At 49.1% G+C, this 285,276-nt stretch overlaps 6 protein-coding genes across 22 annotated transcripts in view; 3 read left to right on the top strand and 3 right to left on the bottom strand.

The window, feature by feature from the left end:
- The first annotated feature begins 6,232 nt into the window (after window positions 1–6,232).
- SEZ6L (seizure related 6 homolog like) lies at window positions 6,233–181,796 on the top strand. 3 transcript variants are annotated; one of them, XM_075898882.2, is made up of 17 exons: window positions 6,234–6,546; window positions 107,621–108,346; window positions 111,042–111,175; window positions 143,846–144,038; window positions 145,438–145,623; window positions 147,637–147,799; window positions 150,193–150,359; window positions 153,852–154,046; window positions 154,332–154,470; window positions 164,760–164,956; window positions 167,257–167,451; window positions 167,792–167,983; window positions 172,589–172,783; window positions 174,815–174,847; window positions 175,257–175,371; window positions 175,726–175,828; window positions 179,678–181,796. In XM_075898882.2, the coding sequence occupies exons 1-17, from the start codon at window positions 6,450–6,452 to the stop codon at window positions 179,705–179,707; spliced, it is 3,060 nt and encodes a 1,019-aa protein (XP_075754997.2). In that variant the 5' UTR covers window positions 6,234–6,449; the 3' UTR covers window positions 179,708–181,796. The 3 variants fall into 3 exon arrangements, with proteins under 3 accessions (XP_075754999.2, XP_075754997.2, XP_075754998.2); XM_075898883.2 differs by having other exon boundaries at window positions 175,260–175,371; XM_075898884.2 differs by lacking the exon at window positions 174,815–174,847 and having other exon boundaries at window positions 6,233–6,546.
- A 22,080-nt stretch (window positions 181,797–203,876) lies between these two features.
- Window positions 203,877–218,674, top strand: ASPHD2 (aspartate beta-hydroxylase domain containing 2). Of its 4 annotated transcripts, none has more exons than XM_075898899.2 (4): window positions 203,877–204,021; window positions 208,882–210,010; window positions 214,119–214,232; window positions 216,941–218,674. In XM_075898899.2, the coding sequence occupies exons 2-4, from the start codon at window positions 209,125–209,127 to the stop codon at window positions 217,048–217,050; spliced, it is 1,110 nt and encodes a 369-aa protein (XP_075755014.1). In that variant the 5' UTR covers window positions 203,877–204,021; window positions 208,882–209,124; the 3' UTR covers window positions 217,051–218,674. The 4 variants fall into 4 exon arrangements, with proteins under 4 accessions (XP_075755014.1, XP_075755012.1, XP_075755013.1 ...); XM_075898897.2 differs by having other exon boundaries at window positions 203,879–204,021; window positions 208,769–210,010; XM_075898898.2 differs by having other exon boundaries at window positions 203,899–204,021; window positions 208,772–210,010.
- A 3,551-nt stretch (window positions 218,675–222,225) lies between these two features.
- HPS4 (HPS4 biogenesis of lysosomal organelles complex 3 subunit 2) lies at window positions 222,226–243,716 on the bottom strand. Of its 10 annotated transcripts, none has more exons than XM_075898890.2 (15): window positions 243,580–243,716; window positions 242,468–242,594; window positions 241,883–242,069; window positions 240,120–240,210; window positions 238,717–238,860; window positions 237,861–237,968; window positions 236,188–236,304; window positions 235,955–236,049; window positions 233,774–233,846; window positions 232,904–232,967; window positions 232,107–232,203; window positions 230,535–231,534; window positions 226,834–226,966; window positions 225,308–225,416; window positions 222,226–223,572 (listed from the first exon to the last, which is right to left on the bottom strand). In XM_075898890.2, the coding sequence occupies exons 3-15, from the start codon at window positions 241,921–241,923 to the stop codon at window positions 223,401–223,403; spliced, it is 2,244 nt and encodes a 747-aa protein (XP_075755005.2). In that variant the 5' UTR covers window positions 241,924–242,069; window positions 242,468–242,594; window positions 243,580–243,716; the 3' UTR covers window positions 222,226–223,400. The 10 variants fall into 10 exon arrangements, with proteins under 10 accessions (XP_075755005.2, XP_089631349.1, XP_075755004.2 ...); XM_089775223.1 differs by lacking the exon at window positions 243,580–243,716 and adding an exon at window positions 243,276–243,535; XM_075898889.2 differs by lacking the exon at window positions 243,580–243,716 and adding an exon at window positions 243,117–243,535.
- SRRD (SRR1 domain containing) lies at window positions 243,676–250,718 on the top strand. The gene is made up of 7 exons (XM_075898900.2): window positions 243,676–243,807; window positions 244,330–244,370; window positions 245,231–245,493; window positions 245,566–245,664; window positions 246,090–246,241; window positions 248,699–248,744; window positions 250,292–250,718. The coding sequence occupies exons 1-7, from the start codon at window positions 243,686–243,688 to the stop codon at window positions 250,472–250,474; spliced, it is 906 nt and encodes a 301-aa protein (XP_075755015.2). The 5' UTR covers window positions 243,676–243,685; the 3' UTR covers window positions 250,475–250,718.
- Window positions 250,719–252,475: 1,757 nt separating this feature from the next.
- Window positions 252,476–267,425, bottom strand: TFIP11 (tuftelin interacting protein 11). Of its 2 annotated transcripts, XM_075898885.2 has the most exons (13): window positions 267,270–267,425; window positions 265,090–265,292; window positions 264,226–264,379; window positions 263,402–263,558; window positions 262,517–262,644; window positions 260,898–261,050; window positions 258,440–258,949; window positions 258,220–258,326; window positions 257,791–257,959; window positions 257,320–257,563; window positions 254,923–255,065; window positions 254,374–254,539; window positions 252,476–252,938 (listed from the first exon to the last, which is right to left on the bottom strand). In XM_075898885.2, exons 2-13 carry the CDS (start codon window positions 265,284–265,286, stop codon window positions 252,583–252,585), a joined length of 2,484 nt encoding a protein of 827 aa, XP_075755000.2. In that variant the 5' UTR covers window positions 265,287–265,292; window positions 267,270–267,425; the 3' UTR covers window positions 252,476–252,582. The 2 variants fall into 2 exon arrangements, with proteins under 2 accessions (XP_075755000.2, XP_006137534.2); XM_006137472.5 differs by lacking the exon at window positions 267,270–267,425 and having other exon boundaries at window positions 265,090–265,756.
- A 137-nt stretch (window positions 267,426–267,562) lies between these two features.
- Window positions 267,563–285,276, bottom strand: part of TPST2 (tyrosylprotein sulfotransferase 2) — a 62,413-nt gene continuing 44,699 nt past the window's right edge. For both annotated transcript variants that reach the window (XM_075898895.2, XM_075898896.2), the window contains exons 2-7: window positions 282,019–282,086; window positions 277,139–278,058; window positions 273,837–274,035; window positions 272,357–272,407; window positions 270,830–270,876; window positions 267,563–267,832 (exon numbers count right to left, since the gene is read on the bottom strand). In XM_075898895.2, coding sequence (XP_075755010.1) covers window positions 270,847–270,876; window positions 272,357–272,407; window positions 273,837–274,035; window positions 277,139–277,974 — 1,116 coding nt within the window. In that variant the 5' untranslated portion in view covers window positions 277,975–278,058; window positions 282,019–282,086 and the 3' untranslated portion in view covers window positions 267,563–267,832; window positions 270,830–270,846. The remainder of the gene's footprint in view (window positions 267,833–270,829; window positions 270,877–272,356; window positions 272,408–273,836; window positions 274,036–277,138; window positions 278,059–282,018; window positions 282,087–285,276) is intronic.

Consider the following 285,276-nt stretch of genomic DNA (forward strand, 5'->3'; position numbering starts at 1 on the left):
CAAACAGAGGCCAGGGACACCATTTCTACCCCCTGGCTAATATCACTCCATGGACCCAACCTCCATGAATTTATCTAACTTCTCTTTAAACTCTGTTCTAGTTCTAGCCTTCACAGCCTCCTGCAGCAAGGAGTTCCACAGGTTGACTATTTGCTTTGTGAAGAACAACTTTCTGTTATTAGTTTGAAGCCTGCTACCCATAAATTTCATTTGGTGTCCTCTAGTCCTTCTATTATGGGAGCTAATGAAGAACTTTTCTTTATGCACCCTCTCCACACCATTCATGCTTTTATAGACCTCTATCATATCCCCCCTCAGTCTCCTCTTTTCTAAGCTGAAAAGTCCCAGTCTCTTTAGCCTCTCTTCATATGGGACCTGTTCCAAACCCCTGATCATTTTAGTTGCCCTCCCCTCTCCCACCCTCTCTCTTCACCTCTCCCACCTCCTTTTCCCAGTCTCCCCCAGTTTTGTTCAATAAAGAGAGTTTCTATTTTTGAACACACGTGTCCTTTATTTTATACATCAGGAAGGGGGGCTAGTTAGGGGTAAGTGGAAGGAGGTGAGGGAGAAATGGGGTACGAGCCCCCGATGGGGAGGACTGGGGTGGCTCTGCAGGCTCCTTGGGGTGGAAGCTCTCCTGCAGCCCCCCCGATTGACACACACACCCCAGATGGCAGCCTGCGGCAAGTGCAGCCAGGCTGATGGCTGAGTGCTGTGATGTGCCAAGTGTGGGCATTCAGGGCACTCCAAGCCAGGACTGCTTGCTGTCCCTCATCGAGTTAGACAAGCGAGTGGGGAACCCCTGAGAACTGTCTGTCCGGGGTGGGGGTCAGGTCCCTTTAAGCACAGCCCTCGGCTAGCCTGAGACAGCAGCTCCACGTTCTAAGTCCTAATCTGATGCCCTGCCGGCACTGCTTCCAGCCATCCTTAACCTCAGTTCAGGGTCCACTCAATGTGAACATGCTAGTTTGAATTAGCAGAATGCTAATTCGAACTAGTTTTTAGGTCTAGATGCATTAGTTCTAATTAGCTTAGTTCGAATTAACTAATTAAAATTAAGTTAGTTCTAATTAGTGCTGTAGTGTAGACATACCCTGGATGTTTCTCTTTTATTTGGATTTTTACCCTGTGGTTCTGGATCCTTTACTATTTCTGTCAAAGTCCCAGTCACCTAAAATGAAATGAGACCACCAGATGAGTTTGAGAGGATGTGATCTTGTGTTATGTGTGTCCTCTGCATTGTGACTGCTCACCATGGGGTCCTTGGAGTCCAGATATACAGCAGCTGATACTATTCAGTGCTCATGCTGTCAGTCCTTCCTCCCTTCCCAGTTTTCCCAGCAGAGAGTGCTCTTTCTGGCATCAAGGTCCTGTATATAGGAAGTCCGATTGTAGCCATCTCTTCCACTTACCCAAAGACCCTAATTTCCCCTGGGCTACGTCTACATTGGCCCCTTTTCCGGAAGGGGCATGTTAATTTCAGCGATCGTAATAGGGAAATCCGCGGGGGATTTAAATATCCCCCGCGGCATTTAAATAAAAATGTCCGCCGCTTTTTTCCGGCTTTTAGAAAAGTCGGAAAAGAGCGGCGGACATTTTTATTTAAATGCCGCGGGGGATATTTAAATCCCCCGCGGATTTCCCTATTATGATCGCTGAAATTAACATGCCCCTTCCGGAAAAGGGGCCAATGTAGACGAGCCCCTGGTGTATTCGATAAATTAATACAACAGAGTAACAATCCGGTAACAGCTTTATGCTAGCTGTGTAATATCAGGATGTTTAAAAGTAGGATGCTCTGCAGCATATTAAAGAGGCAGGGGCTATAACTATCCCTATAGCAGAGTAGTGGTTAGGGACAGGTCAGTGGATGAACACAAAGCACATGGATGAACTTTTGTAGCATCAGAGCTTGTTGTGATTACCTGGCTGCTTGGCTAGCCCATTGCTCTGTTAACCTGGTAAATAGGTGCACAGAGGAAGTCCATGACTCTTTGATTTTTAATTTGGGAGAGAGAAAAGAATCAAAAAGTGTCATCACCCTGAGGCCTTCTCCTCCGGGCTTCAGAGCTTCAGGGGTCAGCACATTTTAATGGTCAGGAAATAGCAAGCATGAAAGAGAAATGCTAATCAATTGTACCCTTAGCAGTGTTACTGGGCAATGCTCTCATTAGCACCACATTCATTTGTACCTTTCTCAGACCTTTGATTAACAGAAAATAAATCAGTAAGTGCGTGGAAAAATTCAAATGTTTCACAGTTAATTGTAACTTCACATTGTAATCTTTTATTAATGCCAATCTTAATTACCATAATTAAACACAATGTGATGGCCTAAGAGTAGCTTGTAGACAAGGGCATTCCAAGAAAGTTGGTGCATTTCTGTGAGTGATGAGCAGCTAGGGCTGGTTGGTTTGAAGAGGCCCAGAATGTTTTGCACAGGGCCTGAAGACCTTATTCCTCTTAAGGAATTCGGTATTCTTCTAACTGTCCCAGCCTTTTGACATCAAAACTGCACCGTACATAGAGATGCACACATGGGAACAGACACACCACCAATGTATCGAAAATTAAACTCAAAGCAGTCATGATCCAGAGTCTCTTGAAGCCAATGGAAAAACATCCACTGTTATCAAAGGGGAAGGACAGGATGGATGCAGAGCTGAGACCATCTCCAAACCTACCAAGAGCAGGGCTGGGGAGCTCTGTTTATTATAATCACCAATCTAAGTTGACTTGCTGAGGTTTTAGCCTATTGCTGCTTTTCTCCATAGCCAGCAGATTGTGCCAGTTTGTGGATGTTTTTACATAACAAATAAACAAGTTGTTCCTTCCCTCCCCACCCCGTCACCATGGTAATGGTGTTATTATCTCCGTATCTTAGGAGTGTCTACCATGTAAATGAATACAATAAAAAATCACTCAAGGAAAACTGCTAAATGAAAGGGAACTTTGATCTCTAACCATTGTGGCTTGGGAGCCAAAGTGGAAGACAGGGGAAGGTCCTAAGTGAAGCAGCAAGTACAAACTTTGCCTCAAATGTATTTGTCAGCCCAAAAGTAATCTGTGAGCAAGTGAATCCTGCCCTTGTTCCAAACCGAGGATGTTAAACACATTTTGTACCTCTCACTGGGTCATTTTCCTTTCTAAATTCCTCCTTCTTTCTCCTGCTGCCCAGCCACTCCTAGCTGCACCAGCACAGTGTGCTACAAAGAATGCAAATAACTGCTATGCTTGCAGGGCCTCTTCAGACTTCTAACAAAATTGGCTTCTTTTTCCTTTCACTTAGGCCGGTGTCAATCAGAAGCAACTTCATGAAAGTCAACAGTGCAAAGAACAGATGTGGGTGGCAATCAATGAGGCTGTCTCTTGACTTGCTGTGCTCTTTGTCCTTATGTTTTTCATGAAGCTGATTTGTGATTATTGCTGCTGAGGTAAGCAAATCATGCTTCCTTTCTTAAAGGTAATACAGACCTTTTAGAGGGTAGCATCAGCACAGCTGGTATAACGATGAAATTCTGTTCCCCATGCTGCGATATCCAGCACAGTTGCATGTTTAAGTGTACTGCTCTGCAGTTGGGTTTCATGGGAGGACTGGGGTGGCTCTGAATGGATGGGGTGGGTCGGCATGCTGCTCATCAAAAGATGACTTACAGGAAAAGCTCAGGATCTTAATTTGTAAATGAAAAATAATAAAGACCCCCATGTCCCCAGCCCTGACTTTTCAGAAATCTGGTTCCTGTTCTTACTGAATGAAACCAAAGAGAATTCCTCCCTTGACTTCAATGGGATCAATACAGGCCCATGATTATATGATTCCATATGGATCCTACCCTGCTCTACTGCTGATTTCACCTACCAGCTAATGTGGGCAATGCAGGTTGTGGGACCTGGCCCAGTGTAGTGCAGGGTTTCCTCTTCTCAGGAACCTGCTTTGCATATGGTAGTTTCAGTTTTAACAGGCTATTTCGAGTGAAAATGTTTCAGGTGCAGGAGTCCTGCTGCCCTTACTCACCTGAGCAGCTGTATTGGAGTCACTGGGAGACAGTTGTTTCCAGTAAGGAGCCAAGTTTAGTCCTGTGACCTGCCCTTACCTTTAGAAACATTGTCTACACTACAGCGCTATTTTGAATTATCTTCATTAAGCTAATTCAAATTAACACCTCTACACACAAAATCTATTTCAAAATAGCATTTTGCTATTTTGAAATAGTGCGTCCACACTGAGTAGACCCTGAACCAAAGTTAGTGTGTGGGGCTGCTGCCTGAGACTAACTGAGCTCCGTGCTTAAAGGGACTCTACCCCCACCCCAGACAGACAGTTCTCAGGGTTCCCCACTTATTTGTCTACCTCGATGAGGGACAACAAAGCAGTCCTGTCTTGGAGTGCCCTGAGTGCAGCACTTGGCCACATGGAACCAGAGCTGCACCTGGGCATCTCGTGGGGTCGTTGCCATCAGCCTGGTTGCACTTGCTGCAGGCTGCCATCCGGGGGATCCATCGGGGGCTGTCAGGATCCAGGAGACCCTGCAGGAGATCGTCCACCCTGAGGAGCCCTCAGAGCCACCCCAGTCCTCCCCACTGTAGGCTTGTGCCCCCATTCCTTCCTCACATCCTTCCACTTACCCCTCTCTGGCCCCCCTTCCTGATGTCAAATAAAAGACACGTATGTTCAAAAATAGAAACTGGGTTTATTGAACAAAACTGGGGGTGGGGGAATGAACCTCTGGGGAGACTGGGAAAAGGAGGTGAGAGAGGGGAAGAGAGAGGGTGGGGGAAACCTGGGAGGAGGGAGCTGGAAGGGGGAAGCAAGGAGAAGAAAGGGGAGGGGAAGTTCAGGGCCCAGGATTGGGTGTCTCGCCAGACCAACTTGATTTTCATGCAAACTTGCTCCTGGGTTTGCATGTGGACTTTGGTGGCCAGGCTGGCAACTATCCTGATATAGACGGCCGCGTTCCTCCATCTAGTGCAAAGATCATTGATGTTGGGGGCATCCCCCCCAAACCTGAATAAGGTCCATGATCTCCACCCTGGACCAAGAAGGTGCCCACCTTCTCCAGCCCATCAGGCTCCTGGGAGCCGGCAGACTGCTCCTGGGGAGTGGTGGAGGGCTGGCTGTCAGTGGCTTGCTGGCTCATGTTTTAGGGCCACTGGGTCAGGGGTCCCAGTGGCCACAGCTGGCTCTGGGCTGGCAGGCTTGGAGCTGGCACAGGCACTGTAGCCAGAGTCTACCCCTTTAAGGGCTCTGGGGCTGGGGGAGAGGAGAGTAAGTTTTCTTGGTTATGCGCAGAGTAGCCACTGGGTTATGCCCAGAGTGGCCCCCATTTCGAATTAAGTGTCTACACAGCACTTAATTCAAAATAGCTATTTCCAATTTGGAGTTATTCCTTGTAGAATGAGGTTTACCAAATTCGAATTAAGCGCTCTGCTATTTCGAATTAAATTCAAAATAGTGGTTTGCATGTATAAATGCTATTGAAGTTAATTTGAAATAACTGCTGTTATTTCCAATTAACTTTGCAGGGTAGACATACCCTGTGAGTGCAGGGATGTGAGGAGTGCTGTGGGGCAGTGTTCTCTGAAAGCTGGGTGCTCCTGTATCCGCTCTGGAGAGTTTCCAAAGCTGCCCAGTTCATAAGCAGAGCACCCACAGCTAGATTTGTTTGTTTCTATGGGTGGTGCACATCTACTCCTGCCATGATGTACATAAACACATTTATTCTGCACATGGATGGAAAAGATTAGAGGGATCATTGCAGTGGATACAGGGCTGGGGTGGGGAATGAGAGTGCAGGTCTGTGAGAGGAGCTGGGGGCAGGACTCTGGAGGGGCTGAGAGAGCAGGTCTGTGGGGGTAGCTGGGAGGCAGGGCTCTGGGGGGAAGGGTAGCACAAGGCTTGGGGAACAGGAGTCTGTGTGAGGAGGGCTGGGACTGAGCGCAGGGCTGTGGGGGGCAGGGCTCTGTGAGAGGCTTTGGGAGCAGGGCTGGGGGGCTGGAAGCTGGAGGGCAAAGCACTGTGAAGAGAAGCAGGGGGCTGTAGCGCAGGGCGTTGGGATCCGGTGGCTGAGTGCAGGGCTGGGGCTGAGTTCTGGGGGGAGGGGGCAGAACTCTGGGAGCCTGGGGTAGGGGGTTGTGGGGAGCTGGAGGGAAGCTCTGTGGAGGGGGCTGGGCGTTCCGGCTTGTGGGGGCGGGGGGCCCGGAGGGGGGAGCTCTGCGCGAGGCTGGGGCGGGAGCCGAGCGCTGCGCCGGGCTGGGCGCGCAGGGAGCCGTGAGGCGGGTCGGTGGCCGCAGCCGCTGTGGCTGTGTCTGGCTCCCTCCCCCGCAGCCCGTTCCCCGCCCCTCCCTGGCTGGCGCCCGCCCAGCCCCGCTCTCTGCACCGCCAGGGACGGACTCGCCGCCGCGCCAGGGCCGGGCTGGCCGCACCGGGGACGGACTCTGCCCGCTGCGCCATGGCGGGGCCCCGCGCTCTGCCCGCGCCGCCCTCCGGGCTCCGGGGACTCTCGCTGCTGGTCCTGCTGCTGGGCAGCCAAGCGGCTCAGCGCCCAGGTAGGCGCGGGGCGGGGGCGGGGGCCAGGACTGGAGCCGGGGCGCGCCGCCATCGCGGGGGGCCAGGTCCCCGCTAGCTCTGCCGGGAGCCAGCCCGGGCTCGTCTCGCCTTGGGAGCAGGGTCCCGGAGAGCTGCCTAAGTTCTATGCGCTGGGCGGGGAAGTCGCCTGGGTAAGGGCCCCTGCGCACACTGCGGGTGCCACGGGATGCTTCCTCTCCCGGTCAAGGGGTGCCATGGGGCGCTGTGTTCCCCGGGCTGGGGGTGCCTTAGGACGCTGTGTCCCTCCTTCTCGGCGTGCTACGGGGCGCTGCCTCCCCAAGGCACCCAGGGACCCTGCTTTTGCCAGCGCATCTCCCCTCCAAGCACTCGGGCACAGCCGGCTCTGGGGGCAGCCGGGGAACTGGCCCCTGGAGTGGGGCCCCAGCCTGTGCCAAGCCATTGGCGGGGGCGGTGGGACGCAGGCTGTGCGGTGCCCACTGAGGCGGGCTGGGTCGAAGCGCCTTTGTTCTCTGTGGGGAAAGTGCAGGTCCCAGCGGTTGAGGAACAAGCGGGTTTGTGGCCAGCTGCGCCTTTTCCTAGAGCCGGGGCCGCACCTGTGTTGCCGAGCGCGGGGCACAGCAAAGCCCGAGGCTGGAAGCTGCAGGGGCCACGTGCCCGTGTGGACTAGCCGAAGGGGGCGAGGGGGTTTGAAGTGATTTCCATTCCCCCTTCCTCCTTTCCCCCTCCCTCCAGTCCCCCACTGGTCCCGCAGTGCCTCTAGGATGCTGCTGGGGGTTGGTTCGTGGGACGCTGATTCTGGACACTTGCCCCGCGCGGGCCAGGGCTACGCAGCCCTGTCCGCCTACCGGGCCAGCTTGAGCGCGGAGTAGTGCGAAGGAAGGAGGGAGAGAGAGAAGCAGCCCCCCTCAGTACCCTCGGACCTGCACTTGCCTGCTCCCCTTCGCTCCCTCCCGGCCTGGCCTGGGGCGCCTGGCTCCGCACCAGCCGAGCGCCCCGTAGCTCCGAGCGCGGGGCAAAGCAGGTTGCAGGGTGGCAGCACTGACAGGTGGCTGTAGGGGCATCCGCGCTGACCCCTTTCAACATCACCTGCTGCGTGGGTTGGGGACTGCAGAGCGGCCCGGCCAGCGTCCTCTGCCCGCTCCAGATCCGGACGAAGCTGGGCATTTCAGCACCACTTCTGTGGACAGCTCCGGGCAGGAAAGACCTCTCCTATCGTGCTTCTCCAGACAGCGCTGTGAATGCCCCCTTGGGTATATGCCCGCTTGCAAAGGGAGGGCCCGATCCTGCTCGCTTTACTCCGGGTAACTTTGTCTGAAGCAGACCCTTTATTGTAGAGCTGGATATTCAGAGTAAAGAAAAGAGCCCGCCCTTTGGTTAGCAAAGCTATCCTCCACAGACAAGCCTGGACAAGCTAATGAAAAGCAGCATTTAAATAAAAGTCTCTTTCCTACTCCCTGCCCTTTCTTCATGATCCTCCCTCTTAAAAACAGGCGTTTAATGCCAGAGAGAGGAACCCTGCCTTGCTGTTGACTGTTTTGGGTAAATATGGCAAACAAAAAAGTACCAGGGGGCAGAATGTCAGATGCTATCATTCCATTGTGACTCACAGAATGTCACATTGATGGTGTTTTGGTCGTGCTGGCTCAGGCATGAGACACAGGCTGGCATTACACTGTTGCAAAGGCTCCATGTTCATTCGGTATTTGTTTAACATGTTCACACTGGAGGACTGTTTCTTCTTCCCTCCTCCCAGTCATGACATATCAGATAATGTGGGTTGGAATTCATTTGAAGTGATCTAACAAAACCATAGCAAATTAATATTAGGGCCAAACACCACTCCCTGAACTCTTACAAGTGTAGCACAAGTTGCAACGGGAAATCTCTTGTAGGCCAAACAGTCCAGCTCTGTCCCCAATTAAAGATCCATTAATAGCTCTTTGTACAAACATAGAGTTACTATCAGGGAAAGAGCAGGAGGGGTCAATAGGTATTTCTGCTCTGACAACTGTAAAAAGGATGGGTTTGGAACATTGACCTTCAATATTGCCCTTGTATTTTTAACAAAGATTAACAGCTACTGGTGTTGAGATGGTGGGGTAATGTAAAAATAAGCTTGTAGCTGGACTCCTGACACTTCCTTCTGCCAGTATACCTATAGAAAGGCAGCATTAATGACCCTTGTTTTGCATTTTGAATCAAAATCCATGTCTTCTTAGACAGCTTATATTTTGCTTGGCACCAAGGAGGGATAGATTTCCTTATAAGGATAAAAGGATGGGGAACTGCTTCACTCCTAGATCCGTGAACATATATGTGTGTGTTCCTGTCCTACTTCTATAGGGGGGAGGCTAATCAAAGAAGATGTACCGATGAGAATTCCAGGGGCAGATGGCTACACCTAACTTCAGCATCAGGCATAATGTGTCAAGATGAATTTGCGTCCATCTGTTGTATGCAATTGGCCACCATCACCCATTCAGCTTAGTGGCTAGCCATATGTTGAGACCTGTGGAAGGGCCAAAAGCCAGCCATGACTGTGGTCTGAGTTCTCCATGTCCCTGTGCATAAGCCTGAGGTGCATGGCCAATGGATCCATAACTGTGTGAAGTTAAGGGCCAAACCCACCCTGTGGGATGGCATGCAGGAGCCATGCAGCTTTTCCACTCTCTGGGGTGAAGAACTTGCTTCATCCCCAGCCCCTCTGGGGACCACTGACATGCCAGTGATTTACTCAGGATCAGGATTTAGCATGCAGTGCAAGAAGAATCAGTAATAAATCAGCAGAAGGAACATACTGTGCTTTTGGTTGGCAGAGTGGGAGCGATAATTAGTTGACCCGTTACAAGACACAGTGAATTATTGCTGTAAAATCACAAAGTTTTGGATGCAGGACCATGAAGCCAGGGGCAGGTCTGGCAGTTTCCACTACTTATTGGGTGAGATTCTTGTCACACAGGAGATCTGATTAGATGATGATCATAATGGACCCTTCTGGCCTTAATGTATGATTGGGGGCAGGACAAAAGCCTGACACAAAGAGCATTTATTTGTCTTTGCTCAGTTTTCACTTAACTTTTGTAAAGTAATGGCTGGATTGAAATCAGCTGCATCAGCCAACCTCTCTGCACATGAGTCTTTATAGCTTGCTCCTTGTAGCATCATTTACACCCAGGAAGAATGGGTGCTAAGTAAGCTCTAGCATTCTGATTCCTAGGAACAATTCTGTTCCTGAGGGACCAGCAGGAGGTGCAGAGCAGTGAAGAGGCATGTCCTCTGGTTTGAAATATTTCCAGGAGAAACCTCTGGGTGCCAAAATGCAAAGAGCATGTGAAGTAAAATCCAGTTCTTGGCAGCACTGTCTGTCTGGCATGCAAATAATGAGACAAGACTATAGTGACAGGTCTTGTTAATACTAATAACATTCACAATGGCTAGAGCTTGTGGCCTAATCTTGCAATCTTTTCATGTGTAGAGCTCCCACTGCAGTTGGTCTTTGTGGTGCCCACTTGACTCTATTTCCTGTAGTGGTACAGAGGGAGCTAATATGGAGACAGAGAAATCCTCCTGTACATTGCTGAGCACCCTCAAAGCCCCATTTAGTCAAAGGGAGTAGAGTATCTCAATGGATTGGGCCCACTGAGAACAAAATTTGTAAATACATCACATGTTGAACCATTGTTCAACCGTTGACCACTAGAGGTTGTGACAAGACCACTAAATACTTCTTAAAGCCTCATGACTCTAGAACTTGAATGCAGATTGAAGTATTATTGAGCCACTGACTCCTAGACTGACTCTGCATTGAATTAGAAATATTGTTTTCTTTGGCATATGCATATTCACCCTAGTTACTTGTTACAGCTGTGTAATAGGCCAGAATGAATGCTCTTATTTTTCACTGAACGTAAGACTATAGAAGAACTTGTTTTAAATGAATCAAGGATGTCACCCAAAATCCAAACTGTGTATCAACTAAGCAAGATCTGCAACCTCCCATATGGAATCAGCAGCAATCCAAGTGGTATCATCTCCAGCAATTAGATCCACATATGTGCTTAGTTTGTGAGCAAACCATGGAACAGAATTTGATATCAGAGGCCACATTAAACACCTACTTTTCTCCTTCATATAAAGAAGTAGTAAAGTCAAGTTCCAAAATTATACAGTAAAATGAGTGACACATTATTATTATTTTTGTTTGTATAGTACACAGCTTCGGTGGTGGCTCAGAGCTAAATTGTTCTTGGCGCTATTCACACACCCTGCTTCTTGTAACTTATTGCATCATAATGTATAAACATGGTATCTAACATTTAAACATCACATGCAGTTGATGATGTGTGATCCTGTTCCTTTCTTTACCTCTGCTTTTTGTGTTCCAAAGGGCTGTGTTACAGGGAGGCACACAAATGACTGCGCACTTAAGTACCTTGTGTATATCCAAATGAGACAAAGTCACAAATATTATAAGAGCAAATATAAACGAAAATGAATGCCATTCTTATGCAAGCAAAAGATGCATAGATATGTTACCCATCCACTGTTACACGGATTGTTGAAAGTCAAGCTGCTATTGGGTGCAATAAATCAATATGTAAACAAGTAGCAGGTGAGCTGGTTTACACAGAGAGTGTGGTGTGGCATCATTCTGCGTGAGTAGTCACAAAGCATGTTTGCTTGTGACTATGTCAGTTTTTCCTGGAAGGGCAAAATTGTTTGTGTAGGCATTTCAGTTCAGGGCCCAGACTGTGTGTATTGGCCAATCTTCTTCTTCCTCCCCTCCCCAGCTCTTTTTTACAAACAGAATTCTGAAAGCTAATTGTATCTATATGATTAAATATTGTATAGCTTTCCAACTCGAATTGATGCTGCTTTGGATATCAATTTATTTTACTTCGAGTACCGTGGCAATAAGCATTTTCAGTTTCAATAGCTTTTTCCTATTATGTTGCATTCACAATCCAAAAGTTGTTTACCAGAGTGTTTGTATTTGTCAAGTGTATAAATGAGATTATTATTGAACAGTAAAGGGGGAAATATAGGACAGCCTTATTACAAAGTACCAGCTATATTCTTTTTAACAATGGACAGATTGTGTCTGAGGTGAACACTTCTAGTAAAGATATCTTTAGGGAATATAGACGTATGTTTGAAGAAAAGGAAACTACTGCATAAGTGCTAGATTTGGTGGCCTTCCAATTTTCCAGTCTCTCAGAATCAATTTACAAACTTACCCAGAGTCAGAAACTGTTGATTTGAGCAGTGACATAGTTCTCCATGTTCAACTGCTTGAATTGCAAGATGCAATGGATGAAAAAGTCTCTGTGCACCACAAGTACATCTGACAAAACACGTCTCTGTAGCAAACCAGAATAGCAGACGGGATACTGGCATGCAAATAAGGACACTGTCCTCTGACTTTGCTTCCAAACTGCTACAAAACAAGCAGCTGTGTAGATGGGGTAGGGATTGAATAAAATGAATATTATTCAGTATGTGATGTAAATCATGGTGCAACACCACTGTAGCAAAATCCCCCACAAAGATAACTTTAAACATTAATACTAATCAGTAGCATTGTGTGTGCAGCCAAAGCATGAGTTATGGCATTTTTTCAGAGACAGAAATTCCACAGTGCATCTGAGCACAGTGTTTGTACTTGTAAGATTGGAAGGAAGACAAAGACAAGCCTAAAGAGAGAGACGCATTAACCTTTCCAGGTGCATAACAGATGCAGCTTGCACATTGGACTAGCAATTTATTTAGGCAGTTCTCATGAGGCATAGTACTAAATTGATTCCATATAACCCTAGGAGCGTTTTATCAACCACACAACCAGATACAAGAATGAGATACTTGCTTATTACATATTGCCCATGTTTCTATATGGAAAGTTGCTGCTATGAATTGTATAACAGAAAAGAGAATAGAGTGTTGTAAATCATTTAGAAAGGGATACATAATAAGACAGAAAGTATCATATTGCTTTTGTATAAATCCATGTTATACCCACATCCTGAATACTGCATGCAGATGTGATCACCCCATGTCAAAAAAGGTATATTGGAATTGGAAACAGTTCAGAAAAGGGCATCAAAATGATGAGGGGTTTGGAATGAAGGTCATATGAAGAGAGATTGAAAAGACTGGGACTTTTCAGCTTAGAAAAGAGAAGCTTTAGGAAGGATATGACAGAGGTCTATAAAATCATGACTGGTGTGGAGAAAGTAAGCAAGAAAATGTTATTTTCTCCTTCTCATCACACAAGAACTTGGGGGGAGTCACTAAATGAAATTAATAAGTAGCAAACAAACAAAATATCAAACAAAACAAACAAAAGGAAATATTTTTTCACACAATGCACAGTAAGCCTGTGGAACTCCTTGCAGAAGGATTTTGTGAAGACCAAGACTCTAGCAGGGTTCAAAAAAGAGCTAGATAAGCTCATAGGGTTTGTGGCATGATTTTGCGCAAATACTTTGAACGGAAAAGTTTTTCAGTTAAAAGTATTTGTGCAAGAGAGCGTCTATACTGGCATGTGCCTTTGTGCAAAAGATTTGCTTTTGCACAAAAGCATCCGTGCCAGTGTAGACACCCTCTTGCACAAGAAAGCTCCGATCGCCATTTTAGCCATCGGGCTTTCTTGTGCAAGAAATTAACGTGGCTGTCTACACTGGCCCTCTTGTGCAAGAATACTTGTGCAAGAGGGCTTATCTCTGAGTGGGAGTGTTGGAGTATTTGCGCAAGAACCACTGATTTTGTACATTACAAAGTCAATATTCTTGAGCAAATACTTGCAGCCAGTGTAGACAGGTGGCAAGATTTTGTGCAAAAGTGGCTGCAAAAACCCAGTCTAGACACACCCATAGAGGTTTAGGTCCATCAGTGGCTACTAGCAAGCTTGGGTACGGATGGTGACCCGAGCCTCTGTGTGCCAAAAACTGGGATGAGCAACAGGGATGGGCACTTGCAGTCCCTGCCAGCTTGGTATCATATGCAAACTTTATAACTGTACTCTCCATACTATTATCTAAATCACTGGTGAAAATATTGACAAGAACCAGATTCTGAACTTATCCCTGTGGGACCCCAGTTGTTATGCCCTGTCAGCATGACTGTGATCCATTGATAACCTCTGGGGATGGTTATCCAACCAGTTATGCACCAACCTTATAGCTATTCCATCTAGGTTGTATTCCTTAGTTTATTAAGGAAAAGGTCATGTGAGACTGTATCAAATGCCTTACAAAAGTTTATATATACTGTATTTGCCACTTGCCCCCCGCCCATCTACAAGGCTTGTTATCCTATCAAAGAAAGCTATCAAATTGGTTTGATACGGTTTGTTTTTACATATCCACACTATTACTTATCATTTTATTATCTTCCAGATGTTTGCAAATAGATTCCTTAATTATTTGCTCCATTATCTTTCCTGGTACAGAAGTTAAGCTGACTGATCTGTAATTCCACGAGTTGTCCTTTTTTCCTGTTTTATAGATGGTCACTCTATTTGCCCTTTTCTAGTCTCTCTTATCTTCCATGTCTTTTCAAAGATAGCTAATGACTCAGATGTCTCCTCAGTCAGATCCTTGGTTATTCAAGATATATTTCATCATGCCCTAGGACGTGAAGACATTTAACATGTGTTAATAGTTTTTAACTTATTCTTTCCCTATTTTAGCTTCTGATCATACCCCATTTTCACTGGCATTCATTGTGTTAGGTGTCTAATCACCACCAACTTTCTTGGTGAAAACTGAAACAAAGAGGTCATTGAGCACCTCTACCATTTCCATATTTTCTGTTATTGTTTTCCCCTCTTCATTGAGTAGTGACCCTACTCTGTCCAGGGTCTTCTTCTTGCTTCTAATGTATCGGTAGAATGTTTTTTTTGTTATCCTTTAGGTCTCAAGTTAGTTTTTATTTTGTTTTGTGCCTGCCCCTTCCTGATTTTGCCCCTACCTACTTATGTTATTTCATATTCATCCTCTGTAATTCGACTTACTTTCTACTTCTTGTAGGACGCGATCTGATTTTTAGAGCACTGAGGATCTGGTTAAGCTAAGCTGGTCTCTTACCATACTTCCTATTTTTCCTACACAGTGGAATAGTTTGCTCTTGCTCCTTTAATAATGTCTCTTTAAAAAACTGCCAAGTGTCTTCAATTGCTTTTCCTTTTAGACTTCCTTCCCATGAGATCTTATTTACCAACTCCCTGTGTTTGCTAAATTCTGCCTTCTTGAAATGCATTCTCTTTATTTTGCTGTTCTTCCTCATATCATTCCTCATGAACTTTACTATTTCATGATTACTGTCACCCAAGCTGCTTCCTGCTTTCAAATTTTCAACCCATTCCTCCCTGTTTGTCACAATTTGTCCCAGCTACATCGGTGGCGGATGCAGATGAAGAAAGGTAATGTAAGAGCCTGATGCTGGCTCTTCTGAGCCAAGGCTGGGTCACTCAGGGCTTCAGTACAGGAAGTCCAATGAAGTCGTTACTCCACTGTTTCTTTCAGAGGAAATTCACACCCCCTACCCCTCAACTGGCTAAAACAAATTCTGCGCGACAGTCAGATTGTTGCCAAGTAGTTGGCATGGGGCAGTGAACCCATCTTTGGGGCCTCGGGCTGATTCTGTATGTATAAGATCATGTATATAATAAGATCATGTCTTATTTTGCTAGCTAGGATTAAAGTGACAGGGCAAACAGCGCTGTTCAGAGAGCTCTGGGGTGGAGGGTTAACCCTGGAGTCATTCCAAGAGGAGTCACTCTAAGATCCTGACAGAAGGGTGGGGCTGTTGCAGGTTTGGTCTGGCTGCCATGCTAGGGTAGGATACTGAGTTTTCAGCTGGGTTCTGCCGTACCATAGCCCGGTTTATTTCCGCACTACGAGTTTTCTGATTCAGAAGCAAGCAAGCTGTTGGCTGATACACATCAGCTTTGGTGCCACTGCAGAAACGTAAAGCTGTGTGGTCGCCATCCTTCCTACACCACATCTTTTTGGAACTGCATAGAAGCTACCGTAACATCACCCAGGATCCATCCTGTCCTTCTGACTCAGGCTTGTGAGCAGAATAGCTTTTCACATAGTTTTGTAACCACTTCAGACTCTGAAGTCCCACCTCCGGCTGTAGCACACTGCAGTAGCTTCACAAGCTGCTAGTATTTCAGTAATAGCATAATGGTAACAGGACCTTTGGCACAGTGTCACTAGTTCATTATGCATATTCATGTCCTAACATGCTGTAGAACAAGAGACTGTGTATAATGCAATTACAGAGCTTCAGAAGCCAGTGGCTGGGGTAGACAGGGAGGGCTATAAATAAGGGGAAAGCAGTGTGCATTCTGCATAGATTGCAGACAGGAGAAAGAGTTGAATGGTGCACTGGAGTGGGGAATATAGAGGGATAAATGCACCAGGAAAGGTTGGGTTCTGGAGGCAGGGAGGGTTTAAAAACCAGCATAAATGCAATAGCAATAACCACTCTACTATTTACATCTATCTTACATGGCTTTGAAAACATTCAGCCATTGCTTTTAGTGAGTAGCACTTCATATGCCTCAAGGTTTTCATCCTCAGTACGTCCCTTGCCAAGTGGTCTGCATTTGAGTCTTGGAGGCAGAATGAGGAAGCACAGGCTCCCAGAATCTAGGAAGGGCTGGTCTGTGTTAGAGGCATTTGTACTGATGACCCTCCCACCCCATTCCTCTGCTCCTTCTGAGTAGGCACGCTCTGGGACGCTCCATTCACTTGATGTCTGTGCTACCCAAGTCTGAACTCTGCAGCCACATAACAGGCACTTAGCATTTTCCAGTATAAAAACAATTCATTATGTTGCTTTCCTGAGCATAGCTTTTTTCCACTCCAATGCTAGTATAAATGCTTTTTAATTCAGAGGAAACACCCCAGAATGTCTCTCTCCTTTCACAGCTTGTTATCAAGTAAGTTGTTTAAAATAGTCTTGTAAAGCCCCTTGGGGCCACTCCACTCTCATCTACATCCTTGTTTGCTAAAAATTTGCTTCCTGCAACCTTGCCACGACAAGTAAGGAGAGCTCAGGATAGACAGCCTCTGTAATTCAAGTGGCTTTTGCTTCTGCGGGCTAAGCCATTCATTTTAACTGCTCGTGCTAAGTAAGCAGAGCCTACTCTATCAAAATGGCTCAAAAGTATGCAGTCATTTATCTGGGGGTGATTGCTACTGGACAACATCATGGTGATGATTAAGAGAAACTATAAATCGGGGGGGTTGGGTCGGGGGGCTGCTGATGCACAGAAAATCAGTGGGGGCCCACAAACAAGTGAGAATCAGAAAAGACAAGACAAAACAAGAAAAAAAAAACAAATCCTCATTCTGATGTGGCCCCTGACTGAGAAAGAGAAAGGCACTTGCCACAGTCCCCTTACTCAGGGGGGTCCAAGTTAGTAGATTTTGTGTGCTCCAGCCATATGGGAGCAGCAGGGTGACTGGACCACCAGCAAAGGCTCCTCAGTGCTGGAGGAGGAGCATTGAACCTTGAGGGCTAGATCCAAGCATGCCGAGGGTCGCATATGGCCTTAGGTTCCCCACCCTTGGTATAAATAATTCTGTTATTCAGCTCCCCTTCTCTGCCATTCTACCATCTTTTCCTGCCCTCACACACTTTAATCATAAGGATTTTAGAAATTTGACAAGACCTACAATGTCAGCAGTGCCAGAATACTAAGGCTATGTCTACACAGGAGCAGGAGCGTTATTTCAGAATAATTTACCTTAATCCAAAATAGCACAGTCCACATCTACACTACAAGCAATTATTTCAACATAATGTCAAAATAATGTCGAGCTGGAGGACTTTTTACTCCAGCTCCTGTAACCCTCATTTCACGGGGGAAGAATGCTCTTTCTCGGACATCCTGTTGTGTGGACAGTGCCAAGTGCTGAAATGAGCTATATTGACTTAACTACGCAATTGAGGTAGCTCAAGTCGTGTAGGTTATTTTGGCTTTAGCCCTGCTGTGTAGACATGCCCTAAGTGACTAAAATAGAGAGTGAGGCCTTGTCATTATTACTTATGTCTTAGATTTATAGACCTTCCACCCAGGAGAACCCCAAAAGCAAGTCACAGAGACAACGTACTGAGATGACATCCCTTAGCCAGGTACACTACCTGAAAATTCGACCTAAGATACGCAACTCCAGCTATGAGAATAGCATAGCTGGAGTCATCATACTTTAAATTTCTGCAGCGCCCCACTCCAGGAGGTCAATGGCAGAAACTCTCCCATTGACTTCCCTTATTCCTCGCAACCCCATGGAGTAGTGGAGTTGACAGGGGCACCATCAGTGGTCGATTTAGCTAGTCCTTACCAGACTCACTAAATTGAACCCTGGAAGATTGATCTTTGAAGAGCCAATTTCTGGGTAAGTGTGGCTTGGCAGTCGAGTATGATCCAGTACTCCTGGGAAGCTGGTGGTAATTTTTAAAGTGTGAGGCTACAGAGTTTGGTCTGACATGTTACAAAATTGTTGAACTGTCCCTCAGGGTAAGAGGATCACAGATAGCATTGCAAAGGTTACAAAAGCCAAAGATATGGAATGCAAATTGAATGCTCGTATTGAAAGTATCATAAGATGTTTAACATCGGTGTAGAGCAGACCCGACCTCAGTTTTTAAGGTTTGTGATAGCTTGTGTCACTCAGTTCATCCGTATTGGAAAGTGGGGTAATAATAAAAAGTGACAATTTGAACTGGCAACTGAGGGGAATTTTTGAATAAACTGCTTGGAAGCATGAAGTAGTATTGTGCTGCATGGGTCCCAGGATATGAGAGACAGAATGTGAGGTAATACCTTTGACTAGACCGGCTTGTGCTGGTGAAAGAGACAAGCTTGTTACTGTTAAGTTTTTCAAATTGAAACTTACTTTAATTAACTAAGGGTGCATTTACACTGCACTATTATTTCGAGATAACTAGTATTATTTTGAAATAACAATGGGAGTGTCTACACAGCCATTCCATTATTTTAAAATAATTTCAAAATAATGGACAGCTTATTCCTAAATCTGTAAACCTCATTCTAAGAGGAGTAACACTTTTTCCAAAATAGCTATTTTGAAATAAAGCTGGTGTAGACGCTCCACTGCTGCTATTTCAAAATAGCCCCTTGCCAGGGCCACTCTACATTACTCCTCCCCAGGGGGCTCTAAATCGAGATAGCACGTCTACATTAGGGAAGTCTGTCTTGGACTAATTTTGAGGCTTCCCGGTAGCGTAGACGTGCTTTTTTGAAATAAGCTTTTTTGGAATAACTATTCCAGAACAGCTTATTTCAAAATAGCCATGCAGTGTAGACACCCTAGTTGTCTGGAAATGAGAGAAGAGAAAGTCGACTCTAAAGTAGCTATGATGTCTAGAGAGCTGGCATCGGGGAATGTCCTCCTTGGGGATATTCTTAATGTACTTATCCTTCTCCAATCTGCCTTTCTGCCATGCTGCTTCCTAAGAAGCTGTAATTTAGGGGTAAAGAAATGTTCTGCCTTCAATGACTTGAAAGCTGTATAGCCTGCACTTTATATGGCATTGCAGGACTATGCGCCCCTGCATTATTACTTGGCTTGCCTTTGGAGTATCAGCGTGCCTATATTTTCTCACAATTGGGACTGTTTATTTTTTCCAAAGGGAAAAAATAGGCAGGGTCACATTGTCCCAGGTTTCCATGATGAGGAATCATCCATAGCAATTAAGTTTCCCTAATCCAATTATAAAATAATTCCCACAAACAGGAGAAGACGCTGTGTACAGGCTGAGGCACTTTAGTGATTGTTCTTTAACATGACAAAAGGCGGTGATTTTCAACTTCGTACGGCACTTCCCCTACCTATGTCACCAGGCCACTTGTTCAACCCTCTGCCATGAGTTGAACATGGTCAGTATCCCAGGATCCTGCATAGCAGCACTTGGGTGCAGCATCCAGAGGACTAGGAGGGCCAGAGAAGCAGGAAAATTGGGAGATTTGCTAAAGAAACCTCCCACACATGCTAAAGAGAGAAAGAGAAAAACACACTTGGAAAACTGTTACAGAATGAGATAAGCATGGACTAATTTCCAAGGGCTAAGGTAAAACATGGCAGGTTTTCAAAAAAGTTTAGAATTTGTGTCTAATGCTCAGGTATCAGTGTTTGTTTATGTACCTTAGGTTTTAAACATACTAGATAGATAGATGTGGAGCTAGATAGACAGACAGATAAATAGATATATTTTCTAAGACCTAACTAGAGATGCAGGTGGAAACTCTGGTCGAGTTTAGAAGGGGATTTGAGCAGATGATGGGGTAAAGGCATGACGTGGCTGAAGGGGAAAGCTTAGATATGCAGATGGAAGCAGGATCAAGGGCCTCAGAGGGGGACTGCTGGGCGAAGAAAATGGACAGTGGAAGCATGTGACTCAGAGGACCAGGCAGAGGAAAATATGGGTCAGTGAAGGAAAAACAGAGCTCAAGAACAGGTATGTGGAGCTGGAAAATGTAGAAGGGGTACAGCAGGTAGATAATGAAGATGGAAGGGTGAGGAAGAAGAGAAGAGTGGCTAGTCCCATAGATAAAGGGGAAGACTTAATGGAGACAACTCCAATAATGAGCATTAGGATTACAAGGGAAAATAGGAATGGCAAGGACTTGCAGCCAGAGGAAGCTAGAGATAGACCAGAGAATTTCACTGTCACTAGGAAAAGGCAGGTCTATGTGATTGGGGACTCCTTATTGAGAAGAATAGATAGGCCTGTTACCAGAGCTGATCCAGAGAATAGAAGGGTGTGCTGTCTGTCAGGTGCTAAGATACGAGATGTGGAACTGAGGTTGAAGAGAATTATTAAGGGAGCAGGAAGGAATCCATTGATCATCCTTCATGTAGGAACAAATGATACGGCTAGATTCTCGCGGGAACGAATTAAGGGAGACTATGCTAGGCTGGGGAGGATGCTCAAGGAAATTGAGGCTCAGGTGATCTTTAGTGGGATTCTGCCTGTTCCTAGAGAAGGGCAACTAAGATGTGACAGGATTATGATGATCAATAGATGGCTCAGGCAGTGGTGCTATAAGGAGGGCTTTGGGATATATGGTCACTGGGAGGCATTTATGGACAGAGGACTGTTCTCTAGAGATGGACTTCACCTAAGTAGGGAGGGAAATAGACTTCTAGGATGGAGGCTGGCTCAACTTATTAAGAGAGCTTTAAACTAGGAATTTGGGGGAGATGGTTGGGAGATGCCCAGGTAATCTCTACGCCAGATTTTAACACTGAGAGGGAGGAAAACGAAGTAAGAAAGGATATAGCTGGAGGTAGGAGTTTGAACATGAGGAAGGGTGGGGTGGATACTATTCTAATAGGTCATATTGGAGGTATAACGTCTGTGCCAAATTGGGTAAAGAATGTGAATGAGGCCAAACAGAAAAAATTAAGATGTTTGTACACCAATGCGAGGAGCCTAGGTAACAAAAAGGAGGGACTAGAGCTACTGGTCCAGGAAGTGAAACCAGATATTATAGGAATAACAGAAACATGGTGGAATACTAGGCATGACTGGAGTACAGGTATTGAAGGGTATGTGCTGTTTAGGAAAGACAGAAATAAGGGTAAGGGTGGTGGAGTCGCATTGTATATCAAAGATGAGGTAGATTGTAAAGAAATAAAAAGTGATGGAATGGAGAAGACAGAGTCCGTTTGGGCAAAAATCACATTGGGGAAGAAAACTATCAGATCCTCCCCTAGGATAGTGCTTGGGGTGTGTTATAGACCACTAGAATCCAATTTGGATATGGATAGAGACCTCTTTAATGTTTTTAATGAAGTAAATACTCATGGAAACTGTGTAATCATGGGAGATTTCAACTTTCCAGATATAGACTGGAGAACAAGTGCTAGTAATAATAATAGGGCTCAGATTTTCCTAGATGTGATAGCTGATGAATTCCTTCATCAAGTAGTTGCTGAACCAACAAGGAGAGATGCTATTTTAGATTTGTTTTTGGTGAGTAGCGAGGACCTCATAGATGAAATGGTTGTAGGAGACAACCTTGGTTCGAGTGATCATGAGCTAATTCAGTTTAAATTAAATGGAAGGATGAACAAAAATAAATCTGAGACTAGGGTTTTTGATTTCAAAAGGGCTAACTTTAGTAAATTAAGGAAATTAGCTAGGGAAGTTGATTGGACTAAAGAAATTATGGATCTTAAAGTGGAGGAGGCCTGGAATTATTTTAAGTTAAAGTTGCAGAAGCTGTCAGAAGCCTGTATCCCTAGAAAAGGGAAAAAAATTATAGGCAGGTGTGTTAGACCAAGCTGGATGAGCAAGCATCTCAGAGAGGTGATTAAAAAAAAGCAGAAAGCATATAAAGACTGGAAAATGGGAGGGATCAGTAAAGAAAGCTACCTTATTGAGGTTAGAGCATGTAGGGATAAAGTGAGAAAGGCTAAAAGTCAGGTAGAGTTGGACCTTGCAAAGGGAATTAAAACCAATAGTAAAAGGTTTTATAGCCATATAAATAGGAAAAAAACAAAACAAAAAAAGAAGTAGGACTGCTAATTACTAAGGATGGAGTGGAGGTTAAGGATAATCTAGTAATGGCCCAATATTTGAACAAATACTTTGCTTCAGTCTTTAATGAGGCTAATGAAGAGCTTAGGGATAATGGTAAGTTAACAAATGGGACTAAAGATAAGGAGGTAGATATTACCATATCCGAGGTAAAAGCCAAACTTGAACAGCTTAATGGGAGTAAATCGGGGGACCCAGATAATCTTCATCCAAGAATATTAACGGAACTGGCACATGAACTTGCAAGTCCATTAGCAAAATTTTTTAATAAATCTCTAAACTCAGGGGTTCTACCATTTGACTGGAGAATTGCTAATATAGTTCCGATTTTTAAGAATGGGAAAAAAAGCGACCCGGGTAACTATAGGCCTGTTAGTTTGACATCTGTAGTATGTAAGATCCTGGAAAAGATTTTGAAGGAGAAAGTAATTAGAGACATTGAGGCTCATGGCAATTGGGACAAATTGCAACATGGTTTTACAAAAGGTAGATCGTGCCAAACCAACCTGATCCCCTTTTTTGAGAAAGTAACAGATTTTTTAGATAAAGGAAATGCAGTGGCTCTAATGTACCTCGACTTTAGTAAGGCATTTGATACAGTACCACATGGGGAATTATTGGTTAAATTGGAAAAGATAGGGATTAATATGAAAGTTGAGAGGTGGATAAGCAACTAGTTAAAGAGGAGACTACAGCGGGTCATATTGAAAGGTAAACTGTCAGGTTGGAGGAAGGTTACTAGCGGAGTTCCTCAGGGATCAGTTTTGGGGCCAATTTTATTTAATCTTTTTATTGCTGATCTTGGTACCAAAAGTGGAAGTGTCCTAATAAAATTTGCAGATGACACAAAGTTGGGAGCTATTGCCAATTCAGAAAAGGATCGGGATATCATATAGGAAGATCTGGATGATCTTGTAAATTGGAGTGATAGCAATAGGATGACATTTAATAGTGAGAAGTGTAAGGTTATGCATTTAGGGATTAATAACAAGAATTTTAGTTATAAGCTGGGGACACATCAGTTGGAAGTAATGGAGGAGGAGAAGGACCTCGGAGTCCTGGTTGATTATAGAATGACTATGAGCTGCCATTGTGACATGGCCGTGAAAAGGCTAATACGATCTTGGGATGTATTAGGCGAGGTATTTCCAGTAGGGATAAGGAGGTGTTAGTGCCATTATACAAGGCATTGGTGAGACCCCATTTGGAATACTGTGTGCAGTTCTGGTCTCCCATGTTTAAGAAGGATGAATTCAAACTGGAACAGATACAAAGAAGGGCCACTAGGATGATCCGAGGAATGGAAAACCTGTCTTATGAAAGGAGACTCAAGGAGCTTGGCTTGTTTACTTTAACCAAAAGAAGGCTGAGGGGGGACATGATTGCACTTTTTAAATATATTAGAGGGATATATACCAGGGAGGGAGAGGAATTATTTAAGTTTAATACCAATGTGGACACAAGAACAAATGGATATAAGCTGGCTAGTAGGAAGTTTAGACTTGAGATTAGATGAAGGTTTCTAACCATTAGAGGAGTGAAGTTCTGGAACGGCCTTCCAAGAGAAGTAGTGAGGGCAAAAGATCTATCTGGTTTCAAGATTAAACTAGAGGGCTACATCTAGACTGGCCCCTTTTCCGGAAGGGGCATGTTAATTTCAGCTATCGTAATAAGGAAATCCGCGGGGGATTTAAATATCCCCCGCGGCATTTAAATAAAAATGTCCGCCGCTTTTTTCCGGCTTTTAAAAAAGCCGGAAAAGAGCATCTACACTGGCCCCGATCCTCCGGAAAAAGTGCCCTTTTCCGGAGGGTCTTATTCCTACTTCAAAGGGCACTTTTTCCGGAGGATCGGGGCCAGTGTAGATGCTCTTTTTCTAAAAGCCGGAAAAAAGCGGCGGACATTTTTATTTAAATGCCGCGGGGGATATTTAAATCCCCCGCGGATTTCCCTACGACGACTGGTGAAATTTACATGCCCCTTCCGGAAAAGGGGCCAGTGTAGACGTAGCCCCAGGGTAGATTGGCAGAGGCCCTGGAGGTTTTTCGCCTTCCTCTGTAGCATGGGGTACAGATCACAGCTGGAGGATTCTCTGCATCTTGGGGTCTTCAAAGTATTTGAAGGCTTCAATATCTGAGATATAGGTGAGAGGATTATTCTAGGAGGGGTGGGTGAGATTTTGTGGCCTGCACTGTGCAGGGGGTCAGACTAGATGATCACAATGTTCCCTTCTGACCTTAAAGTCTATGAGTCTATAAGTTCCAGCAACTGAATTTAATATATTTGATCCATGATAATTCTTCTATCAAGACTTCTGAGAACTCATGCCCATAAGGCAGGGGTGGGCAATAAAATGGGGCCTGTTCACCAGGAGTAGCTCTTGGCGGGCCCCCACTGCTATATTTACCTGTGCCTCCTCAGGTACTGGCGATCACAGCTCCTATTGGCCATGGATTACCATTCCCAGCCAATGGGAGAGGTGGGAAGCAGTGTGGACTGGAACAGCACTTTCTGCAGGTCTCATTGGCTGGGACATTGTTCTGCAAACGTGCGATTGCCTGTTCCTGCAGAGGCACAGGTACATATAGTGCTGGGGCCAGAACTTACCCACTCCTGCATAGGAACATACTCCCTATGCTGCTTGTTGGAGGTAACATTCCTTACCTTCCTTCCTCCTCCCTCACAGAAATGGCCTTGTAAAAGCCTGAGCTGTTTTGTGCATTGTTACGAACTACTTCACTTGTAATCCGTCAAGGCACCCTGGGTGCTGCATCCCTTGGCCTAGAGAGCTGGCCCTGGAGCAGGGAAGGGACTACATTTCCCAGCATGCCCTTGGCAGCTTGCAATAGGAAATGGTAGGGAGATGGCAGGGGAGGGAGGGAGAGCTGTGAGCCATGCACAGCAGCTTGCTGTGAATGGGCTTCTGTGAGGGGTGGTGCAATGAATGAGAACATGTGTGTGTGCACAGGGGAGTAGGTGGCTTTGGCCAGATCTCACCCTTAGAAGTCTGGATTAAGGATGCTGGCATCCTCCATTTGCTGCTCTCAAGAAGGAATTGGGTGGACTGAGTGGACAGTATCTGAACCCTAGCAGTGGAGGTGTATGGACCAACCAGGAGAAGTTAACATGATAAGTAAGAGAAAGAAGGCTCTACTAGGGGGCCTGGGCAGCTCTAAGTGCAATACCAGGCATGCAGGAATATTTGATTTTATTTCCACAGCTGCGGAAGCAGAAATGGGCTTTTCCTTTACCTAATGCTAATTTATCTATTACTCAGAAAGGGAATCCAGCACCTGATTTGAACAGGAGCACTCAAGTTCAGTTCAGACTGTGGTTATATTATTTCTCAAACACAGATCCACTCTAATTTGTTGTAGAAAAAGTAGGATAAAACGGAGCAACAAATGCTAGCCTCTACCCAGAGCTTGCTGGGATGGGAGCTGCTATTTCAACCGACATTACCAGTTTTTTGTTTTCTTTTAAAAGGAAGACAGTATTGTTGCATTGGTGATTTCCCTACAGAAACAAAGAGTGGAACAAAAGAACAACAAAGGTGCCTCAACTATTCCTCATTACGTGGGACAGTCTTACAATATCGATCCAGATACGCTCCAATCACACACACTGAAACTTGTTCCATTTTATTGGTTGCTGAGATAACGATTTGTCAGAACTGATCAGGTAGCTGCTGGTTGTGTAACTTTATTGAGCTGAGTCCAAGATCACATACAGTGGCTGGTGAAATAGGGTGGTCCTGGAGACATGTCTGAATAAGGAAGGAGATAAATCTGTGGGGAGTTTCCCCTGAACACTATGGACATTGGTAAACTCACATGGGTACAGCTCAAAGAAAAAAAACGGGTACTGAGGAAGCTATATATGGCAGGACATACAGACTACGTCTAGACTATACCTCTCTGTGGACAGAGAGCACATCAAAATTGCTAATGAAGCCGGGATTTAAATATCCTGAGCTTCATTAGCATAAACATGGCCACCGCTTTTTTTTCAACACGGAGTTTTTTGAAAAAAAAAAAAAAAAAAAAAAAAAAAAACCCGGCAGTCTAGACACAGATCTGTCAAAAAATAAATCATGTATTTTTCAACAAATCATGTATTCCTCAAAAAACGAGGTTTTCAGGATTTGTTGAAAAAGGGTTTATTTTTCAACAGATCTGCATCTAGACTGCTGAGGGTTTTTTTCTGAAAAAGCTCCATTTCAGAAAAAAGCGGCAGCCATGTTTATGCTAATAAAGCTCAGGATAATTAAATTCCCACTTCATTAGCAATTTTGACGTGCCTAATTTACATTTCTCTGTCTACATAGAGGTGTTGTTTAGACACACCCACATTCTTGTAGCAGCATGAAAGCAAAATGATAAATGCCTGAGGGTGCATCTACACTGCAGGGCTTACCTCGAAATAAGCTATGCAAATCAAGCTATGGCAATTGCATATCTTCAAAACTGGGAGAATCTACACAGCGTTTATTTCGAAATAGAGCACTCTTCCTCCAACTTCCCTTACACCTTATACAATGAGGCTGTGTCTACACTGGCATGAATTTCCGGAAGTGCTTAAAACGGAATACTATTCCGTTTTCAGTTTTCCGGAAAAGGAGCGTCTACATTGGCAGGCTGCTTTTCCGGAAAAACCCTTTTTCCGGAAAAGCATCTGTGGCCAATGTAGATGCGCATTTCCGGAAAAGAGCCCCGATTGCCATTTTCGCGATCGGGGCTTTTTTCCAGAAAAGACTAGTGGGCTGTCTACACTGGCCCTTTTCCGGAACAGTGTTCCAGAATAAGGACTTATGCCCGAGCGGGAGCAGAATAGTTTTTCCGGAATAGTGGCTGATTTTGTACAGTAGAGCGTCATTGCTTTTCCGGAAATTCAAGGGCCAGTGTAGACAGCTCGCAGCTTATTCCGGAAAAGCGGCTGATTTTCCGGAATAAGTGGCCCAGTATAGACACAGCCCCTGGGTTACAGAAGGTGGAGTAAGAAGTCCTCTAGCTTGACAATATTTTGAAGGTATTTCGAATTAACTGCCTGCTGTGAAGACACAGACTAAGTTATTTTGGAATAGTGTTGGAGTATAGATGTATCCTGAGACTCAGTGCTGGCAATACTATAGCATGCCACACCAAGCTGACACTTGGATGGGCCTAATAAGGGCTAAACGGAGGCCCACAAAATGTTAATCTGGCCTTGCCTGTGTATGTGAAGCACCAAGTGTAAAGTGGCTGTAACCGCTGGGAATTTCCACAACACAAACAACCAAAATCCACACTTTCATGTCTAACTTGAGCTCCTCCTGGCTCTCCAGCAGTATTTGCATAATCAGCCCAAAATGCGGTGCACTTTAAGCTGAGATAGTATATTGGCAAGACATTAGAACCCAGAGGTTATAAATCCCTTGTTTGCTTGGCATAAAGCAGAAAAGCAGAGCCAGTGGCAACAGAGAAAGTGCACCTGAAACAGTACTAAGCTGATTGTCTGGATTTCTGAGCAGTTTTGCTTCCCATAAGCAAAAGTACCTCTTGTCCAAACAACTCCTGATCTTAACTCACACCAGCGCTACCACTGTCTGCAGTGAGTAAGGACCTGATTCAAATGTGAAAAGGCTCCCATTGACTTTAGTGGCAGTGGGTTCAGGAACTAGACTTACTATGTTTTCCAAGAGAAAACATAAAGGTGAAAGCAAACAGAGCCCTAACAAGCCCAAAAGGAAGGCAAAGCTAGCAAGAAATGATTGAAGTCTGAAAAGAGCAAATGTATGACAGCGATACAATACACAGGGCCACTGTTCTCTGTAAACTGTGCACTCATGCAACCTTTCAGGATAGATTCTGATGCCGCCCAGCTGATTAGCAGAGTGCCCACTGCTAGGCTGGTGTTTCTCCTGCTGGTGCAAATTTGGATCCACATTTAAAGGCATCCAAAACAACTAAAAATGTGAGTAGTTTTGAGGAAAGGAAAACAATTTGGACTGAACATCTGAGAACTAGCTCAGCAAAAATAAAGTGTCGTTTATTCAGAACAAAAGCATCCTGCAAAAACACATCATGGAACCAAGAAACAGCTTATACTGATGCCTGGTTTACCAGCAGTCACTCCTCTTCCACATGTAGACCTTGACTGAGTTAAAATACGACATGCCTTTTCTGGGAGCCAGTCTCCTTTCATCACATTTTCATGTCAGCTCTTGTAGTGAGTAGGAACGATCTCTCTTCCGAGGTCAAGGAAATCCACCTGTACAGTGTTAGTTTCTAAGGGTATATCTACACTACAGCACTAATTCGAACTAACTTAGTGCGAATTAGTTAATTCGAACTAAGCTAATTCGAACTAACGCATCCAGACTAAAAAACTAGTTTGAATTAGCGTTTTGCTAATTCTAACTAGCTTGTCCACACAGAGTGAACCCTGAACCGGGGTTAAGGATGGCCGGAAGCAGTGCTGGCAGGGCATCAGAGGAGGACTTAGAGCATGGAGCTGCTGCCTCAGGCTAGCCGAGGGCTGTGCTTAAAGGGTCCCGACCCCCACCCTGGACAGACAGTTCTCAGGGGTGCCCCGCTTGCAAAGCAGTCCTGGCTTGGATTGTCCGGAGTACCCACACTGGGCACATCACAGCACTCGGCCATCAGACCGGCTGCACTTGCCGCAGGCTGCCATCTGAGGAGAGGGGGGAATTGGGGGGCTGCAGGAGAGCTTCCACCCCCAGAAGCCCACAGAGCCAGCCCAGTCCTCCCCATCGGAGGCACGTACCCCATTCCTCCCTCACCTCCTTCCACTTACCACTCCCTAACCCCCCTTCCTGATGTACAAAATAAAGGACAATTGTGTTCAAAAATAGAATCTGTCTTTATTGAACAAAACTGGGGGAGACTGGGAAAAGGAGGTGGGAGAGGGGAAGAGAGAGGCTGGGAGAGGGGAGGGCAACTACAATGATGAGGGGTTTGGAACAGGTCCCATATGAAGAGAGGCTAAAGAGACTGGGACTTTTCAGCTTAGAAAAGAGGAGATGGAGGGGGGATAGGATAGAGGTCTATAAAAGCATGAGTGGTATGGAGAGGATGCATAAAGAAAAGTTCTTCATTAGTTCCCATAATAGAAGGACTAGGGGAATCAAAGGAAAGGAATGGGTAGCAGGCTTCAAACTAGTAACAGAAAGTTGTTCTTCACAAAGCAAAGAGTCAACCTGTGGAACTCCTTGCTGCAGGAGGCTGTGAAGGCTAGAACTAGAACAGAGTTTAAAGGGAAGTGAGATAAAGTCATGGAGGTTGGGTCCATGGAGTGGTATTAGCCAGGGGGTAGCAGTGGTGTCCCTGCCCAAAATTTGTGGAAGGCTGGAGAGGGATGGCACGAGACAAATGGCTTGGTCACTGTCTTCAGTCCATCCCCTCCAGGGTCCCTAGGGTTGGCTGCTGTTGGCAGACAGGCTACTGGGCTAGATGGACCTTTGGTCTGACCCAGGACGGCCATTGTAAGCTCAGGGCTCAGGGTCGGGGGTCTCAGTGGACCCCCTTGGTTTTCATGCACACCTGCTCCTGGGTGGCCAGGCTGGCAGCTCTCCTGCCCTAGATGGCCACTTTCCTGTGCCTAGTGCGGAGGTTGTGGACGAGGTCCACGATGTCCGCACTAGACCAGACGGGTGCCCGCCTCTTGCGGTCCCGGGCAAGCTCCTAGGAGCTGCCAGCCTGGTCCCGGGAAGAGAGGGAGGGCTGGGGGACATCGGGTGGCTGGCTCAAGCCGTGCCAGGTGCAGGGTCTGCTGGCTGGGTGCTGGCAGGCTTGTACCTGGCATGGGCACCGTAGCCAGCCCGTGCCACTTTAAGTGGTCCGGGGCCGGGAGGGGGGCATATGAGTTTCCCTGGTGTTGGCCAGAGTGGCCACCAGGGAAAGCTGGGGAGGGCTAGCCTCCCACTAGTTCGAATTAAGGGGCCACACACCCCTTAATTTGAACTAGTAAGTTCGAACTAGGCTTAGTCCTCGTAGAATGAGGGTTACCTAGTTCGAACTAAGTGCTCCGCTAGTTCGAATTAAGTTCGAACTAGCGGAGCGCTAGTGTAGCGCCTATCAAAGTTAATTCGAACTAACATCCGTTAGTTCGAATTAACTTTGTAGTGTAGACATACCCAAAGTGCTTTGTCAGGTTTCTTAAACAAGGTCAAACCAATACCTTCTATTTCCCAGTGTGAAACTTCCTCAGACTTGTACTTGCCTTGCTTCAGGATTTGGAATTTATGTTAATTACTCTCTTTCCACTCCTTCTCACCCTCCCAGTGAATTAAATTTGCACTGGACATCCTTAGCTCCTTCACTGAGCCAGGCATACAATCACTAGCCTGCCCATAAAGATATATATAATATTTCTAGCCAGTATAAACATCTGATGTTTTAAATGGTGACACATCTAATGAAGGTGGTTTTTGCCCACAAAAGTTTATGCCCAAACAAATCTGCTGATATTTAAGATGCCACAGGATTCCATTGTTTTTGCAGATACAGACTAACACAACCAACCCCCTGGCTATGTCTACACTGGGCCACTTATTCCGGAAAATCAGCTGCTTTTCCGGAATAAGCTGCGAGCTGTCTACACTGGCCCTTGAATTTCCGGAAAAGCAACGATACTCTACTGTACAAAATCAGCCGCTATTCCAGAAAAACTATTCTGCTCCCGCTCGGGCATAAGTCCTTATTCCGGAACACTGTTCTGGAAAAGGGCCAGTATAGACGGGCCAGTGTAGACAGCCCAGTAGTCTTTTCCGGAAAAGCGCGTCTACATTGGCCACAGACGCTTTTCCGGAAAAAGGGCTTTTCCGGAAAAGCAGCCTGCCAATGTAGATGCTCCTTTTCCGGAAAAACTGAAAACGGAATAGTATGCCGTTTGAAGCATTTCCGGAAATTCATGCCAGTGTAGACACAGCCCCTGAGTATAGTCAGCATAGTATTCTTTGAAAAGTCCATATTTCCAAACATGGCAGGTGTCACACCTCCCTCTCACAAAGCTCTCCTTGCAGAGTCATCAGATGTTTCCAGGGTTGTCACTACGTATAGCCCCTGGATCACTCCTCAAAAGGGCATCAAGTGTTGATACCTCTCCGATTACAAAGGAGAGTAAAACTCATCAGTTTAGAAACAAGTGGTCATGGAAGGTGAGGATCAGAAACAACACCATGCAGACACAGGCAGGAGGTGTGAGTCCCTGAAGGAGGAGCCAAGGAAGAAAATGTTAAAATGGAAAAGAGAACTTTCATTCTAGAGCTCTGGTGAAAACTCTACCAGCTTCACTTGGACTCTTTGTGTGTTCAGAGGAGCGGGCACAGGAGGTTGCTGAAAGTAGGGCTAGGGGAGGCAAGCTCCCAACCCCACCTCTGACCCCCCCCTTCCCTGCTCCCACATGGGGAGGTGGGGCAGGCCCCCAAACCACATGAGGGGAGGGGGGAGAGGAGCAGCAGGTGCATGCTCACCCCTGCCTCCCCAGCTCTGGGGAACAGGGGAGGAGGAGGGCGCATGGCGCAGCCCCAGTCCCTCCAGCCCCAGAGCACCAGGGGAGGGAGGAGGGCAGTTCCCATGGCTAAGCCCTGGAGTACCAAGAGGACAGGCCCTGGGAGCAGCCACACTCTACCCCCTAGAATGCCTACAGGAGGAGTGGGTGGGACCATGCCTGGCAGTTTGGGAAGGCAGAGCCTTCCCCCACCTAGGTTACCAGATGCCCATGGAGGAGGGGATGGCTAGGGCTGAGTTGGCTGCTGCTCGGGACTGAGGGTAGTTTATGTGAGACCAGTAAAGAAATGAAGAGGGATTAGGAATTCTGTCTGAAGGGGCTTTTGCAGAAGGATAACCCTGTAAAGGGAGGTTGCATTGCATGAGGGGCTGAATGAAAACTGTTGGATGAAATGCCAGTTCTTTCAGAAAATCTAGCCTAGGTCTTACTGTTCTTCCATACAGCCCAGAGTCTTGACCCCACATGTGGCTGACAATCGCTGCTCAAGGAAGGTAAGGAAAAACCCATCATGCCTCTGGCTAACTAAGTAATGATGGGAGAGAGGCTCCTACAGCAACACCTTTGCCACTGTAATTCACAGAACTGCTGTTGTGCCTTGTGGTCATTAAACCATCCAGCCCTTGAAAACAGCCCGCTACAGTGGCTGGCTCAGAAGGCAGCTGTGCTGGATGGATGGGGCCTGCTGCTGATTTGCTTAATGATTTGTACCAGATTAGCACAGGGTTGGGTGTAGTGCTACAATCTATACATGTGCATATAACAAGTGCTCTCTGCTGCTTGGCACGTGTATTACATCCACTCCTTGGCATGGGACACCCCAATGCAAGGAAACAATGCCATGACTAGCACCCCACAGACCATGAAATCTGGTCTTCCCCTGTGAAATCTGGTGTTTTGGGTGCTTGTCACTATACAAGGGAGAATAGCATTTCTCAGCCTGGGGAGTTGCAGGGAAGTTGTAAGGTCATTTTTGGGGAGAAGGGAGTTGAGGTATTGCCTTCCTTATTTCTGTGCTGCCTTCAGAGCTGGGTAGCCAGAGAGCAGCAGCTGCTGTCCAGGGGCCTGGTTTTACAGGTGGAAGCACTGGAATAAAGGTGGTAATACCATGCCATGCCAGCCTTATTTCTGCACTGTGCTGCTGGCAGCTCTGCTTTCAGAGCTGAACTCCAGCTAGCAGCTGCTGCTCTTTGGCTACTCAACTCTGAAGGCCGTGCTGCCACAAGCAGCAGTGCAGAACTAAAGGTAACAATACTGCCTACAGTGACCTCACTACCCTCCCCCACCCCCACTTCCCCACACAACTCCTTTTTGGGTCAGGACAATTATAATCTTACAAAATTTCAGATTTAAGTAATTGAAATCATGAAATGTACGATATTTTAAATCCTATGACAGTGACACTGAAGAAAATGGACAGTGAATTTGATAGGGCTCTACTTACAGGACAAACAAACGTGCACACATGGTTACTCCCATCCCATAGCTCGGTTGGGCCAGCAAGCTCAGTGCTATTCAGGACTGAACCCAGACCTGCATCACTGTTTAGTGGATAGCCACACGGAAGCATATCCCTAACAATGAGCTGCTTTTTCAATCTGTAATTACAAAATTATGGACAAAGGGAACTCAGAAGGTGAAAGATCTTTGGAATCCTATGTGCTTTAAAACAGCAAGTGCCTGGCTTTGAAGGGGAGCTGTCAAATGGGATCCTGCAGAAACTGGTATACGGCCAAGTTCACCCTTCTTGCTAATGAGATAGTAAAAAATGATGAAATGTGTAGGTGATTCTAAATCAGGCAGAATTGCTAAATATCTCTGAGGTCAGAGAAATAATCCCGAGGAACTAGATAGATTCACACTGTGCTCAGGAAAAGGATAATTCTGGACAATTTGAGCTGATTAGAATGTTCTAGCATTTTTAAATTTCAATGAACATTTGCATCAAAATTTCAGTAACCAATAGAAAGAAAACACTTTGATGTTTCTGCAGCTTTTTCTTCCTTCTTTTTTTCATCTGGTTTAACAATGTATGAAGTGAGGGTCATTTATAGCCGGCAGAATCATATGTGTGGGGGAATGGAAAATTTGATTTCTGAATCTCCTCCTTTTCTAAGCTCTGTGAATCTCCCTCTCATCATCTCTCTAAATGTCAACAGAGAGCCAATTAAAATAAGCATATTTTCTGATGGGAATTTAAATGAAATCTTAATAAAAATCAATTTGCTCCCAAGTGAATCCTACATTTCCATTTTCAAAGATATTGAAATCCAAATGGAAAGAACAATCCCATATGAATGATAAAGACCTTTCAGAACTCATCCTATAAATTGGAATATGCACCAACTATAGTAAGAAGTTTCTCTTTTACTTTGAAAATATTAAATAGCAGATCTCTCTGCTTGACTACATCAACCCTGTATTTTTCCAAATAAAGAGGGATACCAGAGAGAGAAACATTTAAAATAATGTAAATTGCTCTTTCAACCATTTGAGAATGTGAGCAATATGCTTCTTCTTTAACATCCCAAAGGGATGTATCTCTATCTATTGTCTCTGCCATTAGGAAAGCCAGACAATTGCCATGTAGCTAGGCTCAGACTCCAAGTAGGTAAAAACTATTTTTACAATTTATTATAAACAAGAGCTTCTGTGTTGTTTTAGGTCACTGAGATATTTCTTTGCTTGGAAAATGTCACCAGGCTTTTAAAATGCCAAACCAAATTGTGGTCATATTAATATTATTGCATCTAAATCCTTTTATCTTTTCCATTGCATTCTTTCTGGGATGAGTTAAATTTAAAAATGTAAGAATTGTCACAGTGGGTTCGGCCCAAAGGTCCATCTAGCCCATTATCCTGTCTGTGACAATGGCCAGTGCTAGATGCTCTAGAAGTAATGAATAGAAAAGGGCAATTAATGAGTGATCCAGTCCCATCTTCTAGTGGATGGCAGCAATGGAATTTAGATGTACATAGTAAGCTATTTCTTCCATCCTGGTGCCAGTGCCGGCTTGTGCTCTATTAAATATTTTATAGTGATCTGTCCAGTTTGAAACTATACTGCTGATTCCCCCCAATGGCCATTGAAGACCACAGATTACATTAAAGATCCCAGATTTAACTGCTTACAAGAGAAGGGTAAGCTTTGGTGTCATTGTAAAATGTTAGGGACTTACGTTCTGCCCTTTTGAAATTCCATCCATAGTTTCAAGAGGGGAGCATTCTCTCTCTCCAACATGAGTCTAGTATCAGATTTGGGTCCTCCAGGACTGATGCAATTAGCCAGTTTCAATTAGGTCTGATGGATGGGATCAGCTTGATCCCAAACAGACAAGCCTTATGAGCAAGCAGACAGTCTGGCCACACAAAAAACAAAACAAAACAAAAAAACAGATCCCAGATGAACCGTTGGCTGGAAGGCCAATTTTTCAGGACACTTAGTGCCTCTAAAATTCCATCCCTGAGTATCTTGCATGATACCATGTCAAGGGGGAGGAAAGAATCTTCAAAACCACAGCCATAACTGACACACTTCACAGTCAGAATAAAAACCCAAGCCACATCACAAGCATGGGTGTGCATGTGTGGGTGTGCATGTAGGCCAGCCAGGAGTTAGCTATCTCTTCTCCCTCAGCCTACAAAGGGCCAATCCTGCTTCACCTTTAGTGGACAAAACCACAGTGATTCAATGGAGGTGGACACACACACACACACACACACCCCGCTGCTGTGTCCTGAGTTAACCCGGCTGGAAGCCCCCAGCCACAGTGTGTGTGGAAGTGGCCAAAGAGTAATGTAGAAACAGTGCAGCAAACCAGGAAAGTTGCTTGCTGGGAACCCTGCCCCTGCTGAGAGGCTGGCAAAACCCGCTGGCTAGAGGCAGGCCCCACACATAGGGCCATTGAATGCCTGCAAGTCCCTTCCAGGCTGGCCCTACCCCAGTTCCCTCACCCCAATGTCAGAGCCTTTGGAGGAGGAGAGAGACCTTACTTTCCCAAGCACTCCCAGGGTCTGGCTCCCACGCAGACATTTGCAGGAGGTACTCGGTCTCCCAGCAATGTTTGTCACAGGTTTTTTACCCCTTCGCCCAGAGCTGGCCAAGGCCTGGTTTGGCTGATGAACTAATTCACTGCCAACTCCCGGCACAAAGGAGAGAAAACCATGGGCCCCAGTCCCTCTCTGGGTGATGCATCAGCCGCATTTGCAGTTCTCCATTCTGCAGCAGGGCCGCCCACTAGCTTTCAGGTGACGTGGGAGCAAAATTAGGTTATGGCCCCATGTGGCTGGTGGCCTAACTTGGGCATCAATCCATAGATATCGATCCATTGATCCAACTATGTCTCTCTGCTCCAGCTCAGGGGCTGGCTGGCGGTTGTGCTCATCCAGAGGGGCTGTCTCTGATGTCTGTGAGTGGGACCCTACAAGTAAGACTGCTCTTTCTCAGGGAGGGATTAGTCAAAGGAGGAAGGGGAGTGTCCGGCTCAGTCTGCAGAAAGAGATGCTGGATACATATCTATATAAGCAGGCCTTGCTCCTGATGCAGAGCATTGTTTGGGAGCCTCCTTCCTTTCCACAGATCCCTGAGAGCTACCACACCCCCCGCTGGCCTCAGCTACACTTCTCTGAGCTTTGCCTCCCTCTATTCTGCCTACAGCAGGCAGAGGTGCTGACTGGTTTGTCAAGACAATGCCATCTGAATAGCGAGCGCAGAGAAGTCAGGTCTGATTAAGGCCATTCACAGGCTACACAAAAATGAAATGACATTTTTTTCACAAGGTTGTTCTTTAGATTGGCCAAGCCGTTTTAAAATTTTCCATCATCCACATCAATAATCACAGCACACGCATTGTTCTACTGGGGCTTTTCTCCTCTGCTGTGGATTTTAGGAGAATTCAGATGGATGTTTACCTGGTTAGCGGGGCAGGCAAATCCAAAACTCCTAGGGCAACCAATACATTGTGAAGTTCCTTTTCTGTGCAGTTCTAAGAAAATCCAACCTTGAGTCCCTCTTCTGACTTTAGGGGGAGGGGAAGTTACCTTTAGGGGAAAGTGTTTCTAGCAAATGAATAAACGGGCATTCAGCTATTCAGCTTTAAGCTTCCTCTGGAAAGTCAATGGCACAGAATGAGGTTTAGAAAGGACTCTGTGTTCCTGAATAAATGTCACTGAAACCTTGAAATATGAACATTTGTCAAAGGAAAAACCCACTCTCTTTAAAATGCAAGTCTGAGTCAGATAAGTGACTTCCCCTGGTTTCTTGTTGCCACCCCCTCCAGCCCATTCCTGCAGCACTTTTTAAAGTGCTGTTGGACAATATATTTACATAAATTTGTGAACAGAAGGGGTCTAAAGCCTTAGTTGTTCTAACTGGCATATTAAACTGGGGATAGAAGGTTTTATCAATTTACTGGGTGTACAAGTCAGCAGAGCAGAATTTACAAACCTAACAGAAAACGAGGTGACAGTCTGGAGTTAATCTATTGGTTGGACATGCAATGTACCTTTGCAAACATTTTATGGCAAAAGAAAATGTAACCTCTTGTAATGATTTTTTGTAATATCGACTGAATGGCTGTACCATTCCAAACAGGACCAGGGCGAGGACTGGAGTTAGTGTTATTGGAAAGATGCTTTGGCACCTTGTTTCATTTTGGTTTCTGAGCCATTCCCCTAGCTTGTAACAGTAACACATTTCAGCATATCTTTAGGACCACCATGGAACCTTCCCCAGGATACAGTTTTGCTGGTAATCTTCACTCGTCCGTTCTTTCAGAAACACCAACTCTGGTTTCTTGGAGTGCTCAGAATAGTCACAACGGCAGCAGGTGCAGTGCAAGTTTCTTCTGATCACCCACCCACTGACCATGTGTCTGAGATGCCTCTAGTCAGCATATAAGAATCTCTGGTCATGGTAAAGCTCACCCAGGGCCTCATCCAAAGCCCATCCAAGTCAGTGGGAATCTTTCCCTTGAGTTCAGTGGGTTTCAGAGGGCCCTACATCTACTGAGATTGCCAGCATCAGAGCCTGCTGTAATGATCCTTAGTACCGGGGTTCACATATCTGATTGCTGCTGTATCTGATTGCTGCTGCAGTACAGGACTCAAGAGCAGTAATTAGCTAACTGGGAAAAGCAGATGTTTAGCGGGCTGAGGGGAGTGTCACAGGTCAACAGAGGAGACCTTTGAGATGAGCAATCTGGTTTGTGCTCTGATACTGTATGTTGTGAATCAAACTACTCCTTCATGTGCTGAGCGAAATGAGCATTAAGCTCTCTCTTTGCCCAGAGCAGTCCTGGTAGACTCCTTCCTCCTTTTAGTGCCGGATTTACGCACAGGCTAAGTAAGCTACAGTTTAAGGCCTCTGGTTATGAGGGGCCTCTAGCTACAAAAAAATGACTAGTTTTTAGTTGCACCCTCTCCTATGTACTGGTATAGCTGCAAATATACAACTGTATTATTTTTATGTTCATTGTCCTTTCTGTTAAAATAATACGCACTTTCTAGTCATGCTATGGGGCATTACCAGAACATCACATAGCTTGGGACCTCAGCAGGTCTTAACATTGCCCTGCCTATTTTGGACGTCAGTCTCATTTTATAAATGTGTGTGCCAATAATTCCCTCCCAAATGGAGTGGGAGTCAATTATGAAGCCATGGCCAAACCACTGGTGAACAGGTTCTGGCAATGAGATTTGTCTCTTATCATAACACATGGAATAGCATCTAATAGTAGGAACTGCAGGATCTCCACATGCCATGAGAGTGACAATATGATAGGCCAGATCCTCAACCCAACTGAGTCTTGTCATCCTGGACAGAATTGAGTTTGGACTCCCCTTGCTAATCTTGGATGCACACTGGTAGCAAGAAGCCATTCAGCTTCAACTCCTGTCTTCTACAAGTGGGATGGGCATGAAGAGTGCCTGTTGCATGAAGGCAAAACTCCCTGCTCACCCCTGGCAATGCAAACCGCCCTTTCTCCACCCCTAGAGCTGCATCTCTGCCAGTCTCGTTTGTGATAAGCCAGAGTTGCCACTCACATGGCAGTTTTATAGCACACACTTTGCTGGAGTCAGTGAGCCAGTTTCAATTAAATACAATGTTTGCTGGCTATCTCATCAAAACCATAAAGGCTTCTCTTGTGTTTTTGTTCCCAGCACTCAGAGGAGACCATGTCTGCCCGCGGTGAAATGTCTCTATTGTGTAGATGACTGCGAAGAACTTAACATTGTGTTTTCATTTTAAGAATATGCTCCGGCTTTCTTGGGATTCGTTAGGAAACATAGGAGGGCAAAGAACAACATAACAAGAAGCGCTTATAGCTGCAACTTAATGTCCTTCTTATGACAGTGACACATGGAAGGATTAGCTCTTTTCCCTGGGGGCAACCCTTTGTATTTGGCTATTTCCAGCACACAATGTCTTTTGCAGCATCTAATGTCAGAATTACTTTGTTTCTCTGTGGCTGGGCTAGCAAAAGTCACTGAAGTAAAGGAAAAGCTATAACAGCCAATGCTGAGACACTTGTTCTCCTTGGATGGATGGATTGAGCCACATATGGAAGCCATCATCCCTTCTAGTTCTGATTTGTTGATGGGGAGGCTTTTGATGGGTTCGGAGGTATTGTGTGAGGGTCAGTATTGGCATTTTAAAGACTTTCTGCCTGTTGCATGCACACACATGCACACGTGTGTTCACACATTCTCACACATACATGCACAAGCACACGTGTGTGCATGAACACACTTTTGTTAACTTTGATTTAAGATTGTTAGGTTGCATAACCTCCTGATGTGATAATGAGGGACATAAGCAGTAGAATCATTTAACTCCATCCACTTTCCACTTATCAGGGCCACTCCTCACTTTTATCTGCCTCCTTGGCATCAGCCCTAGCTCTCACTTCTCCACCAACATCCATGAGGAAGGAACACATGCTGAGCCATCTCGCCATGCCAGTGATACCCCTGGTGAATATCTTGGGGGCAATAGAAAACTGCACATACTTCCATGAATACTCACTCATATCTTTTCCGTCCATGTGTGGAATAAATTGTGTTGTGTGCACCAAGACATGCACAGATGTATACCACCCATAGAAACACAGACTGCCTGCTGTGGGCACTCTGCCAGTCAGCTGGGAGGCATTTGAATCTCTCCTGAGGGCCACACAACTTACAGGGATCCCTGCCCGTAATGCCACATGAACAGCATTGACTCACATCTGCCCAGTGGGAGCAGCTGGCAGACTCTGAAGTAGATAGGAATGAATCCTGCTCTGCAGACTTCCTGTTCTGGATGTGTACTGGGCTACACGGGGTGCTGGAGAAATTCTCACAGTGGAGGTGCTGATGACGGAGCTGTGCATTTGGGTGTTTCTACTACGTCCAGCTAGAGGTGTGGCAGCGTGCCTTGTTCCAGCACCATGGGCGATGCCCCGGGCCAGAATTAAGGTCCTTTCCCACCACACTGGGACAAGTTTTTGGCATGTCAAGCCCTGAACTAAACTGCTTGACAATGAATTTCTGACTCCGAGTGAGTTCGATGGGCTCTGAACCAGGTCCAGAAGGATGGGGCTTTGAACAGTGCTCCATATTGCCCTTACTCTGTTGCACTGAAGTCACATGCTAAATCTCCCACTCATGCAAAAATCCTCCCACTCTGCTCCAAGAACCATGGCCTGGTTTCTGTATATTTCCTGCCTGGCTCGTAGCACACATTTTCCCCACAGCCGAGGACTGTGCTTTTATTAGTCTTTGGGCACCGGAGCACCCTACTGAGAATTGCATTAGGCTGAGCGCTGAATATTACCACTCATGCACAGATAGAAGTGTATATTTTGAACACTCGCTGAAGATGGCCAATGTGTAGACACACATAAACTCCCAGAAGATTTAACAGAGGTTCTCCAGAAACTCGTTACTTTTGGAGGGGTCTTTTGAAAGAGGTCTTCTAACTTACAGGTAGTGTGAAATTCGTGTTTAGTGCTGCCTGGGTGAAAGGGACAAGCTAGGTAAGCTGAAACACCGTCCTACAAATTGGGGGTTCTTACCAACAGTCAGCCTTTGGTGAGCGTGGTGCAATGAAGCAAGCACAGCAGTAGGGTGGACATTTTGGTGACAAGAAGGTAAGATTAGAGTTGACGCTGAGTGCTTCTCATCTAATCAGCTGTTGTCTCCCAGACGACAGTAGTTAAATGCATAACAAGATGCTACAGCTCTTTGTGTTCTGAGCCTGTTCTGACTTCTTACGGGCAGGATGCAAAGCAAGGTGACTGAAGTTCATTATTGCTTATAGGTCCGTTGACCATACACACTGAATTGGAGTTATGGCAAATATCATCTGTCCAGCTGATTTAGATGATCCCAGATAGCTTAAATGGGCAATGCCTGTATTTTTCGACATTTTCCTCCTCATGTACCACACCACACACACAAGCTGAGTCCCTCTCAAATTATATGACAGCGTGTTCTCAATGTAACCATCTGAAAACTGACACATCACTACAGGAAAAACTCTGCTCAGGGATATTGGTGTGAATCCAGAGTGAGTCCTTTACAGTCAATAGGGAAAAGCGCTTTTGTACCACTGCCCATGGTGCTGACCAGCGAAGATGATACACACTTGATAAGAAGAGGAGTCTGACCCATGAGCCTGAACTTACTGCCTCTTTGGCTGCTTATGTCTCATGAAATCCAGCTGGATCTGTTCCTCAGACAATGAATGTCTGTTTCTGCCGTGGTGCAGAATGACACCAGAATCTGGCCTATGCAGCCTGCTGGCTTGGAACATTCCTCACTAGGAGGGTTGTTCCTAAAAAAGCTCCATTTCAGTGCCAAGGAATCAGCCATTCCTGTGGGACCCCTGCAGACAATATTTGCCCAGAGTGCAATGGGTGGAAACTCACCAGGGAAAGTGGCATTCCCTTCTGAGCAAGAACAGTGGTTCATCTACATCCCTGCAGATTTGTGAGGTTATTTACCCCCCTCCCCCATCACAAAGAGACATAAAGAAGGAAGCCCAGGACATTGGCTAAAAGCTACCGTGCCTGTGCATGGAGCACAAACTGGTACAAACATGTCAAGACAAAGACGTTCTTCTAACAAGTTTGGTCTTATTGAGAGGGCCACTGCAGAACAAACTCATGGCCCAATTAGTCCAGTCCCCTGCCTCAGGGAAAATGGCTTTAGTAAGCACTTCAGAACCAGGCAAAAGCCTCTCAATAACCTAAACTTGGAACATTATGCCGGAGTTCGGGGAGAAACTTCTCCCCAGTGCCATATGTGGGGATGAGCCGTTTCACTGTACTAACTTGGTATTTCTATACACTTGGGCTGTGTCTACATTGGCATGATTTTGCACAAAAGCACCCACTTTTGCACAAAAACTTGCTGCCTGTCTACACTGGCAGGGAGTTCTTGCGCAAGAACCCTGACGTTCTAATGTATGAAATCAGTGCTTCTTGTGTAAGAATTATGATGCTCCCACTCAGGAATAAGCCCTTTTGCGCAACTGTTCTTGCAGAAGAGGCCAGTGTAGACAGGCAACATGAATTTCTTGCGCAAGAAAGCCCAATGGCTAAAATGGCCATCAAAGTTTTCTTGTGTAAGAGAGCATCTGCACTGGCATGGATGCTTTTGTGCAAAAGCACATCTCCTGCGCAAAAGCACATGCCAGTGTAGACGCTCTCTTGTGCAAATGCTTTAACGCAAAAACTCTTGCGTTAAAAGTATTTGCGCAAAATCTTGCCAATGTTGATGTAACCACAGAGATAATGGTGTGGTGTTTGGTATTAGTGTTTTATGTATTGCTTATGTAACCTTGGGTGGGCTAGACTTCACTGCTCTTCTCCAGTGTCTACAAAAACCTCAACTCCCATAGAAAGTAGCTGAAGACCCAGAGTTCAGTCTGTGACGCATTCCAGCAAGGATTGCCCAGTGTCAGACTCCCTACATTCAAGCACCAAAAGAAACTAAAGAAATGAATTTAATTGAATGATGTTATAAAAATCTTATGATGAAGAAACAAATAATAATCTAATTCCTACAACAGAACTATTTTGTAATCCACTGACATTGTCTTCACTGTTACAACATAAAAGAGAAAACCAAAAGTAAGATTTGAACAGTTCAGTCCACGCAAAACACAGTAAGAAGAAACTGAGAGATGCTAAAAGCTGAGATTTAGTTCACCAAAGTCTCAATTTGTGCCTCTGATCATCAAATCGGTACCAGATTCTGAGTCTGAAACATCTCTCCACTTGCTTGTAGGGGTTCTCAGTTAGGGTATGTCTACCCTACAGAGTTTTATCAGAAAAACGGCTGTTTTTCCACAAAACTTGAGGAACATCCACATTGCAATCGCATTCTTTCAAAAGTAAATCAAAAGAACAGAGGGATTTTTCCAGCATTGATAATCCTCACTCTATGAAGAAGAAGCCTTTTTATGAAAGAGCTCTTTCAGAAAAAGGCATGCAGACAGAGAAGAGGGAGTTTTTTCAGAAGAAGAGGAAAGAAGAAAAAGACAGATGCCCTAGTGGCCATTCTGTCCATAGAAATCACAGCTTATATGTGAGACAGCATCCAGTCAGTCTGAATGCTCTCTTTTGAAAAAGTAGATGGCTCTTTCGATGCGCTTTGGCAATGTGGACGCTCTCTTGCAGAAGAAGTTTTTTCTGAAGATCTCTTCCAAAAAACACTTCTTCTGAAAGAAGCCTGGACGTAGCCTTGGAGTCCAGGCAACCTCTTCCTCTGCTGTGGATGACTGCTAGACAGCCAGCTCCCTGGTTAACTAGTCAGTTAACTCACAGGTGAACAGGCTTAAAGAAAACCCTGTTACAAGAAAATACAAAGACTGAGACTAACAAAACAGAAATGACTCTTTCCCCATTGCTACATTTAAGGCAAGTCTAGACTACATCCTTCATTCAAAAGAGGGGTGTAACTTAGACAGATCAAAATTGCAAATGAAGGCAGGATTTGAATTTCCTGTGCTTCGTGTGCATAATGGCAGCTGTGCGTTCTTTCGAAAATGGGTATTTCGAAAGTGAAACCGCTGTCTAGATGCAGTTCTTTAAAAAAAAAAACCAGGAGGAGTACAGGATCTTTCAAAAAAGTTTTTTTTTTTTCAAAAGAACTGCGTCTAGACAGCGGTTTCACTTTTGAAATACCCGTTTTCGAAAGAAGGCACAGCTGCCATTATGCACATGAAGCACGGGAAATTCAAATCCCAGCTTCATTTGCAGTTTCAATTTGTCTGATTTACATCCCTCTTTCGAAAGTGGGATGTAGTCTAGACATGCCCTTTACAGAGGAGCTGAAGAATCACACTAGCTCAAAAAGTGAACTACTTTGGTTAAAATCAAACAACATTCAAAGCGAGCAATTACCACAAAAGAAGTTATTTTTCCCTCCCTGTCTCCCTTTGCTACAATTAACATTGCCTATGTGTCCTGGGAGAGGGTAGACACCATTATTACCTGCTGCAGAGTGAAGACAGCAGCCTGATCTGTGCTCCTGGCTCAGCTTCTACCAACTCACACAAGGCACGAGGCCTTAGCAAAGCAGCTGCCCTACCCTGCTCGCTTGCTCATGGGGTTTGGAGCAGACCTCAAACTACCACCCCAACTCCAGAGGCTTCCGGGTGTGGAGTGCTAAATGTGCCCAGCAACAATGACCCAGACACAACTCACTTCAACCTCCCCCACAGGGGTTTCCTAGGGTGCGTGTACACAGCAGCATTATTTCAGAATAATGAATGTTATTCCGAAATAAAGTGCGTGTCTACCCAACAAGCCTTTATTTCAAAATAATGTCGAGCTGGAGGACTTCTCACTCTGACTCATGGTCACCCTCATTTCAGGAGGAGTAAGGGAAGCCGGGGGAAGAGAGCTCTTCCTTCAACTTCCCACTGTGTAGACAGCGCCAAAAGCCAAATTAAGCTACTACGACTTCAGCTGCGCAGTTGATGTAGCTGAAGCTGTGTGGCCTATTCCGACTTTAGCCCTGCTGTGTAGACATGCCCCAAGAGATACTAGGGGGCCATGACCCCGGCTCACTTTGCTTGCCAACTCCCCTCCTGAATCCCCAGAGCACTGGGGGGGGGGGAGAGCTGGGTAGCTCCTGCCCCCTTGGAGCACTGGGGAAGGGGAAGGCCATATAGCTCTGCCCTGTCAGAGAGCACCGGAGAGGGGGCAGTCTGTGCAGCTTTGCCCCCCACTCCCAGCACCGAGGAGGCCATGCAGCTGCTGCCCCCCTCCACGGAGCCCTGGGGAGACTGGGAAGGCCACATGGCTGCTGATCCCAAGCACTGGGGAGGAAAGGAGGGAGGATGCCGGGTGGCTGGGGTGGAGAGGGGGCTGCAGGATGCAGTGATGTGCTAACGTCATTCTGTCCTCCTGCAGGAATAGTTTTTATATACAGACTAGGGGCTGTGCCCCCTGCACTCACTGCACTCTTGTGGGGGGCAGGCAACCCCCGCTCTCCTCTCAGCCACTGGGGAGGGCCAGGCTGAAGCTGCACCAGCTTGGGCCCCTTTTCCCTCCCCCTTACGCCTGCCTGGCCCCTTCTCCCTCTCCCCTTACCCCACCAGCCCAGGCCCCTTCTCCTCCCCCCTTCCCCACCACTCAGCCCAGGCCCCCTTTGCCCCTCCTCCTCCCCATCTCGCTAGCCCAGACCCCTTCACCCTCCCCTTCCCCACAAGCCCTTTCTCTCTGCAACCCAACCCAACCCCCCTTATCAGCAATGGTGCGTACCAGACCCAGCTCTAACCCCAGTGGCCTGGGAGGGGCTGGAGTGCCTGCCCAACCCACCTGGGGCACTACAAGGTGCAGGTAGTGCCATGTGCATGCGGACCTCTGGGGCACTGCAGCTTGCTGAGGTGGGGAAAGCAGCAGCGCAGGGGCTGCTGTTCCTTTCTTTCCCCCATGCAGTCCCACCTGCGCCACTCACTGTCCCACAGAGCACAGGGTCGGTCACCCACCCGCCGGGAGTGGAAAGGAAGGAGTAGACAGGCTGGTGCGGTGGCTCAGGGGTGCTCTGGCAGCCGTAGTAAGCACAGCCACTGGGGGGGGGATGAGTCTCTGTGTGGGTGACTCCAGGTGGCCATGCACTGTGCTCCAGCTGCCCAAGAGCCTGGCACTGGGGGAGCCCCCACAGCCCCGCTGTTGGCACATAAGCTCAGCTGGGAGCCTCACTCCTAGTGCCTGTCCCTGGGCTGCTGTACCAAGCACTGTATCTCCTACCCCTTGAGGCAGTCATGGCCAGATTAAGACTTTTAGAGGCCCTAAGCACTGAAAAGATTATGGTGCCCCCCAAAGGTAATTCAAAATAAAACAATACTATGCCGTAAAATAAAATTGGATTTTTCGAAATGACACAAAACTGACATGTCTTCTGAAATTAAAATAGCTTCTTTCTAGATTTTCTGATTGCAAAATTCTGGATACGTTCATTGAAGCTGACTTGACGAAGCACGTCCGCTTCCATACACAATAGGGAAAGTGAATCCAGTCGGTCCTGACACGTTGTTCTCTGAGGGTTTTATATTCTTTTCAGGTGAGAAAAAGAGCATTCTGCAGAGTTCTGACTTTTCCCACAATGACAACTTCCATGCTTTTTTTGAAATATCAATTTTTTTAAAAAAATCTCATTTATTTTGGTGCCCCTGCTTTGCTGGTGCCCTAAGCATGTGCTTAGTCTGCTTATTGGAAAATCCAGCCCTGGTGTGGGGTCTGCGGGACACTGTGCCATGTTTCTTGGCATTGAAAGCCCTGTGGGGTAGGGTGAAGGAAGGGGAGTAGAGGCGTGGTTTAAAATAGCAAGTCCAAGTGGCAAGAGGAAGCAGAGAGGTTGGGCTCAAGCTGGGAATAGGAAGAGCAAGAGGAGACAGGTGGGATGCAGAGTGATGTGATGATATCACTCTGTCATCCCACAGGAAAAACTTTATATATATATATATATACAGGCAGTCCCCGGGTTACATACAAGATAGGGACTGTAGGTTTGTTCTTAAGTTGAATCTGTATGTAAGTCGGAACTGGCATCCAGATTCAGCGGCTGCTGAAACTGACCGCCAGTTCTGACTTACATACAGATTCAACTTAAGAACCCCAAGCTTCCCCAAGTCAGCTGCTGCTGAAACTGATCAGCGGCTGATTCCAGGAGGCCTGGGGCAGAGCAACTCTGCCTCGGGCTTCCTGTAGTCAGCGCTGGTCAGTTTCAGCAGCGGCTGACTTGGGGACGCCTGGGGCAGAGCAGCTGGGGTGCTGCTGGGTTGCTCCAGTAACACCGCTCCTTGGCGCTACTGGAGCAACCCAGCAGCACCCCAGCTGCTCTGCCCCAGGCGTCCTGATTCAGCCACTGCTGAAACTGACCAGCAGCGGCTGAATCAGGACCTGGGGCAGAGCAGCTTGGGTGCTGCCGGGTTGGTCCAGTAGTGCCCAGAGTGGCACTGTGGGACCAACCGGCAGCACCCCAGCTGCTCTGCCCCAGGGTCCAAAACAAAAGCTTGGTCTGCTGGGGGGGCACACTAGCCGCGCCCCCCCCCCCCCAGCAGACCAGGGACACGGGGAACAGAGCCGCAGCGGCAGCAGGGTGCCGCGCCTCTGAGGCTTTGCTCTGGCAAAGTCTCAGAGGTGCGGGACCCCGCTGCTGCTGCGACTTCAGTCCCAGTGCCTGTGGTCTGCTGGGGACAGTCCCCAGAAGACCACAGGCACCGGGACTGAAGCCGCAGCAGCGGCGGTTCCCCGTGCTTCTGAGGCTTTGCTCTGGCAAAGCCTCAGAAGCGCGGGAACCCGCCCAGTGCCCCTGGTCTGCTGGAGACGGTCTCCAGCAGACCAGGGGCACCGGAGCAGCTTACGAACGGGGCTTTCTCGCCCCGGAGCTCGCAGGTAGCAATCCGCTACCTCGACCTCCGGGGCGAGAAAGCCCCGTTCGTAAGTGCGGATCCGACATAAGTCGGATCCGCGTAAGTCGGGGACTGCCTGTATATATATATATAGAGAGAGAGAGAGAGAGAATTCCCCCTATTAGGTACATGGGTTACATTTACACAATCATTAGCCCGCAGCATAGGCTGTGGAGAAGGCAGCCCTCCTTTTGTGTTGGTAAAGCCAACCCCTTTATGTGCCTGCTTTCCCCAAGGGAGATATCAACCCAGAGTTTGTCATTACTAGCCCTAGCAATCAAAGATACAACAAGCTACACCAGTGGGTCAAGAAATGAGTAAGAGAAACTCTTTTTATTGTCAACCTCTGGCTTCGGCTGGGATAGCTCAGAACACCTCCTCACTAGCTTCATCCCCAGATTTCACGGAGGAAGTCCAGAGTTGTGAGTTAACTGTTGGCACTGGCTCACTGGAATGGGCAGAAACACTCTTCTAGACAGATATTTTAGGTGAGTCAGTTCCTTAATTTGGTTCCTTAACTCTGATTTTTTTGCCCCAACTTTCCTTAGTCCAAATGCTCTATAGTCTCATGGACCCCTAAACATTTTGTCTTTGTCTACATTGCAGGGGTTTTGCGCAAGACGTTTTTTGCAGAAGAGATCGTCCGCAAAAACTTATTGCACATAAGAGTATCCAGACCTCAAAAGCACATCGCAAAAGCAATATGACTTTGCACAAGAGAGCATCCACGCTGCATGGTCATTCTTGCACAAGAAAGTTCTGATGACCATTCACAGAATGGCCATCAGAGCACCTGTGCTTTTGCCAATAGGGGTTTCTTGCTCAAGAAACCCCACAGAGTGTCCATACATACCTTTTTGTGCAAGAGCGGTAGTGCAAAAAGGACTTACTCCCCATGGGGACAGGAATAACTCTACTGGCAAAAGCCCTCTGCCCTGTCGATTTTCTTGCACAAAAGTGAGTTTGAGGTGTACACGCTCTGCCAGTTTTTGTGCAAAAATGGCTGGTTTTGTGCCAAAACCTTGTAGTGTAGACATAACCTTTCTTACCCTTCTCTGTAGAATTCTGCATTGTTTACATTTCCTTTTTGCTTTTTAGATCTTCGCTAAAAGCTGCAACTTCACACACTAATTCATCCCAGTCCCACTGTTTTGTTAGGAGAGATACCATAGATATTAACCTCAAACTTTTGAGTTAAACGTTCTATTGCCGTTGACTATTCAAGTCCAGTTAGGCAGCTGTTTGGTCATTGTTTGAGAAAATATTAAACAGAGATGTCAAATAAGAAATTCTTAAAAACAGACTTATCCCTTCAATGTTTTAATCATTGCATGATGGCTGCAGAAAGTACATCAAAAATTATTGTTGCCCTGTGGGAACATAAACAATATCAGCAGCGGAAAAAATATCTCAAGACAGACCCCATGCTGTTCTTTATAATTCGCTGATTTGTTACCTGCTGGGAAGAACAAAGTCAGGTGCTTTTTCCCTGCATCCCTCAATCAGCGGTGCCCGTCAGAAACAATTATATGGCCAGAAAACATGCACAGACCTTAAGGAAATGACATGTGTTTTACAAGAGTAAGTCAGGAACATCTCACAAAGCCTGCTCTGCATGTTGATTCAGATTTCAAAGCATTTATGGATTGTGTAGCTCTTCCCTGAAGCAATAACATAAAAGGGATGGCAGGCAGCTCCTCCCAAACGGCTCCGCTTTTAATGAGACCAGGCCCGCCTACAGGGGTGGGGTGGGGTGGGGTGGGGTAGGAGGGAAACTGCCCTGTGGCGTGGAGATTCATAAGAACTGGGGACTCCTGACTGCTACTGGTGTCGCTTCTGCTACTGCAGCAGCAATGGTGGCTGGAACCCAGAGCCTTTTAAATGAAGTGCCCTGAGCGACACACTCCAGGCAGTGCTAAGGACTAGCTGGACAGGCTGTGGCCTCAGCTGCAGCCCTTCTGCTGGGGTCCTGCCCCTTCTTGGAACACAGAGTCTTCCCCACGCCGCCCACCCAGGGGTCCAGCAATTCGATCAGCCCCCATGAATGAAACTCATCTGAGCTGTGCACTTCAGAACAGCCGTGAATCATGAAGCGCCCCGTCCTTTCACCCCTCGGCACGCCCCTAATCTAGACACACCTGGTTGGCATCTTTGATTTTCCTGGGAAGAGTCTCTTGAATAGGCCCTGGTTACATGGGAGGGTTTACAATGGAGAAAAGAGACCCGAAGATATGGGAGTTTAATGGATTCTTCAGTCAACCAAGCTGTAATGAATAAACAAAAACACACAAATATTTAAATATTTTTTTCCGGTTGTCTGTTTTAAAAACCTTAAAACATTCATTGGTGGGGGGAGGGGAAAGGAAAATGCTTCCAAACCCACTAGAGTATTCTCAGGTGAATTGTGTCCCCAGGCCAGATTTAACCACATGCAATGCATCGGACCAGAATGAAAAACTGCAGAGGAATAATGGCAGAGTGAAAAACTGCAGACTAACACGGCTACATTTCTATCACTGTTCTGCAGAAGAACAGCAACCTCAATTGGCAGCCACTTTCCTGTTAGAGTAGCCCCTGGTGAAACCCCTACAGATTTAGGGGGTGGGTACGTGTGACCAACATAAACATGATGTGTTTTCCGGGTGTGAAACACTCCCAACTAGCCCCAATCTCTCAGGCCAGGTGTAATTTGTGCTTTTGTTTTTACCAATGAAACGTGCACTCTTTTACTGAGGTTGTACCTAAGCGAGTAACATGGTATTAGCTACCAAGAGGGCCACTAAAGCCTAGCGACAGATGAACCAGAACACTGCTTGAGAGTCTGCTTCTGATCCCTCTGCAATCAATGGAAATACTCATGCTGACTTAAATGGTGCAGGATTGACACTCCCCCTGCCCACGAGGGAGAAACAGTAGCATACCGACTTTAGTGTTATGCTACAAGCAAAAGCACTTTGCAGCTGTGCCAGCGTGTATGCAACAGGATGAAGAGAGTGATGGGATGGCAGCTAATTATTTCTGTCAGTGGGAATATTAAATCGGACTAAGAAATAATCAGACAGTCCTGAGTCTCATATGAACCATTCAGAAATGGAGATGTCTTGGGCAGTGTTCCCTCTAATTTTTTTCCATTAATGTGCAGAATAAATTTTGTCATGTGCACAAAGGCATGTGCAGATGTGCACCAGCAATAGAAATACACATACTGCAAGCTGTGGGCTCTCTGCTAATCAGCTGGGCAGCACCTGAATCTCTCCTGGGCAGCTGCCCAAGCACTCAGCTTACAGGGAACATATGGTGAAAAGAGCAATAGGAAAGATGTTTTGAATGTAGGGTTTCCTCTGTTCACTAGAATGTCCCTCCTGCTGCCTCTCAGGGCCCTTACAGCCTCTGATGAACTGCTGAGGAAGGAAGAAAGATCCCCCTGTGACTCTAGCTCTGTTCAGTGGCTGTGTTGAGGGAGTGCATTAAGGGATGTGGCCAAGAGAAGATGAATGGCATTGGATGTCATAGCTCTTCTGAGTACAATGAGCCCAAAGGAAAATTCCCTTCACAATCAAAAACTCCCTTTTGCCTATGGGAAGGCTCAGTGAGATCATGGGAGCTTTTGGGAGGCAGGCTGTGGAGTCTAGGGCTCTGCTACCACATAGTGAACTATTCATGCATAAATACAAACTCCTTTTCTTTACTAACTAGCCAATTAGCCCGTCATAAGACGGGATTTTCAGGTCTTCTCTCCTGAGCTCTCTCACTCTGTCCCTCTCTCTCCTCCTACTGCCTCCTCCCTTCCCCCCAGCTCTCCTCCACCTCCTGCCTCTCTCTCCGTCTCTTTCTCTTCTCCCCCTCCTGCCTCTCTCTCCCCTCCGTCTCTCCCCGCCCTTCTCCTTCCCCTTCCCTCCAGCCGTGGCTCTTGGCTGAGTGCTGCCTGCTCAGCCGGGCTGCCGCGAGGGAGGGGGGCGGGGCGGTGACGTACATGGTCGGGGGTGGGGCCATGTACGTCACCGCCCTCCCTTCCACTCCCACCCCGGGGGAGCCCAAACAGACCCTTGCACTGCTGGGTCCCCCAGCAGCCCGGCTGAGGGGCGCAGCACCCCTGGCCATGTACATCACCACCCCACCCCTTTCCCTCCCTCCGTGGCGGCTTGGCTGAGTGTTGTGTGCTCAGCCGGGCCGCTGCAGGGGAGGAGGAGTGGGACAGTGACGTTCACGGCCAGAGGGCGGGGCTGTCTACGTCACCCCCTCCCCCCTGCAGCGGCCTGGCTGAGGGGCGCATCACTCAGTGCCACAGCGGGAGGAGAAAGGGGGGGCAGTGACGTAGACGGCCCTGCCCCCTGGCCGTGTACATCACCGCCCCGCCCCCCCATTCCTGTCCCACTGGGGCTCAGCTGAGCGGTGCAGCGCCAGCACCACTCAGCTGGGCCATGGCCGGGGAGCAAGCGGCAGCAAGCGGTCGTTTGCTGTCTGGCTCTGGCCAGTGGATGCACTCCCCACCCTCACCAGGTCTGCTTCCCGCCCCCCTCCTCCCATCCAGCCCCACAGCCCCCAATTTACCCTCCAGCTCTGCTTCCCACTCCCCTTCCCCTCCCTCCATGGTGCGCTGTGCCACTCAGCTGAGCAGTGCTCCCACTGGCTCCCGGCGGGGGAGCAAGTGGCGCCAAGCGGCCCTTTGGGGTCCGCACTCCCCATGCATTGAGAGAGCGGACTCCAACGGGCTGCTTGCCACCCCGGGCCCAGCTGAGTGGTGCACCATGGAGGGAGGGGAAGGAGGCGGGGCTGGCTGGAAGGGGGGTTGGGAAGCAGAGCTGGGGAGGGATTGGGGGCTGTGGGGCTGGATGGGAAGAGGGGGGCGGGAAGCAGACCTGGTGTGGGGGGGTGCAGCGCGGACCCCAAAAGGCCGCTTGGCACCGCTTGCTCCCCCACCGGGGCCCGGCAGGAGTGCCGCTTAGCTGAGCGGTGCAGCATGCCATGGAGGGAGGGGAAGGGGAGTGGGGCACCACACAGGGAGGGGAAGGGGGGCCGCTCAGCTGGGCCCTGGGCCAGGGTTGGACCCCAAAGGGTCGCTTGCCGCCGCTTGGTCCCCCGCTGGGGCCTAGCTGAGCAGCGGAGCACTGGGCCGAACCACCATGGAGGGAGGGAAAGGGGAGCGGGGCGCTGACATACACAGCCAGGGGGCATGGCCGTGTACATCAGCGTTACAGATGCACAGACACTGGGCTACTATATATATGATGCTCCCATTCCCCTGGAAACAATACAAGTATGCACAGGGAAGCCCCCTGCCAGCCCAGGTAGCTGTCAAGTACAATGGTAATGCTGCTTACAGGGAATTTGTTGGAACACAAATGCAGAATGCATCCAGATACACTGGACATATTTCTAATGAGACAAACAGGAGGGAAGCTAGGAAAATTTTCCTGACGAAGGACCAAATCCGGCAGTCCTGCTTGTGGGCTCGGTAAATAGCTGTACTAGAGTGATTGGGCAGCATGCGGAAACTACTGAAGGGAAACAGAGACTTTATCACTGCAGATGTTCATGAGCAGTTGGAGGCAAAACTCCTGCTATCTGTGTGGGTCAGGACGGGTGGCCCAAATTCTCTGTGCTTGGTCTATTATCTGTGTTTTATCCTCTGCCCTTTAGACATTTCCACACCTCTCTGGTTTCCAGGGGGATAGAGAATTTGAGTCTGGATGATGCTTCTTGTCAGCTGTATCCACTGTGTATCTGGCGTGATGCATGTTGCAGTGTGTGGAACTCCAGATTAAGACCTTTAGAGGCCCTAAGCACTGAAAAGATTATGGTGTCCCCCACATGTAATTCAAAATAAAAACAATACTATACCATAAAATCTCTTTTTTGGGGGTGCCCCTGCTTTGTTGGTGCCCTAAGCATGTGATTAGTCTGTCTATTGGGTAATCCAGCCCTGGTGGAACTGCATGGGGCGATACCTGCAAATGGGCCAGATTAACCTGCTGCTTACTGGCTGTACCCTCTCCGTGGAGCTGTGTGCCTTGGCGGTGGTGGGATTTTTCCCTTAAAGTTAACTCCCAGAAATCCTCAATGTCTTTAAGGCTGGATACGTTGCTAACAACTTTCAGAGGACATGCAACATGCCAGCTGTGCTGGGTCGTATTAGCATAGTCCAGATGTAAAAACCTACTGTCTCTTAGCCAGGAGGGCTGGAATCAGTGTGCTAACATGGTTTGTGTCTAGGGGGCAGGAATTGCTCATGCATCCGCCACAGATTCTTCCCCCTCCCCAGCTATATGTGCTGCAGACCTTGGATTCTGGTATCTGCAGCCGTTCCAAGCTCACCCATAAAGGAGTATGAAATATTTCTAGCTCAGAGCCCAACCCCAGCAATTCAAGGGACTGAATGATCCTCTGGGTACCAAAGAAAAGAGCAATGAATGTGCATGTGGATACACTAAAACAAGATGGTCCCTTTCTGTGTCATAGGGAGCACACAAATGAGCGTTTGTGGGCAAGCGAAGCTGCTGCGCTCTGTGCATTGGGAAGCAGAAAGGGTGCAATGATGCATAGACCTTGTGCCAGGCTTCTGAAGAGACGTGAATGTCACCCAACGTGGAGCCGCGGATGCAGGCCCGTATGCGTGCCTGAGCATGTATGCACCCGCACAGCCACATGAAAAGGAGCAATCATGGAGTCACCAAATGAAAGTGGCAAAGTTTGCTCTTTCTTGCCCCTCCTCTAATGAACTGCAGCATGCAGAGAAGCTGCACTTTACCTGAAATTAGCTATTTAATCTGTTCTTGGCAATTCAGCCCCTTTCATTTCCCTTGCTCCACTCAACAAAGAATCTTGTCATTTTCATTCCATATGTTCTTGTACCCCATAAAGACTTATCATCACCCTTTCTAATGTAATTAAGATGAGCGCAATGGGAAAAATAAAGCAAAGGTCATAAAGGCTATCCCTTCCACAGGGAATATGGGACTGCATTCATCAGAGAAATAACAGGGTGCTGATTTAATTATTTCAATTGTTACTAGCATGACTGAGAAGTGTTACTGGGTTTTGAGTTTTAACAAAGAGGACTAGTGAGAAACCCTTTGTTTCCCATAACCTCACATCTGAGTCACAGATCCAATACCTGAGACTTTCTTTGCATCCTGGTCCCAGCGATCATCTTAGGCTATGTCTGCTCCGCAGGTTTCTTTTGGAGGAAGCTTTTCTAGAAGAGATCTTTCAAAAACACTTCTTTCAAAAAAAGAGCGTTTACACTGTGAAAGAGCATTGAAAAAGCCATCTGCTGTTTTGACAGATAGCATCAACACTGCATGGACACTATCTCACATTTCAGCTATGATTACTGTGGGCAGAATGGCCACCAGGGCACCTGTGCTTTTTCCTCTTTCCTCTTCTTTCGAAAGAACTGTCTTCCCTGTCCACACATGCCTTTTTCTGAAAGAGCACTTTTGCAAAAAGGCTTCTTCCTTGCAGAAAGAGGGTTACCAATGCCAGGAAAATCCTTTTGTTCTTTCGATTCGCTTTCGGAAGAATACGATTGCAGTGTGGATGTAACTCAGGTTTTAGTCGGAAAAATTGGTTTTTTTCTGACAATACTCTGTAGTGTAGACTTACCCCCAGATTGCGCTGAGGGGGCTCCTGCTGCACCTTTGAGCTCACACCTGACATTGGAAGTTGTGACTAAGGAAAAGCAGCACCGGCGGGGGAGCTCTGCTTCACTCCCAGGAAACTATCCTTTTGGTCGGTAGCTCGAAAAGCCTCTGTGTATATCTCAGGCCAAGGCAGATACCTGACCTTCTTCCCTGTCTCTGAAAAACTGGCCTCGCTGTCACATGACCCATGTTGGGATTCTCTCCATTGGCTCTAAATGTACTGGGCAGAACAATGAATGGAAATTGTTGGGCTCTTGCCAGCAGGGAGCTGAGAAAAATGCTGTTGCAACGTGTGTGCAAACTGTTCCAGCAGGGTTCCACACTGAAGAGTGGTGCCCCTGCGGTGCCCCGTGAGTCCTGCTTCAGGTAACTGCCGTTGCTGATTTCCTTCGTTTACAGGAAAGACACAGCAGCTGTTCTAACCATCAGCTCTGCGCAGCCACACTGGGCCCTGAGGAGATGGTTACACAGGGAGAAAAAACCTGTGCCATGGCTGCAGCTGGTCTGTGCCAGGCTGGCTTGGGCTTCAGGGCTAAAATGCTAGGTAGACACTAGGGCTGGAGCCCAGACTCCAGGGTCTTCCTCCCCACCCTGTGGTTGCAAGGAGGACCAAGGGTAACCTACCTGCCTTTTGGAAAAGGAGCGTTAACAGGCTGGACTTGAAAGCACAAACCGTATTGGTATTGCAGCCTTCTGCCGGGGAAGTGTATTTACATTCTGCATCCGCTCCTGTAGTGCTTCAGACAGGGCTGGCTCTAGGAAGTGGCCGTCTCCCTTTGGGGTTTCCTGGATAGAATTTCTTGGGCTACTGGCCACACTTCTAGCAAATGTGTGTCTATCTTGTAAATGGAGAAGATTTGCAATGGTAGCCACTGTGCATTCCTACAGTCACTCTCTAGTGTACATCCGTATTGCAAAAGTTTCTGATTTGTAAATTATGGTGCTGAATCTCCACACAGACACACAAGCCCTGTACAGTTCAAAAAACTGGAAACATTAATTCCTCCATCAAACTGAAGACAGAGACCTAATTGGCATGGGGCCCACTGATATATGCCAGGTTATCAAGGAGTGTGTGGATTAACCAGGCTGTATGACAACCAAGAGGCTGGAGGGATATTGCTGCCACTGTTTTGCAATTCAGGGAGGCCAGTTCTGCCCATGTGATAATGGGAGTGATTAATGAAAATATATTCACTATCCACCTTAAATAAAATAAAATAAAGGGCATTGGCTCGTCATTACTCTCTGTGGGGTAAATTGTACCGAGTTGATCATTATCTAGCAAGACACTGTAGAAGCGGAATTAGTTCTGCCAGCCTCTGTTCTACACACAAAATCTCTGATGATTGACACTGCTGACAATTAATTAGAAAAAAACTCATTGTCGTTATCAATTAGATGAGGAATGATAGAAATGCCAAACTAGAGTCATTCTCTCCCATAACACAGCGTGATGCCCGAGATCTCCACATGAAGCCGTAGAATGGGGTGCAGCCAGGAATCATGACCAAGAGAAACAAACCTGCATGCTGCAGGGAGCAAGTTCACCAGACTGTTCCCTGCCCCTGGAAAGGGTAGACTGGCACTCTCAAGCCTAGCTCCATAGCCAATACATCAGGTATTTTCAACCTGATGGTACAGGGTTCAAGTCTCTGCTCAGTCAAGAGATGCTTTCTGTCTCTGCTGTGTGCCCCGTGGCCATCCAGAAGACCCTATTCTCCACTGTGTTACTTTGTCCCCTGTATTTACTTGGCACTTGAGTTGAGGGGTGCTTGCCACATGGCTGGAACCCTCCCAGGATTTCCCAAAAGGCCTCAATACAGTCTGTGGTGCTCTGGCTGAAGTACTGCACTGCCGGCAGGACCTTTTCATCCCCTGGTGCCTGCTGGAACTTTCCCTCCCTGGACTGCTGCTGCTATCACCAGCTTTGCTACTGTGCAGTGGGGGTGGAGGGAGAAGTGAGGACGCCACCAAAAAAAACCCATCCCAGAACATAAGCCTCTGCCACTTCAGCAAAAGGAGAATGCAGACACAGGTCAGGATTAGTAGTTTACACGTGCTCCCCACGGGAAACTATAGGGGGCAATGTCTCAGGGAGATAGGGGTAGCTGTATTAGTGTGTGTCTGCAAAAACAACAAGGAGACCAGCAGATTTATTAGGGCATAAGGAGCGAGGGGAACACTTTATATTGGATAATTTACACATGAGGCTGAGCTCCTTTTCCTCTTTGAGAGTTATCCGGAAACAGGATCTGGGGAGCTCATTATTCTCAATGAATAACGATGCCCAGAGGGTTCAGCCCAGGGAGTGCTCACAAACTGTTCTTGTAGTCTTTGCAGAAGCCACAGTGGTCTCAGGACAGCCAGGCAAACATTTCCAGTGTAGTGCAGGGCGCTGTTGTCTGCAGAAGCCCTGTCTCATTTGTACCCAAAGGGGAGGTTGTGACATAAATGGAGCAAGGGGTGGCAAGAAGAGAAAGGATGGTCTTGGGGTAAAGGCAGTTAAGTGCTATGCTAGATTAATGGATTCTGTTCTTGCCGTGTCCACAGAGTTCCTGTCTGATGCCGGGCAGGGCACTTAATCCAGAATGTTCACTGGTGGTCAGCATCTGAATATAACTCATTTTCTGGCTGCCTGACTAGAGACTTGGATTTGCAGAAAGGCTGAGCACGCCCAGTCGGTGGGAGCTGTGCTCTGAATGTATGAAATGCTCTATAAGGCTACGGACAGTGAAAGTCGGGTCTGAGGCATCCCCGCTTGAATGCCCAAAATTAAGGGAAACTTTGGACCTTCATCAGTTCTTTCTCTCTAAAATGGGGTTAGAAATACATTGTCATCTCACTGGGGGGTTGGAAACATGTGTTGGTTTGTGTGTGCATGGTGAAATAGACATTCAATGACATTTAATGATAAAAATCTAATCCTGCCAAATCTTGAAGGAGCTGAGGAAGGATTTCTAGACTGGATTTCTCATCTAGCAAAAATAAAAGGTTTCTCTGTGAAATGTCCCCAGGGCAAATATTGTACAGCCATGGCAGGGTCAGTGCTATATGCTACCAATAAGGCCAGGCGCACACACACAAATTGGCGTCAGACTGAAAGAAAAGACAAGCCTGCTGAGGACATAATTGCCAAGCAGAAAAATCAAATATTCTCTTTGTTTTTCCAACCCGAGCTTGTCACATGAACTCGCCACTGGAAGGCTCAGTGACTGAGGGGAGATTTAGCCATTGCTCGCTGTGACAACTTGGGGGGTTGTTTTTTGCTCTGTTTGCTTAGTTGTGTTACATATGATTGCTGCTGTCCTGCGCTGGCCACATGTATGTGCCTCAGTTCTACTGGACACTGCACTAATCATGAGATGGAGCTGGGGATGTCGGTGTGACAGCCTCCTGCACGTACAGGAGAAAGCTGGTACTTTCTGCCAAGGTGAGCCTGGGCAGGGGGTATAACCAGGTGACACCTTTTCCCTGGGAAGCAGGACAAGTGCCAGAGGCGGGGCTGGCTGTGGGGTTGGGGAGGGCTGCTGAGTGAGTGAGTTTCACTGGCTTGTGGAGCAGAGATGGGCGGGTAAGGGAACTGAGCTCTTGGCTCTGAGCCCCCCCAGATAGATTGTACTGACTGCTTCTGATTCCTGTAATAACAAGTCTGTTCTACGCTGTGTCCCTGTGAACTAGTAAACCTGTTCTACCTGCCAGCTGAGAGCCATGTCAGGCTGCGGGTGGGGGTGCAGGGCCCGCTGACTCTCCCACACCTCGGTGACACCTGCAATATCCAATGTGCTGTCCTAGAGGACAGTGCAAAGGGATCCATTCTGTCCTCCCATGTAGGGTGGAAAACTTCCTGCTAGTTCGAGCTCCACCAGATCCAGGGGAGCAATCCATCAAGCATGGGGAACTCACATGCCAATTTGCCACATCGTGCCTAGAGCAGGGCAGAAAATGGTTTTCCTTTCCTAATCTGGGACAAAAAGCATGAAATATCAAAGATTTTCATGAACCAGCAATGCAAAAAAGTTCAAGTTGGGTCCAACTGGAACATTTTGCTTCAAGATTTTCAAAATGTTCCATTTTTATTTTGCCCCTTTACATTTGTTTGTACCTTACATTTTGAAATAAAATGTAGCATCACACCCAAATATTGAATGTTTTGGTTAGAAATGTCCCATCCTCACAATTCTGAAACTTTTTCCTCAACATTTTTCAAACGGAGAATTTTACTCAAATCAACCCTTTCCAATGAACAACCTGAGGTTTGCAAATGGTCATTTTCTAACGAAAATCCTGTTGTCAAAAAACTTCTACTCAGATCTACTCCTGCCTTGGTAGCCAATGGAGTGTGTGCTCCAACACGAAGCTGGAGACAAAAGATTTTTTTCCGTGCCCAAACTTTGGAGAGCTTTCTGCTTTCCACAGAAACCAGAATTCTCTGCATCCTCATCTAGCCAAGTTCAATTATACTAAAAGCTTTCAGGAACTTTCAAGATTTTTCACAGTTTGCAGTTGAAACAAGAACATGTTGCATCTGTGAATGTCATCCCAGAGCTGCATATGGCAGGGCTGGACTCACACAAGTGACATATTGGGTGCTGCATTTCCTATCATGAGTTTAGTAACAGGCTGTCCTATGTGGCACAAGGAAATTGTTGTGCTGCCAAATCTGAAATTGTTTTGACATAATGAGGCTCAGGCAGCTGAAGTAGAGTTTATTACTTGCATTTGAAGGAAAATATTACATAATGAAGGAGATGGCTCTCTGCTGAAGTGAATCATACCTGCCTTGCAATATTTTGCACTATTAAAAGGTGTTTGGTCACAGTTGTGTAGCAGAATTTTAGACTATTAAATAATGTTTGGGCACAGATCATAGTCTGGATGGTGGATGCAATTCTAATTTCTCTGGCTTCCTGAGAGTTTGTCAAACTTGCACACAGCCGGCACCTAACTAGGGAGTGGCAGGCTATGGTTGGGTTACCGACAGCAGCCACTGTGTAGACATGTCCTCCCATCATCAATGGTGTCCAATAAACCTCATAACCCCAAAGATCAGCAAGGCAACATTTCCCTCCTTTCCCATCGCTAGCAACGGGACTGTTCACAATCTGTCAGAAATCATCAGATTCTGGAGCTGCAAAACAGGGCTCTTTCCAAGGACAAACTTGGTACGAGAGAGTGAGGAGGAGGCTTCGGCACAGCTCAGTGCCAGAGGAAAGCGTGAAAGAAAACGCTTTTTGAGATAATTTGAGGGTTCGGAGCAGTTCCTTAAGAGAAAAGCATATGGTAAAATCTACCCTGCGCAGTTGGAAATGTGGGCAGAAATTACCTAACCTGAGAGTCAGCCTGAAAAAATGCAAGCTAAGGACTTGTAGGGAAAATCAGCAGAAACACAGAGTCCCTCAGGGAGCAGCAGTGCTGATACAACCTATGGGCAAACACAGAGACCAGAGAGAAAGGGATCTGAAAGTGGGCAAGGAGAAGGGATTTGAATCCCTGCTACCTTGCAGCTGCTGACAAAGGAGCACTGGGGTCACAGAGCAGTGAGGGGCCTACAAATGGCAAAGGTGGGATTTCATCTATTACACGCAGGAGCTTGAGCTGCTGAAAGAGGGTGACTAGTGGAAGGGAGTTTAGAGCAGAGCAACAGAACAAACCCCAGAGTGGGATGACAGAGATGGTCATGTAATATCAATACTTTACTTTTATGTCATATTTTTATCCATGGAGTAAGAGGTAAATATTGTGGGGATAAACAAGGCCTGGTGGGATGGGGGAACACACAGTAATCAAACTACTAGAGACCACGCAATGGACGAAGGGCCGCATTTTCAAAAGCTCTTAACATTGACTTACAGCAATTCCCACTGGAGTCAGTCATAAAACTTCCCTAAGTAGTTTGGGCTTACAAATCTAATCATCCAAATCTTAGTTTCCTTTTATTCCCAAATCTGTCAGCTGTGTTTGGATAATAAACCAGACCCTGTTCTTTCTTGGGGCAAATTCTGAGTGACAGGGCAAATTCCATTAACCATGTTCTGTGCAATATCTGGCCCCTACAGGCTGCTCTTGGGGAGGGGATTTACTTATACCCATAGTCACCAACCCATCGATTGCGATCAACTGGATGATCAGGAGGGCTCGACTAGTCGATCACGAGGTGTTCGGGCCCCTCCATTTCCCCCCACCCCTGAAGAAGCCCCACCACCTATCTCCAGTGACAATGGAGCCAGCGCCAGCATTCTGCGGGGTGGAAGGAAGTCCAGCAGCTGTGCGCCACTGCCAGGGTGGAAGGAAGTGCACTGGCTGCTTCCCCTCCCCCAAATAGCTGGCACGGTACCAGACCCAGGTCTGTGGTGCACCGGGGTCTTGCTATGTGTGGGGGTAGAAGTCCCCAGAGGAGGCGCGTGCCAGAGCTTCCCTCCTCTGCGAGGGTATGTCTACACTACTACCCTAGTTCGAACTAGGGTGGTAATGTAGGCAACCGGAGTTGCAAATGAAGCCCGGGATTTGAATTTCCTGGGCTTCATTTGCATAAAGCCGGGCGCCGCCATTTTTAAATGTCCGCTAGTGCGGACTCCGTGTCGCGCGACTACACGCGGCACGGACTAGGTAGTTCGGACTAGGAAGCCTAGTCCGAACTACCGTTACTCCTCGTGAAGCCTAGTCCGAACTACCTAGTCTGTGCCGCGTTTAGCCGCGCGACACGGAGTCCGCACTAGCGGACATTTAAAAATGGCGGCGCCTGGCTTTATGCAAATGAAGCCCGGGAAATTCAAATCCCGGGCTTCATTTGCAACTCCGGTTGCCTACATTACCACCCTAGTTCGAACTACGGTGGTAGTGTAGACATACCCCAAGAGGGGGAGAGGGCAGGAGGCCTGGGAGGAAGCGTGCACCGGGGCTTCCCTCCTCTCAGGGGAAAGAGGGTAGGAGTCCCAGGGGGAGGCATGTTCTGGAGACTCCCTGTCCCCACTGGCACTCCATCCCCTGCCACAGAACCCTGCCCCACTGGCACCCTGCCCCAGCACCCACTGGCACGCTGTCCCTGCCCTAGCACCCTGTCTCTGCCCCAGCACCCTGTCCCCACTGGCACCTTGTCCCCTGCCCCAGCACCCAGTAGCACCCTTCCCTTGTACCATGTCCCCTGCTCCCACCAGCACAGTTGGGGCCCCATTAGTGAGGCTTGGGGGGGATTGGAGGAGTTATTTTTTTGCATCTCACTTGTGTGGCCCCGACTGACTTTTCTGTGGGTCAGTGACCCCTGACTCCAAACAGGTTCCCTGCCCTTCTCATAAATAAAGACAATGCTGAAACTTTTTGTTTTTGTTTAATTTAAAAATGAATCCTGGCCAACAAATCCCCAATTGAGGCCAAGTCCCCGTCTGGCCACAGCATCATAACACTCCTGCACACACTCCCCCTATATCCTAGAGCTGAGCCTATCATAAACTGGAACCCCCTGTCCTGAGCCTCTCACAGCCCCAAACTCCTGCACCCCCACATCCGCAGTCTTCTGTCACAACACTCCTGAACCATCCACACACTGCAAATCTGTGTCCTGAGCCCATCATACTCCCAACCTCCCTGCCCTGAGCCCCTCACATAGCCCAACCCAAACTCCTGCACCCTCATAGCCACAAGCTTGTGGCTTGCTCAGCACCCCAACCCTCCACCTGATCCCAACACTCCACAGCCTCCTCCCTGAGCCAGTATCCCAATCACCACCTCCTCCTGCACCCAAATTCCCTCCCATAGCCTGGACCTCTCACCCCGTCCCACACCTAAATCCCTCATTCCCACCCCAGAGCCCGCACCTCCTGTCTCAACCCAGTGAGGATACGGCTAGACTGCAGGAGTTTTTCCAGGATTCCAGAGATATCACAGGAAAACTCTTCTACATCCAGGAATGCATTGTTCTTCCACTTTTTTTAGCGGAAGAACAAACGTCCTCTTTTGGACTAACAGATGTATTGGAGCATATGCTTTCATGGGTCTTTGCCCACGAAAACTTATGCTCCAATACATCTGTTAGTCTATAAGGTGCTACAGGACTCCTTGTCGCTTTTGCAGATCTGGACTAACACAGCTACCCCTCTGATGCTCTTTTGATTACCCCGTATTCCTCATTCCACAAGGAATAAGGGGGCTTCCAAAAGAAGGGTTTTTTTCTGACATTTGGTCCAGTCTAGACAGGCCAAATGTTGGAAAAACCTCTTCCTACAGAAGAATCAGAAAAAAAAGTGGAAGTGTAGTTGTACCCTGAGAGTGTATAAGGGCTGAGGATAGCAAGTGATGGAGAGGAGGAGAATAGAGAGGGCAGAACTTCAAGGAAGGACGGGGCAGTAAATCTTGGCTTGTTCTAACATTTAAACAGTGATCTTGGGTGTAAAAAGGTTAGAGACCACTGACCTGCTGTGCAGAGTGACATTTCAGGATGTTGGGATGTGAAGAAGGAGTAAGAAAAACATGTCAGTTCTCCCCCCCTCCCCCCGACTATGAAGCACTTGTGTTGAGAAGGACTTGCCCTTTATTGATAAGATTCAATTAACCTCTAAGAGGAATTAAATGTTTTTACTAGCTTAGCCACAGACAGTTTAATTTAGGCAAAAAGTTGTTCTCATCCTCTCCTCTGAGGTGAGTTTCAGAGACAGACTCGCATCCCTCCACCTGAAGCAACAGACAACCAAGGCACACTGTTCAGAATCCTTGCAGCTCATGGAAACAGAGGCCATGTTTCCAGGTGGAAATAGTGAATCTGGATAGAGGAAGCAGGCAGATAGTCCATATTCACAGTAGTGTAGACAGAAGTGGAATGACTGGAGGTGCTCAAGTATCCCTAACAGCCCTTAGGAATACCACCCTGGGTGTTTCAGTCCTCCCAGGGAGTTCAGGATTTCAGTCCTGTTATTGCAGATGGACGCTTACTGTTTTGCATGCAATTTTAATACTCTTTTTAAAAAATATGTTAATGCAACAAACTAAAGATAGAATGTTACATGCATTGCCCATTAAATAAAGGGACACAGCATGAGACATTCCCAGGATAGAATACAAAGGAATAGGATGTGGCATCAAATTATGTATTTAGTTAGACCACACAATAAATGGAATTTAAATAGTTTACGTGAGATGAGAACAGGGATATTGGTCGATGACAGAAATTAATGACCATCAGCGGAGCAAATTCAATGGCACTTCTCCCATTGGTACCAGTAGAAAACCTGGACCCCATGGCTAGTGTTTCATTAAGAGGATTTATGGTGGTATCAAGGAATTCAGGTAATTTTAGTGGGAAGATTTTTTAATTATCAAGTGCCATGAAAATATTCCTCAAAAGTGGCCTTAAACATGTTTGTTCGGCATAAGTTCAACAGACAACACCAGCATACACAGACAGACGCCAATGCAGGTGTTGAATTGGGGAGATTCTGGTTATGAACTTTTGAGTTTCTATCTGTCTTAGAACCAACAACTTCCCTCAGAAGGGATTCAAAACTACAGTTTAGTTTAACTGATGCCTTCCCCCCACCCTTCCCCTCTTCCCAACCCTGAGTCCCTCTAGTTCTCCAACTCCCAGCTGCCCCTGTCTTGCCCTGTGACAGATTCTGGATTAATTTCCCAGTGGCTGTTCGCCGTGTTTCTTGTATTGCTAAAGCAAGTCTCAGCTGGGGAGCAGGAGAAAATAGTAACAGGAGATGCTGCAGTTCCACAGCTTGAGGCTTTATCCGCAGCGTCTTTGTTCTTCTGTGCTCTGCTTCGTGCGGTGCTGTGTAAACCCTCAGCAGATGCCCTGGGAATAATGGACTTTAATTACTTTAATGGGCCTCTCGGTGGCATTGCGAGTTTTGTGCCTGTTGTTCTCAGCACGGGATATGGAGCGGTGTCAGCAAAGTGCCGGAACTGGAAGCAACACAGGTGGCAAAGTGAACGTGCGTGCTGGAGTGGAGGGGGAGAAGTGGTGTCCCAGGGATTAAGGGGGGAGGTGGAGGCAAGGCACCGGCTTCCATTCACACATCTCAGCAGAGAGGCAGTGGTGAAAGTAACTTACAGTGTCTTGCGGGTCCTGGCGTATTGCAGCCTGGGACCCTGCAGCTCTTTAACTAGCTCCCTGCTGGTTTTTGCTGCAGCTTAGCCAGTGCTTGCCGCAGCTGCACTCCAGGGTGCACCCACTTACTGTCACCTCTGGGCAGAGAACTAAGTGAGTGAGCCAGGGCTATTGTGAATGTGCCCTTTGGGGGAGCCTCGCTCCTCATTCTCGATCTCTGTGTCCTAGTGGCATGAGCCCCAGATAGGAGTTAGTCCTGGCAGCCTGCAGCCGAGACTGTGTTCCCCTGCGCTGCATGGTGCCGTGTTCCTGTTCTCTGGACTCTTGCGCCCAGGCTGTGTGATTGTCCTGAGAAACTCTGAAGAACCTTCCCCTGCGGCCAGGTATTTCCCTACCCTCCCCCATGGTGGAGTATACCCACCCTGAATTTCCTCAACACCCCCCAGTCTTGTGAACTGTGGTGCCATACAGCCCCCCTTCACCTTTATGGTCTCACCCCTCATCAGTCCTGACCCGTCTGTAAATTCAAACACCCTCCCCCCTAATTTCAATTCCTAGGGAGGCTACTTCCTGCAGTGACTCCATCCACGCTCCTTGGTGATTGCCCAGAAAAAGGGAGAGACCAGCCCTCTGCTTCCTCAGCATGGACTGAACTCTCCATCTCACGCAGGTCTCTCTGGGCAGGCTGGGATCGCTCACAGATCAGCATAGGAGATACTCACACTGCTGCTGCCTGTAGGTTTGCTTGCTTGGCCAAAAAGACACTGAGCTGGGTTTACAGCCAGCCAGCTGCTTCCCTGCTGGAGTCAAGGGGCAGCACAGAGCTGCTGGAATAGGGTTCCTTTACCCTAGGAGTCCACCAAGCTTTCATTTTCAGACCTGCTTAGACCTTCGGCAGGTCTTCCCCCCCCACCAGTCCCCAAGAGCAGGAGGGTGGCACGATGGACCAGCACACTGCGGTAATAACCTCGGGGGGTTTCTTGGCAAAGCCTTACAGCCCACCCTAATGCTGCCAGGCTTTCATCAGCCTGTTCCAAGGGCTGAGCTGAGCCACACAGGCAGGACGCCGAGAGGAGCCGTGGACGAGCAGGAGCAGAAGAACCACTTTCTAGTAACCGTGTCACCCAGCATGGGGAGCGACTGCGCTGCTCTAACGGTGCCCACTGAAGAGAGTTGTATGGAAAAGGTGTCTGTTAGACTGGGACAGCCCACCGGCTACAGCTCCACTGCCCCAGTTGCTTGATACCTTGAGTCTAGGACCGGAGACCCAAGTCCAGTGCCGTCTTGGACAGTACGCTCTTTCCTTAGCCTGACCTCATGACCGTCCCAGATGACTTGTCACTTCTCAGCTGCTCCTGCCCCTGAGTGTATAGCCCCGCCAGCACAGCCCAGGCAGCAGCAGGCCCTGAGGCCCCAGACCACACATGGAGGGATTTGGGGGAACTGCTTGGAGAAGCAGCCCAGGCGCGGAAGCAGCAAATAATTGTCTCCTTGCTCCCCCGGTCTCCAGACACCAGGGCAGTAACTAAGATCCCTTTCTTGTAACTCGGCTAGGGCCTGGCTGATGTCTGAGCTCATTTCTCATGCGGTCACACTGCTCAACGCCGAGCCATTCATTCCCTTCGAAGAAAGGCCTAGAAGCCACTCATTGCTTCCTATGCCTGCCACAGGCGAGGCTTTTCAATGTCCCTACTTGGCCTGCGGCAACAAGGTGTTGCCACTGACAGAAATCTAATACAGCATGACACGCACATGCACACACACTCACCGCGCAGGGGGGACACACTGCACTGCCAGCCGTGTGAGCGCCCTGCTCACACAGCATTGTAATGCAATATTGTGATGTCCTGTTTTTGATTGCAGAACAGAAATCAAATCAAACCCAGCAGCTCTCCAGACAGACAGAGCAAACTCAGGAGATTTTGAATGGCCAGATGAACCAGGGATCTGACTGTCTGGAAGTGAGGATGGGAGTGATTTATAGCTGGGCAAGGAAACATTCGTCCATTATATTCCAGCAAAACCCTCACTCCCCAGGCTGGTGTACAACATGGTAGAGCAAAACTAGCATTATTCGCACAAGTTGCATGGATAAGTAGGTCTCTGAGAGTTACTAGAGCTCTCCACGAATGCATAATGAGGCCACCACCAAGACTCAGAGATTTTCAGTCTGCTTCATGTTCATGTGTTCCTTATTCTTTCCTACACCAGTCTGTTTCACTTTTCAGTCTGTGTGGGCCTAGAATTTCTATAATCCCTTCCGATCTCTGGGAAAAGGTGTGCTCCCTTACAGTTCTTTCATGTCTTCATTCGTTCTCAGCATCAGCTCTCACAAACTTCAGCCAGTAACACCCCCTTCTCCGCCTGTTTTGAACACAGAATATTCTGTTCTGAACATACCCCCTTCTCCTCCTGTTTTCTTCTGGAAATTCCTTGGATGTTGCTCATCTGCATCAGGCACCCTGCTGGCTCTGAAGAGTTCCAGCTTTCTCCCTCACTGCTCTGCTGTGAGCATTTCAGCATTTCACTTCCCTGCCTGGGAAAACGTCACCCAGTCATTAGGAGACGACCTTCAGCTTCTCTTTGAACACAGAAGCAAAGAATTCATCCATCTCCTCAAGTGCCCCCATTGTCTTAAACCCTCTCCTACACTGTATGAGCCTCCTATACTGTATCACTCATTCATCCTCCATTCTGAGGCAATTTCTATTGTTAGCCTTTTAATTTGTAAAAATGGTCCCATTGTTATCTGTTTTTCTTCCTTCCTGATGCCCCATCATTACAGGAAAATGCCACCTTTGGCCATGAAGCAGCCGTGCATTCAGCCAGGAGACATGTAATTTATTTGCTTTTAAACGCAATCCATTTCTCTTCTCGCTATGTCTTTCCCTACCAATCATGCTCCCATTGATTTTACTCCTCACAGCATCTCACTCTTTTGAATTAGCCATTCCAAAATAAAGCTGTGCTTGTTGACCAGACACCTCTAACACACTCCAATTTGTACTGCTGCCTGCTGTGAGAAAAGCAGATCTGAAATGTGTGGATATGCTGGGATTCTGTTCTCTTTCCAGGACTGGCGAGCAAGGAAGACCCTATGAAAACAGATAGCTCTGCATACTTCCTCCTTCTCTGTGGGTATACGTGTATTTGTCTCACAAGCACCAGCCTTGGCATTCTCACCAAAGAGCCATCTGTGATTAAGTGCAGAAGATATGAGAAAATTTATTTCCCCTTGTTTTTCCCTGCAGATAACTACAAACAAGAAATACAGCTCAGATAAAACCCAACCCATGCTACATACAGCTCCTGTACATATTGTTTGATGTAATCTCCTTAATACACAGTAATTGCGTAATGCTTTATCACCATTCATGGGAAGCAGAAATGTAAAGGCACTGGTTTTCTTAAATGCCAGACATTCACAACTCCAGAGGAAAATAATAGAAATGGCTAGTGCTCAAGCCCGAGAAAACGTACTTTCTGCAATGAATGCTAATCCCATTGTGTGTGGTAGGAACCCATTTACAGATTCATATCACTGACCTTATACAACAGGTCCCTGCCCTTTATACAGATGATCAGGATGTCAACACGTCAATGGGAAAAATGTCCGGAGAGGCACCCCGACTGCCCCTCCCTTGAACTGTGCTAGTCATTGCCCTAGACAATGGTCTAGGTAACTTATAGGTAACTGTAAACCCACACCCAGATTATCTTGTTGACATCAGAGGTCACTAGATGGAAGGAGGGGGGGAGAATGAACTTCAGGGAACATTTATTCTCTTTTGTCTTGCAATTGTCCATCTTAGTCCTCTTGGGTATGTCTACACTACCACCCTAATTCAAACTAGGGTAGTAATGTAGGCAACCGGAGTTGCAAATGAAGCCCAGGATTTGAATTTCCCGGGATTCATTTGCATAAAGCCGGGCACCACCATTTTTAAATGTCCGCTAGTGCGGACTCCGTGCCGCGCGGCTATACGCAGCACGGACTAGGTCGTTCGGACTAGGAAGCCTAGTCCAAACTACTGTTACTCCTCGAACTACCTAGTCCGTGCCGCGTGTAGCCGCGCGACACGGAGTCCGCACTAGTGGACATTTAAAAATGGTGGCACCCGGCTTTATGCAAGTGAAGCCCGGGAAATTCAAATCCCGGGCTTCATTTGCAACTCCGGTTGCCTACATTACCCTCCTAGTTCGAACTAGGGTGGTAGTGTAGACATACCCTTTATGCTGTAATTCTTCTAAACTAGATGTCCCCAGTGAAGGTAAGACAGTGGCTTGCTTTATTCATAGAGTAAGTGTGCCCTGCATTATTCTTTAATGATCATAATCGGAGACTATGACAGTCTGTATCCCATGTTCCCTCTTTTTACAAGACCATAATAAGTTTTGTACAGTGTGCCTTGTGAAGCATCATTTGAAAACTTATAATTTGCTGATCATTATTGTGCTGGTAAAATATGTCTGGCAACATTGTATGAAAAGTTATAAACTTCTATTGTTTGGCCTATTCTAAGTCTGCAAAAACAGACACAAATCAATTCCTCAAAAAAAAAAAAAAAAAAGGCAAACTGATGTCTTAAACATATGTCAACAAAATCAAATGGACTATCATCTGTTTATGTGGCCATTATTTGTCAGGAAAAAAATCATGTAAGCAAGAAACTTGCCCATTGGCAAAAAAATAGCTGGTGTGTCTTATCCTCACAGACTTTTGGTCCCCTCAACCCCAGCTGGTGATGCTTCTCAAAGAGGAAATTATATAAAAACAAGGAACCGAGCCTCAGTTCATTTTCCCCTTCATCTCTACTCACAGTAGCCACAAAATGTGAAGGACAAAGGAAGCATCCCTGGACTGGGGAGGGATCCTAGCTGAAAGATTCAGCCAGTCAGACTGCTAGCACATATAGGGAGAGAGACTCTTTGCTTTAAATTCATTTAGCTAGATGAGCTAGAGTGCATCTATATTGCATCCGGAGCTCAAAATGAGCTATGCAAATCATGTAGCTTATTTCGAGTTAATTTCAAAATAGCTTATTTTGAAATTTCATGCTGTCTACACATGAAACGAGAGGGATCATTGTCTACACAGCACCAAATTTCAAAATAGAGCACTATTCCAAAATGTCCCTTACTCCACCTCTTTTGAACCAGCCCGTTATTTCAAAATAGATTTCAAAATAATGGGCTCGCTCTTTCGATGTCCCTGTAAGCCTCGTTCCACAAAGGCTAAGGGACATTTTGGAATAGCAGTTTATTTCGAAAATAGATTGAAATAAGATATGCAATCTGCATAGCTCAAATTGCATATCTTATTTTGACCTACAGGTGTAGTGTATATACACCCTTAGATATTAGCTGTGTTTTACCTTGTATTTTCTTGTAACCAGTTTTAACTCTTACACCTCATTATTTGTAATCACTTAAAATTTAGCTCTTTGTAGTTAATAAGCTTGTTTTAGCTAAACCAGTGTGTTCAGAATAAAGTGTTTGGGACATTTCAATTGGGTAGCAAGATTTATGCAAATCATTTTCTAACAACACAATGGCAGACTTTCTGTGAGCTTGTCCTGTTCAGGAAGGGTCTAGGCAGCAATACTCCCTCTCATTTTTTCTATTCATGTGTTGAATAATTTTGTTAGGTGCACCAAAGCATGTGCCAATGCGCACCACCACTAGAAATACATGGTGCTGGCTGCGGGTGCTCTGCTAATCAGCTGTTTGGCACTTGAAGTTCTCCTGAATGGCTACACAAATGCCCAGCTTACAGGGAACCCTGCTGGGCAGTACAAGATGCACGTGTCTAAGGGAAGTCTGGGACAAGGACTTCCATGCAGTGGAATTCATGGGTGGCTGGCCATGGCAGGCATGTGCTGGGTGTGAGCAGGGCCAGGAGTGACGGCTCTCACAGCAGAGCCGTGTAAAAGGCAGTCCAGGCTGGAGAATAGAGGGAACCCCGCTGTGCAAGAGTCCAGTTTGTACCCTGGGGATGTCACAGAGACATTAGGCTGATCACCTGGAGTGAGACAGGTGAGGTTTTACACTTCCTGTGTCTCCTACGGGTGTCCCAGCCATGCCTGAACTTACATTTGCCTCCCATTAGTCAAGGGGCTTCTCCGCTGCACATTTCTGAACTTGCTGCTAGCATCTTCTCCATGTAATGAGGGGTTTCTATGGCAACCTTAGCTGTGTGTTGCTAGTGACACAGATGTAAATTTTTAAAGAAAATATTCAGGCCGCACTAGTTTAAGCATAAAAAAACTCTGCATCTGGGCAATTTAACAGCATTTAAAAATATTTCAGAGAGACTCCCCAGAGACAATGTAGGTCTTTGTGCCATTTGAAAATTCACAGGAGAGTCGGAGGAAGAAGGGGAAGAGATAGAAAGCCAGGGAGAGAATGGAAAACACAAGCTCCTGCTCTTTTATTGCATTAAATGTTGATTATCTAGCAAGCTTCCTGCTGGGCAGCACTCTTAGCACACCTCCAACACTATACTGGCTCTTCCCACGTCTTGCTGCTGCATGAGATTGTTCTCGGCTGTGAAATAAACTAAAGGAGAATTTTTTTTCTATTTTCATTAATGGAGTGTTTAAGTCATGCATAGAGACACTGCCTCTTCCTTCAGCAAAGAAGCCTATTGTACTTCCCATGCTAGCTACAGGCAACAGCAACAACCTTCACAGGTGACAGCCAGCAACCTTCCTGGGTCACAAATTCAACAACCCAAAGGCGGACAGCCACCTGGCTATGTTTCTCTGTGTGCCCCACGTGTGCAGCATAGTGACATGTTCCGCATCTGCACAAACTCTGGTTTATTTGCTTCTAAGGGGAGCTGGTCAAGGATATTAAAAAAAATGTGTTTAAACAAAATTGTTTTTTTTTCTTTGAGAAGGCTAACTCATCAAAGCTAAAATGATTCACAAGAAAGGGCCACTGTTGATAAATTTCTCATTTCAAAATAATTTTGAAAAACGGTGAAAAAAACAAAATAAATAAAAAAAGAGTCTCAGACCCTAATCTGTAAAGAAGGATTTTGGTGTGGGTTTTAATGTCCGGAGGATATGTGTTTGGTGTTACTCAAGCTACTGGCTTGCTGGGCAGTGGAAGGAGCTGGGGAAAACTCTGGTTATCAGACAGTACATTTCAGCAGAGGTTAAGGGAACCATCTATCATTTTGCATGATCCCACATGCTCCTGGAGTGAGAATGGCAACATGCTACTACCCCGTTTTTTTCGATAGACAATGGAATATCCTTATTAACATCTCTATTTGGAGTAGGCTGTGTATTGTAGCAATGCATCACATTCCTGTGTGCAAGTGCAAATCTTTCTCTGCACATGTCTGATCCGACCTCTTCCATTGCTGTAAATGACAGTGTGTGACCACTCATTCATCGTCCTTGCAGTCACTGGTAATTCTGTGCCATCTGTCAACACATTCATCTGCTCTAAGGTTACCTCTGTGCCCAGACAGACTAAAGGCCTTGAGGAGATAAAGAAGGAAACCACTGTCTTTGAAAAGAGTGAGTCAGTCTTAGTAGAAGTGACCGCAGTATTCCAACATGCTATGCCGCTCCCAAGGCGGTTTAGCTTTTCTTCAGCCCGTTTGCAGGCCCTCAGTGAGAATTACAGTGACCACTGAAAACAGCAATGGAGGAGGCTGGTAATAATGCAACTTGAATATACAGGAACACCTGAGGTCAGTTTCGAATGCTGGCAATATTTAAGTGTAATTAACAGGTGGGTTTTAACTAGAACCTACAACTTCCCTCAAGTCACACTTACGGTCAGCACGGGGAAAGCTCAGAGAATCATGTCTTGTGTTTCTTATTATGTCATTTCAGGGCTTCATGCAGAGGAAGGCTGTTGTAATCATAGAATCACAGAATCACAGAACACTAGAACTGGAAGGGCCCTTGAGAGGTCATTGAGTCCAGTCCCCTGCCCTTACAGCAGGACCAAGCACCATCTAGATCATCCCTGACAGATGTCTGTCCAACCTGCTCTTAAATATCTCCAGTGATGGAGATTCCACAACGTCCCTAGGCAATTTATTCCAGTGTTTAGCCGCCCTGACAGGTAGAAAGTTTTTCCTAATGTCCAACCTAAACCTCCCTTGCTGCATTTTAAGCCCATTGCTTCTTGTCCTATCCTCAGAGGCCAAGGAGAACAATTTTTCTCCCTCCTCCTTGTAACACCCTTTTAGGTACTTGAAAACTGTTCTTCTGTCCCCTCTCAGTCTTCTCTTTTCCAAACTAAACAAGCCCAGTTCTTTCATTCTTTCCTCATCGCTCATGTTTTTAGACCTTTCATCATTTTTCTTGCTCTTTTCTTGACCCTCTTCAATTTCTCCACATCTTTCCTGTAATGTGGTGCCTAGACCTGGAAATAATACTCCATCTGACGCCTAATGCAATGAAGGGGCCTAGGCTAGCATTCACACAGAGATCAGTTCCTAGTCCTGGCTACTGAGCATCAATCTCCTTTCATGAAGGGACTAGCTAGTCATTCAGTAGGAGTCCAGTGTTCCCTCAAAGCTGTATGCTTGTATGATCACTCAGAAAGGTTTTTAAATGTCACCCAGCCGATCAGAAGAGCACCCACAGGTAGGTTTTGTTTCTACTGGTGGTACACATTCAAACATGCTTCAATAAACACAGAACATTTATTTTGCACATGGATGGGAAAAAATCCGCACATGGCTGGAAAAGGTTAAAGGGAACATTGAGTATGACTCCTTCCTACTGGAATTTTTCTGATTACAACACACTGCTATACTCGATCCATTTGGGATGTGACACATAATCCAGACACCCAGCTGTAGACCTCCAATCCGGGGTTGAACTTTATCATAAAGGGCACATCTACATGGCATGGCTAAACTCAAAATAAGCTATACAACTTGCACTATGTTAATTGCGCAGCTGATGTCGAAATAGCTTATTTTGATTTTTGGTGCTGTCTACACAGCAATTATTTCAAAATAGAGCACTCTTCCCCCGACTTCCCTTACTCCTCGCACAACGAGGGTTACAGGAGTGAGTAAGAGCCCGTTATATGTTATTTTGGAAAAACTGTTTTTATTCCTAAATTACACTGCTGTGTAGACATAGACAAACTGCCACACACTGAAGCAAAATTTAGGCATCCCAAGCTTACTGACTAACCAAAACTGCTCAAAGGGATTGCAGGCATTTAACTCAGACTAGCACAGCCGGCATCCTGCAGCAGCCACGGAGACATTCGTTAATGCCAAGGAATGTGATAGCATCTGTATTAGTAATGGGAATCCAGCCAGGTGGCTACTTAATTAGATTTAGCTCGTTCAGGATGGCTCAGAATGAATGCTTTATGAGACTTTCACCGCCCTTTTATCAAGAGTTTGCAGCTCCAGTTTTTTGCAATTTCTGTACATTCATCTAACCAGCTCTCTACAGCAATCAGAATTAGGTCGCACTCCCCCAACAGTGTCTGTGGAGCAGGGTGTGAAATGTAACCAGTTACCATCAGCTATTTCTGTATCCCCCAAAACCCTCCCATGGAGCTTTGTCACTGGGGGGAGGGCTACCAAAGAGTATATCAGCTCATTTCACTGTGCAGGTTTAGTCCAGGAGATGGCTCAGGTGGGAACCCAGGCAGGATTCTCAGAGGATGGCAGTCAGTCTGGGAATCCCCTCTCACCTTGCATTATTCCCAGGCTAAAATAACCAGGAGTCAAGACTAGGGGTTGAGGATGCCTACCAACCCATTCTGCTTTAAAAGCTGATTGGTGGCCGATCCACCCGACGCCTCCCTTCTGAGCCTCTGAGGATGGAAAGATTGGTTATTTCCTAGTGCTGGAGGTTGCTTCAGGTCTTCAGTAGATTCCATGGTGTGTAGATGTTTATCCTTTTGAGTGTCACAGCTGGCTCATGGCCAGGGAGAGTGTGAATTTCATGTCTCATTGGTTCTTTAACTTTCCCCACCTGTTACACGAATACCCTAGCAGTGAAAAACCAGAAGGTTGCTAAGTGGTGCTTGCAGGGCAGAATAAGTTGTTTCCATCGTTACCAATGAGAGAACGCACTAGGCATGAAGGGCGGTGCATTGACTCATCGCATCAACTGGGGTCCTGAACACACCACACTCCACTGTGGAGTACGTGTTGCACAGAGAGCTCTGTGCTGTCCTAGCCCCATCATTCAAGTAAAGGACTCTAGTGCTCCTAGGCAGGGAGGGTGATGTCGCACAAATGACAGGGTCTTCGTGACACCCTGGCTTGCCCCATTGCTGGCCTATGTAGGGCTCAACGGCCAGGCTCACACCATTGCCTCCCCACATGATCTAAGGAGCCTGGGGGTTACAAACGCGGCCTTATGCTCTGCAATCCAGTGCAGGCTGCTGCCTGCCAAAGGTGCCCAGTGCCAGCAATGCCCTTGTGAGTCAAAGAAAGCAGCAGGGAACGTGACTAATTCCTAGGGCTGCAGAGAAGCGCTTGGGGGGAAAATGAGCCAGACAGGACTGGCCCATGATGCAGTTTGGGTTCCTGACCCCCACCCACCCTCCCACTCTAATGGAGCGGCACCCCAGGCAGACTCGTGAGCCCAAGCTGAAGTGTTCCCTGCACAAGAGCATTCTCCAGCTCCCCCAGCATTGCAGGGTGGGGGCTTGGGCCACTGGAGCGGTAGCAATAAGGATCTAATGCCCAGGGACAGGCACAGGCAGGCCCACTGATGGAGGCGGAGGGCAAAGGGCACAACTACCCTGGGGCCTGGCAATTCAAAAGGGCCTCCCGGTCTCTGCCACTGCCCCACATGATGCAGCCTAGTGCGCCAGATGGCATGGGTCTGCACTGTAGGGCTGGGGAGAGGTTTGCACCAACCCCATCTCTTCTGCCCCAGACCCTTCTGGGAGCGCAAAGCTGGCCCTCCCCACACCTGGCCCAGGGGCCCAGCAAGTCTGCCCCTAACCCCCAGGCATAGGGCAGCTAGTTGGGGGCACCCAGTCATACCATGCAGAGGTTCCAGGCTAGGTCAGCCAACCTGATGGCAATGATACAGGGTCTGGTCCCTTTACGGTGTTCTAGGAAGCCCAGGGGTCTCAGCCCTCTCCCAACACCTGCTGCACCAGGGTTTGGGGTAGAACTGGAGCAAGAGCCGCTCCCTAGTGCTGGAGAACAGCTGCAGCCAGCCCGCACTCACAGTCCAGCTGCAGCCTTCCTTCCCCGGGGCTGGCACATTCTGCTTTGGCCCCCACAGAAATACATCACATCTGCTCTGCAGCCAGGCATGGGACACCTTGCAGCAAGGCTAAGCGCCACCCTGCACCCTGCCTACTTTCGCTCCTGGCTGAAGCTTTCCCTTCTTGTTCAATCCCAGCTGCACCGTGCTTGTTAATTCTGCTTCCAGCCAGAGGTGACAGTAAGGGGATGTGCCCAGGTGTGCAGTTCCAGCAAGAGCTGGCTGAGCTGCAGCAAAAGCCATCAGGGAGCTAGTTAAAGAGCTGCAGGGACCCAGGTTGCAATAGGACAGAACCTGTAAGAAATGTAAGTTCCTTTCACCCTTGATTGCAGCCCTCCCTCGTGGACTAAGCCCCCTTTCTCTCCTTCCGCTCGCCCCTCTCCCAGGGCAAGTCAGGCTGATCCCTGTATCAGCTGGGAGAAGCCAGGGTGCTCCCAGCGGGGAGCCCAACTGACAGCAGACTTACCCCATCTCCCACTCCTTGCTGCAAAATCAGTTACAAGATACTAGTCCTGGTCCTTGGAAAATGGAACCTTCCCTGCACAAACAGAACTGGGGGCTCTGCTCGGATTTGCCTACGCAGCTGTTGTCAAAGCAGCTGGGTGTTGTCCGGGTGCACAAAGTGGGCACCATTTGGCCACCATTACACTGTTAACAAATGGGTTAGTGCTGCCATCTGTGCTGCACTTTCCTCTAGTGCCCTTTTCACCTTTGTTGGGGGCTTACTCACTTGTGCTACGGGTTCAGCTCCTCCTATCTCAGTCCTTTCCTCCTCTACCCTGTGCAGCTCTTGCCTTTCCCGGATGCTGTTCTCAGCAGCCGCATTGGCAGAAGAAAGGGGAAAGCCTGTTTCATCTCTGAGTCTCACTCTGCATCTGATGTGCCTGGCTAGCTAGCCCTGTTACTCCTCCGCATGAGATCAGCTGATTCTGGGTTTGTTCCTAAAGCTGGTTCCGTTCACAATCCTTTGGAACAGAAACAAAACAAGAACCGCAGGGAGCACTCCCACCTCCCATGAAGTCAATGGGAGTTTTGATTGTGACTTGGGTCAGACTGTTTTCTTTCAAGTTGTGCATCAGCATGTTAGAAAATAGATCTGAGGCAAACAGTAGAATCACAGGGTGATAACAAGCAGTTATGGGAATGGTTTTGTTCCAGTGCTTTCAGAGCTTCCTTCTTAGCCCATTGGCTACTCCGTCAGGAATCTCTGCGATAAAACAAGCTGTTCATTTCACTCTTAATTCAAAAACTGTCCTTCCGTCCGAGAGTCTGTTCTTTACATCAGTAACCTTCGACCCAAGGACTTCAGCCAGAATAAGGAAAACTCCAGCACCAGAGGTGCTAGAGAGAACTAAGCAACATTGTGGCACTTTTTGGTACTTGTGTCTACGAAATGGAACTATTTGCACGGTGACACCTCTCACAGATGAGAGAAGACATCTTCTGCCCTGCCAGCTATTCCCTAAAGATGAGAGGGCTCCTTTCAGCTGCAAGGGCTGAACAGAAGTTTCAGGATCAGGGCCAGTTTGTACTGTGCCTGGCATGTAGGAAGTGTTGCCAGAAACAAATAAGCATTCAGAGGAAGCTGAGGCTGAGTCAGAGAATATGAGGATAAGGGGGTGGAGTGTGTGTGTGGGGGGGGGAGGTTGAAATCCAATAGAGACTACCATGTAGAATTTGGCACAGTGCATCAGAAGAAAAGGATCGCAAAGCTATGATTAGCTGCCAGGAACACTGTCTCCTTGTGTTGATGATGTGCAGGATGGTGGGGAAAGGAGTGAAGTTGTCTCCTTTGCAGACAGCTTTCTGTGGGTGGTGCTGCGTCAGATGGGAACCTGAGCGTATGGCTGCACTGTCTTCCCCTAGCCCGCCACACTGCCGTCATCTTGTCCAGCGGTAACCCAGAGCAGTGTCTCAGTCATGCACGTTGCTTTTCAAGGCAGCAGCAGGGCAGGAATTTCCCTCTGCATCAGTGGGGATTTCAGACTGTGCTGGTTGGACAGGTTCCAGACTGCCTGAAGTGTCACGGAGTGAAGAGGGCTCCTCAACCAGAGAATATGCAGAAATAACACATCGTTGTTAGCAATGAACCCAAGAATAACATGTGATGCCCGTGAAAGTCAGGGGAGAAGGGGTTTGAACAAGGGCTTCTCAAGCTCTGGGGGATTCTGGTGTGTGGCTCCCACAGCCTCTCTGGCTCAAGCTGCCCTGTGAGTTAGTGATAGAAATGTAGCTGTGTTAGTCTGGTGTAACTGAAACAAAATACAGGACTATGTAGCACTTTAAAGACTAACAAGATGGTTTATAGTGATGCAAGAACAGCTGGGGCAGGAGGATTGGATCCTGGGACTCTGTCCTCCCAAGTCAGCCTCACTCTTGGTGCCTACGCACAGTTTAGCCCCAGTGGAACAGTCACTGGGCCAGGGAGAGCAGGCGAATGGGAATTAGTGTAGTCCAGTGGTCAGGACCCCCCTCTGCAGCCAGCCTACAGCCCAGATAAGTGCTCCAAGCGCTGGGCCAAGTGAGAAGGCAGGGTCTCCTCCTCTGGCAGTTCTGGGGAGAGCAAGTTAGGTGCTGGACTCATCCCCTCCAAAGAGGGCTCAGGTACCACATCTCAATATGGATCACTCTCTGATTCACGCGCTTGGGTCTGAGAGAGGGGCAGGGCTTAGCTCTGTGGTCAGTCCCCCACTGGCTACATCAGGGAGCTCCCTGCCTAGCACCCTGGCTTTGGCATTCCCCCTCCTAGCACCCATCCCCCCCGCCAAGCACAAAGCAGGCAGTCTGGCTGCCTAGCTCAGCACCGAGGATCCTTCCTGGGATTGCCCGGGCAGCAGGACTCTCACCATTGCGATGCCTGAGTCCCTTCCCAGCTCTCATTCGCTATTTCTTCCAGTTTACTGAGCCTGCTCCCAGAACTGAGCTCTGAGAGTCCCCAGCAATAACACACATGTTCAGCTTTAAGTGCGCACATCATCCTACCTGCACATTTCTCGTTTAATGCCTGGGAAAGGGCTTGAAGGACTGGGGCCCAATGACCACACAGCGCACCCAGGCAGGGTGATGCTGGGAGCAGAGAGGTCCCTGCAGGAAATAATTTTCCCCATAACAATAAGAACGTGTGAGACCAGGTGGGGAAAATACTAGGCAAGGATTTTTTTTTTAAATCTCTATTAGTTTTTTCAAAATGCCAAAGTTTTGAAAAAACGCTGAAATTGCATTGCATATGTTTTAAGTAGTTGATTAAACATTTTGACCCATTCAGTTGCTGGATGAAAACCTGATTTGTTAATGAAAATAGTCAGAGGAAATTCTTAGGGTGGGGTTTGGGTGCAAAATTAAAATTTGAAAGGAGGATTTTAAAAAACCTCAAAATCCCAGTGACTTTCAGCCAGCTCTAGACATTACTATGGAGAGTGTGGCATAGTGCCCTCTTCTGGAGCCAGCAGGAATCTGAAATGGAGTAGGCTCCAGAAAGAGGACTAAAGGTTTGAAGGAAGGACACTGAATCTATTGTCATCCACTAAATTCTTCATAGGACAGTTAAATAAAAGCCTGTTATTGAAATCTGAGACTCCCTGCTGCGTCTGCCATGTTATAAACGTGCTACAGCAGCTCATTAGTTAATTACACATTCACATTTGCACCTAAAGCAAGGTTTAAACCATTTTATTAGATATGAATAATGCAGTGCCTCCTCACCTGACAGCAATTACTCTGAGTTCAGAATTACTTTCCTAAGCATTTCCAAATCAATCTGTTAATTAGTAAATTACAATAACTTTTAATTGGGTCCATTAGAAGTCTCCCTCCTGCCCCCACTCCTTGCCAATCCTCTTTTTCAGTTCCCACTAACAAATACAATCCTGATTTTATTGACACAATTCCACACGGGAAGCTCTTTTAAGCACTGATGTGGTCATTTGTGATTTCTTAAATTAGTCTTTCTCTCTCACAATGGCCATTGATGAATAGCTCTGTCATCAAATAGAAAGTTCGGAATCTAAGCTTTGTTATTGTCACATGGGACACTGGGACCTGTGTGCAGAGAATGTTGCATTAGGATCATGTTAGAAAGAATTAATTTATTGGTTTCATAACATGTCCTGCAGGTCAGAGGCTAATGCTTGGAAAGTGGTAAGGTGCTGGTATAAAAATATTTTATTTAGGATTTCCCTGGTTTTTAATGTTTTGTGGTGAGAGCAGGAAAAATCCTTCATTTATATTCTCTAACTAAAAACAACTCATAGCCTATTGCATGGTTATGAAGAATAAGAGTTGACATATTTGCTACTATATTAAATTGTGGCAAAGAGGGCAGCGTTTGCTCACATTTAATTAGTTCTCTTTCAATCACTCTACTTTGCAATCTCATCCATGGTTCTTACTTTATAGGTTTAATTTTACAAAGTTAATATGTCTGCATCGTAACAAAAAATTCCAGGTCATAACCTGAAAATTTTTGCTATGTGAAGACACTGTACTCATTTCCGTAGAGGGCCTTTCTAAATAATCAGAAACCATAAATTACAAGATCATCTTATTTGACTGTGCCTAAAGAACATGTGGCTAGAGCATTTTGTTTCACTCTTTTCATACATGGAGTTCTTCACAAAGAGATTTCCATTTATTCTTGAAAGTAGCAACATTTCCCTTTAACAGGTGCTCAAAGGATTTTGTTTTGAAGAGGGATTGCAAAGAAGGCAGGCCAAGTTGTTAAGACACAGGACAGGAATTCTAGTCAGCTCCCATCTCTATCACCAACTGATTCATGTCTGGCCCATGAAAGCTCATCATCTAATAAACCATCTTGTTAGTCTTTAAAGTGCTACATTGTCCTGCATTTTGCTTCAACTGATTCATGGTGTGAGTTAAAGGAAGTCATTTAATTGCTCTGTGATGCAGCTTTCCCAGCGGTAAAATTGGAGTGATAATTCTGCCCTACACCATGTTGGGAGCTGCAAGGTTTAATTCATTCACCATCAGGACCCATCACCAACCAATAAGGCAAGAGCAGAACCTAAGCCAGGCTAAATAGATACTCATCAGACCATAAACTGCAAAGATTGTTCCCAGCAGGATTTGTTTTCTTCTGTTTCCTCTATGAATGTTCAGAAATTGGTCACGGACTGGTGGGCTGGAGATTTCTGCCCTCAAACCCATAAGCTCAGCCATTGCCTGTCTGCCATCTTAGTTGCGAATCCCAGACCATCATGGATTACCTAAGCAAAAGGTATTTGAACCCCCCGCTGCACCCAGCCACTATGTGTTCCAAATCAGGACTTGCCCACAGAAAGGAGGGCAATCCTAAAGCTATGTCTACATTGGAAAGGTTTGGTGACCAAAGTGCTGTCGACGTTCAAAAGTTGCCAAAAGTGAAAACTTGTCAAACTGTTTTTTCTGTCTCCCATTGTCAATATTTCACCACTAAATTGCTAGCACCCTGTCAACAGAGCAAAGCACTGTGGGTAAGCATGCCACAGTGTAGTGTGGTGGGAAGGCAGAACTGATCCCTGCACTTCTTGTGATTCCCTTGTAGCTCTTTGAACTCTCCAGACTGAGGAATGTCCAAGCAGCACAGCAGTCTCTCCAGCCTTCCCCCTGCAGCAGCAGCCTGCCTGGCACTGGGTTCCTAGCAGGACAGAACAGGAGTATTCCAATGATTTGCTCTTTGTTTGTTCCCCAAACTGAGCAGCTCACTCAGCTGTCAGATACTTCCTGGAGCTTTGAAAGGAGAAGGGTGCATGCCTGCAGGGCAACAGAGATCACAAAACACCGAACACAGCCATCCGGGCAGGCAATGCAGGATACTGGCAGAAGACAGTTCTCTCGACAAAACAAACACCAAAGTCCACACTGGCTGTTTGTTGACAATAAAAGGAGAGGGAAAAGACAAAAGTATCTCTCAAAGATGAAAGTTTTTTGTCACCATAATGGGTGTATTTCCTGACAAAAGTTGCAAAACATGCCAGTGTAGACAAGGTGTAAGCCTCATTCCTTATGGCTTCAAAACAGCTTGCTTGTTGAGATGCCAGAATACAGAATGAAAGACATTTAAAATAGATTGTGACCTGAGCTCGGTTATGTCCAAATCCATCATGAGTCCAGTCCTGCTCCCACTGAGGGCAGTGGCATTGGGCACAGGATATTCTGTGTCAACTCAGAGACAGAGAGAAAGATGAGAGAACCACTGTCACAAAAAGAAGGAGGTGTCTTAGGCCGGCGACTTGACCCAGGCTGAATGAATGCTCAATGATCAATATTTGCAATGCAACACTAAATGCACAGAAATTACCTTCAGAAGCCCTTCATTGGCTCTCCCACCCCTGACATTTGCTTTCTTCTTCAGCAGTGTTCTGAAGCCATAGGATTGAACTGCCTGTTATGAACTGGGTGACACACATTTTTAGGCTCTCTTTTCTGATCTGGCTGCTCTGGATTTTCTGTGTATCAGACTCCCTAATGCAAACATATGGTTTCCAAATTGTGTAATCGAGAAACTCTACAGTGAAATATTTGTCCGAGGCATCATTCTAGAACAAGGTGGATGAAGAGAACCATTTGCATTCTCAGTCTTGTTCTCCTGCTTACTGAGATATCTTATGGCATTCCTTCAAATGGGAGAAGGCGCAATAGTGAAACAAAGGGAAATGTATAGAAACTTTCATAAATCATTTGAAAACTATCTATTGTACTTTAAATTCACCATAGCACCAGTTGTCCATCTGAATACAATCTAATATGCATGTGAATGGATGGAAAATGGGGTCTCTTTGGGGAATCATCAGGCCTGTTAAAACATGGCTATTTAATCTCTGAGAATGGACTGATCATCAAATATGTCCTTGAGCAAGTGTAGGAGGATGCTAACGCTGGTCCTTAATGAAGAAAAACCATTCTTACGTTAATCACTTAGCTGGAGTCAATGTACCTTAAACTGTGTTTTTATGCTGTCCACACAGTGGGAGGTCAATGGGCACTCACGCTGCCCTCGGCTTCCCTTGCTCCGCATGAGGAGCAGTACTACCAGTGCTGACACGGGGTGCCCTCTCAGTTTGAATGGGTGAGTCTTCACTAGACCCACTAAATTGAACCCCAAATGATCGACAGCATCAATGTTCCACATAGTGTAGACATGGCCCAGGTGACTCTTATCCTGAAGCACAGTATCAACGTGGGGAGCTACTCTAAAATTCTAATTATCCCTGGGAAGATAAACACTTAGATGGTGAGCTAGTTGAGAATTTTTTAAGAAAAAGTGTCACCAAAAATGCTGATTTGTCAAAACCAAAACAATTTTTGGAAAAGGTGGGTCAGTCTATATGAATTTGTCAACTTAACAAATGTTTGGAATTGGTTTTTAAATGGTCAAAACAGTCTAAACATTTTGAAAATGAAAGATTTGGGGGTTTTTTCAGTTCAAAATGGCTTTTTATTGAGAGAGATGTAATTTAATTTATACTCAAAATATTTTTAAGAAGGAAAAAGGTCAAAATCATAATGAAATGTTTCAAAATGATCAAACCAAAATGTTTTCATTGGCCAAAAGTGACTTTTTTTTCACACGTTTTCAACTTTTCACTATGATTTGGGAGAGGAAAAAAAACTTCTTGTGGGAGAGGAAAGCCATTGCCTGCTATACTGTGATGCTTTATGCCCAGATATCCAGAGCACCCAGTTCATTGGATAAATCCTATGCTGTCTGTGGCTGGTTTCTGTGGCATTTGTTACTAAACACAGCCACAGGAAAGTCAACCTTCTACAGAGCAGATCAGGAATGGCATGTTTGCTTGGACTCTTTTGTAGTCTACACATGGCTTCAGAACTCTCTCAGTCACTAATCCTGTGACATACTGGTCCATGTTCAGACAGAAAGTGGCTGATCAAAAAATTATTAATTAGGAGACAACCTCAGGGCATTTTCCCCAACCTGCTTTTGTCCCCTGCAAATGGCTAGTTTTAAAAGTGAGCTCCTTCTCAGTGAAAGTAGGGAAACGGAGTCCAACCTGCCTTTTTCACACAGGTGGCAAATGCAGACACTGACTACTGGACTATTGTAGTGTTTCTTTATGGAAACTTACAGCAGAGGTAGAAATCACTGTACAGACTGCCACTGGATATTATGGGCTCTGACAGCTGACATCAGCATACCTGGAATGACAATAAAAAAAAGGACACAAACACATGATGACTGGTCTTTCAAGCAAACTTAGACTAGAAACAGCAATGTGTGGCTGGAGAGAACCAGGTCTGTGCAGTCCATCATTCTAGGAGTCCTGCATTCCAGAGGGCAGGTCTATATTTCAGCAGGCACAGGATATGTAGGAATATTATTGCTAACTGGATGTCACTGTCAATCCATCACCAGTGGGCTTTATTAATCCTGTCGGCTTGTCTGGTGTCACAAGGCTGCCTAGGGCATCCACTAAGTGTCATCTATTCTTTGTGTATTTTGCATTAATGAGCCTGGAGGAGAGAAAGTGTTGTCTGATTGCACCTAAGATAAGATGTGGGGGAGTGACAGCACTTTAGAGTCTTCTCCCAGACACTTTGCTCTCTTCATCTCTGATTGCAGAGGTTAGTCAGACAGCTTCAAATCATAAATCTCGGGGGGAGGGAGTGTTTTGCTCTAATTTTGCCCTAACATTTCCAGCTCACTACAGAGTCATGCATGTCTTATATGTGAGCCTTTCCTCTTACTGGAGTTTGATAAATGGCCTGACTGCTTTGTACCAGCTCACCAGGAATGCTTACCACTGGAATGGAGCCAACACAGAGAGAGTTAATGCATGTTCCGTCGTCGGCACACAACAAAATGTGTTCCATTTGGAGTAGAGAACCTGATTGTTTCCCATGGGTTTAATTGCTGCATGTTCCTGTTAAGCGATCAGCAGGGTTACCAAAGGAGCTCTGTGTGCGCACCACCACACACTCCAATCATCCCGCAAGTAGCCAAACACGTGTGATAAATGTAACCGATCAAGTTACAAGATAAATCGATTGATGCATCCTGATGCCATTTATTGTGCCTTATCCAGACCTAGCTTAGCAAATAGGATCCCACCAGCAGCTTTCTCTTCCCTTTGTCAGTGTCTCTTAGCCAATTCAGAGGAACGGCGATTTAGCCAAGTAAAAACATTTTTATTCCTTCTCACTCCTCACCCCCATCCCAACCCCTCACACACTGCCAGTGGGGCTGACAGATTTGCTGGACCCCTGGGCAAGGTGAGGGAGGAGGTCTGGTTCTGCACCCCCCACAAGCCCTCAGATATAAGGGGCAGGGCTGGGGCTAGCCTCCTCCACTCAGTCCTCAAAGCCACCCAGTGCACACTGTGTGGGGCACCAGGGGGAATTTAATGGGGCCTCTAACACAGTAGTGACAGCAGTGGCTGGGAGCCCTGGACCCTTTTGAATCACCAGAACCTGGGACAGTTGACCCCTTTCCTTTCCCCCTCCCCATCAGCAGACCTGCATACCACTGCAGGGGCCTCATAATGCAAGCCAAGAGAGACTGTAGAAAACTTGCCCAGCTGGTAGCATTATCATCTGTATCTCTAACCCTAATTAAACTGCACCAGCCTAATAAAAATGAAATCCTGTCCCTTATGTCTCCATTCTGCCATCCTTATTCAGCAAGGGGAGGGCTGTGTGCACACAGACAGCAGCCCAATGCCTGCCCCCGTGAACCCTGTGTATTTCAGTAGGACTCCTCATGCAATGGGCCCCCGGAGCAGAGGCCCCCTCTTCAGGGCTTCACACTGCTCCATTGTCATGACACACAAAGCCAGCGCTGAGTTAATCAAAGATCAGACAAGGCCCCAGCTGTTAGGGACACAAGTTAATTCAAAAGGTTTGTATCTGGCCCTTGACAGGAGACTTTTGGTTTTAATTTTTCACTTCACACCCCCTTGGGCTGGCTGAGGCGGCGACTCCAGGTACCCAGCTCTTCCACATACAAGGAAGATCGGTACCGGCGGTGCTGGTGTCTGTGCCGATTCTCATGGGTAACCATTCAGGATCTCGGGGTAATTAAAACATTCCAATCAGATTTCACTCTCCATATTGCCCGCTGCCTTTTCCAACCACAAATGGGTATCACTTCAACTAAGCGGGAGTGAGAATGCCCAGAGCTCCAAGGGTCAGTCCAGAAATGGAGGCTTCGGTATGACAGCCATACTGCTGCCTTCCTGTGAACTGCAGGCCTGTGAGCGTGAAACGCACACAGCACCTTATGCCACGCTTTGGCAGCGTCCCCACAATGGGAGGATAATGGGAGCAAATGCTTCCATTGGCTTTGCTTACTCCTCACAAAAGCAGGCATGCCAGACATTGACGGGAGCGCCCTGTGAGTTCGATTTAGCGAGTTTTAACTAGACTCGCTCAATCAAACTCCAAAAGATCAATCACAGGCGCAGCAGCAGTCCTCTGCGAAGTAGAGCTGTGGCCTTACTCACTCCACTGCACAAACACTTACTAAACACCCATCTCCTCCCGCCACCTTACTGGATGCCCCTCTCCTCCAGCCTTCCTGCTGGCTGCCCCTCCCTGTCTCACCTGCTAATTGTCACCTTCGGCTGCCACCTGCCTCTCTCCACATCAGTCTCTAAGTAATTTTCAGCTCTTTGCAGGCTAGGCAGAAATACAGGTCAGCCCATCTCAAGTGATTTCAGCTCTGATTGAGTAGGGTGATTCCTCTCCCTTCTAGACACTGTCTAATCTGAGAATTCAGGAGCAAGATTCTAACACATTCTATAAGTAACAGATATCCAGTTCTGTAAACACTTCCTTCATGGACTGGACCTTAGAGCCTACACCATCATGTAGGCCTGGAGTATTGGTAAGCCCCCTAAAAATGTCACAAAAGCTTGCAAGAAACAAAATCCTATCTGAATTCTGGCTGTTCCCAGACAAGGGCATTGCTCCACTGCCAAGACCTCTGGGAACGTGTCTGCCTTGCATTACTGTACCTTCACTAAAAATCCCATCACCCAGGGAGAGCTGATGGATGGGACTTGCGTAACAGTGTACATTCCTCATACACTTTGCAGTCAGCTACAACTGGAGATGCATATTGCTTTCCACTGTGCGCGCTCATTGTTTGTACAATGTGGCTCCAGCAAATTGAGGTTAACATTAATCTCTGATCTGCCAGACTCTATTATGGGCTTTATTTTTCACTTATTCCTTAACCAGCACGGTTTGTGCAAAAATACGTTTTGATTCTAAAATTGCCCAGCCTGTGATAGAAAAATATTGTGAAACGTAGTATGATCATAAAACTAATAAAGCACGTTATCTCATCTTCCAGCAGATAACACACTGCAGATGCTGTTTGCCTCGCCAGTGGGCCTCAGTATTAATATTTCTTTTATTAGCTGATGAGAAATAGAGCTGTCCGTGGGATCTCTCAGCAAGACAGAGCCATGCTGTTATGGAGAGACAAAAGAGAATTTTCCTTGCCCTCCAGCTGTGCCATCACATCTGGTGGTGTCATTTGAGTCTGTCTTCTGTTTCCTATGGAAACGATAGAACTCAAAGGTGCATGGGAACAAAGAAAACATTAGTGATCCACAGCAAAGCTAAGATTTGGTTCATGCATTAGGTAGAGGTTTGGGCAGGATTTTACTTACCTTACTTCACCTTGCAGGCTGAAGGACATTCCAATTTGTCACTGATAGAAGCTTAGGGACTTAGGGTGCCCTGACTTATACCAACCACAGCCCTCATGGCAGGTTATTCCCCAACTGCCTGCTTCATGGCCCCTTCTGCCACCAAGCACGGGACACCGGATGTGCTGTCTAACCAGCATGGCTCACTGAAATTATAGTGGCTTTTCCTAGTTTGTTTTCTTCACCCCTTCATGCCATTCCCTTCTGTAGTTTGGATTTTCTTCCCAGCTGCTAGTACATCTCCCTCAAACTCCACTGCCTTGAAAAGTTCCCCCATTCTGGTTTGGGGTCTTTGGGAATTATTGGATCATATCCTGGTCTCCTGATGCATTTGGATACCAGTTCCCAAACCCCCGAATAAAAGTGCTTAGCAGCATTGTACTAAACCAAAATCAAACAGCTAAAGCTAAGCAATATCTTCAAAACTAGAGGTCAGAGACCAAGATGAGACCTGGGGGGAGGATGATGATCCCACATCTACTGGCCATGCCTCTGAAGCATCTGGCACTGGCCATTGAGACCAGACACTGAACTAGATAGACCCAATCTGGCAGTCCCTCTGTTTTTATGGGCTGAAGGGGTTTTAAGACTTTTTTCCCTGCCTCTGTTGTTATTGGTTTTTGGTTTTTGGTTTTTTTTAACCTTAAAATGCATGTTGGTTCTTCCCCAGGTAATATATGAGCTGGTGACATCACCAGTGAGATGGTGATGGGGTAACATCACAAAAGCCAGTAGACGGGGCTGGCCTTACTATGAGGTGAACTGAGGCGGCCGCCTCAGGTGCCAGACGGTGGGGGGACACCACTAGGATCCAGAGTGTAGAAAATTGTGTCTGCTGCTGGTGCAGATGTAGGTAGCAGAGCGATGCCATGAGAGGAGTAGAACAGGAAGAAGGCAGAACTGAGACCTTCCAAAGTTTTGGCCCAAGTGAGAGGGCATGGGGGCGTCATTTGAGCTTCCCGCCTCAGGTGCCAAAATATTGTGGGCTGGCCCTGGCAGCAGAGTGGACAGGACAGCAACAAAGGCTCTTCCGGAGCCCGTTTTCATTCCCATGGCTTTAATCTCCAAGTGACCAAGTAATGTTTTGGAGAAGGACAGTTAGGGTCTGAGAACTCCAGCAAAAGTTGGCTTCAGTTTCCCTGAGGGTAAAAAAACTAGCAGAAAGTAACTTATGGCCCTGCTGCCACCCAGGCTCCTAACATCTTTTCCAAACAAACTCTGAGCCATCTGACAATGAAGGGAGGACCAGGGTGTACTAGCCCAGACCCGCTGATGTCAGTGCACTGCAGGGCCACAGCCACAGCCACAGCCACGGCATATGAACCCCACCCCCAAGAGAGAGCACACTGGCTAGGCCAGCATAGTCCTAGACTAATAGATGTCACCATCAAGTCATATAGTCTGGCCCACCGCAGTGCACAGGCTAGAGAACTTACTCTGTTTCCCCTATCGTCCATTGCTCACTCATCCCCCACTGCTAATAGCCACACGTCTGTAAAGATCCCTTACTGCTCGGCACGAGAAAGGCCAAGCTTCCTGTAGAGCACAGCAGTTGTGTGCCAGCAGGGGCAAGTTGCTAAAGTGATCTCAGATACTCTGGGGTCCAGCTATAAATATATTCCCAAGCAATTCTCTGGCACAGGCAACACCACTGCTCCACGGAGTAATTTTATTTTACTAGTGCAATTCAAAGTAAATCTTCAAAACTCATCATTAATAATTCACGGTGAAGTTTATGCTCTGTGGACACTCACCTAGTGTGATGTGTGGCTATTCTCCAGGGGTGCAGAGAAGCCTTTCAGAATTTTTAAATGACAAACACAAGCTGTGAAAATCCCCCCACTCCCATTTTACCTCCTTAATTAAATGTTCTGTGTGCGGTCTCGAAGTTTCAAACCCCAGATCCTGGTGCATTTTGGTTTGTCAGCAATAGCCAGCCACTGCCCCATGCAGCTTGGAGATGAAAGAGCTGGTGCTTTGGATTCAGAGTACTAGGAAGAAATGTATTTGAAAGCTTTTGTCTTCCAGACACTAGTATTGACATCTGGGAACGTCTTTCTGCAGTGAATAGACTGTTATTTATTTATATATATTTTAAATGCCCTACTCAGGGTACAAATCAGAGGCATGCAGGATGAATTGCATTACTTTTCAGAGACTCAACAAAAGGCCTAGACGCCGCGTGAGTATTGCTTCAGCTTTGGGGGTATGTCTAGACTGCATCCCTCTGTCGGCAGAGCAGAGGGATGCAGATTAGGCAAGTCGATATTGCAAATGAGGCAGGGATTTAAATATCCCATGTCTGATTTGCATAAAAATGGCCACTGTGTTTTGCCGACTCAGCACTTTGTCGGCAAGAAGCAGCAGTCTAGAGGGGGATCTGTTGAAAAAAAGCGCCTTTTTCGACAGATCCTATAAACCTCCTTGCAGGAGGCATAAGGGGTCTGCCGAAAAAGGCTTTCTTTCTCGACAGATCCCCCTCTAGACTGCCGCTTTTTGTGGACAAAGTGCTGAGTCTGCAAAACGTGGCGGTCATTTTTATTCAAATTAGGCGTGGGATATTTAAATCCCTACCGCATGTGCAATGTCAACCTGCCTAATCCGCATCCCTCTGCTGACAGACAGATGCAGTCTAGGCATACCCTGGGAGTGCAAACCTGCACATACACACACACACACAAACAAACACAGAGATTCCTCCCAGAATACTGCCATCCAATAAAATATAACCATTGTCCTGCTTGTAGATTGTATTCCTTTCCTCTCTCCTCCCCACATATGCACACACACATGCTCTCTGTAAGATGTTGGGGGAGGAATGGTCTTCTTAGATGTTAGTATAATGCCCAGTGCAATGAGGCCTCTATGCACTACAGATAATACTTAAAGCAATAATCTTCTGTAACACTTTGTGTGCTGAAAGCACTCTGCAGACACTGGCTAATTAATCACCACCCACCTATGAGGGAAGCCTTGCTATCCTTTTTCACACACAGGGAAACCGAGGCACAGAGTCATGCCTATGGACACATACTATGTCAGTGGCAGAGCTGGGGTTAGAATTCAGGTATTTCTGGCTTCCAGTCCTTGCTGCCTTCAAAGTTTTCCCTGATAAACTGTCCTTGGAGCAGGACAGAAAGTCCAGAGAAGGATGTGGAGATTGCTCCTGGCAACATATCAGAAACAGTGGCGTGACCATTGCTCAGTGTTTCTGGCATAGCTGTGTGGGCTTGCCAGGGTCGCTGATTCTTTTCTGAGCTCAGATCATTCGTCACTTTTTAAACTGTAGAAAATTCTCTTGCTGATCACAGCAGCTGGAGCCAACAATGTACTTGTATCTCCCAGCCCCGAGCCAGGCAACCTGCCCTTCACTGAGGTCACTATTTGTCCTTTTGACATTAAGGCATTTTAAATATCTGATTACAGAGTCACAATACTGTGCCCTTTCCCTGCATGCTTTGCTAAGGGAAGAACCATTTCTACCCATCCTGGTGGAGGATCAAACAGGACGTTAGTCGCCTTTCTGGAAGCATAAAATGCAGTTTAAAAGTAGCAACCTTTTTGAAGAGTGAAGTATACATTACAACACAAATAGCCTTGGCATGCTCCTTTTTTAATATACTGCATTTAAATGCTAGATTATCAGTAATAGTTTCCCAGCCATCCCTAGTGAACCCCAAATACAGACATAACAGGATAGCAGATCTCCTCTTCCTCCCCGGGCTTTACTCTCTTGTAAGTGTCTCACATATTCATTTTGTTCCCAAAAGAAGAAATCTGTGTAGAACATTAAAATGGATCAAATAAACAGTTGCCATGTCATCAGCAGGTTGTGTGAGAGTGAGATTGTCACACACCTGCCCTGGGAATGGAGGAGGAAACAAATGAGCAGGCAAAAAGTGAATGAAATTTTACAACTCAGAGAGAAGAGCAGCTGTTGACACTGCCAAAGAAGAGAAAGGGCTGAATCCTTATTCTAGCCAAGTCAAAGGAAAAATTCTCATTGGCATCCGTGGAACCCAGATTGTGCTCCATCAGAAGGGGCTGTGGAGAGAAAACAGAGCCATTAATAAATGAGTGTGAGATTGAAATCAATGATAAATAGACAAGCATAGAGCTACAGAGACAACCTCCTACCCTGAAGCAAATTCTTTCCAGCAGCCACACAGCACACATCAGACATACTCATCCTAGAACCTACCCCTGCAATCAACTCCGGTTCCAGCGCTATCCACAGTACAGGGAGGGGCTATTTTGTGTGCTGCTACGTTGCATATCGTTGATCTTTACTGTTCAGAAGTCCCAGTATTTGGCTCTGCTGCCTAGAGCTGGCAAGGGAATTGTTGTCACAGTCTGTGGGAATTTGAGATCTGTCCCTTCCCAAAACAGGACAGACCTTAGAACCTCACTTTTTGGTGAAGACTGAATCAATTGAAATGTTTCTGTTTCAACCTTTTTATTAAAATACTAAAATATTTAAAAAATACAACTAAAATTAACTTAGATTATGAAAAGGCAATTCATTTCAATGGAAAGCTAGGACATGTCAAAAATTTCAAACCTTTGCCAGTTTTTTTTCTTGCTTACAAAGGCAAAATGAGCAGCAGGTTTTCAATCTTCAGAAAGCAAGTTGAATGGGCTGCAAAGGTGTCACTGCTCTAAAATGACACACCTAAACAAAAGTGTCATCCTGCAGTCAGATCTCATAGTGTTCCTGCTGTAGCATATTCTAATTTATATTTGACTCCTCTCGGACCCTCAGTGTGAGTAAGGAAAGCAAGACCTATGGCCCAAAAGTGGAGAGAACATTGGTAGTACTTACAGACAGATCTTTAGCTGAGAAAGTTCAGCTCTCAGTTCACATAGTTATTCAATTAATACGGCAGAGAGGTATGTACCACAATTGTTCTTAGCATCTGAGTTTCCTCATCTTGCTTTTGAATAGAGGCAGAGCATTAGCTGCTGTCCCCTTGGGCTGAGCTATGAAGCTCAGGAAAAGCAATTTAATATCCTCTGCAGCTTGAATCTAAATGAGAAAAATCTCTGTTTAGATTCATCTCGTCTACAGCTGGAATAAATTTGTTTTTTTCCCATTAACTATTCAAATAGATTGCTAAGAAAACTAGCAGCAACATTCTTACTGCAGCACCTGCCTAGAATGAAGTTTTCTTATTGAAGGATCAGGTCAAAATATAGAACAGAAATGGGTCTGAAGTACATGAAAGACATTTACTGCCATTAATATTGGTGGTGAAGATGTTTTAACCAAGATTTATCACATTCTTAAGAGCCTATTCAGTTTCGGAAAAGCAGTTGCATGTAACTCTTCCTGGGCCTTGCCTTTTGCATTCTACCACCCTTGGATCTTCTCTCCAAAAACTGCTCAGATTTCCCAGAGGACTAAAATAAGGAAGGAATGGAAGCCCTTTGTTTCCATTGTGCAGTGGGATATTCAGCCCTTGTCTCTAGAAGCCAGGATGCACCTGCCCTCTGCTTTGCCTTTTCACACCTTCTTTCTCAGTGATACTCTTGGGGCAGACGTGCATTGTTGCATGAGGGCTTTCTTTGATAACTGAAAAAACAACAAGGAGTCTGGTTGTACTGCACTGTAAAGACTGACAAATGTATTAGGGTGTTAGGGCATACGCTTTTGTGAGCTATAACTCACTTCCTTGGATGCTGAAAGGGGAAAAAAAGGAAGGGAGACAGAGATGGGAGTGTGACAAGAGGGCTAATTAAGTCAGACTGAATGTGACTCATCTCCAACAAGATGAGAAGGTGAGTGCACGTGAATGAGAAATTCCCTGTAATGTGAGAACCACTCCGTGTGTCTATTTAGTCCTTGTTTCAGGATGTCATGTTTGCATGTGAATTCCAGCTCAGCAGTTTCCCTATGCAGTCTGGGTTTGAGGTTTTTCTGTCTGAGAATGAGAACTGGCAACCCCAAAGCTGTGTGTCCAGGGAGGTTAAAGTGCCCCCTTCCCCCGCCTTCCCCCACTGGCTTTTGGATGTTGCTGTTCTGAATGTCTGATCTGTGTCCATTTATTCTGTTGCATAGAGACAGCCTGGTTTGTCCAGTGTACATGGCAGAGGGGCATTGATGGCACATGCTGGCATAGATCTCACTAGGAGATATGCAGGTAAATGAACCTTAGGTGGTATGGCTGATGTGGGTAGGTCCTGGGATTGTGTCACTGGGGTAGAGGTGTGCACAGAGTTGGCAATGGGGTTTGCTTCAGGGATAACTTTGTGATTTTAATGTGAGTCGGAGAGCACTGGCTGCCTCAAATCCTACAAGCTTGGGCCAGAAGGGACCTTTCCATCTTGTGCCCCGTGCTGTGTGGCTCCAGGCACATCAGCTAATCACTTCGCAGCACATTGTCATTTGAACTATGGTAGTGCTCAATGGCTCTCTGCTGCCCCTTCCAGACCAAAGCCCTGAACCTGCCAACCGTATGCACCTGCATAGTTTTACTATGCAGTAAATCTCCAAACAGGGCCATTCGCTTGCACAATCCAAGCACCAGAATAACTCTTTCCAGGATCGCGTCCTAAGCATCTGATGAGACATTAGATGGATGCGGCAAACAGACAGGGGGAGATGCAGAAGTAACCACAAGATGATCCGGAGCGTGGTAGCAAACAGTACTCACGGCACACCAGCAGTGTGGGCATTGTGGGTGGTTCTGCAGACATCACCGAGGGCAGCTGTATAGTCCATAGTTTCTCCATAACTTCTCTTGGTGCCAGGGATTCTACATGTTCCAAACAAATTCAGAGAGGCCCATGCTACATCTCTACTCTGTGGCACGTGCCAACAGTCCTCGGTGTGGGGGAGGGTGAAGAGGAAGAGAGTTTAATTGTACTCCTGGTCCTTAATGCCAAACTAATTGGTTATTGCACTGCCTAACAGCTGGGCTGCCAATCTTGTCAACATTTTCCTGGATTCTGACTCTCTGTCCAATTTTACCCTGATGTTTATGCAATTAGCCACAAAGAGATTATGATTCAGTGCTTATGAGTAATGAGACAAAGCAGTTTTTACAGAGCAAACAGCAAAATCTCCCTTCTATTCCCTGTAAAAAAAAAAAAAAAAAAAGCAAGCATGATTCTGGGATGCATTAACAGGAGTGTTGCGAGCAAGACACGAGAAGTCATTCTTCCACTCTAATCTGCACTAATTGGGCCTCAGTTGGAATATTGTCTCCAGGTCTGGGTGCCACATATCAAGAAAGATGTGGAGAAATTTGAGAGGGCCTAAAAAAGAGCAATAAAAATGATGAAAGGTCTTGAAAACATAAGCTATGAGGGAAGACTGAGAGAATTGGGCTTGTTTAGTTTGGAAAGGAGAAGACTGAGAGGTGACAGGAGAGCAGTTTTCAAGTACCTAAAAAGGTGTTACAAGGAGGAGGGAGAAAAATGGTTCTCCTTGGCCTCTGAGTATAGAACAAGAAGCAATGGGCTTAAACTGCAGCAAGGGAGGTTTAGGTTGGACATTAGGAAAAACTTCCTAACTGTCAGGGTGGTTAAACACTGGAATAAATTGCCCGGGGAGCTTGTGGAATCTCCATCACTGGAGATATTTCAGAGCAAGTTAGATAAATATCTATCAGGGACAAACTAGATGATGCTGGGTCCTGCTATGAGGGCAGGGGACTGGACTTGACAATCTCTAGATCTTCCAGTTCTAGTGTTTTATGATTCTATGGCTAACAGTCAGGTCAATGATTGATAAACATAGTCACGTGCCTTGAAATCAACTGGGTTTCCTTTGCTAGGTTCTTAATAGTCTTGGGTCAGTCTGGAAAGAGCCTCCTTACATCAAGAGGGGAGAGTTATGACTCTTTCCCTTATGGGGCAGCCTTTTTCTCTCTCTCTCTCTCTCTCTCTGTGTGTGTATGTGTGTGTGTGTGTGTGTGTGTGTGTGTGTGTGTGTGTGTGTGTGTGTGTGTGTGTGTTTGTTTCTGGGTATTTACATGCTATGGACATTCCAACCTTTCACCAGGAGTATCTATGTTTTTCATCTAATATCTCTGCATGTGCGCCAAGAGCATCACACGTCAAACCCCCATGGTACTGGCCTCTATCCTGCAATGCAATGGCTCTGAAAAGGACTCCATGGTGTGGATGGAAATCGATGATCATGAGGGCCAGTGAGATTGGGTGGCTAAGAGGGCTAATGCAATGCATAAGTGGGGAAATAGCAAGTACAAATAGAGAAGAATGGCCACTATATGCAGAGTTAGTGAGGCTCTTACATGGAGGGAGTGCTGTTATCTGCACTCTAAAAATGACATTGAACTAAAGAGTTCATAAAAGAACCATGAGAACGATTCAAGGCTGAGGAAAGCGGCCTTGATTGAGAGGCTAACAAAGCTCCGTGTATGTAGGTTACCCACGAGAAAGTTTGGAGGTGACTCAGTGGCGCATGCAAGTACCTGTGGGTGATGTCTCCAGCCACAGCTGTGAAGGATCTTAGAACATGCTCATCATGGTTCCTCACGGTCTTAGAATCCACGAGCATCTCTGGGCTCAGTCTCCCCAGGGGAGCAGCACTTTCATCTGCAGCTGTGACAGGGGCTCCTGTAGTCCACAATCAGCGCTCAGGCTGCTATTGTTATTTATCACCCTCACAAGCTAACAGGTGTTGCACATTGCTGGCCACTGCTCTACCCAGCCAGTGAGAAAGCTTTTCAGCCAGTTTCCTGTCTGTTTTGTAAGGGCTGCTGATACCATCAGACCCAGCCAATGAGAAGCATAAAATCACAGAATCATAGAGCCCTAGGCTAGAAGAGACCTCAGGAGTCCAGCCCCCTGCCTAAGGCAGGACCAATCCTAACTCAATCATCCCAGCCAGGGCTTTGTCAAGCCAGGACTTAAAAACCTCTAGGGATGGAGATTCCACCACCATCCTAGGGAACCCATCCCACTGCTTCCCCACCCACCTAGGGAAGTATTTTCTCTTAATATCCAACCTAGATCTCCCCCATTGTAACTTGAGACCATTGTTCCTCATTCTGTCATTTGTCACTACTGAGAACAGCCTCTCTCCATCCTCTTTGGAGCCTCCCTTCAGGAAGTTGAAGGCTGCTCTCAAATCCCCCTTCATTCTCCTCTTCTGAAGACTAAACAAACCCAAATCCCTCAGCGTCTTCTCGTAGGTCAAGTGCTCCAGCCCCCTAATCATTTTGGTTGCCCTCTACCATCTCCAATGTGTCCACATCCTTTCTATAGTGGGGGGCCCAGAACTGGATACAGTGTTCCAGATGTGGCCTCACCAGTGCCGAATAAAGGGGAATAATCACTTCTTTACTAGATCTGCTGGCCATGCTCCTCCTAATGCACCCTAATATACCATTAGCCTTCTTGGCTACAAGGGCACACTGTTGACTCATATCCAGCTTCTCATCCACTGTAACCCCCAGGTCCTTTTCTGCAGAACTGCTACTTAGACAGCTGGTCCCCAGCCTGTAACAATGCTTGGGATTCTTCCATCCTAAGTGCAGGACTCTACACTTGTCCTTGTTGAACCTCATCAGATTTCTTTTGGCCCAATCTTCCAATTTGTCTAGGTCACTCTGGACCCTATCCCTACCTTCCAGCATATCTACCTCTCCCCCTAGCTTAGTGTCATCTGCAAACTTGCTGAGGGTGCAATCCATCCCTTCATCCAGGTCATTAATAAAGATGTCGAACAAAACCAGCCTTAGATCTGATCCTTGGGACACTCTGCTTCAAACTGACAGCCAACCTGACATCGAGCCATTGATCACTACCCGTTGGACCCGACAATCTAGCCAGCTTTCTATCCACCTTACAGTCCATTTATCCAATACATACTTCCTTAACTTGTTGGCAAGAATTTCTTGCCTTTATCCTTTGCCAGTTTTGACTGTGCAAGCAGCATCTTTACCTCCATATAGAAATGCACAGGGCTCCTTCAAAAGGTTCACAAACAGCACTCAGGGGAACACAAAGGACAGTGAGCTGGGAAGAGCAGAAGTATGAGCACCAGCGCTGGCATGGAGCATCCAGCTTCTCCCCCGGTTATCCCTATAGCAGTTCTAAGCCTTCTGACACTCATTGGAAGATAGTGATGTACACATTCAAAATGCTCTTTCCTTTCCTGTCTCAGCACAACCTCTTTCCTTCCCTCCCTCCCCTGATGCTCAGGAATGAATGATGTCTCTTTTTTAAAATTCCATGCCTATTACAACCCCACCCTCTTTCTCTGTCCTTTCCTCCCCAACCAAGAGTTGTGCTGCTCACCCCTCTCTTCCCCAGGGAGAATTCTTACCCACTGGTAGCTAGGGTAGGGCCTCCTGGTTTCCTCGTGCCCACAGATGCTCTCATGTTAAACAACGTGTTTCAACTGCAGAGACTCTTCTGAAACCACTGGGTTACTTCCAAGGGCAGTTCAGCCCAGTGATGGGCAGCCGGGGCTAATGAGTGGGCTGCATGAGTCGCCTCCTTCATCTCAATGGGCCACAAGACAGTCCTAACCAAGATGTCCTGTGGCACCTTATAGACTAACAGATTTAGTTGTTCTTGCAGATTCAGACTAACATGGCTACCCCTCTGATACGTCTAACCAAGATGGTCTCCTAGGACAGGGCAGTTTTGCTCATAGTGCTTCCGTCCCTAGAATGTGGGGTGGGAGCCAGTTGCATTGTAGCCGAGCTGGGCCTGGCTGCAGAGAGAGCACACAGCTCTCACCGGCAGTATTGTGTGCAAACCGTACCCACCTCACTGCACGTGCCCACGTGTGTGTCACTATTGTAATGCCCATAGGAAAAAAACTACACAGATGGAAACCAGGGGCATCTGGCAGCCCTATGGGCAACGATAATCAAAATGTCTCACAGGCCACACACAGACCCCTGACGGGCTGCACGTTGCCCATCACTTGTCCAGCCTCTGCTATTCTCTTCCTGACTGATGTGAGCAACATTAGTTGCAGTTGTTCTCTACTCTAAAATTGCTCTTACAGACACGAGCACTTGAAAACAGTCTCCCCATTTTCTCTCGCACCATCTTATTCTCTGTCCACTGTACAGGGTAGAAGACACAGCACTGAGTCCTCAAGTGATTGCTCTCCCATGGTTCCTCTCTATTTCTACCTATCCAGCTCATCAAATTAACCTTAGGAGCTCAGCACTGTAGGATCTAAGCACCAAACACTCAGGCTAGCAGATCTTTGACGCAGGTGTGCACTGGCAGGTCTCCTCCACTACACCTATAACATTCCCCAGTCTGGTGGATTGTCTTCATAGGCAGGCCCCTCTGAATTGGCAGAAAGATTCCAGAGCAATTTCATCACAAAGCAAATTGTCCAACAAGGTCTGGCTCTTTTGAAAACTGAGGATGCATCTGAATCAATTCCAGAGCCACGGCTGTTTATCGGGTCAGACAGCAGAGCTGGTGTTTTCCTTCCTGAGCTGCCAGCTTGTTATTATTTACTTGGGACCTTTTTGGGTTTCCTCATAAGTGACTCACCCCCCACTCATGGGCTGGTTTTCCAGCCCACCAGTAAGCCATGCTGTGCAGCTCTCCCACGCCACTGCTGTACCGTCACTCTCCCACCTCGGATGAGAGGAGAGAGGCGCTTAAAGTGCTGGGGGGAGCTGCTGCCAACCTCAGTTAGTCTGATTGTTAAATACATGCAGAAGAGGCCAGCCCCTCCACTGAGCGGATGGACAGGGAAGAGAGGCCAGGAACAGAGGAGATTTAACGAGACACAGAAGAATCTTGAAGAATATCCAACTGCAGTCAGCATGCAGTACAGGACAACTTTGTGAGTAAGACTGTGATGCACCAGAACAAGCATTCTCCCGCAGTGTTCCCTGTACGCTATGTGCTTGTGCAGCCACTCGGAAGACTAGCAGAATGCCCACAGCTAGGTTTGTATTTCTACTGGTGGTGCACATCCGCTCATGCCTCAGTGCACATTAAAAAAATATTCTGCACATGGATGGAAAAGATTAGAGGGGAGATTGTTCTTGTGCCTTTGGATATAAATACCATATAAAGCGCATCCCTCTGACCATGCAGACACCTTCTCCATGAGCACCAGCTGGAGTGCATTGCAAAGTCGAAACAACAGCACACTTTGCTGTGCAGCCTCTGGAAGCCCGCAGGTCTGAACCTTCCACCAGCATACACAGAAATTCCACCTCAGCTGCCTTGACCCGCCCCAGACGCCGACTCAGACAGTAGGGATTTTCCAGCATGCATTAGATCAGGGCTGCTTGGGAGCGAAGGAGGGCTTGAAAGCAGAGTGGCCCTCACAAACAATGAGCTGCCTGCAGTGCCCTGGCTCTTACAATGGGGGGTGAGGAGGAGATTCATCTTGGGACCCTCCCCCTGATATCAGTAGCAGCACAGACTGGCGGTGGAGGAGGGATACAGATGGTGTAGGCCTTGTCTTCACTAGGGAAGAAAGGTGGGGTTACAATGTTAGGAAACATGGTACAATCCTAGTGAAGACGAGGCAGTCTGCAGTTTTCACATAGTATCAGGTAAACTCTAGGGCCAGCCTTGCCTGCACTAGGAATTTACCAAGGTTTAGCTACTGTGTTGTAACCTTTCAGGCTCCTGAGATGATATGGCACCCCTCATCCAAACACATCCCAAACTGCTTTACAAACTCTGCTAATTAATTGTCGACTGCTCTGTGTCACGAAAAAACAGCACCTGGGCCACTAGCACAATGCAGAGCTAATTCAGGTCAATGAAAAATCTTGAAGCAAATGGAAATCTGGCCAAAGCACCATAAGTAGCTCTCCAGATCTTCCAAAAGTGCTGAGGGTCCTTAGTGACCACAAATATGCATACTCTTCAGCGTCAACACTGAACAAATCATGAAGAATTACACTTCATTTTCCTGTCATCCTTTTATTTTGTATCGCTCCGAGCCTTTGGAAACAAAAACAGCAGCATTATATTTCGAATACCTGATTATAGCTTGGGAGAAAAGAATGTGTCACGTCCCCAGCAAACATTCCTGCAGTTAGCAACCGTCTCCTACCCCTGACGGTAATAGAAACCTAAAACTACTGTCAGTCAGAGTGGGGTTGGCAGCATATTGTTTAAAGCAACAGATGTCGGTAAACGTCAATTTCAGCTGCTGCACTGAAATCAATGGAAATTCAGATTGATCGGTAGCAGTCAGAAGGAAAACAGCTTCTCCCCTAGTCTCTCAATAGTACCAACATGGGAGGGAGACCTCTGCAACCCCACAGTCATGGTCCCACCCCTCAGCTTGGGCAGGAATTATTTAGCAGCACCATGCTGCTGGGGGGGGGCTTATCCTCCGTGCAGGTTGGGCTCATGGGGGGAGGAATCTCTGCTTCCCTTTGCCTTCTATGCACCTTACACCCCAGTATCTGGGTCAGGAGACCCCCACAGTCCTGTGATCAGTGCTGGCAGAGTTCAACAGCCCTATTGTCAGGTGCCTTAACCCCCAACCCACCCCCATTGTCCTCTCCTCCATTTCCAGCAATTGTAAAAATAAAAACATTCAAAGATCAAATATATTCTTAAATAAAAATATGAATTGCAGAAATACGGAGGAAACCCCTGTGTTCTGCCAACCATCAGTTAGAGACGCAAGTGAGAGCCCCGTCATGCCACACCGTGCACCAGTGGTTAACACGAACCTTGGTGAACAGTGCCACTGAAGTCCATAGGTCTACTCACAGTGTAGAACCTCACACTGTGAAATGAGGTTCAATCCTGCACGGTTCTGAGCGCTGCCCGAGGGGAGCTGCAGCAGTTTAGCACTCCAAGAGGCTGTTCAAATGAGCATGCCTAGGAATACAGTGTATTGCTAGCTTCACGGTGTTGGTATTCGAGTCCACTGGCCCCCCAGTTTCTCTAGGAACCTGTCCCCCTAGGGCTGGGAAACTCAGTGTCTGATATCCCAGCTGCTCCACCTGTTGGCTGTTAATCTGCTAGGCTACATCTACATTGGCCCCTTTTCCGAAAGGGGCATGCTAATTTTCCAGGTCGTAATAGGGAAATCCGCGGGGGATTTAAATATCCCCCGCGGCATTTAAATAAAAATGTCCGCCGCTTTTTTCCGGCTTTTAGAAAAGCCGGAAAAGAGCGTCTACACTGGCCCCGATCCTCCGGAAAAAAAGCCCTTTTCCAGAGGATCTCTTATTCCTACTTCAAAGTAGGACAGTGTTGACGTGTCTGAGGAAGCTGCACAGAGAAATCAGGCCCTGGATAAAGAAGAACCCCCCATTGTATAATACAGGAGTTGCTACACGAGTGGCTGGATTCTCCATGTGCTCAGAACTGTATCAGAGTTTTAACAGTTGTCTGACATTTCCCTCAGCTATGAAATTCATCAGTACTGTTAGCTCTCATCTCACTGCCCCGAGTTTTACCCTTGTTGTTGCTATTCCACTGCCTAGATGGGTGCTCCCAGGGTGAAACTCAGCCTCTGCACAGCCCTGTACAAAGGTTCTGTGCCACTTAAATCCCGTACGGGTTCAGAGTGAAGTGTGAGTCTCATGCAGAGGTGTCATCCTGGGTGCACAGTTTCCCTCAAGAGGAGTGATGTGGCTATCAGGCAGAAGAGGTCCATTCTTCCTGGCTACTAGCTGACTCACAGGCATGTGCATGGACATGGCTGGAGGTTAGTCTGGGGGAGGTAGTGCAGGCGTAGCTTAGTTTTGCACATTATAAATATGAAGCCAGCTGTTTTTACTGCACCCATCACAGACACAAATAATTCTCCAGACACCATGCAGGGGGAGAGTGGCTGAGATATTACAGCAAGCACAGTACAAAAGCTCCTCTATGTCTTCTCCCAATAATACTGTGGGTGCTGACAATGTTGTGTCATATGAATTGTTCTTAGCTACACTGCAGAATCCAGCAGTGGGAGATCAGTGCTTTAGCTTGCTCAGTATTTCACCCATCAGTTTGACCATCTCCCCTCATTCTGCCTTCTTCCTGGATGGTCAGTGTTTCTATAGCACAGAGTGTTGTACAGGATGGGGTGGGACCTTGTGTTATAATCACGCACGATTCAGCTTGGAGAGCAATAACTGGGCTCTGTTTGGTGAGTTTCTCCTGCGTGCCCATCTTCTCTGCTCAGCCAACGGGCAGAACCCTACATCAGAGGCAGCATGCCCTAGATGAGCTGAGCTGAGCAGAACTTCACCACCCCAGTGCTTCGCCCTCTGTCCCTGGATAGAAGCTCCTAGCCTTTCCCTACGTCTCTTTCACACAGCTATCAGAGCACTGTCCTGCTAAATGTTTGTCTTCTGGAGCACGGTGTGATGGGCTGGTCAGTCTCGGCAAAGTCAAATATAAGATCAGCCTGTCTCTCCCAGGTCTGAATTCTGCATTCCCTGAAGAGTTTCTATATTCAACAATAACAAAACCCCACGGTTCAGCACAATATTCTCCTCACAGCAGAATGCCTCCTTTATGCTGACCCAGGCACGTTCCTATGTCCCTGAAGGGACCTTGTTTTGTCTTAATGCAAGGGAATCTGGAAGCAGTTTGCTACATTTAAATAGTTGTAGTCACAGAGGTAACAGTAAGAGGATGTACCCTGGTGCACAGATCCTGCAAGAGCCCGCAGAGCTGCAGCAAAAGCCAGCAGGGAGCTTCTGGATGCAATAGGAAAGTGTCTGTAAGAAATGTTAAGCTTCTTTTACTGCTTCTGTCCCTCTTCAATTTAAATTGTTTAGGATACCAGCACAAATGGCAACCAAGCCCTCTCCACTCTGCAGGGATCTCTGCTTGCTCCAATGCAACACTATCTTGCAAAGTGTAATAGCAAATTAGCACCCTTCTCTTTGACGAGAAAGGGAGGCAGGAAAATACTGGGAATACAAGGGGGCTTCAATGTCCTACTTTTGCATCCCTGGAAGCCTGGCTTCCAGTTCCATCTGGGTTATTATAGGGCCATCTGCTTGGGTCCTCACTGATGCTTGGGGAATGAGGAGTAACAGTTAATTCAAACTAAGGACTTAGTTCGAATTAACGTTTCACTGCCGCGTGTAGCCACGCAGCAGTGAGTTCGGGCTAGTGAAATTTCAAAATGGCGACCAGACGGGAACATGCAAATAAAGCCTGGGATATTTAAATCCCGGGCTTCATTTGCAACTCCGGTCACCTCATTTGCCTGCCTAGCTCGAATTAACGAGCTAGTGTAGACATACCCATTGTCTTTAATTTGGAACTTTGAGTTCATTTTCTGTAAATAAATCCAGACCCCAAGGAGGGGGTAATCTTACCACTGAAAAAGCATGAGGAAGAGGCCCTGGATCTAGGGAAACAGAGGCAAGGTGTTTTCAAGCAGCCTGCCCACATGGGGTGCTCAGGAAGCAGCCAACCTTGTTACAACCTGCTACAGCTGTTTCCCATAAATTACCATCCCTGTTTGCTGCATTTCTACATTCCAGCGACACAGTTAATGGGCTGTTTCCATTGTGTTTAGAGCATGTCACATCTCATGCCTAGTTCAAAGACTCTTTTATAGTAAAACGAATGCCAAAACTTCAGAAGCAAGGCATTCAAAGGCCTTTAAAAATCATGGACTATGATAAATAATGGATAAGCTCTACAAAGGTTGTACTCACCTATGCTAATAACTCTGAACTGTCCCTACATTTCAGATTTAACATCAAAGAGTCCCTTTGTTCCCTTCTCACTCTGGTCCTACATTAATTCCTGGAAAGTGAAGGGCATGAAATAAAGTCAGATGCAAAAATAACAATTGTGTTTTTATGTAAAATGCCATTAATCTTGATTTGAATGAAACATTCAGGGTATTTTAGGGCTTCAAGCCACTTGTCAAAGACAGAGGCTGCTTTGCGAAATACCATCAAATCCCAGAAGCTTCCTGGGCAGATCAGACCACTGCAGAGGTCCAGGGAACCTCTCCTTTCCCCAATGCATTTGGCCTGGCTGTGCAAAGCTGGGGAAATACCTTTGTGGCCCCTGGAGCAACCAGCTTACACCCATTCCATTGATCTTACTATAGCTATAGTGTTAGAGAAAACAAATTAATGCCTTTCTGGGCAAAGTGGCTCAGAAACAGTACCATGAGACTTATTTAACCAATCTCAACCAACCAATACAGCTGAGGGATTACCAACTGCTCAGAGTTCTCCTGGTGAGTTAGTGTCCGCAAACAAAAAACATTTTTTTACTGTGTGATTTAGAATAATGCAAATGCAGGGAGCTGTCTTCACACCTGAGGTATTCTGCCAGCAGAAAGAGATGCTGACTATGTCAAAGAAATTGTTATTCGCTACTGTCTAGTCAAATGGTAATAAAACCCAATGTCCCCTTGCCAAATTCAGCCAGGCAATTTTCTTTTCCCTGACCTCCAGTGGTCATAGATGGCATGTGTTGATTAAATGGCATTTTCTTGCATTTTTTTCTGAATTTACTATCCCTGAAATTCCAAGGAGTCACTTTGTGATACATTTTGGTATTAAGGGTGAATAGATTCATATCCATTTCTGAATAAAATTGAGTCATTTCTCTGCATAAACTTGGGCTTGTTTAGTTTGCAAAGGAGAAGACTGAGAGGGGACATGATAGCAGCTTTCAAGTACCTGAAAGGGTGTCACAAGGAGGAGGAAGAAAAATTGTTCTCCTTGACCACTGAGGATAGGACAAGTAGCAATGGGTTTAAATTGCAGCAAGGGAGGTTTTAGGTTGGATATTAGGAAAAACTTCCTACTGTCAGGGTGGTTAAACACTGGTATAAATTGCCTAGGGAGGTTGTGGACAGACATCTATCAGGGATGGTCTAGACCCGGGGGGGCAATAATTTTTGGTGGGGGGGCCACTTCAAGATTTTGTAAAGTGGTCAAGGGCTGCACTTTTCTGTGGAGGAGGTGCAGGGTCTAGGATGGAGTTTGGGCACAAAAGGGCGCATGGGTAGGTGTTTGGGTGCAGGAGAGGAATCTTGCCTAGGGGAGCGGCATAGGAGGAGGTACAGGATCTGGGAGGGGACTCATGCTCACAAAGCCTGACCTTTCCCCTGATTGTGGGTGCAGTGCAACACATATAACTGCACCTGACATGGTGGGAGCCAGAAAGCACAAGAAAAATCTCTGTAAGAAGCCCAGTGAAAGCATGAGATGAGGGAGTCCATCATTATCCTTGCAACCAGCATCAAAGCTGCACTTTTAGGACTGCTAAACCCCCTGTAGGTACCTGAGGGCCACGCAGGAAACATGGGTACTTTCATATTTGACATGCCTGATGTCTGCAGCTGGGAAGGAGTCAGTCACATTCCAACAGGGGTGCTGAAAGCCTCTGTCAACCTCTGGGCAAGGTGGAGGGGTGGGGTGCTCCCACAAGGAGCCCTCAGAGCTGCACGGAGCATGCAGCACTGTGCTCCAGTGGCAACTTAAAGGGCCCAAGGCGCCAGTCACCACCACTAAGCCCCCAGCCCCTTTGAATCACTGGACCCTGGGAGCACTTGTCCCTTTTGTCCCTCTCTGTCAGTGGGCTTGCAGTCCAAACACATTCTCCTATTCTGAGAGTAAAAAAAGAAGCTCTCTTGTGCGCTGTGTTTAACCTGAAGTTTGGAGGATTTAGATCCCAAACAGGCTTGTGAGAGAGAGATAGGAGTGGGTTCTGCATAACATGGTTTAAGTAAAACATACGAAGTACCTTCCCTAGGATTCATTGTTATTGTGAGCAGTGTTTGTTCTGTTTGATTTTACTTCATGCTACACTTTCTGTTTATATTTTACCCTGAGGTAGATCTGACAATTTGTCTTAAAGAGAGACTTATTTATGATCAATTTCCACAGCTAACCTGTGGGGTTGTTGCTTTGACTAATCTTTCCAGTCTTTTCCTTTGCTTAACATTTGCCAGAGGCTGGGAATGGAGTTGATTACTTGAAGTTTCCCTGTTCTATTCACTCCCTCTGGGGCATCTGGCACTGGCCACTGTTGGCAGACAGGATACCGGGCTGGATGGACCTTTGGTCTGACCCAGTGTGGCCATTCTTATGTTCTTAGCACAAGAGTGTATAGGTTGCACTTGCTAAACAAAACAGTAGTTTTGTGATTAGAAGGGGGGAGAGTGGCTTGATGAGGCTTCTGGAGTCCATGGGGCATGCGGTACCTGCATGACAATAGCAAGGAGCAGCAGCTGAATCAATCTTTTCCAAGCCGACATATTCACTGATGCTGATTGTCACGCGGTAGCTGTTCAGAGAGACTGCACCATAGCAATAAACTCCGCGTGCGCAAACAAACCTTTCGACTCCCTAGCTTTCAACGATACAGGTGCCCAGAGAAGCCCTGAACTGAGCTGTGAGCGGAGGCTCTTTAGGGGCAGCGTCAGTCAATCAGTGCAGGGTGCTTATTGCTCTGAATGCTTTTGAGAGCAGCAGGAGTTGGCATTCGCTGGGGGGTTGATTTAACACTCATAGGCACAGGGCATGATTCCACGCCCAAGATTTTCAGTGTTTCTCTTTTCCCTCCCTCTCTTGCAGACAGTCACTTGGAGGGGAAGAACGCCCTCTCAGGGTCCTACCCACTCGGCTCCGACGAACTCCTGAACAACGCCATGGGCTCAGAGACTGGAGAGCCCCCCCACGCCACTGCTCACAGCCTTGCTCAGTCGGGGGAAGACTTCTTTGAAACTGTGACTGATGGGGTGACGCTGCTGCCTCACAGTGATGTTCTCCCAGGGCCAGCATCTGCCCTTGATGCTCTTACAGAACAACCTTTCCCTTCCAAGCAGAAGCCGCCTTCTCTGAAGCAAGCGAACACCGCAAGAAAGCACCCAAGACCCCAAACTACCCCCTTGGTGCTTCAGAGAGCTGCTTCTCAGCCAAACCTGTCAGGCCCCAGGTCCTCCCCATCTTCAGAAGAGCTTCATGCCCTGGGCAATGGAACCACTATGGCTACTGACGACAAGCAAGCAACCCCTGGGCTGTCCTCGTGGGGCGGCAGGAAAGGGAGCCAGGGCACAACCAGTCAGTCTCCACTGCAGATTTCTCCTTTTACGTTACGGCCTTTAATCCCCCAGCTCACTTCCCAAAGCCCAGAGACAGTTGAGCCGTCGGCGGTGGGTACGGCTGCAGCACAAGGCACAGCGGCGAACCAGACAGGCAGTGCAGAGAACGAGATGAAGGGGTCTGCTTCCGAAGAAAGTCAGGAAACGACCACTTCCACCATCGTCACGACCACAGTCATCACCACCGAGCACATGCCAGGTAAGCCCCACTGGCTCTGCTCTGCATGGCCCCACAAACCCCGAGCAACAGGAAGAGGCGGGGTGGAGTCGCCAGGCAGTGAGGCAAGAGAGGACACGCTTCCTGGGCCTGTGAATGCAGCATGCACTTTTGGAGAGCTCACATGTTTCATCAGTGTAAAAAATCTGCACTAGTGTGTGGGCGTGGCCACTTGCAGGAGAGTGTTGCACCTCGTTCTCGTGCGAAAGGCAGCCTGGAAATAACGAGGGAGGTGGGGAGAGAGATGAGGAGCAATGCAGGGCCAAAGAAAGAGAGATTGTCAGCTCTTTAAGGTATCCTGGGGATCAGGAAGGCTGTTGTAGGGACTGGCAGAACCGGGTGAATGAGGGCTCAGGCTCAAGCAGGCTAAAGCAGGGGTGGGGAACCTCAGACCCAGGGGTCAGATCCAGCCCTCAGCTTGCCAAAGCTCAAGCCCCCTCCACCCCAGCATTGAGAGCTGGTGCTCAGCCTTGCAGCCTGCCCCCACGGCCTCCCACAGTCCTCCCCACAGGGCTGGAGCACCAGTGCTGCCCTCCCCCCCCACACACTGAATCCCTCATTTTTGGCCCCACCCCAGAGCCTGGAGGGGGGGGGGCACAAAATCTTCTAGCCTGGGCGCCTCCAGGCTCTAGTGTGCGAGGGGACTATGGGGAGTGTTCTGCTTCTAAGTCGGGGACCATGTCAGCGCCTACACCCCGCCACTCTCTCAGACTGCACCCCCCTCCTATTCCAGCAACCGCAGCCTCCTTTGTGTGATGACCCTCCGGACAGGCCCATTCATGCTTTCCTCTACCAGGGACATTCCCACCTGCCACCTCTGGCAGGCCTCCCGTTCACTGCTGCAGCTACCACTCCCTCAGCGCCTGGCAGGGGAACCCAGGACTGTCCTCTACTCTGGTTCTGGCTCAGGAGCCCTCTAAATAGCAGCCAAAATCTCCTGCACCCTGCTGCATTTCCATGACCCTCTTCCTCATCTCCCCGCTCCTCGGGGTTAGCCAGCCTCACAACGCCCTCCTCCCCAAGAGGAGCCAGGCCTGGGCTACTTGTCTCCAGAGCCAGCCTCTTCTCCTGGGGAGACAGCCTCCCTGCTTTTATAGAAATCCTGCCTGTCAGAGGTGGCAGGAACGCTAGGCAGGGAAAGGCTGTGCCTTCCCAAACCACCAGCCTGGCCCCGCTCATTCTCTGCTTCCAGAACACCTGCTGTAGGGCATGTTGAGGGTGGAGGATTGTTGCCTCCAAGTGTCTGCCCTCCATATGCTCTGGGGCTGGCGAGACTGGGGTCACACACAGCCCCACCTCCCCATGGTGCAGGGGGTGTGGCTTGGTTCCTATGGGGTGAAGCCTGGGCAATAGGGGCGGGTCTGGAGCTGAGAACTTGCCTCCCCCAGCTCCATCTTCACCCACCACCCATGCTGCCTGTCCCCCATCCAGATAAGCTTCCCCCAACCGGGGCTGTTACTGCCCTCCCCCCAACTTAATTCTCCCCTATTGCAGCCTAATTGGCTGACTGGTCCCATCTGAGCTCTGGCAGGGCACTGTGGGGGAAGCACCCCATCACACCATCAGTAGGGCTGTTCCAGGGCCCTTCCCCATTGTTCAGGGTCCCTGACATGAGTGAGAGTTGTCCTGTGTAGGGCAGGGACACCGACACTTCACTATGCACCTGTACCTGCCTTCCTCTCATGCCAGTTAGAATCTTACTAGTCTGCCATCCTCCCTCGGGTTCCAGCTACTGCCAGTCAAATAACCTAACTGCCAGGTAGGCTATTAGAACAAGCACTGAAAGTGAAGTTCTCTGAGTGTGATCCAAAGCCCTTCAGTGGAGTTGTTCCCCTGACTCTCCAGGGCTTTGGGCCAGGTGTTCCAAGGAGCTATGCGTTGCAGTTCAAAGGTGTGGGTGCTGTGCTCATTTCAGAGGCCTTTGGATGGTTGGCAAAATCCACCTGGCAAGGAAACCCGGCATTGTGTGGCCTGCAATGAACCCCTCAGTCAGGGTCACCGTTTGTTTGTAAACAGGAGCGACTGCCAGAATCCAGCTCCAGAATAGACAGAGATGCAGTCTGTTTCCTTGTTGCTGGCGATTCGCCCGCGGGCATGCTGCAGAAGGTATCCTGCAGAAATGTCCCGGACTTTTTGGTAGCCAGTCTCCCTTCTAAAAAAGAAAAGAGGAAAATAAATGTTTTCTTAGCTCTTTTCCCAACTGCTGTGTGTGGAAAGCAAGCCCTGACTAGGGATGCAATAGTGTAGTCATTTAACCGACTAACGGATAAGCCAAAGCATATAGGTTAATGCTATAGACTACATGCATTTCACCCACACCCCTTGCCAGTACATTTTTTAGAAGGCTGGCCAGCAGCTCATCTCAGTCCTGGCTTGCACCCGGTCCGGGACCTTCCCCCTCTGTGGCTCTGTATTGAAAGTGTGTGAGGACCCAGGCAGGCAGGCAGCCCGGCTTATTTCCAGCTTGTGCTGGGTCTGGGAGCTCAGATACCTCCCCACTGGACAGGGGCTGCCCAGGGACTTTAGGCTAGTGGACTAACCAATAAGAATTCATGAGGTTCTCGACTAGTCAATTAACCGATATTTAGTATCCCTAGCCCTGACTGACCACAAGGTTTGCTCCTCAGCCTGTGTCCAGTGCGCCCCACTTTATTCATTCATGTGGCTTTGCCTCCAGTTATCTGCAGCGTGAGCTTCTACGACCCGGAAGGCTACATTGACTCGACAGACTACCCCCCCCTTCCAGTGCACAACTTCCTGGAGTGCACCTACAACGTGACGGTCTACACGGGCTACGGCGTTGAGCTGCAGGTAAGAACACGACAGCGCTTCGCAATTTCTCTTTCCTCAGGGAGTCAGTGCGTGAAGCTGCCATCATGCAATTCAACATTGCTGTTCCTGACTTCCCATCGGTACCCCCAACATGAGCGTGGCTGTGTTTACACAGGCAGAGAGCAGCCAGCCACAGGATCTGAATCCAAACATCCTGAGCTGTAGCTGTGCATTGCACACGTGATTACCTAGGCAGAAGTTTGGCCTTCCACAGCAGGCCAGCATTAGCTGTGTGAACTGCCAGGCCCATACACAGGCGGGGGGTGAACGGTGTGGATGCAGTCCCTCATAGTCCCCGAAGTAAGCAGACTCCGGCCAACTAGGGGAAGGCAGGAGCAGCCCGCTGCTTGAGCCTCCCTTCCCCATGCTCTGACCAGCCCAGGGAAAGCTGGGGCTGATTTCCCTGCTTACTTGGGGGACCATGGAGGGGGCACACACGCACACACACAAAAAGCACACACACACACACACAAAATTCCTGCATACAGGCCTGACACCATAGCACCACAGAATGCCCAGCTCTCCTGTCAGGGCAGCTGTCTGTCCATTTTGATCCATGTAGAATAGCACAATAGAAACAACATTGGCTCGAGTGTCTGTCTGTGGCAGGCAAAGAGAGAGGGATGGAGGCAGAGACTCACAGTGGGGAATCGCCCAGTTCCCCCTGCCGGTGGCTCAGCCTGGGATCTGATCCTGGAATCTCAGACGCAGTGCTCAGTTCCAAGCTTCAGGAAACGCCCCTCTCTGCAGAAGGGTTTTCCTAGGATCCTGCCTGCAGCTGCTGCGCTGGTTCTTTGGGGCAGCAAGGGAGAGGGGGTGGCCTGGCGAGAAATAATGGAACATGGAGAAATCCAAAGCTTAGCCAAGAATTAAGGAATGATCCCAAGGAACAAGCCCAATGGCCCAAGGAAAAGGACTTTCTCAGCATTCACAGGCACAGGAATTAGCTTACTCTCCCCTTTTGTCTCGCTCTCTCTCAAACACACACGTGGAGATGTGCACTGTGTATGCAGGAAGGGCAAAACTTGTAACCAAATGTGTGCACATTAAAATGACTTCTGGCAAGCCAGGCCATTGAAACATTGCTGAAATCCTGCCCATGAAGCAAATGACTTGTCAGAGCAAAGGAGCCCTCTGCCCATCCAACACCAGCCAGTCAGCCCCATTGACAGTATTACAGTCACAAGTACCTCTGTCATCCAAGGAGCTCAGAGTATGTCATAAACTGGAGTAAATGAACAAATGCTTTGTCCTTCCTGCAGCCAAGCTTCTCCATGCACCTTACAGATATCTGTTCAGTTAGCCTTCCCACCCTGCTGAGAGCCAGGCCTGCCTTGCTCCCAATTTACACGGGGGAAACTGAGGCACGGAGCAGTGAAAATGACTTGCCTGCACTCACAGCAAGTTAGTGCCAGAGTCCCAGTGAGCTCCTAGATGAGCACACATATCATAATCATGTGAAGACTTTACACACCTCAGTCTGCAAGGAAATCAAAGCTTTAGCAAAGACAAGGACATCACCCTTATGGTGCACAGTACCCAGTGTATATGAAGCATGCGCTCACTGAAATCAATGTCCCTGACTCTGAACATGATTACACTGGCATAGGCTTTATCAAAGTTTTCCCAGAAAATGTAAACTTTTGACCAAAAAAAATCAAACCCAAATTTTCCCATCCAAAATCGGATTTGGATTACCGCCGCACTGCCTGGTAGGAGTAAATGAACAAATGCTTTGTCCTTCCTGCAGCCAAGCTTCTCCATGCACCTTACAGATATCTGTTCAGTTAGCCTTCCCACCCTGCTGAGAGCCAGGCCTGCCTTGCTCCCAATTTACACGGGGGAAACTGAGGCACGGAGCAGTGAAAATGACTTGCCTGCACTCACAGCAAGTTAGTGCCAGAGTCCCAGTGAGCTCCTAGATGAGCACACATATCATAATCATGTGAAGACTTTACACACCTCAGTCTGCAAGGAAATCAAAGCTTTAGCAAAGACAAGGACATCACCCTTATGGTGCACAGTACCCAGTGTATATGAAGCATGCGCTCACTGAAATCAATGTCCCTGACTCTGAACATGATTACACTGGCATAGGCTTTATCAAAGTTTTCCCAGAAAATGTAAACTTTTGACCAAAAAAAATCAAACCCAAATTTTCCCATCCAAAATCGGATTTGGATTACCGCCGCACTGCCTGGTAGGAGTCGTAGGTCAGATACCTCATGTCCCTGTTCTCATCCACTGGCCAGGGTCCTTGGCCAGACTACATCTCCCACGGATGCACTACAGTTCCCCTATTGCTTATCTGCTGCAGTGCACCAGGGGAGTTCCATCAGAGGAGCCAGAGCCTGGCCAGAAAGCCCTGCCCATAAGGAAGAACAGGAGAGGAGGTATTCAAACTACAAGACACTACCCTGCAGGATTTCCAAATCAAATTTTGAGGGAAGGGGATGTTGGCCAAATCTTTTTGCTTTGGAGTTTGCTTGTTTTTTCATGTAAAGTTAATGTTTCCCTTGGAAAGCAGATATTGTGGGAGACATTTAGGTGAGTTGAAAATTCAGCTTTCAGTCCAAAAAGAATTTGGACATACATCAATTAGTTTCTATCATTCCTGCTTCAGGCTGGTTCTACTTACCCTGGCCATTCCAGCCTTTTAAACTGCACATTGAGAGGAAAGAATAAAATTCCTTGCATCCTTGAACAAGTGCCTGCTTTGTCCAGTTCCCTGTATAGAGTCCCCCTGCTCACTCCCTGTGAGCCACCTTGCAGGAAGGACCAAACCAACAACAGCACTGGACCTAAATTACAACTCTTGCCTTCCAAAAAAAGCCTCCTTGCTTACCCTAGTGAAACAGAAGCCGACTAATAGAAAAGTCTGGACGGAGGGGAAGAAGCCCTCTGCCTAAAATGCAATGTGAACAATACACATGACTCCAGCTGGAGCGACACATAACCTTCATATTCACTGGGGTTTACCATTTATAGACCCCCAGTGCTGGGAAGCTGTACGTGCCAATTCCCTATTGCTCACCTGCAGTATGTTATCTAGATATTCCGCCTGGTGCAGCTGCTACTATAAATGAGTCTAACATAACAAAACTCCAGATTCTTCCTAATCCACATCACCAGTAAACTACAAAAGGGAGCTGGTACATGTTGATCTCGAGATATGATCAAAGCTTTAAAACTCCATCCAATTAACTTTAACACGGGGACAATGGGAAGCAATTTATTTCCCAAACAGACATCATGCCTTGATAGCAAGGAGAAAAATAAAGAAGCATTATCTCCAAATTGACTGATTGCTCTGCCTTTGTTCCCCAACTCTTACTGGGATGGGCTTCTGTGTCTCAAGAAACCCCAACACTTGTGCTGTTCCTCAGTGGAGACATGATGCCCTAGAAATCCCTGATAGGTCAGTGACAAAAATGCAACAATGCATGATTTCCAAGTCAGAATGTGTGTGCCTCCAAGGGCAGCATGCACACCATTTGATGATGTGCAGTCCTGGCACATGTCTGACAGTGGTGCCAAGGGGAAATCACACTCACAAGCATGGGCCTTAATCCTTGGGAGTAACAGAAGAAGAAATAAGCATGCAGACCACACTTGATAGCATATCAGGTCTGTCATAGCAAAATTATGTGTCAATTCATCACTCTCTAATTCTCATGCATCTGAATCGGACTCTAATGAATCTGAATCTGATTCTGAATCCAATGAGTGATCGTCGTCATCCATAGATCCATAAGTAGGTGTGCTGCAATTAGTGATGTCTTCTGCCCAGTGCTCACAATTAGAGCCAAAGGCCGGGCTCCATGTAACCCCCTGCTCTTTATTATGATTTAAATTAACATTCACAGTCGCCCATTGGGTTGGGTGCTGGACAAATCCAGCTCAGGCCAATGCCTGCCCCAAAGAATGCTGGTCCTACGATAGAAGAGTCTGACCCATTCTTTATGGAATTGCCATAAAGTCACCCCAAACCCAGGCCAGCATTCAGCAAGATGCTTTGGGGCTAGTCGTGCGGTGTGAGTTAGGCACATGCTTAAGTAGCTTGCTGAATCAGGGCCCCAGTCTGGCCTGTTGAGGAAGTTCCCCCAAGCACCGGATAAACATACTCCACCCAGGGCTTCTGATTAGGGGCCTTCCCACTGGGGTCAACCACAGAACAAAGTCATAGATATGGCATGGGAACAGCTCTTGCTGTTCAGATTAGTGTGTGCAGCTGAAGTGAGCCATGATGGGAAAATGATGCTAATATTTCTCTGAGATAGAAACCATCCTGGAAGCCTGGCCAGGTAACTGATACATAAGCCTCATAAAGAGAAAAGCAGTCACTACCTGCCTTTGAAATGTGATTAAAACAAAACCAGCGTAGTCTCTGCCCTGGACTCGAGCCCTCTGGACCGTTTTCCTTCTTCAGTGTTCCCCATGTTACAGTTTGTATCTTATTAAGCTGCATCCACCTTTAATTTCGGCAATTACCAACCTGCGTTCAGAGGAACAGGAGAGCGTGTTCCCATCCTCGTGTGGCTGCACTCCGTGAGAGGACTGGCCTTGTTGCAACCAGATGGCTAAGGCACAGGCGAATTCCTGGGGGGAAAGACAGTCATGGAACTAAGCATAGCACCGTCGTTACAAGCATCCGGGCAAACCATAAAACACTCTCATTTTATGCCTATTTTCAAAAATGTTCTATAACAAACACAGAGACGAGAATTGGGAAGGCAAACTGTTCTGCTGTAAATTTGCCTCCCCTTGAAATCCATGCTGTGACAGCATTCCTGACCTTGCTCCATTGTAGGTCAGGCTTTTAATGGAACATAAAATTAGCCTCTCCGCCTTCAGAACTCTCCTTTTCACTTTGTGAATGCGTCTGAGGCTCTCAGCTGTTATATTACAAAAGCCGATCTGCGCTCGCTGAGCACAACCTCGCCTGGCTCCAGGCATGTATCTGCTCCGAACGGGTAGCATCTCTTCCCACCACGCTGGGCACAGGGCAGGAGCTGCAGCTGCATGACCCTTATTTACTAAGCTACAGGGTGCCTCCAAATGTAAAGCAAATCAGTAACTAGGTTTGAATGTCCAAGCAAGTGGACTAGATTGCAGAAGGGAAATGTTGGGGGCCTCTCTCCCATATAACCGCTCCCCCCCAACCTTCTCCCTGTGGTCAGCAAGGCCTGGGCACAACGATTTGATCGCAGATGACAGGGGTGTTAGCCTGAGGTGGGGTGTATGGGGAGAGAGTTTGTTTCCCACCTCTGTACAGCAATGTGAAAGTAACGTGAAAGCAGGCTCTATTTGCTAAAATACTCAACCCACAGTAAGCAACATCCTTAGAGCACTAGGAACAGCCAGGCCTGGAGTTTCCAAGAAGGTGGGAATTTTCCATTGTAAGAGGCACATATTGGAGAGCAGGGGGTGAGAGAGGAAGGGGAAAAGCTCTGTAAAGAAAGTCTGTCTGAACCTAGCCCTTTGGATTCATGGTTGGACATCTTTTAAAAACTGGAAGTTAAATACTAGTGAGGTAAATAGAAAGGAGCAAGACACTGACAAATTAAGTGTAAAAATGTAATAAGAAAAATCAAAAAGGAGTTTGAAGAACAGCTAGCCAAAAACGCAAAAGGTAATAACAAAATGTTTTTAAGTACCTCAGAAGCAGGAAACCTGCTAAACAACGATCGAGATACAAAAGGAGCACTTAATGACGATAAAGTCATTGAGGAGATACTAAATGAATTCGTTGGTTCAGTCTTCGCAGCTGAGGATGTTAGGGAGATTCCCAAACCTGACCCGTCCTTTGTAGATGACAAATCTGAGGACTTGTCACAGATTGAAGTATCATTAGAGGAGGTTTTGTAATTAATTGATAAACTTAACAGTCACAGGTCACCGGGACCAGATGGCATTCACCCAAGAGTTGTGAAAGAACTCAAATGTGAAATTGTGGAACTATTAACTGTGGTTTATAACCTATCCTTTAAATCAGCTTCTGTACCCAATGACTGGAAGATAGCTAATGTAATACCAATATTTAAAAAGGGCTCCAGAGGCGATGCCGGCAATTACAAACTGGTAAGTCTAATATCAGTATCGGGCAAATTAGTTGAAACAAAAGTAAAGAATAAAATTGTCAGATACATTGAAGAACATAATTTGTTGGGCAAAAGTCAACATGGTTTCTGTAAAGGGAAATCCTGTCTTACTAATCTATTGGAGTTCTTTGAAGGGGTCAACAAACATGTGGACAAGGGGGATCCAGTAGATATAGTGCACTTAGATTTCCAGAAAGCCTTTGACAAGGTCTCTCACCAAAGGCTCTTACGTAAATTAAGTTGTCATGGGATAATAGGGAAGATCCTTTCTTGGACAGAGAACTGGTTAAATGACAGGAAACAAAGGGTAGGAATAAATGGTAAATTTTCAGAATGGAGAGGGGTAACAAGTGGTGTTCCCCAAGCGTCAGTCCTAGGACCCATCCTATTCAACTTATTCATAAATGATCTGGAGAAAAGGGTAAACAGTGAGGTGGCAAAGTTTTCAGATGACACTAAACTGCTCAATGTAGTTAAGACCAAAGCAGACTGTGAAGAATTTAAAAAAGATCTCACCAAACTAAGTGACTGGGCAACAAAATGGCAAATGAAATTTAATGTGGATAAATGTAAAGTAATGCACATTGGAAAAAATAACCCCAACTATACGTATAATATGATGGGGGCTAATTTAGCTACAACTAATCAGGAAAGAGATCTTGGAGTCATCATGGATAGTTCTTTGAAGACGTCCACGCAGTGTGCAGTGGCAGTCAAAAAAGCAACCAGGATGTTAGGAATCATTAAAAAAGGGATCGAGAATAAGATGGAGAATATCTTATTGCCCTTATATAAATCCATGGTACGCCCACGTCTTGAATACTGTGTACAGATGTGATCTCCTCAACTCAAAAAAGATATACTGATATTAGAAAAGGTTCAGAGAAGAGCAACTAAAATTATTAGGGGTTTGGAATGGATCCCATATGAGGAGAGATTAAAGAGACTGGGACTTTTCCGCTTGGAAAAGAGGAGACTGAAGGGGGATATGATAGAGATCTATAAATCATGAGTGGTGTGGAGAAAGTGAATAAGGAAAAGTTATTTACTTGTTCCCATAATATAAGAACTAGGGGCCACCAAATGAAATTAATGGGCAGCAGGTTTAAAACAAATAAAAGGAAGTTCTTCTTCACACAGCGCATAGTCAGCCTGTGGAACTCCTTGCCTGAGGAGGTTGTGAAGGCTAGGACTATAACAGGGTTTAGAAGAGAACTAGATACATTCATGGAGATTAAGTCCATAATGGCTATTAGCCACGATGGGTAAGTAATGGTGTCCCGAGCCTCTGTTTGTCAGAGGGTGGAGATGGATGGCAGGAGAGATATCGCTTGATCATTGCCTGTTTGATTCACTCCCCCTGGGACATGTGACATTGGCCACTGTTGGCAGACAGGATACTGGGCTGGATGGACCTTTGGTCTGACCCAGTCTGACCGCTCTTATGTTCTTATGATTCATCCCTGACAGAAGAATATCTGCAGAGCAGTGCATGGAAACAGGGCAGCTTTTGGAGTAACAGGTGTGAATCAGCCCAGGAGCAGCTCTAACTTTGGACTTTTGAAGCCACAATATAACTTTCAGCCATTAGCCCTTTCCTGGGTCTCCCCTCACCTCGGTGAGCCATGCTCACATCCCTTCACATGCGAGGCTTAGACTGGGAGTGCAAATATTCTAGCCTGAGGTCAACTCTGTGCTGCGCGGTGCTGCCCCTGCTTTTACAGACTAGACAAGTCCCACTGCTCTCTGAGCCACAGAAATGCCCAGAGGACACATGCAGCTGTCAAATGGACTCAGCTAACCCTGTTCCGTTGCCTGGTCGAGGACTGGCGAACAGGGCCCTGAACAAGTACTGACGGAGGGACAGGGAAGGGAACCCTGGGGCGAGGGGAGAAGGGGGGCAGGGGACAGGTGTTTTATTCCATAATATGACACACAACCCCACCTCAAAGACAGGCAAGCTGGAACCTACCTGAATAACTTTATCTCCTGCCTTCTCAATATCAGCTGCCTGGAAATAAAAACAGCAAGAAACTCTTCCCCTCCATCCAGCTTGTACTGATCTCCCTAGCTGATGAGCTAGAACCTATGAAAGGAAATTAGGTGAAATGGAACATCCTTGCCCCTGGATCTTCCTGATGGAGAAGCCTTTCCTGGGATCACTGCATTGGACGGGAATGCTTTGGTGCGGTGGAGCCAGAAGCTGTCTCACCTCTCGTGAGTGCTGTGGAAGGCTCTTTAACCAGCTTTCCAGGTTATTTCAGAGGCCGTCAAGAACTAGCATGCAGGGCAAGTGAGAGACACTCGATCTCTTCTTTAATCTCTCTATGTGGGGGATGAGCAAATATCGACACGTGAGCTGGATCTAGTTCCCCTGGCAGGCCGCTGCCACTATATTTACTTGTGCCTCTGGTAGGTACAGGCAACTGCAGCTCCTATTGGCTGCAGATGGCCATTCCTGGCCAATGGGAGCTGCAGGAAGCAGTGCCCCAGTCTGCACCACTTCCCGCCGCTCCCATTGGCCTGGAAGGGTGATCTGCAGCCAATAGGAGCTGTGATTGCTAGTATCTGTGGCCATGCAAGTAAATATAGTGGCAGTGGTCCACCCTGGGGAACCGCCACCATCTTATTGCCCACTCCTGCTCTATGGCACGTACTGTACCAAATACACAGGTCAGTGGGACGGGGAAGACAGTGCAGCGGGCAGAGATTTTATGTGGCTGCATGGAAGGATAATCCCTGCATGCAGAATACCACCAAAGGCACAGGGCCCTACTGTGGGTAGCTATAGAAGAGTGCATGCTGGGACTTCGCCAGAGGAAATGCCCCTGTAATTCTAGGGGTTGCTCCAGAGCAGAGGGAGCTAAAAGGGAAGTCTCTGAGCTGATCCTTGGAGTGGTCGCAAGACTAACAGGAAGGTAAGTAACCCTAAAGAGTCAGAGAGAGAAATAAAGACCATAAATGCCATGTGAGGTCCATGCAAATCATCAATAAAATAACAACAGAAAATAAACACTCCAAATACAAGAAGCATTGAACTAACCTCCAGAGCAGGAGTATTTGAGATGGGGCCAGTGAGGCAAAAACTGACTGCCAAGTGCTTTGATAGGTAGAGATGCCACCCATGGGCTACCCCTGATTAAAAATGTATATGAGGAAGCAGGCTGTCAGCCATGGTGAGATGTCAGTGTTTGGGTGAGCCCTGGCCCACAGCCCCTCCACTTTCAGGGGAGCGCTCCGGGCTAATGATAGAAGCACAGGAAATCTCAAACTCTAATCCCAGCTCTTACACCAACTCCCTGTGCAGCATGGGGTGCGTCATGGCCCTGCTCCATGCCTCAGTTTCCCCAGCTGTAAAACGAAGATCCTTGTCTATTTCAATGCCCCCCTTGTACTGGTAGTTTGAGGGTTAACTGCCCAGTGTTTTATTGTGTTCAAGAGATGGAAAGTCCCAGCTAAGCATCGTTTAGTATTCACACAGAGACTGTTGGGTATGGGTTGTTTAGTCCCATACTAGTCACTGAAAGGACATAACATGGGATTTCAGGGTGGTCTGAATGACTGATCAAAGCACTGATGAGGGGTATCTTTATTAGGGATGTGAAAGTGCAACATGGGTAACAGATGATCCTGGGCTCATTGGTTAATATGCCCAGTTACATGCAGCCCCCTACCCCACCTGCACACTGCTGCCTCTGTACCAAAGGCAGCAGGGTGGCTGCGGGAGGTGGGAGTTGGTGCACGTGGGGAGTCAGATTTGAACCAGTTCCCCATGTGCTCTGGCTGCCGCCTGGCCCTCTCATGTGTAACCGTGTTATGGCTGAATTTTTCAGCAGTTATGCAATGACAAAATTAAACACATTTTAATAGCCCTAATCTTTACCCATCCCTCAGTGATCCCAGCCTGACACCTTGAGTCTGAAGGAGGAGAAAGCAGATGAAAAGATTAATGGCTTTCCTACTGCTCCCTCTTGTTTAGCCAGCCTGTCTTCTAGAATCCCTTCTATTCTCTCTTAATTACTGTACATGTACAGACGCTCCCAGCATCACTGGCTTCCCATCTAATTACATGAGTCAGGTGCAGAAACAGTGCAATGCCATTTTTTTCCCCAGCCACAGAGACCCTCGTGCTGCTAATTGATGGCACTTAACACAATTTTTATTTAATTTCGTGACTCTTGCAATGGAGAGAAGCAGGAGAGGCCTGGCTGGAAATGTTCACAGCAGGGGAGAGAGCCAGAGAACTGGGTCTGGGATAACCATAGTCAGGCTGCATCTACTAAACTAAGCAGCCCCCATGCACATCATGCAATTCAGCAAGGACTCCTTTTTTGGTTTCTAAGTGGTTTTGTGCTGGGGCTTGGGTCCATAGCCTAGTTCCTGTGTGTCCACAGCATGGGCAACAACAGTACAAACACCCTACACACCCTGAAAGGATTGCCAGGTGGCAGTGTAACTGAGCCTACCTTTGCACTACAGCAGCACGATTTTCACGCCTGGGGTGTGTGTGTGTGAAAGGTTAACTGGTGGGGACTGGAGCTCCCCCCTCCCCCCACCTGCCTCCTCTTTAATCAATGAAACAATTAAACAGGATTTTTTTATCTCTAATGGCACCGCAGCTCCAGAGGGCAGGGATACTTAGGGTTTAGTCCATTCCTCTGAAGAAATGGGTTGTGCCCTTGAAAGCTCGTGACACCAGCTTCATATTTAGGTCTACACTACAGAGTTTTTGCACAAAAACAGCTGTTTTTGCACAAAAGCTCGCGGAGTGTCCACACCTCAAGTGCGTTTTTGCACAAGTAAAACAAAAGAACAGAAGGTTTTTTCCAGTGTAGGTATTCCTCATTCTACGAAGAATAACTCCTTTTTGAGAAAGAGTTATTTCACAAAAAGGCATGTGAGGACAGGGAAGAGGGGTTTTTTTGTGCAAGAAAAGGGAAGAGGAAAAAGCACAGGCAGGGGCAGATGACTGTTTTGCGGGGCTCCGGGCAGCATAACTCCGCAGGGCCCCCCCTTTGCCACGGCGCATGCGCAGGGCTTTTTTAAGCGCGGGGCCCGGGGCGGCTGCCCCGTTTGCCCTGCCCTATATCCTTCCCTGAGCACAAGTGTCCTGGTGGCCATTATGTCCATAGCAATCACCGCTTACTTGCAAGGGAGCACCCAGACAGTCTGGACACTCCCTAGCACAAAAGCGTATCACTTTTTCAATGCACTTTTGTAGTGTGGATGCTCTCTTGTACAAGAAGGTTTTGTGGAAGATCTCTTCTGCAAAAAGCTTCTTGCACAAGAAGCCTGCAGCCTAGACGTAGCCTCAGATGCTGCAGAACCACTCATTGTTTAAGTTTCATCGAGTGAGCCACCTGAGAGATGGGAGCTAGGTGGACAGGTGAACATTTCTGTTGACCTAGCTGTGTCTACTGTGGGACTTAGGTCAACCTGACAACAGCCCGCAGAACGCAGGAATTTCCATAGCCCCGAGCGAGGTACCTTGGTGGCCTGCGTTCTAGGTGTAAACCAGGCCTTAATCCCCTGCCCACTGCAGCCTTTCTGAAAGCATGAATGGAGAGAACAGTCTCTGTGAGTTGCGGGGCATACACGTGCACCAGTGCAGCACAGCTCTGTGTTCTGTGCTTAGGACTTGATTACTGAGTCAAACCCCTAGGAATGTCCAGAGGATTTAGGGCCTGCTCCCTCCAGCCCCCACCAGAGACAACAGAAGGGCTCCCTTGGACATCAGTGTGCTACGGGTGACATTGACTGAGACATATGGGGGTCCGGCCTAGTGGGGGGTCACGCCTAGTTGTCATAGCCAGAGCTAAGCGCCAGAGTCAGGGGACAGAGACCGAACAGGGCTGGAACAAGGGGGATGTCAGTGCTGAGCAGCCGTTGGCAAAATGCTACTGCTGGGCCCAAGACCATTCCTGGCAAAATGCCACTCAGCCAATCTGGTGAGCTGGGATTTCAGACAGGAAGGTGGGGAGGGGAGTGCGGCTCAAGACTGTACTTATTATGCAGAGGCCTTTGGAGCTACATCACTGAATCCAGCGGGGCTCTTTCCAGCACCTGGAGAGGGAGGCAGGGTTATGGAACACCAAGCCCCTGTGCTCTGCACTCTGGCCTGGGTGCTGGAGGTAAAGGGGTGTGTGGGGGGGCGGGGGCGGGTGCTTGCATAATATAGAAGGTTTATGATGTGGTTCAAGGCTCTGGAGGAATCGCTTGTGAAGGTCCCAGAACAAAACACTGCCCTTTCTCCCTCGTTTGCCCTGCCGTACCCCAGGCCCTGATAGGGGACTGTTTCGTTCAGAAACACACCCAGAAAGATCTCCCTGTGCAAGTATTTTAATGGCATTCCAGCAGACACAGATGAGAAGGCGGAAACATTCATAGAATCATAGAATAATAGGACTGGAAGGGACCTCGAGAGGTCATCGAGTCCAGCCCCCCGCCCTCAAGGCAGGACCAAGCTCCGTCTACACTATCCCTGACAGATGTCTATCTAACCTGTTCTTAAATATCTCCAGAGAGGGAGATTCCACCACCTCTCTTGGCAATTTATTCCAATATTTGACCACCCTGACAGTTAGGAATTTTTTCCTAATGTCCAATCTAAACCTCCCCTGCTGCACTTTAAGCCCATTACTCCTTGTCCTGTCCTCAGAAACCAAGAGGAACAAATTTTCGCCTTCCTCCTTGTGACACCCTTTTAGATATTTGAAAACCGCTATCATGTCCCCCCTTAATCTTCTTTTTTCCAAACTAAACAAGCCCAGTTCATGAAGCCTGGCTTCATAGGTCATGTTCTCTAAACCTTTAATCATTCTTGTCGCTCTTCTCTGTACCCTTTCCAATTTCTCCACATCTTTCTTGAAATGTGGCGCCCAGAACTGGACACAGTACTCCAGCTGAGGCCTAACTAGTGCAGAGTAGAGCGGCAGAATGACTTCACGAGTTTTGCTTACAACACACCTGTTGATACAACCTAGAATCATATTTGCTTTTTTTGCAACAGCATCACACTGTTGACTCATATTCAACTTGTGGTCCACTATGACCCCTAGATCCCTTTCCGCCATGCTCCTTCCTAGACAGTCGCTTCCCATCTTGTATGTATGGAACTGATTGTTCCTTCCTAAGTGGAGCACTTTGCATTTCTCTTTATTAAACCTCATCCTGTTTACCTCTGACCATTTCTCTAACTTGCTAAGATCATTTTGAATTATGTCCCTATCCTCCAAAGAAGTTGACGCTGAATGTTCAGAAAAGCTCTTTTCTGATGCATTCCACCTTCTGATAAAGTAATAACTCATTAACGGAAGAAAGAAACCTTGAAGAGTATAGATTTGTTACTACATTAATACCATCTTGTAACATAGAGCAGCATCGGAGAGAAATGATAGTTACTTTGTCACCGAGCTAGAGTTAAGAAAAAAAAGAGAGAGAGAAAGAAAATGAAAGTCCCTGGCAAGTTCTAAGATCTTCTCTCGAGCAATTGGGTTGTGCATATGCCCCATAATGAAAAATCCCTCTGCACATCTCACAGCAGTTGTCCTGGCATTAGTGCATCTCAAACCCACTGAAGCCAATGCAAACTTTTCTACTAACTTCAGTGGCTTGGGAATCCTGCCATTAATGAATTACCAGGGAAATTCATCTCAAAACAGAGACTCAGCATAAGGCCTAAGTACCACACAAAGGGCTGAAGCCTGATTTCAGTGGTACCTAGGCCGTGGGGGACACAAATGGCAGTGGCCCCTATCTAGGCATTGTGCTGGCAGCCTGTTTGGGTGAATCTCACCTTATTAAACATTTCAGACCCTACCTCTGCTTCCAAGACTCCTGCAAGCAGCCCATCTGAGCAGGCTCTGAGCCACTGACATGCTGCAGATTGGCTCCTAGCAGTGCAGTGGCAAGGAGAGAACAGCTGATTATAATGCAACTACCTTTATTAAAATCTCTGGACGCTTTTTGACAAGAAACATCATTTCCTTGAAGGGATTTCAGGAGAAATGTAGTAGCGTTTGGGGTTTCTTCTGGACTGTGTCTAGGCTACACAGTTCTTCTGGAAAAAGATATGCAAATTGCAAACCACAATTTGTGTAGCTTTTTCACTTCTTTTTTTCAGAAGAGGCTTTTCTACACAGGGCCAAATGTGGTGAAAAACCCTTTTTCGGAACATCCCTTCTTCCTTGTGAAACAAAGTTTACAGGGATGCCGAAAAATGCATCTGCTCTTCCAAAAAAATGTTTGGAAGAGCAGATGTGTTCCTTGGATGCAGCAGAGTTTTTCCAGAGGTATCCCGGAAAAACTCTGCCAACTAGACATGCCCCTACGGGGTGAAAGAGCCTGTTAGCTTGGGTTGGAAGGATCCCCTCCCCTCCACAGCAGACGTTTCAGGAGCTTAAATTCTTTCACTCTTTGCTTTCCCTTTGCAGTCCTTGTCAGGAAGCTGCACACGTGACACCTTTCTTGGTGGCTGATGATCCCTGGCATAAGGCCACTGTATCAATCTGTAGCTGACAATTATCTCAAACACAGAGGGGATACCCATGTACATGGTGCTGTTGCTGGGCATTGCAAACCAGCTCCTGCTACCTCCCACTGATATAGGAGAAATCCGCTTCCAGAGAGCAATAAAACTCTCTCTTTTATCCCCTTTCCTAAGATTCCCAAGTACAAACTAACCTGACATGGAATTTAAGCAGCTGGAAAGTTACTGCGACACTGCAGGCCATCAGCTATAGCAATAGCTCTGCAAAGTGTTCCCCTGCGCAGGGCCTGCTGTCGACACACGTCAGGAATGCCTTCAAGCCAGACTTCTGCGGGAGTGCTGCAATGCATTTATAAGTGCTGCTTTCCCCCTTCAGAGAGCTGTCTCCAGCCTACAGAATAAAATTTCTCCTCCTGAAAATGAGGACAGCAACTCAATTCTCATGATGCTCCGATGACTGTTCCTTTAATACTTCCCTTCTTACTTTGTCAGTGTGATTTTGGAGCTGGCCTTCCCTTGACAATCCTGGCTGGGAAGCAGAATCATTCTTTAGTGAGATCTGCGGATCAGGAAGACTCTGGATTTTTTCAGAGGTTCAGAATAGGCACAGAGAGCTAAATCCAGCCCCAGAGAAAACCCAGCAAAAGTCAGTGAGGCTTTGTCTAGACTGCAGGCTTTTTGCACAAGAAGCTTTTGTTGGAAGAGATCTTCCAGAAAAACTGCTTGCGCAAGAGTGCGTCCACACTGCAAAAGCACATAGAAAAAGTGATGTGCTTTTGCAAAAGAGAGCATCCAGAGTGCCTGGATGCTCTCTTGTATGTAAGCAATGATTACTATGGACAGAAATGGCCACCAGGGCACCTGTGCTTTTTCCTCTTCCCTTTTCTTGCACAAAAAAACCCTTTTACTCTGTCCTCACACGCCTTTTTGTGAAAGAACTCTTTCTCAAAAAAGGAGCTATTATTCATAGAATGAGGAATACTTACGCCAGAAAAAACCCTCTGTTCTTTTGTTTTACTTGTGCAAAAATGTTCTTGAGGTGTGGATACTCCGTGAGCTTTTGTGCAAAAACAGCTGTTTTTCTGTAAAAACTCTGTAGTATAGATATAGCCTGAGTTGCATGAACTTATGCAGAAGGCCAAGTTTGGCTGTGTTTGTATCACCGATTCCATTAATTCACTCCCAATCAACAACGTGTTAATTAAATCTGAGCACAGGTTCCCGTGCGCTTAGGGAGGGTTTTATACTGTGCTTCTTCCCTGGGGCATTTGGCACTGGAAACCAGAACAAATAAGGCAATTATGCATATAAGTTAGGCACATGTTCATTGCATGCTCTTGTGTGCCTGTCTTGCATAGAAATCAAGCTCTCAGTTCTTGCCTTTCATCCAGGAAGCCCAAGAAAAATTGAATTGACCCCAGAATAAGCCTTCCCCACTGCACCCGGGCCGGAGTCTCCAAACCACCCCTTCATGCCAAAACCTGACACAGCGCCCTATTGCTGTTTCCCCCACCCTTCTGGGAGGGATTCAAATGTTGTTTCCCGCCAGTTTCACTGTGGTTTCAGTGAGGTGTTCTGGTTCACATTGGGATCAGCCAGAGGAGAATCCACTTGCCCTGACCCCCAGTCTGAACCCTCCAGGGAGCACGTCAAGGAGCCAGTATCTCACACATCATTGACTCAGTAAATCAAAGTCAACTCACTGGCTCAAATCTGGAAGTGAGGAGGAGCTGGGGCGTGGGGGAGAGGGAAGCTGCATTCTTTGCAGCTAATGCAGTGTAGGCCAGCCTCCCTACTCCTCCCTCCCCCCTTGCCCAGAGTGTATCCAAGTTCTCAGTCCAGACATCACCAAGGCAGGGCTCACTGTGGCCAGGTCTGGGGCCCCTCACTGGAGCCCATTTGGTCACCCACGCCTGCTAGTGCTGCAGAAGCAGGTGGAAGGGGGTGTCCAGGAATCACCTCCATACTGTGAGCAGGGCGGACAGGCCTTCATTGGTCAGTGGCTAAAGTGCTAAGATTTAGAAGACTAAGATCCAACTCCCAGCTCTGCTTCAAACATCCTGTATGACCCTGGACAAGTCACTTAGCCTCCGTGCCTCAATTTCCCCATCTATATGCACTGCCCAGATTGTGACATGCTTTCACATCTATGGATGAAAACTGCTGCATGAGAACAAGGGATCCTTCCCCTACCCAAGCAGCTTTACCTCCCTCTGGCGGGTAGGGCTGAGCCTCAATTAGGTCATGCCCTCACTGCGGGCCAGGCACAGGGAGAGCCAGTTTTCCAGCAGGGTCTGGGCTGAAGGAGTTTGGATAGGGAGCAAGGCCTCTCTCGGGGCTGTGTGTGTTGAGAGGGAGGCTGGAGACCTGCCCCTGCAGTCGGGGGTGGCTTGTGGGGGAACAGAGAGCTAGAGTGCTGACTGTGTGGTGGGGGGAGGGACTTGGCTCCTGAAAGGGCGGAACATCAGGTAGAAGGGGCAGGTCTGGGTGGGTTACCTCTCTGAGCCCTAGCTTCACTCACGATCCATGAGCCTTCCCGTGTATAATGTGGCGGTTGACAGCAGGGGCTGGTCTGCAACGCCCAGCTGCAGCAATCAGATGGGTGCCACCACTGATGACAGTGGGCAGCTTGCAGAGCCAAGTGGCTCTGGCCTTGGTCCCTGCCTTATCATGAGGGGGGCTAATGGTGCTAACCGATGCACCCCAATAGAGCACACCCATTCTGGGAAGCCCATGCTCTTCAATGACGGGTTACGTGCCACATTCTGCATAAAGCATATTCAGTCAGGCATATTCATATTCAAAAGCCTAGTTCCATGAAGAACATGGGGGGAGGGTGCAACATCACATGTACTCCCAGCTTGACATGCAGGAGGAAAAGCTCCTGGTTCTCTTCATTTCATGCCTGCTGAAAGCTGCCTGCCCTTGGTCTCTCTCACAATTGTCTTGTCTTTCTCACCAAACCGGGGCCCCTTCTACACTAAACTCCTGCTCCCCTCCTTTTACCCTCCAGTTCCTCCTGCTGCTGTGGCAGTGGGCCCAACAGCCACCGTGGGCAAAGCGGGAGGTGGCTCGGGGCCCCCAGAAGGGGCAAGGCCTTGGGCGCAAGGGGCGGGGCCGAGAGCAGTCAGCCCTCAGTGCCACCCAGACAGTGGCGCCCCCCCCCCCCACAGCCCTCAGAAGCTCACTGAGCACCCAGTGTGGTGCTCCAGCACTCCCATGGCAATTCACAGGAGCCCAGGGCACTGGCCGAGGCAGCCGCTGGGCCCCTTTGAATCACCAGGCACTGGAGCAATTGCTTCCTTTGTTCCCCCTCCCCTTGTCATCAGTGGGCTGCACTATGGTGTTCCAGCTGCGCGGGGACAGGGAGCAGGAGCCCAGGCCGTGTGGTGGGGGGAGGGCTTGGCTCCTGTAGGGGGCGGGGCATCAGGTGAAAGAAGCAGGGCTGGAGGGTTGCATTGCACAGCCTTGCAACTTAGGCTTTCTGCTCACTCACCCCAGCCGGGAAAGCTTTGATAGCAAGGCAGAGCCAGAGAGCATGGCAGCTACCGAGGGCATTGAACACAAGAGCACAGAGCCTCCATACAAATCTATCCTGAATGGCAATGAGGGAGTGAGGAGAAAAGGGGAACATTGATTTGCTACAGCTCTTGCTTTGTCAGTGTGAAGTGTTCAATGAGGTAACATCAGGAATACTGGAGAGAAGCTGAAAGGCACCTGGGAACGTATATAAAATATTTACATGTCGGAGTCCCCATACAGCCATGTTCTTAAGCACATGTTTATTTTGACACATTTCCTTAACTCAGTGAAGGGGTGGGTTTTTTTAATACAAAGAAAATGTATGTGCTTTATTTAAATGATTTTTTAAAAATTCAGTGTTATTTTTACAAAGTTAATTTTATTTTGGATTTCTTAAAAAAGGGTTGTTAACATTTCTCTATTTAATTGTTTGGAAATTCCATCAAGTGTATTTTGTTTTCTTTCATCCCTATAAACTCTTATCTTCCCAGCCAGAGTCTGGAATGCAGCAAAGTGTGGCCTTTCCCCTCACTTCCTGACAGTGATGAAAGGGAACAGCCAGCATTGCCCCCATATGAATCTGGGGTGGGATGGAGCTTAAGGCCCTCCCCCTTCCTAAAAAAGTACTGAGATGGAAGGCTCAGTGCAGGGACAGTCTTGGCCGGGAGAGGAAGGGGAGGGGTGAGGACAGAGACAGCTAGAATCCTTCCCTTGCCTGGTGATTCTGTCTGTTTTCTGTGTGGTTTTCTGAAAAGCAATCGCATTCCAGGCACATCACAAACCCTTCCCTTGCTTTAAGTTATGATAAAAGGATGCTGCATTCCAAGTTTGGTGGTCCTAGCGCTTAAAGTTTAGGAAGAGTTCTTGAACAAACAGACAGGCACTCTCAAAAAAAATAGTAGATTTTAAGTGGGTGAATAATCGAGTGGGCAACTCACCTGCTGAAAGGTAAGCACATGCTAAAGTACTCATTTGGATCAGGGCATCAAGGCATGTTTTCCTCCTCAGTTTTAGAAGTGTAATGAGAACATATTAACACTCTGCTCTGAGCTTGATTTTCCCATACGTCTCCTGAGATATGTACTATTGATCTCATTTATGACAAAATAACTCTAGTGTCTGAGCACCAACTCACATCATTAAATTACATTCAACCCATCTTTGTTTTTTAAAATTAAACCAACATTTCTGGCAACCAATAGTTGTCATGATTTCTTTTTGGTCAGAAATGTTCATTCTCTCACTCAAGGAGGTCTTCTCCAGCATCTATCAAAGTCAATGGAAAAGTGCCCATAGATGGCAGCAGAATTGGTTGTAAGTCTTATACAACAAAGGTAAAAAGTCTCAGAGGGGTAGCCTTGTTAGTCTGTAACTTTAAAAACAAGAATAGTCCTGTGGCACCTTGGAGACTAACAAAAATATACAGATTCATGAGCTTGCATGGGCACAAACCACTTCCTCAGATGAGCTGGAGTGGAAATAACAGAATCCAAGATTTATATAACAGTAAAAGCAGTTACCTATCAATTGTAAGACCTATGTTAACGAAGCTAACTAAGTAGACTGGATATGTCTGATTCATATCTTTTGATATGAAAATGTGAATGTCAAAAGCAGGGGGAATTGACTTTGTAATGCACCAACCAATTAATATTTTTATTCAAGCACAGGGTAAGAGTGACGCATATGTAAATGAATTCCTGTTCAGCACTCTCTCGCTCTGTAATTGAGTTGTAAAATTCCTTTGTAGAAGAACGGCTACTTTTAAATCCATTGATGAGTGAACAGGCAGGTTAACATGTTCTGCTACAATTTATGAGTGTTACCATTTCTGATGTCTGTTTTGTGTCCATTTATCCTTTGGCGCAGACAATATACATGGCAGAGGAGCATCACTCACACTAGACAGCTTATATCAAACTAGAGGATGTGCAGGTGTATGAGCCCCTGATGTTGTGGCTTATGTGGTGAGGTCAGACCTGGGCAAAATATGGCCCATGGGCCAGATTCAGACCTCCAAGCTACCAGATTTGGCCCGCGGATGCTGAGGGGAGCCCCAGGCAGGCTGCCCACTTCCCTTGCTCCACCCACACGCTGCTCAGAAATGCGGCTGTGGGTGGTTTTTCTTTAAAAATTGTGAATCCAGAGGGGAGGGGGAAGCTTTAGGAGCTGCTCCCTGCCCCGGCACAATCCCATTGGCCGGTTTCTGGCCAGAAACTGTCCAATGGGAGCTGTCTGTTTCAATAACAGGCAGCCATGAAGCACAGGGGGCTCCAGAGCACATGGCTGCAGCCTGTGTGGAGGTGGGGCAGGCAGGGAGGCTGATTCAGGACCCACTGCTGGCTAATAAGTCTCCTGGCAGAGCCTGCCTCTGGCACCCCAGTCCCTCCCTTCCCCAACCCTCTGCTCCCCACTCCTGCCCCCTACTCCACACACCCAGATCCTCTGCCCCTCTCCTGTACTCATATCCCCTCTGAGATCCGGCACCCATCCCTTGCCCCAGATCACAGACCCCTCCTGCCCTAGCTCACAACCCAAACCCCTGCATCCCCTCCTGTACCCCAATTCCCTGCCCTAGGTCACAATCCAACCCCCTGCATCCCACTCCAGTGCCCCAGGTCACAATACCCTCCTTCCCCCAAACTCCCTCCCTTACTCCATGCTCCCTTCTGCACCCAACCTCCATCCTAGACCCTGCATCTCCTCCGTTAATAGCATGGAAGAGTGTGGCCCTCAACCACTTTCCAAATTTTTGGAGTGGTTCCCAATTAAAACTTATTGCCCACTCCTCGGCTAGGCTCTGGGATGGTGCTGCTTGTGTAGATGTGTGGACAGAGTTGGCAATGGGGTTTATTGCAGGAGTGGGTTCCTGAGGAGTGTCTCTGAAATGCGGAGTATGACTGCTGGTAAATATTTGTCAGGTTGGGGGGCTGTCTGTAGGTGAGGATTGACCTGTCTCCCAAGGCATGTGAGAGTGAGGGATTGTTTTCCAGGATAGGTTGTAGATTGTCAATGATGTGCTGGGAGGGATTTAAGCTGGGGGCTGTAGGTGATGATCAGTGGTGTTTTGTTATTTTCCTTGTTAGATCTGTCTTGAAGTAGTTGACTTCTGGGTACTCAGTCTGATGCTTTCAATCTGTTTCCTCACTTCGCCAGGTGGGTATTTTAGTTGGCTGATAAAGATCTTGTAGGTGTTTGTCTGTGTCTGTGGGACTGGAGCAAAGCCACTTGTATCTTAGGGCATGGCTGTAGACAATGGATCATGTGATGTGTCCTGGATGGAAGCTGGAGGCATGTAGGTAAGAATACTGCTCAGTAGGCTTCCAGTACAAGGGGGTATTTATGTGCCATCATTTATTTGCACTGTCGTATGAAGAAAGTGGATCTCTTGTGTGGAGTGGTCCAGGCTGAGGTTGATAGTGGGGTAGAAAGTTGAAATCCTTCCTGTGGGTCCATATAATGAAGATCAGTGTTCCCTCTAAAATTTTCCATCTATGAGCAGAGTGAGTTTTGTCTTGTGTGCCAACAATGTGGTCACGGGCACTTGTTTGGATTTATATATGGAGAGAGAGAGAGAGATGTTATGTAAGAAAGAATACTAAAGCAACCCTTTCCCAGTCACAAAGTATAAAAAGAGCTGTTAAATCAGAACTTTCACCCACGCATCCTTATTATTATGGCTGACCCTATTTGTACAGTATTTGTTCCATAAGCTGCTTATTGACCACCCCTTCAGTTGTGCATTTCTGCTGAAGATGTGATTTAATCCTGGCATCAAAGTTTCTTTAGTCTGAAGAAAAAAAAACCTTATTCAAGCTAAAAAGAAAATACTGGCAGTCCCCGGGTTACGTACAAGATAGGGACTGTAGGTTTGTTCTTAAGTTGAATCTGTATGTAAGTCGGAACTGATCAGTTTCAACAGCGGCTGAATCTGGATGCCAGTTCTGACTTACATACAGATTCAACTTAAGAACCCCAGGCATCCCCAAGTCAGCTGCTGCTGAAACTAATCAGCGGCTGATTCCAGGAAGCCCCGGGAAGGGGCTTCCTGTAATCAGCCACTGGTCAGTTTCAGCAGCGGCTGACTTGGGGATGCCTGGGGCAGAGCAGCTGGGGTGCTGCTGGGTTGGTCCAGTAGCGCCGCCGCTCCTCGGCGCTACTGGACCAACCCAGCAGCACCCAAGCTGCTCTGCCCCAGGCATCCTGATTCAGCCACTGCTGAAACTGACCAGCAGTGGCTGAATCAGGATAGCTGGGGCAGAGCAGCTGGGGTGCTGCCGGGTTGGTCCAGTAGCACCCAGAGCGTCTGGAGCAAAGCTGCGGACCACGGGGGCAGCGGGACAGCCCAGACGCACCGTGGCTGTCCTGCTGCCCTCGGGCTCCGCGGCTTTGCTCTGCTTTGCTCCCCGTCCCCCTGGTCTGCAGACCAGGGAGAGGAAGCAAAGCGGCGGAACACGCGGGCAGCTGACAGCCCAGACGCACGTCTTCACTGTCTGCTGCCCGCTGTTCCGCCGCTTTGCTCCCCGTCCTTCTGGTCTGCAGACCAGGGGGACGGGGAGCAAAGCAGAGCAAAGCGATGGAACACGCAGGCAGCGGACAGCCCAGACGCGTCTGGGCTGTCCGCTGCTTGCGTGCTCCGCCGCTTTGCTTCCTCTCCCTGGTCTGCTGAAGACCAGGGAGAGGGCCCCGTTCGTAACTGCGGATCCGACGTAAGTGGGATCCGCGTAACTCGGGGACTGCCTGTAAAACAAAGCAGGACATTTTCATTCTCACTGAGTTTCGAAAAAGTTTGCCAAAAACCCCTCTTCCCACTAGAGACACTTTGGGAAAAAGTTGCAGCCCACAACCCTTGCCATGACGATCTATCAGTCCCGTGGGGTTGCTGCAGTAATATTAGCTAAACTCCCACCCTCTTCTCTTAGGATAGGCCCTGATCACGTTTCTCCTCCTTGCAAAGCAGCTCCCAAACCATCCTGATCAAAATGCTGCAGTAGCAGCTGCCTCCACTATCTCCCCCTACCACTCCCTACTTTCTTCATGCAGTTGTGTCCTTAGGGTGTCAGCTCATCTTCTTCCATTTAAGGTCTGCAGCCCACACCCCTCCAATCTTTTCCTGACTCTGCAGCTGCTTTGAGCACCTCCATCCCTCTCTGTCTGCCTGGCCACTCACCCTGCCTTACCAGAAGCCCATTACATGGCCAACTTCCTGGGCCTACAAGCACAGCCCCTTGCTGGCCATGCAGGTCCATGCAAGCCTCCTAGCCCCACTCGCCTCATGCCACTCAGGGGCAGGGAGGGAAGTTCCCCATGAGCCCTGTCACAGTGGGTCAGTGTCTACCTTTCCCAGTCCTGGGAGCTTTGCCTGCCCCACTGCAGCTGACGGAGTGCCTCTCCCGGACTTGGAGCTCACCAGCGGGTGCCCGTCCAACACAAGGCCACCAGAGTAGCTGAGACGTGGCTGCAGCCACTGCCCGACACATGGCTCTGGCTCCAGCCGTAGCCAGGGTCACCACTGTCATCCATAACATGGCTCTGGCTCTGACTCTAGCAGGGCCACCAGAACAGCTGCCACCTGCCATGCAGCTTCAGCCCTGGAGAAGGGCTGAAGCTAGGGCCAGGACCATGTGGCGACTGCCCTGCTGCTCCCGGGATGGGGCAGCCGCCCTCCACCGGCTCTGCCCCCAGCTCTGCCCCAGGAGTAGCTGAGCAGCTACTGCGCAGCTCTGCAGGAGGCTTAGAGGGAACACCTTAGAGGGAACACTGATGACGATGTCGTCAAAGTAGCATAAGCAGAGGAGCAGTGCTAGGGGACGGGAGCTGAGGAAATGTTGTTCGAGGTCAGCCATAAAAGTGTTGGTGTTTTGTGGGGCCGTGCGGGTGCTCATAGCTGTGTGGCTGACTTGAAGGTATAAATCAGGGGTGGCCAACCCATTACAGGCAAAGAGCCAAAATAGTTGTGCATATAGTGCATATAGTGCAAAGAGCCGGGGGGGGGGGGGGAGAGTTGTTGAGCAAAAAAAAAAAAAAGAACTGCCCCTTTAAGAAATGCGGTTAAAGGCTTTTTTGCCACATCAGGCTCCCGCTGGCCGCCGCCATCTTAAAGACACCATTTTGAATGACCACACTGGACAGCTCTCCTGCCCCGGTGAGCACAGGATACTGGGAGACGGGGGCTGTTTTCAGGGGTGGAGGGGCAGCTTCACGAACCTCACTTTTGGGGAGGGGAGAGCTGCTGGCGGCTCATGAGCTGCGGGTTGGCCACGGCTGGTATAAATTGTTCCCAAATTGGAAATTGTGGGTCAGGACAAAGTCACAGAGCTCAGTCACCAGGTGTACAGTGGTGTCATCAGGGATTGTGCTCCGGGCAGCCTGTAGTCCTTCCTCGGGTGGAATGTTGGTGCAAAGAGTTTCCACAACCATGGTAGCCAGGTTGGTGTTTTCAGGAAGATTATTGATGCTCTGTAGTTTCCTCAGGAAATCAGTGGTGTCTCAAAGATAGCTAGGAGTCCTGGCAGCGTAGGGTCTGAGGAGAGAGTCAACGTAGCCAGATAATCCTGCAATAAGGGTGCCAATGCCTGAGATAATGGAATGTCTCAGATTTCCAGGTTTATGGATCTTGGGTAGCAGATAGAAAACTCCTGGTCAGGCCTGTGGGGGGAGGGGAGCGTGTGTTTGTGTAGATTTGGTCAACACAGGTGGATTTTTTAAGGCACAAGTGACAGTTTGGTTCCCAACCTTTTTTTCAGTCAGCAAGAATTGGTCACCTAAGGCCTCTGGTGCCTTTGCAAATCACCCCCCAATCAAGACAGATATTTCTGCAGGGGACCAAGAAATCCAAGTTAACTGTTTTAGAATGTGTACTGCCCTCTCCTGTCCAAAGTATGTACCCATACATATGTATTGCTATTCATCAGCTGTTCTTACCCCTCATTGGGAAAGGTCTGTGTTCCTGAGTCAGATATCTGTTGAGATTTGCCCAAAGTGTTGAGGGGACTTACTGACCTGTGGCTGATTGTTTAAAGGGAAGCAATAAATGAAGAAGTGCTTTGCATCCTTTTAGGCCCATTCCTGTAGACTAAAATCAAGGGAGGCTTAACACTTCTTGGAACTGATTTTAAGGAAAGGCATGGAGAGTAGTTGGGGAAAGGGGTGGTTTCATTGTTAATCAGGTTTGATGTCCTTCTTCCTCAGGGAATATAGCTTTCTGTAGCCAAGAGATTAAAAGGCTTTAAGTGCTACAAATTGCTTTATGAGGTTCCAGTCAATGTGATAGCTAAGGGCCTGCTGTTGGAATGAATGCCTGCCCTGTTTATTACAGCACATCTGCTGTCTTTTCAAAATGATCATTCTTATGTGATGAGAAATCAAGCAAATTTTGTGACAACAACAAACAACAAATTCTTCAAGTCACCACATCATCACAAGCACATGCAATTAGAAACTAATGTTTTGGGAAGTGCTAAATATAGGCCCTCCGTCTTTACATCCTTAAGAAAACAAATGGCAGCTGTTGAGTATATCTCCTTGCTGAAATACCAGCCTCTTTGTTATGTTAAAAGAACATAGAAGACAAGGTGGGGTTACTTGTTAGCTACCCAGTTCCAAACACTAATTAAAAGGCCTTTCTGCAGCTCACTGGAAATATTAGCTGCTTTATTTTCTGTAAATGGGCAATGTAGAAGCAGTGGTCCCTACAAGCCGATATCTTGTGCAAAGAGCTAATTATAAACACAATTTAGCTTACAAAGAAACCTGATTTTATCTCAGCTCCTCTGCGCTACCTATTTCAATTCTAGAACAAAAACAAAGAGTCCAAAGCTAACAAATTTATTAAGAAATCTCAAGGGTAGCAATGTTCATCTGTAACTTAAATCACTTTTCCACTCCAACTCAACTGATGAAGTGGGATTTACCCACACAAGATCACGATTCTATACCTTTGATTCCATACCTTTGTTAGTCTCTAAAGTGCCACAAGACTTCTCATTTTTTAAATTTATGAGCGTCTTTTATTGTTAGTCTTTAAGTTATCACTGGACTCGTTATTGCTGAAACAGACTAGCACAGCTACGTCTCTGAAACTTGTCATCATGCAAGCTCGAGAGCAGTTGCTTTCCTGCTGGCTAGGCCTCTTTATGCTGCACTTACTACATGCAGTTTGCATTTTCAGAGTTCTCTTTCACTAACTTTTAACTCCTTCAGGTTCCTAACCAAGTGCATTGTTGGGACAGGTCACTCCCGCAAGCAGCACTGCGGTGAAGGAGTCCAGCAAGACCTAATAATAAGCCACATTTTTTCCTATTGGGGTAATGAACTAGACTCAGAGGAAAGAGAGTGTTGCATCATTTTCAAGTGATCCCTGCAGGGACTGAAAGGAGAGCAGCCCCACCAGTGTCTGCAGGGCACCCTCCCAGTTCACCTTGGCTTGGCTGCAGGGGCATGTGATCTGTAAGGAGCAGGGGGTTTGTCAGAGCTCCAGGAAAGTGGCAGTTGATTCTGTATGTGTATGTGCTGTGGGCACTTTGCAGAGAGCGTGCAAGAGTCCAGATGGCCAACAAGAGTCGAATTACAGTTTGGACCTCCCTGGTCTGGCACCCTGGGGACCTTGCTAATCCTGGATGAGGGAATTTGCCAGTCCAGGAAAGGTCATTTTTGGCTCTGTTGCTACCGGCCCCAACCCCTTCCCTGCCAGGCTTCTCACACCCCTTCCTCCCGATAGCCCAGCTGAGCCATACGACGGGCTTTCGGCCCCCTCCATCTGCTGGGCTCTGTGCTGGGCTCCCGCCTCTCCAGGCATGGTTCCAGGCTGCCTCCACATCATGCCCCCTCTCCCGCCCTCTGCAGCATGCCAGGACTCTCTTATCCTGGAACATTTGCAGGCCAGTAGGACCACGGATGTTGCTGGACCAGAGAATCCCAGTTCATAGAGGGGCTACCAGTACTGTCGGGTATGCTGTGGGCACCGGCCAGCCAAAGGTATCTACAGACACAGGTGTTCTACGCATTGTATCAAAGCCATCCTGTGCACCAGCAGGCACGCCTGAGCCTCCACCGGGGCAGTAATATCACACAGAATGCTGGCAAAGGCCATGCCCCTTCCTTTGACAATGGGGATGTTAGTCAAAGGCCCTGGCCACAGCTTCAGGTTACAGCCAGTTTGGCCTAACCATCCTCATGGCATTTCATCCCATGGCAGATCTTGTTACAGCCCTTCACCAATGATGGGAGGAGAGCTTTCTCTCAGCAGGGCAGTGCGGGAGGAGGGAGAGCCAAGGGGCTGGCTGAGATGGACATTGAGAACATCCACCATGCTCAGGCTCATGCCATGGAGAGCAGACATAGCACACAGGGTTGCTATGGAAACATAACTTGATGCACCTAAAAGCGGGAGTTGGCTTGTCACACAGGGATGAGATCTTGTGCGTCGCTCAGGGGCATAGTAACAGTGGCTTATGGGCGATGTGCTAGTCTGTTTACTAGCCCCCCCCAGACACATTAGCATATCTGTCCTCCTCTGTCACTCAGATAATTAATAGCCTTCAAGGAGAACACACCTCCCCCCCAATCATCAAACAAATGTTTGTCAGCCTGACAGATGTCTGTCTGTCTGTCTCTAACCTGTTTTTAAAAACTTCCAGCCATGAGTTTCACAACCTCCCTTAGAACCTTGTTCCATAGATAACTGTCCTTATAGCTAGAAAGATATTTCTAATACAGGCAGTCCCCGGGTTACAAGGATCCGACTTACATCGGATCCCTACTTACAAACGGGGTGAGGCAACCCTGCACTAGGACCAGGGTGAGGCAACCCTCCCCAGCAGACCAGGGAGATGCGAAACTAGCGCCCCCCTTCCCCCCCAGCAGACCAGGGAGACGCGGAGCGGCTTTTCTCAGCAGACACCTCAGCTTGAGAATGAAGGACTGAGGGAAGTGAGGTGTGGGAGAATAAAACTGAGCTCTGGAGAAATGTTTGGCTAGAGTTTCCCCTACAATATGTACCAGTTCCGACTTATATACAAATTCAACTTAAGAACAAACCTACAGTCCCTATCTTGTACGTAACCCGGGGACTGCCTGTACTTAATGTCATGTCTAAATTAGAAAATTATTTTGAAATAATGACACCCCAAAAAATCCACACTACAGGGAAGCCTCAAAATTAGTCTGAGGCAGGCTCCATTAATGTGGACGTGGCCCAGGAATGGCCCTGAGGAGGAGCTATTTTGAAATAGCAGCAATGGAGCATCCACACTACTGCTATTTCAAAATAAGTGTTATTCCTGGTGGGAAGCAGGAGTTATTATTTCAAAATAACCAGCCCCTTATTTTGAAATAAGGGGCTTGGTAGTGTGGACGCTCCATCTGTTATTTTGAAATAACTCCCTAGTATAGACCAGGGCTAACTTTGCTCTCCCTTCCAGCAGATTAAGCCCATTGCTTCTTGTCCTACCTTCTGTGGCCATGGAGAACAATTGTATTGCAGTGTTGACTCATATCCAGTTTGTGATTCACTCTAACCCCAGGTCCTTTTCAGCAGGTCAGTTACTATCTAGCAAGTTACTCCTCACACTGTAGCTGTGTGTTTGATTGTTTTTCTTCTGAGGGGTAGTACTTTGCACTTGTCTGTATTGAATTTCATCCTGTTGATTTCAGAACAATTCTTTGGTGAGGCCACATCTGGAGTATTGTGTCCAGTTCTGGCCCCCCAACTACAAAAAGCATGTGGATGCATTGGAGAGGGTCCAGCGGTAGGCAAACAAAATGATTAGGGGGCTTATGAGGAGAGGCTGAAGGAGTTGGGTCTGTTTAGTCTGAAGAAGTGAAGAGTGAGGGGGGATTTGATAGCAGCCTTCAACTTCCTGAAGGGAGGTTCCAAAGAGGATGGAGAGAGGCTGTTCACAGTAGTGACAGATGGTAGAACAAGGAGCAATGGTCTCAAGTTGTGGTGGGAGAGGTCCAGGTTGGATATTAGGAAAAACTATTTCATTAGGAGGGTGGTGAAGCACTGGAATGGGTTCCCTAGGGAAGTAGTGGAGTCTCCATCCATAGAGGTGTTTAAGTCTCGGCTTGACAAAGCCCTGGCTGGGCTGATTTAGTTGGGATTGGTCCTGCCTAGAGCAGGGGGCTGGACTTGATGACCTTCAGAGGTCTCTTTCAGTTCTATGATTCTATTATTCTAATTCGCCAAGGCCATATTGAATTCTCATCCCAGCTTCCAAAGAGCTTACCACCTATCCCAGCTCACTGCTATCAACAGATTTTATTTTTTTATGCTCTCCACTCTATCACCTACATCATTAATGAGAATACTGAATAGCACCAATGCTAACATGGAGATCCTAGAGATGCCTTCCAGTTTGATTGTGGACCATTGGTAATTCCTCTTTGAGCAGAGTCTTTCAACCAATTTTTCTCCACCTCATTGCGAATTCATCCAGACCACATTTCCATAGTTTGCTCATGTTCATGAGAATGCTATGCGGGACTGAGTCAAAAGTCAAACTAAATATTATGCTGTATCACCTCTACTGCTACTCCCTCCCCCCACCCAGCCACTTGGCCAGGAATCCTGCCATTGAAAGAAATTGGGTTGGTTTGGCATGACTGGACTTGACAAATCCATATCGGTTACTATTAATAGCCCTCTTAACGGGGCATTTGTGGTGGTGGTGATGATGATGATGATGATTTAACAGTCAGTGTCACTATTTCATTGTTCATGTAAGCAAAAAGGGAGGACCAGAGATCTGCGCAATCTCAAATCAGTGGCACTCCATAAGCACCACCACTTATTTCCCTCCTCCCCAATTAAGGGGGTACCCCATTGCACTCAGGGAGTAGCAGGCTCCTGTTTTAAACATCTCCACGATCCACCGTCATTCTGATGTTGTATGGAGGTGGAGCTTGTTTTATGGGTGGAATCTAAAAGAATACCCACCCATCCACACACACATCTTTTTTCTCCCAGGAAGGCCCTGCTAATAGCAGCATAATTTAACAGTGTAGAAAATTCACTGTTGGCGCAAAATTTTCCCATCCCAGACTGAGTGCACGTCCCTTAGACCTTTTTAAAATTACCTGTTTTTTTTTTCTGGTTTTATCATCTCCTGGGAGAAACCCTTGCAAATTGTTACTGACCTGCTAGGAGCCCTAGTTGTGGCTGTTGGGGAATTGATGTTTCTGCAGGGAAACAGAAACGCATGAACCACAGAGAGCTAAATGGCTCTGTCTTTGAAGTGCATCTCAGAATAGCTAGTGGCACTGTCAGTTTCCAGCCTGCTCAGAAAGAAGGGCTTTGTAGCCGTGTGTCACTCTTGAAAGTAAAACTCATGTAAGGCTCTGCAGAACAGGCAGTGACTGAAATGTTTAAAGCCAAAGAAAGGGGGGGATCATTTCACTTGGACACCATGTCCCAGAGCTCTAGTACTCTGTCAAAGGCTCTGCCACCCCCACTGCTGCAGAGCTACATGGAAGTAATGAGGGACTTATACATGAGCAGCATTCCCAGAGGAGATGGGGGCCCTGGAGACTTGACTTCATTAGAAGAAAGCAGACAAAGGTTGAGATGTGAGCTATTAAGGGACAGAAGGTGGAGCTGGGAGTTGGGTACTTGTACATGCAGCCCCCACTACCACTATTACCTTGATTTTATTCCCTCCACGTGTAGAATGAATGTTATTATGCGCACCAAGGTATGTGCAGATGTGCACCACCAGTAACAATACATACCGCTGGCTGTGGCCAGCTGTGGGTGCTCTGTTGATCAGCTGGGTGACATTTGAATCTCTCCTGGGCAGTTACCCAAGCACTCAGCTTATAGGGAACACTGACCACCATCGACACTCCCTGTGACCTGAGGAAGTCAACAAACTTCTCTGCTTCCATTTTGCGATGATTTCTTTGTATCGCCTAGTGCCTAGAGGCCTTAGTCATAGACCAGTACCCGCAGTGCCAGGTGCTGAACAGACACAAAAGAAAGACAACCCCTGCCCCAAAAACATTACACTCCAAGGCCATGACGAGACAACGGATGAGTACAGATGGATGTGCAAGGAAACAGAAGTAGTCTGAGTGATCCTTACCCTGAGGATAGATAATAGGTAGCAGGTTTAAAACAAACAAAAGGAAGTTATTTCTTCACCCAGCGCACAGTCAACCTGTGGAACTCCTTGCCAGAGGATGTGGTGAAGACCAGGACTTTAACAGGGCTCAAAAAAGAACTAGATAAATTCATGGAGGTTAGGTCCATCAATGGCTATTAGCCAGGAGGGGTAGGAATGGTGTCCCTAGCCTCTGTTTGTCTGGAAATGGGCAACAGGAGAGGGATCACTTGATGATTCCCTATTCTATTCCCTCCTTGGCATTGGCCACTGTCAGCAGACAGGACACTGTGCTGGCTGGATCTTTGGTCTGACCCAGTGTGGCCATTTTTATGTTCTTATGAGCATGGGTGCCACTGAGGGGATGAAGCTGTAGGTACAGTCAGGACAGCACAAGAACTCCTGAGAGCACTGAGTACACCTGAGGCATTTGCCCACTGCAGTTTGTTTCCAACCGTAGTTCTCAACTTTCTTTAAGTGCGGAACCCTATGGAAATCTTAGAGTCTGGGAACCCCCCAGGCTTCATGGCCCACAGGTGGAGAACCAAGCAGCCTGACTGGGGTCTGTCTCCCATGGCTGATGGCTGGGAAGCCCTAAGGCTGACAGCAGGATGCTCCCCTTTGTTCATCTGTCGGTTGCTGGCTGTGCTGAGGCTGTGTTGTAACTGCAGGACCAGGCCACATCATTGTGCTTTTTAGATGGGCCATGATCCCCACCCTGCTCCGGCCCTTGTATGCTGGGAGAACGGTCGGAGCAGCAGAACGGGGCCCTGAGAACCTCCAAGCCATAGGGAGGTTCCTTTGGCACAGACACTGTGGAGACAGCTGTACTGCTGCCTTCCCACGAGGGAGTCGAGGACGTGCTGCAGGTCCTTCTGTGGAGAGCCCAGGGAGCCATGGAAATCAGAGTAACCCCCAGGCAGTGTTCCCTCTATTTTTTTCCATCCATGTGTGGAATAAATTGTGTTATGTGCAGCAAGACATGTGTGGATGTGCACCACCAGCAGAAACACATGTGGCCGGTTATGTGCGCTCTGCTAATCAGCTGGGTGGCATTTGAAGCTCTCCTGGGTGGCCGCCCAAGTGGCTCGACTTACAGGGAACCCTGGCCCCAGGCAGCTCTCCGTGCGGGACAAGGACCAAGATGCACAATGGGCTAGTGGTTCACTCAGGGGACCTGGATTCTGCTCCTGATCCAGCCAGCAGCTCCCTTTGGCAGATCACCTCTGTGTCCACAGCTGGAACGTGGGGATTAGACTTTCTAGGCTTAGTGCTGCATTTTGAAAGTCTCAGACAAAAGGCCTGGTCAGTGTGAAAGGTGGCTGCACTCAGCAGATGAGAAGGGAGGATGTCCTCCTCCCGTAGCTTTGGGGTGGTGCCTAGTGCTTGGAGCCCAGCCAGAGCAAAGTGCACCGTGTGTTGTTTGTCTGCCATTAAGGTGAAGAGCGTGAACCTGTCTGAGGGCGAAGTGCTCGCCATTCGCGGAGTGGACGATGACAGCTTGGTGATCTTAGCCAACCAGACGCTTTTGGTGGAGGGTCAGGTGATTCGCAGCCCAACCAACACTATTTCCGTTTACTTCCGGACATTCCAAGACGACGTGGTTGGGACTTTTCAGCTTCATTACCAGGGTACGTGTTTATTAACCAATACTAGTGAGTTCCTACCCAGCCCCGGGTGGGGAGAACCCAGCTGGGTGCATGGCGCTGTGGGCCCCCGCATCTGGGAGGACCAACAGGCTTGCAGTTCCCCGGGCCAAGGCGGAGGGAGCAGCTCTGTGCTCTCAGAAGGGGCAGGGCCTTGGGTGGATTGGGCGGGCAGCCACGTGGAGCATGACCCACCCCATCCCCAGGCAGCCCTGAGAGCTGCCCGTCGGGGCTCCAGTGATGATTTAAAGGGCCCAGGGCTCCAGCTGCTATTGCAGAAACAGCAATGGTAGATGGCAGCCCTAAGCCCTTTTGAATCGCTGGGCCCCAGGGCAGTTGCCCTGTCCCTTGTCTGTCTGTCCCCTCTGCCCCCGTCCCATCAGCAGGCCTGTTCCAGACACAGCCAGACCAGCGGTGCAATCGAGTGACCAGAGAAATGGGCTGCAACCCACAGGACCTGGTTTTTATTCCTGACCCTCTCACTGACCTGCTGGGTGACCTCGGGCAAATCACGTCACCTCTCCTATACCATGGGGCTGCTCCAGTTCCCACACCCTGACTGGCTGCTGGGCCTGCATGTGCCGTTGTGACAAGCATGGGAAGAATCACATTGGCCGGACATGGCTTGGTAGCTCCCAAGCTGAGGGTGGGCTTAAGCCAGGGACTGAAAAGCGAAACATCGCAGCACCCTACAGCCTCTGAATAAAACCAGGTGGTATTCCCTCTAGCGGAACACAGTCGGGCTCCGGCAAAAGCCCATTGCCTGCTCGGAGAGGAATAAATAATCAAACACTAACTGCAGGGGACAGTCCCAAGTTTTTCATGGGCATCTGCCCCATGGGGGATGTGCCTATGTTCTATAGGACTATGCTCGGAGGATCTGCTCCATTGTCTTCATGTTCTTAAAGTTAAGCTCATGCTTAGAGTGAGTAGATATCTCTGTTCCAGGACACTTCCCAGTTATTTATATGGGCCTTGACACCTCTAGCCTTGTGGGCCCATTTCTAGTGATTTTATTCTCCCCTAGGGCCTTTTCATCCTTTTTCTGTTCCCACGTAGAAGCCCATCCTACATGGATACATACGGAATATTTATTTTTCCTTTGGACAGCTACAGAAAATTAAATGACTACAAGTGAATTCTTGTTAAAAACCAGAGTTAGAAATGACGTCTACCTGAAAGCACTGACGGATGGAAAGTAATTAACGAATGGCTCAGCGGCACTCTCCATTTTCTGGAAACGCACAAGCAACAATGGGGTGTCTGGGCTAATGTGAATAAGTTCCAGCACCTCGTTAGCTTTCACCCACTCTCCTTATTGCAGGATTACTCAGTGAAGACAGTTGTGACGCTTCAAATCTCTCCGTGTGTTTGTTTGTTACAGTGTTTATGCTGAGCTGCAACTTTCCGCGGAGACCTGACTTTGGAGACGTCACCGTCATGGATCTGCATTCCGGTGGAGTCGCTCATTTTCATTGTTACCTGGGATATGAACTGCAAGGCCCCAAAGTGCTTACATGCATCAATGCATCTAGGCCTCACTGGAGCAGCCCAGAACCTGTCTGCTCAGGTACAATGACTGATCATTAACACAGGCTAAGTCTACACAGCGGAGCTATTTTGGGAAACCTCCGGCATCCCAAAATAGCTATTCCGCATCTTAAGAGCAATCCAGTTATTTTGAAATATAACTATTTCAACATCCCTGTAGACCTCGTTCCACAAGGGTTAAGGGATGTTTCGGAATAGCGCCTTATTTCGAAAAAACAGCTAAATAAACTGCACAAATTGCATCATTTATTTCGAGGTAAGGGTGCTGTGGAGATGCACCCACAGATGCTGAGACAAGATCACCTCTAAAGCAGTTTATTGTTAAAAGTTGAACGTGATTCTAGGAGGGGGGAAACCACACCAGAGTCACTCTCAGATTCAGGGGAGTGACACCATGCAAGGAAAGCGCAACAGAATTAGTCCCTACTAGGGTGAGGACTGGAGAGAATCTCTAGTGTGGAAAAGGAGAGACACTACTGCCCACTGCTCCGCAAAGACTATTTTTAGTGGCAAGTTGGAGGCATTTTTACTCCCCTGAGGGCCTGATAACAAGGAAGGAGCAGTTCCCTGTACAGGAGTGTGTGCTTGAGAGCAATATCTGACCCTTGTTAGGCAAGTAACAAAAGCAAAACAATCATTCAAAAATAGAGAAAGTAGTGAACAAAGCTCAGTTATCAAGTTGTTACTGAGTTTCTCAGCACATATTAGACTTCCCGGGAAAACAAAGCCCTTCACCACTAACCTAGATATAGGGGCATCCCTGTGTCATTTGGTAAGAGCACAGAATCACCAGGGCTGTACAAACCAGTCCTAAAAAGCCCTGGACAGCTCCAGTCTTGGTTTAGGAAAAGAGACAGTAAGTGGGGACAGTAACAATGAAATGGACACGATCCCGTTTCTGCACTGTCAGAGCAGCCACGGGTCTCCTCTTTTGTTGCGGGGAGTAAAATTCCAGGTTGGACAGAAACCAGACCCGGCAAACGTCAGCCTCCAAGGCGAAAGATTTCAGCAAGTTACAGGCCTGTGGAAGCAGAGACCACAGCACAGGTCTCTGTGCGCTCACAGGTGTCACCAGCACTCAGCGAGATTCTCTAGGGAGGCTGCATCTGTTTGCTCCTTTGCATGCTCCACAAGCGGCGTCTTGGTCTCTCAAGTGCTGAATGTGCTGCTGGGCTGTCAAAACAGCAGGATCTTGTTGCCTCTCCTTGGACTCAGAGAGGGGCTGCCTCCTCGCTTGCCTCCAGCGGAGGTAGGAAGCAAATCCCTTAGGGAGACAACATCTGTCTGCTCAAAAGGCGTATCCACCTGCCTCACTCACTCCTCAGCTTAAGCCACTTCTAGTGGTGTTCAGAGCCTGCCTGCAGGTGATAATCACTCCTCTAAAGCACAGCCTCCCTCCTGGCAACATACAGCCTTCTTCCTACATACTCCCATGCTCGCGTGCCATGCAGAGCTGCATACACACCCCCTTCCCAGGATGGGGTGGGTTTGGCCGACACTGGGTGTGGGGTCTACCTATTGCTCATACCTTTCCTTTCCCAAGTTACATGAATGGAAAATGTCCAAGAGAAAACCCAGCAGAAAGCTGAGCACCGCCAGATTTGGGGCCAAACCCACATGAAGCCACAAGCTTCAGGTGGTTCAAACAGGCAGCTGCAATAAATCAACGCAGCATCCCTCCTACTAAGGCTCTGTTCGTCCCCTTCCCAGCACGCTGTGCCCAACGGTGAAGGAAATGCCAAACCAGGGGAGTTCTACATGCTTTGGAGATTCATAATAACAGTGGGTTCTGCTCCAAGTTCCACTGGTGTAAATTCACTGCTTTGGAGTCAGTGGAGTCGCTCCAGGTAACCTTGGAGCTGTTGAGAGCAGAATCTGCCCTGATCAGGCGGTGCATTTCTCAGAGAAGAGGCCCTTTCCTAGTCTATGCTCATTTGTCAGTACAGCGTGCATGGTCTGCTTTATTAGCCGGCGATGGAGGCTGTGCATGGCGGCGCGCTCCGGTCTCACTGTCCCCGTGGTCCCCTTGCAGCGCCCTGCGGCGGGATGGTGCAGAATGCCACGATTGGGCGAGTTCTCTCACCCAGCTACCCTGGGAACCATAGCAGCATGGCCTGCGTGTGGATCATCGAAGCTCCGCAGGGCCAGAAGCTGCACCTGCACTTTGAGAGGCTGCTGCTGAGTGAGAAGGACAGGTGAGGCCCGGCGACAAGCGGCTCGCGGAGACACAGGCTGGCTGACCCAAGAGCTGGAATCTGAGCTGACCTCTGCAGGGAGGTTAGCTGTGGCACTGCTGCTGGGGCTCACACCAGAGTCCTGGGGCACCTCCAACCAGGTCTCAGCACCCTGCTCTTCCCACCCCATGCCATCAGCAGGAGGAAGGCTGGCAGCCTCCTGCCCTAGCCAGAGGAGGACTGACTGGACAGTGGAGTCCTTCAACCCAGCCTGGGTGGGCCTCACCCAGCCACCTTTCACATTGCCTGCACCAACCAGGGATCTCCAGGGCTTGCCAGGAGTAGGGTATTTCCCTGCTGGGTGCAGTGGGAGCCAGCGAGCTGGTTGGGGATTTTGATGGCTCTGGACGAAGTGTAGTTCCCACACCAGGGTTTCATGCACTCTCATCTACTGGATCTCATGTGCATGGGAGGGGCAAGGCATATCTCCTGTTTGGGGATCTCATTGTAGACCAGCCCTCTCTAGGGCAGGAGTTTCCAGGGTGCAGGATGGTCACAATCAATATTCCCTCTAATTTTTTCTATCTATGTGTGAAATAAATTTTTCTGTGCACCGGGGCATGTGCGAATGTGCACCACCAGTAGAAACACAAACCTAGCTGTGGGCGCTCTGCTAATTAGCTGGGTGGCATGTGAATACCATGCAAACCACCAGCTTACAGGAAACATTGATCACCACCACCCTGTACTTCCCGTGTTGCTGTGTGGGAGAGGTGCCCTGTGAGAGGGGAGAGACGAGAGAGCAAATGGGCCCTGCTAATTCCAGAGGGGAACTGGATGATCACAGTGGTTTCTTCTGGCCGTAAACATCTACAGTCACCCCCTCTGCTCCCCTGGTTCCCAAATCTCTCCCCGCCAATGCCCATGGCTGCTCCCCAGCCACAAACACTGTGGCTACATCTAGACTGGCATGATTTTTCGCAAATGCTTTTAATGGAAAAGTTTTCCGTTAAAAGCATTTTTGGAAAAGAGCGTCTAGATTGGCACGGATGCTTTTTCGCAAAAGCACTTTTTGCAGAAAAGTGTCTGTGGCCAATCTAGACGCGGTTTTGCGCAAAAGAGCCCTGATCGCCATTTTCGCGATCGGGGCTTTTTTGCGGAAAACAAATCTGAGCTGTCTAAACTGGCCCTTTTGCGCAAAAGTTTTGCGCAAAAGGATATTTTGCCCGAACAGGAGCAGCATAGTATTTCCGCAGGAAGCACTGATTTCAGACAGTAAGAAGTCAGCGTTCTTGCGGAAATTCAAGCAGCCAGTGTAGACAGCTGGCAAGTTTTTCCGGAAAAGCAGCTGTGGAAAAACTTGCCAGTCTAGACACAGCCTGTAAGTCACACATCACAGCCTGTCAGCATACATCACACAGAGCACCCATTTATGGGGCCGATGTTTGTGTTTAAGTGGCATTAAAAATTCAGTCTGGTAACAGGCAATAAAGCTAGTTTATGGCTGGTAGTAAAAGCAGAGAATAAAGCACCTGTTTGCTGCCCAATAAATCAGACATATCTGCTTTGTGAATTGGTGTTTGCATCCTTTCCTTCAAACACCGCCCTCCGAATGCGTGACAGAATGGGCCCCTGCCTGAGTGAGGAATGAGAACCCCCAGTGCCGGAAGGTAGAGACATTCCTGCCCCTTGCATCCCTTCTTTGAGTGGCAAGTTGGAGGTGTTTGTTTGCTGCCGGGGCCTGGTGAAGAGGCAGGAGCAGCTCCCTGCTCAGAAACGCATCACACAGTTGTCAGATGCCCATTTCAGCCTCTGCGCTTCCAGCTCCGGCTGAGCAATCCAGCCCCTTGCACTGGTCCTGACACATGACCCATAAGGAGAGGCTGAGGGAGTTGGGTCTGTTTAGCCTGCAGAAGCAAAGAGTGAGGAGGGATTTGACAGCAGCCTGCAACTTCCTGAAGGGAGGTTCCAAAGAGGATGGAGAGAGGCTGTTCTCAGTGGTGACAGATGGCAGAACAAGGAGCAATGGTCTCAAGTTGTGGTGGGAGAGGTCCAGGTTGGATATTAGGAAAAACTATTTCCCTAGGAGGGTGGGGAAGCACTGGGATGGGTTCCCCAGGCAGGAGATGGAATCTCCATCTCTAGAGATTTTTAAGTTTCATCTTGACAAAGCCCTGGCTGGGATGATTGAGTGGGGGTTGGACCTGCTTTGGGCAGGGGGCTGAACTTTATGGCTCCTGAGGTCTCATCCAGCCCTGAGGTTCTGTGTTTCTATGTTCTGATAAATGAATGCAGGGGTGGGGGAAAGGCAACGCCCACCCATGCTGGCTTGGTCCCTGCCCGGGCAGGCAGGCAGCCAGCAGAGGGGCCACTAGCCCCATCACCTGCTAACATGCCCTGTCCTGTCTGAACAGAATGGTCGTGTACAGTGGAGAGACAAACCGCTCAGCCATCCTCTACGATTCCCTCCGGACAGAGAGCGTCCCCTTTGAAGGCGTGATCAGTGACGGCTCCGCCATCCGCATTGACTTCACTGCAGAGGAGACAAGGGCCACCACAGCTTTCAACATTCGATTTGAAGGTGACTCTCCCACCCTTTAATTGTGGCTCTGGCTGCTGGGGAGCAGTGAGCAGTCAGACACCAACTAACCCTGCTTGTGCTCAGCAGAGGCAGGCAATTAACAGAGGTATTGATTGCAATTACCCTTCATAGCAGTAGGAAGCTGCTTGCCCCTGGCACTGGGAGAATCCAATAGCCACCTCTCCCAATGGTCCTGCGTTATTGGGGGCACCGAGTGGAACCAGCACTGAGCCTGCCAGGGACTACCAGCCAACTTGCTAATAGCTCTAAGCCAGCATCTTAGAGCATCTGCAGGTGATGCTCCCGTGAATTAACAGAAGGAAAGTCTCTGCCGTTCCTGTCTCCTCCCAGCCTGGCTGCTACAAACGTGGCAACTGCATGGGCCCTGCTGGGAGGAGTCCCCTCATGGCTGTGTGCACGTCACTGATGAGGCACAGTTGGCTGCAGCTTCTCCTTCTCTCCAAAGCCCCATTCCAGGGAACAGGGCAAAAGAAGCACCATTTCCGCAGTGCAGACGCCTCTGTGAAGTGCAGTTCTTTTCCCCGGGCTTGCTGTGAGGGGCAAATCAGACACATGGCCACAACCCAGAGAGCCTTCCCAGAGCCCAGGGGGAGAGTCAGGCCAGATTAGTCTGACAGTAAGATTGGGGAAAAACAATCTGTACCAGGGAGACTGGGCAGCATGGCAGACACATTCAGCTAGCAGGGCGTACCAGCTGCAGTCAGATTTGAACAGTGGCAATTTGGAACTGCATTTTTTTTACAATGAGTGAGTGAGTGTGAGAGTGTGTGTGTTTGGGAGCGGGGGAAATCACATTTCCTCCAATAGTAATAGAAATGTAGCCGTGTTAGTCTGGGGTAGCTGAAGCAAAATGCAGGACAATGTAGCACTTTAAAGACTAACAAGATGGTTTATTAGATGATGAGCTTTCGTGGGCCAGACCCACTTCCTCAGATCAAATAGTGGAAGAAAATAGTCACAACCATATATACGGTATATATGGTTGTGACAATTTTCTTCCACTATTTGATCTGAGGAAGTGGGTCTGGCCCACGAAAGCTCATCATCTAATAAACCATCTTGTTAGGCTTTAAAGTGCTACACAGTCCTGTATTTTATTTCCTCCAATGACACTGATAACTGAAAAGCAAATCTCCTCTTGTTCCCAATTTCCCCTCCTTCCACTCGCCCCCCCGGCACCAACCTACATCCGAACCTGTTTCCTTATGGCAGATGCAGAGGCACTGAACATTCAGTTTTGTGCCTCTGTCCCCTCACTCTGCAATCCCTTCAGAATGTCAGTCTCAGCTGCTGGTCCCTTTTGTAGGTTCTTCTGCTACAGCTTCTGTGGCACTCTCTGCAGCAGCTGTCACATGCTGTAATAATCCCGCCTGGCTCACTCCCTGGCTGCTCTTCAGTCCCACTTACCCCAGGCCTAATCATCTGGTGGCAGAATAAGGAGCAGTGCCTTTACATTTGGGAAGTGGCGTGACGTGCAGCGACAAATTATACGGCGAGCATCTGTACTAACCACAGATGTGGACAATGGGTGAAGGCCCAGCTGGGGAAGTCAAACCCCAGTCCCTCCCCTGCCACCTGAGGCCCCACCCCTTCCACCTCCTTCCTCCCCCAATCTCCCACCCCCACCCCATGTGGGGCCCACCACCCAACTCCAGCCCCATCCTTCCTGGCCACCCAGGACGGGGCCCAGTTACAATCACCTGTCAAAACCCAGGGCTCCCTGACTTGCAAGAGTAATAAAGTCATCGTGAGCGTGGGTTGCACAAGTCACAAGCAGATTGCCCCCCAGATGCAGGAGTTATGCGGGTGAGAGGGCTGCACACAGTGGAATAAGTCACAAAGGTGTGGATGCCTGGGTGAGGCGACATACCCTTACTTACAGTGTGGGGTGGTGATCTGCCTAGATTAGGCCTATCACATAGAACAGGGGACAATAAGCCCTCCCCAATTAAACTTCCTGTGCAAGTCCATGCAATGCAGCTCGTGGGGACTGCAGAAAATGCTTCACTAGGAACTTCTTCAAGGCTACAGGGAAGTGATCTGACTCCAGCCATCTGCCTTCTACCTGCAACCTGTCCCAGCGCAGGCAGAGCAGTGTTAAGCTTCCTAAGGAATGGCCGGCATTTGTGAGCCAGTGAATATCCAAGGGCTTCTCCTTTGGAGAGCAAGAGGTTCAGGGACATGCCAGGTGAATCACAGGGCGCTCCAGGCACTTGCCACAATTGCCATTTCAATACCTCTGTGCCAGGATCCATCTAAGCCCACAGATCTCGAAACAGACTCAAGAACATGCAATAATGCCAGGGCAGGAGATTGCTCAGTAACTAGATAAACTGGCAGTGTGGCACTGGTATTCCTGTTGATAATACACAAAAGAAGTGGGGCTTGGCTAAAGCTTAAAAGCTCAGGTCAGATAAACCATTGCTAATCCTAATGACTTGTAGAAATAAGCCATGGAGCAGGGCCGCTGCGTCCCCATACGGCCATGCTGTGAAGCAGAGGCCAGATGCCTGAAGTTTGGGAAGGGTGTCTAGGGGAGGGCTTCCCCAGACTGTGCCGCAGCAAGCCCATAATTCTTCCTCTAGTGACCTGTGACATGAGCAAAACAGCTTGCCAGCCCGGACTAGAACTTGCTCTCTTGACAGCGCCTGGCTGAGAGTCATGGGCACTAGTTCCGCTTGCTCGGTGCTCCGGAGGGCCACAAAGACAGGAGGGAAAAACCAGTTCTGGCTCAGGAGAGGCTCTGCCAGGGCTCTGGTCACTGACTTGGGCTGGTTCTTATTCTTCCTAGATCCACTAACTCAGGACTGGGGCACCTAAGGCCTGGGGCCTGAATCCTGGCTTGCCTGGATCCAGTCGCCAAGGCTCAGGACTCCCCGCCCCAGCATGGCTTCAGCCCCATGTCCCCCCTCCTGGGTTGGAGCACCAGCTCCCCACTGCCGGGGGAGGGACCTGAGTCTTGTGGGTCAGCGTCAGGCAAGCCAGAGCCAGATCCGATCCATGGGCTCTGCCTGGCAGGGGGAGGAATTGACTCTATGCACTGTGGCTCCCCTTCCCCCAGCTGGTGCAGTAAAGTGCTGCCTGGAGGGTCCCCCCCATAAAATCTACTAGCCCAGGCCCCCCAGGCTCCCCAGGCTCCAGTGTGCAAGGGGATGTAGGAAGTGACCTCAGTCAGGAGCCATGTCAGTGAGGTACGTGCTTTGGTTTTGCGGTGGGGGGGGGGGTTGGTTTTTTTGCTACTCACTTGTATCTCCTGACTGATTTTTCTGTGGGTCAGAGGCCTCGGGCCCAAAAAGAGTTCCCCGCCCCTGCGCTAACTGGTCCGTCGTGCTAATAGAGAGGCCATGTAACACGGACAGCCCAGAGCAGACCCTGCTGGCCACCTGTGGTGAGAATTGTGACAAGTGCACAAGAACTGGGGCTGTCTGTCTCTGCCACCCCTGCCCGCTTCACATGAGGTGTCTCTTCCAGCTTTCGAGCGAGGTCACTGCTACGAGCCATACATCCAGAATGGGAATTTTACCACTTCCGACCCGACCTACAACCTGGGAACCACAGTGGAGTTCACCTGTGACCCTGGCCATTCCCTGGAGCAGGGGCCTGCTGTCATCGAGTGTGTCAACATCCGGGACCCTTACTGGAACGATACCGAGCCGCTGTGCAGAGGTCAGTTACCCCAGCCAGATAGAGGCAGGGGGGTGGCTGGCACCAATGCTGCATGTGAACATTAGACCTCTCCAGAGTTAACAGCTGTGCTGGTGGAGAACGCGACTGCACATGCGTGAGGGCAGTGTCGCCACGTTAAGGCACATGTCTATGAGCGCTGACGTGGCACACGCTGGTGACTGCACTGGAAGAGGTGTTCTCAAAGTCAGCTCCGAGAGCTCCTAAGAGAGAGCTCCCATAGGGTGGCAGGCGGGTGACCCCCATCTCTCTGTCTCACTATTTTAGCCATGTGTGGCGGGGAGCTGTCTGCAGTGGCAGGAGTCATCCTGTCACCCAACTGGCCCGAGCCCTATGCAGAGGGAGAAGACTGCATCTGGAGGGTACGCGCTGGGGAGGAAAAGCGGCTTTTCCTGGACATCCAGCTGTGAGTACCTCGCAGGGGCCTGACCTGGCTGGGTTGGCTGATGACTGGTTTACTATGTGGGATTGTTTCTGATGCCAGAAAGTGTTACAAGGCTCCGCTCTTCCCAGCAATGTTCCTTCTAACTTTTTCCAGTCATGTGTGGGATAAATTTTGTTTTGTGCACCAAAGCATGTGCAGATGTATACCACCAGTAGAAACACATGCTGTTGGCTCTGGGTTCTGTGGACACTTTATTAATCAGCTGGGCAGCATTTGAATTTTTCCTGGGTGGCTAGCCAAGCATTCAGCTGTTTCTGGGATGTGCTGTCCTTTGCTGTGCTCAGGTCTCGGTTGTACAGCTACACACAAGGTAGCCACAGATAGTGCTGTGTGTGCTAGGACAGACTGCCATTGCTAACAGCCTCCATCACAGAGTAAAGCAAGTCTCTGTCCCAAAAATTCAAATCCTGCTTCGGCCTCTGCAAATGCTGGCCATCTTCAGCAAGTTACTGAACCTCCGTGCCTCAGTTTCCCCACTCATCTGAAGGATTGGGATATTAACTCATGCAATATGAATAATGCCAGCAGTTTAAATTCAGATCCAACAAGGCCAATCATGTCCTCAGCCAGCCAGAGGTACTAAGAGCGCTAGAAATTGCTAAGCATTTTGAAGATGAAAAATATTACATTAGTGTCATTCAGTTTATAGCCCTAGATCATATCTGGTGTGAATTTTCTGGACCTATGGATGAAGGTTCTTAGCAAAAATTCTGCCTTGCAAAATCTGTGAAATTTGCTAGCCCACTTTGACCAGAGCCACCTTGCCAATGTGGTGCCCTTTGGTCCACTGCATGGTGCCTGTGTGCCTGCACTAGATCATGTGGGTGAGTGTGAAAGTCCTTCTTGGGAGTGTGTGCTCCCTCACCCCAGCAAAGGGCTCCCCAGCATGCACAGGGAGAAGGCAGCTGAAACTGTCCATCCACCGCCCAGCTTTGCCCACACTGAAACTCCTCTTTCCCTCCCAGTTCCTGCTGGGTTCTATGTGGGACCTTCTTGCCTGGCTCTGGCCCAGGCTTTTCTTTTTGGCTGGGTTCTTCCAAGCACTTTCCATGCATCTTGGGCTTACTGCTCGGGGAACGAGGAGAGTTGCTCCATAAAAGAAATGTGCTCACCTCTTTGTCTGAATAGCTCATTGTTCTTCAGGCCGCTGCTGTATTTGTGCTAGTACTGGAGGGAGCCAGATGAGGGCTGCACGATATCTGCCTTGCAAGGAATAATTTTGATGGGCATCAGCTCCATCGTGTGTTGAGAACCAGTTTGTGGCTCGTATTCCAGCCTAGCTATGCAGCTCCATCATGCCTTATTAACTCACCCCGTCACTTTCCCTGCAGAACAGCATTTAACAGCTTTGGGGCAGTCAGAGTTCAGGAGAACAGTGCACCTGCCTTGGCTCAGCCAACAGAATGCATTGGTTCCCCAAACGTTCTCCAGAGTGTCTGGGCTTTGTGCTGCTAATGGGCCAGGTTAGAAGAGAGCTCAGGAAAGCGTTCCAGAGCAAGTCGAATGCTATTTTGTGATGACCTCACTGCAATCTGCATTGCCAGAGCCTTCCCTTGAGTATAGCAAACTGGGGTAACTGCTCCAGGCCCCGGGCTTTTGGGGGCCCTGTGAGCCAATGTGATTGGCTGGCACAGTCAGTCCCAGAAGACATAGACTAGATGAGGAAGAGGGGGCTTGCAGCAGCAACCCCAACCTTCCAGCTGCCAACCAGCCCCACTTTCAGGGCTCTGATGGCCTCAGCTGCTCTCTAATGCAGCCGTATCTCTGTTGCTGCCCTGCATATTTCAGTGCAGTGAGTCCCCCGCCCAGGCCAGAGCCCTGAGCCACCATGGAACTGTGGCCAACAATAGCTCTGCAGTACCGGCAGCAACAGATAGCCCAGCACCAGTCCAAACTCTGGATCCATCCCACTGGCCCAGCTGGCAGGGGCTGATTTGTCCTTGGCTCCAGGCTCCCTCTAGGGATGGCCCTGTCTGCAGCTCATGCAGTCTCGACTATCAAGGGGAATTAGCTTTCCACAGATGGAATAGCTTCAGTTTAAAATAACGTTTAGAGCCTAACCTTGTGGTCTGTACAACTCAGCCCCCATAAAAAGGAGCAAAAGCATCTGGAACTCACGTCCACGGCAGTGTTTTCAGAACGGACGCCAGTGTGCTAAGCGATAATATGAAGGTTCTGGGAGTACCAAGAGGATCCAATCAGGGTGAATTGCTTGGAGACAGGGCTACCTATTCTCATCCTAAGCTTGGGGGGTCTTCACTCTAAAGCCCCAAACCAGTCACACAGAGCACTTCTGTTTGCCAGACTGGCCAGCAAGAAGTCACACACGCAACCCCCTCAAATACTCCAACTTTACTTGGGCCACAATCAATACCCACCTTATACAGATGAGAGATTATGGAAATGAGTCTCATCAGATCCAGGTTCTTTCGATCCCAAGGGACCAGCCACAGTCCCAGGTCAATTCATACCTCAGATCTTATCCAAAAGAGCACACTGAGTGAATCCTTTAGAATCTACAGTCTAAAGGTTTATAAAAAAAAAAGAAAGAAAAGAGTAGAATTATTAAAGGAAACAAAATTACATACACCAATTATAGCAGTGGTTCCCAAACTTTTCAGCATCCTGCCCCCTTTTTGATTTTTGAGAAACCCTCATGCCCCACCCACTCCCCCTCCTGAAAAAATAGCAGCAAAACTTGTTGAGAAAGGGGTGGAAGGATAAACTGCTATCTTAAAAGTCTCTGGAATACATCCTTTGTTAGGATGAGTCAACAAATCCTTTGTTCCTGGCAAGAATGCTTTTGAAGTGATGAGCTGGAATGAAGATAAAAATGGAGGAACCCACAAGGCCTTTTTCATAATCTTGCCCAGGTGGAGGGAATTCCATTGTTCTCCTCTGTGAAGCTACCTCCCAAGGGAGTTTGTCCCATGAGCAAGTCATCCTCCCATGTCCTTTTTAGGCTGTCAGCTAAGGGGTACATGCTTGACTGGAGGTTTGCAGCAGAATGTGTATTGTCAACACTTAAGGTCCATTGTCAGTCAAATTCTGTATTCACTTGACTATCCACCCTTCTACAATAGGTGGGCGATGCCTGTTGATATCTCTCAGAAGCAAATACTTGAAATATCAGCACAGACCCAATTCTCATAACTTCGCATACAAAAACTATACAGGCATGTGAATAGCATAAAAAGACTAATCAAAACAGAAACTTTCAATAGACCCCCTCACTTGGCCCACTTTGTCCAAAATTTAGGGCAAACATGCAACAGTGGGTGCAACAGTGTTTTGTGTGGTCTCATTAAAAACCCAATAACATCATACAAGCAAGTTGTACTGCAGTCCATGGAGCCCATGGTCACTGGAGTAATTAATTATCGGGGCCTATGCTCCAGACCCCAAAGCACAGTCTCAATATCTCCGTCTGAACTTAGTCCTTTTCTGTGTAGCAAGGCTGGCTTAGGAACCGTGTACAGGAATTGGCAGATACTTGGCTGAAGGTTCTTGTGCATCAGGGTTTGCTCAGTCATGATTGGCACAGAGCACATTTCAGTTCAAAGAGGGTTTGTACCTGTTCTAACCAGAGAGAAGAGACAGGTTAGTTGGGAAGCTGAGGAGAGAAGATGATTGGTCTTGTTCTTTCCCCCTTTGAAGCTTTAAAGGGTGGTGGAATTTAAGACACCCTGATTTGCCAAATTACCCATAGCTAAAGTCTGCTGCCAGAACTGCTGTCACTGCCCCAGGAAGGCTGATGTGTTGATTCTGTGACATGACCTGAATCATTACGGGCCCAGAACACCCCTGGGTGAGACATTTAGAAAGTACATTACAGGTATTTGGGTGTATCTGTTGCTAATCAAAATTCAGATCAAATAATCACAGGAAGCCAACTATAAGCAATGGCCTCTACAACTTTGTTTCTGCAAAAAACTATGTCAAGAACAGCCATAAACACTTCACCAGCTGCTGTTCCCTGGTCATTTGCATGAGCCTTTTAATTCCTACTTAATGCTTCTGGCACAGATTTGGAAACAACTGCTGTAAAAATGGGCTGTGAGGGCCAATGTAGTTATTTACAGGGGCTTATATAGCTTCTGAGGCTACTGACCTGTCCCTAGGTATCTCATACATATTCCCAGGCACATACACATGCAAGGGTGTTTATTCTGTGGAGCATGAGCAGGTTCTGTCTGTCTTTCTGCAACCCTGCTTCCAGATTTAGAAGCCTGCATAGCAGTTCAGTGATATAATGATCCTTCTATCCTGTTGGCAAACAGATCTTACAGGCAGTCCCCAGGTTACGTACAAGATAGGGACTGTAGGTTTGTTCTTAAGTTGAATCTGTATGTAAGTCAGAACTGGCGTCAGCCGCTGCTGAAACTGACCGCCAGTTCTGACTTACATACAGATTCAACCTAAGAACCCCAAGTCAGCTGCTGCTGAAACTGATCAGCAGCTGATTCCAGGAAGCCCGGGGCAGAGCAACTGTGCCTCGGGCTTCCTGTAGTCAGCGCTGGTCAGTTTCAGCAACGGCTGACTTGGGGACGCCTGGGGCAGAGCAGCTGGGGTGCTGCTGGGTTGGTCCAGTAGTGCCCAGAGCGGGCGCTGCAGGACCAATCGGCAGCACCCCAGCTGCTCTGCCCCAGAGTCCAAAACAAAAGCCTGGTCTGCTGGGAGGGGGCACACTAGCTGCCCCCCCCCCCCCCAGCAGACCAGGGACATGGGGAGCAAAGCCGCAGCGACGGAGTGCCTCGCCTCTGAGGCTTTGCTCTGGCGCGGGACCCGCTGCAGCTTTGCTCGTGGTGCCCCTGGTCTGCTGGGGACCGTCTCCAGCAGGCCAGGGGCACCGCGAGCAAAGCCGCAGCCGCAGCCGCGTCCCGCGCTTCTGAGGCTTTGCCAGAGCAAAGCCTCAGAAGCGCGGGACCCCGCCGAGGCTGCGGCTTTGCTCACGGTGCCCCTGGCCTGCTGGAGACGGTCCCCAGCAGACCAGGGGCACTGGGAGCAGCTTTTCTCGCCCCGGAGGTCGAGGTGGCTGACCGCTGCCTTCGAGCTCCGGGGCGAGAAAGCCCCGTTCGTAAGTGCGGATCCGACATAAGTCGGATCCGCGTAAGTCAGGGACTGCCTGTATTTCTCTTTCAGGCAGACTCTGGAAGTGCTGTGCAAAACAGTGGGAAGGTTTTGTTACAGACAAGTGAGCTGGAGACCACAGCCAGTCTATGCCATGGACAAACCCCATGTTAGCACATGCTGTTCAGCGACACTTCCATTCTGGAAGGACAGTACCAGATGGAAACTAATTGGCATACTCCTGTGTTCTTCTGCCCAGTGTGCTCTGATCCTCATGGCCCAATCTGACCCTCAGACATGTAGGGTTAGGATAGCTCTAGTTACAGGGTGACAGTCACTAGCACTCTCATCTGTGGCTGTAGTTACACCCCAGGGCATTCTCTTTGAAAGGGAACTTGAGGCGAACCAGGCAATAGAAATAGCATAATTCCACAGCACCTAATATTTTCTGAAGGTGCTTATCATCTTGGACACGGCTGAGAACAGAGCTCAGTCTACAAATGACATTCCATCTCCACTGCTCCCCCACCCCAGTAAGGATATGAGGCCCCAGCCAGCGATGCACCAGTGATGCTGCAGGCATCTCAGGAATGCTCCCCAAAGCTCCAGCTGTAAGAAATTGTGTTTTGATGCTTTCAAAACCACTGAGTGTGAGTCCCTGAACTGTGGTGTGACTGCCACTTGATCACTCAACTGACAGAGCAAATGAGACCGATTTGTATGCATGCACACTTCAGCAGAGCTCAACACAGCTCAATAAGCAAACATCTGCACACACCAATGACAGCATCAATTTCCAGGCTAAGCACAGAGCTCTGGACTAGAAACCGGGCACCCAGTATGTCTAGACAAAAGAAGTGCCAGAACGGACACACACTCATCACATTGTCACTAGCAGTACCCAACTTTTGCCCTCAGCCATGAACCTCAGTGTAGGGGGAGAGTTTGCTTTTCAGTTTGATTGCCTGAGGCATCACTGTCATAGAGATTATTTCTGGGGCAGATACACAATAGAGAGGCAAGCATTGGCCTAAATTTCTTTTGTCATAGGGGGACCCTTTTGGGTTTTTGAGGAATAGAAGCCCGGATCTATTGTGTATGAAGGAGAGTGGGAAGACAGGGTTTCATGGGGAGGGATTTTTCTGCTTTTCCTGCCTGGCTTAATTTCATTGTTGGGCTTGTGAAGAGCTGCTTAGCCAGAAGGCTATTTGTAGGGTAACCATGGCGTTGTTAGAACTAAAAATGAGTAGCCCTGTAGCACCTTAGAGACTAAGATAGATAGATAGATAGATAGATAGATAGATAGATAGATAGATAGATAGATAGATAGATAGATAGATAGATAGATAGATAGATAGATAGATAGATAGAATCATAAGCTTTCATGTACACAACCCACTTCCTCAGATGATGAGCTGGAGTGGAAATAACAGGAACCCAGAATTTATAACAGAAAAAGAGGGGGGAGGCGAGGGAAGGTACCTGTCAATTGTTGGGCCAGTGCTAATGAGGCTAATTGAGCAGGCTGGAAGTGTCCCATTCTTAGCTTTTGATGTCAATGAGGTGTTAAATGCAAGTATCCCTCTGAGACATGTTAAAATTAGCCACTGATGAGCCATATACACCCTATTGGCTGTGCCACTAGGTGGCACTCATTGTATATACAGTACTGTGGCATGCACATCCACACGTATCTGGCCAGGACCCTGCCTTGTGAGGCCAGGCAGACAGCCTGACACCCATCCCTCTCCCCAGAAGGCTGCTAGTGTCACCCGTGTGGCCTGGGTAATGTGCATGGCTGCTACACCCCAGTCCAGTAGTGGAATGGTTTTAGTGTTGGTCGCTCATGAGTGTGCAAGTCCCCTGTAACCACTGACTCTGACTGACAGCCTCTCCAGAGAAGAATCTCAGGGAGCATTCTGCCCACTCAGTGATGGGGCCTGGTAGCTATTTGGATGAGCTTCTGCTGGTGACTGGGTCTGCGGGAGTTGTCTCACCAGCACTGCTGCGCCTAAGAGAGTTGCACTGCGCACAAACAACCCTGGCTCACAGACAGGAGCTGGAGGAATTCTCCCTCCCTGCCCCCCAGTCCTTTCCATTAGATGCTGACAGTCTGAGCTCACCTGCTTGTTTCCCAGTGAGCTGAGTCTGGGCACCTAACTGGCCAGGTGCCAGCAATGAGACCAGCAGAGTTTTGTGATATGTTAAAATCCACGGGATTGTCTGCTCCTGTCTGTGGAGCTGCACTGGACAGGGCCTGCTACCTAGAAACATTGCCTCTGGATACGGAGGAGTCCACAGGAAAATAGAAATGATGAATAGAGGCTGTAGTACTTTGTGTGTGCATGCATGCATGTGCGTGCATATGTGTGCATGCATATGTGCTTGTGTGTGCACGTGTATGTGTGAGTGTTTGTGTGCGTGTGTATGTGTGTGTTTTCATAGGACTTCACATACTCAAAGCACTGGCATATGCCTGATCCAAAGGCTGTGGAAGTGAATGGAAAGACTCCTATTGACATCAGTGGCTTTGGGGCCAGGCTGTAACTAAGGCTTTGGTGACACTTCTACAATTAGAGTGCAGCTGTGGCACAAGTGGGGGAGCTAACAGCACATCTCCCAGCACTGCAGCTCAATTTACATGGGTGCTTTACAGTGCTGTAACTTGCTGGGCTCGGGGAGGGAGGTGGGTTTCGCACTCCTGAGCCAGAAAGTTGCAGGGCAGTAAAGTGACAGTACAGGCTTAGCCTGTGTTGTCCTTATTCCATGTTTGATAGGTGCTGTACTGTACTCGCCTTTCCCCCATGCACTGCAAGTTCTCTAAGAGACTCACTAATAGCTTAGCAAACTATTAAGCAGTAGCCGGGCAATTAAAACTGGCACCTGCTGGACAGATCCACCAGACATTTGCAGCCTCAGCTTCCATCTCTGGGTCTGGTGGTCCCACTGGGATGAATGGCCCGTGTATGCCTGAGAAACCAGTCCCAAAGATTGGGGCTGGAAAAAGGGAAGTTGTAGTGGAAACACCAGGCAGGGTATGTCTCTCGGAAGAGAGCTCGCTGCATCGTGGAGGAGGGTTAGACTGCTTGGTGCTTGTCTGATGGCAGAGGAGGCAGAAGGCGTTGATTATCAGTCTCTTCCTCCTTGATTTGTCACTTAGTGGGTCTCGCTCATCTCTGTGCAGGCTGGCCCTGGCGGGAGGTTTGACAGCCTGGCAGACTAGCTGTCTCTGTCCTTCCCCAGGTACAGCTGCATCCCCTTCCTGTCGTGCCCATTCGCCCTGGAGCTGGAGGAGAGGAGAAGGGCATTAGGTGCCAGTCATTAGCTGCCATCCCCAAATGAGGAGGCAATCTTCCAATGTGGGCGTTTGTCTGATCTCCCTGCAATCCCAGCCCCTGTATCCTGTGGCTAGCAGTTCTCCTTTGACCCCTTGAGAGCAGTACTGGAGCCATTGAGCGGCAGAGGAGCCCTGTGCTATCCGCTGCATTCCTTGGTCCTTATGTGCCCAGATGCCTCAGGTGCCTAAGGGAGAGCAGGGAGGACTTGCCAGGGTTGGTGTTGGTCTCGCTTACCTGGTGTGTGATTGGCAGGAAGGGGGCACACACACTCCCCTGGAGACAGGATTGGCCCTGGTGGTGATTTAACTGCTCTGTGATAAGGAGAGTCTCTTTGTTTGTCCCAGGGGCCTCTGCTCTCTGAGGGGAGCAGAGCTGGTTCTATCTAGTGCAATCTGGCCCATTTTCCTAGCTTGTCCTACAGAAGCAAAGTCTGAGCTCCTGCAATGAGAGTCACTTTGTGCATGGATGAGTTAGCGGCCTTCAGAGAGTTGACTGTAGGAGAGGCAGGGAAATCACACTACCCTCCCTCCACAGGAGTGGCACAATGCCCCAGTCTGCTCCCCTCCATGTTCAGCAATGCCGTTCCCATGCCTCCTGCACCCCACGCCCCAGCGCTCTCCATGTTCCCCATGCAAAGCTTGCCACCTTCTACCCAGTGCACTGGGCAAGGTACTAACCTGTGCCTGGGTCTTCCCTGGCCACAGGAACCCCAGAGCTGTCCCGCCCTGGGGAGGCCATGCTTTCCAGGCTTGATTGAAATTGCCCCTGAATTCAGTGGGGCTGCACCAATTTACACCAGTTCGAGCTGTGTCCCATGGCCACCACAGCCACTTGGTCCTAGGGCTGGGACAGCCTGTCAGAACCACCATGCCCCAAATCTTGCAGTCAGCTTCTCCTAGTGATTCTCTTTCTCCTCCCTGGACACGTGGCCATTCAGAGTGGTCAGAGGGCAGGGGCTGGAGCAGACGCGGGCTGTGGGAAGGGAGAGAGGCAGTGGTGACAGAGCGAGGCAATGCCCCAGGAGAAGAGTGGAGGCTGGAGCTGTGGCAGCAGCTGGAGTTAAGGCCAAATGACTGAGGATGGAGTTAAGGCCACAAGGCCGGAGACTGCGGTTGGAACTGGGGCCGTGTGGCGGGAGCCGGAGCTGGAATGGAATTGTGGTTTAAGCTGTCGCCTCCCCACACACCAAAAGGAGCTAATTATCTCATTCCCATGTTCCGTAGTGCTGAGATTTCTGTTGCACCAAAGGACCAAAGAATTCAGTCCAGTTACGATGAGGTGAATCCAGCCACCAGGGAAGTGGGGTGGCGGCTGCTCACAGCACCAGTATGAAAACGCCGAAGACACAGATGTAATCTGTGCTTCGTTCAGGCAGAAATCAGCTGTCTTGTGCCAGGCACCAGGTGGCCTGGGGCACAGGGCACAGGTGTTCCGGATCCCCTGCAGCTCTGAAATACAGAGCATCGGTCCCTGTCCCATCCTCACTCCTCGGTGCTGTATCAGCCTGTGTCAGTTCGAACGGCGGCAGGCTCTGTGCAAGCTGTTCCCCTCTGTCTGCAGAGTCCTCCAGCAACAGAGGAGTCCCCGGACCCTCCTCTGAACAGGGTGTCTACATGCTTCACTTCCGCACCCTAGCGCTGGGCTTGGACCAAAGGAGGCGGGTCTGTTGGGGAGTGGCTAGGAGCTTCACTGAGGTGTCACTGCCTTGTTTGGTGGTGCCAGGGATGGTACCGCCTGTAACTGGGGAGGCCTGTTCCCCACGCTGCCCGGCTCCGTCACGTGCTGGCTGGATTCCTATGTGCCCCCGTCTGAGCAGGCTTTGCTCTGTGCTTCCCTTTCCAGGCTGAACCTGAGCAACAGTGACATCCTGACCATTTATGATGGGGACGAGCTGACAGCCCGGATTCTGGGGCAGTACGTCGGCAGCAGTGGCCCCCAGAAGCTCTACTCCTCCACCCCCGACCTCACCATCCAGTTCCACTCGGACCCTGCCGGCCTTATCTTTGGGAAGGGGCAGGGATTCATCATGAACTACATAGGTAGGTGCGCCAGGGCGGCTGCTCCCAGCCAGAGCCTCCAGGAGGAGCTGTTCTTGGGGCACAGAGGCTGGGCACAGCTCCACTGGGTGTGGAATCTGCCCAGGCCACGGCGCAGTGAATTAGAGCCCAGAATTTGGGGCTGTGAGGGGATTGCTGTGCTGAGCTACAACTCCCATCCTCTGGTTGTCCCAGCACAGAAAATGGACCCTTGGGCCTCCTGTTCATCTCATGAGCGAGCCCTGGGCAGGCTGGGCTGCAGAGGTACCCAATGCTCCCCGGAAGCCCTTAGCTGCTATTACCTATATCCCTGGACAGTGGCCACCTGCTGCTGCTCTCAGCCCTCTGTGGCTACTGTCTCTGGCCTTCTGCAAGCCCCTGTGGCATTCGCTAGCCCCGCAGGCCCCCATCCCCAAGGGTCAGGCACTGTGAAGTCACTGCCTCAGTCTAGGGGGTAGGAGGTGCTTGGTGAGAACAGTTCTGTGTGGTTAGCCTGACTCCCCGGCTGTGGCTGGGGCATCACACCCATTGCCGTCTTCAGTCTACCTGGCACCTTGGGAAAGGCTCCAACTAACTCACCTGTTCTTCACAGGGGTGGGTTGCACTAGCAGGGCTCCAGAGTGCTTGGTTCAGACTCATCCATTGGCCCCACAGTGCTGACCCAAGGTGGCAATGGACGACCCAGTACAGCTTGTGCATTGCGATACTCCTGCTGCATCCAGGGCCCAGCTCGTACACATGCAGAGAGCCCGGCTCGTACATATGCTGCTGGATGCCTGGCTCGTACACACGCACAGCACCCAGCTTGCACACTCGCAGAATGCCCCGCATCCTCCGAATAGCAATTCCCTTCCCACCTGCATGCACAATTCCAGCAACCAGAGGATAAGAAGCATTGCAGAGCATCTCTGATTTGCAAGACCCTTCTGTAAAGTGCCACACTGTCTGCAGACACGGCTATCAGTTTATGAGTGTTTTAAAGACACAGACCTTACAAATGTAGAAGGCAGAAAATAATGTGCTAGAGCAAATTGGCCCTGCACTCTAGTTCTGCGCTCAGACATGGCTGCTTTAATAGGGTATGTTAAAAATCAGACCCTTCAGGATTAAACGCCTACAGCTGGCTGCTGTTGAAATGATTCTAATGAGGACAATCTCTGTATAGTGTCGAAATGAAGGCAAGTGTACCAGGAAGCTTTAGTTAGCCAGGAATGCCCCGTGGCTAGCCCAGGACATGATAATGGATCTGGGCCCAGGAGGATATTTAAACTCTTTGTTAACCATGGGACACGTCTACACAGTGTTATTTTGGAATAACTGGTGTTAGTCCAAAATAACATAGTCCATGTCTACACTACAAGCAGTTATTTTGACATCATGTCGAGCAGAGGACTTCTTACTCTAACTCCTGTAACCTTTATTTTACAAAGAGTAAGGGTACGTCTACACAGCAACATTATTTTGAAATAACTTAGTCCACATCTACACAGCAGGCAGTTATTTCAAAATAGTGTCAAAATACTGTCAGACTAGAGGACTTCTTACTCCGACTCCTGTAACCCTCCTTGTACAAGGAGGAAGGGAAGTCAGAGGAAGAGTGCTCTGTTTTGAAATAAGTGCTGTGTAGATGCTCCCAATTTTGAAATCTGCTACTCTGAAATAAGATATGCATTTGATGTAGCTCAATTTGCACAGCTTATTTTGAGTTAAGCCCTGCTGTGTAGATGCACCATAAGGGAAGTTGGAGGAAGAGCACTCTTTCTTGGACCTCCTGCCATATAGACAGCACCAGAAGCTGGAATAAGCTATTTCGACTTAAGCTATGCCATTGACGTAGCTCTATTGGCATAGCTTATTTTGGCTTTCGCACTGATGTGTAGATGTGTCCAAAAAGAAGGCTGCTTTCAGGCAGCAGTGGTCAAGTGTACAGGCTCATGCACACCATCTGTGTGGGCACAGAAGAGAAGCTTAGGAAGTTCCACCTATTTCTGAAAATGTTTCTGGTTGAGTGAAATTTTTGAAACCTCTACCCAACCCTAACCTAGTTCAGTGCTGATTACACTGTGCTGTGGCACTCACCCTGAAGCCTATGGTGCGGACTGCATGGCACCAGCTCATGGCCATCTGATGCTTTTCTTGCTCAGAGCTGGATGTTTTCAGGACATCCGCTTCACTCTGTAAATCAGATAACCCCTCCCCAGGCACTCTGTGTAGCTCCTAGAAAGGTAAGAAGCAAGAAGACAGACCTGGAGATGTTATGTGCAGATGGTTGAGTACAAGCCAGTGTCTTTCTGTGGCTACAGAGGTGTCAAGGAATGACTCCTGTTCCGACCTGCCTGAAATTCAAAACGGGTGGAAGACCACATCACACACAGCGCTAGTGAGAGGGGCCAGGATTACTTACCAGTGCGATCCGGGATATGACATCGTAGGAAGTGACACGCTCACCTGCCAGTGGGACCTCACCTGGAGCAGCGACCCTCCATTTTGTGAAAAAAGTAAGAAAACACACACACTCTCACATTGCTTAGCATTGCTGAGTTCATGTTCACAGTCCCCTTGGCCCATTGAGGCCAATGCACTGGGCTTGCATTTCACATCTCTGGTCTGGAGATCAGACCCATTTAATGTCAGACTGCATGTGAAATGGGAGCCGTTTGCACTGAACACGTGCTGAACACAACATTTTCCAACCTCTGTCGTGTGATTTTGACAGTAGACTCCACACCAGGTCCATTTCCGAGCTACCATCTGTTTATTTGCCCCCACTGCCTGCCTTCCTGCTTTGTTGCTTCTCCTATTCCATGCTGAGAAGTCACAGAACCTATTTGTCTCTAGTTATGTACTGCACAGACCCCGGGGAAGTGGACCACTCCACCCGTTTAATTTCTGACCCGGTGCTGCTGGTTGGAACCACCATCCAATACACGTGTGACCCAGGGTTTGTACTGGAAGGAAGCTCCCTTCTGACATGTTACAGCCGGGAAACAGGAACGCCAATCTGGACATCAAGGCTCCCACACTGTGTCTGTAAGTTGGGCTCCGTTCTCTGAGGTGTTGCAACTATTTCTCCTCTCCTACCAGCAGTGCAGCTTTACTCCTTGGTATCTGAATTGATTTGCAAGTTTCCCATTGGCAATTCACAGCCCCAGGGCCAAGCAGTGAATGGGCCCAGCAGACAGTTCATTCTGTAAGTACCAGACATACTGAGCCAGGCATCAGAAAGAATTGTACCTCTTCTCCCAGCTCCAGTGTCCTCCAGGCTCTTTCTTCCTTTCAACAGCCTTTTAAGAATAGCCACAGATGCTTTGTACACTGAAGGCTCCATTGTCCCCACCCATCCATCCAGCAGGCTCTTTCTTCCTGGCCAGAAGTATGAAGTGCCCCAGTACCTACACACCAGCAATTCAGAGTAGTTTATTGCAATTCAAATAAACATGGTCTAGAGCCAGAGGGTAAGTAAAAGTTGACGAGCAGCCACATAATAGAAACACCACAGCAAAGCAGGCAGCTCCTGTTGCTGCAGTCCCTCCAGGGGGTTTGTTCTATTCTCCCCCCTTTTAATTGGCAGGGAGCTGGGTTCTCGATCGGGTGTCATCCCATCTCCCTGCAGGGGTGCAACCAGCTTCTGGCCCTGCATGCTTATGATTGATGGACTGCCATCATGGAAGGCAGGGGAAGAGAATGCACCTAATGTCTTCCCAACTCAGCAGCACCTAGTCCTGACCCAGAACAAAGGCCACCCAAGCTGTGTGCTGGCTGTTCCCATCAAAACTCCCAAGCCCTCTTGTCAGAAAGAGCCACCTTGTTTTCATGTTACAGCAGGCCTGGGCAAAATATGGCCCATGGGCCGGATGCGGCCCGCCAAGCCACCAGATCCGGCACACAGACACAGCGGGGAGGCCCAGGCAGGCTCCCCTGCCTGTTTCACAGCCCCGCACACTGCTCAGAAAAGCGGCTGCGGGGCCATTTCTCTTTCAAAACTGTGATCCTGGAGGGGTGGGGAAAACTTCAGGCACTGTCCCCACCCCCTGCACAATCCCATTGGCCAGAGTCTGACCAGAAACTGGCCAATGGGAGCTGCCAGTCTGAATAACAAGCAGCACACAAAGCACCATGCCCCCTCCCCTCCAGCTCAGTTATTCACACAAGCACATGGCCATGCAGCCTGTGCAGGCATGGGGCAGGCAGGCTGGCTGGCTGAGAAACATTTTAAGCTCTGCAAGCCTTAGCTCTGCAGGCAGGCAGGCTGGTTGGGATGCTGGTAAGTCTCTTGGCCAGAGCCTGCTTCTGGCACCTCAGCCCCTCCCTTTCCCAACCTTCTGTCCCCTTCCTGCACCCATAACCCCTTCCAGATCTGGCTCCCCAATTCTCTGCCCCAGATCACAAACCCCTCCTGCCCCAGGTCACATCCCAAACTCCTGCACCCCAGTCCTCTACCCTTGGTCACAACCGCCTCCATTCAAACTCCCTCCCAGACTCCACACTCCCTCCTGCACCCCAGTCCCTTACCTCAATTTCCCTTCTGCACCCAACCTCCATCCCAGACCCTGCATCTTCTCCATTAATATCATGGAAGTGTGCGGCCCGCAACCACTTTCCAAAATCTTGCAATGGCCCCCCATAAAAAATGATTGCCCCACCCCTGTATTACAGGGTTCAAAATCCACCCATTTCCCAGTTTTTCACCTTTTGTCACTACTGCCACTTCCAAACGAGGTGCAGTCTCACCACTCCTTGCTATGTCAGTGGCCGAAATGTTAGAAAAGGGTCCAAAAGATGCCTGCCATTGTGTGTGCAAGAAAGAAAGAGGCCCTACATTTTTTAAAAAAAGGCCCTACTCCATGAAAATGGTTTTGAAATCTTCCAAGCAGTGCGAGCTCCCAGTGACTCCACCCAGGGGAGGTATTCCTCTCACCTAGGGAGCACACTGCCTCCCTGAGCCAGTGCCCTTGCCCCTGCAGGCACGCTTCTCTGGCAGAAAGTGACCACTCTTCCCTTCGGTGACCCAGCCAGGCCTCCCTGGCACCAGGTATCACCAGCCCCAGCTATCTAGGCCCCAAAGTACATGGGACTAACTTAAAAATCATGACCAATTTAAAGAATGATGACTGGGGGGCGGTCTTTTTATTGGCTGCCAGGCCTTCGGAAAAATGCAAGCTGAGATGGCCACATTATCACTTGGGTCTGGGAGCTGGGGCTTTCAAGAGAAAAGCCAAATACCATGGAGACATGATGAAATTACACAGAGCACTGCCTATCGCTTCTCAGCTGTTCTTCCTCCCGGGGGTCACTCAGAGGCCATGTCGCGTAACGGGGGACCAGGGTGCTGGGAGATGCATGCGCACCTGTCGTTTGCCAGGAAGGGTCTTCCAATATGGCCCCGCTCTAGCTCCTGCAGAATATAACCCCAGTGCCATCAATGGGGAGTTTCCTTTAGCTAGAGGGGGCCTGTAATTTGGGAGTGGAAGATCCTGAAGTCTCCAGGCAGTTGTGCAACCCTGAGCTCCGTACACGAGGGAGCTAGTGGGAAGGTAAGAGCGCTGACATGCCTCTTGCTACTGCCTGTCTCCTTGCTTTTAGCATGCTCCCAACACAGGGGTGAGCCTTTGCCTGGCAGAGGCTGGGCTAGGCAGTGAGTCATGGCAAATGTCACCTCCCCGGGCTGGTGTTCTGTAGCCACTGTCATTTGTCCAGAGCCATCACTGCCTTTCCAGAGTCCTCTGCTCTGTCTGGCACTGTGGTGAGTGCACGGTACAGGGGCAGCCCCTCTGGCTTGACCTGCCGCCAGATATACTGGTGCTGGGTGAACACCCCACCTAGGGAGAGGCCAGGGTGTGGCTTATCCCCTACTTCAGCCCCCTTCCGAACCAGGTTAAAATGAAACCAGAAATCAAATTGAAAGTACCTTCATCCCAACTGCATGCCCTCACCCGGCCTGGCCCTGGACCAGGACTGCTCTTCCATGAGGGCGGCTGCCCCAGAGCCTCAGACTGCCCAGCGCATGTCCGCAGGGCTCCTGGCGCCTTTCCAGGATACTCAGAATGCCACCAAGAGCACTGCCTAAGAGCTGACTGTGCCAACGACCCACTCGCTTGCAACCTGCCTTCTCCATGCAGCAAGGAGTCTCTACCCCTCGGCTGGATACTTAGCACAAGGGAGCTTTCCCCGTGAATGTTTGGGTTTAGAGCGAGAGGCGAGGCGGGCAACGTAATGTCTTTTACTGGACCCGCTTCTGTTGGTGAAAGAGATGAGCTCTCCAGACACAAGGCAAGCCCGTCCATGAGGATAAATGCAAGGTGGGATAGGTAGTTTAGCGCTAGTCGTTAGCATATACTCTAAGAGCCTACTGGTTAACTCCTCTGCAGCCATAGGATCAAAAGAAAAGTCGAGGGGCTAAAGATTGTAAACAGTTGTGTGTAAAGCCAAGGAAAAGCTTTGGGCCAGATCCTCAGCTGGTGTCAATTGGCTGGCACTCCATTGTGGTCAACGAGGTGAAGTATCTTTGCATACACACTGCCCAATTGGGTGGGTTCATTGGCAGGGCTGCCTGCTCTCAGTCTCTCATGGCTTCTCCCTGTAGAATGCCCCCTCTGTCTTGTCTGAAACCTCATCTGTCCTGGGAGTTTGCTGTCTCAAGAAGCTTCAATGCCCTTCCCTGGCCCCATCGTCCTCTGAGCTGAGGCAAGACCCTGTCTGACAAGTCCCTTTTCTTTATCTCTCTGGTGCAATGATAGAGAACAGTGATGCTAACTGATTGCCAGAGAGCTTGGATGTCCCCTCATGGAATTACCACTTCAGCTACCACTATTGCCTATGGGAATGAGTCTGTGCCCAGCTCTGGAGTGTGTCTGTAGTTTCATGTTGCTGGTGGCTGGAATGAGTTCCCTAGGGAAGTGATGGAATCTCCATCCCTAGAGGTGTTTAAGTCCTGGATTGACAAAGCCCTGGCTGGGATGGTTTAGTTGGGATTGGTCCTGCCTTGGGCAGGGAGAAGGATGAGATGACTTTTGAGGTCTCTTCCAGCCCTAATCTTAAATGATTCCATGACTGTCTAAAATCAGTATGCTGGGTTGTAGCTGTGTCTGTTCCCAGATGTTAGCAAAACAAGGTGGATGCAATACAGGTGGGACTTCTCTGGTCCAGCACCCTCAAGACCCGAGCAGTTCCAAACCACTGAGTTGCTTGACCAGGGGGAAGGGGGTCAAGGATCCCCTCCCAGCCACTTGCTCCACTGCCTCCAGCCCAGCCGAAGTGTGCTCCCCACTGCCAGCCCAGCCCCTGAACCTGGCCAACTGGGGTTCTCTGGCACAGCAATATCCATAGTCCTGCCGGACCATAGATTTTGCCAGACCAGAGAATCCTGGATTTTAGAGGCTCATCCTGTATCTTTTACTGGACCACCTTCTGCTGCTGAATCCCAGAACATGCAAGAGAGCTCAGTGCACAAAGTTCACCTGTTCAGACACTTGACAGCTGTTGAACAGCTTTGCCTGGCATGCTGCTCCTCTTTAACCAAATCAGTCCAGCCATTACTGGGGCTGTGGCTTAGATCCACAGAGTACTGGGCTGACAGATAAGTAAGAGCTCGGGGAGGCAGAAAATGTGACTCATTCTGGGGATGTTTCTTTTCAGCTGAAGAGTCTCTTGCCTGTGATAATCCAGGGTTACCTGAAAATGGCTACCAGATACTCTACAAACGACTTTACCTGCCAGGCGAATCCCTGACATTTATGTGTTATGAAGGCTTTGAGCTAATGGGCGAGGTTACTATCAAATGCACTCTGGGCCAGCCATCCCATTGGAGTGGACCCCTGCCCATCTGCAAAGGTAAGGCGCTCTCCAGAGACAACTAGAAAACAAAGCCACACATTGGGAAGGGGCCAGGAAGCCACAGGGATTGTGCACGCCAGAGAATTAACTTTGAGATTTATCCCCCTCCTCAGCAGAGCACCTCACTGCTGCTGCTGCACCTTACTTCAGAGATCCTGCTGCTGTTGTACCATCAGCCCTGAAAACAAAAGCCTCTCCAGCTGTCACCTAGGCTCTCTGAAGCATTGGCATAGTGGGGGTTCTAACCAGGGGCATCCAAGATTTCCATGGCTGTTGCGGATTTATCTTTAAAAGGTTCTGCTCACCAAAGGAGGGAGAATCCATCTTAACACCTTTCTAATAACTGTATTGGAAGCTACTAACTAGCAGAAATTGCCTAGCAGGGATGCAGAAGGGGTTGGGGGAAGCAGAAATGGTCCCCAAAATTTCCAAAGGGGTCTGGATTCTGCCCCAAGTCCTGTGAACTCTTTGTTCCTGCAGTTAACATTTATCTACATGTATCATCATGGCTTTGTCTTTGGTCACGAGTTGATGACAATGGCCATCAACCTTGGTCCAGAGGAAGAAGTGGGTCTGGCCCACGAAAGCTCATCACCTATTAAACCATCTTGTTAGTCTTTAAAGTGCTACATAGTCCTGTTTTTTGTTTCAGCTACACCAGACTAACACGGCTACATTTCTATCACTGTTCACCAGTTTTTAGTTTGTGTATGTTTCAAGGACACAAAGAAGGACTTCTGGGTTATACTTTAAACTGCAGGGAACCCTCTTAATGTCTTGTGGCTTGTACAGCACAAGTGTCCCTGGAACAGCAATGTCTTTCCAGCTGTTTGCAGATTTCTGAGGAAAGGATCAGGATCCCCCTGGTCCTGATACACTGCTTTGCAGCTGATTTGCCCTGTTGTTATATGACACTGGCTGTAAGGCCAGTCCTAGAATGCCTTCAGTGGTGAGGACAAGCCAAAAGTATCCTGAAGGCTCTGTGTTGGCAGCACAGTTTGGGGTTTGTGCAGGGAAGCAGAGACCCCAAATTGTAGGACACCACATGCTCATGTACTGAGGGAAGAAACCTCTGTGGTGTGTCACTGCAAAGGACAGGGTGTGGGTGTGCAGGGTGTTGTCATTGGTGTAAATGGAAGGGAAAGTGAGAAGGATGCATGGACAGAGGGACATTCATGTAGGATGCCCACCACAACTTTGTTCTTCTCTGCCCTGAAATAAGGACAAGAAGTCATTCAATGCAATTGGAAGGCAGCAAATTTCAAGTTTTCCACTCCAGCTTCCAGCCCATCTGAAGAAGTGGGTTGTGCCCATGAAAGCTCTTGATGATCTTTCTTTCTTTCTTTGTGGGCACAACCCACTTCTTCAGATGTGCTGGAAGCTGGTGTGGAAAACTTGAAATTTGCTGGCTTCCAATTGCATTGAATGTCCTCTTGTTCTTATTTTAGGGCAGTATTTTAGGGCAATATATATATTGTTCATCTCTAAGGTGCCGCAGCACCACTCCTTTTTAAAGCAAATTTAAAGCTGATGCAAGGAAATCTCCTTTTACTTAATCTGGGATTGGCCTTTGGATCACGTTATCACAAGATACCATTGGGGCCAAGAGCAAACCAGGGTTCAAGAAAGAAACAGACACGGATATGGATAATGACTGCAGCCAGTTACATTAGGCAAGGCTGAAAATATTAATGAAGGTTGCAGGAAATATCCCCTAAGGGCAAGTTATTCCATAGTCACCCACTCTGGGCTTTCCAGCATCTTTCTTGGAAGCATTTGAAACAAGCCACTCTTGGGGAAAAGAGCAGAGGAGATGCCCATCAGAAATCCCTATGAGATTGCTCAGTGAGCTTTCCTTGGAGGGAGAGAGCCAGGGGGGTTGGGAAAGTTCTTTTGACTAGTTCTTATTTCTGGCCTGGGACACTTGAGTTTTCACCAAGAGGGAAAACAGTGAATTCCTCTGAGGGAAATATGGGTATTGTTCATGTTTCACATGGGGCAGCCAACAATTCCCAATTTCTCTTGCAGTGAATCAAGACAGTTTTGAACACGCCTTAGAAGGTGAGTGAAATGCCTTTGCTGGAAAATCCCAGTACAGCCTAGCACATTGACTGGCACCTCTCTCCGGAGAGCCATAGCTCCTACCTTTGGTGGGACAATTAAAACAAATGTGCAACACGTACGCACTGCAGCATTGACGCTGCTTGGCAGTTCAGAGGTTAGAGATGGTGGGATGCATCTGGGCTGAGCACGCTGCATGGGAGGGTGTCACTGGTCTCAAAAACCTTCCCTTAGCACATGAATCTCCAATGGGTAGGAATTTTGGGGAGATCCTCGGAGCAGGGTCTTTGAGTACTTGCAGTATCCACTTGGGCCTGCAGCGGGGACCACTAGATCACAATTGCAGAGCCGCAAGGAGGAAATCTCAAATGCTTGGCCTATGGGAACATAATTAATATTGTGTTTTCAGTAGCAGAAGCTGCCGCGGAGACATCGCTGGAAGGGGGAAACATGGCGCTAGCCATATTCATCCCAGTGCTGGTCATTTCTCTCCTGCTGGGAGGTGCCTACATCTACATCACAAGGTGAGGACGCACCACGAGAGCCACATGGGTGCTTCTCCGGGGCCTCTACGCCGGGGTCTCAGAGCTCGTGGCAAGCAACAGTTCATAAGCCTCCCGGTGCCATTTGGGGCAGTGCAGTGTTCCTCCTAAAGCCAGGACGCTTAGAAGCGTGAGCACCAGCAGGGAGTAATCTCAGTGCTGAGCAGCACAGGGTGGAGGGAGAGCAAAGAGGAATGGGCAATTTGGGAGCATGAACGTGGGCTGCCTTGCTCGCTGCCTGTCGGTGACTCCACACTCCAGGGGCACAGGTGGTAGGGCTCCGCCTTGTTCCAACACAACAAGGTGACTTTTCTCTCTCGCTTCACTTTCCCTCAGATGTCGGTACTACTCCAACTTGCGCCTGCCCCTCATGTACTCCCACCCGTACAGCCAGATCACCGTAGAGACCGAGTTTGACAACCCGATCTACGAGACAGGGGTGAGTTGGCCTTTCCCGGTCCAGTTCTCTCCACCCGCACTTTACATTCAGTAGCAGCGATGCCTTGGCACAGACTCATAGCAAATGGGATGCTGACGAACCCCCGAAGGCCCCTCATGAGAGAACACCTCCGCTTCTTTCCCTCCGTGCCACGGTGTGCAAATGGTGCCACGGGTCAGCCAGAAAGTCAGTCTCTGGGGGAGTTTCAGTAGCACTGGCATTTCCACCCCCACACTGGGGACAGGGTGAGCCAGACAATCTGGGCTCAGAGAAAAGGGACTGAAGAGGTTGGCCAAGGAGGTCTGACAGGAGTCACTCTGGTTGTCTCTTTTCCTACCACAAACCCTGGGGGAGCTTCTGGTTAAACCTTCTGTGCAGTGTATTTACAGTGCTCTGTGCACCACCTTTACAACTGTGTGTACACTAGGGCTACGTCTACACTGGCCCCTTTTCCGGAAAGGGCATGTTAATTTCAGCTATCGTAGTAGGGAAATCCGCGGGGGATTTAAATATCCCCCGCGGCATTTAAATAAAAATGTCCGCCGCTTTTTTCCGGCTTTTAGAAAAGCTGGAAAAGAGCGTCTACACTGGCCCCGATCCTCCGGAAAAAGCGCCCTTTTCCGGAGGCTCTTATTCCTACTATTCGAAGTAGGAATAAGAGCCTCCGGAAAAGGGCGCTTTTTCCGGAGGATCGGGGCCAGTGTAGACGCTCTTTTCCGGCTTTTCTAAAAGCCGGAAAAAAGCGGCGGACATTTTTATTTAAATGCCGCGGGGGATATTTAAATCCCCCGCGGATTTCCCTACTACGATAGCTGAAATTAACATGCCCCTTCCGGAAAAGGGGCCAGTGTAGACGAGCCCTTAGCAGTCGTTAGCTCACTCAGCCGAGGAGAGAGAGCCAGCCAGATAGGATCTTCTCCCTGAAAGCTCTCTCCTGGCTCTGACTCGGCAAGCCTGCCATCCTCTAGTGCCCCCGCAGACTTCCTTCCAGGCCTGTGCTGCTAGCTGGGCTGATGACCCATGGTTCTCTCCAGTCTCCCCTCCTCCTCTCCCCGATTCTCTCAGGCCCAGTTCTGCCTCTCAGGTTTGCTCTGGGGCAAGGGAACTGTCATGCCGGGATCACGGTGCTGTCGCCCAGCAGGGTCTGGCAAAGGCAGATGCAGAGGAAGCCATTTTGGGACTGCTTGGCCTTGCAGAGCTGGGAAAGAGGAAGCCACTGGGCCATAAAATGGAGTCACAGGGAGCCCTGAGAGCCTCCCAGAGTGTGCCACCCAGAGACAGAATAGCTTTGTGCAAGCTGCCAGGCCACAATGGCACTGCACTGGCTCATGCTAATGGTAGAGTTTGTTCAGTGCAGCTCCCTCCCAGCTGCTACAAGGGTTGTCTAGGGAATCCAGAGGCTGCAAGGTACTACCCAAGGGCAGAATAGGTGCCAGCTTAATGCAGGGGTGTTGCCTTTATTTACCTCATACACGCCAGGTGGCTACTGGGCTCCCCTCTCCTGGCCCTTGAGGGAGTAAGACTCCTTTGCGCATGGCTAGGACCCCCAGCCCCGCTCACAGCTGAGGTAAAATGTGAGCAGTGTGAGTGGACCTACACAGTCTGCTCTGCAGTGATGTAATAGACACACTGACGGGCCAGGACAAAAGTTACATTGCCCTAAACTCCCCGAGAGTGTCTCTGAGCTACGCCAAGTACTGGGGGAATTGCGGGGCCGGCTGGAAATACCTCGGCTGTCTCACTCTATGGCTTCCCTCTAACCTCAAGCTAGGAGAGGGCCAGGTCCTGCCCCCGATCCCATGATATTCAAGAGAAGTGGGTTGAGAGTAGAGGGTGCTCCACAGTTCACAAGACCAAGCTCCTAGTTCCATGGCAGGATGACGGTCCTGTCTGAGCAGACAGGTATGCGTCTGGGGGCATGAGAAACGGAGCAGTGCCTTGGAGTGAGTTTATCATGAGTCTCGCCATATTTAGGATTTGGCACAGAGCCCCAGCTCCCAGAGGCAATGGAGAATCTCAACTTTTAAAGCAGGGGTGGGCAATAATTTTTGAAAGGGGACCACTTCACAAATTTCAGAAGTGTCCGTGGCCGACCCAGAAAGGGTGGGGGCTCGGGCGGAAGGGATGGGCCATGTGCTATGAAAAGATGCCAACATGTTTTTTACACAACAAAGTAATTAAAATGTAATAATAATTAACGGCATACAACATTATCCAAAGATTATCATAGAAGGCAACACTTGTAAAATTGTAATAAGACTAACAGGTTGAGAACACTTGTAACATTTGTAATAACTACAACATTAACACTAACCATAGGGCACTGAAAATTAGTATTTAGTCCTGCCATGAGTGTAGGGGACTAAACTAAATGACTTTGAGGCCACTTCCAGACCTATGATTCCATGAAATAGTAACAAAGTCCCTGTTTTTCCTCCCCCCACACTAAGTATATTCAGTTAGGTTTTATGGGTTACAAAAGGTTCCCCCACTTGACTATAAAAGTGGCATCTCGGTATTTTTATCAAAACCAGTTATAAAGAAATGGGGTGGTTATTGGGCAATCCAAAGGGATCCTGTGTCTCCGGCAATGTGCTAGAGGTGCTGGGAGCTATAAACCCTTTTAGCTATTTCGATTTAAAGGATTCTGGTGTTCTCCATGCTGCTAGGCACGCTTTGCCTGACAGGCGCTGGGAAGGTGCCAGCCCTTTAAATAGAAACACTTAAAAGGGCTCACAACTCCCCCAGCCTCTAATGCAGTTGCTAGGGAGTCAGAGATTCAAGCTCTTTTAAGGCTTGTTGCCTTCCCTGCGCCTGTCGGGCAACGCTTGCCTAGCAGCCCCGGGGAACAGGAGAGCCCTTTAAATAGAAACAGCTGGCGTCTCCAGCAGCACTGCTAGAGGTGCAGGAACTGCGAGCCCTCTCAGCTGTTTCTATTTCAAGGGCCCTCCCGTTCCTCAAAGCTGCTAGGCAAGCGTTGCCTGACAGGTGTGGGGAAGGGGCCAGCCCTTTACACAGAAACAGCTGAAAGGGCTCCCAGCTCCCCTGCCTCTCCCAGCCCTTCCCACTGCTTCTGCTTGAAGGGCTTGAGCCTTCCCGCTGCTGCCAGGCAACCCGTTTCCTAGCAGCTGCGAGGAACAGGAGAGCCCTTGAAATACAAACAGTTAAAAGAGCTCGCAGCTCCCCCGGCCTCTAGCGCGTTGCTAGGGAGCCAGAGATGCCCGCCCATTCAACGGTTTCTATTTAAGGGGCTTGTGCCTTCCCCTCCCCTGCTGCCCAAGGCTGGAGAAGACAGGAGCCCTTTAAATAGAAGCAGTTAGAAGGGCTCTCGCCCCTCTCCCACTCCCCGATCTGGCCCTCTGAGAGGCTTTTGCCCACCCCTGGTTTAAAGTCACCTTCCAGTCCTCATGGTTGTGAAGTAAAATGTGACCTAAAGACTCCAGAGCCAGAACACCACAGAACAAAAGACCACAAATGTATTACTGGTTTAAAAACCATGATCTTTAAACCAATCTCATGATTTTGGGGGCCTGATTTATTGCTTCTGAATGTCCAGGGTTGTCTCCAGGAGAAAACTGTACTTAACAACAAACTGGTTTAGAGATGGTGCTAGTTAAATTCACACATCCTTTTTGCATGGGCACTTTTAAATGGATATCAAAGGTAGACACCAGCAACTTTGAGCCCTTTCTCTACATCCATTTCTAAACCAATTTAATGAAATCAAACCTGTTTTCTTGCGTTGTTAAGGCCCAAGTGTCATCTGGGTCTGATCTCATACAGACAAGCACTAATTAATCAGTGTGGAAACCCAGCCATTCCTTTAAACGTGTGTCTTCTTCTTTTTAGGAAACCAGAGAATATGAAGTTTCAATATAAAGACAGCGGTACGAGAGTCTCCAAATGGGAACTTAATTCACTCCAATAGACCTTCCTCAGTAACTAATCCAGAGACCACGTGGAGTTTAATTGGAATCCTGGACCTATTGTTGTCTTTCCTTTTGCCTCTTTATTGATAATTTCACTGTTTTCTTCACTGTATTTATTCTATTTAACTTGAGCTAGGTGTGTTCAAAGTGGTACCAGCAGGCTGTGCTCCGCTCCCAGGGGTACCCAGGGCAGAGCTCCTAGGCCACATATGAAGGTGGGGAGGTGCAGGGAGCAGCTGGCCCCATCCTGCAGCAGTGACAGTCTCCTACTCTGCATTGGCCATACACAAAGTGATTTTACAGTTTTTATGTTGTTAAACATAAAAATGTCTCCATGCAAGAGCCTGCAGCTAACTGCCAAGGGCTGGGTTAGATGCAGTGCTTGACTCCTGGGTCTTATCCACAGAGTGTCCTTATGGGCACTGCCCTAAGCCTAACTACTGCCCACATATTTCCGGTTCTCCTAGAGTTTGATCAGGCATCTAGTGCTACGCTCGCTCCGATTCAAAGATCAGTGAGGAGAGGGAACAGCCTCTCCCCTGGGGCCCATCTCAGGAGAGTTGCCAGACAGATACAGAGGGATGCCCTCAGATGTCTGGGGAGAAAGGGGGAACAGAAACGAAACAAGCAAACAATTTGTTTTGAATCCTGGAGAGGCACATAAAAGAATACATGAGCTGCAGAGACGCATTCGCTTGTGCAACCAGTGATTGTTAAGCACATCAGAGACCATGGTTGCATTGCAAAAGAACATGGTAAAATCCTCTAGGGCAGTGTTTCCACTATACTGGGAACAAACAGGTTTGCATGTCTTCTGCTCACACCTGTTAGTGCTCTAATAACATCTACTGTGGCCATTGCAAGGAAAACCCAAATCTCTCTCAAAGTCTGAGTTCAGCTTTTGCCCCTCTTTACAGTAAGTATCTCAGGGTAATAACAGTGGAATACAGGACCCTAGCATGCTCTGGTGCATTCACCTTTCAGGGTTATGGTGCCCTCATGCAACTGTAGGAGTCCACTGTTCTTCTGGAATAGTTCTCTGGGAAGGGCAGGTGGAATGATTATTTAGCCACAGCTCAGAGGCAGTTTGCATCCCCAGAGCATGCAACACCAGCAGAGAAAGACTTTATCACAGTAAGCAACCCACCATGTTCCTGTTGTTCCAAACCCCATCCCAGGTTGCTGCCACCAATCTGTGCAGAAAATAGTGTCCAATAAGCACTGACTATAAGTCCTGACTGTCCAGCTTCGAGCTAAGAATGGGAAATCACCTAGATTTACACTCCACTTGTGAGTCAGGCTTGGGCCTACCCCTGCTGGAGGAGAATAGTGGGGTCACTGTAGGGAAGAAAGGTAGCAAGCATACCAGGACTCCAGCGCAGGAGACCAATCACTGGACTGGAGGAACATAGCAGCCAAAATAGAGCCGTTAGTAGCCACTTCCATCTTGATCTAACCTTGTGACAACTGGCATACAAACACTATGTTCATACTCTTTTGTTCTGGAGAATAATGTGTTTGCATCTAACAAAACAAATGTTCACATGTTTTTGTTCCATGGAAACATGGAAATTCCAAAAAGGTTCCATTGACTTAGTTACCACTACTGCCCTTCAACAAATCGGGGATTATGCAGGACGATTCTTGCTCACACTGGAGGGACAGTGACATTGTTGATGTTTCTTTGGCTGCTGGTGTCTATCTTCTGTCTTTGTAGAATGGCAGTTGTAACCCTGACCATTTTTCCAAGTCTATCTTAGATCAGAGAAAGCTAGTGCATCTCTGCAGTTGTATGACTGAGACATTGGATTTTTTTTCCTTTGAAAAGAAAAACAAACAACTGAATGTGTATTTGTAATTTGTAAAGGTTAAAAAAAAAGAAAAACAAAAAAAAAAAGGTGCCAACTATGTACTGGGCATTTCATTTCTGTTCATACATGTCTGTTTTTATAAGAACAATGTGAAAATTGTTGGGATTAAATATTTTTGAACATGATACAATACTTCCATGAGAAGCTCTAGAGTAACCTTAATACAAATTGTACTGTATTTTTTAATGATTGACAATAAGTGTAACACAGATAAGCCTGTGTTACGTGCTGCATACCCTTCAACTCTATCTGCCATGTGACCGGCAAGTCTCCATGGTAACACACACCCCTCCAGTTTAGAGACAGACCCTGAAACATGCTTGAATGAGTCTGATCAGAAATGAGTGAGTAGCGCGTAAGATTCTGCGTGGGCACAAGCAGTGACAGTCAATGTGCTGGGCCCACCTCAGAGTACTTCTGCTGTGGGATTTCTCTCCAGGAAACAGAGACAGGTTATGCCCTGCAGCAGGCAAGCCTTGTGGCTCCCAGGTGCGTGTAAGGGATCGATTCTGGTCCTTCAGAAGTCACAGGGATGAGATTTGGCTCTCTTTGGTCTCCAAAGCCTAACCAGCCCAAATGGGACTTAAATGTGGTTTTACAGACAACAGAGAAGCAAATCTCTTCCATTTCCCCCTGGAAAGAAATATAGGAGCAATGTGCTGCCTTTAGAACAAGCCTGCATCAGAGCATCAGGGCAGACAGACGAATGGCAGGTAACCAGGAACGGAAGCAATCCCTTATTTAGTTGCTGTTTCCTTTCTATACATACATCAGTACTATAGGACAAAGAGGAGGAAGGACTCATGGCAGCTCACTTTAAAATGCCTTCCCTTGCCTCCAGCTGTATTACCGAAGTGCATTATGTAGCATGTCAAACCAAGCCTTCCGACTAAGGGAAGAAAATGGACCCGATCAAAACCATCGATTTTTGAGGGCACAGCGTCGCTGCATGGGTGGGCTGGGCTCATCTAGATGTCGTTTCCACTGACTGAGGAATGGGCAGAAATTCCAGCCCTGCAGTAAGTATGCCCCACTCCCAGGGAAGAGAAGAGGACACACCTCTGTTTCTTGGGCTGGTTTAGCTGTGGATCTCTTACATTAGCTTTTTGTCCAGGAGCAGAATGAAAGCATGTGGGAAATGAGACAAATGCTCTTGTCTCATTCATGATGAAAACAACAGACTTTTCCCTGGTCGTCTTGATGCTATGTCTGTTGAACTTCATAATGTCTTGACTCATGGGGCAGGGAGACGTTTCTGGAAGACAACCTGGCCAAAACAGTCCAGCCCCATGGGATCAGAGATTTGCAATAGAACTGACAGAGTCCAGGACTTTCTCCTCTGCTAGGGTGCTGATTTGGGTGCAGAGTTCGGAGTATCTGCCAATGGAGCACACACTCCACAAGATCCATGCCTCTGCAGTCAAGGAGTTCTCAGTTCCCAGACTCTGTCTGAACATACATGATAGAGATCACTGACTGAGAACAATGCCAAGGAGCCAGACAGTAGAAAAATCCACAGGAAGACCTGGAGGGTCAGTAGAGATAAAGGAGATTGCCCTGAAGAGTAAGCATGTGACCAGCAGTACATTCAACACGACTGTTCTTGTAAGGGCAGAACAATGTAGGACACTCAGCCCACCTGATCCAAAGTCTGTCCTCATCCATGAACTCCTACCAACTTCACCGAGTTTTGAATCAGACTCTAAAAGCAGCCTGTTGGTTAGGGAGGGACAGCAAAGTGGTTAAGGCAAATTCCACCAGATTTTTTTGCTGTATTTACATTGGTCCCCATTTTGAACAGCCACTGTTTCAAAAACAAAATGGGACTGGATGGAAAAATAAAAACTTTTTTTTTTTTTGGTTTGTTGATCTGGAGGCTTTAAATGGAGAAGAGGTACATGTGCAGAACCAGGGCATTCTAACGCACAGCTCACAGCATTCACTATATGACAGCGGGCACAATCCAAACTGTGCCACAGGTTTGCCTACTGTACTCTGTACATCTTCACAAGTGGGAGGCATGCAGGTAAACTACATAGCAGCTGCTCTCCTTACAACACCTCCTGATTTCTTCTGATCCCAGCAGTGAGACTATACTATTTTTGTTCACATGAACAATAAGGGATTTGTAAGGTGACATAAATGTATATTTTTCATGAAGGCAAACTACAATTTCTTAAATCCTATTCTTAAATCGGAATATGTGAAGAGATGCATTCCAGCAATTATAACTCTCCCTCTATATTAATGTACAAACATCCTTTAGTTCTGTCTATGGTACTGTACCCTGAGTGCAATAAATTCCTCATTTTGCATCAGGTCTGACCTTTCCTCATTTATACAGCTGCCAAGAATAATCATTTTCCCTTTTTGTGCCTCCTTCATATGAGGCTCTCAAAGTGCTGAATGAAAATTAATGAATCATGTCTTACAACCCCTATAAGTAGATACTTTTCTATCCCTTGTTTGCATATAGAGAAACGAAGGCACGGAAGAGTTGAGCATTTTACTCAGGGTCAGCTGGGAATAGAATTCAGGAGTCCTGTCTCCCAGTCCCAGGCTGTAATAACTTGGCACTGGAATCCATCCCATAACTTCTAATAAGTGTGGACAACAGGCATGTTGTTGCTGCTTTTGTAAGCTGGTGCTTTGCGCCTTTTTTATAGTCTGCTGGCTTCCAGGTTTGCTAAAAATACTCTGTGCTATACCCTGAAAAATAATGAATCTTGTGGGAGATGGCCCAATACAAAAACAAGGCAATTTGGCAGGCAGAATTATGCAATAGCTGATACGAAACTTGAGTAACAAAGAATTAAAGGAGAGTAATATAGTTAATGGGTTTATGGGAAAGAGATCTCGTCCGTCAAATGTGATATCTTTTTTAATGAGATAACGTTTGGTTGATAAAGATAATAGTATTGATATAATAGACTTCTGTAAGGTACTTGATTCCACACAGCGTTCTGATTTACAAAACTAAAATGGGACAAAATCAACATAGCACATATGAAATGGGTTAAAAGATGGTTAATTGATAAGCCTCAAAATGTGATTGCTAATGGGGCATCATTATTGAGTGAGAGTCTCCCAGGGATAGATGCTTAGCCCTACACTAGTTAACATTTTTATCCATGGTTAGGTTTGCAGATGACATAAAAGGTGAGCGGAATGCAAATAAAGCAGAGAGAGCTGGCAGATAAAGAGCAATCTGGCTCTGTTAGTAAGTGGAGCACAAACAGTGTGCTTTCATATGGAACTAAGAATGTGCACCATGCTTACAGGATGTGGGCTCGAGACTAAAAAGCAGGGAACGACTCTGTTACAGACTTGGGGGTTATGGTGGATAACCAGCGGCACATGAGTTCCCAGTGTGAGTCTGTGGCCAAAAAGGGACAGTGATTCTTGGACTTATAAACTGGGGAATCTTGAGTAGAAGTAGGATGGTTGTTAACTCCATGGGTGACTGCTGGGGAGGGACACTGTGGGAGCACCAGCCATAGGACTGCTCCCCCATGTGACTCCTCCCCATGCCACCCTAGCCTGGAGGAGGGCTGTCCCTAGGAGGATACAGGGCCCAGAATAACCGCCCCAGCTATCCCAGGCCTTGCCTCTTCCTGCCCATCCTGCTCCACTCCACCCCTTTCTCCAAGACCCACTCCTGCAATGCCCATACCCCCACGCACTCTTCATCACTTCCCCCAAGCTGCCTCCCCTGAGCAACACAGTCTGGGAGGCAGGCAGGATGCCTGGTGCTGGCAGCAGGGTTCAGGCACAGTGTTCCATGTAAGTTGAGCACTTGGGCAGCCACCCACAAGAGATTCAGGTGCCACCCTGCTAATAAGCAGGCCACCCACAGGGCTCACTGCTGGCAGCCTGTGTTTCTACTGGTGGTGCACATCCACACATGCCTCAGTACACAGAACAAAATTTATTCTGCGCATGGACGGAAACATGTGGAGGGAACAATTAGTTCCTTCCCTGCACTTACTGGCGACAGCAACAAGAAATAGAGCAACACAGCCCCAGCTCACTTCCATTTCCTGACGCTGGAGAGTGTGGGGGCTGATTCCATCCACTCCTGCAAGCCCTCTCCACTGAGTGATGCAGCTAAGAGCTGGGGAGCAGAACAAGCTCGGGCTGGGTCATTCCACTTCCCACTGGGCCTGACCTCTCTTGCTGGTGCTAGTCCCCTGGGTTGTCCTGGGCAGTTGCCCCAAACTATTCAATGATGACATGGCTCTGGCCACTTGCCCCTCCTTCCCAGTTAACTCTGTGTATGGCACTGGTGAGCCTGCAGCTGCAGCACTGTGCCCAGTTCTGGCATTGGCAGTTCATGGAGGCTGCAGATAAACAGGGTTCAGAGAAAGGCCCTGAGAATGACAAAAGGTTAGAAAACTTGTTGTCTAGTGATTGACTCTAACCACTCAATTGATGTAGTGTAACAGGGAGACAGTTAAGGGGGAACTTGATCCATAAGCACCTGCATGGGGAACTGAAATTTGAAAACGAGGATCTTTGAAATCCATCAAATATAGCAAGATTGAATGACTGGAAGCTGGATTGGCATTAGAAATACGGTGCAGATTTTCCACTGGCACCAGCTACTAAGGTTCGTAGTAGAATATACTGGAAATTTTTAAAAAAACAGATTTGATGGGGGGAGGGAGGAGTCCTATGGAAGCAGGATCTGAAGTAATGCTTCCTTACACATTGAACTGGAAGGGGAAAGTGACCCAGGTTGCTCCTGCTTTGCTTAGATTTACTAGATACTCAGCAGGTATTTTGCTCACTTTGATCAACTTAATCTGAGACCCAATACCAGGTATGTTAGTATTAAATGCAGAGATAGCTGAAAATGGTTTGTAATTATTGTGGGAATACCATGCCTGCTAACAGCGGAGCAAAGGAGATAGTTGTCCTGGGGCCCGATAATTCAAAAAGGAGAAGCTAGAGCAGTGGTGGCCCTTTAAATCACCGCCGGAGCCCCATGCAGCACACTCAGGGTGGCTCTGAGGGCTGAAGGGAGGGAGCCAGGGTAACCCATTCTGGGTGGATCTCTCAGCCCCGTCCCTTCTCCCTGAGGTCCTGCCTCTTCCAGGAGTACAAAGCAGCCCCACATACGCACCATGGCCCAGGGCCTGTCAAGTAGAATCATAGAACCAGAGAATCCCAAGGCTGGAAGAGATCTCAGGAGTCATTGAGTCCAGCCCCCTGCCCAAGGCAGGACCAACCCCAGCTCAATCATCCCAGCCAGGGCCTTGTCAAGCTGAGATTTAAAAACCTCTAGGGACAGATATTCCAACCCCTCTTACCCCAGTGCTTCCCCACCCTCCTAGGGAAATAGTTTTTCCTAATATCCAACCTAGACCTCTCCCACCGTCACTTGAGACTATTGCTCCTTGTTCTGCCATCCGTCACTGCTGCAAACAGCCTCTCTCCATCCTCTTTGGAACCTCCCTTCAGGAAGTTGAAGGCTGCTATCAAATCCCCCCTCACTCTTCTCTTCTGCAGAGTAAACAAGCCCAAATCCCCCAACCTCTCCTCATAGGTCATGTGCTCCAGCCCCCTACTCATTTTGGTTGCCCTGCTCTGGGACCTCTCCAGTGTGTCCACATCCTTTTTGTAGTGGAGGGTCCAGAACTGGATACGGTGTTCCAGATGTGGCCTCACCACAGCTGAATAAAGGGGAATAATCACATCTCTGGATCTGCGGACAATGCTCCTCCTAATGCACCCTAATATGCCATTAGCCTTCTTGGCTACAAGGGTGCCCTGTTGACTCCTATCCAGCTTCTTGTCCACTGCAGTCCCTGTAAGTCTGTCGGTCTGCCCTGGGGAATACAGAAAAGAAGGACTGTGCTAAATCAGTTCCAGAGGGAAGGGCTCACAGTGAACAAAAAGGACCTTGCTAAGCAGGGACTTGACTTTCAGAGCTCTATGAGAGTAAGAGGGGTGAGGGAACATTGTTCTAATGACTAGACTGGTTTGATCTTTTCTCCCCCTCCCCACCACTGTTCAACTAATAGAGCCAAATAATCATCATCAGGAGCTTCTTTTTTATTCCCAAATGAATACCAAATTATTTCCCTCCTCTTTCATTAAAAGTTTCTTTTTTACACTCAGACTCTATGCTTGCAAGTGGAGTACCATTGCCTCCCTGAGGCACCCAGAAGCGGCGTGTGAATTTCCCAGGTTAAAGGGTAGGGGCTCAAGCTAGTTCTTTGTTGGATGGTTGGTGATGAACCCCTAGATATTGAACCTGGCCCTGGCTGCAGCTGGCTCCACCTGACAGAAGGCATCCCTGCAAAAGATCTGCTCCAGTTCAAACAGGAATGACCTCAGGGAACCCCTATGACCCAGGTTATGCAGGATTTAGATGGTCACAGGGATCCCTTCTGGCCTTATAATCTGTTTATAGGCAGACGTGTTCCAAGCCGTTGTGTCCGACTACACCGCACCCTGACATTACATCACCAGCCTGGCCACGTTACCAGTGTGGGAGAGCAAGGGATCAAGGGGATTTGGAAGAGAGGAAAGGGGCACTGAGTGGCTAAAGGTTATTGCACATGGATGAGATGGTTGATATGGTACAGGACCAATTACAGATAGCCCCTACCCCTACAGGCTTGGCTCGCTATGGGAGGTGTCTCTAGTGACATGGTCTGGAAGGAGCAGGGTGTGGGGAACTGATAATGGTAAGGGTCAGGTTCCAGAGCTCTCACACTCACAAGAGCAGGATTAGAGCAATCAGAGTGCGGGGGAGAAGGGAGGAGAACTCTTCCCCTGGCCCTCTGGCCCCTAACTAATTCCCAGGCCAAGGACATCCAGAGCTTGGCCAATGGCTGGAGATTTGGTGGAGCTCTGCCAAGGAGCCAGGCCAGGGATGGTTTCTGGCTGCTCTTCCTTGGGGTTCACAGAATCATGGAACACAAGAACCAGAAGTCCCTGCCCTCATGGCAGGACCAAGCATTGTCTAGACGATCCCTGACAGGTGTCTGTCCAACCTGCTCTTAAATATCGCCAGGGATGGAGATTCCACAACATCCCTAAGCAGTTCATTCCAGTGTTAAACCTCCCTGACAGGTAGGAAGTTTTTCCTAATGTCCAACCTAAACCTCCCTTGCTGCAGTTTAAGTCCATTGCTTCTTGTTCTATCCTCAGAGGCTAAAGAGAATAATTTTTCTCCCTCCTCCTTGTAAAACCCTTTTTTAGGTACTTGAAAACTGCTCTCCTGTCCCCTCTCAGTCTTCTTCTTTCCAAACTAAACAAGCCCAGTTCTTTCAGCCTTCCCTCATAGCTCATGTTCTCTAGACGTTTGATCATTTTTGTTGCTTTTCTCTGGTCCCTCTTCAATTTCTCCACATCTTTCATGAAATCAGGCCACATGTCGCCCTCCCCAGCAGGAGGGGGCCTTCTGTCAGACCTAGGGTTGCCAGGTGTCCAGTTTTGAACCGGACAGTCCAGTATTTGAGCTTTCTGTTTGGGAAACAAATTGAGAAAATAGAAATGTCGGGTATTTTCTAAATCAGGCGGAATGTTGATTGTGATGTCATGTCAAGTGTGTCTGGTATTTTTGTTGAAACCATTTGGCAACCCTAGTCAGACCCCTCTCCCTCAGCAACGGCCCAGCCAGCGCCTGGCTATGGCTCTGAAACTAGAAGGGGTGGGGCTGTTGCCATGATAATCAAGCACACAGACCCTGTGTGCAGGAGGAGAGACCCGGGTAAGCGCCCTGGCCTCTTCCCAAGGCATGAAGCCATTCCAGGCCATGTGGCTCAATTCTGCCCTGCTGCGGTGGCCCAGGGTTAGGATCCCCCTGTCATAGCAGAGAGAAACATGCTAGGTCCCTCCTGGGTGTGGCACTGTCCCGAATTTCTGCCCTGTCACTGCCAACTGGATCCTGCCTCCCTTCCCCAGGCTGAGGTCCCGGGCTGGGAGGAGCCAGCCAGAACCCCAGCAGCGAGCGCTGTCACCCTGCCGGAGCCCCGACCCAACCCCGGCTGCTCCTCAGCCAACATTCGCTGGGAGCTTTCTCCTGCGAATGGCCTGTGGGGGGGAGGGAGGTCACAGCCGCACTCCGACTCCCATATCCAGCGCTTGCGGCCCCTGTCTGGCTGAGGCCCCGCAGTGACACAAGGGCCTGGCTAAGAAGCTGCTGCTCTCTGATGTAGGAGCTGGGAAAGGAGCAGGATGCTATGATTTCCCTCGTCCCAGCGTCTCACCCACCAGGAGAGTGAGAATCACAGTCACAGAAATGGCCACAAGTCCCTCGTGCAGGGCTCCCCCTGCTCTGAGCGGCCATGCCTCTGTGGAGGTTGATTGGGGGGGACCATGCGTGTGCAGGGCGGGTAGATGTTCCGGCCGCAAGCAAGGGTGTAGGTTGGGCAGGTGCAGGAGGTCTCACCTCTTGCTGCCCATGGCTGGGGAGGCTGAGGAGAGCAGCCACCACGCACCTGGGTTTTGCAGGGAGTGGCTGCCCCACTTCTAGGCGGTAGAGCTGCCTGCCAGCGCTGCAGTGCAGAGCCGGCCCAGCCAGTGCTCCCCGGCCATGTGACCCCATTGGCAAACAGCTCATGTTGCCTGCTGGCTGGAGGTGCCACATTAGAGGCTTTGGCGCTACTTTCTGCTGTGAGCAACTGTGACTCAGGGGGAAACCTATCGCCCGATCACAAGTGAGCCCAGCCAGGTGGAGGCTGTGTGGCTGTCGGGGGAGAGAGACGATACAGCAGCTCCCACAGCCACTGCTGCCCTTTGGGGGAGTCCACGGGATTGAGAAGGAATGTGTTCCACTCACCCCAGGACCACGCTGCTCCGGCGCCATGAGCCGTCATTGTTAGAATTATCCCTGGTAGCTCCTGTAGTCTGCTGGGCATGGCACAGAACCTCACAAAATAAGAACCTGGTCTAAGCTGCTAATGCTATACCTCCCAGAGTCCCACTTTGCAGGGAGCTCACCGTTCATCCCCGTTTGTCCTCAGCAAACTCTCAGCTATGTCCCCTTTTCACTAAGGGACTTAAAGCATCTCTGGCACATTCCTGCCTTCACCTTCTAACTAACCGCTTTCCTGCTTCTCTCCACACAGGTTCATAGCTGAGCCCTGGCAGTAAGAATTGACTGGTTACTCCCCCAGCACCAGTGTTCCCTCTAATCTTTTCCATCCATGTACAGATTTTTTCCATCCACGTGCGGAATATTTTTTCTATGTGCACTGAGGCATGTGTGAATGTGCACCACCCGTAGAAACATAAAACCTAGCTGTGGGTGCTCTGTAGGTGGGCGGCATTGGACTCTCTCCTGAGCAGTTGCACCAGCATGCAGCTTTTAGGGAACACTGGCATAGCACCCATTGTCTGTGCCAAGTAATCTCTCAGGCATGTGCTTCTTGCACTGCGGATGCTGCAAGCCGGGAAAGTGAGAGAGGGAGCCGTGCATTTGACCCAGCATAAGAACATAATAATGGCAATACTGGGTCAGAGCAGAGTTCTGTCTTCTGATAGTGGCCAAAGCCAGGTGCCCCAGAGGGAGGGAACAAAACAGGGAACCATCAAGTGATCCCTGCCCTGTCACCCATTCCCAGCTTCTGGCAAACAGAGGCCAGGGACATCATCCCTGTCCATCCTGGCTAACAGCCACTGATGGACCTATCCTCGAGCATGAGTTTATCTAGTTCTTTTTTTAACTCTGTTAGGCTATGTCTAGGCACTACCATTGCATAGCATGTGTCTACACAGCAAGCCCATTATTTCAAAATAAATTTGAAATAATGAGCTTCTTACTCTGACTCCTGTAACCCTCATTGTACGAGGAGTGAGGGAAGTCAGGGAAAGAGTGCTCTATCTCAAAATAACTGCTGTGTAGACAGTGCTAAAAGTCAAAATGAGCTATTTCATCTTAAGTGACACAATTAGCATAGCTCAAATTGTGTAGCTTATTTCAAGTTTAGCCCTGCTGTGTAGACGTGCCCATAAAGTCCTGGCCTTCACAATATCCTCTGGCAAGGCATTCCACAGGTTGTCTGTGTGTCATGTGAAGAAATGCGTCCTCTAGTTTGCTTTAAACCTGCTCCCTATTAAATAAAGTTAGCTAACTAGCAATGAGGTTAGCTCAGTAGCAGGACTCTTACATCACTAGGGCCTAACAATCAGTAGGGCCTTGTCTGTACCCTTTGTCCCAGCCAGCAAGAAGAGCTGACATGTCAGAGCTGCTTGGCAGGAGCTTTGTGTACTTGGATTTACATACAGCATCAAAGCAGCCCTGGCCAAATGAGCCCTTTTTAAATTACTCATAATCCTCTTCCAGTGTTTGCAGTCCATTGTTGGATAATCTGCAAAGGGGAAGCATATTGCTCTGAGATTAGCAAGGCATGAGGCACATTTCTCTGCCTGGTGCCCACCCCGCCTGTCAGCTATCATGTGCTGGCCAATTAGCTACATGAGTCTGTCTATGCCAGCCCATCTCAGCCCTGCCCCCCCTGCCATGCCAGAGGTGGGTTCCCTCTCAGAGCTGTGATGATGCAGCTCATTCCCCATGCAGGGCCATTCCCGCTGTTCCAGTCCTGGGGCTCCCTCTCCCACAGCTCTGTTGATGCATCACTGTCCTGATGATGCACAGCCCCCACTATGCCAGTCATGTAACTCCCACACACCGGTCTGCTGATGCATGGCAATGCCAACTCGTATGCACCACACCTCTCCCCCTTTTCCACCCTGGGGCTCCCACATACAATGCTACCAATGCACCTTGACCCCAACCCGCAGCCCTGCTAGCCCAGTCCCAGTTCACCAGCCCATGGTTCTGCTGCTGCCTCTCATACTGACCCCCCACTGAGCCACAAACAGATACTCACACAGAACACACTCTGCACCTTCTGTCTGGAATTTAAAGCCCTACCCCATTCCAGAGGAGCCCCATTTCCTCCTCTCCCCACTCTGAATAGGGTGCTGGAAGGAGGTAGCATCATTAGCTACCAGATCTGCCTTGTTCTTCTTCCCTGCATCAGTGCCAGTGTCCACAGCTGAGTCCTGCAGTCCCTAAGGACACCTGGAGTGGATTGCCCCAAACTCTGTGGCCTCCAAGAAATTCCCATGAGGCATGGAGGATGCTTGGGAAGATGAGGCTGAGTGCACCTTTGAGGAGATGGATCTATCTGCTCTTGCTACAAAGCAGCCTCAACTGGCTCCAACTCCTCAGATCACACCCATTGCTTGTCTCTGCCCCCTTGTGGCCTGATCACAGCTACCCAGCCCATCATCCTCTTTTGGTTTGTAAGGCTGCTTGTTGGGTCTTGACTTAAATGAGATCATAAGATCTTCACAATCCGTGGTTCCCCATGGATCTACACCAGTGGCTCTCAGCCTGTGGACGGCTTGCAGCCCAATCCGCACACAGCTGTGGGCAGCGGTGAAAGTAACTTACAATGACTTGTAGGTCCTGTCCTATTGCAACCTAGCTCCCTGCTGGCTTTTGCTGCAGCTCAGCCAGCTCTTGCTGGAAGCGCTTACTGTCACCTCTGACTATAGCCCATGTGACAGGCTCAGGGCTAGGGATTAAAATCCCATTTAAAATGTTAACCAGCCCACCACAGTGCACCATGGGCTAGAGGCCTCTGGAGTAGCCACCACCCGTGGTGCAGCATGGGCCCAGCCAGATGCCGGCTAACTGGTTACCCCAATAAGCATGCAGGTAAGGCAGTGCTCACCAAGTAACCAGCTAAGCCTTACATCCCTACTCAGGGCTATCCAGGCAGTATACATGTTGTGTGGATGCGGCCTCCATAACACACTAGGAGCTGTACACGTGGCCCACAGTGGTAGATGGGGTGAGAACCATGGATCTGTCCCCAGCTGGGACTTGGTCCAGGCTGGAGCCCCACAGACGCTACTTGAATACAAATAATGAGCTGACGCCAGTCTGACTAGCTGACTAGAGCAGTATTTCTGAAAGTGTTTCACAAAGCCACTTTGTGAAACATATTAACTGGCTCCCCGGTTTGTTTATTTACTGGTGCCACGGCCACAGAGCCTCACAGCTCCCAGTGGCTCCGTTTTGTCCTTTGCAGCCAAGGGGAGCCACGGGAAACTTCTCAAAGTGGTTTCGCGGAATGCTTTCAGAAACACTGGACTAGATAGTGACTCCCACAATTGGGTTCTCCTCCAGGCCATGCCTAGACTGTGCAAGACAGCCTGGGAGCGAGGGAGGGGTGGGCAAAACATGGGCAGCTGCTGGAAGAGTCTCTTCCAAAGTTCAGGTAGAGGTTAATCTCCTTGACTGCGGTTGCTAGTTCAGAGATGCCCTGGCACTCAGATGGCACCACAGGGAACGGTTGGCCACTGACAATGTGTCCTAGGAAGTTCAGGAGCTTGTGAGTTTTAAACTGAAAATCAGCTTCTGCAGCTAGGGCAAGCAGGGCCACATGATGACTTTCATGGGCCCCAGGCACTTTTGCCGTCATGGGCCCCTTCCTCCATTAAAAAAAAATATTAAAACTTATTTTTGATATAACTTTAAATACGTCAACATTTTATTGTTTTTCTGTTTTAGGCAAAATGTAATAGATTTTCGTGGGCCCTAAAAGTTTCGTTTTTTTCTGATGTGAGAAAAAAATTAAAACTTTTTTTCTTCTGATTTTAAAAGAAATTAAAACATTTTCATGGGCCCTTAAAAGTATTGTGGGCCCTAGGCACTGTGCCTACTGTGCCTAATGGATAAGTTGGCCCTGGGGGCAAGGAGCCTGACACCTTAGAGGTGAGCAACTTCAACTGTGCGTGCAAAGCTGTGAAGTCACCAGCAGCTCCCCACCCTGGGGTCTTGCAGAACACTCGCTGGGATGGCAGGTGTCACCAGGCGCTCGGGGGGTGGGGAGGGGCGGGAAGGGCAGAGGAAAGGAAGGTGAGTCAGGCAGAGGAAAGGAGTTGTTGGAAAAACCTGAGAGCAAACCTGGTTTGTTTGCTCCACACTAGCAGAGCTCCGGGTGGGCTCCAGAGTGGCCTGTGTCACAGAAGAGGCAGTGTCACTCCCCTACACCTCCGTGGAAATGCAGAACCAAACCAGGATCATAGCTTAGTGAGAGCACAATCCACAGGCCAGCTTGGTCCCCCAGCCAGGGCAAAGGATGGGAGATCCCAAGCAGGGGTGGGAGACAATAATGCATCCCCTGCCATCCCTGGTGAGACTCTTAACCCAAGAGGCACCAACACTGGCAGGCAGCTTGAGGCTTCCAATGCACTTTCTAGCCATTCAGGCTGGGAGAGCCAGGATCTCTTTAGCTTCCTCCCCAGCATATAAATAAGCAGTCCCAGGCTGAACGAGGTTAGAACCACCTATCTAAGGACAACATGAGTCAGCAAATAGAAGCCTGGTATCCTGGAGCACAGGCCAGTGCTCTAACCACTAAGCCCCACCTCCCTTCCCACTGACAAGAAGAGAAGGGGAAAGCGTGGCTGCAGTGTTCCCTGTAAGCTGAGCACTTGGGCAACCACCCAGGAGAGAGTCAGGTGTCACCCAGTGGTTTAACAGAGTGCACACCACTAGGTTTGTGTTTATACTGGTGGTGCACATCTACACATGCACATAATAAAATTTATTCTGCACCTGAATGGAAACATCGGCACATGGATGTAAAAGATTAAAGGGAACATTGTGTGGCTCTGTGACTCCCTGTGTTTGTCATGCCACAAAGGCCAGGCTGAGATAGCCAGCGCCTGTTGCCTGGCATAGGAATCAGCTGGGCAAGGGCTCTATCACACACTGCCCCTCACAGCTTTGCAGCTGTCCACCGTGACAAGATGAGCCCTTTTCTGGGGGAAAGCTTTGGGGCCCGATTTCCTGACATGCTCGCATGGGTGGGAGGTGAGCTCCTTGGAGGAGTGACCTGGTCCAGGCTCTTCTGCCACAGAAGTAGGTAGGTTTTTTATTTCCTGTTGCCCTGAAGGTGGCCCCAGACCTGCATAGTGCCCTCCCATTTGAGGGTTCTCTCTTGGCCCTAGCCTGCCCAGGGAAGACCAGGCAGAGCTGCCTGAAACCCAGAGCTCTCCAGGCTCCGGTCACAGCCCAGGGGCCAGCGCCCAAGGGCACAGAAGAGTGTCAAGTGCAAGCACTGAAACTGACAAGTGCACCCTAGACTGCCTGCATCCCAGCACACCTCCCACACGAGTCTAATACAATAATCCGGCACACTGGAGCTGTGCATTTAAAGTAGGCTGTAATGTGAAATTAGATGATAGCCTCATTTAACAGCTGTCAGACTAATGTGCTGGAGGGGGAAATGAAACCGATGCTCAAACTTGGAACGCTCCCCAGGGAGGCAAATTAGGGTTATTTTTACACATACACTGGGGTGGAGGAGAATAAGGGGGGAAAAAAATCAATGTTCCTACTTCTCCCTGGTGACACGAAACAGGAGCTAATCTCCTACCCCCTGCTGTGAGTAGTGGCTTAGCCAGTGGTCTGACACCAGAAGAAACTGGGCTTGGCCTTTGGATTCTGCTTCGCTATCACACTTCACCAGAAGTGGTTATGCTCTCAGAGCATTTCTCTGTGCTGGGTCTAGGAGCAGTGACTGCAGGATGACATGAGTCCCCATGTAGGGTCAGCGTGACCCCCAAAAGAGTTGTGTTGCATTGGAACAGACTTTGTGGTGAGCTATGTACAGTCTGAGCTCTGCATACCTATGGCAACTGATGCTTATGGCTCCTGGAATCCAGCTGGACCAGGATGGACTCAGTCACTCTGCCTAGAGCAAGTTTGGCCTTCATTCTCCTCACGTGGTGTCATGGTTGTTCCCCAATCTGGCACTCCGAGTGTGGAAGGTGGGGACCCGCAAAGACTTTAAATAGACCTTCCCACTGGTTACAAAAACTTCCCCCAGACTCACAAATGCACAGATTTTGAGGGAAGGGGTCGCTGCCACCATCAAGTGAGTTTTATCCCTAAAGCCAGGGGCAAACACTTGAAACCTTCCCCAGAGGTACCCCAATCTTTTCTGCCACAAGCAAGCTTGAAAAAAGAAAAGAGACAAACAAGCTGCAGTCTCTGTAGCTGACCCCTCAGTCTGTGGCCTGCAGATACCCAGACTGACAGACCTTCCAGACACAAGAATCAAATCATCACCTAATAAAAGTGAGTTTTATTACAAAACAACAGATATACTTGATAAAGTGTACACAGTTGCTAGATATTACAGAGCAACTAAGGAAAACAAATTAAAATACAGAGAAAGTCTCTGGGCACAGTGCTAGATGGTAAAGGGGGAGGGTAGGCATAGATTCACACAGAGCAGTTCAAACTAAACCATACAATAAAGAAAAAAAATACCCTGAACATGACTAGATTCACTTTCTCTTTACTTACTTCCAATCTTTTCTTGGTTCAATCCACTTCCATGCCCTGAATTCCTTGGAGGCATGATAGTCCTCTCTGGGTTTAAATTAGGGATGTTAAATATTGGTTAATTGAATACTCAGGTAACCTCATGAATTCTTAGTGGTTAGCTGACTACTCTATAGTACCCGGGGGTGAAGATGATAGCCAGTGTGTTCCGGCCCCACTTCCAAGGATCCGCCTGCTACTCCTTGCTGCTGCCTCTATACTAGAGGCAGCAGTGTGGGGTGGCAGTCAGGAGCTGGTCTGTGAGGGAAGCCAGTTTAAACACTAGCTCCTCTCGTGGACCGACTGCCTATCACCCTGTGCTGTTACAGAGGCAACAGCACAGAGTGGCAGCAGGGGTGTCTGTGCTCCCAGACCCAGCATGAGCCAGAACTGAGCTGGGCTGCCTGCCAGCCTAGCTCCTAATACACTTTAAATAAAGAGCCACAGCAGGGGTTAGTCCCTGGCCTATCACAAGCCAGGACTGAGCCAGGTTGATGTCCAACCTGCTAAAAGCTTTATGGGGGTGGAGGGGGGGGGGGGAATGTGTGTAGTCTATAAACTTTTGCTTATCTGTTAATCAACTACACCCGCCTTTCTCAGACTGTGGGTCCCGACCCCTCCCAGGGGGTTGTGAGCAACTTAGAGAGGGGGTCACGATCAACCTGGGGGGAGGGTCACAGTATCACAAATGTTGAGAACCCCTGAACTACACCGTTACATCCCTAGTTTAAATCATTCTGTCTCTCTCAACTCCTGGTTTAACTCTCCCACACAAAGAAAGCAGGCAAGGAATCAATTCAATTATCATTCAAATATCAATTCAAATATCAAATATCAATTCAAATATCATCCCTCTCTCTTGATTGGTTCTCCTGGCCAGCACCCTTGCTAGCTACCTGAGTTTAACCCCTTAGTCACCTGGTGCTGGTCAGCACTCCTCCTGTCCTTTACACCTGAGTTCCCCACTGAGAGAAAAGAACTGGGAATGGAAACCACAAGATGCCAGCCCACAAAAGCAACCAGTTGAATCCTCCCTCCTCCACCCCAGAGACCTTGAGAGCCATAGGGGGCTGCCCTTTGTGGGAAGCTGAGGAAGATAGAATGACCAGAGACCCAACTGGCAGGTGGTAGATTTTATCAGCCATATCAGCCAAGGCCTCCCTGTTGACTGCAGAAGGGCCTTCTACAATTCCTGTGCTTTAACCAGCTCCCTGGTAGCCAGGACTGGAGATGGTTCATTGCCTCCTGCAGGCCTGATACCTGTGCTTTTCCCGCTTATTAGTCTTTGTAAGCTGTTTGCCTCCTCTTCACGGAGAACCAGAGCACGTCGTGGGAGAGGCTGTGTCTCCCAAGCAGACGGCCTGGGATCGGGGCAGCTCTCTGCAGAAGAGCAGTCACTATAGTTGTCCGAAGCAATTGTGCTTTTGAAATTCCTCTTCTTGTAATGAGCCATGCATGGGGGCTCTCCCACCATGTCACCTGCAGAGCAGTCAATGGAACAATCTTTCACTCATTCTTCTGTGTGCTGGCAAAGCTTTTCCTGCTTCACCTAAATGCTTCCCTCCCTTTCCTGAGTTCACCCAGTTCCGCCTAATAAAGCTTCCCCAAAGCATCCACAACACCACTCCGTGGTACGGAAACCTGGACTGTCCTAGGCATCAGACAGCCGAGTGATATGTATTTGGCTTTTCCAGACATTCCCTCCTAACGCAGCCCTTGAATCATTTCCATCTCTCTTCTTCAAACCCACTCCATCAGCCCATACCTGGCTGCCCAGAACTGCATGCGCTGCTGCCTTACAGCTGGGGGAAGGGGACACAGGAGTATGTAATTCTTTTCTCTGGCCCAGCATCCCCAAATGCAAACACTTAGATCTAAAGTAAGCCCCATACCCCAGGCACAGGGAAGAGGTTGAAACCAGCCCGTGGCTCCTGCCCTGTCCCTGTTCCTCCCAAGTCAGCTCATTCCTCAGCAAGCACTAGGCAAATGGTAGCCAGGGGTCAGGGTTCACTCTGTTTCTAGCAAAAAGAAGGAAACCTCAGGGAGCCCAGACAGCCATTCCCAGCTACTTTCTGCCTGCAGAGATTAGATTTGCTTTCCCAAGCCCCTTCCAGCTACAGTCACTGGAGTCCCAACAGCTAACAAAGTGCATCTGAAGGCTCTAGAAGCTTAGCATTGCAGAGCTCAGCTGCCAGCTACTTTCAGCCAAGCAGGGGCCAGCACCAGCAGGGTGCACCTCTGCAGCATAGATCCAAGGCCTCTTAAGTTGGGCTTCTCAAAACAGAGGCCCTGCTCCTGTGGCTGCTTTTCAGACAGTGGCTGCCTACTTGCCTTGTAGGGAGAGCGGGTTTCCCCATCCATCAACCTGCAACCCTATGGCAACCCTGTGTACCCTCCTCCCCACATGTACCTGCTCTTCCTCCTCCCTCCCAACACACCCAGAGCCCGTAAATCACCTGATTCACCGCATTCCAGCTGGGAGGGAGGGGGAGGATCTGGGACGGAGTGTGAGTCAGGTGATACACAACTCCTCCAAAAGTGCTGGGAAGGAAGAAGGAGGAGTGTGAAGTGCAGGGCCCTGGTGTGTGGGGCTACAGGTGGAACCTCAGTGGGCTGCAGCAGTTGGCCACCACTGCCCTAAGCCCTTCAGCTCCAAAAATCCACCTGCTGCTCCTTTTCAGGTGCCACTAGCAAGTTCTGACTCCTTTCTGGCTGGCCCACAAGAGGGCACCGTCACCAAGCCTCTAAGTCCGTGCGCTAGCGCAGTGCAAGATGAGACATTTCCCCAAGCCCCGTCTCCTTCTGCAGACCAAGGCGTGTGACGGTGCATGAGTCATTCTGCCATGTAGCAAGGCTGTGGATCGCATTGCTGGTGGAAATGTCACAAGTGTTCTGCAGGATGCTATGTACCTTTCATCCAAGTGACTCACTGAGAGTGGGGGCCCAGAATTCCAGCTGCTCAGTGACTTATCAATACCCTGTGTTGGGCTGGCTTTGGGGTATTTGTGGTGTGAGCTCAGTGGTTTCATTTAACAGGGGCCGGGGAGGTTATAAGGGAAAACAAACAGGAAGGACAAAAAAAGGCCACTTCTCCACACACTCTTAAACAACTGGGCCCAAACCATGAGCCTTTTCCCCTGCCAACCTGCAAAACTAATTTTTCCAGCAGGGCTGGAACCAGGCAACTCTCCAGACCCAAAGGACTATGGCAATTTAAGAAAGAATATGAGAGGAAGAGGACAGCTGATCCGGGAGTTGTTTGGAAGAACCAGAGTAGGAAACAGGCACCTGCTGGCATGTCTGAAGAAGCTTAGTTATGTCAGGGGATGTAATATAGCTGGTCGGTCTAGTCACTGCTGAGAATGCCAAATCAGGACAAATTGCGCAAAACCAGGGCTACTTACAGCCAAAGACTGCAGTCCTACTCTGTAAGACTGTCACTTCAGAGCACTTCAGCTGTCACTCTGGCCAGCAAGAAGCCTTACCAGCAAAACCCCTTAGACACCCCAGCATTCCTTATGCCACAACCAGTCCCATGCCTTATACAGGTGAGAGGGTATACAATCCAATCTCACCACCTCTGAACAGGTTCTCCCAGACCCAAAGGACCAGTCACAGTCCCAGGTCAATTTATACCTCAGATCCTACCAGGTATAGGCAGTCGCTGGGCCAGTCCTTTAGCATCTAACATCTAAAGGATTATTAATAAAAGAGAGAAAAGATTGAGAGCAGGGTTGTTAAAGAAAACACATTCCACACATCAATCCCCAAGTGCTTGATGAAGGCTTTTAGCAGAGTATAACAAACTGCCTACTTAAAAGTCTCTGGAGTGCATCTTATGTCAGGTTGGGTCAACAAATCCTTCCCGGCTCTCTGTCCATAACAAGGGTGCTTCTGGAATCAGGAGCAGGATTGAAGACAATATGGAGGCTCCCTCATGATATTTTTATAACCTTCGTATGTGGAGGGAATATCCATTAATCTTCTGGGTGCCGGTGCCTCCCAATATGGGCTGATCACATGACCCACAAACCAGTTCCTTTCCTTTTTAGGCAAGGAGCCATGTAGTCCCCTGGTGTGTCCTTCTCAGGCAAGGGCCATTATGAGCACTTCAGGTATCCGTTGGCAACACTTGAGAGCCATTGTCCATGCAGTATTGAGCAACCACCCGTCCCAGCAGAAAACACATAAATTACAAATCCAAAGCCCATATCCATAACTTTACACACGCAGATCGTACATGAGTAGCCTACACAGAGTCAACATAGCATAAAGCTCTCCTTTGATGCCTCACATAGCCCACTTTGCACCAAAGTCGGGGCAAACACACACTAGTGGGTGCAACAATGGTCGGCCTACTCACATAAAAACCCAACAACATGACGGGGGAAGGTAAACCCTGATGTACGACAGACCTGTGTGCATAGGCTACTGGTTGTTATAAAATCCCGTTTTTTCCCTTTTTTCCCCTTCCATCCTGAGGCTAAAATATACAGTGCTTTGCTTTAAAACAGCTTATGGTGGCCATAAACACCACTGGTCACAACCACCCGAGAACCACAACTGCCAGAATTCTGTGGGACTGGCTGGTCAGCATGATGCGTACACAGGATGCTGTTCCCTCGTATCTGTTCTAAGGGCAGGAGAACTCCAGAATTCTGGCCCAGGAGAGGTGAAGGCAGCTGCTGGACACCTGAGGGGGCAGAGGGGTAGACAGACCCTGCGACAGAACAGGATTGGCATGTCTGGAGAAAGCTCAATCAGAAAAGTATCAGGATTGTCCATTCCTGCTCCAGCCAACACCTAGTCTTTCCATCTCTTTCCTAGACCTGTTACCCGAGTGTCAGAGTCAGAAGAGCTTCTGTGTGGGCTTGCTTGGTCCCATGCTGAAGTCCCAGATTTCGATAGGCACTAGGGACTGGAATCAGAGCTGTCCTGTCCACAGGATGGTTTGGGGTGGCCACTCCAGTCCCCAAGCTTTGGGGAACCCAGTGGTGGCCACCTCAACAGTATTATGGACAAGATGGTCTTTCATGTTAGCCACAGGGCTTGAGCAACCTGGGGGATTACTTGGGAGGGGGCCTGCACAGGAAAGCATCAGGGGTCAGCCCCCTCAAACCAATCACCATGGAAGCTGGAGATGGAGCTACCCAGCAGCCTGGTCCATTCTGCCCTGCCATCTATCTCCCAGCTCACTGTAGTGGCAGGAAGCGGAGCACTCCAGGCCCAGCCTACTTCCCCAAGCCTGGCATTGCTAGGGGAAGCAGACTGGGACCCTCCCCTTCCTCCTGCTGTGTTGAAGCCGAGCACAGTGGTCTGGAAGATGGAAGATGGCAGCAGAACAGACTGCCAGGTAGCTGCTGCCCCACGCCAGCTGCCCCCCCTCAAATAATTCCCCAGCTCAGGGCATATGGGGAGAAAGCTCAGGGAAAGAGGTGCAATAGGGGCAGGAAGAGGCAGAGGGGGCAGAGCAGCGGCAAGGCTTGGGGGAGGGAGTGGAGTGGGGCAGGGGCAGAGTCTGCAGCAGAAGGTTTGCTCTGTGCTCCACATTTGGAACATTGGGGGCGGGGGCTGCCCTGGGTCCCACACCCCCTTAGGGATGGGCCTGATTGAAATCATGCCCTTAAGGGTCAGTTGGGGCAGGAATTTCCTATCAGTGGAAGAGTCGCAGTTAGAATATTTCTAGAATGTTAGTGAATTCATAATACCCGCACACACACCCCACCTGCTGTGCATCACCCCAGGGTTTGAACTCAGGTCCTCCAGCCCAAACTGCTGTCAGCTGAGAATGGACAGAGGGGAAAAGCTGCAATAGCAGAACATAAACATTGCCAGAATGTCTTAAACTTAGCGCCCACCTACCCCTGTGTCTTGTCTCCAACAAGGACTGGCATGAAATGATTTAGAGGATGGGGCAAAGAACCTTGCAGTAGATACACATGGGATTAGTTGGAGATGGGCTTAGCTCTGAGGCAGGATTTCTATCCTCTCCCAAACTCCTTAGTGTTAGAATTAACTGTTGCAACCCTGAATATTCTTGATAGCCTCCAGGGCTTCTTTGAACCTCTTGACCTTGATAAGGTCCAGTGGCAGGCAGTTCCAAGGTGTAATCACACACTGAGTATTCCATCAGTTTTGGATTTGCCACCTGTGGGTTGACTTGAACATCCCCTGCCAGCAGTTATGCGCTATGTGGGACAGGCACTGGAAAGCCAGGGGGCTTGGGTTGTGTCCCTGAGGGAAGGAAGCCCACTCACTGGAAAAGCCATTTTGAGAAGTCCTGCACCATAGGACCAGGCTCCTTCCCATGCACCATAGAGACAGGCTCCTCACCCCCCACTCCCCCACTACTGTCATGGGCAGGGAAGGTTAGCAAGGGAGCCCAGCAGCTTGGCCTGCCCTGCCCTGGCTGTCCCATGGGAGGGTGGAGAACAGGAAAATACAGCTAAAGAAGAATGTGGGGCCACAGACCAAGCTCTTCCTGGGGCAAGGGGGGGGGGGGATAGGGGAGGGAAGCAGGGAATTGTGTGTTGGAGGGAGGGGGAGTAGAGGCAACGGGGTGCTGAGCTCTGCGGGGGGAAGAGGGGGAATTGGGAGAAGGGGTGGCCCCAGCGGATGGGGTGGTGGGAAGGAGGATGCCGGGCTCTGCGGGGGGGGGGGGGGGTTCGAGTCTCCCTGGGCAGAATGAGGGGCTAGGGAACAACGGGGGCCGAGTTTGGCACCCGGGGAGGTGGGGGGGGGGGAAGCTCTGTTGTTTTTGGGGAGGAAGGGGGAGCTCTGCCCGGGCCGCTGTCCTAAGGGGGGTGGAGGGGCAGTGGGGGAGCCGGGCTCCCAGCGGCTCCGGAGCTGCCCGACGGGCAGGGCAGGGAGCCGGGGCGGAGCGGGGCGGGCTCGGGGCGGGCGGCGCGGCGGTCCCGCCCGCTCGGCTGCCTGCCGGGAGTTGTGGTCCGCGCTGCCGGCGGAACAGGCTGGAGCGGGGAGCCGGAGCGAGCCCCCGGCCGGGAGCGGCCCCTCGGCGGCCGGCAGGTGGGTAGCGGCCCCCGCCCCTGCCGGGGTGCCCAGCTGTGGGGCTCCGGGGAGGGCCCCGGCTCCCCGCCCAGAGCCCGGCTGCAGGGGGTGTCATCGCGCCCCCAGAACAGCCAGGCTGGTGCCTGGGGCAGGGAGCCCGGGCTGTTGGCCAGCTCTGGGGCAGGGGCGCCCCGGGAGAGCCCTGGAGCAGGTGGGGACGTGGGGAGCTGCAGGTATTGTACGTGCTGCCCAGCCTGTGAGCCTTGGGCAAGGGGCACGGGGGCAGCGAGCCGGCCCCCAGCTGCCACCCTGCAAGGGAGAAGGCTGAAAGCCTTATGCCCAGGCTGTGGTTTCTGCTCCCCACGTTGGGTGCCTGTAGGGAAGGCGGTGGTGTCTGCTGGCAGGGTTGTGACCCGCCCAGTGGCACACCGCCACACAAACGCAGCTGCCTGCTGTAACCCTGCTTTGTTCCACAGCCTCTCTGGGGCTGGGGATGAGGCTGGTGACTCCATGTCGTGCCTTCCTCCCTGAGACTGACAGCTCACAAGACAGGTGTCAATCTGCTTCTGGGCTGTAGAGGCCGGATGTTAGAGGCCTGCCGGTGTAAATGGGAGAAAAGCCCAGAAGCAGGTTCCTTGGAGTGGATGTTCTTGAGGCTGGAGAGTTGAGGCTGGTGATCTCATGCTTGGCTGGGCACTCCACCACACCAACACAATAGAAATGCTGCTTTGAAAAAACACCTTGTGTTTCCATTACCATGGTAACAGGCGGCCTTCCCTCCCTTGCCCCAACTCTTGTCTGTGGTGAGGAGGGTCCCTCCTGGCACTGAAAACAGAAGGCTCCTCAAATGCAGAGTCTGGGACAGCACCCACACGTGACAAGGAAATGCTTCAGCAGCTTCAGCAGCAATCAGATCCAGCTCACAGCAAGGCCCAGTCCCACATGATGCAACAGCCAGTCTATTGTTTGAAAACTGCTGACAGCTCCAGTAAGAACCCTTTTGCCCAACTTTCTGCAGCCTCTAATCCTGCCTCAATTTGTTATGTAACATCTTTGCTGTCTACTACAGCAAAGCTACATTTTACACCGTATCCAGCTCCCATGTAATTTTAAAGTGATTGTCTCTGTTTTGAATGGGCCGTGGCTTATTATTAACTGGTGCTGCAGCTGCTGGATACCAGGCCACCAGTGCCTTTCATTAATAAATGGACTCAGGATTAGGGCACAGAACTGGCAGTTTCAGTGAGTGCACCCAGCCAAGCAGACTAAATCTTTCCAAACTGACCTGCCCCTCAGGCAGTTGTTCCTGTGGTCACTCAGCCTCAGCACTTCCCCAGTCCTGCTCTGAAGCAGAAAGGGGCTTTCTCCTGGCTTGCTGGCAGCACACACAGTTCTGGGAAACGGTCCTGCAGGCCTTTACCTCCAAAGGGGTTTGGCCCCCAGGGAAAGCGGCTGCTGAGGGTGTGTGGCTGTGGAGTTATCTTTGAGGGGCGTGTCTACAGATACATTTTTGAGAGGGTGGGAAGAGGTTTATTTGGTGTCTTCCCTGGGTAGTGCATTGTGGTGGCTGGAGCAAGCACTGGTGGTACCATCTAGGGAGAGCTGTGTTTTTTACCCTATTGACCATCCCCATTTGATCAATAGTTAGGGGGTGTGGGTGGAGCAGAGAGGTTCGACCTGTACTATTACAAGGAAAATCATTTCTGTATAAAACAACAAGTGGTCCTGTGGCACCTTAGAAACTAACAAAAATATACAGACAGTATTGTGAGCTTTCTTGGACAAAATCCACTTCCATGAAAGCTTGTGATAGATAGATAGATAGATAGATAGATAGATAGATAGATAGATAGATAGATAGATAGATAGATAGATAGATAGATTTGGCTAGTCTCTAAGGTGCTACAGGACTACTCATTTTTTAAAAGTTACAGACTAACACAGCTCCCCTTCTGACACTTTTAAACCACTTTACTCAACTATAAAGAAATATCAGCTACTTTATCCTCCAACTGCTTTATGGCATCTAACTGGCTAACTGCAAGAGATGCGTGTGTCCACTCTCTTCACTGCTAGTGCACTTTCTTTCACAATGATAGGAGCTATGTTTTGGAAAATGTCCACATCTTGAAAACCCCATTCCCCCTCCCCTCGCTTTCCTGCTCCATGATGTCCCTGTGAGAGAATTCAGGGCAAGCTGATGTATAGTGAGAGAAAGTCAGAGGAGCCGTGTCCTACTAAAGGGAACGCTTACTCTCAAATCCGCTTTGTAATTTCTCCATTCCGTTTCTCTGTCAGGTGCTTTCAAAAGATCCGTGACGGAATGCAGAAACAGAGCAGTCACTTGGAACTTTGTGGTTATTGATCTTTCAAAAATTGGTTCATTGTCAGTTGCCAAAATAACTCTCAGTTGCTCCTCTCTCCCCCCCCCCCTTCCCGTATCCACCTGAGCACCTTTTCAGCTTCCATTTATTCACCAGGGCCTGCAGGCTCACATGGTGTTGAAAGGGTAGGGAATAGGGATTTGGAATTCCATTTAATCAGTTAACCAGTTAAGTATTATGTTTAACCAGTTAAGTGCTTAAACAGGAACAGGAGCAGGAGCGGGGTCGGGGGGGCTGCTTCTGCCTAGCCATGGGTGGAGGCTGCTCTGGCTTCACCAGGCTGGAATGCTCCCCTGCCCATAGCATGGTGGATTCGGGCTGCTCCGGCTAGGCAGGGCCACCAGTTAACTGTAACCAATAGCCCTTTCCTGGTAAAGGGCGATCCTTTCCAGTTCACCAGCTAACCATTCACATCCCTAGCAAGGAACTGAGGTTGCTTGATCGGCGATCTACCTGCCTAGGCCAGTAACTGTGTTATGGTAAAGAGAGTTACAGAGTGGAATAGCACCTTCTGTGTGGCAGGGTGTTTGGACTTTGGGGGCAGTCTGGCATTGCTGCTGGATTTGCTCTAACCCAAAAGAGCAGAGCATCTCAGGCTAGGCTTAGATAAACTGTGGCAACTCCTGGGGTGCCAATCCAGATCACTGCTCCACAGTGTGTGAAGCGCTACAGAAAGCACTGGATCTAGTAAGATGATTTCTGCCGCAAAGGGAGGACGTGGAGAAGGAAGCGATGACTCTCTAGACCTGCTCAGGGTTCGCACAGCGGGATGGCTTCAGAGAAATTAAAGGGAACTGAGAAATGTGTAAAATAAGAGATACAAAATAGGTCTCAAGACTGATTATGAAGCAGGCGGGAACGAGGCTCCCATGACCTAGTTGTGATAGAACAAGAGCTGGGGAGGAACCGGAGCACACAGCAGTCCACACCTCTCACTGGGACTTAGATATGTTTGGTTCATTGGATGGGGAAAAACCCAACAGCCTTTTTCGGGTTAGAGGCCACACACAAGCGAAAAGCAAAAAACAAACCAGCCCTGACTGACGTGGCCCCTGTCTGAGAAGCAGAAAGACACTCCCCACATTTCCTTCACACACCAGAGTCTGGGGGGCTGGGATAGGGGATTTTGGGGGCCCTCCCAGGCCAAAAATGAGGGGTTCAGTGTGTCGGAGGAGGTTGCCAGGAAATAGGCTTGGGGTGTCTGGGCAGGAGGAAAGGTGCAGGACTGGGTTGGGGTTTGGGAGTGTGGTCGGGGGCAGGAGTGCACCAGGCAGGAGGTAGGGTGCAGGGACTGGGTGGGAAGATGGGTGCAGGAGTGTAGTTGCAGTGCCAGGCTGGTTGGGAAGGTGAGTGCAGGAACGGGCTGGGAGAGGGGGTCTGGGTGAGAGGCAGAGTGCAGGAACCACTTCCTCTTCATACCAGGACTGGCCTGTGGGTCAGATTTGGACCCAACTTGCCTGTTTCTAGCCTGCGAGACTCGGAGCTCCCCCACCTTCAGCGGGGAGCTGGCACTAGTGCTCCAGTCCTGTGGGGGCAAAACAGCTGGGGGGCTGCCGCACCAGCAGTGGCTCCCCAATACTGGGTGGGGAGCCCTGAGTCTCAGGAGCTGGATCCAGACAACCTGGGGGCTAGATTTGACCACTGGGCCTTAGCTTCCCCAGCCCTGAAAGCACAGATGTCAGGGGCCATATCTGAACAGTGCCATGGATGCTTGAGGAGTTCACCTGTCTGGTAACATGTATCTGTACTATTCAGAGCCAAGATGAGCCATACGCTCCCGGGCACCCCTCTCCTGGCAGCCCTAACGGGGCACGCTCATTTCTACTTAACGAGTCTGAAAGGAGAAAAGCTGGCATTTCACCAGCACGGATTCTGTTTTTAGTAACCACCTGAGTGGAATCATCTGTTCTCAGTGGAAAGCGTGCTGTTCCCTGAAAGGGGAGTCATTTCAGAGAGTTTAGATCCACGGCTAATCTGTGATGTGGTACGAGATACAGCTGTTAAAAGAGCATTCCTGGCTTCTCCCCTGGCTGCGCATCAACCAGGTTTTAGAAGTGATGCTGTAGCAGGCAGGAGGAAAGGATGCGGGGGAGCAGCACTGGCTCCGGCACTGAGCTCTAAGAGAGAGAGGAAGAATGTGCCCCCCTTGGGACAGAGGCGTCTCTGGGTAATCACTTGATGCCCCCCGGAACCTAGTTCACATCCTGTTTGAAATTTATGGAATAAAATGGGGGGGATGGGGATGGAGGAAACACAGCACAATCCAAGACCATGTCCATCTCCTGGTTAAGATAGTTGGCAGGGGTGTGTAGGGGCCTCGTTTCCTGTTCTATCTTCATTGGTCCCACTACTTTCATTTACATGACTTTGCTGAGTTCCAGCAGCTTGTGGAGTGGGATGCAGATCTCCTCGGCGCAGACGCTGAAGCCGACACCCAGTGAATAACTCCGGCCAGGAAAAGCCCTCGTGCCCACCTGGGTTCTTGTTTTTCCAGCCCCTGCCTGTCCAATCTGCATTTGAGAACAAACCAACTTGGAACGTTGGCAGAGATGCCGCGGCAGATGCCTTGCTAGCAACAGCAGCACAGCAGGGCTTCCTGATCCTCTGAGGCACAGGCCTTGTCAAACATGTCAATGTGCACGTGAACAGCTATTGCAGCGCATACAAGTGTCCAGCAAACTGATGCAACTATGCTTCCCCAGGGCAAGCCCTACCCTCCAGGACCCTACTGACCTGCATGGTGTGGGTGCCTTTAAGAACCACGAGGACTGATCGCTTGGCCCTTTTATGCACCTCTAAGAACAGCTTCACAAACATGTCTTTGGAGTGGCTGCTGGACTGGAGCTGGTCACTGGATGGACTCCGAGACTTTATAGCTACAGGGATCCAGTCCTTCCGGGACTGTGACACCACTGCTCTGACAGCTGTGGCCTGCCTCTTGGTCCTGTTTGTTTGGTACTGTTACCATGTTGGCAGAGAGCAGCCCCGCACATACGTCACTGTGAATTCCCTCATGCAGAGCTCCGATCCCAACAGCTTACAGAACGGGTATGTTTACTGCCACTCCCCCGAGTGCGTGCGCTGCACACGTCATGACGGGCTTAACCAGAAACTCTATCACAATCTGCAGGAATATGCCAAGCGCTACTCCTGGTCTGGCATGGGCAGGATTCACAAGGGCATCCGAGAGCAAGGGCGCTACCTAAACAGCAGGCCATCCATCCAGAAGCCAGAAGTCTTCTTCCTACCGGACTTGCCCACAATGCCCTATTTCTCACGGGAGGCTCAAAAACACGATGTGGAGTTGCTGGAACGCAACTTCCAGACCATCCTGTGTGAATTTGAGACTCTCTACAAAGCTTTCTCCAACTGCAGCCTCCCGCAAGGATGGAAAATGAACAGCACGCCCAGTGGGGAGTGGTTCACCTTTTACCTGGTGAACCAGGGCACCTGCGTCCCCAGGAACTGCAGGAAGTGCCCACGGACGTATCGCTTACTGGGGAGCCTCCGCACCTACATTGGCAACAACGTCTTTGGGAACGCATGCATCTCTGTGCTGACCCCTGGCACGGTCATTGCGGAGCACTATGGACCAACCAACATCCGCATACGATGCCATTTAGGTATGTACCCAGTAGAAGTAGGGAAGAGCTACAGGTATTTTGTTTCCTTCTTTGATGCTAAACCTGATGTTCATTCTTCCAAGGCTGCGGAACTTAGGAGAGCCTGCTGCATTTTAAAGTACTGAGTTCCTATCCTGGCAGGCTTAGTCTGTTCTCAAAGTATAAGGAGGATGTCAAGACCGTCCTATGAAGGATGAAAAACTGATACAAGGATTAGATGTAGGGAGCTAGGGCAGGGTAGTCACAGCAGAGTCACGCTCGCAGTCTGAAGGGAAAGAGGGAATAGTTCCGTCTCAAATATGCATCTCAGGCGCAGTGGCCTAGAGCTAAGGAAGGAAACTAGTAAGCTTAGATTTTAGGAGACCGCTATGGAGTCAGAGAAATGGGGCAACGAAGCAGTGAGCCTCTGGGTGAAGGAGCATGACTGCAGACCCTCCTCTGTAACTCTTAGGGAGGAGGCTAAGGGTCCGGGGGCATGACCCAGCTACTCTTCTTGGTCCCTGCTAGCTGTGCGCCAGTGCTCGGATTGTGCATGACATCCAAAGCCACCGAGGATTCGGACCATGGTCTCTGTCTGCAGGAGCTGATCCTGGGCTTTTGCCAGATCTTTAGCACAAAAGGAAAGTTAAATAAGCCAGAGCTCCCACTGGGTGCAGCGGCAAGGGCTCCAGCCACCCCAAGCTGCCTAGAGCGCTCCTTGGTCTCCAGCTCGGCAGCCAAAGGGTTTCTGTTCTGCACCCCCATCAAAAAAAATCAGACCCTTTAAAATCACATGGCTAGACAGAGCTTAGCGGTCTGCAAACTGGGGGGAAGGGGAGACACGCTCATTTCCTGGCAGGCTGTGAAGTGAGGGGGCCATTCTGGGCTACTCCAGAGGCTGGAGAACCATGGCGTTAGATACCGTCCCTCCATGTGCACCAGAGCAGAGTCTGAGTGGCTGTGGAGGCTGTGCCCCTCCTGCAGCTCCATCAGCTGGGGCAGGGATGCTGCACGCGTGGCTCAGGGTTTGCTGCTGGGAAATGACTGTCATGCGGAAGGGTCTGCCTCCAAGCAGAAGCCTCAGAGGGGGCAGCTTGAATGGATGCTGCAGGGGCCTGGTTTTGAGCACATCCGCATGGGGAGGAGCACCCCAGCTAGTATCTGGCCTCTGGAGAATGGCCTCTGAGCAGAGCCCAACACCTACAGCACAAAGAGCTGAAAGCCTGGATTGCTGTCTATTCCCGGGAGCCCGCTAGCCCTCAGCACAGCCCAGACTGGGGTAGTGTCCGTGCCGCACAGAGCCAGGAGTCTGGAACATGGACAGCAGACAAGTCTGTGGTGGGGGAAGAATCTGCATGTGGCCCTGCCACACAACTGGCCAGCTGCCTCCACTGGCACCGTCCCCCTCCCCCAATCCCCCAGCACTTGCTTGTTGTTTTTAAGTTAGACACAAGCTTCAAAGCATCTCTCTAGCCCCAGAGGTTTACCAGGCCAGCTAGAGCCATGCTTCCCCCCACCCCTGCCCCTTGAGCCCAGCTGGGGAGCTGGCTGGGTCTGGTGTGGGGCTTGGCTGGAGAAAGACATAGAACTCTGACTCAACTTCCCCATCTTCTCTGCTTTGGAAAGGGTTGGCCGAGGCATGTAGCAGTGATGCAAGTACTAGACACCGCCTGCCACGGCTCCTGCCTGCTCAGCCTGGCTGGCCGTGTAGCCTGCCCCATAAAGTCAGGGCAGCAGCATCCTAGAAGGCATCCCAGCCAGGGGCCTGGCTCTCAGCAGCACAGAACCTCCTCGTCTCAGGCCTCACCCCTGGACTCTGTGCCCCTGGGGTAGGAGCTGCAGCCTCAGCATTGCCTTGGGCTGCTAAACTTCAGCTCACCTGGCTTGTGTGCAAGCCAAGGGCCATCTGCGATGGAGGCTGGTCAGCTCAGAGCCACTCGGGCGAGGGGAGTAGCCCAGTGGGGTACAGGCATGACAGGAGCAGCACTGCCTGGGTCATGGCCTGGCCTATGTTGTGCCCTTCCCTCCTCCCCCTGTGGAGCTGGGGAGGAAGATTGCACCAGCAGGGCTGGGCTGTTCTTTGTGGCATTTCCCGGACCCCTCCTTCATGTGCTCTGAGAGCACTGGGCCTAGGCCAGGGCACCCTAGAGTGCTCCCCATGTGTTTAACTCTTCCCTGCCATAGCACTTTGGTCCCGGCTCCCGCAGTGGGGAGCAGAGACCCCTACGAAGCTCCCCTGTGCTCTTGCAGCTCCACCACCAGCGTGCACTGCCTTGGGGAGCCTGCCCTTGGAGAAGGCAAAGCTCCGTTGGGGCGTGAGCATGTTGCTGAATGGCCTCACTGCACCCTCTCTTGGCACAAGTTCCTGGCTCCCCTCCCTGGATGCCCAGGGCCAGGGGCAGAGCCCAGTTCCAGCCTCTCCCCTCCAGCCAGAGGGTGTCAGCCGGGCACTGCCGAGCCCATCTCCTAAGCCATGGATCCTGCTACCCAAGCGGATTTGGATGGAGGACGCTGTGCGCAGACGGAACCAGGGATTGTTTTGCAGTCTCTGAACGTACATCAAAGAGACATGAACTCACTCTCCTGCGTGGCTGGGAGCCCTGCTGTGCCCATGTGGCTTTGACATCAGGCAGCCCCCTGTGGTGGGTTAGCTGAATGCCTGGGGCCTGCAGCAGCATCTGAACAGCTGCCAGCTGTTAGCACTGAGATCCAGGAGTGACCCCCCACAGTTATACACAGTCTGATGCTCCCCCCCATTCCTCTGTAGCAGCCAGACCTCCAGGATGTACTGAGGGGTGGTGCTTTCACAAACCAAAAGAGACAAAATCAAGGAGTCAGCTGCTTGCTGTGTGTCTTGGGTGTATTAATGGCCCAAAAAGAGTCCAGGGGGTCATTGGTCAGGCAGTAGTGTCATGTTTAGCTGGGCCTTTCTGTGTTTCTCCGCATGAAGGAAGATGTAAGGCCCTGTCACCATGGTAGCAGAGCAGTTCTCACACACTGCTGAATTTTGACCTTGCAGCTGTGGTGGGAGGGGCACTGCTAGCCCCATGATATAGAGGGAGATCTCAGCCACCAGCCAGATTCAAGGGCTGGGCCAAGGGAGTCTGTGACTGAGGCAAGAATTGAACCCGGTCTCTTGAGAGTCGCAGTCCAGTTCCCACCCCTTGGACTAGTGCAGAACATCTTTGCTTGCCTCAAATATTCAGTCCACAGCCAGAGAAATGCACCAGGTTCCTGCTTCAGGCCTGTCCTTTGTGCTTTGAGCACTGCCCCCTCAAATGAGTCGCACAGGAAATGAGTCTGTGGTAGCAAGCGAGTCCCTGGCAGGCCCTGAAATACACCCCACCTTCAGTTATCATCCGGGGCTGTGCAGCTGCCGGGTACTGGACTGGGGGGAAGCAGTGTGGAGAGAAGGTGCCCTCGCTGAGGTAGGTGGAGGTGCAGGCCAGGACGGAGCTGCATTGGCTGAGCTGGGTGGGAACAGAGCCAGGCCTGGAATACGATGTGGAAACCTCCATGGAGCTCCTGCCTAAGTTCCAAGCACTGCAGACCGGGTGTAGCATTTCTGGCAAAGCTCCTCTTTACATCAATCCACTTCTGGCTCAGTGCTGGCCCCTGCTGAGAGCCATACACGTCTGGGACGTGGACAGAAGCAGCTCCTTGCACTCCATCCCTGGCTGCAGTACAAGCCACCTCCCCCTTCGCTTCTCCCCCCCTCCCCTCCTCGCAGAACAGCTGCTTGGATTTCAGCCCTTGGGCTGAGTCAGTTTCCTCCTCAGGCTCTCCTGGCCCTTAAGTGCCAGGGCAGGCTGGGCTGGGCAGCTGCTGGTGGCTGTCCAGCACCTCACGACTCTGCCGGGTGAGAAGGGATTCGGGCTTCAGGCTGGTGGAGCTCAGTGAGATGGGATTGTGATGAAATAGGGGGGTTGGAGATGCACAGCACAGCAGCCTGAGTGATGAGGGAGGCTGGCAGAAATCCCTATTGCCAGGGCTTGGCCATGTATCCCAGTCCACAGCTCTCACACAGGGCTCAGTTGGTCCCTAAGGAAAAGGGCCAGTTTAGCCACCTAGACGCTGCTTCCCACAACTCAGCCCCTCCTCTTCTCTCTCCTGTGTTGTGTACCTCAAGGGCTGAAGACTCCCAGCAACTGTGAGCTGGTGGTGGGCGGCGAGCCCCAGTGCTGGGCCAAGGGCCGATGCCTCCTGTTTGACGATTCCTTCCTGCACACTGCGTTTCATGAAGGCAAGTACAGCACGCCCCACCCTGCCCCTGCCAGCTCCCTGTGCCTTGGCAGGCCTTGCCATCTGCCTCCCTCTGCTCGCATGCGCCCCTCCAGCCTCCTCCAGCCTCAGCTAGAGAGGGACACGCTGGGGCAAGTACAGCAGAATCACATCCCAGCCTCGCCTCCAAGGCCTGGAAAAGCTTGGGTCAATGGCTTGGCTTTCCCTGCACCCCTTGGTCCCAAACACTGGGAATGGGCAGCAGCTCTGACCCAATCAGTGGAATCTCAGTGAAACCTCGTCCCTGCAGATTCTGCACCCAGACCCTTCCTCAGAGAAATGTTAGGTATTTACCCAACCCCAGCCTTGCGTGGCTCACCCGTCACTAATCCTCCTAGAGAGGAGACACTCAGCATCCTAAGGACCCAGGGCCCAGTCTCCTTGGCTGAATCAGCTGCTCAGCCTGGTGTGTGTTTGTATTAATGTGTCTGTGACTGTTTCAACTTTGCAGAATTGTCACCAGCCTTAACCAGCCCAGGCCTGAGGCCACTTTGTCTGCCTTTCCCATGGCCACAGGGAGCATGAAACCTGTATGTGGCAGAAGTGTTGCCAAACTGCGGTGGGGTAAATGCAAAGGGCAGCCATGCCCTGATTCCCACTGTACCCGGGAGCCAGCTAGCACCACACAAGCTGCTTTTCTGGCCAGTAACAATGACAGGCAGCACCAGGGACAGGTCAGGATAGGGCAAATGGTGTGATGTGTTTGATATGCCAAATAGCCCCTTTACTTTGAACCAGCAAGTGATGCTCCAATGCTGACACTACCACCTCCCTTATCTCTGAGAGCACTGGTCCCCAACCAGTCACCCAGCTCTTCTGCCATTTCCCTAGTACTCACGCTGGCGGTCTGACTCCTGTTTCAGGCCCGGGAATTCCTGCTGAACCCATTCCTCCTCTGTGGGTCAGGTGTGCTCTGATGCCTACTCTCTGACTTTGGTCTGGAACTCAGGCAGGGTCTTGGGGGACAGCTCTCTGTCCTTTGCTGTGGCCTAGCCAGGGGCGGCCCTAGACTAGCTGCCAGCAACTGGCGCCCTAGGCGAACCCTGCAATCAGCGCCCCCACCTCCAAACCCCTCAATGATATTGCACCACCATTTGGCGCCCCATTTAACTTGGCGCCCTAGGCGACCGCCTAGTTCACCTATATGGACGGACCACCCCTGGGCCTGGCTGATGTGCCCCATGCTGCTTACAGCCCAGGGGAAAGGATGGGCACCCGGTACTTGTTTTATGTCCCTTTCCTTTCACTTGGGTTGGGCTGGGCTGCTGTTTCCCTTTTGGGCGTTCTGCTGACTTAATATGGATGAGTCATTGATGGGATGACAGCTGCTGCCAGGCCGTTTTACTTAGGGGAGTATATTGCAGGAATGGGTGAGCAAGAACTGCTAGAGCACTCAGAAACCAGCTCTTCCTGCCCCCCTGGGAGATTGCCAAAGGGTTCTGGGAAAGAGACAAAAGTGAATCTTGGGATTTGCATGCCAAGCAGTTGGGTTGTGTCTAGACTGGCAAGTTTTTCCGCAAAATCAACTGCTTTTGCGGAAAAACTTGCCAGCTGTCTGCATTTCCTATTGTAAGAAATCAGTGCTTCTTGCGGAAGTGCTATGCTGCTCCCGTTCTGGCAAAAGCCCTCTTGCGCAAATCATTTGTGCAAGAGGGCCAGTGTAGGCAGCACAGGACTGTTTTGCGCAAAAAAGCCCCGATGGCTAAAATGGCGATCGGGGCTTTTTTGCACAGTGTTGGGCAGGAAACCATCCAAGGACAGTTGCTGTGTGGCTGGAGACTTGGTAGCGGGCGTCGGTCTCACCTAGTTAGTGCGGAACCAATTGCACAACCTGGGGTAGGAGGCATGGTGCTGCTGTGGGGAGAGCATCAGATGAGAGCCTGGCCAGTAGTCAACAACTACTGTGCCTTTTAGTAGAACTGGATTGGACACAGAGCCCAGTGGGGGACACTGTTAAAGCCTCAGTGGAAATGCTCCTCCTCCCACCCCCAGTATTCTGGCCATTGTCTAAAGGGATCAATACGTTCCCCCGGTTCAGACGCTTGCTGCCATTCCATGGACAGACAGTTTCCCTTCCTGGTCCCAGTGGTTCCGTGTCTGGGCGTTGTACAGGCTGCTGAGCAGAGCCCTGCAAATCCGCAGGTGGGAGCCACGAGTGCGGATGTGGAGCTCCGTGGCTCATTTTTGCAGATGCGGATACTGATTTTGTGTCCACTCCACGCGGGGCTCTGGTGCTGCACCTGCCACCCATGTGATGTGGAGGAAGAGGAGGTGGGGGGGAGGGGATTGTGTCACCCCAGTTACAGCTGCTCATCTGCCTGAAGCTCTTGGGCTCCCTCTGGCTGAAAATCTTCTCAGAAGTCTGGGCTGGAGGACAGGCCAAGGGCAGCCTGTGGTAGAGACTGGCTAGCGTTGCTCAAGGAACAGGAGCAGAACCTTCTATGTTACACTGGGGAGCACAGTTGCACTGCTTCCTGGGTGGTCTCTGTTGCAGGCAGGAGGGCAGTAGGCTGACACCCCAGCCAGCATGAAGTCCAGACAGGTTGCTGTTCTGAGCGCCAGGGGAGCTGTGTCCCTGGCGGTCCCTGCAGCCAGCATGGAGCAGCACTGTGGTCTGAGCGCCGGGAACGCTGCTGGTGCCTCATGGCTGGGCTCTTGTGTTCTGTGCAGGTCCCCCTGAAGAGGGCCCTCGTGTGGTCTTTATGGTGGATTTGTGGCACCCGAATGTTGCAGCTGCTGAGCGCCAAGCCCTTGATTTTATCTTTGCTCCAGGACGATGATCGTGCTTCCTTGCCCTAGTGGGTTCGAGGGCAGGTGGCTGACCCACTGGGGCCTTGCCTTGGGCAGCCCCACTGCTGTACCGTCGGTCGCCATACCTGGGAGCCTGCCTCACCTGAAACCTCTCCCATACCCACACAGTGTTGGGGTTTCCTCTCTCGTGGGTTAGTGTAAATGGAAGCTTCCAGCTTGTGTTCATTTACAGTCACTTCCTTTCCGTCGCTGCTTCCGGGATTTCTTTCTGCCATGAGAGTGCGCTAGGCTCACTCTGTGATTTTGCTGCTGTCCTACCTTACGTTGCTACTGTGTTTGCAGTGTTCAGAATTAGAGTAACGAAATCAAGGGTGTTTGTTTGAATGTAATAATGTAACATTTCCTATGGTCATAAAAAAAGCAAGGTCAGCAAAAGGCTGTGCTCAGCCTGTGTGTGTCACTGTTTACAGTCACCGCGTGGACAACTCGGACAGCCAAATGGAAACGGCTGAGGAGCCCAGTGGTCTCCCCACTCCTTGATGCAGAATTGGGTGATGTTGCTCTGCAAACACAAGCTCTGTGCTAGTACGTAGGGATGGGGGGGGGGGGCAGAGGCTTTTAAAAACATCTCCCTCCAAGGTGCAAACAGCACGGGAGGAGGCTGCCTAGGGGTGGGGGGAAAGCACTGGTGCTTTCAAGCAGACAGTGACTGTCCTTTGGCCTGTTGCCACAAGCCCTCACTTGGGTCAGCATGGCTGGGAAAACACAAACCAGCATTTTGGGAGCTTTCAGCTGAGAGCAATCAAGGGGCTCAGCCCAAGGCAGCTGAGCCAGTTAAACTCTGCCAGGGAGACTTACACACAAAACTCAAAGCTTAATTTTGAGCAAAGGTTCTTATTTGCCTAAACCCTTCAGAGAGTTGTTACCTTATGCTCTCTAGGCTGGGGTGTGCACAGCCATTGGCAAAGAGTTGTGTGAAAGTAGAGCAACTGAGTTGCCCAAGCACCTGAGGAAGTTGGTCTGTGGTTCTCTTGTCTTCTCTCCCAGTGCAGTGTCATGATGCTTTCTGCTGCCCTCTGAAGGCAGTCTTCAATAACTGACCAGAGCATTCTAGTGGAAGGGAAATAGCCTTCTCTACCTGTAAGAGTCCTGTCCACCAGCTAACCCCTGTGTTTTTCTTGGAGAGTATCCAATTGTCTGTGTGTCTCAGTACAGAGCTAATGTCAGGTGTATAGTGTGTAGCGCAGCATGTCATGTATGCAGCCAAATGTACTTGCTATTCTGACGGGAAAGCAAATGTGGTAATGGTAACTGCTGAAGGAGGAAAATGAATCCACAAGGGTCCCTGGATTTCTCACTACTGAATGATGTACAAGGGAAAAGTATACAGCTGAGTTCAAAGGCGTTTTCTACACAGATTTTTCAATGATTAAATTGCAAGCTAAGGCAGACATTTCAAATACAGCTGAAGTATTTTTACACAAATATCTTCTTAAAAGAATGCCTGCAGTGCATGATTTCTACACACGTTGAATACTTTGTGATAGAATTACAAAGGAAGCAGGCTGACTCGGTAACTGTGTTACAGTTTGGTGCCGTTTGTAACAGTGCTTAAGGAAGACTACCAATAAACCGTTGTGCTGAAAAATGGAATGGGCTCTGTGTGGGGAAGTTGGGGTTGGGGGGATTTTCTGCCCTTGCCCCTGATGGCTTGGTTGCAGTTACCTGGGAATTTGGATCCTTGCTGCTTGGGTCTGTCAAGATGCCCTTTATGTGTAATGCTGGCAGATTAGAGGTACCAGCTGAACTTCTCTAGTCCAGCACCTTCAGGACCTGACTGGACCCAAACCACAGACTTTGCTGAACCACAGGAGGTCGATATTGTCTAGCAGCATCACCAACACTTCCACTGCTTGTTGGGCTCTGAAAAGACATTTTGGGGTGAACTAGAGCTAAGTAACAGCACAGAACACTGAGAGCCAGGACTGGTGTCTGTAAACAAACAGTACGGGACCACAGGAAATTTGGCCACACCCATGATCTGTGAACATCTGGCTCACTAAAATCATGCTGGACCATAGATATTGCCAGACCAGAGAGGTTCAACCTGAATTGGAGAGGAGAGCTGCAGGACCAGATCTGGAGCAGCAGCTCTAAGAGGAAACAGGCATGCGTAGGACAGAGAAGGGCCTGGAGGCAGGACTGGGACTGTGCAGAGATGCTGTGCTGGGGGCAGAGGACAGGAGAAACAGACTAGTTTTAAGTCCAATCCCAAGCACCGCTAAGAAGAGCTGGGGCTGTCAAGCACACGCTAGGGCCAAAGGCCACAGTTCCACGGGAGGAGTGCCAGGTGAAAGCAGACCCAGTCAGCATGCTGAGTCTAAGGCAGGATGTGAGATTGGCGCAGAAGGTTCAGACTAGCACTGAGGAGCTGGTTTTGGAGGAGCAGACAGTCCCCTTCCCCCAACAGTGCCAAACAGGGATACTTGACTGCAACATTTCCGTGCACAAAATGGCAGCCAGGGCCAGGACATTGCGCTGGGGGCAGTCACAAGGTGGGGCTTGCAGTTCTGGGCTCCCTTCTTCCACATGCTGTGGAGCTGCCTGGGAGCAGCTGACTCCCCAGCAGCACAGCCAGCATTTGAGCCTGCTGCCAGTGTGCTGCAGCTGAGAGTCCCAGCGCGATGCCTTTTCTTAGTAGGTTAGTTAAGTGCCAGGACAGGCATGCAAGGGAAGTGAAGCAAGACAGGTCCCAATTCAGCCTTCCCAGGAAATTACTTCTGGGGGCGCTGGGAAATGGCAGCAGGGCCCAGGGTAGGAAGCAGATTTATCACCCTGTAATTCCATATATTGCACTAAATAACCCATTTCACTGTGACTGCCCCTGCTCAGCTGAGCTCAGTTGTAGCTGGCTACCCAGTGATACAGTGCCTGGCTCTGCAGCTCTGCACAAGCTCAGAGCCCAGAGTCCATGGCTCACCTCGTCCTGCCACATGGCACCTCCCGTCTCTTCTGAAGGCCAGAGCAAGCTCCTGGCAGCCAAGGAGTCTCCTGGGCTGCCAGGGACAGGCTGGTCTGGAAGGGCATCTCTGGCAGCAGGAACCCTCTCTCTGGCTATAGAGCCATGTTCTGTGCAGCCGGGGACAGGATGACATCACCAGTGCTCCCTGCTCATCTCACTCCACTTCCCCACAAAAGGCAGCACTCAGACACTGGGGTATGTAGCTAGCATGCTCCTGTTTGGGTAGGGCTCTAGGACAATCCCAAAGACAGGAAACTGCTGCTGGGCCCTCTGTGACTTCCAGTGACTCCTTGGCACATGTCTGCGATGGTGCAAACCATCTCCGTGACAGCCACACGCAACAATCAGCAGCAGACACAGAGTGAGGGGGCAGGGGGAACTGGTCAGCTGCCCTGCTCAGAAGAGCCACCAGGGGAGGGTTTCCCAAAGCAATTGGGGGAAGCATGTCCAGTCCCCTACTCCCCATGCATAACGCTCATCAGTTGCCTGGAGTAGGGGAGTCTTGGGGAGCAGCTTGCTGCCCTGCAGGCTGAACAGTGTTTGCTAGCAAGCAGTAAATGATTAAAAGCATGTGGGCAGCAAGGCCAAGTGTCCCACCCAGCACTTAGCTTTGGAGGCCCCTCCCCACTATCAGTGCTCCAGGCCGTTAGGAAAGCGGGCCGCACGCTGTCCATGCAGTGGCAGCTTTTTAGGGTTAACACCCATTGTGTTGTCGCTGCCTGGAAGCACACCAAACAACACAACCCCGTGCGGGGCTGTTCCCAAGCTGTGTCCTCCCCATAATCATGTCTGGACTAGGTCTCACTGCCCAGACGTGATCCGGGGCATAAAGGAAAACAAAGCCGTGGCTGCTGTCTGGGTGGCTGACAGATGGCACAGCAGCTTGTAGCGGATGATTTCTGAAGACAACTAGCAAAATTGTGTATTTACTTTCTGCTTCATTACTGTACAAGAGCTTCCGTCTGTCCCTTTTATGCAGCCTCTCACCAGAGCTTCGATCCTCGCTCTTCACTGATCCGTCACTCCCTTACCAGCGCTTGCAGGGCAGTGGGCTGTGTAATCACGCTGTAACATGGTCGGGATATGAGAGAGGATTCTGGCAGCCCCTCAGCTTGCTGTCACCCTGCTGCTTCAGCCAGACTCTCCTACTTCCCTGCCTCACACTTCACAGAAAGTCTGGCCCATTTGCTGAGAGCAGCAAGGCTGTGCAAAGGCACAAAGTGACCAGTATCATCTAGGTGGCAGGACACCTTCTGGCTGCATACAGGCAGTACCAGAGGAATGCTGCTGGGTGCACTAGGGCTGAAGCAGCTATTCCCCAAAGGGGTGGACTGTACATAGCAGCCCCCACAATCCTAGTGGTGCCAGAACACAACATGCAAGCTGGTGCCCTTAGCACTGTGCTGACCTTTCACATCACTGCTCTCAAAGATCCAGGCTATGTCGCCTTCTTAGCCCCTGCCAGGAACCACAGCAGATTCGCTGCTGCTAACACTGCTATGCAAGGCAGTTTCCATTCCAACTCTTAGCTACGCAGGCAGCATTAGTGGGGAGCGTGGTGGCATCTGGGACAGACAAGTCTGGCCACGGTTAGCTGGCTGCCCTCCTGTCAGCAGAAAATCATTTCAGCAAAGTGGGAGCCAGACTGCACTCCACCCTGCAAATCAGGAGCTGAATCTTCCCAAAGCTCACTTAGCCACTCAGCTGCACTCTGCAGAGATGCCCTTGTGGCCAGGCCACAGTGAGAATGGGGTGGGGGCCCCACTGGAAACAGCGATATGTTCTACCAGAGTGAGAGCTTGGGATGAGATTCACCTGGGCGGCAGTTGCTTTGTCTGGCTATGGCAGAGGTGTGTAGGGAGCTGAAACAGAGTCAAGCGTGGAACTTTTCTTTGCTTCCACACCTCAGTCCTGACCTGCAACCCACTGACACCTCCGCCGTTACCCACTGACATCCCAGTGCTGCCACCCCTTCCAGAGGAAAGGCCAACAAAGGGTGATTTGGGGTGGTGTCTAAGCAGCAGAGACACCTTACTGACCTGTGCCTGCAGACATGCCAGGCTGTGGTAGCCCATTGGTCAGTCAGCCCCAACGCTCAAAGCCACAGGTGAGAGAACTGTGCAATAAATAGGCCTCTATTGTTTCTGACAAGTTGTAAATGGATGAGTCCAGCAGACTCCTCTGTATTTTACTTGTTTTATTTGAACTGCCACAGGGATGTTCATGCTCAGAGCAGTAGCCACCTTTGTACTACAGAAAACGGTCTCAGAGAGGTGTTGTTCCCATAAACTCAGGTCCAGGCTGCCTTAATTGCTAACCTGATGCAAACCAAAACTGGAGGTCAGTTTGTTTCAGCAAAGATGGCAGCTGCAGAGCAGTCGTAAAGCTGCGTGTGTGATGAGTTCGTGGGCTCTCGCCTGTTCTGAATTCAGAGAGGTAGCAAGGAGGTCAGGGCAGCTTCAGCAGGAAAAGCATCTCCATAGGCGCGGCAGCAGAGAGATACAAGTCCTGGGTGCATGTACAGCACAGGCTGTGTGTGTACTGTGTTCAGGCCTGTAAACTGATCTCATAAAGACACTTATGAAAGGCAGGGATGCCCTGGGGAGATAACAGGGTTTGGTGGACCATTTGGAAGGACAGTGTTAAGCAACTTAGCCAAGGAAGGAATGCTGGAGACAGATGGGGAGGGAGGACTAGGAGACCTCCTAGACACTGCTATGTTACAAAAATCTAAGTGCTTTATGCAACTGAGGGGAGTAGTTAGCTCTTCTCCTCTTCCTGCTAGTCCAACAACATTCAGGGCTCTGCTAATTCAAGGTGAGGCACTCCACGGTGACAGGCTCACTCATGGAGCTTCAGAGGTGTAAACCATCTGACTGAGTAGGAGTGTAGGCACAAGGGAGAGCTAGCCCCTGACAGATCTCACAAAGCAAGTATTGCCCAGTAACTCAGCACTCGGTGCCGCTGAGAGCAAGCTAACCGGTCGCTTTCAGTCGAGGTGCTCTGGGGCTCCAAGTTGAAGGTGGCAGATGCCACTGCAATCCGCCTCCTAAGTTCTTTGGTAACAGTCAACATTTCCCAACAGACCACAGCAAGGCAAAGGGCCCCCTGAGCATGCACATGGCATGCTGGATTTACCTGGGAGTCCAGACCACCAGCCCAAGAGCAGGGCACTCAGCTGTCCTGGCTACTCACTGTTTAACCGACCAAGGCACGACACACAAATAAAGCTTTGTGCCCCCAGGTTCTTTACAGAGCCGCTGGTATAGAATAAAAGTCTTGGCGTTTTAGCTTATTACAGACAGAGCTTCTCCCGGCTTGGATTTGGACAGGCCATTCCAAGAGGTCAAAGCCAGCTCAGAGCAGATTCAACCCATGCTTCAGCAGCTTCTGTTTGGCCTTGCCTGGCAAACTGAACGCACTGTCATGAGGGTTGGGAACCCCTGAATTGCGCAGAGGAGTGGTCAGCTGCTGGAAGTAAGTCTCCTGGACTGGGTTCTGGCAGGCATACACAGCAGTGGAGGCATTCCTAGAAGGACAGAAAGGAAAGCAAAGGTCAAGGCTCTGAGAGGAAGATGCAAGCACCCTGGTGTTCTTTGCGAGTTCCATTAGAACACATGGCAGTGTGACACTGAACAGCCAGCCCCAAGGACGAGAGTAAAGGCATGGGTAGTCCCGACTGGCTACAGGAGCCCTGCTCCATCTGCACCACTTCATAAAAGCAGGGGGCATGTTTATGTGACAGTGACAGCAAGAAATGTGGTGGACTAACCCCGGGAATACAAGAGACTGACAAGGTGTCCCACAGCACAACAGGTGTCCATTAGGGATGTAACAGGGTAGTCGGTTAACTGATTAATCGGGATTTTAAATGCCTAGTTAATGTCACTTTTCACAGCCTCTCAGCTAACTAACAAGTCTGCAGAGACAAGTGATACTAACACACAAGTATCACTTCTCACAGCAGATTTACTCAGTCCCAGCAAGCCCAAGGTGGGAAGATGGAGAGGGAGGGAGACAGCAGGAGGCAGGGATGATGGGGGTGGGAGTTAGTATGGGGAACTGAGTCCAAAGCCCCACGGCTGTAGTCTGAGGCCCATGACCCACACCTGAAGCCCTGCAGCCAGGATACTGAGCCCACCACTGCGCAGCTGAAGCCCAAAGCCCCACGACCACACTAGCAGCAGCCATGACAGCTCAGCATGTCAGAGGCCTAGGCCGGCTTGCAGTGTGCAATGATACGCAGGGATTGGTTTGCCACAGCGTGGACAAGACCCCCACCCATACCTGTATACAAAGATTGCCGAGATCCTTCCCACAGTGCACTTTCCCATGTGCTGCTGCTGTCACTGCCTGCACCCCCTCTGGGCACGGGCAGCAAGGGAGAGATGCTTGGCATTTCCCAGCCAGCCTACCTTGCACGCAGTGAGGCAGCAGGTAGCCAGAAGTGTAGGCCTGGCTGGGAAGGCCAACTTGTGCCAAATGGATGCAAAACGACTCAGTTCCTTGTAACAGGAACAGGGTGGAGGCAGTGTCTGTGCCCCCGTGACACCATGAAAGGCTCTGACTGATGAAACCATCTTGCTTGGAGCATTGAATTTAGTTTGCCACACACGCCGCAGCCTGTTTCCAACCCAACATGCCAGGCAAGAAAACAAACCCAGACTGACAATTTCAGACGCCTTTGGCTCCAAGCCGAGACACAAGTTTACTACGAACAGCTCTATTTAAAGCTGCAGCTTCGAACCTTATGGTGCCAGGAGCTGGCAACATTCTAGCGCTATGTCTTCATCCAAGCCTTTGGCAACAGTCATCTTGCTGTCCGCTCACTCCACTCAGCAGCTGAACATCAGGAAATGAGGTGAGCTGACTGGGTCTTTGGTAAGAGGGAACTCTAGGGAGTATGCAGAACACAAAGGGCCTTCGCTTCTGTTTGGCCTTGCCTAGCAAACTGAATGCACTGTCTTGAGGGCTGGGAACCCCAGAGTTGTGCAGAGGAGTGGCCAGCTGCTGGAAGTAAGTCTCCTGGACCGCGTTCTGGCAGGCATACATAGCAGTGACCTGGCCTGGCTTTCCTGCATCCTACACAGAGCTCATGGGCTGGGATGCTAACTACTGTACCTCTTGAAGACAAGTAGCTTAAAGGCCTTCTAACAAGGCAAGCATGTTCTGAAGTGCCCCACGCTCATCTCCTCCCCCTATCACCTCTGGATGGAAGCAGCTCCCCTGGCTGAAGAGAGGAGGAAGCACCAGGCAGCCCTTACCTGATGATCATTTCAGAAGCAGTCGGGTGCTGGTGGAAGTCAGAGTGGATCAGACTCACAGCTTTCAAGAACTGCTGATCCTGAGCGCCTAGTACCTGGGGCAGGTTTGCTGCAGAGAAGAAAGAGGGAGAGGTTAGGAAGCTGCCTGTGCAAGGTAGTTTGTCCCAGCTTTGTCAGCGGGAAAGAATGCTGGATTTCTGCCCTCTGCCTGCGGTGGTCAGAGAGTGAGCCAAAGGGACATGACACAGGCAGTATGGTGATGAAGGCAGGGGACAGGCTCACAAACAGCACAACAATAGACCAAAGCAGGATCATTTGGGCCACTCTCTCTCTCCCCAGTCTCTCTCTCTTCTGTGCTGGAGAAGGCATGTGGCTAGCAATGGTTAGTGCTCATGGGCTGGCGGGAGACACGAGTACGGACTGGAACGATGAGAGGTGATCTGGGATCTATGCAGCTCTAAGGGGACGCCAGCACAGACTATGACTGACAAAAGCTCAGGCCACCATGCTAAAGAGCTGGGCAGTGCAGCTTGGGCTTGCTTGGGCTCTGACACCAGGGCTGGGGCCCAAACTCCAGCCCGAGCTGGAGCAGCTACCCAGCGATTTACAATGCGGCAGCCCAAGCCCTGTAAGCCTATGTTGGTCAGCCCAGGCTCTGCGCCTGGCTGTCATGGGCTGCTGCTCAAGGGTAAGGTCAGTCCCATGTTACTGTTCCATTGGCAGATATTTTCACAGCCACAGATGTGCTGAGTGCCCAGTGCTGCTATGCTCACAGATGGGGAGGCAGCAACTCCACCGAGACGGGGCAGGTGAGATACAGCTGTCAGGAAATGGTCAGGCAGAATCAGGACGGTGTTGGAAAGGACACTGCCCACAAGCAGACTCCCACTCTCACTCCCAGAGACATTTGGCTTGAGCCTGACACAAGCTGATCACAGACCCTGCCTGAACTTCCAGTGCTGACCATGGTCACAACTTGGGCATTGGGTGAAAGGCCAGATGGGGAAGGCCAGCCCTTCTGCCCAAGGCCCCGCCCCTTCCACCTAAAGACACGCCCACCCCCAGCTTGATCTTTCTGGGCCATGTGGGGAGCTGGGGCTGCTGTGCTGTGGCACCTGCCCGGCCCTCACCAGTGGCTGAGGAAAGCCGCACTGCTGCACAGCAGCTCTATCCCTCCCTGGTGGCTGGGGAGAGCTGGGCTGCTGTGCAGAGGCTTTATCCCTCTCTGGAGACCACTGCTGAGCTGGGCTGCTACACTGCAGCCCTAGCCTTCTCCCCTGGTGGCCCAACCCTTAGGCATTTCGGTGTGTAGGCAGTTTTAAGAAGGCTGTGCCTTCCCTTGCCTACATTACCAACTGCCTATGGGTCACCGTTTACCAGGCACCAGCAGTATGCACTCCCAAAAGCAGGACAGGCACCCAGCACCTGGGCTGTGCTAACTTCAGACAGCAGTTCAGGCAGGAGATGTTAACACAGGCAAGTTAAAACAAGGCAGCAAGCCTAGAGCTCTGGAAACAAGGCCTCACCTGTCAGCACATTCTGAATGCAGTCGTAGTGAGTAAAGCTGTAGGTGGCTTTGACTGCAGAGGAATGATCTTTGGGCAAAGTCTCCTGCAGGTGAACCTCCAGGCCATTGAGAGAAGCCAGACTGCTGTGATACTGCAAACAGAGCAACACACGTGTGCATCAGAGAAGACTCACCATTTACTAGGGGCTGTAATTTGTCTGGACAAACATGGATGACATGCCAATGAACCCACAACTGACATGTGGGTTCTGATCCATCCCTGGAAGCATTATCAACTCAAGGCTGTTTGGTGGCTTGTGTGGTACTAACTGGTGGATTCCCGTCCATTTATTAGCCCACAGGTCAATGATGCAGTAGGTTTGGCAAAGGACACGAGAGTGGCAAAAGGGCCTTTCAAGCACCAACGGCAGTTCATCAGCATGGGATGCAAGACTTAATGACCTCACTTCCTCCCAGCACTTCTCTATGGGGTGCCCATTTTCACAGAATCATAGAATCCCAAGACTGGAAGGGACTTTGAGAGGTCATCGAGTCCTGTCCCCTGCCCTTATGGCAGGACCCAGCACCATCTATACTATCTGACAGGTGTCTGTCTAACCTGCTCTTAAATATCTTCAGTGACAGAGATTCCACAACTTCCCTAGGCAATTTATCCCAGTGCTTTGCCACTTAGACAGGTAAGACATTTTCCTTAATGTCCAACCTAAATGTTTCTTGCTAGAATTTAAGCCCATTGCTTCTTGTCCTATTATCAGAATATGGAAGGAGAATAATTTTTCTCCATCCTCCTCATAAACACTCTTTGAGGTACTTGAGTTAGGGACTTAGGTATTTTCATGAAGGCACTGTCCATTTTTTAAATCAGTAACTGAATATTACTCAGGTGACAGAAGGCTCTTGCTGCTGTAATTGAAAATTAGTGTTAGGTGCATTCCAATGTAACACATTTACACTGTATTTAATTGCAGAAGCCTGGCATTGGATGCATCTTCCCTCTAGGTAGCACACTACTCCCTCTCCTGCCAGACAACAGAGCTTTTCACAGCTCTAAGAGAGCCAAAGGGGGCTGGACTCGCTTCTGAAAACAGCCCATCTGCTCCAACTCCATCCAAATTGCAAAACATGAGATTAAGAATTTCTACCAGTAACTAGGGAGCTGTCACTGGTCCCAAGAACACACAACCACCGACTAGGCATTAGACAATGGAACTGCTGTCCAACGAGGCATGGGGGACCCCTCTGTCTCTTCCTATAGCGGGGTGCACAGACAGGGCTGAACCGCGGGTTGAGGCAGGATGGGCAAGATCTCCCACTGCAGTCTCCAGCATGCTTCCCCTCAAGGAAGATTAGTTTTCTCATCTTCAAAAGTGTCCCTGTCCCCTCCTCAGCCACAGGGAGGGTCATGCTTCCATTCGGCTCACTGGGCTCAGAACAGGTTCTTTTCAGGCTCCACACCCTGTCCATTTTATAGATGGATAAACAATACAGAGAGGCTGAGTGGTTTGCCGAAAGTCAGAGAGCACGATGGAGCACACTAGGACCCAGGAGTGCTGATTGACAGTCCTCTGCTGTATCCGTTAGACCAGCAGTATGCAACCTATGGGTTGCAACCCCCAAAAGGGGTCGCAGCTATCTTCCTGGGGGGTCACAGCACTTTGATCCGGGCCGTCCAGCATTTTGTTTTCCTGGCTCGGTGCCTTATGTACACATGGCAGGGGAAGTGGACCGGCGTTTTAAATTAAAGGGGCCACAACAAAATGTTCCTGGCTTTTTTTTTTTTTGGCTCAACAAAAATTAAAAATGTTCCCAGTTCCGGGGGTTGCGAATGAAAAAAGGTTGAGCACCACTGCGTTAGACCACAATCCCATTCAAAACTCAGCTGGGAGGCCACCTTTCTGCCAGTGGAGATCAAGTGTCCTGCATCTAGGAATGGGACAGCTGAGGGGTTCTCATTACATCAGATCTGGCCCAAAACTTACACTGGGTAAGAACATGCTTTTGGAACTGCAAAGGGTAAGATCAAACCCAACATTTAAATGATTCAACTCCTACAGGCAGAGCCTTGACAAATGGCTTTCCAGAACATCTCAACCCTGACATAACTGACCTGTGGGAATGCAGGCATGCCAGAAAGGGAAGCTGATTAGTCTGTGTTCACTGCCCATTAGAAACGCAACCCACCCTGATTCAACAGTGTGTATGCAGACAGTGATCATTCAAAGCTGCGCACTCAATGTCAGGCTTTGTGTGGGTGAGGCACCTGGGGCTCCACAGGGATTTTTCCAAGGGGAGAAGTGGGCCAACTAGCAAGTGGCAAGTTTATAACAAAGGCACAAATGACAGGGTTAGATAGGCCACATTTCCCTTATGGCTGTTCTGTCTCACTCCCCAGTGAGAGAAACAGAGAGAGGAGCTGGTGAAGGCACATTCCGGAGGAGCTGTCCACATAGCCGCAGGCCTCGCTTACCATGCCACAGCACCACCAGCAAATGCGACTCAAAAGCAGGGCCCAGATGGGGGGGGGGGGGGGGAGGGAGGGAGGGAGGGAGGGTGGAGTTAGCCTGAGGCACAGAGAGAAAGAGAGCACTGCACTTGCCAATCACCTGGCTGGATTTGCAGCACCTCCCTTTCCTGGTGAGTCATTCCTGAGTCACTGCACTCTGGTGGCCTGATTACAAGGTGCCAGCCAGAAAGTCACAAATCCTGCATCTTAAGGGAGTACAGCTCAGAACACCCCCCACCTCCTGTTTAGAAAGAAAACAGCAGCTCTGCTGACACAGCAGACTCTAATGCCTTGTTTAGGGAAATGGCACCTAAGCAAGTGTGTCCTTCTCCAGCAGACCAAAGCATTTCCTGGCATCTCACCATTTGCCAGTTAAGCCTGCACACTAACCACAGCCCGCAGAGGAAGCAACAATGACGTGCTTTTGGTGCTGGGTCCTAGGACCCAGCTGCTGACATGAAGTGCCCTCATGACAGCCTCTCTTCATGTGCCATAACTGAACTGTGGAATGGCACCAACCTGCTAGGTCCCTTGGATATGGAAGCCAGCTGCACAGAGTTGCAGGCTGCCAGCCAGTCAAACACCATTTCTTTCCAGATGGAGTTGCCGCCAGACAACCAACTCGTCAGAATTGCTTAAGGATGTAAAATCCTGTTTAACTGGCTAACTGATTAAAGGGGTTAAACCTTCAAATCCCTAGTATCGCTAGGGTCACAAGTTGTAACACGCCAAGGGGGCAATTAAACTTTATGCAGGTAGAGCAGTGTCGGAGAGCTAGCCCTATGTAATTGCAGTGCCTGCTAGTACCCACGGCTCATGGTTAGCACTCTGTAGTGTGGAACATTTAACCACAAGCCCTCCCAGAGGAGCACCCCTCCTGCACAAGCCACTTGTGATCTGCCAGACTAGAACACTGGGGCTGGTCAGTCAGAGCTGCAACATTCCTACTATGCTCATCTCTAAACTGTACTCAAGGGAGGTCTGAAGCCCTTGGTGGGAGGAACCAAAGGGAGAGGGTGGGGGTGGGGTAAAGGGACTTGTCTCCAAGGTCACAGAGTAACCAGAGGGAGAACTGGAACCAGGACTCAAGAGTCTGACTCCCATTCCTCTGCCCAGGCCCCCCATCCCACACTGCCATGAGACAGGAAGGGTATGAAACATTTTCTAATGTGAAGAGGCAGCTTCGTCTGTCTTACCACATCTTCAATGGAGCCCTGGACATCCTTAAACTGCTCCTCCGCCAGCAGCAACAACACCAGCCCTTTAATGCTGTGAACATACAAGAGCATCTTAACCAGCTTGGCCTGCTTGTCTGACACAGTGCAATCAGCGGCGGCTAGACAGTCTGCCCTGGCAGTTACTTCTGTAGGCAACCTGTTCTCTCTGCTCTTGGGCGCGCCTGGACCATCTGCCCTGACGCTGTGTTGCTGTCTTGCTTGGCCTCCAGCAACAGGAAACAGATTCCTACCCCAGTCATCTGCAGGGAACGTTTGCTCCAACTGTGCTGCATAGGGCAGGGGCTCCTGCCCAGAAGCATCAAACCACGTTGCTCCAGATCCTCTTCCAAAGGCCCCATTCTGGTTGCTGGGGTCTTGACTGTCCACACTCGACAGACCGTCACCTTCACTTGAATGATTTCTTCTCGACTCTTTGAGTGGGTAGCAGGTGGAGAGGCTGCCACTGGCTGTGTGACGCCTCTGGAGGCTGCAGCATTCAGACACCTCCACCTTACTAGTGCTAGAGCGCAATGTGGGCTCCATAGGGCCTCCACCCTCCTGCCCCGGGGCACCCAGCTTTGGAAAGCCTGAGGCCGTGCCTGTGTCTCGCATGCACTCTGCAGCAGGCAGTTTGGAACTGATGGGCAGGACTCCCAGCTTTCTCTGTAGTGGAGAAGATAGTTTGAAGCAGCCAGAACTCAACACTGGGCTTTCACTGCTGGGGCTGCTCACTGCTTCAGCAGGGAAATTCTCTACACTGGCCTGTGGTTTGGAGAAACCACTGGTAGAAGCTGTATTTGCAAAGGTGACTGAGTTCAGAGTATCTTCTGCTGTGATGGCACTTGAGCCCTGAGCAAGGGGCTCTCTCACCCACAGAGCAGACTGGCTTCGGACTTCATCAGCCCGGGCCGAATCTGAGAATGCTCGTGAGCGGAGGGTGTTCTTAGATCCTGTTGGGTTTCCTGGAGATGTGGGCAACCTAACAGGAGACAAGAGCAGCACTCTATTAACCACTGAGTTGCAGATACGTGGCAAATCAGAGGCCAGTAACAATCAGAAAAATAAACACCCCCATTTCCTGTTGAAAACCTGATCTGCACTCCTGATCTGAATGTACCCAGCAAAGGAGGAACTGGCTAATCTCAGAGGCTGTGCCCGTCTCAAACCTCAGCGAGGAACTCCCAGAGCAGTGCAGTCTTCTCTTCTGTGCTGGGCATATTGCTCCCTTACATGCAACACAAAGAACGGAGGCTATACTCCGAGCACTGGGGCTCAGAGATGATGGTGTGTCAGCTTGTCTGAGGTGGGGAGGTCATTTTGCTTTATGTAAAGCACAGCAGCAGAGATAAGCCCAAGCCCTTTCCTCCCAGACAATTCAAGTTATTCGAGTTACCCAGCCAGATAAGCCCCCAACAACGGCAGTACCCCTCACTCAGGCCTCGTGTTATTCTGAGGGAAGATAGCAGCAAAAAATAGTGAGCATGGGCTTGGTGGCGGCATGAGCTCAGCTGCTGCAGAGACTCTTTACCACCTCAGGAATTCACTTCCTACCTAGTCATCCACTCTACTGGAAACTCCCGGAGCGCTGTGGCTTCATCTTCTGTTAGGAAAACTGGGATGATAGAGACATCCTGGGGCAATGGGAGACCTGCAAGAGCAGAACGGACATAGACCAGTGAGAAGAAATTAAAATGTCTGTACGGATGCCAGACTCCATCAGTGCAGTCCTCCTGTGAGAGGAGAGGAAGGAGGCCTCTGGCCAAGGCCCACGCCTGGCTCTGGAAGCCATAGCACAGAACTGACCAGGCGGCTTTTTCCTCAGCCCTTTACAAACTCAATGCCTGGTACCGGCAAATACCCTGTGGCTTTTCTGAGCATCCCAGAGATACAGCAGCGGATGTGAGGAGAGGGCAGAGGAAGAGCTGCCCAAAACGAGTGGAACATCCTCAGGTCTAACTCACCAAAGGGATGAAAGAAAAAGTCCAGTTCTGAGTCGCTGTTCAGAACCCAAACTCCTGCCATACGTCCAAACCTTTGCACCCTTTCTACTTTCACAGTTTTGTCACTGACCAAGTTGACGCACCCCCAGTTCCACATAGCTGCAGAATTTGTGGGAGAACCCATATGAGCAAATCCCTGCCCTTAAGATGCAGGAACAGGCCCTAGATCCGCCTCACAATACCCACTGAACAGACTCTGGAAGGTGGGTGCACCTGGAACTTTATCTGGGGCATAATGGAAGCAGCAAGATCTGCCCTGTTATGTTTTAACTGCAGTAGAGGGTAAAACTGGATCTCAGAAGGAAACCAGGCCGGAAAAGGGCAGCACACTCCTGCAATGCAGCTCACCATGTGCGCTGTGCGACGAGCCTGACTTATGCTCCTGCAGCACCTCCCCACTTGCAGGTATACTCTGAAAATAAAGCACAGTTATCACTGGCCTGCCTTAAGACTGTTCAACAGGAGCCACCAGACACACACACAGGCTCAACCCCAAGGCCACCGAAGTCCTTGGGGATTTTCCCCCTGACGGCAATGGACTCTGGATCAGGCCCTGAGGGCAAGACTGTGATAAACCTACTCATGCTCTGCAGTGACTTGCTGCTCCAGGAGCCATGCTGAGTTCACTGGGACTAGCAAGGAAGTAAATCTTTGTTCATTCCCTGAACCAATGTCAAAACAGATGCTTTCCCAATCTGTTGTGCCATGCAACCGCACACAGATGTGCAAGCGTAACACCTCTTGGAATGCTGTGTTAATTTAGTAACAGACAGAATGAGAAAACTAAGGGATTACACAGGAACACTAAAGAAAACTCAGTGGGTAATGAGTTAGCTATGAGCATTTTGCCCGTGTCACATAACAAGCATTTAATTTTTCAGCAAACACTGCAGTTTTAGAGTAAGGGGATCGCTATATACATTCATTCAGTATGTAGCTAAGCAGCTGCCTTTGGCCAGGTTAATCTGAAAATGACCGATCATTTCTGACCTCTTGACAAGAATTCAATAGGCAAAATACTGACAGGAGAAAAGCTCCCATGTGCAGCAGCACCATCTAGACTCCTGAACATCAACAGGAATTTTGATTTTTGTTAGCCAGGAGAACCATTTCACATCAGCATCAAGCAGCTCCAGGAATGCTGGCTGGCTGGTTCTGTGGTGTGAGTCACACATAGATGGGATATACATGCTGCTGGGCTTGGGTTTAACAACATACCTTTCCTGCAGCTTCTGTTCCTTGAAGGAGAACCTTGGCAGTGAGAGGAGGTGGAAGTTGCGTGCTCACAACCCTAGCAGGGCAGAATACAAACATAACCAGCTATGAGCTGAGTTTCTTGCTGAAGTTCAGGTTCACCACCACCCCTGCTAAGCTTAGTTTTCTGGGGAAGGCAGATTGCTCTCACACTTGCTGGGGGCACTGTGCTCTGCTCTTTCGCCATCCTGAAAGCAGGTTCCAAACCCCATTCCGCGCATTTGCAGACACCCCAGCTGAACCACGGGAGGTTCGTGGACTGAAAAGGGGGAGCTAAATCACACAATGACAAGTAAGTTGTGAGGTCAAACTAGCACCTCCAGCAGCAGTGATGGCCCATGGACCTGCAAGGCCTTTAGACATTCCTGTCAATCCCAGGGCACTTCCTGGAGATGAGTAAGGGGGAATTACACTCCCCAGCAAAACACACAGAATCAGCAAAAGTAAAATTTCATGCTGGGTATTTACCATTCATTGGGAAGCCTGGTTTTGTTGAGTCAAATGTAACAGTGATCCAAGGCAAAGAAACTCTGTGTGGGTAAAGCCTTTTCCCTCCCCACTCTCCTGCAGAGCTGGACACTGGTAGAGGACAGCACCAAGAAAACCAGTACTAATGCTTTTGTGCCCCTGGCCTCTTCCACAGGCACACCAGCAAGCCAGAGAAAGGGATCTGGCTAGGCTCTTCACTTATTCCCAGGTGAGATGCAGGTTCTGCAAGAGACTCTGCAGAGGGGAAGTCTGACCCAAACATAAGTCTCTCTCTGTTGCACTGGGATGTAGCATGGAGGTTCATGCTTAGTGATGTAGTGATTAATCTGGTGGCCAAGTGGCCCACAGCCTTTCTGGTCAGAGTTGTTTTGCACAAGAAAAAAGTTTCTGCCCACAAGAAAATCAATATGCTAGAGAAGACAGAGGCATGTGACACGGATGGGACCACTATGGGGACTTCAAGGACATCAAGACCCCATGCAACTCATACACACCTTCAGGACACACCATGTGAACTTGAGGCCCAGTGTCAAAACAGACCTCCATTCTCAGAAGTGTTCTGCACTTGTAACAAGTCACCTGAATAAAGGATGCTAAGAACTGGAGGAAAATATTTGCTGTGCATGTGAAGCCACTCCCATAAAAAGGAAAACCAGGATCAGAGATGAATCACTCAGACTTGGTCGGATGCACTTACTGCAAAGCAAGTCTCCACCTCTTACCAGAGGTGCCACTGACACATGTCATGGAGCTCTTTTAGTAGCACCCCAAAGAAGGAGCTCCCAACTTCTGTCACAAGGGAATGCCTGAAGTCCCTAATCCACTGGCTCTGTAAGATCTTCTCTGGCCCAGCTACCACTACCCATAGACTCTTTAGCTGAATAAAGCCAGCATTTCTCCTGGAGGGGGCAGGTTCCCTTTTCCTGCATATACTCCACATCAGTGTGGACGAGTCACCTGGCCAGCAAACCAGTCATTTAAAAAACATAGAATGATTATTGGCAAGGCAGGGGGAAGAGCTGGCTAAGAAAGGGGAAAAGCTCTAAGCTGGGTCTGTCCCCCAGCCAGTCTGAACATGTGAAAGGTCCCTGCGACAGAACAGGCATCTAGATCTAGTAGACAGAGCATGCCAGAGAATCAGTTATGCCACTGATGGCCCATTCTATAACATCTATAGAGTGGTAACACCTACATGTTAACTGGGTCAGGACCTTATTGTGCCAGGTGCTGTCCAGAATATAGGGACTGCCCCCTGCATAAAAGAGCTCCCCTGCCCTAACAGGTTGAATCTCTCACCCTAAGTGACCCATCCAGAGAAGCCTATGGGAATTGGGCACTCAGATCTCACTGAAATGTACTGGGAGCTAGGTGCCTATTGACACCCAGCCCCTCTGGGCCTTTTGCTTTCTCAAGCACATTTGAGGATAACAATTTACCTAGTTAGAAATGCACCTGAGGCTGGAGAGTGCGATATAGTAATATAAATGTCCGCAATAAGAAGTGTATGGCAGATCTGGGGGTACAGCTGCTGTCATCCCCAAGGGAGCACAGGAAAGCAGCCCTGGTTAGTACAGCTGTAGGAGGGGATTGCCTGCAGTCAACTCAGGTTGAGAACGGACAATCCCAGGGCCCATTCAGAAGTCCTTGGCTACTCACCGGCCTTTATAGAGGATGCAACCTGCCAACACTTGAGGGGAACGCTGGCAGGTCTGCAAGATGAGAGCTGCTTTCAGTAACAGCAGGGGGTCTACCTGCACAAGGAGCAGGAGAAGACAATTAACCATCAAACCCCAGGAAATAATCACAGTAGCAAACAGACCTCTAAAGGGCACCTCTCAGTGCAACAAACTAGTCTAGGTGCTGCCCCTTGCAGAGATTCCAGGAGTTACCTTGGTTCTGTCCAAGTTCCAAAGGGAATTGAAGATCTTGTGTAGGTCGCTGGTGTTTTTCTGGATGTGTTCAATGTACCTGTCCCACTGCGTGCTCAGCTCCTCCCGAGAAAACACCTGGAGAAGCAAGAATCCCCACAGTAAGACACATGGCTGGAGTTAACATGGGATCCAAAGTGCCCAAGACAGTTAGATGGGATTCGTTCAGGGAAGCATCCAAGCAGCAAGTCTTCAATGAAAAGTCCACCAGAACACTAAACCAAGACCAGGAATTGAATCTGGTCCTGCAACAGCAAAAGCCCAGTTAACAGAGGATTTATAGGTGCTGGACAAGAGAGGGCAGACAACAGAGGCCAGATGCCATAGGAACCCAGTAGCTTAATTCTGGTTGTCTGCACTCTCCTTTTCATTACTGACAACAGAGAACAGGTGGGGAAAGGCACTCTCCAATCTGGCATGGGATGCTGAGTGCCACACTAGACGGACAGTGGCAAGGAAATGCTCAAACATCATCCAGTTCCCTTTCACCATCCTGGAACAAGGGGACAGCCCACAAGACCTCAGTGTGCAACATGGATGGCAGCAAGATGCGTGCATGTGACCTTTGGTTTCACACTGGCATGCAGCAGGAGTTTGTCAAGGGGCAGAAAGTTGCCAGACTCTCCCCTGCAATACTCCCCTCAGATCTGGGAACATCATTCCCCATCTGAAAGCAGCTACGAGACAGAAAGATATACAGAGGTGAAGGGAGGCTAGAGAAACAAAGGCTTAGATCTGCATAGCTAGGCTCAGGGGAATGGAAACCACCTGTGGCTGAGAGGCCTTCTAAGGCAAGGCTACTCAACCCGCGGCCCATTTGTTTGTGGCCCACAGTGTGGTTTGGATTTATACATGGCCTGTGGGTGGGATCCTTTGAACATGGCCTTCACTGGGAACATGCTCCACAAGGGCGAGGCATCTCCCAGGAGGGGTGAGCATTGAAAGATGCAAGCAGATGAGCTGGCTGGTACAGGGTGTCAATGTTTCTAGCTCCCAGGGAGGAGGTGCTGTGAGTGCTGGGGCATTGTGGAAAGTGCTGGCTATTTAGCCATGTGGGCAAAGCCTGCGAGGTACCGACTGGCTCACAATGGCCACATATGGGTCCGGTGCCGCAGCTTAAGGCTTAATCTTTGTATTCATGCCTGTCAACGTGAAAGAAGATATCTGCATATATTTGCAACCACACTTAAGTTGCAGCTCTTGGCATGTGCTGTGAGTATCATTGTGGCCCTCGGGGCTTCCAAAGTTGAGTAGCCCTGCTCTAAGGAGCAAAAGGAATGATGTATACTGGGGTAGAGGCAGGGACTAGACATGATGGGAGAACAAGAGAAGGAAACACCCTAAACATGAGGAATCTTCCCATGAAGTTATAAGAGGGATTGTCTCCTAAGAGAAGTGGGGGGAACGTCATCATGTAGGATGCTGACGACATCACAAACGAGATCTTGCCATGTAGGGATGGGACCTAAGGACTTTCCAGCTCACATTCCTGTGATCTCCAAGCTGCCTGGGTGCAGGAAGGCCGAGGGAATATGTCAGCCTCCACAAAACTGACCAGGCTTCAGCCATTCTGGGAGAGAGTCAGACCCTCATTGATCAGGGAGAGATACCCACCACTGTTAGTCTGCAATTACCGTGTAAGCATGACACACAGATCCATTGTAAAATCTGAAGAGTCCAATCAGTAGTTCCAGAAATTGTTGACAGCTGATATCAGGGAGTTCAATGGTACAGCCCAGCGCCTTCAACACACAAGGGTACAGAACAAAAGTTTCTGATGTGGCCATGCTATTGGCAAAGCAAACAGCTGCAGCATGCTTGAAAACTCAGTTTGGGAAGTGTCAGCAGTAGCATCTGTCCTATCAGCAAAGGTGGAAAGCCAGAGCTTGAAGGCAAAGGTGAAAAACTCAAGGGCCTGACCTCTAGTTTAATGCTTAAATTGCCAAGAACATCTGGCCCAAACTGAATATTTTGAGGCTCAATTCACTAATTAATGACCTTGAGAAGAGGCTTCCATCTTCCTCCACCAGAGAATAAGACAGTGCACCAAACTTCTGAGAATCCACAAAAGTAACTAGATTGTCAGGGGGTTCTACTTGTTGGGAGAACTTCCTGCAGTGTGGCTTTACCCCCCAATTGGGAATGCCCACTGAATGAGCTGCAAGTGGCCTGGATCAGTTCTCAGAGCATGTGACCACATCACATCACAGAAACTAGATCTGCTCCCAACATAAGAAATCCACTATCATTGCCAAGAGCTTTGCAATGGGTAAAGAGCTTCCCAGCCCTTTGGTATACGCTACATCCATGGAGTTCTGTTTTCAGCTAGTTTGTACCTTTTCCATCGGCCCATAGATCCTTGTAGCCCGAATCCTACAGCTGCAGGTCTCTCCTGAATTCTGCCAGGCCACTGCCACCAGTACCCTAAGAAATCAACCCTTATGCAAGTTCCTAGAGCTCCTCACATGCCTCCTGTTCATTTGAACTCACCCAGAGATACTCTCCGTCCACCCGTACTGCAAACTTGAGCTTTCTCAGCTGAATGAGACTAGGGGGAGCACTGGAGATCTCAGTTATGCAGTGCACCACTCCTGCAATCTGTCCACACAGCAGCTCCTGCTGGTCCAAGACAGTCTGTGAGAGGAGGAAGAAGAGTGTATTTTGCAGCATTCCTGGAGAGGCACCACATTTACATGGCAGCCCGATGGAACTGGTGGTGGTAAAACAACAGATGGTGTTTATTACACTGTACCCGGCACAAAGACAAAACACTGACTTTTCATCCCAGTCACAGAGGCTGAGTTCTTATTTAAGCAAAAAGAATCTGACCAAGAGATCAAGAAGAATTAGCAAGCCTGATCCCTGGGGGGAATTTTGTCCACTTCACCATGACAGAATTGGGCATTATGAAAAGTCTCTGCCTATGACACTCAAACAGCAGAGTGTTAAAGAACAGCCTAAAGAGTGCTGCACATATAGGCTACGTCTACAAGAATTTTTATGTTCAAGTATTTGCACAAGAGAGCGTCTACACTGGCATGTGCATTTGCGCAAGAGATGTGCTTTTGCACAAAAGCACCTGTGCCAGTGTAGACATTCTCTTGCGCAAGAAAGCTCTGATGGCCATTTTAGCTATAGAGCCTTTTTGTGCAAGAAATTAAAGTTGCCTGTCTACACTGGCCTCTTGCGCAAGAACAGTTGTGTAAGAGGGCTTGTCCCTAAGCGGGAGCGTCAGAGTATTTGCGCAAGAAGCACTGATTTCCTACATTAGAATGTCAGTGTTCTTGCGCAAGTACTCGTGGCCAGTGTAGATGGGTGGCATGATTTTGCGCAAAAGCAATTGCTTTTGCGCAAAATCTTGCCAATGTAGACACAGCCATAAAGTATGTTTACATTGGGATACAAAACCAGTGGCTCTGAATCTCAAATCCACAGCTCTGACTGCATGGCTAAAAGCAGCCAGATAGGGCTCTGAGACCACCTCCCTCCCTGGGTTTCAGAGTCCAGCTCCAGACTGTGCCCTCAGCCTCCACACTGCTTTTTTCTTCCTGCAGACTGAGTCAGGTGACCCAGGCCAGCTGTAGCTGTGCCATGGTCTGTTACTGCAGTGAAGGTTTGCCCGTAAGGGCCACCTATGGCAACAAAACAAGCAGTGCTGTGGATCACAGCTCAGGTATGTTGGCAGAGCTGTGCTATGCATGGCTTTAATGATGTGCTTTAAAAATACAATTAACATAAACTTCTATAAACATTGCAGTTATCAACCTAACCAAACCCAGATATTTGCAAGCACCCCATTCCAAGAACAGAAATTGGCTTTGGTAGGATTTTATATAGAAACATTGTATATAGCCCTACACAGACAACGGAAGAAGAAGAAAAGCAGGCATTACCTGAGAAGGATAAAAGTAGCAAATTCCAGCTCTTGTGGGATCCCCTTCTTCCTTTACCTTTGACCCATCATAAAGGAAAAAGTAGTTCCACCTGCAAAATCAAAGTATTGACACAATGGAAGATGTTTGCTGTTCCCAGCTAAGTCAAACTGGTATTTCTTCCCATGTCCCATTTCTCTTAGGCAGAGCTCTGCAATTTATGGTATGATACACAAATGTTTCAGGAACAGCTGATGTGCATCATTTTTGCATGCAGCCTCACCCATGGATTTTGGAAACAGATTCAGGGTGGAGAAGGATCTGGGCTAGTCAACTCTCCTAACTTTCTGGGTTTAAAATACAAGACAATAAACTTACGGCTAAAACTAGAGGAGAAAGGCATGGATTTGTGATCCATTTTCCAAGTCTGTGCTGTCATTTATTACTATGTAGCTGCTAACATTTCTCCACTAAAAGCAGTTTGGACTGGTTTTCAGTCACTTAATTGGCTCTTATTTCCTGTTGAACCCACTGAACCAATGTGAAAAAAACATGTCAAACTGAAGTTTTCTCCTGATCAGCGACAGTCTTAATTATTTTGTGTCCTTACTGATTTACTCAAAATATTTTAGTTACTGTTTTCATTGTAGGTTGCATGTTCCAGTCATACACTTTGTGCACAACTGCTTCCAAGCAAGAGTGCTATGAAGAGTGCTAACTAAATCACATGAAGTCTGGAATGAGATGACTGTACAATTCAAAAGGAGAAGCTAAGGAACACAAGTTATTCTCTGCCAAAAAGCAGAGACTAAAGTTGCGCTTGCAAAGCATTCCCGAAATGCCCCACCAGTGAAACAGAAAGGTTGGTAAAGTGTTGCTTTAGGAATCAGATTTCAATTCTATCCTTCGCTCTGTCACAGACTCTCTGTGACTCCATAGGCCAGGCATTTAATTTTTCTCTGCCTCAGTTTCCCGCCTGTGTAATGGGGACAATAATGTTCCCTGTGAGGGTATCATGTGTTTAAAAGACATTCACATATTACTGTGGCAAGCACTTTGGAGCCCACAGTTTATAGCTTGTGATACTGCAGCAATAAACCAAAGCCTGGGGACTCTTGTACCAGAAGCTCAGGGAGTCTCTCCAATTCCGATGGCATAGCCATAGTGGAACTGTGTAGGGATGTTAAAATATGTTTAATCAAGTAAATGGGTAACTGCTGGAAATTTCAGCAGTTACATGAAGGGGATGGGAAACAGCTCCTCTGAGAGCCGATGAGCGCTGGGAGATGGCTTTTAAGCTGGCTCCCTGCACATACCGGGAGCCTGCGTGTAACCATGAAGTTTAATCAGTGAGCCCAGCCTCATCGGTTAACTGTGTACATGGTTACACTTTCACATCCCTAAATGACTCAGACATTTTAAGATGCTATGCACATCTGTTTGCATGCTTTAAACCATGGGTTCCCAAACTGAGGTGTGTGCGCCCAAATTCCAGGGGGGGCACGAGGAAATCCAGCTCCTCCCTCCCCCAGAATCGCCCTTTCCAAGTTTTGCTATTTTTGTTTTTTTGGCCCTGGTCAGTTCCTTTTTTTGGGGGGTGGGGGGCAAGTTTTGCTACTTTGGAGGGGAGGGGACGGAGCATGAGGGTTTCTCAAAAATCAAAAAGGGGGCGAGATGCCAAAAAGTTTGGGAACCACTGCGCTAAACAATCCCATTCTGGCCTCCATATCAGTTATGCAACCTTACCTTGCAACTCTAGAGCATGTACAATGACTGCTACTTACCAAGAAGCTGAGTTAGTTTCAGATAGAACGGGGATAGCCATTTATATCAGATTATCTTAATCATGTCTCATCATCCTCACAAGTCTCTCTCCTCCAAAGCAAGTGGTGCAAACAACTTATTTGTTTTCCAGCAGTAAACGTATTGTTCCACAAATGCTGACTGTGGAGACTTCAGTGGGTTTTGGCTCTAGGTGATGAATATGTTGGAGATGTTAAAATACTGATGTCAACAGTGCTCTTTGTGGCTTATTTACATGAATAACAAAAATGAACCAAAGTGCTTTCATTGTAGAGGTTTATCTCACAATAGCTACATTAACACTGTGCCTAAGCTACATTAAAGTCTCTTCAAAACTTGGGTTCATCAATTCTGGGACTGAACTAATGAAGCTACTTTATGAAAACATTCCAGACAGGACAGAAACAATCTTAAGTATCTGCAATGAATCAGAAAGCTACAGAAAGCATGAATTTAGTTGTCAGAAACAAAGAGCTACAAGAGGCAAATCTCATGACACTACACTAGTTCTTTCAAGTTTATTATTTAGCATTTAAGTGGCCATCTGTGCAAAAAATTATCACTACATGGAGAATGTTCTCTCAGAGGAGCTCCTATTTAGGGATGTTCTGCTGAAGACACTGCTCCTTGAATAATCCGTACAAAGTTGAATGATATCCTGTGGTCTCCAGCATTCATGTTATTCTTTTAATCCTAGAGTAAAGAATGAATAGATTAATGCTTGGATGCCTTTGCTGAACTAACATGTGATCCAATAGGGAGCAGCTGACAAGCATTCAACAACAGAACTTGTGCATGAGCAACACTGGGGACATAAACAAGCCTTCCATTTAAACAAAGGTACATTTAATATGCTTGGAATATTTAATGTAAGCATTGGGCTACATCAGTGCTTAACCGTGCATGATCCTGACAATCAGAGAAAAATCCTCTTAATAGGAACACAAAGAGGTAGAAAATGTAACAGGCTAACCTAAGGGCTGCAGTGAAAATTAACTGAATGAAATTTGATTTTCTATCTTAACAACAGGAACATAACAGGATTGCCATAGAAGATGAGGTCAACAATGGCCCATCCAGTTTGCTGCCCTGTGTAGAACATGAAGCGGTATCAGACTCTTCAGAACACGCACACAATCCCGGGAACAGAAAAGCCGGCTCAGCCCCCCCCCCCCCGCTAACTCTCATTAGTTGCCTTTCCTCACTGCCTCTCACCCAAGTGCTTCAACCGGCTCTATCAACAATTATGCCTCAGCTCCCGACGGAGGCAGGTGGGAGAGGCCCGGCAGTCCCGACCCCTTTCCTCCTCAGTCCCCGAGAGCGAGCAGCCTCCAGGCAAAAGCGCTACCGGGCCGGGGCAGGAAGGGAACGAACCGCAGAAGGAATTCGGGGAGCGAATCAGGGCCCCGACGTTAACCCCCAGCGCCCCCGCGCTCTGAGGCGATATCCCGGGAAAGCCGCGGGGGCGCCAGTCGCGGGTCTAGACGGAGCCGCAGCGGGGAGCCGCTAACGCTGCAAACTACGAGCGGTCCCGGCTCCCCCCCCCCCCCCCCGGGTGTCACGAGGCCTCGCTCCCCAGAGGCCTCCCACCCGGGCAGGCCCGAGCCGGGGGCTCCCGCCGAGCCCCGCTGGGGGGGAGGGGCGAGCTCGGCCTAGCGGGGCGGACGGCAGCGCCTACCTGAGCGGGGCCACTTCCGGGACTGCGCCGAGCCCGTGGCAGGGCACGTGACTGCCCCGCCCCCGCTACGGGTGCCGGGCAGGGCCAGCGCCGGAGCGCGGCGCGCATGGAACTGGCCGGGCGCTGGCGCCGCGCGGAACGTTCGAGGCGCGGCCGGGCCCGCGGGCCGCAGGCGGGGGGCGAGGCCGAGCCCAGCGCGGCGGCGCAGCGGCGGCTCGGGGAGGCCCGGTGAGTGCGGGGCCGCGGCCAGAGCCCCCCCCCTTAGCATCCCGGGCCAGGCAGCCCCGCCCCCCCGGGCCTCGCACCCCCCGCTCGGGCCCTGCCCCCCCCCCGGGCCGCGCACCCCCCCCCTCGGGCCCCGCCCCCCCCGGGCCTCGCACCCCCCGCTCGGGCCCCGCCCCCCCCCTCGGGCCCCGCCCCCCCCCCCGGGCCGCGCCCCCCCCCCCCTCGGGCCCTGCTCCTCCCCGGGCCGCGCACCCCCCCCTCGGGCCCTGCCCCTCCCCCCGGGCCGCGCACCCCCCCCTCGGGCCCTGCTCCTCCCCGGGCCGCGCACCCCCCCCTCGGGCCCTGTTCCCCCCCCCCGGACCCTGCCCCCTTCCCCCTCCCCGCAGCGCCCCGGGGCAGGCCCCCAAGAGCAGGGCAGGCGCCGCACCCATCCCCCTCCAGCTCCGCCCTGGGGGCCCCGCCCCGCCCGCATGGCTGTCCCCGGGGTGCGCGCTGCCGGGTGACGCTGCTCTCTCCTCTCCCCAGGGAAGAGCTGCTGAGCTCCCCGTTCTGGGCCTGCACGCAGAGTAAGTAGAACCCGCCAGGATACCCGACCCGGGGCCGAGGGGTCGCTGCTGGCTGGTGCTGCCGGGGAGAGCAGCTGGCAGCGCTAACTGATGGCTGAAGTAGGAAACTGGGTCACCTCCAGCCCCAAACTTGAGCAGCTGAGAGAAGCAGGACCTCTCAATGACTGCTCTTGAGAGCTAGAAGTAAGAACCACTCTTACTTATTGCTGCTCTGCCTCCCCCCTTAAGTTTTTGTTTAGCACTCAGATCACATCTGAATTTTGACCATAAGCTCTTTAGTCGAGGTTCTGTAAATTGCCACATTTCAGTAAAGAACAGACTATGCTTTTTCTTGCCCCCATAATAAAAAAATGGACACAGCTGAGAAGCCAGAAGAGCCATCTCTTTTATCACAACCATAAGGTTCATCTTAGAGATGCTTTTAAAGAGGTGGAGAAGAGCAATGTGCCCCCCCTTCCCTTGTGGGTTTATACATCATTTGCAAAATAGTCTGTTTTGAAGTTACTGTACATGGATGTATCCTGATTCTGCAGTTAGAGACATGTTCAAAGCTGTGCTAACTTACATACTGATTACAATTGTTTTGGGCTGAGAAATTATATAGAGATTTTCCTCACTTGCTGCCCATTCACTTGTTTTGAGCCCTACACCCGGAAGCAGCAAATGTCATCAGCATCCTTTCTGTCATGGAGAACTGGGCTAGTCCTAGTAGTACCAGGAGTGGGCCTTTGTTCCAGACAGAATGAGTTGCTTTAGCAGCAAATATGAGATGTAAAGATATACATTAGAACAGGAAGAATATATACGCACATCTAATTCTTCTGCCTTTCTGATGCCTGCTTGACATTCACTTTCTGCAGGAACCATCCAAGAATCTCTCAGCAAATGCTTAGAGCAATGGGAAAAAATACCAGCGTCTATGTCAGAAGTCCTGTGTTCATTTGAAAACCTGCAACTTGAACCACTCCATCAGTCAGTTATGAAACCCAGTTCACATTCAGGAGAGCCTGCTTGCAAAAGTGGTCACTTGCGGTGTGTATGTTATGGCATTGGGAACTTTTCTTCTTGTGTCATTTCTCGATACCAGCTAGCATTCTTACTTCTGTTACTGGAGAAGTTACAGGTAAGAACAACACCGTATGTTGGAATGGCTGCATATTTGTCTTTGTAACTTAATACCTTTTCTCTCTTGCAGATTCCTAAAAGTCGGTGCTATATTTTTGATCCTTTATTTTCCGAATTGGAAATTGGTGTTCTGAATGACCTCGGTATAACAGTTGTCCTGGAGAACGAGGTATGGTATATTAAAGCTATAAAATGTAAGTGACATGTTTTATCCAATGAACCAAAAAAATAAAAAAGGAGCACTCCAGAGTCCTTCCTGTAAGTGCCTTTGCTACACATTGCAGAGTTTTTGCCTTTCACTTAATTCTAGTCTGGTCAATGCAAAGTTTCTCCTGTAAACCCTATACTGGAATCATAAAAGGACTAAGTATCACTTTTTAGTTAGGTATCTAGTCTGCTGTAGCCCTTCTGTAAAATTGGTATGTTTCACAGGGTACCATGTTTTCCCTGGGAGATGGGTTGGAACATTCAGCAGCCAAGAAATCTGCTGGGCTTAAACAGTTTTTGGCACTTTGAGTGCCAGTGAACAGGCTTTAGTACTTACAAAGCCAGGGTAGCTGCAAGTAAATCTTAAGGGATGCTGTTTATCTGCAGGAGGGAAAACATCACATTCATGAATTCACCATCTTTTATATGATCCACTGTGGAAAAGCTTTGTATAACAACCTGCTCTGGAGTAACTGGTCTGTGGATGCGCTGTCCAAAATGATGATTATTGGGAATAGTTTTACAGGGATTGAGGAAAGGTAGGTACCCAAAAAAGATGTTCTTACATATAAGGCAGAATTTCATTCACTCTCACTATAGCAGTAATCCTATATGCTTACCTGCTTGTGATATCTTTACAAACACTGGAGGAGCTGTCTTTTCATACAGAACATAAAATCATCCATTTCAATGTCTGTTTTGCAAGATATTTTATCTGCCCTTGAGATGCAGCTGTTAATTGATTATCCTTACTATTACTTTATCTCAACCTTCCCTGACTGAAGTTGCTACTTGTCACGTTGGAAATGTTATGTGCAGGGCTCGACAAAGTATTGAATCTACTCGCCCAGGGTGAGTAGATTTCAGCCAGGCACCCCGTTCATTTGCGGCATGCGCAATGTGGGTCTTGCGCATGCGCAGTGCAGGGCTGGCGAGTAGCTTTTGCTGCCATTCATCAAGCCCTGGTTATGAGCTAAGAGCGCCAGCTAGAGAGCAAGACCATGTTCTTGTAAACTGTCTGTGACAGGTCACTTGCTAAACACTCAGCTTCTGCTTTATTGGTGACTTCTTTTGTAACCTTATCCTTTTTCTCCATATTCCTGTAATGTCTGAGCCAGATCTCGGAATAACTGGTTCATTACAAGTCAATATTAAATCTGTTCAGTATTCCTCATATACAGGCCCAATTGTTTTTCTAGTTTTCCAACAACAGGCTTAAGTAGTGAGGTAGATTCCATCTATTTAAATCAGTGGAGGGGCAACCTTGGCTAAAGAGTGAGCCACACGAGTAGCCCTCTTTCAGCTCAATAGTCCGTGACATTGTTTTAACCAAGATGGCCTCCCAGGATAGAGTAGTTTTGCTCACTGAGCTTATACAGGCAGTCCCCGAGTTACGCGGATCCGACTTATGTCGGATCCGCAGTTACGAACGGGGCACTTCCTCTCCCTGGTCTCGAGCAGACCAGGGAGAGGAAGCAAAGCGGCGGCGGAACGCGCGGCCAGCTGACAGCCCAGAAGCGTCTGGGCTGTCAGCTGGCCGCGCGCTCCGCTCTGCTCCCCGCCCCCCCCCCCCGCAGACCAGGGGGAGGGGGAGCAGAGCAGAGCGGAGGAACGCGCAGCCAGCTGACAGCCCAGAAGCGTCTGGGCTGTCAGCTGGCCGCGCGTTCTGCCGCTCTGCTCCGCTCCGCTCTGCTCTGCTCCCCCTCCCCCTGGTCTGCAGACCAGGGGGAGGGGGAGCAGAGCGGAGCACGCGGCCAGCTGACAGCCCAGATGCGTCTGGGCTGTCAGCTGGCCGCACGTTCTGCCGCTCTGCTCTGCTCCGCTCTGCTCCCCCTCCCCCTGGTCTGCAAACCATGGGGGGGGGGGAAGCAGAGCGGAGCACGCGGCCAGCTGACAGCCCAGACGCGTCTGGGCTGTCAGCTGGCCGCGCGTTCCGCGCTCTGCTCTACTCTGCTCCCCCTCCCCCTGGTCTGCAGACCTGGGGGACGGGGAGCAGAGCAGAGCAAAGCCGCGGAGCCCGAGGGCAGCAGGATAGCCACGGCGCGTCTGGGCTGTCCCGCTGCCCGCGTGTTCCGCCGCTTTGCTCCCCGTCCCCCTGGTCTGCAGACCAGGGGGACGGGGAGCAAAGCAGAGCAAAGCCACGGAGCCCGAGGGCAGCAGGATAGCCACGGCGCGTCTGGGCTGTCCCACTGCCTCCGTGCTCCGCGGCTTTGCTCCGGACGCCTGTGGTACAGCAGCTGGGGCACTGCCGGTTGGTCCCGTAGCGCCGCTCTGGGTGCCACTGGACCAACCCAGCAGCACCCCAGCTGCTCTGCCCCAGGTGTCCCCTAGTCAGCAGCTGCTGAAAATGACCAGTGGCTGACTACAGGAAGCCCCTGCCCGGGGCTTCCTGGAATCAGCCGCTGATCAGTTTCAGCAGCAGCTGACTTGGGGATGCCTGGGGTTCTTAAGTTGAATCTGTATGTAAGTCAGTTCCGACTTACATACAGATTCAACTTAAGAACAAACCTACAGTCCCTATCTTGTACGTAACCCGGGGACTGCCTGTATACCTAGAATTTTTGGGGTTTGATGATTGCACCATAGCAGCACTTTGGATGCAGAGGGAGTGCACAGCTCTCACAATCATTGTTGGGTGCAATCAGCACCGATCTGGTAGGGAAAAAAACTATGCAGATGCAAACCAGCAGAATCTGACAAACTTGTGCACGGGGCAACAGTAAAAATGTCTCATTGGTCACACACAAAACACCAACGAGCCACATGCAACTCTTGGGCTACAGATTGTCCACTACTGCTCTAAATCTAAACCTGATGCTAAGGTGGTCTTCATCTGTGCTTTTCTTGGAATCGGTATTTTATACATTCTGCACAACTTCAGCCTTTTGTGTTAACTAGATTCATTTTATCTTTTAATAAAACAACCATGTTTCCAAAATATAAATCAACAGTTAAGTTCAAGTGGTTCCAATACTAACATTTGTCGTTGTTTCTAGGTTATTGGCAAGAATATTAAAGCGAGATTATTTGTACATAGCAAAGGTACGGTTTATAATTTTAAAAATGTGAATATGTTGTAGTGCGGGGGTAGGCAATTTTGGGTGGGGGGGGTCATGCCAAGATTTTGGAAAGTGGTCAAGGGCTGCATTTTTTTCTGGAGGAGGTGCGGGGTCTAGGATGGAGACTGGGTACAGAAGGATGCAGAATAAGGACCTGGGGTGCAAAAGATGGTGCGAGGTCTGAGAGAGAGTTTGGTTGAAGGAGGGGGTTGTGACCTGGATCAGGGGATTAGGGTGTAGAGTCAGGGAGGGAGTATAGGAGCAGGAGAGGATTCTGGCCTGTGGGAGGGGTGTAGGAGAGGGTACAGTTGTGACCTGGGGTGGCGGAGGTGTCCAGAGGCTTTGGATGGTGGCTTGAGGGAGTGAGTTGGGGTGTAGGAATGGTTGGGGTGCCAGAGGCAGGCTTTAGCTTGGAGGCACTTACCTAAGCATCTCCCAGCCAGCAGTCATGCAGCACCCCCATGGCAGGCAGGGCTTCTTGCCTGCTGCAGCCCTAGACTGCTTGAAAATGCAGGCTCCTCCCTCCATGTGGCTTTCAACTAGGGATGTAAGATACTGGTCAGCTAGTCACTTCCCTCCCCTTGCTGCCTGTATATGAGAGAGGAGGAGCCAGTGCTGTGGGGAGCTGGCTAAAAGCCAGTTACCCCCAGCACCATCTCTGTGTTGGGCAGGGGAAGTAGAAGCACAGTGGAAATGGCACGAGCGGGGACTTAAGGGGGGATTTTTGAAACATACAAGAGCCCTAATGGGGCTCTAGTACAATTCAAAGGAAGCCCCATGCTCCCTGCTGGGCTTCTGCTTTTGAACTTGGAGGTGTTCTTATAGACTAATCAAATAGTTGATGGAAATCCCATTGACTATTCGATTAAGTAATTAATCTAAATTAGCATCCCTGTTCTCAGCTCTGGGAGTGGAGAGAGGTGCTTCTCCCAACCCCCAGGCCAATCTCTCAGCTCCTAATGACTGGTGGTTTTGACTGTAGGAGCTGAGGATTGGGCTGGGGGCAGGGAGATCACACAAAGTCTCCCCTTCCCTCCAAAGCAAAGAGGCACATGGAGCAGCCCTTTGTTTAAACCAGGTAGGAGGGGGTTTGCGGACTGGATCTGGTGGTTTGGTGGGCTGGATTCGGCCCACAGAAGGTATCTTGCCCACCCCTGTTATAGTGGATAGTCATCTGCATCTCAGATACTGATGATAAATTAATGAGAACATTTACATAAGTGAGCATGGCATTTTAGTAATCTTTTGTTCTTGCATGCTAGAGCAATGGTTTTTAACTTGGGAATTCATAGACTATCTTAGACTTCTCAAGAGATTGTTAAATTTTTTAGGGGTCTTTAAAAGGGAACAAAAAGAGAAAACCCGTGTGCTAGAGGATAAAGAGGTTTCGCAGCTGCCTTGTTCAGCTGTTTTAATGCTGGATGACATTTGTGTGTAAGGTTTAAAGAGTGTTTCCACATTTTACCATGATTGATTTAGATTATGGAAGCCATTGTATCTTGTGTAATGATGCTGTTCAATCACGTTTAGGTTTTAAAAGGGACAGAGGAATCTGCATTTCCAATTCATCCTCAGTATGTGGACATATTTAATGACACCTCCATCCACTGGTTTCCTTTACAAAAACTCAAGGAGCTCCCAACAGAAGCCTGGAAGTTTCAGGAAGAGCCAACGTACCAGGAATGTGATGACTTGGAGATTATCAGGAAATAGGACCAATGGAGTTTTTATTTTTTGATCAGACTGAAATGGAACCTTTAATTGCTTTCTGGATTTTGTGCCTGTTTTTAAGGGGATGTTAATCTCATAATTATCCATCTAAAGCCTAGACTGGCTTGAAGGCAGCAACCTGAATTTAATGTGACAAGTTTTTCCTCAGAGGTACTGATTTTTTTTTAAAAGGTGAAAACTGTACTTCTATTTATTATTCACTAAATAAACTCATACTAACTCTTTATTTTGATGAACACCTGTGTCTTCTGCTACTAGATCAGGGTAGGGCAGTAATTTTTGATGGGGCCATGCTTAAGATTTTGGAAAGTGGTTGAGGGCTGCACTCTTCTATGATATTAAGGGAGGTGTGGGGTCTGGGATGGAGGCTGGGTGCAAAAGAGAGTTGAGGTAAGAAATTGGGGTGCAAGAGGGAGTGTGGGGTCTGGGAAGTAGTGTTGTGACTTAGGGTAAGGGACTGGGGTGCAGGGGTTTGGGCTGTGACCTAGGATGGAAGGAGGCTTTTATCTGGGGCAGGGGATTGGGGTGCAGCGTCTGGGAGGGGGGGTCAGGTGGTTTGGTTTATATGGGGTAGGCAGAAGTCATGGGGAAAGGATGGGATTGGGGTGCCAGAAGCAGGCTCTGTCCAGAAGACTTACCTAAGTGACACCCGGCCAGAAGGCCAGCACGTTTCTCAGGTAGGCAGCCTGCCAGCCCTGCCCCTGCACAGGCTCTAGGGGCCATGTGCACTGATGAATAAGATCCTGAGGGGAAGGGGTGATGGTACTTCCTATGCTTCCTGTTTTTCAAATAGGCAGCTCCCATTGGCCAGAAATCTGCCTATGGGATTGTGCTGGGGGCGGGAGTAGCGTATGAAGCACCATTCCACCCTCTCCTGGGATCACAGCTGAAAGAAATGGTTGCAGCAGCTGTTTCTGAGCAGTACAGGGAAGGGACACATAGGGTAAGCAGGAGTCTCTCCGAGGTTCCCTGCTATGTCTGCAGGTCGGATCCAGGGCTTGACGGGCTGCAACCACCCCCAAGATAGACTTACCAATTCCTAAGAGACTGGGCCTGCTTTCTGTAACCTTCCCACAACCATGCTGGCCTTCAGTGAGCTTGAAGCTTAGAGGCCTATTTTGTATAAGTGACTTCAGGGGGTAGCCGAGAATTACTCTCAATTGTATCTGACCTACTACAGCAGGGGTAGGGATGTAGCCCCTAAGCCTCAGCCTCCACCCCATTCCCCCCAGCATTGGGGAGCTTGCACTGGTGCTCCAGCCTTCCCATCTCTCCACTAGGCTAGGTCCCCTAGGCTCTGGTGTGGGAGGGAAATGGGGGGAGTGTCTCAGACGAGGGCCACATTAGTGATGGTTTATTTTCCTTCTCACTATAGAACAGAGGTGCTTGTTCTCTAGAATTTGATAGATTAAGGGGTTCTCAACCACAGTTAAAAATATGGCATCCTGTAACATTACTGGGATGCTCTCACTGTTCTTGAAAGGCAGCTAGTGCATGCAATCTTGCATGATGAGCCTGGTCTGGAGTATCTCTAAATAGAGTCAGGCCTTATACAACTCATCACTATTAGAGAGATACCGAGCACGTTCTCCCAGGCAAATGTCTTCTAAGTTTGCTGAAGCATCATCCATTTGTTGAGGCCTGTGTTTGACAGTACCTATCATAAGTCTTTGCCTACAAAAGTCCAGACATGCTTGTAATTCCCAATGCAAAGACAAAAACAGAGAAAATACTGATTTATCTACATAGTAAATTAGAATTCAGGAAGTATAATTTCATCAATCAAGCAATATGCAGAAGCATTTCTCAAGGGTTTTATCGGGCAAAATTTCATGAGAAATTGAATTAGATGAGAAACATTTTTTGCATAGCTGATATGGTTGCTAAAATCTAGTTTAAAGGGTGACAACTGCTTTATCAATGTGTCTGAACAGCCCTGTTAAAATCCTCCAGGGGAGCTGAAAATCCATCAGATCTACAAAATCGAAATCACCTCTTTATTATTGTAACACAGTCACACACAACATCTGGTAGTATGGGAATCCTGACAATGCTTACTATGTACAATGGTCCTGGCATGGAACAGGATCCTATTTAGCCATATCAATGAGACTCTGAAGAGAGGTTGGCACCCATGTCTTTTCTCCTTGTACAAATACAACGCCCCTGTCAATGTAAATGACAATTCGTCCAAAAGTATACAACTGTTTTCCTTCATGCCGCTTCCCAATCACAGGCATGAACACAATATTGTGTTCTTCTGCTTTTGTTTGAATGAGGTCCTTAAAATTCATTGGCACAGAGCTAGCAGCCATGCCTATGCCCCGTTGGGCCATGTTCTCAGCCTCTCGCCGCTCCTGCATAGCTTCATACTGGAAGTCTTTCCTCCGTTCTGTGTGAGTGAGATAGGCAATGTTCTCCCGAGCACCTGGTTGCATGTAGCCACCTGTTTGGGAAAAATGTGAAACAGGTGAAGACAAAGTACCAACCCAGTTTTGAACATCATGCAATAATAAACCTAATAGCTTAATGTCCTGGGTGCAGCATACACTACTTTTGTGGGACAGTCAGTACATTTTATCATACATGTTTTACGTATTCAATGCTAAAGAGATTGCAGGATATTCAGGGGAAACATTCTCTGGATAAATTCTATTAAATGACTATAAAGGGCAGGATTTAAAACAATCCTCTGTCACTGAATCTCATGAGCATATACAGAACAGTTTGACAAGGACCTTGGAGGAAGTTACTGCAGAACCACTAGAAGTAGAGGCTAATCTGGGCAAACATGCCATGCTACATCCAAACCCGAGCTCCTGCAGTCAGACTAGCTGTCTCTTAGCAGGTTAGACAGAGTGACTTGTAAGAAGCCAGGTAGTTCAACAGTCTTAAAGAGCTCAACATAAGTAATCCCATCCACAGAGAGAGCAGCTTTATATCCTTTAGTGGCTGTTGGGAAAATCATACTATGATTTCTCAGAGTAGGTGTGTTCCCAGTATGCTATAAAGTATGCCTACAGCTGGGTATCTAGTTCATTGTTTTAATGTAGGAATATAACACTGCCTTCAAGACTTAGTGCATCACTTCGTGTACTGTGCCATAGACATACAGTCCTTTCAGATATACAATAAAACTGTAAAAGAAACAGGGAAAGAAGTTCACTCACTGCTAGAGCAGGACACACAAAATGGGGAAGTGGGTTTAAGAGAGTTTATTCCCTTCTACCTTTTGCTACCTTTTGTATGTTTAGTTTTCTCCCCACAACTCTGTCAGCTGCTGGGAATCTGTACTACTTCCTGGCAGTGCTTCCTCCTGGACACCTCCACAGTGTTGTAAAGAAGCACCAACTTTCACCACAAAGGAAAGCTCACAAATTATAGCTATAAAATCCAGGTATCTGAACAATGTCTCCTCAAGAATGGCATCCTTAGCCTGTTTGTCAGAAGCTGGCAATGGGCAACAGTGGATGGATCAGTTCATTCCCTCTGAAGCACTTAGCATTGGCCTGTCAGAAGACAAGATACCTGACTAGGCAATATTGTTTGTTTGACTAAGCATGGATGTTCTTATGTTAATCACTGACCTACAAACACAGATAAGAAACATCTAACAGCTTAACATCTCTACCTGTTAAGTATGGAAACAGTAACCGTCTAAAGAATTTCAGTCAATTGCAAATTTCTGAACAGAAGTCTAGTGTTACACATTTCTGACAGCAGGCAAAATCATTTTTGCATGAGTGTTGGCAGAAATTTAGGAAATTCTGTTTACAAGGCTTATGACTGAATGGACACACACACACAAGAATAAAGTACTGCTGTATTGGAAAGCAGTATGTAGGATAGAAAAGATGAAGCCTTCACAATAAGTTACTTACCAACACTGGAAGAAACAGCCCGGTTCATAATATCGAGAGCTTCATTAAATTTGTCCTTGATCGACGGATGTGCTAACACCTGGTCTGAGAACATAGACTTCCAACCAAGGTACCACTTGGTTATCTCTTCATAATTGGGGCTATTACTTAACCAGGAGCACAACACCTACAAAAAACGGAAATACAGACATCAACAAGGTAGCACAAACAAGGGTCAAAGCCTCCTCAAAATCAGTTAGTTTTGCTCTAAATTTGCATATACTAACAAGAAGGGGCTGTAAATCAGTGACTGCTAAAGCTGTTGAAGTCTCATTCAGAGACTCCATCTGATGCACAAGGAGCCATCACTAAGAAGTGTATGCGTTGAACATTCAAGCCTTTGCTCCCATGAATATACACTGAGGAGGAATTGGAATCCCGATTTTAACAAACAAAATATTTTACTGTCCAACAAAGTCAAATCCCTCACAGCCATTCACCACCACCTTATCATTGATTGGCTTGTTCTTTAAAGGAAACAGATCACTGGTTAGTCTTTTAGCTACACACCTGCAGCCATTTTGGGAAGAAGTGTTTCTCCAGAAGTCCAACTAGGCTAGACACAGAGATCATTCCCTCCCAGTCGATCACCCAGTAAAATGCATCCATATGCTGCTGGTGAGGGTTAATGATGAGCTCATTAAGACACATCCCTGGAAAGAGAAGAGAGAAGTCAAAATAGGAATTGCTCTGCTGGCAGAGTGGGTGCTTTAAACTGCAGGGAGTTCAACAACCTATTCAGAAAGTAGTTTAAGTGGTCAAATAGGACTTCAATCAAAAAAGCTATCCAACAGGGTTCAAACTCTTTCCATTGTTAGTATAAAGTGAATAGTTACAGAAACCACCCTTGACTCCAAAAAAGCAAGTATGCTAAATCTCTACTGAGTGCTTCTCTCTGCTAGAAGCATATATCTTAAAAGCACACTGAGTTTTACTTTAGGCTAGAGAGATTTTAAACCAGTTTGGATGGCATCAGAACAGGTCAGAATTCTCAGGAATAGTACTCAAACTGTGGATCAGTGCCCAAAAGTGGGTCATGACCCTGTTTTAGTGGTGACAGGGTTAGAGCAAAAGGCTATGAAAAAGTAGTCGAAGGGAGATTTATAAGCCTCAGAATGAGGAGATCCCTGCCCCCAGACTAACAGGGAGGGGCTGGTTTAGAATAGCAGTCAATGGGGCAGTGAACACCTGGGGCAAATTGACCAGGCCTGCAGAGTCAGGCCAGCCTTGGCCAATTAGGACACCTAAAGGGTACTTAAGAAAACCAGTTCAGACTGGCTATAAAAGAAGCTGCCCAACAGCTGTAGAAGGCATGCAGTTGGGAAGGAGGAGAACACAACTGGACAAACCAGAGAGAGAGAAGGAAGGAAGGAAGGTGTGGTGTGGTGAAGTCACCCAGGGATCTTGGAGCTGTATTCTAGCAGGTGTCAGGGATTCATATGAGCAGCTACTATCACAGGGCTCTGAGCTGGAACTTGAGATTAGATTCCCAGATTCCTCCCCAACACCTACCTCCTCATTTTCACTCAGGGAAAAAGGACTGGAATTTATTCTCAAGTTCACCATATGCTGGCCAATGGTGAAAAGAGCTCAACAAACAGCACATTAAAGCCCTTGGTGTGGTACCTAAAATTGTGGGCCACTGTGAACCTTTGAGACAAGCAAATTTGACAGGAAGTGCAGGACCCAAGTTTTTGTAGGAGATTTGTCGCAGTGGGGTTACCAGGGCTAACTTAGATATGCTAGTGCACAGGGCTGAGGTTACAGCCCACCAGCCTGGGACTGAAGCCCTTGGACTTAGGCACCCCTGCCTGCAGTGGAGGGAATTAGGCTTTGGGTTACCCTCACCACAACAGGGCTCAGGTTTCAGTCCCCACTCCTGGGGTTAGATAGCAATTTTTGTTGTCACAGTGCAGTTAAGGTTGAGAACCCATGGGCTACATCTACACTGTAGGCTTTCTGTGCAAGAACAGCCATTCTTGCACAAAACTTGCGGCGCGTCTACACTGCATGTGTTCTTTCGCAAGTAAATTTACAGTAAAGCATCAGAACAGAGGGCTTCTTACACAACAGTTATTCCTCTGTCCACGAGGAATAAGCCCTCTTGTGCAAGAGCTCTTGCACAAGTGGGCAGTGTGGACGGGCAACAAGGGTTTCTTGCGCAAGAAATACCTATGGATAAAATAGCCATCAGAGCTTTCTTGCACAAGAGCGCGTGGATAGGGTTGCCAGATGGTTGAAACAAGAATACTGAACACCCGCCTCCCCCCGCCAAAAAAAAAAACGGAAAAAAATTATGTTGAAGAATAAAGAGGGGGGAGACCAAAGTTGAGCAAAAACCAAGGGACTCCCAAGACTTAAGCCAAAAAAAAAAAAAAACCCCCCACACACCAGCATTAAAATAGCATGTCCCCTTCTTTAAGAGTGAGTGCAGGGATAGGAACAGGGGAACGGTTGAGCACTAAGACCCAGGAGAGGCATTGCTTCCCCTTGGTCTTTTTGCGCCAGCAGCCTTGCAGAACCAAGTAAGCATTAGGTCTGGGACCAGGGGTGCTGGGGGTGTTCAGGGCCAGGGGGGCAGGCTGGGTGCTGAATGTTTGTAGGGCTGCCAGGTGCCCGGCATTTTCACCTCCTGGCTGGGGAAATGAAAATCAGAAAATACCAGCCATTTTAGGTGTCCAGTCTGAATTTTTTTAATGGACAGGAGGCGAAAATACCAGACTGTCCAGGTGAATACCGGACACCTGGCAACCTTAGCCATGGACGCTCTTGCGCAAAAGCACATCTCTTGCGCAAGAGCATCCATAGCAGTGTGGATGCACTCTTGTGCAAAACAGTTCTTGCACAAGAAGCCTGCAATGTAGATGTAGGAGTTTCTGTGTGACACTGTTCTTTAGCTTGCCTCACCTAGTTTTGGAACAATGTTTTTGACCATGAAAGCCTCCCAAGATCCTGGCGTAAAAACTTCTTTCCAGGGCTGAAGGATCAGTTTGGCCGAGGAGTCACTGGGATGCCATTTCTGCAGTGCATTTGCCAACTTGTTTCGGATTGGTGAATATAATGGCTCTAATCGGGCCTGCATCAGTGGAAGCCAAGGGTGAATCCAAGAGTGGATTGGGACAGTATCCGTCAGAGGGTTCCAGTTTTCAACCTTGAAACAAACAAAAAGTTACTGCATAGAAATAAATCTATCCAGTGACTCCTAAGCCCCTGAGCCTCTCACTGTCAAATGCATACAGGATAATAGCGAAAGCATCCCACTGTTACAAACACTGCCCTGTGGCTCCAAAACACAAAGATTATTAGATATTTGCAACTAACTGTGGTTTGAACATTGGTTCAGAGTGTGGCTTCAGTGTAAACTCACTCTCATCTTACCTCCTTCTGTAGTTTGGGAAAAACCAGCTGATCCAAAATATTATCCAATATCCAAATAGGGATAACATGCACCCAGCTGTCCAAGAAATCTACCATTGGGCCACAATTTCTTGGCTGCCACTGCATTATTATGTTTCTTACATATGGCATCCACATTTCCCACATGAGCCTGGAAAAATCAAAATAAAGATTAAGCTACAGCAAAGGACTCATGGAAGTGAATGCTAAACAACTGGTTTGTCTTTTATTGAGAACTTCAAGGAATTAAAAACAGCTACTTTGTTTACGTTTGAAGCTAGATTTTCACAGACATTTCAGCTCATTAAAAAAGCATCATCTGGAAAGCGCATTTCTACCCCACTCTCCTCCAGACCCAAGAAAACATCATTTGAGAGAGTTGCAAACAAGTATGAATGGTTTATTGGTTACCTATGAAAAGCATCTGTTGCTAGGTCCTGACCACTGTGCGATAACAACTGATCATTTTCTAAAAGCCTTTTCCATCTGGCTATAATTTCTGTGCCATATGTACAGTCCTGAAAAAAAAAAAAAGGATAGGGCAGTGTTTAATTAGCTTTGTAATCAAAGCAAACTACAAAAATCTTGTTAGTCCTAACTAATAAAATATTGACACCAAACTCAGCCTCACCTTGAGGGGATCCCAGTTCTTGAAGTAATCTTTCATGAGAGGAAAGACAATAGCTACTGCGAGGTCCACTCTATCAGACATCCTGTATTCCTCATAATACTTATCTTGGAGGGTCTCAAAAATCTTTGCACATTCATCCAAGGTAAGTGGATTGTCACAGCTGGGCTGCATTCGCCTCTCACATTCCTCCACCATTTCCAGGACCTTGCTGAGGTTGCTAATGGCTATTTCCTCATGCGAGAGGACTTCAGACATCTTCTGGATCTCATGGGTTAGGTTGACAACCATATCTCTCTCGTACTGCAACTGCCGGTCATTCTGGATGATCTCCTGCTCTGTGATGTCGATGAGAAGTTGCAAGTTGTGCTCTAGTTCTGGCAAGGCAAATGCCTGGGGCTTAGAGTCTTTGCCCAGTGGCTGCTGAGGACTGTCATCCGGGATATTGTGCTTATGACTGATTTGACTATAACTATAATAAACCTTTTGTTCCCGGCCAGTCATGTCTATAACCTTCCAACAAACAAAAACAAATATGTCTTAAGAGCCATAGTTCATATCAGTATTAAAAGGCAATGCATTACCCAGGACTGAGAATGGAAGCTCTCTCGGTAATTCAGCAACCTCCCAGTTATTAATAAACCTAGGTATTTGAGTGAGAAGGCTGAAACTGGAGATGCAGCAGTTTTGGTTTCTCTCAGAAGCAACTGCACTCTATGTAGTTATAGCCTAGCTAAGGATTTGGAGTTACAGGAAGTTAGGAGCTAGAGCCAGAAATAAAAACAGAAAAAGTCTCTTCTATCTTCCTGTGCCTGAGGAGAAAGGACTGTTTTCCCCCTCTACCATTTCCCAAGACTATGAAACCAAGTCACCTTATAACACAAGGAACTGCATGCTGCGCCTGGAGGAAAGGCTTGATGTGGTTCTCATTAGCCTGTCAATGACCACAGGCTATGTCTCACTTCTTATTTTGGAAACTGATTCTTAAGTACAGCTCTTACGTCAAAAGGAGCAACAAAAACTTAAGTTAAGTGTCTGTGTTCTGTCTTGTAAGAATGATAAAGAGGATGATATAGAATCACAGAACACTAGAACTGTAAGGGAGCTCAAGAGGTCATCGAGTCCAGTCCCCTGCCCTCACGGCAGCACCAAGCACCATCTAGATCATATCTGACCAAACATGTTCTTAAATATCTCCAGAGAAGGAGATTCCACAACTTCCCCAGGCAACTTATTCCAGTGTCTAACCATCCTGACAGTTAGGAAGTTTTTCCTAGTGTCCATCCTCAACCTCCTTTGCTGCAGTTTAAGCCCACTGATTCTTGTCCTATCCTTGGAGGCCAAGGAGAACAATTTTTCTCCCTCCTCCTTGTGACACCCTTTTAGATACGTAAACAGTGCTATCATGTCCCCTCTCAGTCTTCTCCTTTCCAAACTAAACAAGCCTAATTCTTTCAGTCTTCCTTCACAGGTCATGTTCTCTAGACCTTTAATCATTCTTGTTGCTCTTCTCTGGACCTTCTCCAGTTTCTCCACATCTTTCTAGAAATGCAGTGCCCAAAACTGGACACAACACTCCAATTGAGGCCTGATCAGCACAGAGTACAGCAGAAGAATCACTTCCTGTGAATGTATCCCAGGATCATGTTTGATTTTTTTGCAACAGTGTCACACTATTGACTCATATTTAGCCTGTAGTCCACTATGACCCCTAGATCCCTTTCTGCAGTATTTCTTCCCAGATAATCGCTTCCCATTCTGTATGTGAGAGACTGATTGTTCCTTCCTAAGTGGAGAACTTTGCATTTGTCCTTATTAAACTTTATCCTATTTACCCCAGACCATTTCTCCAGTTTGTCCAGACCATTTCTCCAGATCATTTTGAATTATGACCCTATCCTCCAAAGCAGTTGCAACCCCTCCAGCGTGGTATCATCTGCAAACTTAATAAGCGTACTCTCTATGCCAATTCCTAAATCGTTGATGAAGACATTGAAAAGAACTGTTCCCAAAACAGACTCCTGCAGAACATCACTTGTTATGCCCTTCCAGCAGGTTTTGAACTGTTAATAACTACTCTCTGAGAACGGCTACCCAGCCTATAAGCATGCACCTTATAGTAGCCCCATCTAAGTTGTATTTGCCTAGTTTATTGATAAGAATATCATGCAAGACCATATCAAATGCCTTACTAAAGTCTAGGCATATCACATCCACTGTTTCTCCCTTATCCACAAGACTCGTTATCCTATCAAAGAAAGCTATCAGATTGGTTTGACATGATTTGTTCTTTGCAAATCCATACTGGCTGTTCCCTATCAGCTTATTATCTTCCAGGAGTTTGCAGATGAATTCCTTAAAATACTTGCTCCATTATCTTTCCAGGCACAGAAGTTAAATGTCTAGGCAGATGCTAATCTCTCAGACTTTTAACATACCTTGCATTGGATATTGGTCTTACCTTGACTTGGGACAGCTCCTTTTGAGGAGCTGAGAGCTGCTTGCCAATCCTGCCTTTGGCCTTCAATTCTTCTACTGTTTTGTAGGCATATTTAGGTTTTTTCTTGCCTCCATTGGGATCTTTCCTCCACTGACTGAGCTCTTTCTGAAATTCCTAAATAAAAAGCCAAAGACAGATCAGAGAATCTGTAAGTGTAAGGATAAGGCCTTTTGTCTGTAGCCATAGTTAGGCCTAAAGCCTATAGCCTTCCTCTATAGCCAGACTGAAAGAGCAGCAGCCACTAGCTGAGAGTCAGGAAGTTACATCCTCTCCTCATGTTCCATCTAAATTACATTAAAATAGTGTAAGATCAGGCTATTAAAGGAGACCCTGAACTAATGGCACCCAATATCATCAGATAAAGAAACAGATCTTAAGATGGTTAAAGAAAACTTAGTCTGACAGCATTCTGTCTAACACGAAACTACTTATCAATTTTTATGGTCCCTACTTCTCTATTGGTTTATCTGCATGATCTCTGACTAGTCCTAGAATTATTTGTCTGCTGAATAATTTATTTTGTTAGGTGTAAATCAATTAAGGTGGTGGGATGTAATTGGTTAGATGATTGGTTACCCAGGTTAGGATCAGTACAATTTTTGAGTAACGATTTATTATGGTAGAGCTAAGCAGGACTCAAATTTCACTTTATTAAACTGGGATCTCAAAGGAAGTTTTTTGGGAACCAACTCCAGGACACAGCTGCAAGACCAGAGCTATCAGACCTGAACACTCTGCCAATGACACTGTGCAGAAATTGGAGTGCTTCAGATGGATCTGATCCTGACTGACCATCAAGAAAAGTTCATTTGCCTCATTGGAAGTGGTCACCATTGTATGCTTAGCATGTGCATTCTGATTTTGGTGATTTAATAAATAGAGGTTTAGTAGGATTTTACTGTATAAGACTCTTTCGCTGGTAAAAAAAGCCCTGCAAACCCACGGAGTGTATGGTTACACCTGAGCCCTAGGAACAGGCAAGGATAGCTGCCTATTCTGAGGTTACACCTGAGCCCTACAATTTGGAATGGGCGGGTGCCCCTAAAGTGTGTTAGTGAGAAAGAAATGTGAGAGTGGCAATGCAGGTCGCTAACCAGCTGTGCAAGTCTGTCATAGGATTCTATTCATGAGAGTATCTCAGCTCAGGTCCTTAAAGAATGCAGTCTAGAAAAGCAATGGGCAAAGATTATCCCTGAATAGCAGATTACTGATTGAAATTCTGTGGCCAATCAAACGTATTACAGATGGTGCTAGACAGTACATTTCTGGATCTTATTCCCAGGATAGAGGGAGGAAAAACACCTTTAGATGTTCCCAGCTAACAAACAGGTTTTACAGTCCTGGAGCATAAGGCAAGTGAGATTCCAGCAGCAAAGGAAAAGCCATTAGCTTAAGTCTTTCTTTCTAGGGTAAGGGCAGAAAAAATAAGAGGAATGGAATATGTAACTATAGCTTCCTGCATGTTGCTGAGCTGAACAGAGAATACCCTAGTACTACAATCTGATTTCATACCAAACAGTGAAGGGCGTCTGCAACACAGTGCGCCTTTACCCCTGAAAAAGACACACCAAGAGTCATACCTCTTCCGCTTCTTCCTCAGAGTCAACAACAGGGAAATCCTGCAAGGACTGAGTGGTTCGTTCAGAGCCATATGCTCCCAAGGCTCCTTTGCCTTTCCTTTGCTTGGCCTCAATGGGATTGATGATACCTAGGGAATTTTAGAATAGTTAGTGAAGGGGACTCTAAACATTTGACTAAGAAAAGCTGTGGATAGGTTTCTGGAGGAAAAAGAGAGATTTCTGAGTAGCACAGATTATCCAGTCTGGCATTCTGTCTTCAGCAGTGATAGGATTTTGTACAGTTACACATTTTTATATGTGGCCCTAATATATTCAGGTACTTTTAAAAATCCTGTTATAGCATGTTCCTCTGACCTCCGACTCCAATGAATTCTATAGCTCAGCAATACACTGCACAAAATAGCATTTCCTTTGGTTACAAGTTGACTGTCTTTTAATCATAGAATGCTAAAATTGGAATGGATCTCAAGAGGTCATAAAATCCAGTCCCCTGCCCTCATGACAGGACCAAACACCATCTAAATTGTCCCTGACAGATGCCTATTTATCCTACTCTTAAATACCTTTGGTGATGGAGATTCCACAACCTCCGTAAGAAATTTAATCCAGTATTTAACCACCCTGACAGTGAGTTAATTTAATCTTCCTCCTTCTGTCTCCTCATACTAAATAATCAGAGACTGACATGGGTAGTAGACTTCACAATTTCATTCTAATTACTGCTGTAATTATTTAAAACTAATATAACTGGATTTAATCTTGAAGATCTGAATTGGCTGAAGAAGAGGTGGGAAAACAAAACCAAGTTATTCAGTGTCTCAAGGTTGCAGTTTCCTTAAAGAATCCCCATCTTGGACCCACACTCTTGGGGAAAACACACAGTACCTTGAGCATTCTTTCCAAGCCCTCTACCAGGAACATAACCCATTTTCTGAAGAAGCTTCTGCCCTATTCCTTTGGTGTGTCTCTCCCAGCTGCCAAAGTCCATGAAAGATTTGGTCCCACCTACAAATCCTTTCTGGCTGGGTTTGAAATTGCCACCCTGTTCAGAGAAAAGAAAAAACAACAGGTAAGTGATATAATCACCAAGCTCCTGGCTGCCTCAAGAGGGGATCTCCTCTGAGGAGCCCCACCAGCCTGCAGTCTGCGCTGCTCTGTCAGAGCACCCCCAAGCCACTGCTAGAGTTGGGGATTTGTAGCCCTGCTCCTATTATGGTCTGATCTATAACACACTATCATGAGCAGATACAAGTTGGTTCCTGATATTTTGCTTTTCAATAGTTGAAAAATGGGTTTTGATTCTTAATCCATTTAATTGGCAATTTGCTCATGCCAGCCACATTCAGTACTGTAAAAAGAAATAATTGCAAAAATATTTATCATTGATGGGTGGAAGCAAAACTGGGTCATTAATTTACTTCAACTTCATTCAACTCAAAATGATTATCAATGAAGAGAAGAGGCTTAAGAGGCCTGGGGAAAAGATGAGCTCCCGAGAACCTAACACAATCCATGAAAACACATAAAGAAAAGCCAAGGGATATTCTTTCCCCCCACGGCAAACCAGTGTCACAAACAGTTCTGTGATCTTACTCAGCCACTGTCCTCCCTTCTCAGCTGATGTGTTACTAAAGCAGTATCTAGACCATACTGTGGTTGGCACTCCATAAATAATTGTTATAAGTTTCAAACTTTCATGAGTAACTCACTGTTTTTAACTTCTTTGGTACAAACTCTTTAGGGAGTTCTTCTTGCTTAATGGGCTTCTCATCTTCATCTGAATCTTCTTCTATCACTTCCTCAGCTGCAGCTTTCCTTAGCCCCGCACTGATGAAGTTAACGGGGGCGGAATAGTCACGAGAGCTACACAAAAAAGGGATTTCAGAGTCATGCTATTGTTCCACTGTTCCATTCAATTTGAACTTGAAATGCATACACTCAGACACCTTAATGCAATTATTACTGGTCCCAAAATAAACGCAATGTTAAGAAATAACATTTAAAAGCTGTTAAATTCAAACTTTTGTATTTCAGTCATAGAAAGTGTTGGTTTTGCATGTGCATGCAAGACTCTCTAATGAGTTGTAACTTAGCACAATGTTGATCTTCTTCATGAACTTGGCAATAAGGAAATGAATCTCGGAACCAAACTATACATGAAAAATTCAATCTATTTGATAACATGCTGAACTAAATAGTAACCCCTCACTGCTCCCACAGATACCTTTCAAAGCCATTACAATCTCAAATTGGCCACAGTAGCACAAAGTGTTTCCAAGAGACTAAGCCTTTTGAAGCTAGCACTATACATCAAGTGACTGAGTTAGTGTCAGAAAAACTTACATAATCAAATATTCTATAGAATGTATAAAGGCATCTCCCCAGTAGTTCTTTGCAAATGGACAGAGAAAAGAAAACCTCCAGAAAGTGAAAAATCCAATAGTGCTACATAAAGGAACTGATATCTCCTTTGGACTATTATTTTAGCTTATCGGCTATGCTAACCACTAACAGAAGATTCTTGCTGTTCACAGTACTGCCAGAGTTTGCAAGACACTGGTAACTGCCTGTACCGTTTGCCTCCAAAGCTGGGCCTCTCATCATCCGAGTCATGCTCAGCCCACACGCCATAGGTGGCCTCCTCCTTTGTCTGCCAGTGGCGCTGGCGGTTGGGGTTGAACTCATTCTGCAGGTCCCAGTCTGTGATTTCAAAATTCTCCATCTCCACGTCGCCGTCGTCATCTTTGCCATAGAGATGGGACATCGACATGATGGCCTGGGAGAGTTGGAGCAAGCAGCTGGTCAGGGGGTGGATCCAGAGAGGGCTGGCAACAAAAGTAGGGGGCATAGACAGTGCAAGAGGGTGACATGGGATGAGTGTGAAGGTAAGGAGAGCAGGAGGCATGGCTAGTGAGGTGGTGGGTGACACAAGGACCAAGGTGTGAAGGGGATGACATGGCACAGCCAGTAGCACACAGGAGCAAGTGAGACAAAGCACAGGCAGCCATGACACACCAGGGCAAGGCAGCAAAATGGGGGGAGGGAGAGAGAGAGGGAGAGGTCTCAGCTGGCATAAGGCAGTGACAGGAAGAATGGTGGGGGGGATGAATCAGTGAGTGCAAGCCCAAAACAGGGTGGAGAGTACTTAGCTGGTGACCTGGAGGGAGGAAGCTTGGACAAAGCAAGGAGGTGACACTGGGGTGGAGAAATCATACGGTACAAGGCAGTGACATGGAGAAAGGGGGGGGGGGTTCGGCCGGCGCGAGGGGCTGACACGAGGGGGGTTCGGCCGGCGTGAGGCGCTGACACGGGGAGGGGCGCGAGGCGCTGACACGGGGGGGTTCGGCCGGCACGAGGTGCTGACACGGGGGGGCGGGGTTCGGCCGGCGCGAGGTGCTGACACGGGGGGGGGGGGGGGATGTTGGGCCGGCGCGAGGCGGTGACACGGGAGGGGGGGGTTGGGCCGGTGCGAGGCGCTGACACGGGGGGGGGGTTCGGCCGGCGCGAGGCGGTGACACGGGGGGGGGGGTTGGGCCGGCGCGAGGCGGTGACACGGGGGGGGGGGGGTTGGGCCGGCGCGAGGCGGTGACACGGGGGGGGGTTGGGCCGGCGCGAGGCGGTGACACGGGGGGGGGGTTCGGCCGGCGCGAGGCGGTGACATGGGGGGGGTTGGGCCGGCGCGAGGCGGTGACACGGGGGGGGGTTAGGCCGGCGCGAGGCGCTGACACGGGGGGGGGGTTTGGCCGGCGCGAGGCGCTGACACGGGGGGGGGTTGGCCGGCGCGAGGCAGTGACACGGGGGGGGGGTTGGGCTGGCGCGAGGCGGTGACACGGGGGGGGGGTTGGGCCGGCGCGAGGCGGTGACACGGGGGGGGGGTTGGGCCGGCGCGAGGCGGTGACACGGGGGGGGGTTGGGCCGGCGCGAGGCGGTGACACGGGGGGGGGGGGGGGGGTTGGGCCGGCGCGAGGCGGTTACACGGGGGGGGGGGGGTTGGGCCGGCGCGAGGCAGTGACACGGGGGGGGGGTTGGGCCGGCGCGAGGCGGTGACACGGGGGGGGGGTTGGGCCGGCGCGAGGCGGTGACACGGGGGGGGGGGGGGTTGGGCCGGCGCGAGGCGCTGACACGGGGGGGGGGGGGTTGGGCCGGCGCGAGGCGGTTACACGGGGGGGGGTTGGGCCGGCGCGAGGCGGTGACACGGGGGGGGGGTTGGGCCGGCGCGAGGCGGTGACACGGGGGGGGGGTTCGGCCGGCGCGAGGCGGTGACACGGGGGGGGGGGTTCGGCCGGCGCGAGGCACTGACACGGGGGGGTTGGGCCGGCGCGAGGCAGTGACACGGGGGGGGGTTCGGCCGGCGCGAGGCGGTGACACGGGGGGGGGGTTGGGCCGGCGCGAGGCAGTGACACGGGGGGGGGGGTTGGGCCGGCGCGAGGCGGTGACACGGGGGGGGGGGGGGGGGGTTGGGCCGGCGCGAGGCGGTGACACGGGGGGGGGGGGTTGGGCCGGCGCGAGGCGCTGACACGGGGGGGGGGGGGGTTGGGCCGGCGCGAGGCGGTGACACGGGGGGGGGGGGGTTCGGCCGGCGCGAGGCAGTGACGGGGGGGGGGGTTCGGCCGGCGCGAGGCGCTGACACGGGGGGGGGGGCGCGAGGCGGTGACACGGGGGGGGTTGGGCCGGCGCGAGGCGGTGACACGGGGGGGCGCGAGGCGGTGACACGGGGGGGGGGGTTCCGGAAGCGGCGGAACGGGCCGCTCACCCCGCGCGGTCTCTGGGCCAGGCCGCGCTCCCGACGCTCGCCGGCGATCAGCGCTGCGGACCCGGAAGCACAAACCCGCGTCCTTGAGTTCCGGGCCGCGCAGCGACTGCGCCGGCGCAAACCTCGCGCCGTGGGGCCACCGACCCCTCCCCCCCGGAGACAGAGCAGCCCCGCCCCCTCCAGTCTCCGGCCTGAGGCGCTGCGGCCCCGCCCGCCCCCTTCCCCCTGCCCTGGAGGCGGCGCCCGCCCGCCCGGCCCCTCCCCCAGCGGGTGCTGAGGCCAATCACGGGACAGAATCTCGAGATCATTTTAATGCAACTTGAGGAAGTCCCCGAGCCGCGCTCTCCCGCCAATCGCTTCCCGCGCCCTTCGCCACGCGCAGGGCGACAGGCTGGCCGCGGACACGTGCGTGGGCTTTGCACACAAATGCAAATACATCTCCGGACACAACATTCAAGTTCTGGCAATAGTATCAGCAAGCAATATGCTTGGGTAACAGATTTCCACTTCTGCATCCGCAAACTTCCTCCTCGGGTGGGCAAGGAAAGGTCACGTGCAATGTCCTGCAAGGGGGAGAAGAAGGTATTTTAACCACAGGAATATACATAAACAAGCAAGTCTGTGATCATTTATACCCAGAGCTATTACAAATGAGTTTGAGACATGCAACCCCCCAGCCACCAACCAAGACCAGGGCTACATCTACACAATAGAGCCTATTCCCTGAGTGTAATCACTGGTGAGCAATAATTTTTGTTGGTGGGGGCCACCCAAGATTTTGTTAAGTGGTCCAGGGCTGCACTCTTCCATGATATTAATGGAGGAGGTGCTGAGTTTGGGATGGAGGTGGGTGCAAAAAGGAGCTCCAAGTAAGTGATTAGGGCAGCAGTTCCCAACCAGCAGTCCACGGACCAGTGGCACGCCACAAACTCCTGTCTGCGGGGCCGTGGCACTCTGCTAGGCCACACTCCCAGCTGCTAATAAGCCCTGTCCACTGTGGAACATAGTTCCCAAGGTGTATGTCTGCATGTGCTCTAAAAATTCTCCTCCCACTCTCCCATGGTGAGTGGTTCTGCAGACTGCCACTGTGCCAGGGCTGAAGTCAGGCCACGGTGAGGCTGACCCTACTGGTGCCAGGACACAGTAAAGATGTCCCTCTTAGGGCAGCCTCACCACATCCCCAGTTTCATGGCAGCTACACAGACTAGCCAGCGGTGCCGCTGGGCTGTTCCAGGGGAGGTCAGCCGCACAGCGGAATGGGGATGCTCTGGGGCAGCTGGGCTGCGTGGCAGAGCAGGGATGCTCCGGGGGCACCTGGGCCATCTGCTCAGGTGCACTGAGCCCTGGGGGCTGGCTCAGGGACCTTCTGGCAGGGCAGGTAGGGCTGAGCAGGGACTGCCTCTACCCAGGTGGCTGGGGTGAGGCAAGGGCACAATGCAGGAGAGGTCTTCTGAGCCAAAGTCAGCACATCGCCACTTTCAGCCCAGCCTCTTCCCCAGTTTGATCCCTCTTTTCTTTTCTTTCCCTCCCTTCTTCCTCTTGGCCACATCCCAGCTTCTCCTTCCCTGCCTGCTGTACCCCTTTGCCTCTCTCAAAAAACTAGTGAAAACCAGAACTATACTGCAAAGCATGCCATCTGTTCCACAATGTATGATTCTTATCTTCCCATCCACACAATGGCATGTATTTTGTATGTGCAGATGCAATGTAAAATAACACGTGACTGCTTACCATTACCACAATGAATATGCAAATAAATTAATTACCGTGATGAATATACAAATATTTCTGTGCCAGTACGCCCAAAGTTTGCTGATCCACCGTATAAAAAAGTTTGGGAATACTGGATTAGGATGAAGGAGGGAGTTCGGGTGAAGGAAGCGGTTGTGTGACCTGGAGCACTGGACCAGGGTGCAGGGATTGGGGTTGTGACCTGGGGCAGAGGACTGCGGTACAGGGGTTTGGGTTGGGACCTAGGCCAGAGGGGGTTGGGACCTGGAACAGAGGTTTAGGGTGCAGGATCTGGGAGGGGGTATAGGTGCAGAAAGGGGCAAGAGGGTTTTGATTATGTGGGGTGGGGGGCAGGGCTGAAGTTTGGGGGAGGGAGGGACTGGAGTGCCAGAGGCAGGTTCCGTGCAGGAAACTTACATGGGTGAGTCCCATCTAGCAACCACACCAGGTGCATGCGTGCGTGAGAGAGAAAGAGAGAAAGAGAGAGAGAAACTAGGAGCCAGAGGGGAGGGGGACCGTGTGGTACTTTGTGTGCTATCTGTTCTTTACATAGGCAGCTCCCATTGGCCAGAAACCAGCCAAAGAGATTGTGCTGGGGGCAAGGCCAGCTCATGAAGCCTCCCTTCTCTTCCAGTGGTGAAAGAGAAATGGCCCTGCAGCCACTTTTCTGAGCAGCATGTGAGTGGGGCGAGGCAAACAGGGAGCCTGCCTGGGGCTCCCTGCTGCCTCTATGGGCCAGATCAGGTGGTCTGGTGGAACGGATGCGGCCTGTATTTTGCCCAGCCATGGTGTAGTTGCAGCATATGCTGATAGAAGGAATGCTGACAGTACAGGAACAATGTAATTTATTGTTGACAGAAGCCCTCTTCTGTTGCTATAGCTGCTTCAGTTGGCAGCATAACTACACTCTTGACTGACATAGCCAGTGTAAACTGTTGTGAGATCAGGCCTCATAAATTATCTGTCCCTGGTCAATGCTTTTGTCTCCTTTATCACGACCATTATGATGTTCCTTTGTATCTCAAACTCAGGGCAAGACAACATTTCCTATTCAATGGGCGTTCTCAACATTAGGGCATGTCTACACTAGCCCTTATATCAGCAAAACTTTTGTCTCTTGTCTGTGAAAAAATACCCCATTGAGTGACATGAGTTTTGTGCAGATTGCTATGTCGGCAGGAGACGCTCTCCTGCCAATTGCTGTTCTAGCTGAATGATGCCGATGGGAGAGTTGTTTCCCACTGGCATGCTGTGGCTCCACAAAGTCTTACAGCAGCACAGCTACATGGCCTTAGATTTTACAAGTGCCCACCACTGGGTTTACAGAGTAGGGATTATTGTGTAAAAGCAGAGACTGTAAGCTCTATTCAGAGGAAGAGGGAAAAGCAACAACAGGGGTGTTTTTTTTTTTAATTAAGAATAGTATGCCTGACTTTTTTTTAAAAAATTAGTCCACCAAGGTCAATGGTACATCCTAGGGGGTTATCTGGGCTGCTTCTGCAACACAGAAATACTGCTCAGTTCACTGAGGCATGTTCATGCTCTCAGCAATGCTACAAGCTGGTGATGTTACCCACTAGTTCACTTATATTTTGTACAAATTAACCTGTTTTCACAGGAAACACAAGAAAATCCTAATTTGAAACCCATCTGGCCGAATAACAGTGTTATTCTGGCAAACTGGAGCAATTAACTGAACACAAAAGTCCCTATGTCTCAGAAGCAGACCTAGAGCAAGGTGAGTTCCTAGCAACAGGCACCCGAAAGGATGCAGGCAAAACCTCACGCCCAGAGCAATGCAGACAGCACAGTAAAGCACAAGGACCTACCTGGAAATCATTAACTTTCAGTGAGAAGCAGACGTATTCTGAGTCACCTACAATAGTCCAAGAAGAGCAACGGTTAGTAGTAAGTCACATACCAAACTCAAAAAGCTCCCACCGCACTTCTGAGAATGAACTGATTAAAGCTCAGACAGAGGCAATGCAGTAAGACCAGTGGCTGAGAATTTGATTTTGCCAGGAAACTGCCACCTCTCCAGCAATATGTAAGCCTTGCCAGTGGCCCAGCTCTTCCACATGGGACAACATCTGAGGGCCATTCAGGACCTGTACCTGGTACTTCCTGCAGGGAGCACAATTTCCCCTCGCACCAGGAGGCTGCATTAGTTTCTGAATCTAGCAATGCAAAGCAATGATTTTCACTTGTGAATCTGTAAATGCTTTTAATGCTGGTGACCTGAGAGGTGCCTCTCTCCCCACATGTTACCGTGAAAGCTGAAATCACGGCTTACTAAAACAGTTCACATATGGGCTTGCTTCCCAAAGCCCCTTGTTTAGACACAGCCCTACTGTGCTGACCACTAGGCTACCATGTATCATAAGAGCATGAGAATGATTGTGCTGGGTCAGACCAATGGTCTTTCTTACTGTCTGCTGACAGTAGCTGAGCCTGATGCTTTAGAGGGAATGAACAGAACAGGGCAATTACTGAGTGACCCATCATCCAGCCCCACCTTCTAGCCGTCAGAGTTCAGGGACGCAGAGCATGGAGCTGCATCCCGGACCATCTCTGCTAACAGCCATCCCCCAAGCCACCAGGAACGTACATTTTTATTTTAAAACCCCATTCTGCTGTAGGCCTTCACAAAATCCCTGGCATCAATTCCACAGGGTGACCATGTACTACGGGAAAAAGTCCCTCCTTATATTGTGTCCTGTCTATTTAGGCAGCCTTCTCTGGGGAGGGGCAAAGGAAAGGGTTTACAGTTCTTAGAACTTCCTCTACAGTGCCAGTGCAATTGAACTGCATGGTACAAGTGCTTTCCTGAACAAACCTGGGCAAAGGGAGCAATTTGATTAGTGACACATGAAGCAATTATACACTGCAATAACGATCCGAACCAGAAGCCGTGTTCTGAACCATTTACACCTCTAGATCAGACACACCAGCTTCCCACGCCACACATGGCAAGGCCCAGACCAGCAGTTCAAGAGCCAGGCCCCCAGCGAGATGTGTGCGGAGGGATTAGAGGCAGTCAGAGTGTGTTTGTCGGAGGAATGCACAGACACACCAGTGCAAGCAAGCCAAGAGTGAGAGAAAACAATGTGAGCAGGAAGGAGGGGAGGGCATGAGTACACACAGAGCTTGGACAGAGATGAGCTGCAGCTAAAATTTCATGGAACCCCAGTGCAGTAATGGGATTTAGGGTTGGGGTGACGGGAGGGGAACAACCATGCAGTGGAGATTTGGATGAATTGAAGCGGGACGTGCAAGAGGCAGAAATCCCAAGGACAGAGCAGCCACGGAGCCATCCAAAATGAAGGTATAACTTGGAAGAATTGAAGGGCTCTTACCTGAAAACGCCCTTTCAGATTGGCTGGTGTTTTAAAATCCCCCTTCATAACCTATGGAAGGAATTAGCACCAGAATGATTCCACTTTGTACAGACTAGCTGACACTTAAGCAGCCCTTCTGCCTCATTAGCTGCCTAGCATGTGAGAGCGTGTCTGAATCAGAAGCCAACCGCAAAGGCCTGGAGTGTGCACTGTACGTGAGCAATTCCATTCTGCCCGGCTGGACTGACACATCACCCTGTGGCAGGAGGGTTCCACCCCCATCCCAATTTCAGCGCAGACATGGTGTTAGGCATCAGACTCTGGCTGATGGGCTGTCCTCAGAAGGTGGTTTCTCTGGGCTCTGCCCCTGCTCTCACCCAACAGGGAAGTTAAAAAAAAAAACTGCAAGAAGACGGGATCGTTTATACAATGTCCTGTGTTCTCATTGACAAAACCTGACGTTCTCTGCTTTACTGAACGCAGGAACCTGAAGAGTCTGGATCCTGGGAGAGCCTCGTATGCCACTCTCCACTGCTGTCTACAAGGCTCACGGAGCACAGGGCGAGTAGCAGCCTGGACTAGGTCTCAAAGTTAGTGCCACAATCAGAGTAGCCCATCAAGCCAGCTCCAGGGGCCAGGGCTGGTACTTCAATGCACCATGCACAAAGCCAGCACAACTGCAAATAAACCATCAGCACCACCTCACAGCCACTCCCTAGGCTAGTTCCCCTAGCACAGGAGTTGCCTGGCACACCTGAGGGAAGCAGCGTTTGATCTGTACCAAAGCAGGAACAGGGAAGTGGCAAGATTCACGTCATTTTGTAACTGGAGCATTGTGGCTCTGCCACTTGCTGTCACTGGGACTGTACCCGTCCAGAGATATACCAGTACCTCTTCTGGGGCATGTCTCTGTGGCCTCAGCACACCTGGAGTAGGAGCATGCTCCCAGGGTATGACCTTGCATTCCTTCTGCACCCAGGCGCCCCTTGACATGCGTGGGTTTGGGTGAGCGAAGGAACAAAGCCTCAACTTCTACATCTTCCACTAGGGAGAGACTGGAGTTTTGTAGTGCCAACAGCTTTGCATGCATGCAACTTTTAACATGGTCACAATAAACACCCCAATATGCTCCTACTCCAGGCTTCCAGAATTAGCTGGTGAAGGCAGAGTAGTGTGACATCTGCCCTGAGGGGGCACAATATCAGACCAATAGGAATTTCGTCTCTCACAAGTCACTGAGCCTGTCATCTGAACCAATGTTTTGAAAATAAAGGAAATGTCACTGGTACGCCCCCTTCTGTTGTTTTATCAACTCGGTGCTATCTGGGTTGTCTTTTGGCATGATGTAGTGACCCTACCAACCCGGGAGAGGCATGTGGGTTTGTATGTCAGTATTACATAGAGTAGATCCCCACTGTGGTGGCTATTTTGTATTTGCAACATGTGGCACTCCCCTCATCATGACCCAGTGGTGCTTCACCTTGTAAGCAATACTCACCCGGTGGGTGTTGTTGATTACCAAGGGGTCTGGGTTGCCATAGTTGGGTGGGTTTGCATATGGGTCATAGCCAAGCCTCGCAAGCATTGGTGCTATCTGGGCCATGTCTTGCAATACGTCCCCTGGAATGTGCCCAATCCATTTGGACAAAGCTTCCAAGTTTACAGGCTTAATAACCTGGTCTGTTGATCTTTCTATCCTGAAAAAAAGAGCAGAAATCAGTCACTCAGGGATGGGGCGTACACTGCAGTCACACATAGGAGTCTGCAGCTGGGTTACTGCCGCTGAAATTCTCCATGCCTGAGACACGCAGGTAGATCGGGTATTTTCAGCATCTTCAGGATGAGAAGCTCGGAACCCAGCGGCTTGAAAGCTATCGGCAAAGCACTCGTGCCAAAGACCCAGCACTAACACAGCTAAGGGGTCGGTTCCAGGGGTTCTGATGCCCAAGTCAAAGTAGTGTGGCAACTGGAGTCGCTGACATGGCCCCCTGTCCTCAGCCCTCACAAAGTCCCATCTGTTGTCAGCGTTGCTCAAGGGCAAATGCTGTGCTGCCCACTCTCTGCTGAGGTGGCCTGGGCACTCTTTCCACTCTGCCTGGCCTGTCTGTCTGCCTGGCTGTGCTCCCGTCTGTCCTGCCCACTTTGCTGGGCCAACTCTGTGTCAGATCGTGTGCAGCTTGTGTTTCCCCTAGAGAGGGAAAGTGTATCTCCCGTTGCAATCCAACTCCATTGCATCGCTGCCTGTCTGAGCTAGGCCCTCTGCAAAGATAGGCCAAGCAGCAGCCTCACTGCATGCACTGCCTCTTTGCACCAGAAGACAGCGAGTCCCATAATTTGTAGGAAAGTGGCACATCAGCACATGCGGAGAAGCGGCTGCAACAGGAGTGCCGCAGGGACTGCCAGCCCAACCAGGGTTCCTGAATTTTTACAGCAACAGTCAAACTCCTGGCCCACAGGCCTTTTCCACCAGAGAGACTGCACAATCTGGCCGGGGGGGGGGAGGCTTTCTGTTACCAGCTCCCATGCCCCAACCCTTCCCGCCTTTCTCCCTCCCATGGCACCTGGTCCCCAAGGATCGGCAGGTGGGGCTGGTCATGCTCCCCTGAACTCCCCACAGCTGCAGGGAAGTGGAGCACGCTGGGTGAGTGCACTCACTCCGCTGCACTCTGCTTCCGAGTCCAGGAAACGATGGCCACTGCCACCGCACTGCACCAGCCCCCTCCAGTGAGCCCCAAAGCTGTGTCCCCTGAAATGCCATGGAAGGGGGGAGGGCAGGGCTTGGGGGCTGGTAATTGACAGCCCCCCCTCACTCCCTCCCCAGGCACACAGGAGTCCCAGTCTGGATTGGAGCAACCGCTCTGGCTGCAGATGGCCCACAGGCCGGGAGTTTGGGACACCTGATCTAGGGATAAATCTCCCATCATTGGCCTGTCTCACGTCAGGCTCTGGAGATCAGTCACTGATTTCTCCCCTCCAGAAGGGACAGGCGTTCCTATGGCCCAAACCTCCCACTCCAGTTTCTGCAGGAGACGAATCAAAGGAAGCCGAGGTTACCTGCCATATGGGCCTCACAGGACTTGCAAGGAGACCTCTAGTCAGTTAATGAGCAATTAGCTCTCAGTAGACTGATAAAGATCTAAAGCCCAACAGAAGCTGTCAATTCGTCCAAGAAACATGCCTGTCCACCACACATGCTCTCCTCTTCCCTCGCTACCCCAAGCCACAACGGGCAAGGAGGGTTTATACCGAACAGAAAACAAGGCCATAAAGGGAGAACATCTCTAGCCCGCTCATGAGTGCATTGCACGCTTCCCATCCTCTGAATCCCCTCTGCTCAGCTGTACCCAGTGCCTGCACAGCACACCTGCAACGTTCCCCCCTCCAGGCAGCACTTTGCACAATAGACCACAAAGAGCCAGACTCCCAGCGCTCCATTGATTCACGCCAGGCAGTGGTCAAACCACCCCCATTCACTAGCATCAGCAGCGCAGGGACTTATCTGGGAATTGCCCCAGATCTCCAGGGTGGCTCCTTGGGGCTTCATTTCAACTCTTGACTCAGAGAGAACCACGCCCCGTGAAACGCTGGCTAGCGTGAGAAAGCACTTTGCAAGGGTGCTGCATCACTAACCACATGCAATGTTGATATGTAACATTTTCTCTGGGAAGTCTCTTGTAGGTTCTGTCTATGCCACCATGAGCCTCCCGGGTCTGGCCAGTGTGGTGGATTTGTGGGGCTTGGACTTAGGGCTGATTAACTGCAGGGTAGGGGAGAGAAGAGAGGAACCCTGGGAGGATCCCAGATTAATCAACCTGACAAACCTGAGTCAGCTGGCACAGACCAGCGGTGGATGCCTCACTGCAGTGCAGGCACTCCTTGAGTGCCGATAACAGGATGGCCTGACCTCAGAGGAAAGCCAGGCAGTGGGTTCTCTCTCCTCCCCCTCCCATTCTGGGTGTGACGAGCTAACAGGAAAAGATCGTGCTCGAGACAGGCTTGCCCGGCTAGTGCCCATTTGTCCATGTTGACAGTCAGAGGTTGTGTTAGGTGAGTCTAACGTAGCCCAAAGCACCACGTAGCCAAAACCAGCAGTAAAGCCAACTGCAGCAAGAAGCTCAAAAATAGGAACTAGATCAGAAACCAGGGATGTGACCGGCTAACCAGTAAGCAGCCCCTTCCTGTGCGCAGCTTGCCGGTTACGGTTAACTGACGGCCGGGTAGGAGTGGCCCCTCACCCACTTCTATTTAAGTGGTTAACCAGTTAAACGTAACGTTTCACCAGTTGACTGATTAAACGGGATTGTACATCCCTGCCCAAAAGATGTGCACTGTAGGTACCCACGTCTTGATCACAACAGAACTGTGTGTGGCAAGAGGTGCTGGGAGGTCAGGAAACCTCAGCTGCAGGCCACCATGCTTGCTGGAATGTGATCCCACGTGTGAAGACAAATGTGGGAAAGAGGAGAAAGAGAGAGAGGAAACGCAAGCTACTTACAGAGGTCTCTGCAAAAGCAGAACCAGAAATCTCCTTATTTACTAGTTGGACCACGGACGGCACCACTCTTACAAACCTTCACCTAATAAGCAAAGTGTGGTCAGGGACATGCCCAGTGTGACATCCAGGCTGTTCTTAGGTATGTGCAAACACTCTTCAGCAGAGTTGAGTGCATCGATCCATCTGCTCCTGAAAACCAGGCATGAAAATAAACAACAACAAGGCATGCCCCGAGGATTGGCCAGCACCCCCTCCTTCTAGTCAGGGCCTGTTTGGAAAGCAGCGTGAGCCACACAGACACTCACTTGGAAAGAGAGACTCCGCCTGGTTTCCCTATTAATTCTTCATGGTGCAGCACTGCGTTGCTCCAGGAAATGTCTAGGAACTGCATGATGGCACGCATTGACTGCTCGGGGTGCAGCACGAGCTGCTCATAGTAGACTGGCAGGCACCTGGACTGCCCAATCTCTACACACTGGGAATACATCACTTCGATGGCTTTGTTCCACTTGGTAAGGCAGTCGCGGTAGCTGTTCAAGTCAAAGCCAGCGATCGTTACCTTCCTGGTGATCATGGAATGGACAGAAGCCCGTCCGTCTCGAACCATCAGCAGAAACTTGGAGTTGGGAAAGAGTCTGGACAGGTAGAGAGAGGATTTCAATGTGAAGGGGTCCTTGTTACAGAGATATCTGGCTGGTTCCCCATGCTTGGCAATGACCTCCAGGATAAAAGCCTGCATGGCAGCATCAAGGACTTGGTCTGTCACTCCAGCTTCGTCCAAGCGCATCTTTTCCCGCCCTGATTTGGACCAGGCCTGGCGCATAGCCAGCACCCGGGGAATGATGCGAGTCTCTTCTCCACAGCGGATCTCAGGATGTGCATCCAGCATGGCTCTCATCAGAGTTGTGCCGCTCCGTGGGACCCCACCAATAAAGATCAGCGGCATTTCCTTGCTGTACCGGTACTCAACGTGCCTGGAGTCCACCACTACCAGTTCTTCGTTTTCCGGTCTCATCACCCCATGCTTGCCCTTATCCAAGAGCTGCTGGCACTCCAACATCTGCTGGCCAAGGTGCACAGTCACCATCAGGGCAACAGCAAAGCCCAGCCCCAGAAACACCCGCCTCATGGTGACCCGCATTCTGTTCCTCTGCACGCAGGCTGGGAGACCGAAGGGTCTTCTGCCTTCAGCTTTCAGTTAGTAAGCAGCCAATCCGGTGCCTGTCTGCAAAGGAAACAGCACATGTTCAAAGAAATCGGGGGGGCATACATCTGTACCTGGCCTCTCTTCCACTGAGTTACCTGACACCCTCAGCCTCCAGTCATCAGACAAGGGATGTGAAAGTTTAGACGTGCAAATGGCTAACCGATGAGCCTGGGCTTATCAGCTAATGTTCACTATTACACACAAGCTCCCGGTGTGTGTAGGGAGCTGCCCCACATGTAACCACTGAAATCTTCTACAGTTATACGGTTACTTAATTACACGCATTTTAACATCCCTACAAACTGGCCTATTGATCATCTCAGCTGGTCCTGGACAGAGCCCTCCATGCCATTTGTCTTGTCTGTTTGGAACTAACTCCAGATTCCACTAGGACTCCTGGGTCTGACATCCCCAAAAGAACTGCAAAGTGATTTTCAGGTTATGCAGACACAGCTCTTTCTTTGCTGCTGCTGGTGAAGGTGCCTGTTTACCAGAAATGCTGTACGGCAGTTTAGGAGAGAAAATTAAGAATAATTTATCCAGGAAATCCTTAGAGAAACATTTTCCAACATTCAGACCCAATTTTCATTGGACCATCTTCATCCCATTACTTCCTTCTATTAAACACGAGCTGCTTTGATGTCAGTACGTGCCTCAATACAGAGAAGAACTGAAGTAAATGCAGAATCCTCCAAGGCATGAGTAAACCATGCTAACAATTCTAGAAGAGTAGGAAGTGTGGAAAATGCACCAGCCATTCTTCACCAGCTCAGTGCCAGAGCTTTGGTATTTATGGATGGGGTCATTGTGGCTTAGCCAGGTTTTTCCCTCTTCATGAAGACCAAGCAAGCATAATCCCCCAAAGGGACAGACTAATTTACTGCCCTCCATCCCTGATGCACCCTTTTTTACAGATTTTGATTGTTGTGTTCACTGAACGATCCAACGCAATCCTTCTATTAGTCCCATCAACAAGAATTTTCCTCTAATTTATTTACTTTGATTAGAAATTAACTACTAACATAAGAAAACTCTTCCCATTTGATTTCCAGGAAGTTGGTGAGTTTTGCATCAGCAGAAGCAATGGTTAAGGTTTACAAATTAACCCAATTTCATGCTCAAACTAAGGTAAATACTATTAACAAGCATGACCAATATGAATACTCCCAAGCCTAAAACACACCTTACAGTTCACCCTTGAGATACTGAAGCCTTCATTTGGTTCTGCAATGAAGACATTACCTCTCTATAGAAGATTCCAGCAGGACAGTCACTTTTGTGTTCACAAAGCTCCTATTAAAACTAGCCAACTATCCCTCTTCACTTTCCCTGCTGACCCATTGCTGCAAATTTTGCCATCCCACTCCTAGGCCAAAGAGGGAGTTTCGCAGTAACTTGTATTTGGGCAGAAGGTGAACACAGGAAGGGGACAGTTGTGTGTTTTATTTCACTACCAATCCAGAACTGCCCAAGAAAAATATTTTTTCTCAAAAAGTTCTTTGTGAAAGCAAGCATTTACCAGTACCCATGTAACCAGCATCAGTTGCAGCTCCTCTCGCTGCCTCCATTCTCACCGCCTGCTTTGTCCTTGGAGCCAAGTGGGGCAGGTTGCTTTTCTTTACATCACTATTTGTTCTGAACTACTTTTGCTTGGCACTGTACAAACCACAGAGAGCGGCACTTCTTGTCCCAGGGAATTTACAATCTAGTTACATGTCTCTGAAGCAATGAATTGGTCATTTGACTTGATAATATTTTTTATTTCCAAAAGCAATTTCAAATGCCCACTAGCCTCCAGTCTAAACAGCATTTCTGGCTGGAAAAGACAGAAATTCACAGTAACTGCACTGTAATGGGACGTAGTTCCAAAGTCTAAGCAGAGGTTAAAAAAAAAGTTTTAAAAGAAGGATGGAAGTTTGTACTAAATGGGGTAGGAGAATATAGTTAACATTTCCTACAGAGATTCCCTGCATCCCGCACTCGCTTGTCAAGGTCACTTAGAGATGAGGGCATGGCTCATTCTGGCATCTGACATAAGCAGATGCTTCTGACAACACAAACCTTGCATTTCAGGAAAGCTGACCAAAGGGAGTATGCCTCATGCTCAGAATCCAGAAGCGAAACCTGTTGCACAGCACAAAGCGTGTTCTTGGTTCCCACTGCCCATGCAGCATGACGAGCCAAGCTGTGCAGGACAAACACCTTTTAAGGGACTATGATCTCAAATGCTGTTCAGCTCTATTCCTTCCTAGTCAAGTGTTTATTCAACTACTGTCAAGGCAGACAGCTAATACACAGCATTTACAGAGACTGTCTGTCCTCTAATTTTGGTAAGGAAAGGAAGAGGAAAAGGAGAAAGCCGGATCTATCTGCTTCAAGGTGCAGGACGTACAGACAGCCCACTAGGGATGTTAAAATATCGGTTAATTGAATAGTCGAGTAACCTCATAAATTCTTATTGGTTAGTTGATTATTCTATAGCCCCAGGGGTGGGGCTGGCAGCCAGCGAGCTCCGGCCCCACTCTCAAGGAGCTCCCTGCCATTCTGTGCTGCTGCCTTTGTATCAGAGGCAGCGGCATGGGGTGCCAAGCGGGAGCTCGTCCGCAAGATTTAAAAACCAGATACCTGCACAGACCAGATACCTTTCACGGCGTGCTGCTCTCTCTGATACAGAGGCAGCAGTGTGGGGTGGCAGCAGCCCCTGTCCCAAAGGGTGGGGTCTGAGTTTCTGAACCCAGTGAGAGCCAGAACTGAGCTGGGCTGCCTGCCTGACTTGCTCCTAATACACTTTAAATGCAGAGCCGCAGCAGGGGTAGGTCCAGGACCCAGTGCAAGCAGGACTGAGGTGGGCTGTTAGCCAGCCTGCTAAAAAATGTACTGGCAAGAGGTGGAGGGGAAATGTGCGTAGTCCATAGCATTAACCTATAAGCTTTGGCTTATCAGTTAATCGACTGCATTGTTACATCCCTACAGCCTACTGTCTGGACGCATGACTGGGGAACAAGAACTTGCAGGCTCTAAGCCTCAAGCCGATGCTGACTCCATCTGTTACTGGAACAGTCACTTCTCTCTGTCCCTGCTTCCCCAGCTGTAAAAAAAGGGGAATGTTTGCTGTGGCACAACTACCTGTTGTGAGAGGGGGTCCCTCAAACCTTCCTACACTCAGAGGTCCTTCACACAACTGAAGCTTGGTCAAAGGGGCAACGTTTAGCTCAAGCTGTTTTCTGTTGTTTTCTGCTGCAGAACCCACCAGCAGCTTACGGGGCTCGGAGTTAACGTCCATCATCGGGGAAGGTCAATTCCCTCCACTGCAGACCCTGTTTCTTGGAATTCTCTGGCCTATATTAGGCAGGTGGCCACTCTACGTGATTAGAGCACAGTCCGCGCTGGCCCTGAAACCCATGAAAAAGTCCTCAGATACTGTCTTCTCCCCAGCTTCTTCCCTCCCACACAGGACCCAGGGACTAAAAACCATTGCATCCTTCAGGACAGATGTTCATCAACAGATCCCAAAGTGCTATAGGCGTTACCAGAGCAAAACCAGCTCCGCGGCTCAATGAAACCTCAGCCCACTTCGGGCTGGTGCTGTCACAACAGGGGCACACTGGCAAAGATGGAGAGCAATCCAGAGTGGCAGAAACTTCATCGTCAGCCAATCTGAGAATTTAGTCCTGACTCTAAAGAAAACAGAAGGCAATGTTGCAGACTAGCAGCTGGGTGGGGCAGATGTGGTAATAAGGATCAATACAAATCGAAATTCCCCCAAAATCCCTGCCATTAAAAATTTCCCATTTTGCATTCTGGCTAGCTATTAACAGCAACAAGATCTGTAATTGCTTTTGGTAGCTTCTGAGAGTGTTAAAATATTAATAAACAGAAGTAGCTGTGCAGACACAAACATGAAACATTCATTAGCCCACTCCCAATGTGTCATGCAGGGTCCCACTACTCTGACAGACCCCTTTTTGATACACTTACCTTTCCCTGGTGAATTCATTTTGCTGTTGCCCAGTCTCCACTCAGAAATACAGAGGGCTGATGAATACCTAATGGGGGAAATAAAACCCACAATCCTGATTTGTTCAGAGATAACGGACACTTGCTGGAATGGTCAGAAATTGAATGCTCATTCGCAGATTCAATTTTCCAAACTGAGGTTTTGAGTCTATCTACCACACAGATCGTTAATCTTTGAATGTTTACCTGAAAGCCAAAAGAGATGCAGCCACCAGATACAACTGTTAACACTCAGCATGCATTGGTCTCAGAGCTAGCAATTGTCTAGAAGAAATCAGCCTGAAGATCTTAACCCACTGGCAATGTCACTGGGCTAACTCAGCCACAGACAAGGCACTAAAAATAAGACTCTCCACCTGGTATCTCCACCTTGAGCCCATGAAGCAATACTGGCATCATATTTCTCTTATCCTGGGGAAGGGAAACTGTGCAATGTCCATCGGGGGGATTACAACAAAACTCGGGAAGAGTCTTGGGGCACAGGCAGCAAGGAAAACAAAACTGAACACATCTCTCAAGTGCAATAGGAGACTGGCTTCTCAAGACTGGAGACCAGGAAGAGCAAGAGCAAGGCAGAAGCAGGCAAGATGTTGGAGGCCAGAGCAGAGAACAGAGAGCAGACTGAATATGACTGAATTCCACCTGGGCTTTTATATTTCACATTGATACACAATCATGCTGCCCTCTCCAAAGACCAGAGCACCTGCTTCCCCGTTTCCTTACAAACTCTGAAAATCAGATGCACAAGTGGTGCACAAGCTTTCAAGCAAACCTGAGCCCAGTATATGGCTTTTACTGAGGTTACCTGCAATTCTGAGCAAGCTTGGCTTTGAAAATTAGGCTCATTTGAGCATAATATTTAAAGCAATGTGAACCCCAGTGCAAAAGAAAACATCAGCACGAGCCCCTGCAAAGCAAGCCGCAAGATTCTGCTGGCTTCTGAGCACAACCTCCATGTTTTGCTCCAGATGGATCGCGAGGCCTCGACCAGTCGATCGCGAGGCGTCCTGTCCGCCCCGCCCCCATTTCCCTCCCATCCCCGAGAAGCCCCGCTACCTACCTCCAGTGAAAATGGAGGTTGTGTCGGCTTCCCGGGGATGGACAGAAGTCCCGCAGCTTAGCGCCACTTCCAACAATTCTGGAAGTGCGCTAGCTGCTCTGCCGGGTGTACGGCGGGAGGGAGCATCGGCTCCCTGCACTGCACGGGAGGGGTGAGTCAGTCCCAGGGGAGGCGCGCACGTGGAGTTTCTCTGCACCCGGAAGGGGGAGGGGGTCGGCCCCAGGGTAGGCGCGCTCAGGGTTTTCCTGCGCCGGGGGGTCGGCCCCAGGGCAGGCACGCGCTGGTTTCCCTCTGGGGGGGGGGGGGAATCCTGGGAGGAGGCAGATACAGGGGACTCTCTGCCTCCACTGGCACCCCACTCCCCAGCCTCCACTCCCCAGCTACAGAACTCTGTCCCCACTCCCCTAACTCTGTTCCCACTCCCCTGTCCCCAGCTACAGAACTCTGTCCCCACTCCCCTAACTCTGTTCCCACTCCCCTGTCCCCACTGGCACCCTGTCCCCTGCTACAGAACCCTGTCCTCTGCCCTCCCAGCACCCTGTTCCCTCTCCCCTGTCCCCAGCCACAGAACTCAGTCCCCACTCCCCTGTCCCCACTGGCACCCTGTCCCCTGATGCAGAACCCTGTCCCCTGCCCTCCCAGCACCCTGTTCCCTCTCCCCTGCCCCCAGCCGCAGAACTCTGTCCCCACAAAATGTATAATTATAAATGCTTCATTTTAGATTTAAATAGCATGAATAAAAACCAGACCATTTATTTCATAACTATAAACGCATGATTTTAATTTTATATATCGCATAATTTAAAAATAAACTGTTTATCAGAGGTTGTAAGTAAGGGCTGGGGATAGCAAATGATGGACAGGAGGAGAGTAGAGAGGGCGGGGCTTCAAGAAAGGGGTGGGGCGGTAGATCTTCACCTTTTCGGAGATTTAAAAAGTGATCTTGGGTGTAAAAAGGTTGGAGACCACTGCTCTAGTCTGTGAAATGGATTTTAGCAAATGGAACTCCCTGGAGAGCAGAGGTGTTTATAAATTCTCTGCAGCATGCAGACGTACGAACAGCCATCTGAACACAAAACCAAAACGGGCACCCTCCTGTGGTGCACACTGCCCCGCCTTCCCGCTAAAACACCCATCTGTGGATTTCCAAGGAGGCCTGTCTTCTGCGCCAAGGGCTGTAAGTGCTGAACACATGGCACCAAACAGCCAACAACCTCCTAGATGAAGCTACCTTCTAAGACCACAGAGTCCTTTCCATGCTGTTTCCAGGAGATGCCTCTGCACCAGGAATACTCACATTGCCAATGTAGCTGCTACAAGAAGTTAGCTGCCTCTGCAGGGCTAGGGATGTTAGCTATTGGTTAAGTGAATAGTTAAGTAACTGCATGAAATCTTTGAGGTTACTCAACTATTCTATGTGCCCAGTCCCACTCCCAGAGAGCCCCTTGCCACCCTGCACTGCTGCCTCCAATACAGAGGCAGCAGTGCCTGTCCACAGGGAGTTCGAGCTTCCCACAGACAAGAGGCTGCTCCGCCTCCCACGGATCCCCTGCGGAGAAGGGCTGCTGCCGCAGAGCCCAAGCTGGCTGTGCACAGAGGCTGTTCCATGGGAGACCTCTGTCCATGAGAGCTAGGAGCCCCCACGGACAGGGGCTGCTTCTGTGAAGCAGCTTCTGCCCATGGTGGGCCCATACTCACTGCAGTGAGTGTGGGGGAGGGGAAGTGAGGGGCAGGTAGCACCATGAAGCTGGTGCTGGGGGGGGGGGGAACAGCTTTTAAGCTGGCTTCCCCCAGCACTGACTCCTGCTCCCCACCCCGTGTGCTGCTGCCGGGGGGGAGGGGAGGAATGCGAGTGGCCAAGAAGACTAACCAATAAGCCTAGGCTACTTGCTTACATCCCTATGCAGGACAGCAGCCAGGCAGGCTCCAGACACCTTTGGGCGAAGAGGCAGAGAAAGAAAGGAGAGGAGGGGAGCAAAACAGCACAAAATAGCATGTCAGCTGGCTGCACACAGCAATCAGGCTCATTAGGGCTGGAAGGGGATTTCCACCTGGCTCCAAGGTTAGAGGCCACAGGATTCTCTCCATGGTATTTCTAGGAGGGACCCCACAAAAGCACAGCGAGCTCTTCCGCATACACTACAGGCCTCAGTCTCTGC

Source organism: Pelodiscus sinensis, chromosome Z (genome assembly GCF_052426305.1).
Source record: "Pelodiscus sinensis isolate ZL-2025 chromosome Z, ASM5242630v1, whole genome shotgun sequence".
Taxonomy (NCBI): domain Eukaryota; kingdom Metazoa; phylum Chordata; order Testudines; family Trionychidae; genus Pelodiscus; species Pelodiscus sinensis.

Bases quoted from the DNA above. Each gene is read 5' to 3' on its own strand.
- SEZ6L (XM_075898882.2), top strand. From the start codon at position 6,450: ATGGCGGGGCCCCGCGCTCTGCCCGCGCCGCCCTCCGGGCTCCGGGGA. The intron at 111,176-143,845 runs GTAAGAACACGA...TCTGCCATTAAG, and splicing joins GCTACGGCGTTGAGCTGCAG to GTGAAGAGCGTGAACCTGTC. The intron at 172,784-174,814 runs GTAAGGCGCTCT...TTTCTCTTGCAG, and splicing joins ACCCCTGCCCATCTGCAAAG to TGAATCAAGACAGTTTTGAA.
- ASPHD2 (XM_075898899.2), top strand. From the start codon at position 209,125: ATGGTGTGGGTGCCTTTAAGAACCACGAGGACTGATCGCTTGGCCCTT. The intron at 210,011-214,118 runs GTATGTACCCAG...GTGTACCTCAAG, and splicing joins CCGCATACGATGCCATTTAG to GGCTGAAGACTCCCAGCAAC. The intron at 214,233-216,940 runs GCAAGTACAGCA...TGTTCTGTGCAG, and splicing joins GCACACTGCGTTTCATGAAG to GTCCCCCTGAAGAGGGCCCT.
- HPS4 (XM_075898890.2), bottom strand. From the start codon at position 241,923: ATGGCTATCCCCGTTCTATCTGAAACTAACTCAGCTTCTTG. The intron at 240,211-241,882 runs GTAAGTAGCAGT...TTGATTTTGCAG, and splicing joins GAAACTAACTCAGCTTCTTG to GTGGAACTACTTTTTCCTTT. The intron at 238,861-240,119 runs GTAATGCCTGCT...CTCCTCTCACAG, and splicing joins GCTACTTTTATCCTTCTCAG to ACTGTCTTGGACCAGCAGGA.
- SRRD (XM_075898900.2), top strand. From the start codon at position 243,686: ATGGAACTGGCCGGGCGCTGGCGCCGCGCGGAACGTTCGAGGCGCGGC. The intron at 243,808-244,329 runs GTGAGTGCGGGG...TCCTCTCCCCAG, and splicing joins CGGCGGCTCGGGGAGGCCCG to GGAAGAGCTGCTGAGCTCCC. The intron at 244,371-245,230 runs GTAAGTAGAACC...CACTTTCTGCAG, and splicing joins GTTCTGGGCCTGCACGCAGA to GAACCATCCAAGAATCTCTC.
- TFIP11 (XM_006137472.5), bottom strand. From the start codon at position 265,421: ATGCCTCCTGCTCTCCTTACCTTCACACTCATCCCATGTCACCCTCTT. The intron at 264,380-265,089 runs GTACAGGCAGTT...TTTTTTGTGTAG, and splicing joins CCCAGCTTTGGAGGCAAACG to CTCTCGTGACTATTCCGCCC. The intron at 254,540-254,922 runs GTGTGTAGCTAA...CGTTTTTTGTAG, and splicing joins TCTTCCCAAAATGGCTGCAG to GTGTTGTGCTCCTGGTTAAG.